At 37.8% G+C, this 256,701-nt stretch overlaps 5 protein-coding genes and 1 long non-coding RNA gene across 11 annotated transcripts; 1 reads left to right on the top strand and 5 right to left on the bottom strand.

Annotated features, from left to right (window-relative positions):
- Positions 1–29,208: 29,208 nt before the first annotated feature.
- Positions 29,209–36,880, bottom strand: LOC121384631 (matrix-remodeling-associated protein 5-like). Its single transcript, XM_041515095.1, has one exon. It carries the CDS (start codon positions 36,287–36,289, stop codon positions 34,796–34,798), a length of 1,494 nt encoding a protein of 497 aa, XP_041371029.1. The 5' UTR covers positions 36,290–36,880; the 3' UTR covers positions 29,209–34,795.
- A 28,016-nt stretch (positions 36,881–64,896) lies between these two features.
- On the bottom strand, positions 64,897–79,706 carry LOC121384531. Its single transcript, XR_005959407.1, has 2 exons — positions 79,665–79,706; positions 64,897–66,412 (listed from the first exon to the last, which is right to left on the bottom strand). It is a non-coding gene; the product is annotated as an uncharacterized LOC121384531 (long non-coding RNA).
- Positions 79,707–99,064: 19,358 nt separating this feature from the next.
- Positions 99,065–141,554, bottom strand: LOC121384160. 2 transcript variants are annotated; one of them, XM_041514417.1, is made up of 11 exons: positions 141,211–141,554; positions 127,094–128,353; positions 122,281–122,533; positions 121,561–121,689; positions 118,969–119,471; positions 116,407–117,537; positions 115,173–115,344; positions 108,434–108,564; positions 106,097–106,280; positions 102,107–102,312; positions 99,065–101,469 (listed from the first exon to the last, which is right to left on the bottom strand). In XM_041514417.1, exons 2-11 carry the CDS (start codon positions 128,334–128,336, stop codon positions 101,273–101,275), a joined length of 4,149 nt encoding a protein of 1,382 aa, XP_041370351.1. In that variant the 5' UTR covers positions 128,337–128,353; positions 141,211–141,554; the 3' UTR covers positions 99,065–101,272. The 2 variants fall into 2 exon arrangements, with proteins under 2 accessions (XP_041370351.1, XP_041370350.1); XM_041514416.1 differs by having other exon boundaries at positions 116,407–119,471.
- Positions 141,555–142,914: 1,360 nt separating this feature from the next.
- Positions 142,915–184,544, top strand: LOC121384368 (xenotropic and polytropic retrovirus receptor 1-like). 2 transcript variants are annotated; one of them, XM_041514732.1, is made up of 17 exons: positions 142,915–142,936; positions 149,905–150,010; positions 153,125–153,176; positions 155,511–155,612; positions 156,842–157,125; positions 160,831–160,932; positions 161,757–161,837; positions 162,189–162,267; positions 163,476–163,496; positions 167,318–167,511; positions 170,318–170,497; positions 171,441–171,588; positions 173,104–173,298; positions 176,345–176,520; positions 179,268–179,401; positions 181,526–181,714; positions 184,130–184,544. In XM_041514732.1, exons 2-17 carry the CDS (start codon positions 149,942–149,944, stop codon positions 184,209–184,211), a joined length of 2,088 nt encoding a protein of 695 aa, XP_041370666.1. In that variant the 5' UTR covers positions 142,915–142,936; positions 149,905–149,941; the 3' UTR covers positions 184,212–184,544. The 2 variants fall into 2 exon arrangements, with proteins under 2 accessions (XP_041370666.1, XP_041370667.1); XM_041514733.1 differs by lacking the exon at positions 163,476–163,496.
- A 7,341-nt stretch (positions 184,545–191,885) lies between these two features.
- On the bottom strand, positions 191,886–237,997 carry LOC121382736. Of its 3 annotated transcripts, none has more exons than XM_041512301.1 (8): positions 237,647–237,995; positions 233,607–233,766; positions 228,311–228,450; positions 227,730–227,915; positions 226,211–226,327; positions 225,607–225,693; positions 223,363–223,504; positions 191,886–192,768 (listed from the first exon to the last, which is right to left on the bottom strand). In XM_041512301.1, exons 1-8 carry the CDS (start codon positions 237,782–237,784, stop codon positions 192,758–192,760), a joined length of 981 nt encoding a protein of 326 aa, XP_041368235.1. In that variant the 5' UTR covers positions 237,785–237,995; the 3' UTR covers positions 191,886–192,757. The 3 variants fall into 3 exon arrangements, with proteins under 3 accessions (XP_041368235.1, XP_041368234.1, XP_041368236.1); XM_041512300.1 differs by lacking the exon at positions 191,886–192,768 and adding an exon at positions 219,917–222,372; XM_041512302.1 differs by lacking the exons at positions 191,886–192,768; positions 226,211–226,327 and adding an exon at positions 219,917–222,372 and having other exon boundaries at positions 237,647–237,997.
- Positions 237,998–240,002: 2,005 nt separating this feature from the next.
- On the bottom strand, positions 240,003–254,680 carry LOC121382735. 2 transcript variants are annotated; one of them, XM_041512299.1, is made up of 9 exons: positions 254,541–254,680; positions 253,114–253,281; positions 249,920–250,079; positions 249,279–249,418; positions 248,399–248,584; positions 245,690–245,806; positions 244,100–244,186; positions 241,125–241,266; positions 240,003–240,236 (listed from the first exon to the last, which is right to left on the bottom strand). In XM_041512299.1, exons 2-9 carry the CDS (start codon positions 253,258–253,260, stop codon positions 240,226–240,228), a joined length of 990 nt encoding a protein of 329 aa, XP_041368233.1. In that variant the 5' UTR covers positions 253,261–253,281; positions 254,541–254,680; the 3' UTR covers positions 240,003–240,225. The 2 variants fall into 2 exon arrangements, with proteins under 2 accessions (XP_041368233.1, XP_041368232.1); XM_041512298.1 differs by having other exon boundaries at positions 253,114–253,278.
- Between the last annotated feature and the right edge of the window lie 2,021 nt (positions 254,681–256,701).

Raw genomic sequence — 256,701 nt, 5'->3', positions numbered from 1 at the left:
TTCTTTCAATCTCGCCTGCACACATTGCAAGGGGAAGAGCACACGGGTTCTGTGAAGAGAAGCGACGTGAACTTGTTATTCATTAAACGTGTCTGGTTCTGGTTTTGTCACACACCTTGGTTCTCAGTCAGACACGAACTTGACGGTATGGTAACACTAACAGATGTGACACTAAAAACAAAAAAAGGCAGCGGGTCCAGGAGTAAAGCGCTCGTATCTAGTAACATCAATGGACTCCTTCCCCCGAACCCGTCCTAACTGAGCTCATATTTTAAAAGCTATCTTAGCACTACGATATCGTAAAAGCGTCGTAGGCTGTTGGTAGTGACGTCATAGCCTACGGTGGTTTTACGGTCTGTCGTAATGCTAAGATAGCTTCCAAAATCTCTAGCCAGCACTCGAAGGAAGGAAGGAAATATTTTATTTAACGACGCTCTCAACACATTTTATTTACGGTTATATGGCGTCAGTCTTATGGTTAAGGACCACACAGATATTGAGAGAGGAAACCCGCTGTCGCCACTTCATGGGCTACTCTTTTCGATTACCAGCAAGGGATCTTTTATATGCATAATCCCAAAGACAGGATAGTACATACCACGGCCTTTGTTACGCCAGTTGTGGAGCACTGGCTGGAACGAGAAATAGCCCAATGGGTCCACCGACGGGGATCGATCCTAGAAAGACCGCGGATCAAGCGAACGCTTGAAATACCACTGGGCTACGTCCCGGCCAGACCAGCACTGTATTCTTTACTGTTTTATCGGTAAGAAAGAAGGAAATGTGTTATTTAACGACGCACTCAACACATTTTATTTACGGTTATATGACGTCAGTATATCGGTAGGAATAGTCTTTGTGCCCATCTCCCCTGCGCGTGCTGTAACCTCGCCGTGGTGCAGGGGTGTAACATTTTCTTTGAGAATGGCCAATACAGCACAAAATTGAAGTTTTGAGTAAAATTCAGTATCTATCTGTGATATTTGTGTGTTTGCACAGTTCTTTACACTGTTTTTTTTTAAATCTTGAATTTTTATATTGATGTTGATCATCACTTTATTTATTTGCATTACCATAGTTTGACACCCAATAGCCGATGTATTTTTTCGTGCTGGGGTGTCGTTAAACATTCATTCATTCATTCATTCATTCATTGTGCCCATCTCTCTATTTCTCTATCTACAAATGTCGAAATAACAAATAGCGGTGTTCTGAGGTGCTTGACATCCAGTAGCCGATTATTTATTAATCAATATGCTCCAGTGGTGTCGTTAGAAAAAACACAACAACTTTAACTTTTAAAAAGAAGGAGTGTGGGTAGATCGGTCGTCTGAGAAGCGACGGATTTCAGGATCAATCCTCGTCAGTGAATCCATGTAGATGCAACGTGTTTCGACTCTCATTAGCTGTACCGAGAGTTGCAGTTACCATACGTAGACACCAGTGTAGCCAGAGGTTAGCATTGGGGTCATGACATCCTCCATGGAACCAATCCCCCACCAGCTTTTATATTTACCCAATGCTCCATAATGTATAAACGGGTATACTCCCCCAATATAAAATCCACCGCTGCGTTCAGCCAGACAGAGCAGAAAAAACGTCCGCTAGACTACTTTAGGCGCCTCGCGTTAAAACAAATGGCCACGTTGAGAACCAATCAAATAGCGAAACGTTGCTGGCTGAACGCAGGGCTGGCTACGCCAGTGCACGTAAACGCATTATGACGGCTGTACTTGGGTGTCATCAAATCCTGTTCCTGAAACAAACTGTTTAAACCGTATTTATATTTTACACAATTTAAATTATTTTTGTCTAAATTGCGATGGTAAACTATTTAGTGTTTAAAAAAAAGCGTTTTGACGTCATGTCTGTTTTTTTTTGCGTTTTTTTATATTCTTTAACCAGTTAAGTTAATTTTCATTTCCAGTGTGCATGCACTTGCCCAGCTCATTGCTTCAAGAACGGATGCAAATAAGCACAATAGAGTGTTGCCTTTCCTCCTGTTAAATTTCCACAAGTCCTTCCGTCAGTCCATCCGCCCATCCGTCCCTCTACCAAGTGTGGACTGAACATTCCGAAATACCCTAACTCGCGTGGTTAAATGCCATCTGTAGTGTTAAACTATCGGCTATCAACGACGTAGTAATAATTGTCAGTTTTTAAAATAGCCACATCGTCAACGCTACTCATGCATGTGATGTTTCAGTCCATGCGCGAAAACTATTACAAGTTAAATGTCACATGACAACCGCGATAACACCCCCACCTACCTGGGCAGATGACAGTTGCGTCATTATAAGCTTCAAATTCCCAAGCCAAATAAAAAACCTAAGATAGACAAGGAAGCTAAAACGAGTGCCATGCTAATAATAGACAACTTCTTCACAGCGCCCCTTCGACCCTCGCCTTGAACTGAAGATTGAGAAATTTAAATTACCCCTCCCATCAAGTAGAGAACAAATTTGAAACGAGTGGCCATACATGTCAATAACGACTGATATTGGTAATGGAAGGACGCGACATATGCTGTGTTTGCATCCCAGTACGGGCTCCAAACCAGAGTTATGGAGACCAATTTGGCCGTAGACCACAATTATTTTATTTACGCTATATTTTATTAGTGGATACAGCACTTTTATTAATATCACTAGTTCCGTTTTTTTTTTTAAATGCATCATTGTCTGCCTGGACAACATATCTCGAAGGGACATCTGTTGTCCATCACCGACCTCGGTAGCGTTGTAGTTAAGTCATCGAACATAAGGCTGGTAGGTACAGGGTTCGCAGCCCGGTACCGGCGCTAACCAAGAGCGAGTTTTAACAACTCACTGGGTAGGTGTAAGGCCACTACACCCTCTTCTCTCTCACTAACCACTAACAAACTAACAACTAACCACTAACCACTAACCAACTAACCCACTGTCCTGGACAGAGAGCCCAGATAGCTGAAGTGTGTGCCCAGGACAGCGTGCTTGAACCTTAATTGGATTTAAGCACGAAAATAAGTTGAAATCAATGTTGTCCACCTTTTCCTCCCAGAATATCAGTTTACACTAAAAATACTTCATTAGCATTGGAGAAAAATCATTATTAATACATTGTACATGCTTGCAAACTGCATGCTGTCCCATATCAATCATAGTCAAACTCCGATAACTCGTGTCCTCAACACAGCCACTGGTGTAGCCATTTATTTATATTGGGGTGGAGGGTAGGGGCACCCATAACGTGGTAGGGAAAAAAGAGGTTTAATTAGTGTGTGTGTGTGGGGGGGGGGGGGACATGACCCCCACATGGGCCCCTTCTGGCTACACCTGTGCTTAAGTTTATGCCTGTCACGGCGCGCTTAAACCTTACATGAACATAGCACGAAAATAAGTTTAGAATGATAAAATAAATACCATATTTTGAATAGGTCCCTTGATTCATAGCCATAACAAACATTTTACTGTAGATATGACAAACAAAATTAGCATTTCCGTGCAGAATTGTCACTTTGTGTTTCCAATTATTTCCGGATTATACACAGCAATAAAACAAATATTTTCAGTATTTACCTCTACTGACGCCAGTAAAGCCCTGGGTAAACCTAAGCCTTAATGTTAATATTAATTGTTGACTCAGCGGAGCTAGTACACTCTGAATGCCGCATGGTCAGGGCAATGCAGGGGTTAAGACAAACGACAGAAGACATTGCAATTACACTTTTAATACCTAAATGGTTTTCTCTAACTTACATATAAAGCAAACATATTTTATTCTGTACTTTTTTGGCATCATTCATATTTAGATTCATACAAACAGATCAACACCACGACCTTTGATATATCAGTTCCGCACTGATTGGAACGACCTCCAAACAATCCAACGAGTCTGTCAACTGATGGTTTTCGATCCCAAAATCCATCACATTTCAGGCTAGTGCTTTACAATTGACCTACATAGCATCACATTTTTCATTTCATTTCAACTTATTTTCGTGCTTATATCCAATTAAGTTTCAAACACGCTGTCCTGGGCACACACCTCGGCTATCTGGGCTGTCTGTCCAGGACAGTGAGTTAGTTGTTAGTTGGTTAGTGGTTAGTGAGAGAGAAGAGGATGTAGTGATCTTACACCTACCCATTGAGCCTTTAAGAACTTGCTCTGGATTGGAGCCGGTACCGGGCTGCGAACCCTGTACCTACCAGCCTGTAGTCTGATGATGGCTTAACCACTAAGCCACCGAGGCCGGTTATAGCAGCACGGTATGACTGAGCGATTGGTAAACGAAGCTGCTTCTAACAAAAAGGTGTAAACTAAAGCAATCAGTAAACTTAAACCCCGACAATACCGACACGTTCATCAGAGTTCAGAGTCACAATACACCTCTATCAAATACGAACCATCTGAAACTTGAATAAAACACCAGAAAGAAAGAAAAAAAAGAAGCCAATCATCCAACTTAATGATAATAAGACACCTGGATTTTGATCACAATGGCCGAGAGTTTAGATTGCTGTCGCGATCAAGAACGAACGAGCAAATCCTCAAATCCTCTCTCCATTGGCAAATCGCATGAGGTGAGATCGTCACCTTGTCGGTATGCTTCCACTGGGCATCCAGGTCGCGATGAGTGTCGGAGATTGTCGTCTGGTGGGAGGAGATCTCGACCGACTGTTGTCTTGTAACAAATAAATTCAATTACACACCACACTGCCCTGGTGGTAAGCCTCTTAGACCACACGATCTGGCCGTTCATTGGGAAGGATCAGGAAAAGAATACAGAAGGACAACGTGGAAGACATTACAATAAACGTCTGGTGTCAATTGTTAGGGAGGGGAGAAGGGGGGAGATCTGGAGTGCTGACACCTGCTAACTCCTTGTGGAATGGTTCAGCTATTATTGTTATTTAACGGGTTCGAGTGTCTTCATTGTGGATTATTCATTACGTTGAAATTGTTTTGGGGTTAAGTTGCATATTTGCATATATATACTGTACTTTTGTCCAACTTTCTCACAGACGGCAAAGCATAATGCACCTCACAATAAATTTTATATACTGCCCTATTTCCCATGACTAGGTTAGGTAACACTAGGCTAAAGTGTGAATCACTGGTTAACCTAAGGGTACCTGTTGGCCTCCATAACTGGCTGATAATCCAGGCTTGGGAAATCAGCTGTCAAAGTGTATATACTGACGGGTACGAAACTACCGTCCTGATTCGCAATGTATCTGGCAGTCCGTGACATTAACCGTATGACCAACCCGGACATACTGAAAAATGAGTTCAAGTTTGTTTTGATTTAACGACACCACTAGAGAACATTAATTAATTAATCAATCAGGTCAAACATTTGGATATTCTGTCTTCAGTGGAAATCTTATACATTTTTCCATTAGTAGTAAAGCGTCTTTTATAATGTGTTTTTTTCACAGACAGCACATACCACGGACTTTAATATACTAGTCGTTGGGCACTGGTTTAGACGATAAAAAGCAAGTCAGAGAATGGGACCACCGAGAAAGCTCAATCACACGACCCAAACACACCAATCGAGCGCTCTATCGACTAAGCTTCTTTTTTTTCCGTTTTTTTGAAACAATATTTATTAATTTAAAATAAATGAAATGGATCGGCAAAGCTATATCCCGCCCCACAAAAATAAATGCCCAGTCAATCATAGTTAAGATCGATCAAGTCAGTTAGTAGACCAAATGGATAAATCCTAAGTCAATCAGGCATGGACGAGGATTGTATAATTTTTAGCAACACAGGCTCCAGTAAAAGGTGATACTAGTAGTCTAACTTCATACACATTGTATAGTCATTTAAATAAATAAAGTTTGTTTTGTTTAACAAGAACACATTAATTCACTAATCATCGGCTATTGGATGTCAAACACCTTAGAGAGGAAACCCGCTACAGTTTTTGATTATTAGCAAGGTATATTGTGTATGCTCGATCACACATGCATGATAGTACATACCCCTGTCTTTGATATACCAATTGTGGAGCATTGGGTAGGACAAGAAATAACCCAATGGGTCAAACGACGGGGATCGATCATCGACCGACCGAGCATCAGGCGAGCGCTTTACCACTGGGCTACGTCCTACGTCACAGTAGCATGTTATTGTAGTCTACTACAGTGTGCCTTGCGGCCCAATACCTCTGACATCAGCACTCGAAGTATCTGTTAGGGTTACCTCATCAGACAACCCTGGCAACTACCCACGGCAACTGACAATACAGTGGAGATTTCTGCGGTGTTTTCAATTTTCCATGACATTTATTTTACCTTGGAACTTTCAAACGTTTTTATATAATGTTTCTTAATGAATTATTTATTTTTGTAATACAGACAAATAACACTATGCTCTTACATTGCCATGGAAAATCTAGTGTTGACCATTTTTTCCACGGTATATTTTAATTTAAAAAAAAAAAAATTGTTTTGCTGTGGCCATTTTTTTAATTGCTATGTCAGTCTAGATTCTACCCATCGACCATTCATCAATCCAGCTTTGGCGTCCCTAACAGAAGACGAAGTTAATGCTTACATAGCTCTCTTACTGGGTCACCATGATGTGGCGACAGCGGGTTTCCTCTCTCAATATCTGTGTGGTCCTTAATCATATGTTTGACGCCATATAACCGTAAATAAAATGTGTTGAGTGCGTCGTTAAACAAAACATTTCCTCTTAATGGGTCACTGAAACACAGAAAACCCCTCACCACGCCAAGAAGAGTGTGACATATTATTCTAACTGCTATTTTAGCCTAGGCGCTGGAGTAGAGAAGTCAAGGCGTCATTTTCCCGCAGAACTCGTCTGTAAAAAAGGGAAAGATTCTAGCAAATGTCATTGGCAGCTTAAAGGGACATTCCTGAGTTTGCAGCAATTTTAAAGATGTTATCGATTAAAAGAGACTTTTTAACGATTGTAATTACATATCAAATATATTTTTCTACATAAAATATTAGTGGCTGTATATTAAACGTGTTTCTGATTGTTCTAATATCTGTACAAGGTTAAATTTCATTTCATTTCCTAAAATGTTTTTTTTCGTACGTACGAAATTATTTGAAAACAATATCCAGTTTAGGCTTCTAAAAATATTAAGACGACCAGAAACACATTTAATATACGGACACTGATATTCTAAACAAAAAAATATATTTAATATGAAAGTTTAATCGTAGAAATATTTTATTTGTCGGAAACATCTTACAATGCAGCAAACTCAGGAATGTCCCTTTAATTAAATGTTGTATTTTTTAAAAAAGAAAACCATATATAGAAACTCGGAATTTCATTTAGTATCCCCGTCAACAAGAAGACAAAACAACACCTCCCCCCCCAAAAAAAAACCCCCAAAACCCCTCATAAAACCCCCTAAAAAAAACCCCCCCAAACAAACAACATATTTTATCCGAAGTCGCGGATGAAAACTATTTAAATAATAAATAATCAACGAATAAGTGTCAATGCTACGAGGCTGCATATAATAATTACCCAATAGCACATTACATGCAAGCAGCTGCAACGAGTATATAAATATTTGATAACTCGAGCAAGATGCAATCATACTGTTGCTGTTTCCTCTTTTTATTATTACCCCAGCCAATGACCAGGACAGTCAGTACATTTAATTACTTCCAGGTTTGGATCTGGGGTCCTATTTGATCCCGTGCATATATCCACTTAATTAAGATGTATGCACAGCAACCCATGGCCCAGACTGACATCGCCAGGGACGGAGTCCGGAACAGAAGGAGGATATCAGTTAAAATGGAATGAATTTGCAATAAAACATTTAGCAAAAAACTAAATTTGTAAACATGACGAGAGAGAGAGAGAGACAGAGAGAAAGAGAGAGAGAGAGAGAGAGAGAGAGAGAGAGAGAGAGAGAGAGAGAGAGAGAGAGAGAGAGAGAGAGAGAGAGAGAGAGAGACAGAGAGAGAGAGAGAGAGAGAGAGAGAGAGAGAGAGAAGAGAGAGAGAGAGAGAGAGAGAGAGAGAGAGAGAGAGAGAGAGAGAGAGATTGATTAAGTTGTGTGCTTATATCCAATTTTCGATAGACACCTTATCTCTTTTTATTGTCTATCCAGAGGAGCATATAATAGCTAATAGTTGGTGGTTAGTGAGAAAGTTGTCAATATAATATTGATCTCTGTACTCGTCTTAGTTGGAGAAGTTACGGGGCTTACTGTCCAAATCAGACAAATTTGGTCAAACAGCACCTCACCGGGTTAAAGAACACTGAATACTTACCTGCCTGTGATTGGTAAATATATGTGACATGGCATGTTGTCATAAAGTATTGTTTTATCTGGCCAGTAAACCTTTATGTAATTTGAGGTGAACTAGTATCAACGCATCAGGTACTAATGACCTTGAAATTATTAAAATTCTGTTGTGCGTCACTGTCAAGACACTATATTCAACTTCCAATATGAACAACAAAACCGTAATATATATATGATCAAGGCTGCATTTCTAAGCAATGCAGAGTCGAATGGGTATTTGGCAAAATAGTGGTTGATTCCATTAATCTCTATCATGTTCCTCGTGTATAGGAGTGCAGCCAATCCTGGGATCCTTTCCTGGGGATTTCATCTTCCTTGTACCTCCACAAAGAAGACTGCCATTACACGACGTTTACCAAATCAAAACTAGCACAGGACAGAGCTCACTAGAATTAAGTACAGCTGTGATGACATCAGGTGTTCGCGAAAGTGTGAGCATATGATCCTGCCCCACCGGTGGGACCCGTCTAGAGTACTGCCACCACAGCTGTCCAGACCGTCACTTCAACCAAAATACCAGCCTCGGTGGCGCAGTGGTTAAGCCATCGGATTACAGGTTGATAGGCACAGGGTTCGTAGCCCGGTACCGGCCCCGACACAGAGCGAGTTCTTAAGGGCTCAATGGGTTGGTGTAAGGCCATTATACCCTCTTCTCTCTCACTAACCAACTAACAACTAACCCACTGTCCTGGACAGACAAGCCCAGATAGCTGAGGTGTGTGCCCAGGACAGCGTGCTTGAGCCTTAATTGGACATAAGCACGAAAATAAGTTGAAATGAATGGATGAATCAACCAAAATGATAAATCTGCAAGAGTTTCACCAAAGAATGTACAGAAATAAATGTTGTAAGCAAGAACCTTTATGTGTCAACCAGAAGTATCATACAAAATCTTTATGCGTCAGCCAGAAGTATCATACAATGCTGGTATTTCTATTTCTTTCTTTAGAAAAAAACAACAAACATTGTGAACCTTGAACCATTGCGCACCATAAAGACCGGTTAATGAGTACGTGGAATGTATTATAGGCAAACAACATTAGACAACAAAGTGAAACCCAGCACGGCTCATTACGCGGTGTCTCAATGACAGACATAGATCACCATTCCATGGACGCCCCACCGTGGCCGCAGATGTAAAATCAATAACTCGGTAAGCAGTATAGCTTCAGGAATCAGAGTCTTTTGTTCGGCTTGGCTCTATTTGAACAAGATAATTAGGCAACGCGACTCAAAGGCAACGAGACCAGAAAACTGTTCGCTAAGCCTCGGGCCAAAGCTTTGCTGGAATCCATGTTCCTGTATCTGGAGGAAAACCTAATGAAGGGCCGATCATGTTCTATGAATTAGGTTTCGTAGACAAACAGCCTGGGGTCCGCGGTGCGTGTATTTTCACCACCCCGCTGGAACAGCAACTGCCGTTTAAAGCATTGGCAAATAACAACCTCCTCCAGGCCGGACACTGTTCGACGATGTCAGATATTATCTTGTCATCGCAAAGCTACCATTATTACATATACGTGTCCCTGTAGAGCATTTAATGTGCTTACGTTCAAAGGAGTTAAGTATAGTCGCTGTGGGCACCATGATTGGATGTAAGCTGGAAAATAAATCATTTATAGCCGTCGTCGTCATGGGCGGCTACAAGGGCTTTCTAGGGAGGGGTGCTAAGAGCACTTACGACATTCAAAATAGCGGTACACTAACGTATTAAAGAGAGGATTTACACGTTAATGTAAAGTTGGGGTGCGCGCGCTCCCCTGAATCTTCGCCTGGTCATTATCACCACCACCACCACCACCACCACCATCACCATCATCATCAGCATCATCACCATCACCATCACCATCACCAATCACCATCATCATCATCATCAGCAGCAGCGGCGGCGGCGGCAGCAGCAGCAGCAACAGCAGAAGCAGCTGTAGTAGCAGCAGCAACAGCAACAACAGCAACGCCATTAGCATTAAGAGATCGACATTAAAGCTAGTAAGTCCTGAATTCGTATGCCAGGATCAGGACCACTGCACCTATTTTTTTAAACATAGCCCCATACACCCGGGATGCCAAACGTAAATTTTTATAACCAGACGATACATTTAATTGAAGCAAACGACAATGCTGTTATTAGTCTCCAGCTCTATGTTTGAACCGTTCTGAGGCGGGGAACTAGCTGTACTGGCTACCTTTCTCAGCCCACGAAGACTGCTTTTACGATTCCAGCCATGGTCTTTTGTACAAATCGGTCCGGCGAAGACACAGCAAGGTTCCGCTAACTCGAACTGCTTAACAACTCTATCTGTCTACACGATGATTAATGTTGTGTACAGTGATGATGATGATGATGATGATGATGATGATGATGATGTGATGGTGATGGTGATTACCATGAGTCCGAATAGAATGGAAGGAGAAACTACAATTAATACCAGTTATATTGATGTTGGTTTATATTTTCGGACTTATATCTAATTAAGGTTCAATGAATGAATTAATGAATGAATGTTTAACGACACCCCAGCACAAAAATATACATCGGCTATTGGGTGTCACGAATAGTATATGAAAATATGATTTATATGATGATGTAAAACAACTGTGTAAGGAGCTGTGTGGAGAAGTATAACACAATACATAGCACGCTGTTCTAGACATAACTGACCTGCACCTAGATTAATGTGTTTATTATAGAGCAAAAACCTACTGCCTAAACCTAGGCTACTACTACAGATAAGAAGCAAGACATACCATGCCTTTGACATAATCGTGGAGCACTGGCTGGAACGGAACAAAATCATGTAGACTGATTCCCAGGGATTGAGTAATAGAATGAGAATGAATCTACAGTAAAATATTACCTTCACCAGCTAAACAAAGAGAGCACTTTAAGCTAAAAACGGCCCCCCCCCCCCCACCGTATGTTTTTTGCTACCTCCGCTCTACTACTGATATAACAAGGAAGAAGAGGAAGGAGGAAATGTTTTAGTTAACGACGCACTCAACACATTTTATTTACGGTTATATGGCGACAGACATATGGCTAAGGACCACATATATTGAGAGAGGAAACCCGCTGTCGCCACTTCATAGGCTACTCTTTTCGATTATTAGCAAGGGATCTTTTATATGCACCATCCCACAGACAGGATAGTACATACCACGGCCTTTGTTACACCAGTTGTGGAGCACTGACTGGAACGAGAAATAGCCCAATGGGTCGACCGACGGAGGTCGATCCCAGACCGACCGCGCATCAAGCGAACGCTTTACCACTGAGCTACGTCCCGCTCCTCCCATACCAATAGCAGTGATTTTCATCCACGCTCATTACATAAGTACATAAATATTGATTTTCATCCACGCTCATTACATAAGTACATAAATATTGATTTTCATCCACGATCATTACATAAGTACATAAATATTGATTTTCATACACTACAAGCATACGCTACAAGCATTGATATCACCACTCGGCATCAATAAGAGATACACAGTGTACTGCGATATATTTTTATGTATATACAGTCAAACCTGTCTTAAGCGGTCACACATGGGAGTAGATAAAAGTGTCCGCTTAAGACAGGTGTCCGCTGATTACAGGTTGCGACATATAATCTTTAAAACATATGTTGTTGTTTCTTGTTTTAGCGTCTTTACTGCTAATTAATAGATGTGTGCTTCACAGTTTACTATAAATAACCTTTTGACATGTCATGTCGCCTCCTCCAGGAAAAACTGCAGCTGGAATGTATTAAATTAACCGTTCTCAACAAGTTTGTTTTCTCTTTCCATTTAATTATTTAATTTCTACTTCATGCAGTGTATTGTCATAGTAAATGAATCTACAAATGTTAAGCGTAGCCTGCCCAGAGGCAATTAGATGCTTTCCATAATCATACTTACTTAATTGATACACAGTAAAGATGTCGGGACTGAATGGGTACTAGAATTCCTGAAGATGTGAAAATCTGTTATTTGCCGCACCTTATCGCTTTTGTTAAATATCCCTTTTCTAAACATTTACTGTGGCCGCTTAATACAGGTATTTTAGCGATTTGGGATCCGATTTGGGTGGCCGCTGGCCGCGTTTTACAGGTGACCGCTTATTACAGGTGCATTTACGTTATAAATCATTTGGGAGGGGAAAAAGTGGCCACTTAAGACAGGTGACCGCTGAATACACGTGGCCGCTAGGACAGGTTTGAATGTAGTTTATAGTACAGCAGGGCATATCAGGTAATACATGATAGAACAAGACGTTAGAATATTTGATAAGAGTCAAGGTTGTAATGACTTTCTGGCCCTATTCTTCGAAAGCGTCGAATTGTCTTGGGTTTCGCGAATGAAGATATATGTCTGTAATGTAATACTATAATAGAAAACATGAAATTTTTATCATTTGCTAAATACACAAGAAAGCCGAGACGAGTCAGTTTGATGACTAACATGGGTTTGGTGCATCAGTGATTCTTTTCATACAAACATTCCGAACATACCACCTAATGCTCCTGTCTTTTCATACATGTACGTATAGTTAAACAGATTAAAAAGATTACACATGCTATCCATTTTATTTTTTATTATTCATATGGCACACGTGAAGTAGAGAGGAGGGGAGAAGGAAATCATGCCACAGACAACTGACAAAGATTAACAAATATATTGGTATATTTTGTGTATGTTGGTACATATGATATATATCCATTACACTCGCGTTTATTTTATTATTACCATAGTCCAATGACCTGCGTATGCTTGGTACTGGGGTTTCGTTAAACATTCGCTCATTCTCACTATATATATATGATCCCATAGTCCAATGACCTGCGTATGTTTGGTACTGGGGTTTCGTTAAAGGTTGCACTATACCAATTAATTTCCGGCTGGGTCGAAGTTCGAGGTGTACCGAACTTTTGATAGAGAAGTTAACACCACAAGTCCTGTGATTGGTTATAAATGTGAGTGTGTTGGTTGTAAAAAAAATTAGTTTCATCTGGGCTAAAAATGTATGCAGTTTTATTTGATGTAGTACCACCGTGTCAAGTAGCCTTGTGCTTGGAACATGTATGGGGTACCTGTAAAAAAAAGTACTCAAATTTTGTGCGAAACTAGGGGTGTTTCAGAAACATCTGGTTATATCGAAAATGAGCCATGAAAGGTACCATTTTCTGCAGTTAATACTTTGAGGTAGGGGTTGTAGTACTGATATTTTTGGGTCACAGTTTGGTTGATATATTGCATATAGTGTTTTTAAACACAAACGTTAACATGGTCGCCTATGGGATTTGAATTGGTATAGTCCAACCTATACATTCGTTCATTCTCACTATATATATATATGTATAATCTCATAGTGCAATTACCAACGTATGTTTGGTACTGGGGTTTCGTTAAACATTCGTTCATTCTCACTATAATATATTATCAGTGTTGGCAATTAACGTAATATTTATTTGTAATATGAATTTTGTTTCCTGAATCACATGAACATAGAAGAATACAGCACGCCCCATCTTCGTACGTTTTATTTACTTTTGACTAAATAATCGATTTTCTGCTGAAACTCCATGTTGCGGAAGACTCAAAACACCACAGTAAAACATGTTGCACATTAGCACCTGTTTAATTTACCATAGTCTAAAAAGAAGCTGTGGGTAACGGAAGTACTTGAAATGATCAGATCTTCAAATATTCGACCAATGAGAAACGGACAGAATATTTTACCTGGACCACGATCGACGTATTTCATGCACTTCCGTTCTCAACCGCTTGTTTCAGACAATATGCCAACAATTTTATTCCATACCATTAAAAATTAAAAAATTTAAAAAAAAAAATGCATGTATTTTAAATTGTATGCAGAAGGCACGTTTTAAAATGTCATTGATTGCAGTTTTACCTCCGGTTCGATTGTACATGCAGCAAGTAATCGAAACTAGAACGTTCCTTTGATGTTCCGATGGCTAAAGAAGTCATCATTCTCTGTTCGCAGACGTCTGAGGTATTTCAGTCAGCAGTGAATACCTCGTCATTACTGGCCTTTATTGGGCCGAATTGAGATGATTAATAGAGAAGTTAGCACGCTTTTGAATATGGTATATCGATTTTATGTCTTCTGCAAATTTGGCGGTCAGTGGTGGTCATCGGTGGTACACTCACGTTCACTTCATTATTAATAATCCATTGCTTCCCCAGTCTTAAGGTCGGATTAAAATTTTAGAAGTCACTAGGTGCCCAACACAAACAAAAAATGTTCCATAACAGTCCAAATCTTCACCACCACCACCACCACAAACAAGCAAGCAAACAAAATCCACCACCAGTGACACACACACACACACACACACACACACGCACACACACACACACACAAAGCCTCTAGATTCAGCAATAACATTCTTCTATAGTATGAAGGTACTGTCAACATAATTCATATGTGAACCTGAGCCAAATGAGTTAACAAGAGAGTTAATAACACAGTAAAGAGACCTCAGAGTCAATGTAACTATATTGGCAATCAAAAGTAAATTAATTGTAAATCAGAACGTTGGAGTCTGGATCAGAATATTTGTTGCCAACGCTTGATTTAGCGGCTAAGCTCCCAACCCATGACAGCAGCAGCAGCAATAGTAGCAACAGCAGCAGCAACAACAACAATACTTTTTAAAAAGAGAGAGAAAAACCACACACACACACACACACACACACAGACACACAGACTCCAGGTCAGGTCGGAGTGTTTAACGTGCACATTCAGAACAAGCTGTTGTAGTGCACGCCTGTCCTGGGCACAGGTGTCGGCCTCGGCCAGCTCCTTCATCCAGGACACACTCCAAATCGCCACAGACAACAATAGGCCATTGGATAAAGACTCCACCAGACAACGTCAGAGAATTAAGTACACGAAGAGAAATGGTTTATCACATAATTATAATATATGTCAAAATATTCGTCTTTTTCTGCGATCCCAAAGCCATGCTCAGACTTCCAATCCTGTTCTCACCAGGAAGTCGAAGAGAAGCCGCCGGTACCCAAAGTTTCTCTTTGAGGACCACAGGATACCGCCGGGTTTCGTGTCTCAGAGTGTTGTATAACAGGCAGGACTGAAGGATGTGTTCCGGTGTTTTGGAACCTGTGCCGCATGGAAATTCATCAGAGTTGGCACGTTTGAATCTAAACAGGTAGGAGAGTAGTCGGCAATGCCCAGTTCTCACTCTAAAGGTAATTACTTGCCGTATTCTGTTCAGGGTTTCAAGGTAATCCTTCTCTTTTCCCACTTCTATTCTTGCCTTCCAGAAGGTGTTAAAGTTGTTCTTTATGATGGTTTTCACCTCTGAGTATGATGTGGGTTTGGAATGTAAACAAAAAAAAAAATTAATAGCTCCTGGTCACCTAATGAATGAGCATTAATGTTTCAATATAACAGATGTTCATGCTCAGCTTCAGTTCAGCATTATATCTTGTCGCTTACGATGCCTGCATTAAACTGTAACTAAGGAACTACAAGTATTGGTGTTTTGGTTTTGCAACGTTTCTGCAGTAAAGTCAGTCGTTCAACAACGATAACAGATAATCTCATGGACAAACACACAGGTGTTTCAGCAATGGCCGACATCTGTAAATATAACACATTTACACCAAAAATAACGAGGGGTTGGGGTTGGGGGAGGGGCAGCAAGAAAGAGAACCAGGATCCGGTGATAATGGAGTCTTCAAACAAAAGATGGCGCTTTTGGGTATTTTTGGGTAGGGGTGGGAAGCAGAGCAACTATTCCGTCTGTCTCCACCACTAGATACGGCCCTGTTCACACTTTTTCAAAACACTGTTTTTGTTTTTTGTTTTCGAAGTTTGTGTTTTCGAAGGTCGTTTAATTACTAGTTTCTACAGCAACTCGGCTGGGACCGTCAATTCAGATCGAGAGATCGAAGTTTTCGAGAGATCGAAGTTTGACAGTAGTTTATTAATCCCAGAAACATATATTGTAGTTTCAGGGTTGGGGGCCCTGATATCACTACCTTACAGTCGTGCTAATATAACAAAATTTAAATACATATGGTACATTACAACAGTATAATTAAACATGGATAAATAAAATAATTAAGTAATATATGAGGTTAACAGTGAAGTTAGAAGTAAAGAAAGAGAAAGGTTTAGAGGGAAACAAGAAAGAAGAAATGAAAGAAGGAAGGAAGGAAGGAATGAAGGAAAGAACGCCAAAAGACTGTTACCAACGCCCACATGTGTTGTGACATCATCATCGAAAAAACCCTACAAAACCCACCCCATGTAATCCCGAATCAGAAATCTACGGACAGATTGGGCATTGGCCAGAAGAACACTACGCAATATTTACTACATGCCTGTCACCTCAGTGGCCGAGTTCCAACACATTACTTCATCTTCCTAGCCGAGAAAGAATGAGGTCGACAAATATTAACTCAAGAGCACTGTGCAAATATTTTGAAAATGAATATGGAGTGTTTTAACCCGTGTACATATGTCATGGTTTTAGAAAGGAAAGGAATATTGTTTCGACGACAACTCAACATATTTCTAAACTATACAGCTATTCTGGGTCTAAGAGCCGTTTTACATGTGTGCGGGTTTTGACGCGGCCGCGGTTAATAAAAACTGCGTCTCGCATATGAAAAACATTGCTATTGATAACCACACGTTAGGTATTACGTAACCATCAGCTCGCTGGGATGGTACAAAATGGCTGCGCCAGTTATATATAATAGCCGTCACATTTAACCGTTTTATTAATTAACTATACGATTATACTTGTTGATATTAAGCAATAATGTGCATATTATATCGTTGAATACGCATACCAGGTCAAATGCCTTGATTGTCCCTTCCTTTAATGTATCCGTCTTCCCTTAAGCCTCATTTTACGTTTTTAAGTGGCACCATAGCGTACTAAAAACAACAAGTAACTTAAAATCAATGGTTTATTTAAATACTACAGGGCCTGATCAAAATCCTCGGGGGGGGGGGGGGGGACAACTTTTTATAAATGAATGAAACACTATACAAATTAAACCCTGAGATGTGTATGCTATTTTCTGGAGTAAAAAAACCCAAAGAAATTAAATTCTCAGCGAGGGGGGGGGGGGGCACAGCCCCCCCCCCCCCCCCGGAGGGTACGGCCCTGTACTACAGAGGTTAACCTACTTGTAATCATTAAAGAAAACAACAACAACAACAACAACCTCCCAAAAAAACCCAAACAAAACAACAACCCCACATTTTAGTATTACTGCTTTAAGGAAGACCTACCGGCCTCGGTGGCGTCGTGGCAGGCCATCGGTCTACAGGCTGGTAGGTACTGGGTTCGGATCCCAGTCGAGGCATGGAATTTTTAATCCAGATACCGACTCCAAACCCTGAGTGAGTGCTCCGCAAGGCTCAATGGGTAGGTGTAAAACCACTTGCACCGACCAGTGATCCATAACTGGTTCAACAAAGGCCACGGTTTGTGCTATCCTGCCTGTGGGAAGCGCAAATAAAAGATCCCTTGCTGCCTGTCGTAAAAGAGTAGCCTATGTGGCGACAGCGGGTTTCCTCTAAAAAAATCTGTGTGGTCCTTAACCATATGTCTGACGCCATATAACCGTAAATAAAATGTGTTGAGTGCGTCGTTAAATAAAACACTTCTTTCTTTTAAGGAAGACCTATTTCGTAAACTGGTGTCCTAAACAGTTAACAACATTCATAATTCGTTTGGTCCTAAAGCTATTTAATTTATCTTCTCATTTCAGCTTTCAAATGGACCACGTACGACACCGTAAAACCCGAACTGGAACGATGCCATTAACAGCTGTAACCCATTGACAACGGACCCATATGCCACCATTCCGAAAGGTAAATAACGCGAATGTGATAATTGCCTCTTCATAAAATTGCACTTCATACAAATGCCATTTTACACAACACGTCCGCAAGTTGCCAGTCTTCTTTACCACTACCCTCTGAAATGTCCATATTGTGTCCGGATGTCGTAACCCGGCCAGGACACTTTCCGTATTCGTCACCCCATTATTGTATCGGTCACACCGTTTGCGTATCGGTCAAACCATTCTCGTATCGGTCATACAATACGCCCTTGACGCACACGCTGAAGCTCGGGTTTCATTCAATTGTTCTTCTTAATACACAGATATTATTGATTTTGCCCAGTGGGTGCATCGAATGTAATGGCAATCCCATTCGGCTAATGAGGAATTCATTAGCAGTTCATAGGGATCTGACACGAGCAATGGGCTACGTTTTCACGGCCTCTTTCTTTCCTCACACACACATCCAATAACCAGCGGAGCGATGTGTCAGATGTGATTTCCATCTCTTTTGTTGGTTTCGACGCTGATCTTTTTATTGCTTTCATGATTAAACATTTGTGTGTGGGTATGTGCGTGCGTGTGTACTTGCGTGTTCGACCGTTGTAATTATTTACTGTTTACACTTAACACTCATCTCTTTATTTCGTTTTCTCTCTCTCTCTCTCTCTCTCTCTCTCTCTCTCTCTCTCTCTCTCTCTCTCTCTCTCTCTCTCTCTCTCTCACACACACATATTCTCTCTCTCTGTGTGTCTCTGTCTCTCTCTTCCAACCCTCCCTCTCGCTTCCTGTCTCTCCCAACCCTCCCTCTCCCTTCCTGTCTCCATTCATCTCTCTCTCTCTCTCTCTCTCTCTCTCTCTCTCTCTCTCTCTCTCTCTCTCTCTCTCTCTCTCTCTGTCTGTCTGTCTCTGTCTCTGTCTCTGTCTCTCTCTCTCTCTCTCTCTCTCTCTCTCTCTCTCTCTCTCTCTCTCTCTCTCTCTCTCTCTCTCTCTCTCTCTGTGTGTGTGTGTGCTGTTGTTACACATCCATTCATTCGTTATTTCTCTCTCTCTTTCTCTCTCTCTCTCTCCCTCGGTCTCTCTCTGCCTCTCTCTGTCTCTGTCTCTTTCTAACTGTCTTTCTGTCTTTCTGTCTGTCTGTCTATCTGTCTGTCTCTCTGCATATGTTGAATGGCAGGAAACTCAAGAGCTTGACCCTCCAGCCCTGAAGAGAAGAATACAAAAAGATAAAAGGGCAAAAAATGAAAGTGGAAATGAAACGGACAATAATACTAGCGATGCGTGTGTTTAGCGAAGTCTTGTTAAATATATCAACCGCTGGTGCATAATTTACTACGTTTTGTGTGAAATAAGGAAGCATGAAATGCTTTTATTGTTCTGCCTGAGAGCTGGGTCCAAATCCCCTCGCGGCCCACTGCCATCCAAACAACATTAATAAACGGAGTTGGACAATTGCTAAGACCTGTACTTAACCATTTGGCCCGGGCGACCACGTGCCGAATGCATCCGGATGTTACAAACTGGTACAGAACATTTTTCCAGGCTCGACGCAAATTACCAAAGTTCAAACGGTCAGGGGATGCATGCAAAGAGACAGTCATTTCACACCTCGATGGAGATGTGCACAGATTTAATAATTCAGAAAATAACTTGGAGATTTCGAGGCTCACGAACCAATGACCCACTAATCTGAAGATCAATAGTTTCAAGTGCTTTCCAGTTTTGCACATATTTGCCAAGCAAACTGGAAAACTCGACAGTGTCAATTCAATGTCTCTCTCTGTATATGAGTTTGTATTCAACCTAGAGAGCAAAGGAAAGGAATATATATACATATATATATATATATATATATATATATATATATATATATATTTAACAACAATTCAGTTAATAATTATTTAACATATGGTTGAATGAGAGAGAGAGAGAGAGAGAGAGAGAGAGAGAGAGAGAGAGAGAGAGAGAGAGAGAGAGAGAGAGAGAGAGAGAGAGAGAGAGAGAGAGAGAGAGAGAGAGAGAGAGAGAGAGTAAACCTGCTACCCAAGGGAGGATCTATGATTTTAAGAAGGGGAGGGGGAGGGCAAGTTTAATAAGTTATAGATATTTACATTTAATTTTTTTTTTTTTAAAGACAAACTTGTAAAAATCTATAAATCTATAAAAAAAAAGTTTAATAAATTAGGCTGTCAAACTGTAGCAGATGTTATAATACCGGAAATACATACAAAGACAGAACATCAAGCACACCTGAGAATTTTATATTGTAATGTGAGCATGCAGCAAGGAAAGGCCACCAGTTGGTGCCGGGTGAGGGCAGACACATTTTGCTAAAGGGGGAGGGGTGTTAAACCCCTAAACGCCCTTGGATCCACCATTGTTACGGCCACACAAGCTGTTCTTACCGACAAAACAGAAAATGATCTTTTATGTTAATTTCTCTATTGACAGGACAATAGATACCACGGTATTTGGTGTACCATGTTGTAGGACACTGGTTAGGAATATTCAGTTTACAAATTAAAGAATTAAAGGAAATGAAAGTTGGTTGTGGGTATTAAATCTACAAAAAAAGTAGTTTGTTTTATTTAACGACGCCGCTAGAGCACATTGATTTTTTATCTTATCATCGGCTATTGGACGTCAAACATATGGTCATTCTGACACTGTTTTTAGAGGAAACCCGCTGTCGCCACATAGGCTACTCTTTTTACGACAGGCAGCAAGGGATCTTTTATTTGCGCTTCCCACAGACAGGATAGCACAAACCATGGCCTTTGTTGAACCAGTTATGGATCACTGGTCGGTGCAAGTGGTTTACACCTACCCATTGAGCCTTGCGGAGCACTCACTCAGGGTTTGGAGTCGGTATCTGGATTAAAAATCCCATGCCTCGACTGGGATCCGAACCCAGTACCTACCAGCCTGTTAAATCTACAAAAGCAACGAGAAGAACAGTTTATTTAACACACCTAAGTATATATATATATATATATATATATATATATATATATATATATATATATATATATATATATATATATATATATTTATTTTATTTACTTATGATAAATTTGTATATAATTATTGTAGCATTTAAGACTTCTACCATACAGCCGTACAGGACCTTGAAATTCCTGTGTTTAACTATAATGAATCGGATCAACCCTTTTCTAAAAAAAAAACCTGCACCTTTTTTAATATAACATAACTTCAGTTTTGGTTAAATTTTAAATATCGTGAACAAATGATCAAATAAAAATAATACTAGAAAAAAAAAAAAAAAACCCCACAAAAAACAAACAAAGAAACAAACAAATGAATAAATAATAAAAAATGAAAAAAAATAGCAAGAATAGAAAATTAAAAAAAATATATATTAAAAAAGCTCCCAAACATGTTGTGTAATTAGATCTGTAATGATAATTGCCGGTTGTAAAATACTCCCAGTTTACATAAAGCAATTTAGTAAAATCCCCGGGTAATTTCCCGGCATTTTGACTTCGCGTCCACGCTCTTTGGAGAACTGACACGACGAAAACAACATACACGTCTCCAGTACACGGTGCTTGGTATAATTAGCCATATTTCTTTCTCCTTTTTTCTTCTTTTTTTTGGGGGGGGGGGGGGGGGGGGGGTAGGAAGAGGCGGATTCCGGGGAAAGGAAACTCGAGGCGGGGGTCCTCGAACAGAGGTGAAAAGTTTACGTTGAGGAGAAGAAACAACGTTCTGGTTTCCTGTGGTGAAAATGCCAACAGATCCTCGGCTGACTTAGCTGATCTTATCAAACTGCTTTCCGGTTTCCACTTGAATTTATTTAAAGAGACACGTATGTAGGTAGTACTCAGACTCGGATGCAGGGTTTTGCTGCGGCCTCTCCTCCCAGCTTATAAAAGTACAGCGCCTACAGTATTCAAAAGTGCACTTAAACATTCATTATAATATAGAGAATACTACTAGAGCGGCCGTTAGATATGATTTATCTTACGAATTGTCAGGGCCGTACCCTGATCAAAATCCTAGGCGGGGCATTACTTTTTAAACAAATGAAACACTATACAAATTAAACCCTGAGATGTGTATGCTATTTTCTGGAATCCCCCCTTGCCCCCCCCCTCCTTGCCCCCCCCCCCCCCCCCCCCCCCCCCCCCCCGGAGAGTACGGCCCTGGTTGTTTCGAAACGTATCTAATGATAAAAAAAAGTGAGTTCTATACGTATATAAAAGATCCCTTGCTGCTGCTAAGCTAATCGATAGGAGAAAGCCCTGTGATACCAGCAGTTTGTTCTCACTGCCTGGTATGTAAACATTGTGTACTAACCGTATGTTACACCAAATAACCGTGTTGGTAAGCAGACCTTCCTTTCATCCAATTCCATTCCAGTAGGATCGATCCCCGTCGGTGGGCCCATTGGACTATTTCTTGTCCCAACCAGTGCACCAGGCATTGTATACCAAAGGCCGTGGTATGTGCTGTCCTGTCTGTGAGATGGTTCATATAAAAGATCCTTTACTACTAATGGAATAAAGGTAGCGGGTTTCCTCTCTAAGATTATATGTCAAAATTACCATATGTTTGACAACCAATAGCAGATGATTAATAAAACAATATGCTCCAGTGGTGTCGTTGAACAAAACAAACTTTAACTTTAACCATTCAAGTGGGTAGGTGGAACCAACACACTAGCAGACAAACATACGCACAGACAGAGATATACTCGCAACCCATGAGCGCTGTAAAAAACAATAAAAAACCCCCTAAACAACAACTCCAAAACCCTCAAAAAAAAAAAAAAAAAAAATCTATATCTATATCGGCGACGCACATATTTAGTGGATTCGCTCCTAAAAGACCCCTTAATAAATTCAGTTCAATTTACCATAAACCAAGGCCAAGGTAGACCATTAACGGGCCTGTATATTGTCATAAATCAAACAGACTCTCTTTTATAGTTGGCCACACGCCACAGTCTCGCCTAATCCCCCGGCGAGAAGTATTAGTACATGCATGTGCATTAACTTCGCATAATATAATGTATTCACCGTTTTGTTTTCACACAATCTATTTCGAAACAGCTGTGCTGTTTGTTCACATAAACCGAATAGCTCGCATAGCGTTCATTTTGTATCTGGCAATATGTAACGAGTATTGATCCGTTGACATTGAAATTTTTTCTTATTTAACGTTTAGGAAAGGAATGTGTATTTATCGCCATTGTGTAATATTGCGACCATCACAGAAAAACTCTTTTTCTGTTTAACAGCAAAGGATCTGTTATTTACTTCCCCAAATTTTAGAAAAAATGCAATCGGGTCCCCTTGTTAGGCATTTAACACCTAAAACATGAGATGGACAGTAAAAAAAAGAAGAAATAAAGGGGGAATTAATGAAGATGGAAGGACTGTTTTATTTAACTGAGCACTTGAAATACATTTTAATACGGTTAGATGGCATCGGACATCTGGTTCCGCCACTTCATAAGATACTCTCTCTCTCTCTCTCTCTCTTTCCTCTTCGTCTCCTTCTTCCCCCCTCTCCCTCTCCTCTCTCCCTCACTCTCTCCTCCTCCACGCTTCAGACCTCTCTCTCTCTCTCTCTCTCTCTCCTCTCTCTCTCTCCTCTCTTGTCTCTCCTCCCTCTCTCACTCTCTTCTCTCTCTCTCTCCCCCTTCTCTACCCCTCACTCCAGCTCTCTTTCTGTCTCTTTCCCCCTCTCTCCTCTCTCTCTGTCTCTCTCTCCTCCACTGTCCCCCTCTCTCTCTCTCCCTCCTCCTCTCTCTCTCATCTCTCTCTCTTCTCTCTCTCTCTCTAGCAACAAGTGATCTTTTGTATGGATCATCCCACAGACAGGATAACACATACCACAGCCTTAACAGATCACGCTTCAGCAAAGAAACTCCGTAACACCCCGCCATTATTCCTAACACCACCGTTAAAGTTAAAGTTTGTTTTGTGTTTAACAACACAACTAGAGCGCATTGAATGTCAAACATTTAGTAATTTGTACTCGTAATAATCATCAGAGGAAGCCCGCTGCATCAAAAGATCTTTTAGATGTACTTTCCGAGACAGGACAGCACATACCACGACCTTTTATACACCAGTCGTGGAGCACTGGCTGGGGTGGGGAATACAAACAATCAAAATAAATGAATGAATGTTTAACGACACTCCAGCACAAAAATACACATCGGCTATTGGGTGTCAAATAAAGGTAAGTACATAAATACGAAACCCAGTCTGAAAACTAATCATGGATCCACCGACAAGGTCCGATCCTGGGACCAAAGCACATCAGACGAACGGTCTACCGACTGAGCTTTATCCCGCTTATATCAGAAATAACTTGATACCAACAGAGCTGTCTTGGATAAAAAAAAAAAAAAAAAAAAAAAAAAAAAAAAAAAAAAAAGGCCAAACGCTATCCACACGCTACGATTTGAGACGAGAGCCTGGGCGTACTTAAACAGGCTTATCGAGCCAGAGTTCTTTAATTATGGATGGCAACCATATGACAGCTAAGCCACTAATAACCAGCTTCTGACTTCCGACTGTCACAACAACAAAAACTCAGTAATCCTGTGAGGCATTTCCACGAGGACGAGCGCTCGCTAGACTGGATCTTGCGCATAACGTAAAAAATAATGTCATATGATAGCACACGATGGTACCAGTCTACTTGTTCCCGAACGCTCGGCCTTCTGAACACGTCGCTGGTGACAATAATTTTATGATCAAAACGAACAATTTAAAAAAGAACAGAGAAAGAAAGGAATGTTTATGATATCGATACTTCAGCAATAGCGAATTTTATGATATCGATACTTCAGCAAAAGCGAATCCATACGGTTTTTTGTTTGTTTGTTTGTTTGTTGTAGTTGTTGGTTTTTTGTGGGGTTTTTTTTTTTTTTTTTTTTTTGGGGGGGGGGGGGGGGGGGGGGGGGAAGTGTGTTTATCGATTCTTCAACAACAGTATATCCAGAGTTAATTTTAGGTGTGTGTGCAACTCCTCAAGAGTGCAACAACGTATATAATCAATTTATCGAAGACGGTTTGACTGACTGGAAAATCGAATGTTCAAAATCAGCTATTGAGTATCAAACGTAAATAGGCAAACATGCGACAACTTCCAGTTGCACTTCTCCAAGTAAGGGCGATACCGCCGATTCCACTAAAATGCCGGAGGGAAGTATTGGCAATCAATGCCATCAATACAAACTGAAGTGGTTTCCAGACCATTAATTCCACATTAGCAGCATACGTAATTGGTAACATTTAGATATCGAGGAATACGAAAGTGACAGTGTGACAGTACCAGTAGATTGTTTACATACAACTAATATAGATTCTGAATTTCTTAGATTGTTCTTTTTTGTTTGTTTAACGACACCACTTGAGCACATCGATTAATTAATCATCGGCTACTGGATGTCAAACATTTGTTAATTCTGACTTGTAGTCATCAGAGGTAACCCGCTACATTTTTTTTTCAATGCAGCAAGGGATTCTTAGATAGTCACCAGCATGCTGAGAAATTATATTTAGCCAGTCCAATTAGTATATCGTATCAAGTAACTTTCTTACTGCTGCTGCTACTGCGACTACTACTACTACTACTACTGCTGCTACTACTATGACTTATTCTACTACTAAATAGTTAAATGTTAAAATATCACTATATTCTTTCATACCGACTTTCTTAGATAGTAACGATCATTATCTATTAATATTAATATTTTTATTACAAATACTACTACTACTACTCCTAGTACTGCTAATACTATACTAATAATGATAATAAATAAAATCACTACATTTTTTACACACTTTCTTAGTAATAATAATAATTTACTACTACTACTACTAATTTACTACTACTACTACTACTACTAATAATAATAATAATAATTTACTACAAATAATAATAATTTATTAATAATAATCATATAAAATAGAACCACTACATTTTTACATACTTTCTTAGTAATAATTATAATTTACTACTAGTAATAATAATAATAATAATAATAATAACAATAATAATAATAATAATTTACTACTACTCATAATAATTTACTACTACTACTAATAATTTATTAATAATAATCACATAAAATAGAACCACTACATTTTTACATACTTTCTTAGTAATAATTATAATTTACTACTAGTAGTACTACTAGTAATAACAATATAATAATAATAATTTACTACTACTGCTATTGGCAACAACAGCAGCAGTAGTAGTAGTAGTAGTAGTAGTAGTAGTAGTAGTAGTAGTAGTAGTAGTAGTAGCAGCAGCAGCAGTAGTAGTAGTAGTAGTAGTAGTACATTTCTTAAATACTAGTATCTACTTTCTTAGTAATAATATTAATAATTTACTACCACTAACAATAACACCAGCAGCAGAATCAGCAGTAATAGTTGCAGCAACAGCAACAACAACTGCGTTAAAAAGACAAAAACTCGAATCATACAATTGGACATAATTTAATATAAATGTTCATATGTACACAATACAATAAGGAAACATATTTACAAGTGAACAGTACATTATATTATACATAATATTTCCGTGAGCGAGTTTTCAAAATAATTATTTCACATTACGACCTATATATAAATCTATATACCCATGACAACGCCCAACAGCGGCAGTCATAATTAAACTGGTAATATATTATTAGCACTGTGGTCTCACCTCCCAGTTGTATGGGAAATGAAGAACGTAATGATAAAATCGATCGTAAAACGGCCTCAGTGCCGTTAATGGCTTTTCTCTATTGAATTCATTGGCGATTAGCCATCATAACATAAATTCACTTTATGGCACAAAAAATAATTTCGCTTTCCACGATCTTAGGATAAAAAATTAATAGTCAACTGGAACTGCTAAAAGGCAATTGCTCGTTTGCATGTGACGGAAGAAAGTGCGTGTGTGCGTGGAAGAGGGAGGGGAGGGAGAGAGTTAGGGTGAAGGGGATTATTTCTTATTAAGTGTTGTTCCAGAAATGATCACTCACATGCAGACCAGGAGCGGTTCAAATATAGAGTGAGGTGGTGATGTTTGATTGAAACGTATTTTATGCTTTTTAAAAGAACAAATGGATTAGGCAAATGTTATACAGATGTAATGTGCACACTTTCTCTGAACTTTGGAAGGCCCCGCATGTCCATTGTTTGACGGATGGACATAAATGATTTATTTCATTTAGTGGAGGAAGATGCAGGGTCAGAGGGGGTTATTTCATTGATTAGAAGGGTGGGAGGCAAATTATTAGCCCAAATTGTGTTGATGGATGAATCTGTGTTGTTAATTTGGCCTGGTTGTCAATATGAAAATTATTTAAATATCTGCAAGAATATTCATATTTTACTAATAACTAGATGAGTGTCAAGCATATTCCGCCCCCACACTCACCCTCACCCTGCCTAATGCAATTATGACATGCTGGGTCAAGAAGATAATTGCACATTGAAAATAAAGCCGAATTATTATAAGTTCATTTAAGTGGAAGATATCATTGATTTTGCCTTCACACCCTATTTGACCATTTCTTGAATCGTCCTAAAAACCAAATAGGCCATTAATGGAGTAACGCAAACAACCGTGCGTAATTCTTTTTTTTACCTGACTGTTCAAATTTCTCATTTGTAAAAGAGGAAAGAGAACAGGTTTCTAAACCATATTGACAGCTGAATACCATGACACCTGAACAAAGAACCGAACTCGCTGCAAAATTCATGTGACATGTGACATTCAACAAAGAGAATATACTGAATAAAATATAAACGTGCACAGAGCTTAAGTGAATCAATTATAAACAAAAGTTCAGGTCAACCTTAAAAAAATATCCTGTTTGCAGTAAATTGTCAGATGTATATAACTAGTTGAACCTCCCCCACCCCCCCCCCCCTCCAAAAAAACAAACAAACCCACCAACAAAACCAAAACAACAACCAAACCCTCATACCCCACCTAATATGTTTTAAAAACACATCGAATCGATGTTGATTTTTAAAGATGTGCCAGTTGTATTAAAGTATTTATTTGTACTTATGCCATTTATATCATTTGCGCCATGTTATCTTCTAATACAAACATGAAACAAAAATTCAAAATCTAAATTACGATGATGTTAAAATTAAATTATATGCAGGGAGCTATCTGGACAGCTAGAAAATATTACTGAACGCCAGTATTAAAAGAAAAAGATAAAGGACAGATGTAAAGAAAGCTTTGTCATGAATTTCTAGTGTCACACATTCAGTATAAAACCACTTACTCTCGTCTCATAAATGTTATATTGAACACTAAAAAGTATAATGCCATAATCTATGCAACATGTTTGTTTACTACGTTCATTTTGACAAAAAATGGTAACCAGTTTAATTTTTATTGGGGGAAAATATGTTTAAAAAAAACTATAAACGTATGATAAATTATATGCTCGTCAAATGCCAAAACATTTATATAAAACATTCAGTCCTAAATGAATCTAAGGCCAGTATTTTTAAATTTTTAGGTTTACGAACAAGAACTTTTGTGCACAAAAGTAGGAGGAAGGGACCCCCCCCCCCCCAAAAAAAAATAATAATCCTGTTTGGGGTGTATCAGTAGGGGCGATTTTTTTCTTTCTCACTGTTACCTTACGAAATGCGCCACAATAGACTAGAATGGTAACTTATTTTTCTTTAGAGCTATTTGTGGAAGTCGGCGGCAAAAAAATAAAAGTGAAAAATACTTTTATTTTATTTTTTATTTGAGCAAAATTTACGTTGGCGAGTTCGTAAACCGAATAATAAAAAAATACTGGCCTAATGTTCCAGTGACATTTGTATACAATTAATATTCCGCTTAAACCTATAGCTGCCAGTTTTACACACAGATATACTATTTTTTATAAATCATCGCAAAATCAACAAGTCTGATTGCCATTTTGTTTATAGTCACCACATTTCCGCTACTCTTGCATTACTCATAACTTAAAACTGGTAATCTGAAGAATATATTGAAAATAAAGACAATAGTGATTATTAAAAATGAAAGAAGCACAAAATATTAAAAAAACACCAATATCAACATTTTAATTTAACAGCATCATATGAAAAAAAGTATGTTGACATCTACATATACTGATTAAATCAATCCCTCGATTGTGCCATTTAACAGACAAAAAGACAATGAAATAAACCATTGTTGGTTGTTCATACAACGCACAACATATTGTTAAAAGAATGACTAACGCATGGCAAGTGCCGCGTATGGTCTAACATTTGAAAGATTTCTCAAATATAACAAGCACCAAGTCTTTTCACATATACTTTCTCCACAGACATGGCAGCACATACTACAACCTTATAAGACAAAGAAGACAACATTTTGCGATATAATACAAATGAAATGTGTCACTTGTGACAAAATACTTTGTAGTTTAGTATGGAACTGTTTTAAATAAATATAAAAATTTGCGTTGCACTGTTATTACAGTTAACCGATATACAATTCAAATATTAGAATCATATTACAACATCCGCAAAGTAAGATGGCTGGTCTTGCTGAACATGTGTAATATTTGAAAACAAAGACAGTTAAATAGAAAATACTTAAAATCACAATGTTAATAATGGAATGTTTGATCGATAATGTGTGTTAATCTGGAATTTCAAGACTGGATATGAATACACAAAATGAAAGTGTACCAATGTTCAAAGAGTTTACTAATTTTTCAATCTTGTAAAAAAAAAGGTCATTGTAGTTTCTTTGTAAATTAATGTTATTTAATAAATAAACAAATGTTGTTGGAGTAATACCATATTACTTACTGTTTGAATTTATTCAAATAAAATCTAACCAATTTTACATAATTTGTATAAAAAAGAAGGGGGAAAAAAAGCAAGCGTCATGTAGTTCAGTAAAAATAAGCAGAAAATATTATTGTTGGTACTCATTGTTCAATGACACATTTTGTTTGTATTTCCACATAATAAACAGATACTGCAAAATAATTAACACTCCAAAAGTCAAGGAGAAAGAAAGAAAACTAAACCCAGTATGACATAATTATTATCCCAAATCATGTAACCTAGTAACGAGCGGATTGTGATATACTATGACGTCAGTATTGACAGTACCACGGCATTGATACATTTGTACCACCGACAAAATGGACGGCATCAGTTTGAAAGATCGTCATGTCAATGACTGGTAAATATTATTGACACCACCAGAGGTAGTATTAGGGATGTAGAGGTCCTTAAAAAGACACAGAAATGTGATAACCATTTGAGACAACAGCTGAAATGATTTTTGTATAATTTAGAAAACTGTATATCGCACCGATGAAGTTAATTTTTCAGCATTTTAGATCAAAATCAATCTACTTTGTGAAGAAAAAAAAATCGACCTAGCATGACCAAAAGAAAAAAGAGGGAAAAAAAAAAAGAAGAGAAAAACAAAAAAAGAGAGGAGATGAGAGACCCCCCCTCCCCCCAATCAAATACAAACCCTGGAAAAGCACATCCCACAAGAATCAATGGATCTCCAATTACTTTGTTTGATACAAAGATGAAAAAGTTTCTACATTTTTGGTAGTTAAAATCCGTAGTAACTCTTAAAAAAAATCAACACCCAAAAACCCACGAACTAAAATTAATATCTGCAAAGTTTTGTTACCTCTAAAGTGAGATCCCCTAGCAGTAGTTATTTCCCATTTGTCCTTCCCTTAAAACTACCATCTTGAAATGGCGTCGTCACGACGATGATAAATGCTATAAACACGACGTCTAACACGCCAGACTACATCATAGTACATGTCAACTTGGATATGTGACAGTGGGGTATACGTCTTTAGGCCACATAACAGTAGTTGGTGAGCTCACCCTCCCACCCCCCAAAAAAGTCCCTACTCATTTTTGTTTTGTTTACCGTGAATTTTTACATTCTGGCCCAGTGCCATAATCAATGTCATATTTGAAGAACTATGTGCACTGAAGAAAATTCTTTTAAAAATAGCGTCTTCACTGAAGAAAATTCCTTTAAAATTACCGTCTTCACTCAAATATCACATCATCTTAAAACCATTTCAACATGAAAATGTGTTTTTTTAAAGAAAGTTTTCCTGTGGTGATGTTTTTGCCTTGGACAGTATATTCCACTGTATTTAACAATATTAAAAAATAAAAATAAAATTCAAACCTCCTTCTCTCCCACATTTTTTGGAGAAAATAGGATGAAGGAAGGAAGGAATGTTTTTATTAACGACGCATTCATCACATTTTAATTATGGTTATATGGCGGCGGGCATGCGGTTAAGGACCACGGAAAAAGGACGCTCACCTATTTTTAAATATTTTTTTTACATGTGGCCTTAGGCATACAGTGTGTAACTATTGATCACTCGCAGTGTCACACAAGCTGTCATGAACTGACGGTTAATGAGGAAATACTCGTACAATACGAAACGCTATCGCTCCTGGATCACATCCAGCATTGTCACGCCCGAGTTTGACACGGTTAATAATATGAGTCGTACCATGACAGCGAGTCTCAAGTAGAACTATTCTGGCGTCTTTCGACGAGTTAGTATTTCCTTGAGGGCTTGAAGCTGTCATGCCAATATCGCTTAAAGCAAAATGTACAATATGTTTGACAAAACTGATAACAGATCTATTCGATTTCGTTCTTGGTATCTTTTACAAAATTTGTGTGCAGGACAGTAAATCATGATGTTGGTTTTGTGTATTTCTGACACTTGAAAACAGACATATATACTACCCAACTTTCGATAGGGATATCATACCAAATGTATGTCATGATGAAACATGTGTGCACATCTTAAATTTGTGCAACATATAATCAATGAGACAGTGCACTTTGGATGTTCCATGCGCCACCATAGTAATATGTCATCCATCAAACACAACAAATTCAGTTTTACTCGCCATATGATTTTCTAGACATCTCTAGCGGAAGTTGAGTAGTACGAATCCAGGACAAAACACCACTCGGACAAAAGCCCACTTGACAAAAGCCCACTTGGACAAAAGCCCACTCATTAATCAGAATTCTGGACATGTATAATCTGAATAGCAGAAACATTCATGATTTTATCTTTGCATCCAAAAGCATATTTATACTTGCCCTGTCTATTCTAAGAATATCTACACGTTTAAAGTCTAGAAGGACACCCTTGCATACCTCAACCGTCCATATGATAGGAAACTGTTATTACAAACATTTGACTAATTCTGATAGGATAATTTTGTAAACTGTAGTGGTTAGGTTCAAACATATAAACAACGATTAACAACATTTAGCGACCTTGTTAATCACTGTTTATATTTTTGCACCTAACCTCTACAGTTCCAAAAATACCCTATCAGAATTAGTCAAATGTTTGTAATAACAAGATTCGTATTTATTTCAGAAACTGCAAATAAAGCCTGGATAAATTATAATGTCTTAACATTGTTTCAATGGCAAATATTAAAGTACATGTTCCTTTACTAGTTACCTTTTGTGGGATTACACCCTCTCCTAAAAACAAACGCCACCAACAAAACAAAAAGCTACCCCGCATCCCCTCCTTCACACATGAAAAAAGCCCCAAACAATTATGGTACTTTAAGTTTCTTGCTCCAGTGTTTGTCGGTGCAAGAATAATTCTTAAATATATAGCGAGTGGTATTTTGTATTTGGTAAATTTTTTTCGCGTGCATTTGTGAAAAGTGACTTGCATATGAGGGTAGCAGATGTCATCTGAAGACTACAGGTCAAAATTACCAAACGACTGGCATCCAATAGCCGATGATTAATAACAAAACAATGTGCTCTAGTGGTATCGTTAAACAGAACAAACTTTAGCGAATAGATTAATCCCTTTTTGAAAACTTGTCATATTAAAAATAAAAATCTCCTAATTTAGGGAAACATGCACCTTTAACACCCGATAACTTGACTACAAAGAATCACAGCTTATAAACGAGTTAGCATGTTTGGCGGAATTGTTGTTTATAGGAGACGTCAACGCGAGACCTGCCATTCTGAAACTAACCAACACCACCTGGCCCTCGCCGGACATGTTTCCGCGACCAGATTTCCCCCGAGACGTCCGAACCCAGACAGTCAGCTGTTACAAAGGCAAAGCTGACAGCGACGACAATACATATCAGACCGCCATCTTGACGAGTTTTGACATGCGTCGGTGTCAGTAAGCGTTTATCCGGGTTACAAAATCAGTCAGGCTTATTTTTGTTTCTATGTTGTTATTTTTGGAGGTTATTTTCTGTTAGGAATCTGTTAGTTCCCCTGAGCCCCCCCCCCCCCCCCCCCCAATAAAAAAAGAAAAAAAAGAGTGTGTTCTATTTTATAATACATTATTTATTAATTGTCGTTATTGATGAAGAAGAAGAAAAAAATAGTTCATTTATATTGAATCGAATTGGATTACCCCCCACATTATATCACTTGGAAGAAAATATTTCTGAATTTTTCTATCAGTTTCACAGACTACCTGTTCTCGTAAAAACGGAAAACTCCCCCAACTCCGCCCGCTCCCCACCCAACTGCGTTATTTTATTTTTTTTACCACACATATACGAACCCACCCACGAATGACATAATAATATAATAAATAAGACATAATATTATACAATGAAATGTACCAAATAGTCTGTCATGGCTTTAGCCTAATGTTTTGATTTTACATGTTTGTCGAACTATTTCTATGACGTCATATTTTATCTCCTACATTTACCAACGTGGATCCGATAACTAGTAGACCACGGTCCTCGTCTTTTTTAAAAAGACATTAGTATCCACAGTGCGTAAGCCAGAATGTACGAAATATCGACAGGGTAGGGAAGATTTGCAATTAGCAACAGTCAAACAGTAGTGGAATATTTACTCTCCCATTGGAACGCTCAACATCAAATAAAAATCACTGTCGTCGGTCTTTATGCTAGTTCGGCCCACGGAGACCCCGGGTCTCGGCTCTGCGTCACCATCCTCGAAGCGGACCGAGTTCTATTGTAGCAGACTCCACACTAAGTAGGTACCTTTTATTTGCCTTCGAATTTCGTCGTCGTCGTCTCGTTTTATTTTGGCTGGCGTTGGCTTGGTTTGTTGAACAGGCGACAGACCACTGTCTGATGCATGTATGTCGCTCCAGTTGTCTTTCAGCGTTTATGGTACATAGTCTTTGTATAAACCGCTCATAGCTGCTGTACCAGTACAAATTTCTCAGTCGGTAGATCACTAGATTTTCGCCTGGTAGGTCCTAGGTTCAAATCCTCTTGGTGGAGATGAGCGGACCTAACCAACAGTAATTTCCCTGTTAGCTCCTTTGGAAGACCACTGGACGATTGTCATCCAATATATCCCAGAATTGATTTTCATCCAGTATATCCCAGAATTTAATTTATTCAGAGGCCGTCTTCGGTGGTCGTTTCACCATTAGCTCTGTTGGTAGAAGCTCTGGACTTTCGATCGTTAGATTCCAGGTTCGAATCCCCGTGAGTGGAAGCGGAGTTACTTGTTACTTGGCGATGGAAATGAACCTATTGTATCTGCGGGTACTTTTTACCACAGAGCAACCTGAATTCAGTTGTGAAAATGAGACATAATATGAAACAATTTTTGTGGTGGTGAGACCTAATCTCAGCTGTGACAGTCATTCGAGTGATTAATCATCTTGACACAGTTCTCGTCGGCCTCTGCCATAATATACAGGTTATTCCGTTTTTTGTCTTTCTGGAAGTCAATCTGCTCATTTCTTAACCTCTCTCGCCTCCTGTAGTAAAAATGGAACACCACCACACAGACCAACAAAGTCAAGAGGAATGTACCCACCACCGCGCCCACGATGTCCACAATGGTGAAGTCGTTTTCCGACCCCTGGCCCGCGATCACACCCATCTTCATCTCGGGCTGGTTGGCCTTCCAGCCAAACGAATCGCGCGTCCCTAGCACATCGTGGCTTCGTATGACAGGGGCCACACCGGAAGACGTCGGCACCAGTGATTCCGTCGTCTGCTTCGCGCGAGGCGGCCAGACGACATTCAAGGAAAAAGTCACATTTCCAGCAGGGTTGCTGGCGACGCATTTGTACCGGTCACTGCTGTCGTAGTTGTGACTGCTGGTGATGTACATGATGCCCTCGTTGTCCTTCGCCTCTTCGTTCTCCGGGGCGTAAAATGTCTCTGTGGTACCGTCAGGGCGGACCCAGTAGAGGGTAGGGGTAGGGTCGCCACTGGCACTACAGTTTAACTTACTCCACTCAATGTCAAAAACAATGTCTACATTTTTGAACGTTGGCAATTCACACCTAAAATCGTCTTCTACCACGTCAGAAAATAATTTATTTCTTGTATGTACCGGGCTGGCGCACGACGGGGGATCGCCCCCTGAAAATACTGATGAGTGACTTTTATAGAAATTATAAAACCATTTTAGTTCACAATTACAATGGAAAGGGTTCTTCCCCAGTCGCAAGTGGCTGAGCGACTTGAATTTATTCAACCACCTGGACGAAAATGTTTCGAACATGTTGTCGTCTAACCACAGCGCTCTTAGCGATCCGTTCAGCGGCAACATTACCTCGAGAGACAGGCTGATAAGGCGACACTTGTGCATGTAAAGGCCCATGGTTGTGAGTCCGGAAAACGCACTGGCCGAAAGTTGCAATGACGAGTCCTTCTCCGCGGTCTCCGTCTTGGGGTTGTTGTCCAGAAACAGGTGATCCAGGGACAGCCCGCGGAACGTGAAGTCGGCGATGAAGCGAATTTCATTGTCACTCAGATCCAACCACTTCAGCTTGGTGAGGTCTGAGAACGTGTCCAGGGTGATGGTCTCGATGCCGCAGTTACTCATGTAGAGATGTTCCAGACTCTCCAAGTTGGAGAGGTTCCTCCTGGAGAGCACCGGGCTCTGGAACTTGTTCTCGTTCATGTTCAGCTGCATGGTGTTGAAGGGAATCCCCGCCGGTATCGCGGGCAGGTTCTTCCGAGAGCAGTACACGTTCTTGCTGTGCTGGGGGCACGAGCAGGCCCGCGGGCAGGCCACGCCCAAACCCAGGGAGCCCAGCGACACGAGGAGAAACAGCACTATTCCCAGACCTCCCTCCGCCCACCTCGCGGAAAAAACACATTTCATTTCTGAATATCCTTCACAATCCTAATTCATCCTGTGAGACAAGAATCTACCGCGCGTTGTTCACACATATTATCCGAAGCGGTCTCCATTTAGGAACACCACTTGTTTTCATCCAGTACGCTACATTTCTCCCGCCAGCGAATAAAATCCACGTCTGCTACACGGAGCAGTGCACACAAGACTGACTGAATGACGAGCAAAAACCGATACGCCAGTCCGTCACACAAGCGCCCTCTCGCGAGCTGATAATAGCACCCGTCACTCGCCGCTGCTGACGAACAGCTGTAAACTAACTATTTTGTGCGGTGACGTCACAGCTCTTCCTCAAATCAATTCCACTGGCTCTTCTTTTCTTCTTTTTTTTTGTCACCTGTAGCGACATTCAGAAAGAAAGAAAATGAGAGAGCAACAAGAAGAAAAGGTGCATAATATATGATATCGCGAAATGAATTTGTGAACAACGGCTGCACAGCAAAAATACATACACAAAGGCGATCAATAATCTGACTCAGAGTAGCCAGTATTTAGCAAACATTGTGTGCGTTGACATGTGTATATAGCAACATAATGTGTCCTCGATTGAACCACAACAAACCAAATATGCATGAACCGAACACCGCAAACATATAGCACCAAATGACGAGGGGCACAGGGCGGCGCTTTGTTAAACCACACGATTTCTTTGTTCGTGGTAAGAGTGGGGCTTAGAATTCATAACACGTTTCTAATTTGTAAATAAATTAGATTGGCTATGATATGATTGGGTACATACTTCAGAAATACCTGCTATAGAAAATGATACGCTGCGTAGCATATTCAACAGACAAGATAGCTTTTCAAATAAACATTATATATATTATAATATTAAGTACTGGATAAAATATTCAGTTTATATGTATTATCACTTGTAAATAGGCCTAGCTAATAGTATGCCCATCAGGACTAGATAAAAAATAGTTTGTCTTTTTAAATATAAGAAGCTGTGCAATTTTATTTTTATTATCATTTGACATCTAAAATAATTATCATAATAATGATTTTATATGTTCTTTTTAATTGCATGTGTTTAATAATTTTTATTTTTATAATTGTAATAATGTCTTAGTATTTACTTTTTATTAAGAAAGAGAAAGTTATCTGCAATGTTCGTAACCTAACAGATAATAATTTATATGTGTTGTTGGTTTTTTGTTTTTTGTTTTTGTTTTTTTTAAATAGTTTTTAGTGGGGTTTTTTTTTCTTTGAGGGCTTCAAAGAACGGTATTCAGTACATTAAGATAATAAATGTCATTGTTGTTTTCAACATTACCACAGCCACATCATAATCAATATCATCATTCTTTACAAAGGAATATACTAAGTCATTGAAATAAACCATATCAACTCGGACCACCCAGTCTTATGAAGTCTTTATTTAAGATACGGTTAGCCCCCCGTTGGGAATAAACACGATAATAGAATCAATTCATTTTCGTTTACTTAAAGATTCTCAGCTACCTCCAGGGCAGAGTTACATAAAAGCAAAGAAACAGCGGGTCTGAAACGCTGGTGGCGTGTCTGTATCAAAAAGTACCTACTAGCACGACCTGCAACACCGAAATATTTCACCCCCGATGACACTCGTCCATTCATCATGACGCCCAAACATGACAGACAGAACCGCACAATGTTACGCCTTTTATGTGAGAAATATTTTAATAAAGTTATCTCAAGAGTTCAGATCGGTGCTCAGTCTATTCTGAAACGCAGGTAATGGCTGGTGATTGTGTAAATGTCATCCGAGGGCTATTGTGAGCATTTGTGTGGTATGCTGGGTGGTGTCGGTTCGTTCCGCTGGGTTCTTTTTCGACGAGTGTTTGGGGGTATTCATTATATCACAATATCGCACACTGGTCCACTTAGCAGGATCATAAAAGTCTGATTTTTTAATATGTAAGTGTCTTGCAACTCACAATAAATACACTGTCATGCATGTAACATAAAAAAAGCTTCTTTTGTAGCTTAAGAAAATTATATATTATTGTCACGAACTCTATAATGAATTTATTTGTCAGATCACATCGCATTCTTGACTGCTTAGTCATATGTATATACATGTATATCTGTAACATTAACACGTCTGGCAGATGTATAAACATCAGGGGCGGATTATGGTGTGTGTGTGTGTGTGTGTGTGTGTGTGTGTGTGTCCCAGTTGCACGGAAACCACCCCCGGCTAAAAAAAACCCACCCCACCACGAAGATCTAAATTGATGTCCACGTAAAATTTATAAATATTTCAAATTATAAACATTTACATGTTGCTTCGGAAACCCCCTTACCTAAAGCATAACCCGCCCCTGAACATATTTTAACGAAACATAATTAATGACCATAACATAAGCCTTGGGAAAACCCCAATTAGATATAGAATAGTAACACTTTAATTAATGTTATGAATGTGATACGTATTCATACACATTTTTTTTTTTTTTTTATAGAGAAAGAAAATATATAAAAAGGGAACTGGTCGATTTTTAAAACATTAATTTCTCTGTTGTTTTCCTTTTCTTTTCATCTTTTATATATCAAATAATATCAGTAAACAAACCAGTCATCGACTTGCAGCGGCTAAACCACGTTACAGTAAGTCAAACAGTAAGAAATATATTTATAAATAAAACTATGAAATATAGTATGGCGGAAATATGTATGTGTGTCTGTATCTCTATGTGTGTGTGTGTGTGTGTGTGTGTGTGTGTGTGTGTGTGTATGTATGTATGTGTGTGTGTATATATATATATATATATATATATATATATATATATATGTATATGTATGTATGTATATGTATATACATATATGTATATGTATATGTATATATATATATATATATATATATATATATATATATATATATATATATAAAACTACATAATGTCATTTAATTATTAGTAGATTTATTTTTTTATTTTTAAATATCTATAGAGAATGGCGGATATGATAAATGCATGTAAACGTAGCTACATAATGATTCTTGCCTTGCATATATGATGATGGACCTTTAAATAAGACTATAAAGCAACACCATCATTTCGACCAATAAAGACATTATTGTCAAGCCTTAACCAGGTTAGTGGGGCCCATTCAATATAAAGGGGAGAGGATACTTAATTAAGGCGCACACACAATACCTAACGTCCAGCAAATTCTACAGATGGCCAATTGTTTTCGGGCGTGGGTTCTGGCGTGGGTTCGGGGGCGGGGGGTTATCAATTAGCTACAGACCAGATTGAAGGAAGGAAATGTTTTATTTTACGACGCACTCAACACATTTTTTTAATTTACGGTTATATGGCGTCAAACATATCGTTAAGGACCACACAGATATTGAGAGAGGAAACCCGCTGTCGCCACTTCATGGGCTACTCTTTTCGATTAGCAGCAAGAGATCTTTTATATGCACCATCCCACAGAAAGGATAGTACATACCACGGCCTTTATTACACCAGTTGTAGAACACTGGCTGGAATGAGAAATAGTCCAATGGGGCTACCGACGGTGATCGATCCTAAACCGACCGCGCATGAAGCGAGCGCTTTACCACTGGGTTACGTCCCGTCCCTCAGACCAGATTGCTGCGCGGATCTAAGACATTTTAATAAGGGGCTCGTAACCTTCTACAAAGAATCAAAGTTAAAGTCTGTTTTGTTTAACGACACAACTAGAGCACATTGATTAATTAATCATTTGCTACTGGATGTCAAACATTTGTTAATTGTGACACAGTCTTCGGAGGAAACCGTGTACATTTTTTTTCCATTAAGAGCAAGGGATCTTTTATATGCACTTTCGCACTCACAGAACAGCACATACTAAGACCGTTGGTATACAACTCATGGGGCACTGGTTGGGACAGAGGCGGGCCCTTTGAGTCCTATCTGAATCAACATCCGATTAATGATCCTTTTTATATGTTCAGTACAAGTTCAAATCTTTGGCCAGAGAAGTTAGAAAGAAATATTTTATTTAAGAAATGTTTTATTTAACGACCGGACGGGACGTAGCCCAATGGTAAAGCGCTCGCTTGATGCGCGGTCGGTTTCGGATCGACCCCCGTCGGTGGGCCCAATGGGCTATTTCTTGTTCCAGCCTGTGCACCACGACTGGTATATCAAAGGCCGTGGTATGTGGTATCCTGTCTGTGGGATGGTGCATATAAAATATACCTTGCTACAAATGGAAACATGTAGCGAGTTTCCTCTCTATGACTATATGTGGTGTCGTTAAACAAAACAAAACATATTTAACGACGCACTCGACATATTTTATTGACGGTTATATGGCGTCATACATATGGTTTAGGATCACACAGATATTGAGAGAGAAAACCCGTTGTCGCCACTTCATGGGCTACAGGATAGTACATACCACGGCCTTTGATATACCAGTCGTGGTGCACTGGCTGGAACGAGAAATAGCTCAATGGGCAGAGAAGTTAGAACTCGAAGGAGGAAAAAAACCCGTTATCATAAAAGGCAGTCTGAAAACGGGGGCGGCTTGTTTGGTCACGAGCCAAAATAATGACAGCGTTCATGGTCACTTGTACAAACCAGCCGTGCTCTGGCACCGTCCTCCAATATTTTGTCCAAACATTTGATCTTTGTCCAAACCCCACTCTGCCATCGCATCTTGTTTGAGGTATGACCTGGCCGAGAAATTCACAGTTTGTCGTGCCCTTGTATTTAAACCTGTTACTAGGTGACATGTGTTACTGTGACAACAATATCAGTGGAGTGACACGCGAGCACACTTCCGGTGTAACGGTGACAAGCTATGTAACTGTTGGAAGTGGCTTAGCGGCGCTTTTGAAAATTACTTTGCTACTAATTTTACAAAGAGCTGAATTTTTATAGGAATGCTGAGATCCGGAATTAAGGGATTACGATAACCGGACGGGTGATGCTCGAGTTTTCCTGCTATTTTCTTCCCTCTTGGTTTAGTAATAGTCAAAATGTCGTCTGCCCCTAAAGGCTATACCCTTAAAAAAAAACACCCCCACCCCACCCTCCCGAACAAAAAACCGCAACAATAGTGAAAGTTAACAACACCACCAAAGCAAATTGGTTTATTAAAAGGACATACCCTAGTTTTTAAACACTAAGGCATATTTATTACTATTAGAGCCGTTTTTGAAATCATACTTTACTTAGATTTTATAGTTTAGATTATTCATTTCCGTACATTCGAAGTGTTTTTGGTCATCCTGGTGTTTTTAATATCACAAAATGCATTTATCATATTTTTAAAAACGCACGTGCGTCTGAGAAGTAACAGTTATGGAGTCGAGTTTTAGTCTATTTTTAGAGGATATTTCATCATTTCAAAGTCACAGACTCATGTTTCACTCAGTTGTAACTGTATCCAAATGCGTTACAGGTTATTAGATTAACAAAACTTAGTGTGCATTTTCATGGGCTGAAACTAGGGTCTAGGCTAATTGATGTTAAACATTTGGTAATTTGGGAACCCGCTACATTTTCCCAATATTTTCATTTAACGCGCTACGCCATTCATTCATTGTAAAGCGGTTTTGCGTTTCATACTAGCATGAAACTTTTAAAATTTCACGTTCAATTCTTAATAATCATGTTTTAGTTTATACTGAAAATTGGAAGAAGACGAAGAATGAAATGAAAAAGAATGAAAAAGAAGAAAAATAGAAGACAAAAAAAACAAAAAAACAATAATGATGAAAAAAAATGAAAAAAAGGCGGAAATGTTTTTGTTTTTATGAGTGTTGAGTTTCTGTATACAATATATTTTTAACGCTAACCTAAGAGAGTGTTTTTGTTGATGCCTTTATTATCAATAAAACTTGTGTACAAGCACTTGCATAAGAATTAATATTAACAGCAAGTTACAACTATTAAGACGTTTGAGCAGTAGGAGTCAAAATAAGCCAATATCACCTGTGATTTATGGTCGTTAAAGAAACAAAATCTCTACAAAAAGATAGAGACACCCGCCAGAGTCCATTACGGTATACGGATTTAAAAATTAATTCTAGCTACCTTTTGTTTAGTTATCTACCTAACAGTAAACTCCAACACCACAAGACGAGACATTTCTCGCCGGGGGCAAAGTATACGGAGATTTAATCGTCACCCACCCTGTTCTGTCAAGATAAATCTAAATTACACTTGGCGACACTTGACAGGTGCCAGGTTGTTTTTAGTGTATTATGAAATAGATAAGAGTCGAGTGCCCACCGCTGCGTGCTTGAACCTTAATTGGATTATAAATTATCATTATCACTCGGTGTAAGACAGTTGCACATGGGTACATAAACCCTAATTGAAATGCATATCAATCTGTCGGAAGCGGAGAGGTGCCGACCAGACCAGGGGCGGTTGGGGGAGTGGGGGTGGTGGGTGGGGGTGGGTGGGGGGATGGATACTGGTACCAGAACTTTGAGAATTATATATTCACTCCATGTTAAAAGGAGAATTTATATATAGCTGGCCATTCCAGATGCAAGCATCTTCTAGCGGCTATAAAATGAACGAACGAACGAACGAACGAACGAACGAAAGAACGAACGAATGATAATGACCATCGCCTCGCTACATTTTACATTCCAGTGAAGGAAGGAAAAGAAGGAAATGTTTTATTTAACGACGCACTCAACACATTTTATTTACGGTTATATGGCGTCGGACATATGGTTAAGGACCATACGGATACTGAGAGAGAAAACCCGCTGTCGCCACTTTATGTACTACTCTTTTCGATTAGCAGCAATGAATCTTTTATATGCACCATCCCAAAAATAGGATAGTACATACCACGGCCTTTGTTACACCAGTTGTGGAGCACTAGCTGGAACGAGAAAAAGCCCAATGGGTCCACCGGCGGGGATCGATCCTAGACCGACCGCGCATCAAGCGAACGCTTTACCACTGGGCTACGTCCCGCCCCCAGTGCCAGTGAAGCCAATATGTATATGGTCTCTAATTAATGATAAACTGGGGGATAGGGGCGGGATTCAGCTCAGTCAGTTGAGTGCTCGCCTGAGGTACTTGTGTCGCAGGATCGAACCACCTCGGTGGATCCAATCAACTAACATGTTTTTTTCTCGTTCCAACCTGTGCAACACACCTGGTCAAAGGCCATGGTACGTGCTTTCCTGTCAGAATTACCAAATGTTTGACATTCAATAGCCGATTATTAATATATCAATGTGCTCTAGTGGTGTCGTTAAACAAAAAAAGTTAATTGGGAAATATTATTTCAGAGATTCGCAAAATATAAAACGTTATGTCACAGACCCCTCCCCACCCCCCAATCCACTAATACAAATAAAGTACTAGCCTATGATGCGTCAAATACTCATTGTACGATAGTTTCTCACATGCTGTTATTTGACGGCGGCCCAAATTTACCGCAATAAAATATTAATTTTTTTTAGTTTCAACTTTCAAAGTCATGCTATATGTATATTTTGGGGGTATGTTTGTACACTGTATATAGCAGTTTGATTTGATTTCAACTAATTTCCGTGCTTATATCCGATTAAGGTTCAGGCACGCTGTCCCGGGCACACACCTCAGCTATCTGAGCTGTCTGTCCAGGACAGTGGGTTAGTTGTTAGTGGTTAGTGAGAGAGAAGAGAGTGTAGCGGTCTTACACCTACCCATTTAATCGTTAAAACTCGCTCTAGGTGGAAGCCGGTACCGGGCTGCGAATCATGTACCTACCAGCCTTATGTCCGATGGCTTAACCACGACACCACCGAGGCCGGTATAGAGCAATTTGTACTGCTGTTTAAAAGTATGTGTTGAAGTATTATTATATAAAATTATATATCAGGCCATAGGACAACTATTTAAATGAAGGCATACGCTATTTCGAAGATGCGCCAAGATTCACTGGATCGACATGAACAAAATATCCTGAAGAACACCCGAAGAACAAAATAAGCAATGTTTTGATGTCAGTTTGAAAATGTTTTAAAGATTGTTTTTGTTCTTGTGTAGTAGAATAAATAATTAAAAAATTTTTGTAGTCAACTGAGACGGGGCAATAGACCCCATCCCTAGATATCAGGGTCGTAGCTAGCGGGGGTGGGGGTGGGGTGGGGGGGGGGGGGGGGGGGGTAGGTGTAAGGAAAAAAATCCGGAAAGCATTATAGAAACTTAAAGGATATTCTCTTCTTAACCGCTTAAAGGCATACTCTCACAGATTTAAGGACCTTATTTATCTAAAAATGGATAATAAATAAAAATTACATTAATTGTTGGAAACCAAATCTAGCTATCGCATCACCTTAACTGAACCATGATGGAGTGAAATCCATGCTAACCCTCTCGGCAATTTTAGTTCTTGAATTATGGACCATTGCCATAATTCAATTTTTTTTTTTACAAAATATCATTAATAAATGGAATATGGTGGTTATGAAGATGGTTGAATAAATTACATTTAGGAACAAATCAAATTATTTTTGTTCAGGTAATACTTTGTTAGGCCATTAAATAGGTCAGTGGTCTGTGACAATATGCCTTTAAGGAGTTTTAGACTATTAACTACTCAGTTGACCCCCCAAACAAAAAATCCTAGCTACGGCCCAGGTTATTACGGGCCTATATGTCTCTATTGTACTAAATGTATAATATGTCTCAAGTACGAAACCCACTGGTATCAATGTGTTTAAGTTGAAATTTAGCCTATATTCGTAAAATGGTTACATGGGAGTGGTTTTCACACCAATGTTAGCTATAATATAATTCCAGAAATATTTATGTTTCTACCAATTATTCTTAGAAATCGTTCCAGAAAAATTATAATCTGCATATTAAATGTCTGAAATAGGTCACTGGTCACTCGAAGAATACAATGGCACAATTTAAATCGAGATTTGGTCAGCGGGTACAGTGGTTATTGATAACGTCTGGTGTCAGAAAGAGTCTCTGGCCCTTGATTAATCGAACGATCTATCACCTAAACACAAAGAACACTCGCCGCGTGCAGCCAACACATTAATCAGACGGTCGACGTGGGTAAACACACGGGCTGGCGCGCCTCGGTGAAGTTCAAGCCCTGGATCAACAGCGCTTCAGTTTTACCAAATAATCTCACTTAGGGAGTTCGGGTCGTAGGACTGAACGTCATCGGCGACCTACTGAGGTTTCTTTTTCCCGTCCCAACCAGTGTCTCATGACTGGTATATCAGAAAGTATCAAACAACAACAACAGCAGCAGCATCAACAACAACAGCAGCGACAAGGACAGCAACAACAGCAATAGCAGCAACAACGACAACAACAGGAGCACCATCAACGACAAGAAAAACAACAGCAACAACAACCCCAGCAGCACCAGCAACAGCAACTGCAACAACAATAACAGCACCAATAGCAGCAACAACAACAGCAGCAGCAACAACAATAACAACAACAACAACAACAACAGAAACAACGACACCAATAACAACAATAACAACGACGACAGCGACACCAGTAATAACAAAAGCAACAACAATGACATCAACAGCGACACCATTACCAACAACAATAGCAACAACGACGACGGCATGAATTCGACCCGTACCCTCCTTTCAGTGGTTAGGGTAGTTTTAGGGATAGGGTTACGGTTAGTCTTTAGAGCCTTTGATATAAGTGGATAATGATACAGGCATGAGTTCGACCCGTACCCTCCTTTCAGTGGTTAGGGTAGTTTTAGGGATAGGGTTACGGTTAGTCTTTAGAGCCTTTGATATAAGTGGATAATGATACAGGCATGAGTTCGACCCGTACCCTCCTTTCAGTGGTTAGGGTAGTTTTAGGGATAGGGTTACGGTTAGTCTTTAGAGCCTTTGATATAAGTGGATACTGATACAGGCATGAGTTCGACCCGTACCCTCCTTTCAGTGGTTAGGGTAGTTTTACGGATAGGGTTAGGGTTAGTCCTTAGAGCCTTTGATATAGAGGGTTACGAGTCGAACTCTTTCCATGACACACACACACAGACACACACAGAGACACACACACACAACACACACACACACACACACGCGCACACACAGACATGCACACACACACACACACACAGACTCACACACACACACACACACACACACACACACACACACACACACACACACACACACAGACACACACACACACATACAGACACACACGCACACAGACACACACACACACACAGACACACACACACACACACACACACTTAAGATTAACGACCATATACCTAGAGAAAACTGAAGTAAAAGGAATGGCACTGTTTGTTTAACGGCAACTTGAGAAAATAATCATTAAAGTTTTGTCTTTCATAAATTTTTTGTCATTTACCATTATTCAAGTTTATAGAAGTTCATATAACCGTAACATTGCAGAACACACTGCACATAATATAAGAAATTTACTCATGTACAAAAGTAATTGTGATTTACACACCATTGTAATCCAAGGGAAACAACTTTTGTTTCCTTATATTGTGCAAAGAACTCAGGTTGATTATAGTTACCTCCTTCGAGGAAGGAACGGTTTTATTTAACGACGAACTTAACACATTTTATTTACAGTTATATGGCGTCAAACATATGGTTAAGAACCACACAGATATTTAGAGAGGAAACCCGCTGTCGCCACTTCATGGGCTTCTTTTTTTTGATTAGCAGCAAAGGTAATACACACCGCGGCCTTTGTTGCACCAGTTGTGGAGCACTGGATGGAACGAGAAATAGCTCGATGGGCCCACCGACGGGGATCGATACTAGATTGATCGTGCACCAGGCGAGCGTTGTAGCCTACCACTGATTTTTCGCCAATGCCGGATTCACGGACAAACCGCTTTATCAGTGTTCTAATTGATAATGTGGCTTTATATTATGAGATTTACTAGAACCATAGGCGTACGGGCTCCCATTTTTTTTAGGGGGCAGGCTTGTTTGCCCGAATTAAACGAAGATGCCCGAATCTAAAAAAACAGTTATTTGTATTAGCATTATAATCAGCTATATAGGGTTGCAAATGAATCACTACGCATTTTTACATGGATTGCAACTAATTTAGAGGGTAGAATGATGGAAATGCATGGTAAAAAGTTCTCAGGTTGGCGCATTTTGCCCGAATATCTCAATAAGTTTTCCCGAATTTGATGTTTTGCTCCAGAACAAGGGGGCAGTTGCCCCCGCCCCCTGTCTCGTACGCTTAAGGCTATAAAAATATGGTTATGTCATTTTACTACGTTACTAAACAACCTCCGAAAACAGATTCCTGACTCTGAAGATTATGCAATGCACCTCTGAATTATTGTGATGGCACCAGTGTCTTCCTGATGCAATAATTGTTGTTGTCTGTCAAGTTATAAGTAAGCTATGGTCATTTTCGTGATTTGGCCACCGTCTTGGATTTTTCAAATTCCCGGTGAATTATCGATGTGGATCCCTTACAGAGTCAGAATCTACAGGGAATAGCTGTGCAGAAAAGGTTGCAAACCCATTTGGTAATTCCTCCAGACTGTAAGCTCGGAATGAAATGATGAACGTTCGTCCATACAACAAGGGAGATAAATAGTGGAACGTCTTGCCAGAAAAATCCCGGAGGAATTGTAGTTATTTGTATGTAAATGTGTAGAGTACGCCAAAATTAGCAAAACGACAGAATGGAAAGAAATGTTTGTTTAACGACACTACAGCTATTTTGCGTCCAATACCGGTATATACCGGTATATGGTTGTCACTTTAGAGAGAGAGAGAGAGAGAGAGAGAGAGAGAGAGAGAGAGAGAGAGAGAGAGAGAGAGAGAGAGAGAGAGAGAGAGAGAGAGAGAGAACTGTGTAGAGTACGTGAAATTTGAACTACAAACACAATATCTTGACACAAATTACATTGAAAAATGCAATAAAATGTATTGCGTTCTTGTTATTGTATAGAGATATCAGTTGGGATATTGAATGTCTTTGGTGTTTTTTTTTTGTACCAGGATCAATAACCTCTATCACAATACGTATAACACGTATTTCTTGTTCGAGCAATACATTTAGAACATGATTTGCATGATCAAACCGGGTTAAACAAAATAAAATGATAACCTGCAATCATCTAATTCAGGATGAGGATAAAGATCAAGATACTCTATCCAGGTTCAGTAATGATCTCCGATTTTGCCAGTGGTGTGGAGTTGGGGGGGGGGGGGGGGGGGAAGGGGGTAGTATAGAAATTAGTAATTGAACAAATTAAATCTGCACAGACCGAATAAAACCAAGAGGCCAAAAATACAAGTACCTTGCTCAACCAAAACGTTGAAGGTGGTTTGAGCCATTTGGACGGGACGGGACGGGTTCTAGACCCCCCCCCCCCCCCCCCCCCCCCCCCCCCCCCCCCCCCCTCCACACCTCAAAAAAGTTTTAGAAGGATGGCCAAAAAGGTTAAATTCCATTGGCTTTATACTGTTGGGAGAAAGGCAGCCCTAGGTCCATGTCAGGGCAGGCTAAATCTTGAAGTGAAGAATTCCTCTTCCTGTCGCTTGATGCCTAGATTTTCAACGGTATATGTATGTAATAACCCTATTCTCACATAATGCCAAACAAAACATATCTTCAGTCTCTTGTCTGATAAAAGTTCCAGAATTCATGCGGCTATGTGTTGTGGATTTTTTGTTTTGTTTTGAAAAGCATGGATTGCACAGAAAATATAGGTATATTTGGTTTGTTTTATTTCCTCTTGGGTCAAAGGTCAAGAATTGTTAAATACGGCTTCAGAGGTTTGATAACGGAACCAGTCCAAGAAAAACATGTAAATATTGAGTGAAATTAATAATACATGTATTTACTTCTATCCTAACATATTTACATATATCCATTTTTTCCTGACAACTTCAAGGTCACACGTCAGGATCATAGGTCTAGAATTGTTAAACGCATCTTTAGAGGTTTAATAACGGAATCAATCCAAGAAAAACATGTACATATTGAGTGGAATTAATAATACATAATGTAATATTTACATATATCCATTTTTTCCTGACAACTTCAAGGTCACATGTCAGGATCAAGAGTCACGAATTGTTAAAGGGACACGCCCTAGCTGTTAACCATTACGCCGTTGTTTTTCACTATTAAACCCATTTTCTCACAAATAAAATTGCTCTTTACTTACATTTTATTATTTAGAATATACATTTCCATTCACCTGAAATGTTTTTTGGTAATCCTAGTAATCCTGGTGTTTCTTATACCACAAAATGCATTTTTCGTATTTCTTAAAAACGCACGCGCGTCTGAGAAAGAACCGTTGAGCAGACAAAGTCTAATCTATTTTTAGAGGGGATCTTCCCTTTTTAACGTCACAGACGTTGGTATACCACGTAACCGTTATCATTTTGGTTCGGTTTGTTTTCTCGTGCACGGTTCGCGCAATCAACATCCGATTTGTTGTCGTTTGCTTGTCGTTTGCTTGTCGTTCATTTGTGAGGTTTTTCTTCAAAGTTCGTGAACATTTTCATTAACAATAAAGTTCAGACAAGTAAGTATCTCAATACAAAATGTTACAAACCCTTAAAACCAACAAATCTTACGATATCTGGAGAGGACAGAATAGTTGGAACATGCCCAGGAGAGGTGAAAGGAACGCACCCCAAGTCTGTGTGCACTCTGGGAAATTTGTCGTGACATAGGCATTTCTGTGCTTCGAGCGACATCTACCGGTGACATCAGAATACTAACTTTCAAAATTATTTCAAGTTATTGGGTCACGGGGATTCCCATGGTATTTATCAATATAAAACCTGCTTTTTCACTCTGTTTTATAAAAACGTGATCTAAGTGTGTTACAGTTTTGTAGATTAACCAAAATTAGAATTAATTTTCGCGAGCTGAAACTAGGGCGTGCGACTTTAAATACAGCTTTAGAGATTTGATAACGGAACCAATCCAAGAAAACCATGTACATATTGACTGAACTTTATAAATTAATACAGGTTATGTCTCAAAAGATACACTGTTTGAATTCAAGATTCTAGTCATCACAAATACAAGACTATTTCTGTAATGAAATTACTAATATTTGGATATGTTGTTCTTATGATCATTAACTATCAAACCTAGATGTGTGCATATAACCAAACGTGCAAATATAACGTTTTTCAGGGCATGATTTTAACATGATCTAGAAACTGAATAAAATTAAATATCACCTTTGTAATTTGTAATACTATGATTAAAGTCTTATTATTTCTAATAAAAATATATACGCCAGTCACAACCGCAATTCCTCAAAATACGGAAGAAATGGAAGGAAGAAAAAAAGAGAAAGAAATGTTTTATTTAACGACGCACTCAACACATTTTAATTACGGTTATATGGCGTCAGACATATGGTTAAGAACCACACAGATTTCCGATTAGCAGCAAGGGATCTTTTATATGCACCATCCCACAGACAGGATAGCACATACCACGGCCTTTGATATACCAGTCGTGGTTAACTGGCTGCGACGAGAAATAGCCCACCGACGAGGATCGATTCCAGACCGACCGCGCACCGAGAGAGCGCTGTACCACTGAACTACGTCTTGCTCAAAATACGGTAAAACAGTGTAAATATACTCTTCAAAAAAAGTAGGGGAACTCTAATAAGAATTTACAATTGCCAAAATTGTAAGGTATATTAGCTGTGAGGAATGGTTATATGATAATAGTGAATTAATTAGGCAAACATTACAACCGGTAGTTCAGTATTACAGTAGGTGTTATGACCACCAAAGATCTTGAAGGACGATTGGGGTCAGAAGTGAAATTTGAAAGTTGACTTTTTTTATCAGTAAATCGAAAATTCAAACAATGAAAATGACTAAAAACAAAACAATAACAACTGTATGAGCAACAGAATGAAAACGATTGGCAGAAATAATGTTCCACAGTGATTAATCGACCTTTCTGGAAATTGTCAAAATCGATAATGACACACCACGCACGTGTACGGGGCCACTGCGTGATGCATTTGCAAACTATGGAATGTGTTTTGGTGTGTTGATAAACAGACCTCAACGTTCTTTACTAGGATGTCTGTGGTCAAAACGTATGTTTTAATATTTCAGGTTCCCCTACTTTTTTAAAGAGTATATATGAACATACATGCAAAATACAGCATTTTTTACCTTGAAGATATTGGGGGAAAATGGCAAACGCACGACTTGTGTATCACTTGACCGGACATAAGGCTGGTAGGTACTTGGTTCGCAGCCCGGTACCGGCTCCCATCCAGAGCCAGTTTTAACACCCTCTTCTTTCTCACTAACCAGTAACAACTAACCCACTGTCCTAAACAGAGAGTCCAGATAGATGAGGTATGTGCCCAGGACAGCGTGCTTTAAACCTTAATTGAATATAGGCACGAAAATAAGTTGACATGAAAGAAAGAAAGGAAGAAAGAAAGAAAGAAAGCATGAAAGAAAGAAAGAAAGAAAGCATGAAAGAAAGAAAGAAAGAAAGAAAGAAAGCATGAAAGAAAGAAAGAAAGAAAGCATGAAAGAAAGAAAGAAAGAAAGCATGAAAGAAAGAAAGAAAGAAAGAAAGTTTGTTTTGTTTAACGACACCACTAAAACACATTGATTTATTAATCATCGGCTATTGGATGTCAGACATATTATGGTAATTTTGACAGTAAGAGAGAGGAAAAAGTAAAGTTTGTTTTTATTTAACAACGCCAATAGAGCACATTGATTTTTTTATCTTATCATCGGCTATTGGACGTCAAACATATGGTCATTCTGACACTGTTTTTTTTATAGAGAAAACACGCTGTCGCCACATAGGCTACTCTTTTACGACAGGCAGCAAGGGATCTTTTATTTGCGCTTCCCACAGGCAGGACAGCACAAACCATGGCCTTTGTTGAACCAGTTATGGATCACTGGTCGGTGCAAGTGGTTTACACCTACCCACTGAGCCTTGAAGAGTACTCACTCAGGGTTTGGAGTCGGTATCTGGATTAAAAATCCCATGCCTCGACTGGGATCTGAACCCAGTACCTACCGGCCTGTAGACCGATGGCCTAACCACAACGCCACCGAGGCCGGTATAAGAGAGAGGAAACCTGCTACATTTTCCCATTCTTTTATATGCACCATCCCAGACAGGATAGCACATACCAAGGTCTTTGATACACCAGTCGAGGTGCACTGGCTGGAACGAGAAGTAGCCCAATTGGCCCACCAATGGGGATCGATCCTGGATCGACCGCGCACTGGGCTACGCCCCGCCCCCTGAAATGAATGAATGAAATGTCTTACTTGGCTGATTGCAGCGAATCCTTACATTACTATAGAATGGTATGGCATAATTTTGCTTTCATAAAAAACATGTTTCTCTGTGTATCTCTCCCCCCCCCCCCCCCCCCCCCCCGGCCACATCACTGGTGTGTCTCTGGAGGGACGTGCCTAAAAAGAATTCAGTTCCGTTACCTGTGTATCTGTTACTTTTCAACATTACTGTGTGCAAGTTATACAATAAAATTACTGTATGTCGTACCTTCCAGAAATTAACTGTGACTTCCTAGTTCAAAAGTAATACCTTTGTCTTTTAAACTAATTAAATATAAGACTATTTAATTACTAGTCTGAGCAACACATAATATTAATGCAAGTAACTTTAACACCATAGCGTGGATAACTATGAAATAGTTTACCACGTTATTTGTTGTTTGTCGCTTATGTGACATGATAGGTAAAATACGGTGGTCGTATTTATGGAGTCCAAATGCACTGAAAAATTACCATTGGGTCTGACTTTACTGGTCGTTATCCGTAGTTGGGTGTTCTTAATTACGGAGTAGTTTTACTATAAATTAATAACGAAATATTCCGGCCTTATATTTGCCTTTATACAGGGCCGTAGCTAGAATGTTTTGTTTGGGAGGGGGGGGGGGGGGGGGGGGGGGGGGGGGGGGGGGGGGGGGGGGGGGGGGGGGGGGGGGGCAACTGAGTAGTTAATAGTCTAAAACTCCTTAAACAGTTAAGAAGAGAATTTTCTTTAAGTTTCTATAATGCTTTCCGGATTTTTTTCTGGGAGGGGGTGGGCAACTGCCCCCCTTGCCCCCCCCAGCTACGGCTCTGTTATAGCGTGGTGGTCTTATCTTGACGTGCTCGAGAAAGTGTTCGACCAATCGAGTAGTTTGACCTAACGTGTAACATCCCTCCCTCCCTCCCTCTCTCTCCCTCTCTCTCTCTCTCTCTCTCTCTCTCTCTCTCTCTCTCCCTCTCTCTCTCTCTCTCTCTCTCTCTCTGTGTGTGTCTCGCTCTTTAACTCTGTCTTTCTCTCTCTGTCTCTTTCTCTGTCTGTCTCTATCTCTGTCTGTCTGTCTCTCTCCCTCCCTCTCTCTGTCTCTCTCTCTCTCCCTCCCTCTCTCTCTGTGTGTCTCGCTCTATAACTATGTCTCTCTCTCTTTCTCTGTCTGTCTGTCTGTCTCTCTCTCTCTCTCCCTCTCCCTCCCTCCCTCCCTCTCTCTGTCTCTCTCTCCTTCCCTCTCTCTGTCTCTCTCTCCCTCCCTCTCTCTCTCCCTCCCTCTCTCTCTCTCTCTCTCTCTCTCTCTCTCTCTCTCTGTATATGAGTGTATGCATTTTTTTTAGCCCAAGGATAGAGCTAGATGACACCTCTCTCTCTCTCTCTCTCTCTCTCTCTCTCTCTCTCTCTCTCTCTCTATGTGTGTGTGTGTGTGTGTGTGTGTGTGTGTCTCGCTCTTTAACTCTGTCTCTCTCTGTCTCTTTCTCTGTCTGTCTCTATCTCTGTCTGTCTCTCTCTCCCTCCCTCTCTCTGTCTCTCTCTCTCCCTCCCTCTCCCTCTGTGTGTCTCGCTCTATAACTATGTCTCTCTCTCTTTCTCTGTCTGTCTGTCTATCTCTGTCTGTCTGTCTGTCTGTCTCTCTCCCTCCCTCCCTCCCTCCCTCCCTCTCTCTGTCTCTCTCTCTCTCCTTCCCTCTCTCTGTCTCTCTCTCTCTCCCTCTCTCTCTCTCCCTCTCTCTCTCTCTCTCTCTCTATCTTTTTTTTTTAGCCCAAGGATAGAGCTAGATGACACTCTCTCTCTCTCCCTCCCTCTCTCTCTCTCTCTCTCTCTCTCTCTCTCTCTCTCTCTCTCTCTCTCTCTCTCTCTCTCTCTCTCTCTCTCTCTCTCTCTCTCTCTCTCTCTCTCTCTCTCTGTATATGTGTGTATGCATTTTTTGTTTGGCCCAAGGATAGAGCTAGATGACACTTGAGATACGTTATTAACTGCAATGATGATATACTAAGCTGATTGATTAAAAGCAATGCGTCTTAATGGCAGCAGATGTGCTTGGACTTGTAAAACAATGCATTGCTGTTCGTGATGTTTTAAAGTAGACACGCCGGTGTTTTACGACTGCCTACGAACTGAATGGACAGTGGACGTTTTGTTTGGTTAGAACCGGAAGAATCACCGGTGCGATGTACGCGTGTCATTTTATTTTGTTTCCGGTTTTTCACCATTACTGATATTAGTCCGAAGACTAAAAGGGTATCGGAAATCAATGAACGGGGTTGGCGTATGTGCAGAGACAAGGAGGAGTTCCTTTATTTTGCGAGATTCTGACACGATCCATTCACAAGACACTTTCAGAGGGTTCGTTTTGTTATATCCAATTAAACGCCACTGTTTAATAAACGGTTCTCATACATAAAAATAGAACATAAATATTTCAAATCACTGTGTGATTCTGACAAAGTAAAAGTTATTCTTAAAGGGACATTCCTGAGTTTTGCTTCACTTTTTAAGATGTTATCGACTAACGGAGACTTTTTAACGATTGTAATTACATATCAAATATATTTTTCTGCATAAAATATTAGTGGCTGTATATTAAACGTGTTTCTGGTCGTTCTAATATTTGTACTAGGTTAAATTTCATCTTATTTCCTAAAATATTGTTTTTTTCGTACGTACGAAATTATTTGAAGATAAAATCCAGTTTGGGCTTCTTACAAATATTAACACGACCAGAAACACATTGAATATACAGACACTGCTATTCTAAACAAGTAAATGTATTTAATATGTAAGTTTAATCGTAGAAATATTTTATTAGTCGGAAACATTTTACAATGCAGCAAACTCAGGAATGTCCCTTTAAATGTAATCCAAACACCACGCTGCTGGTATCAAAATTCATAAACCATAGTACAAAGATCGAATGTGTATGTGTATTTATGTCTGTGCGGCATATGTATGCAGATAATCTGTATTAAGTGGCGGGGCGTAGCCCATTGGTAATGCGTTCGCTTGATGCGCGATCGGTCCAGGATCGATCCCTGTCGGTGGACCCATTGGGCTATTTCTCGTTCCAGCCAGTGCTCCACAACTGGTGTAACAAAGGCCGTGGTATGTACTATCCTCTCTGTGGGATGGTGCATATAAAAGATCCCTTGCTGCTAATCGAAAAGAGTAGCCCATGAAGTGGCGACAGCGGGTTTCCTCTCTCAATATCTGTGTGGTCCTTAACCATATGTCTGACGCCATATAACTGTAAATAAAATGTGTTGAGTGCGTCGTTAAATAAAACATTTCCTTCCTTCCGTAATGTGTATTAAATCTCTGTTGTTTATTGTTGTTATAACTACAGAAAAGTACTGTTATAACGAACCGCAAAAGACCATGATAGTTAGTTCGTTATAGCAGTATTTAGTTTTATACATTTTTTTGCATAAATTATTAATGTATAGAGAGATATAACGGGACTTTACGATCAGTTCTTTCTATGCAGTAGTTCGTTCTAAACATGTTCGTTATAAGTGTACTTTACTGTAGTTCATGTTTGCTTTTTTAATGGTAAACTTCCCCTTAATCAATGTACACATACTATGGTTGTAAGATCGTATCGTATGTGCTGCCACAATTGCCAAATGTTTGACATCCAATAGCTGGGGCCTAATTCACTACTCTCGCAACTTTGCGATCTCGCAGTGCAATGCTAAAAGACTTGCAAAGAGGATGCTTTGTTGTCTAGCACAGTCTAAGAGAGCTTTGTGAATTAGGCCCCTGATTATTAATTAATCGATATGCACTAGTGGTATCGATAGACTTTGAAAAAACCCTGAACTTTTAACTTTAACTGTTTTTCCAGTATGCATGGGTTAATGGCTAGTTGTTTGATTAATGACACAGACGTCTGTTTAATGGTCTTACACCTCAAAGAGGTGTTAAAAACTAACTTTGATTTGTCAATCTTTACCTGTCTGCAATACCAAAAAAAAAAGAAGTTTGTTTTGTTTAACGACACCACTAGAGCACATTGATTTATTAATCATCGGCTATTGGATGTCAAACATATGGTAATTTTTACAGTCATAGAGAGGAAACCCGCTACATTTTTTTCCATTAGTAGCAAGGGATCTTATATCCCACAGACAGGATAGCACATACCACGGCCTTTGATATACCAGTCGTTGTGCACTGGCTGGAACGAGAAATAGCCCAATGGGCCCACCGACAGCGATCGATCCCAAACCGACCGCACATCAAGCGAGCGCTTTACCACTGGGCTACGACCCGCCCACTGTCTGCAATAGAACAAGATGTCGCCTTGTAAAGGGTTTGAAGCGTTTGATTTTTGGTGTTTGCTTGAAGTGCACAGGGCTGAGCTCCCCTGAATGCTGGAGCTCTATGAATCCATTCAGGTGATTGTTTTTTCTCGTTCCAACCAGCTCCCCTGAATGCTGGAGCTCTATGGATCTATTCAGCTGATTGGTGTTTTTCTCGTTCCAACCAGCTCCCCTGAATGCTGGACCTCTATGAATCCATTCAGCTGATTGTTTTTTCTCGTTCCAACCAGCTTCCCTGAATGCTGGACCTTTATGAATCCATTCAACTGATTTTTTTCTCTCGTTCCAACCAGCTTCCCTGAATGCCGGAGATCTATGGATCTATTCAGCTGATTGGGGGTTTTCTCGTTCCAACTAGCTCCCCTGAATGCTGGACTTCTATGAATCAATTCCGATGGTTGTTTTTTACTCTCGTTCCAACCAGCTCCCCTGAATGCTGGAGCTCTATGAATCCATTCAGCCAATTGGGGTTTTTCTCGTTCCAAAGGCCGTGGTATGTGTTTCTCTGTCTGTGGGAAAGTGCATGTAAAAGATCCTTTGCTGCATTAGAAAAAATATAACGGGTTTCCTCTGATTACTACGTGTCAGAATTACCAAATATTTGACATTCAGTAGCCGATGATTAATTAATCAATGTGCTCTAGTGGTGTCGTTAAACCAAACAAACTTTTTAAACTTTAGGGTCCAAATACATAGTCCCATAGAAAATGCATGGTGTTTAGCGTGTCTGGATCCATTCAGGTTTCTCCTTTCCACTCAGTCCCATATGCCTATGGAAACGCGCATATTCAGTGGTTGATCCAGCGTGAAATCGAACAAGGGTAACAACTAGTAATAGCTATTTGCTCATGTATCATTTTTATGTGATCATAGTTCAGATAAAGTTGTGTTGTTGTTGTTGTTGTTGTATAGAGCTAGCGGTGGGAAGTAATTTTGCATTAAAAAATAAAATTGTCACAACGTAGGTGTGGATGCAGGATTTTTTAAGGGACGTGGTACGACGCTTAAAAAAAAGCATTTACAGTATCTAAAAGTACACCAACACGTATTATCAATAAGGTAAATTTCTACAGAAATATCAAGCTGACCAATTACATGTTCCCCGCTATGAAACAATAAATGCATTATATAGCTTATGTATCATATTATTCATCTGATAAACACTAGATTTTTCAGGGTACTTCGAATTAGGGCGAGGTGTGTGTTTCCCCAACACCCTCCTCTTGGACAGGCCCGTAAGACGGATTTTCAAAGTGGTGGGGGGGGGGGGGGGGCTCATGGTTGTTCTATCGTCAGGTTTCCGTATTAACATTATAAGACATTTTAAAGTCCCGAAATAAAAACTGGCGAAAAGGGGGGGGGGGGCTGGGCCCCCCCCCCCCCCCCCCCATCGGCTCCTACGGGCCTGTTGGATCCACGCTTGCAGTCCTCTAGGGAAGTTAGATTTATGCAATAAACTGAATTGAACTGAACTGAACTGAATTACCCTCAAAAACATTTCTTGTACAGTAGCCATAGCTCCCTCTAGTCGCATCTTTTCCCTTCCACCTTATAGCTGACTGGTCTAAAACTCCTAACTGGATTTACTAGGGTGGAGGTTTGCTTCGCCTCCTACCCCTACCACCATAAAATCCTGGCTATGCAAGTATTAACTTATACCGTATAATTCATTTTTAAAATGTTGGGGTCATGCCTTCCAGTGACCTCATGTTTCCCCCATACCTTTTATATTTGCCTGTCGGCTTTTAACACACACCCCATACCAGGCCCATAGGAACCGGAGAAGGGGGCGTGGGGGGGGGGGGTACGTGCCCCCCACTTGTGATTGGATCCGTCAGTGCCCCCCCCCACTCCCAAAGTCGTTCCTACGGGCTTACATACACAATGTGAATGACACCCCCCCTCCTCCCACACACACACACACACACATAAAATCCGCCTTCGCCGATACCTACGTATCCCCACGCCCGTCCTAATAAACAAACTAAAAATCATCTTACCTCTATTGCCATGTCCACTCAACATTGTAGAAAATATTGCAACAGAACAGCAGTTAAGTAGTTAGCAGTCGTTATAAGGTAGTATTGGATCCATGCACATTTTATATTTATCCACATTTAAAACAAATATGATTATAAATGTCAGACAGCGATTCTGTTCGTATATTTCTGAAAAATGTACGTAGTATCGCTTTGACATCAATAAAGATATTAAAACGTCAAGGCATTATGACGTCACGTCCAAAACAAATGTCCTTTTTATGGGAACGATTCCGGCAATTTTCGTAACTTAACGGAAAATGTCGAAATATCATTGAAATTATGTGTAGATAATCTAGTATACGTGGAATAAGCATAAGCGTACGAGAGAGTGCTGGAGCAAAACCTGAAATATGGGCTAAAATAATAGAGATATTCGAGCAAAACGCGCTAGCCGGAGACCTTTTTACCATGTTTTCCCCACCATTCTACCCTTAAAATTAGTTGTAATCCAAGTGAACATGCGTAGTGATTCGTTTGCAGTCCTATATAGCTGTTTGGTAATATTGCTAATATGAATAAATGTTATTATTCAGATTCTGGCATTTTCGTTTAATTCTGGCAAAAGCCAGCCTGTCCCCCCTCCCCCTCCAAAAAAAAAAAAAAAAAAAAAAAAAGGAAAAAAAAAAAAAAGAAAAAAAAAAGGAAGCCTATGGGAATAAGATTACTACTTACAAGATAGACAGCAATCACACATATATTAATTTTTCTGCTCAAAGATGAAAGCCAGCTAACTGGGAATAAAAGGATCTGATTCCCGACAAAATCATTCGCACGAACGTCATTTCATTGTGATAAATTTTTCTCGCGGCTGATGTATGATTATTTTTTCCAGAGGTGGGGTGGGGGTGGGGGTTTTGAGTGTGATTATAGAAAACCCCAACAAACAAACAAAGCAGGAAGAAAAAGAAAAAGAAAGGTAGCATGCAGTATTTCAAAGTACAAGCTAAATTCAATGACGTCACACATACATATTTCAAAGTACAAGCTAAATTCAATGACGTCACACATACATATTTCAAAGTACAAGCTAAATTCAATGACGTCACACATACATATTTCAAAGTACAAGCTAAATTCAATGACGTCACACATACATATTTCATTTTGTATTGAATATCCTCTGTTACTTTAAAATATTGACAAATAATAGTGGCAGCTGTCTGATTTCACTTTGAAAGTCAAGAGTTTTCTTTTCTTTCAACACATTTACCAAAATACTAAATCTTTTTGTCTTGGTAGGCCTATATAATCTTCACACTTTAAAAGAAAAATTGATAATTTCGTTATAATGCAACTTTGAGACTGTCGCTTTAAATTAATGTAACTTAAAGCTGCAATCACGAGGTTTATATTTATTATTTAACCATCTGGAATAGACCATGAACATTACTTTTTCTACTGCCGAACGCCATTGTTCGATAACATTTGGCTACTGTAAAATACTTTATTTTCGCGGGATAAAATTTTCGCGATTTAATAAAAATGAGTCAGTTCGCGAGCATTTATTTTCGCGAATCCCCCATCCCCATCCCTTCCCCCAATAAAACAACCCCTGAAGTACTGGTACTGATGTCAATACTTTTGACGTTTATTATTTAGAAAATACCGTAATCTTTAATATGCAAGGTGCTTAGCCTACCCTGTGCGCTTGTTCGTAATCCTAATTTTTTTTATAAAAAACAAACCTGAAAACAAAACGAAATTCGAAGTCGCGAGGCTAGCCTAAAGTCTACTTTAAACTATTTATTACTGTCAAAATACTCGCTCAGTACGGTTTGTGGATGACCAACAGGCAAAACATTTAATGTAAAGACCCACTATTATGTACTATGAGTAAAGATTAGCTGTACCAGCCCACCCTCGGATTTTGTTTACTTTCATTATCCGTCACTCGCAAATATGTATTCTTCTCCATTTTTTAAAACATCAGCCGGCTGCTATTTCAATTGTTTATTGTACAGAGTAATATTAAAGTAAAATATTGCTCGCTTGATGTGCGGTTGGTTTGGGATCGATCCTCGTCGTCCATTGGGCTATCTCTCGTTCCAGCCAGTGCACCACGACTGGTATATCAAAAGTTGCGGGATGTGCTATCCTGTCTGTGGGTGGTGCATATAAAAGAACCCTTGCTACAAAATGTAAAACAAAATGTAGCGGGTTTCCTCTCTAAGACTACAGGTCAAAATTACCAAGTGTTTGACATCCAATAGCCGATGGTTAATAAATCAATGTGCTCTAGTGGTGTCGTTAAACAAAATACACTTTTTTTCGTCTACTTCGGCGAGTGTTTGTAATTTGTTATGAAATGTATACAAGAAAAACAGAGAGTTAATTCAGCATAATTATAAAGGGGATTGCTAATTTGCGTGTTTGTTCAATTTGTTGAACCCGGATTAATTTACAGCATTCATTTTAATGCAATATATAGAGGATATTTCATGTTTTTTGTCAAATAAAATTTATATCTCATCGAGTGAAGTTTGCAATCATATCTCACGAGTCGCGCTTGCGTTACGAGTGTGATATGATTGCAAACTTCACGAGATGAGATATAAATCATATTTGACAAAAAACCCATGAAATTTTCTATTTATTATATATATTTTGGCAATTTACCTTTATTTTTAAAATGCCAGCAGCAAAATAGTTCCGGCTTTCTTACAGTGAAGATAACACCTTCTACGGTGACGATAACACATTTTAGAGTGAAATAGTGAAATTTTCACTCTAAAATGTGTTATCGTCACTAAGTGACTGATAACACTTTTATTTCACTGATATTTTACGATATTTCACTAAATGTTATATAATAAATGTAAATATTATGCTTACATAAATAAAAAATCAGAGGTCATAGCAGACGTGTGACCCATTAACAAATCTCCTAAATTTCATATACATAAACAGTTGACAGACACTTTTTGTTTACAATATTATCTTAGAGGTAGTACTATACCAAATAACTTCCGGCTGGGTCAAAGTTCAAGGTGCACCGAACGTTTGATAGAGAAGTGAACACCACAAGTCCTGTGATTGGTTATAAATGTGAGTGTGTTGGTTGTAAAAAATAATAGTTTCATCTGGGTAAAATAAATGTGCAATTTTATTTCATCTAGTACCAATGTGTCAAGTAGCCTTGTGCTTGAAACATGTATGGGGTACCTGTAAAAAAAAGTAGTCATAGAGGCTACCCGTTATCTCAGAAACGAGCAGCTTGACCCCCATTTTTTTCTGATTCACTTTAAGTGTAAGGGGTGGTAGTATTTATATCCGTGGCGTTTATGTCGGTTGATACGTTGCAGGTAGGAGTTTTAGCCGCATATGTTACTATTGTCGTCTATGGAATTTGATTTGGTAGTATACACCCTAGAATATCAATTCCTGATTGTTATACAACCCTAATTATAAAAGTTCAAAAGGGAGATATTATGGCATAGAAAGATCGGAAAGAAAATGTAAATTGTGCAATAAGGATTACATGAAAGATGAATATGACTTTATTTTAATATGTCCATTGCATATAGATCTATAATCTCGTTATATTAAGAAATATTATTGGTTCAAACCATCGGCGTATAAAACTGTACAAGTATTATCTGTTCAAAACAAAACAGAACTCTGTAATCTTGGTAAATATCTCAAACAGGCAACATATTTACGTTCTCAACTTATTTAATGACCATTATATTATCCAAATACACAATCTCTCGTGTATATATTTCTGTTTATGTATCATAGTATATTTTATGCCTATAAGCCACAATGGTTTAAAGCAAATAATCTATACTACACTATACCACCATCACAACCACAACCACCACCATCATCATCATCAGCATCATCATCATCATCATCATCATCAGCATCATCATCATCATCATCATAATCATCATCATTATCACTACTAACACCACCACCACAATATCCACCACCACCTCCATCATCATCATCATCATCATCATCATCATCATCACCACAGAAACCTAGTTTTAGTTTTTATATACTACAATAAGTTCACCTAGGTCACGCACGTAGCTAACAATACTAACATACAGAGATTTAAGATAAAGTTACAATGCAACTAATTGCGTTTACTTCACGTTTTTTTGTACAGTAATTGCGATAAAGGCGTATACTGCTGATGCGACTTTTAGTTACAACTTGTATATAACCCAGTGAAAAAGCCCTCGTTCGACTTCGATGAAGCTGCAAGTGTTGTTTGTATGTATATGTATCTGTCTGTCTGTATGTATTGTATTGTATTGTATTGTATTGAAGATATTGAAGGTATGAAGATAATGTCTGTTACTGATGCCATTGTAAAGCATCTTTTTATTTCTTTTAAACTTATTTTCATGCTTATATCCAATTACGGTTTCCGTATTAGCATTATAAGACATTTTAAAGTCCCGAAATAAAAACTGGCGAAAAACGTAGGGTGGAGGGGAGGGGGGCTGAGCCACCCCTAGCCCCCCGGCTCCTACGGGCCTGCATATGGTTAAGGACCACACAAATATTGAGGGAGGAAACCCGCTGTCGCCACTTCATTGGCTACTCTTTTCGATTAGCAGCAAGGGATTTTTTATATGCACCATCTCATAGACAGGATAGCACATACCACGGCCTTTGATATACCAGTCGTGGTGCACTGGCTGGAGCTAGAAATAGCCCAATGGGCCCTCTGACGGGGATCGATCCTAGACCGACCGCGCATCGAGCGAGCGCTGTACCACTGGGCTACGTCCCGCCTCAGAATGATAGAAATGCATGGTAAAAATGTTTCAGGCAAGCTCATTCTGCCCGAATTTGACAATTTGCTCCAGCCCTTTGGTGGGGGTGGGGGAAGCAATTGCCTCCGCCCACCGTCCCCTGTCTCGTACGCTTATGTGTTTATGTGACGTATTTCAAATGAGTTACAGCCAGCAGCTTCGCAATCGGCCAATCGAAATATCACGAAAAAGAAGAAGTTTGTTTTGTTTAACGACACCACTAAAGCACACTAATTTATCAATCATAGGCTATTGGATGTCAAACATTTGGTAATTTGTAACACGTATTCGGAGGAAAGTAAAGTTTGTTTTGTTTAACGACACCACCGGAGCACACTGATTTATCAATCATAGGCTATTGGATGTCAAACATTTGGTAATTTTGACCTGTAGTCTTAGAGAGGAAACCCGCTACATTTTTCCATTAGTAGCAAGGACTATTTTATATGCACCATCCCACAGACAGTATAAAACATACCACGACCTTTGATATACCAGTCGTGGTGCACTGGCTAGAACGAGAAATAGCCCAATGAAATACCACGACGCCATACAAGGGAGATTTATCATGGTCATGGCTTTCTATGAGACCACTAGAGCACATTGAATTATTAATCATCGGCTATTGGATTTCATAGTTGATGATATAGTTTAGTTATTTATTATTTACTTCAATTCCACAAACCGAACTTAGCATGTCTTTTTCAGCCTAGATGAAATGCTTTTATATTATAACCACAGAAACAGACAACAATACAATTGATTTAAAGGGACATTCCTGATGTTTCCAACTAATAAAATATTTCTACGATTAAATTACATATTAAATATATTTTCTTGCTTAGAATATCAGTGTCTGTACATTAAATGTGTTTCTGGTCGTCTTAATATTTGTAAGAAGCCCAAACTGGATTTTGTCTTCAAATAATTTCGTAGGCCCCTACGTACGAAAAAATTATATTTTAGGAAATAAAATGAAATTTAACCTAGTACAAATATTAGAACGACCAGAAACACATTTAATATACAGCCACTAATACTTCATGCAGAAAAAATACATTTGATATGTAATTACAATCGTTAAAAAGTGTTTGTTAGTCGATAACATCTTAAGAATTGCAACAAACTCAGGAATGTCCCTTTAATTTATATTAAACTAAACAATATATAATGAAGAGCAAAACGCCTGTCGAAAATAAACCTTTATTCTGCACACATATTAGGTAGCAAATAGTGCTATTTCAGTACTAGAAAGCACATTTTACATTTTAATTTTAATCATTAAGCAAATCATTATTCATTAAAAATGGTCATATATGGATTTTGATTTTAAATGAATGTGTGTATATGTGTATGTATGTATGTATGTATGTATGTATGTATGGTATTATGGTAGTCGTCCGTACGTTTGCACGCATACACATGCAAAGTAAGAGAAAGACAGTTTTCTTTGTAATAATTGTCTTCTTTGCTGTATATTTATTAAAATTCATAAATTTATTATAACCTACAAATAAATTTAAATCATTTAAAAAAAAAAAAAATGTTGTTGCTTTTTAAGAAGAAAACAAAACCCAAAGAAAACCCGTTATCCCTGGTTTTTGCCTTTGAACCACAATGTGTTTAGGATGTCATACTTTTAAATCTATAAATCCGGCTATTAGGCCATACATATTGCCACACAAATATAATTTTTGAAACGTGTATTAGCACAAGATTAATTTTTAAAAATATAATATTAAAGGCCCTGTATGATTAGTCCAACTAACTATCTTAAATCCACTATTACAGCGATCACGCAAAATGTCACAAAATGGTTTTATTTTTAAAACGTGTATTAGCACAAAATTAACATTTGAAGACAAAAGAACTTTTCCAGTTAATGATCAATGCTGGACGGAACAATTTCGGTTTGAATGTTTTGTGTTCAATTTCGGTTTGAATGTTTTGTGTTCAATTTCGGTTTGAATGTTTTGTGTTCAATTTCGGTTTGAATGTTTTGTGTTCAATTTCGGTTTGAATGTTTTGTGTTCAATTTCGGTTTGAATGTTTTGTGTTCAATTTCGGTTTGAATGTTTTGTGTTCAATTTCGGTTTGAATGTTTTGTGTTCAATTTCGGTTTGAATGTTTTGTGTTATCTGTGTTTGTTTCTTGTGTGGTTCTTTGTAACAGCATAGAATCATTTAATGGCTCGATCGATGACATGCCAGAATCAGTTTATTAATAGTTCCTTTGTGCGGTTTTCTTTTTAGTTTGCATGTCGGTGTACAACATCCGCAGAACACAAGAGTTGCTTCCCTTGCCGGAAAAAAGAAAGAAAAACCTGCGTCTCTTCCATTTGGATTGTTTCTTCTTACTTCCCGTACCGGAAAACGTCCGATCCATTCGGATCGATGTTTCCGTGTTTAGCGTTATTCCCGCTAACTCTGGCGGAAGCAGGGAGATATCCCAATGGCTGCCAGAACATATTTCTTTTGACTTCTGCTTTCAACATGGAGTCGATACTTTTTCTCAGTGGCGGCAGAGATTCGAAGTATTTGCTGAGTTCGTTGAAGTAGTCCATTTGCGCGTAACGTTTAGCGCGACTGACAGATTTACTTCTTTCCTTGAATGGGGCAGCACCAGTACACACCAAGACTCCAACGATCACCACCGCTAATGAAACCCAGAAAGTCTGTGGCTGCATGTCTGTCAGGCAATTCTGAAAAAAACAGCAACAACCAGACAACAATATTAATAACAAAAGATAAAAATTGATAGTACGTAGAAAAATCTAGGTCACGGTTTTTTGGGGATTTTTTGTAATGGAATCCATGGTGGTTTTCAGGCTTCCTGTACTATGTCCTTTGACATCCGGTTCTTCCTTTTGATATCAAACGTGGTGTTAAACAGTGCTACACCAATGGAAACCTTCTCAACATCTACCGAATGTACTGAAAACGTTATTGATTGGCCCGCCATTTTCTTTTCTTACAGTCCATAGTCTCTTGCTACAAGATGAATACATTTCTTTATTTTTCAGTGTTATCTTTGCCTGACGAGATTTCCCTTTAAAGCTCTTCTACAGGTGGAATTATCAGCATATTGAATAGTTCGTAAGAAAAAATATATGGGCTGTGTGAAAAGAAATTGGTATGACAATCAACCACCGCTGGTAGCAGGCCTACGTACGATAGATGCCACTCTCTATATTTTACAAATACAAATGTTTTGTAAATTGAATACAACTGTACATCCAAAATATCAAATATATAGAGAATAATACACGAGCGGCCGATGGATACCATTTATCTCACAACGAGTTGTTTTAAAAGGTATCTAACAAGCGAAAACGAGTTTGATACGTTTTTAAACAACGAACGAATGAATGAATGAATGAATGAATGAATGTTTAACGACACCCCAGCACGAAAAATACATCGGCTATTGGGTGTCAAACAATGGTAATGGGAAAAACAAAGTGATGATAAACATCAATATAAAAATTCAACAGATAAATAAAAACACAGTGTAAAGGACTGTGTAAAAATACAAATATCACAGATAGATACGGACTTATACTCTAAATGTCAATTTGTGCTGTATTGGCCATTCTCAAAGAGAATGTTACACCCCTGCACCACGGTGAGGTTACAGCACGCGCAGGGTTTTTTTTAAACAACGAGTTGTGAGATAAATGGTATCTAACGGACACGAATGTATTTTTCTATTTCTTACATATCCTCAAAAGCCAGGTTTTAAGCAAATTTTAAAATCTTTTTCGACTAAAATTATTTACAGCCGTTGCACTTGTAGCTGACTTACGCATCACAGACACATGGATGTCAGGTTAACTATACGTCACAGTCTAATCGATTTTCATCGTGTAGTTTTTGTTATTGTTTGAATGACATTGGTGACCTGGTCATCACCTAGGAGCAACCAGTCGTATGTCTTGAAATTGTTAACACACGTACATGTGTTAACAACCATGTGTAACCAAACATAACGCATTTTGTTCTCACCAACGAGTGTGTAAGAAAATATAATAAATTAATATTTATAAATTTCTAATGGAAAAAAAAGAAATCAAGGTGGGGGGGGGGGGGGGGATAATATATATTAGGCTGTGGTGTGTGTTATCCTGTCTGTGGGATGATCCATACAAAAGATAACTTTAGAGAGAGAGAGAGAGAGAGAGAGAGAGAGAGAGAGAGAGAGAGAGAGAGAGAGAGAGAGAGAGAATGCGTGATGAAGGGAGAGCAATATTCAATCGTATAACAATGGAATAGTAACAGAATATAGCTTTCATTCTACATGACAAAAATGGCATTAACCGATAGTTTTGAATTGGTTTGGACTCAGACTGACTTGTGGCACGACGAAGTTGGTCAACTCGACAGTTTCGTTGTAATTTTCCCAACTCCCAAATTACAACGGATGTGCTCAGATTAACAACAAATTATTGGTCAGCAATCAACCGCGATCATGATCCACTGTAAACATTATATCAACTATGTTTGCATATGTGGTACATATGCGTGCATGCACGTGCGCACGCACGCACACACACACATACACAACATATACGTACACACACACACACACACACACACACTGTATTAATATCATAATGGAAAACAATAGGACACAAATTCTATATACTAATCTATTTTGAGAAAAGTAATTTCTTATTTTTTGTCTTTGGTCGAACTAATCGTATAACTAACATAAAAAAGAAAGAAATGTTTTATTTAACGACGCACTCAACACATTATTTTACGGTTATATGGCGTCAGACATATGGTTAAGGACCACACAGATTTTGAGAGGAAACCCGCTACATGGGCTACTCTTCCGATTAGCAGCAAGGGATCTTTTATTTGCGCTTCCCACAGGCAGGATAGCACAAAACATGGCATTTGTTGAACCAACCAGCCTCGGTGGCGTCGTGGCAGGCCATCGGTATACAGGCTGGTAGGTACTGGGTTCGGATCCCAGTGGAGGCATGGGATTTTTAATCCAGATACCGACTCCAAACCCTGAGTGAGTGCTCCGCATGGCTCAATGGGTAGGTGTAAACCACTTGCACCGACCAGTCATCCATAACCACGACGCCACCGAGGCCGGTATAACTAACATACTTCGATTATTTTGAAAATATTCTTCATTTGCATTTTTTTTTACAAATGTTTTAGAAAACATAATGTTTTAGAAAACATATAATGCGGGGAAAAAACCCTGATCGATTTTCTGTTTTCATTTATGCTTTTAATTTGTCGTTTGTTCATTAATTTGATCCAAGTTTTTTTTTCTTTCTAATTACTAATTTAGTTTCGTACTTATTTCCAAACTATCCTTAAAAATAAACTAGAACTCAAATCAATAACCGCTACTTCTCAGACGCACGTGCGTTTTTAAAAATATGAAAAATGCATATTTTGGTATTAGAAATACCAGAATGACTAGAAACACGTCGGTTGTACGGAAATGGATAATCTAAAGAATAAAATATAATTAATGTTTGATTTCAGTGATCATAAACGGTTCTGATAGTGAAACTTATGCTGTAGTGTTTAAAAACTAGGGTCTGTCCCTTTAAGAGGCCACGTTTTAATAGTCCACTGGATGATGTCACGTGGCCTAATGCTGCGTTGTGATTGGTCGGATGATTGTCGACGATCCAGATGAGTTCAGTTTGACGCTCAGACTAACAACTGTGAGTCGGGTTGAGTTGTAGTGCGCGCTTAGACTAGCAAAAAATGTCGAGCCATTTATTAATTTTTTTTTGTATCGGATACGACGAAAATCGAGTTGTAATAGCACTAAGACTAGCAACTGGACAATCGTGGAAGTGGAAGTCGTGGAAGTCGTGAAAGCAGAACGTTGACCAGCTCTGTCGTGGCAGTTGGTAGTCTGAGTTTAGCATTACACACCTTTTGTAACGAAAACCATTAACTATTTTTAGTATCACTTATAATATTGATATCCCACTAGTGGGACATCGATTTAAAGACATTTCATTTGCTGCTCCACGGTGATTATAGCCGGACGCCAAAGCCATATCATCCAATAAAATAAGAACCATACTATCCAATGAAATAAGAGCGACCGAAATTGAAAGCCTGTAAGTATTAAAAAAACCCCCAATATTTAACATCTGTACGTTGGGGATTGAGCCACAAGCAAAGGCTTATAAGTTAACCTGAACCTGTTTGCTAGATGTGACGTATAAGTCATCTTCAAGCACCCTAAATGCGTTTTAGCTGAAAAAAACAACAACAACCCAAACTTTCTTTTAAACCTGGTGCACGATGGCATTAAAAAAAATTCCACCTAAAATATGGTAACAGCTTGTTGTTTGAAAAGAAGATGCTTTAATCCCAGCCGGCCGCAGTGTTTGAATACCATTACACAGGCCCATAGCCAATGGAACCGACCCCCCTACCATTAACCTTTTTTTCAATATGCCTCCGGACGCCCCCCCCCCCCCAAATCGGGCGTTAAACGCCCCCCCCCCCCCCCCCCACCATCACCTCTCAAAATCCTGGCTACGGGCCTGTTATACAGATTCAGTGATTGGTCAATGCGTTACACTGTACTATTCAAAACTCAATATATGCAAGCTTTGAATAGTACAGTGTATGCAATATATGCAAGCTTTACTAAATAGTTTTCATATTGTAGGAAGGAAATGTTTTATTCAACGACGCACTTAACACATTTTATTTACGGTTATATGGCGTCAGACATATGATTAACAACCACGCTGATATTTAGAGAGGAAACCCGCTGTCGCCACTTCATGGGCTACTCTTTTCGATTAGCAGCAAAGGATCTTTTATGTGCACCATCCCACAGACATGATAGTATATACCACGGCCTTTGTTACACCAGTCACCAGCTGGAACGAGAAATAGCCCAATGGGTCCACCGACGGGGATCGATCCTAGACCGACCGCGCATAAAGCGAACGCTTTACCACTGGGCTTTCCTGTTGAACTCATATCACTCGCCTGGAACTTGTGAGGAGTGTGATCTATCACTCGCCTAATATTTTCAAACGTATCATTATCATCTATAAGCCTACATCGCAGTTCAGTTCGGTTCAACTTTATTTTCGCGCTTATAGCCAATTTAGGTTCAAGTACGCTGTCCTGGGCACACACCTCAGCTATCTGGGCTGTCTGTCCAGGACAGTGGGTTAGTTGTTAGTGGTTAGTGAGAGAAAAGAGGGTGTAGTTGTCTTACACCTACCCATTGAGTCGTTAAAATTCGCTCTGGGTGGGAGCCGGTACCGGGCTGCGAACCCAGTACCTACCTTATGTCCGATGGTTTAACTACGACGCCACCGAGGCTGGTCCTACATCGCACGGCTCTAATGAATACAGACTAGTGGTGTTACTGAGAAGGCGATGATAGCGAACAATCCAAAGGGTAAATTACGATGAGTTAAATAAATAAAGTTTGTTTTCTTTAACTTCACTAGAGCATATTTATTGATTAATTAATCATTGGCTATTGGAATGAATGAATGAATGAATGTTTAACGACACCCCAGCACGAAAAATACATCGGCTATTGGGTGTCAAACTATGGTAATGCAAATAAATAAAGTGATGATCAACATCAATATAAAAATTCAAGGTTTAAACAAAAACAGTGTAAAGAACTGTGCAAAAATACAAATACAAATATCACAGAATTTTACGGACACCGAATTTTACTCTAAACTTCAATTTGTGCTGTATTGGCTATTCTCAAAGAGAATGTTACACCCCTGCACCACGGTGAGGTTACAGCACGCGCAGGGGCATTGGCTATTGGATGTCAAACAGCTGATAATTCTGACACGTAGTCAGTAGAGGAAACCCGCTACATTTTTCCTAATGCAGCAAGGGATCGTTTATATACACTTCCCCAGAGACAGGAAAGCACATACCACAGCCTTTGACCAGTTGTGGTGCACTGATTGGAACGAGAGAAAAAAATCCAATCAGTTGAATGGATCCACCGAGGTGATTCGATCCTGCGACGCAAGCACCTCAGGCGATTGAGCTAAATCCCGCCCCATGAATTAACTATTCAGTATACTCGAAGAAACAAGAAAAATAGAATATCTAAAATTAAAACAAAACAAACAAACAAAAAACACCTCTTGTTACGTTTGTAATATAAAATTATTCAAAAGGGTCAACATGACTGTCATGAGTGAATACAGTGTTTTGAAATTAGGAGTTGAAGCTGATTTTGAATTGTTATTGAAAAGTTCAAACATAACAAGGACAAGTAATGTGATTTGTGTTCCGCCATTTATGTCAAAGAGGAACATATTCTTGTCAATCTCATTTTCAAATTATTACAAGTGCTGACTTGGAACAGATCTCACATCTCAGAAGTCTGCATTTGGTGATTTGGCAACCTTTGATTTTAGGGTTTAACTTTAAAATATCGTTATTGTCAACACCATCGTCAGAATTGAAGTAATTTTCGCGTAAAATTATCAGCTACATTCAGTTCATCTGTCCTTTTCATATTATTCGGCATTTGTCAATGATTTCCGAAAATGAAAAACAATCTTGGTTTTTTTTGACATCTGAGATCGCCTTTAATGATTCAAAATGTTCGTCGCCCTGTCCGCAAGTGTAGTCCCACAGATGTAATTTCCGTTTCAATGAATAAAAGATACACGCGCATATTAAATAGCCCGGGAGCAAATCCTGAAAAGATGCCTAGAAAATGGCTGAACACAACACCCACTACACCGATGGTTTGTCACTTCAGGCTGCTTGGGGGTTGGGGGGGGGGGGGGGGGGGGGGGGGGGGGGGGTGCCTCTGGAACATTCGTAACCTGATGAAGAGTTGAACTGTGGCTGCAACAATAGGTGACAGCCTATTTTCTAACAGCTGTCGTTTTGCCTGTCTCTCTGTTGTCAATATTATTTTGTTAACTTTGATCCTGCTATAAAAAATATTGCCTTGATGTATGATCACCAAACGCAATCGACAAACTAAAGTTTCCATGAAATATATTTGTGTTAAACAAAACTCTTGTTTTACACCTGTCTAAATTATATGCATCTTCCTTTTAAATTCCAGTACAACCAGAAGGGATATAAAACAAAATTTGCATCCCTGAGGTGCTTGCGTCGCAGGATCGAATCACCTCGGTGGATCCATTCAAATGATTATTTTTTTCTCATTCCAACTAGTGCACCACAACTGGTCAAAGGCATGTGCTTTCGTGACTGTGGGAAAGTGCATATAAAAGATACTAATAAAAAAGTGCAGCGAGTTTCCTCTCTAAGACTGTATGTCAGAGTTACCAATAGCTGATGAATAATAAATCAATGTGTTTTAGTGGTGTCGTTAAACAAAATAACTTTATAACTTTCTCCTTCAAATGAGGGGCGAGACGTAGACAGTGGTAAAGCGCTCGTTTGATGCGCGGTCGGTTTGGGATCGATCTCCGTCGGTGGGCCCATTGGGCTATTTCTCGCTCCAGCCAGTGCACCACGACTGGTACATCAAAGGCCGTGGTATGTGCTATCCTGTCTATGGGATGGTGCATATAAAAGATCCCTTGCTGCCAATTGAAAAGAGTAGCCCATGAAGTGGCGACAGTGGGTTTCCTCCTTCAATATATGTGTGGTCCTTAACCATATGTCTGACGCCATATAACTGTAAATACAATGTGTTGAGTGCGTCGTTAAATAAAAAAAAAAAATTCTTTTGTTTTATTTCAAACGATGAACATTTAAAAGGGATGATCCAGAATTTCCTGCCATTGTAAGATGTTTCTGACTAACATATCCTGCTTAACAACTATTATTTGTTGCTAGTACCGGCCTCGGTGGTGTCGTGGTTAAGCCATCGGACATAATGGCTGGTAGGTACTGGGTTCGTAGCTCGGTACCGGATCCCACCCAGGGCGAGTTTGAATGACTCAATGGGTGGGTGTACGTCCACTACACCCTCTTCTCTCTCACTAACCACAACACATAGCCCACTGTCCTGGACAGATAGCCCAGATAGCTGAGGTGTGCCCAGGACAGCGTGCGTGAACCTTAATTGGATATAAGCACGAAAATAAGTTCTTTTTGTACGTAAATCTAGTCTTGGCTATTAGAAACATTCAAGCTATTGGAAACAAGAAGAAGAAGAAGAAGTTTGTTTGGTTAAAGACACCACTAGAGCATATTGATTTATTAATCATAGGCTATTGGATGTCAAACATATGGTAATTTTGACAGTCACAGAGATGAAACCCGCTACATTCTTCCATTAGTAGCAAGGGATCTTTTATATGCACCATCTCACAGACAGGATAGCACATACCACGGCCTTTGATATACCAGTCGTGATGCACTGGCTGGAACTAGAAATAACCCAATGGGCCTACCGACGGGGATCGATCCTAGACAGACCGCGCATCAGTCGTGCGCTTTACCACTGGACTACGTCCCGCCCCCATCAGAAACAATTAGTATATACATAAAATGATATTCTAAACTAAAAAATGTACTTTGTATGCAATTTTACTCGTTAAAAATGCCCTGTTGGTCGGAAACGTATTCCAGTAATAGCAAACTCGGACCAGTCTCTTTAATGAAGTATTTTCTTGTGGAGGAAATTAGTTTTATGATTTATTGCAGACACCAAGATTGGAAACGAGGAAATATTAATACTTTGTATGTACAAGGAATAGAAATTGAAAGGAAAAGAAACATTTTTAACGAACCCCTCGGGAGATTTTAACTGTGGCTATTTGGTGTCTATGGTTTGGTTATTTCGACACTTTGATAAAAGTTCATCTGCTCAATGGATTACGTTGGCTTTGACCAGTCTACCAAAGAGAACTGGGAGGCGTTAGACTGGATTTTGCTCATCAAGTGAAAAGATTACGAACCAGTCGACATTAGAGGGGGTGAGAGAGAGAGAGAGAGAGAGAGAGAGAGAGAGAGAGAGAGAGAGAGAGAGAGAGAGAGAGAGAGAGAGAGAGAGGGGGGGAGAGAGAGAGAGAGAGAGAGAGAGAGAGAGAGAGGGGCAGAGAGAGAGAGAGAGAGAGAGAGAGAGAGAGAGAGAGAGCGAGAGAGAGAGAGGGGGGGGGGGGGGAGAGAGAGAGAGAGAGAGAGAGAGAGAGAGAGAGAGAGAGAGAGAGACGTAATAGACTGGGCTTGGGATGGACGTGCCTGAACCTTGAATAGGATATGGGCACGTGAATAGTTAAACGTTTGTTTTGTTTAACGACACCACTAGAACACATTGATTTATTAATCACAGGGTATTGGATGTCAAACAATTGGTAATTCTGACATATAGTCTTAGAGAGGAAATCCAGTACATTTTTCATTAGTAGCAAAGGATCTTTTATATGCACCATCCCACGGACAGGATAGTGCATACCACGGCCTTTGATATACAGTCGTTGTGCACTGGCTGGAACGAAAAATAGCCCAATGGGCCCATCGACGGGAATCGATCCTAGACTGACCGCGCATCAAGCGAACGCTTGACCACTGGGCGACGTCCTGCCCCCAGGAAGAAAGAAATGTTTTATTTAACGACGCACTCAACACATTTTATTTACGGGTATATGGCGTCAGACATATGGTTAAGGACCACACAGATTTTGAGAGGAAACCCGCTGTCGCCACTACATGGGCTACTCTTCCGATTAGCAGCAAGGGATCTTTTATTTGCGCTTCCCACAGGCAGGATAGCACAAACCATGGCCTTTGTTGAACCAGTTACGGATCACTGGTCGGTGCAAGTGGTTTACACCTACCCATTGAGCCTTGCGGAGCACTCACTCAGGGTTTGGAGTCGGTATCTGGATTAAAAATCCCATGCCTCGACTAGGATCCGAACCCAGTAACTACCAGCCTGTAGACCCATGGCCTACCACGACGCCACCGAGGCCGGTATACATTTATAGAGTACAGGACCAAGACAAAACCAACTTCGCCCGGCAATCATGAATCCAAAATTTTCAAATTGTTATCTGAAAACGAATGAATCATTACTAGACTAGTATGTTTTTTTTCAGCTGGAATGTACTGACTTATTATTTTAATGCTAGGTTCCGACTACCAACTGCCACGACAGAGTTGGCCAACTTTCTGCTCTCACCACTTCTACGACTGTCCAGTCGCTAGACTGAGCGCTCTTAGAACTTACGATTTTTGTCAAATACCACTTCTACGACGAACGTCGTATCCGAATCAAAAAATTAATCGGCGGTTAAGCCATCGGACATACGGCTGATAGGTACTGGGTTCGCAGCACGGCACCGGCTCCCACCCAGAGTGAGTTTTAACGACTCAATGGGTAGGTGTAAGACCACTACACCCTCTTCTCTCTCACTAACAACTAACAACTAAACCACTGTCCTGGACAGATAGCTAAGGTGTGCCCAGGACAGCCTGGTCGAACCTTAATTGGATATAAGCACGAAAATAAGATGGAATGAAATAAAATGAAATGTTGCTAGTCAGAGCGCGCATCATAACTCAATCCAACTCCCCGTTGTTAGTCTGAGCGTCAAACTAAACTCATCTGGACTGTCGGCAATCAACCGACCAGTCACAACACAGCATTAGATCACGTGACATAATCCATAATGTGGCCTCTTAATATTAATTGTATTAGATGATCAGATAGCCACGTAAGACAGGCGACTACTTAAATAGAAAGATAAACGTACAAGACGGGGGGGGGGGGGGGGGGGGGGCAGTTGCTACCCCCAGTTCTGGAGCAAAACCTTATTTTCGGGCAAAAATGGAGAAATATTCGTGCAAAATTAGCTAACCTACGACCATTCTACCATTTATTTCCATCATTCTATTTTCAAAATTAGTTGTAATCTATGTAAAAATGCATAGTGATTCGTTTGCAACCCTATATAGCGGTGTGGCAGTAATGCTAATATGAATAAATGGTGTTATTCAAATTCGGGATTTTTCTTTTAATTCGGGCAAAAACAAGCACATGGATCCCTACAGAAATCGGAGCCCGTACGCCTATGAATATAAAAGACTCCTTGCTGCTAACCCAAAATAGTAGCCTTTATGATACCAAATGGTTTTATTCATAATAATAAAATTAATTAACATTATTTTTTTCACAGGCAGTCGAGATATATGGCTTGTAAAGCGTGCTTGAACCATAATTAGAAATAAAGTTTGTTTTGTTTAACAACACCACTAGAGCACATTGATTAATTCATCATCGGCTATTTGTTAATTATGACTCGTAATCAGAAGAAACCCGTTACATTTTTAAATTAGCAGCGAGGGATCTTTTATAGGTACTTTCCAACAGACAGGAAAGCACATACCACGACGTTTGACCAGTTGTGGTTGAAAACGCCCAATCAGTTGAAAGGATTCACCAAGGTGGTTTGATTCTGCGACGTAACTGACGTAACGTCTACAAGATAACATCTAGTTATAAAAAGACCCAGTTAACTGTACTATTATCTGTACTTTATAAGGGCCCTATGGGCAACCTAGGGAGACACCACAGCATCGTAGAGGTCTAAAATTAACGACCTACTCTCGATTCGCTAATATCAAAACCTATATTAGCTCGGCCATTTACCTTTCGACCGACCGTTCAAAATTGCGCCAAATTCCCTCAATCAAAATTGCGCACCCTTTTCCTTTGGCATTTAACTGCTCCATTCTAATTCCATAGCACCACCAACACCCCCACCCGCTAGTGCAGGCGGTCCCTCCTCTCCCCTCCCCCCACCTTTCCTGTCATGGACGGAGGAGCTGGCCAAGACCGGCTCTTGTGCCCACGACAGGCGTGCGCTACAACAGCTTGTTCTGAATGTGCACGTAAAACCCTATGACCTGACCTGACCTGTACTATTATTTCTTGACGTCTGATTTAGGGCGTGACGTAGCCCAGTGGTAAAGCGCTCGCTTGATGCGCGGTCGGTCTGGGATCGATCCCCGTCGATGATTCCATTAGGCTATTTCTCGCACTAGCCAGTGCACCACGACTGATATATCAAAGGCCGCAATTTGTGATATCTTGTCTGTGGGATGGTGCATATAAAAGATTCCTTGCTACTAATGGAAAAATGTAGCGTGTTTCCTCTAAATGTTTGACATCCAATATCCGAAGATTAAAAACTCAATGTGCTCTAGTGGTGTCGTTAAACAAAACAAAGTTTTAACGGCATTCTCACCGAGGTTCTTTATATGTTGCATCTGATAGACATATAATTTGATAATCGAATTCTCTTGTGTGTGTAAATATTGTGTGTGAATATCCTGCTGTGCTGACAAGTTTGTATCTTAACGCAATAAACGAATTGGCTAAACACCCCAGGTGAGCTAATTGAAAATAAGTACGAAACTAATTGGGCACTGCTGCCTAAATTAGTAATTAGAAAAAACACAAAAACACAGTTGTAACAAATTACTGAATAAGATGACAAATTAAATATGTATAAAAACGTTAAAAAAACCCCCAAAAACCTGGAAAATTACCTAGGTTTTGTTTTTCGCATTATATGTTTTATAAAAGTTTGTAAAGAAAATGCAAATGAAGAACATTTTAAAAATAATCGTAGTTGATAATACCAGGTATATATCAGTTACAAAAGTAGTTTGACCAAAGAAAAAAAAATATAAATCACTTTTCTTAAAATAAGGTAGAATAGAATTTGTGTCCTATTGTTTTTCAAATATGATATTATTATGGGATTCATATGAAGGGTGTGTGTGTGTATATGTGTGTGTGTGTGTGTGTGTGTTTGTGTGTGTGTTTGTGTGTGTGTGTGTGTGTGTGTGTGTGTGTGTGTGCAAGTGTGTGTGTATGTGTGTGAGAGTGTTTTTGTGTGTGAATGTATGTGTGCGTGCGTGCGTGCATATGTACCACATATGCAAACATGGTTGGTATAATCATGTTTGCAGTGAATCAGTGAATCATGTTCGCGGTTGCTTACCGACCAGTTAGCTGTTAATCTGAGCGCACCCATTGTAAGTTGACAGTCTGAGCCTAGCACGACGATTCACAGAAACCCAATTATTTTCTAACAAAATATAAATTATTACATGAAATTATTTCGCCAAATTAAAATACAATTCAGCATTTATTTTTTGAAAGTTCACGACTGGCGAATTTGGCGAGTGAGCGCCAGAGTTAGTCCTGAATACGATGTATTTCTAAAAGGCATTTTGCAAACACTAGGCATCGTCAAAAGTCTAGCGTGCACCAAACTCGTACACCAAGAATAGTAGTTATCTTGAGCTTTTATAAACATTAACACAGACAAACAGACACTGGAAGAGATGGAATATAAAACATGTCTGAGAAAAGAACGAGTTTCAACCAATCCCTTTCCCTGAAAAACTAAACAAATAAAGACACAACAAAACACATACATACAACCCCCCTCCCACACACACCCGATAAAAAACTACTTTCTCTCCTACCCCCCCCCCCCCACCACCTCAAAAAAACCAACAAACGAAAATGTACAATGTTTCTTGAGGTTTATGTACATTTAAAATAATTATCAAACAATCATTTTAGAAAATATAAAGATATATACCTCCACCCTTAAGAAACGAAAAAGAAGAAACCCAACAAAACATACAAAAAACCCCACCCCAAACCTTCCCCCCCGACCACCCAAAAAAAACAACAAACCAAAACGTACAATTTTCTTGAGGTATGTCTACATTTAAAATAATTATCAAACAATTATTTTACAAAATATATTGATATATCCCTCCCCCCTCAGAAAGAAAGAAAAAAAAATACCCAACACAACAAACACACAACCCCCCCCCCCCCCTTCTCTTCTGACCGAACCAAAAAACCACAACAACAAACCAAAACGTACAATGTTTCTTGAGGTCTATCAACATTTAAAATAATTATCAAACAATTATTTTACAAAATATATAGATATATAATACTATACGTATATTAAAACATTTTTTTTTACTCACATTGTGTGGTGGCAGCAGACAAATAAATTCCTGTTGCCGGTGGGAGACTGAAGTAAAATTGTGTGGTTTGACGGAGCCACGTTTTTATAAGATAACTGGCGAGCGCTTTGGAAGGCGTCGCCAACATGAACCGACCTATTACAAAACGCCAAGTCGGCTCAATTGTACTGCGGCTAAAAAACAGAAAGAAAAGGGCGGTCTTATAACGCCAACGAGCGAGATAGGAAAGATTTAATTTTATTTGAATTAATTTATAGTTGTGGGTTTTTTTGTGTTTTTTGTGTGCGTTTATCCAGTTAGGTTCATGCACGCTGTCCTGGGCACACACCTCAGCTATCTTGGCTGCCTGTCCATGGCAATGGGTTAGTGGTTAGTGGGAGAAAGTCGGTGAGGTGGCCTAACACGTGTACTCGCGTCGTTAATCTCGTTCTAAGTGGGAGCCGGTACCGAGAGGCGAACCCAATACCTATCAGCTTTTATGTCCGATGGATTAACCATAGCCCGAGTACTCTGACGGTAAGAGAGCTCGACGGACATCTGGACAGTTATCACGCTCTCTAATCGTCAGTTTAAAGTTTGTTTTGTTTAACGAAACCACCAGAGCACATTGATTTATTAATCATTCGCTATTGGATGTCAAACATTTGGTAATTTTGACATATAGTATTCGAGAGAAAACCCGCTACATTTTTTCCATTAGTATCAAGGGATCTCACAGACAGGATAGCACTTACCATGGTATTTGATATAATAGTCGTGGTGCACTGGCTGGAACGAGAAATAGTCCAATAGGCCCACCGATGGGGATCGATCCCAGACCGACATATCAATATTGCGTAATCTCTGCCGGTAGTCAAAGATTTCTGCTCTAATACAACAACAATACTATGTTTGACGTTAAATACCTTTACATCGATCATTTTCGAGTTCCTTGATAAAAAAAAAGTTCACATATTAACCACTAATACACACACTATAGGAAGAAACCCGTCAGCAAATACGTATTTAACCGAAACATTATTGAAAGGGGGTACTGTCGGGTGTGAAATATATATATTTTTTTATCAGGGAGGTCATTAATGATCGATGTAAAGGTATTTAATGTCAAACATAGGATTGTTGTTGTATTAGAGCGGGAATCTCTGACTAGCGTTTGGTAGGCAGAGATTGCGCAGTATAGATATAGACTGGTCTCTCCACCTGTATTTGTATATTTGTATATATATCGTGATTATATATGTATGTATTTATGCTGATAAGGTTTTTTTACCTTACGGCAAATAAAGAACTTGAACATTGAACATTGAGGTTAGAGAGCGTGATGACCGTCCAAATGGCCGTCGAGTTCTCTCACCGTCAGAGTACTTGGGCTAGCTTAACCACTACACCATCGAAACCGGTGGAGAGGGATTTTTTTGTGTATGTTTTAGCACACCCTACCTACCGGTCTCGGTGGTATCGTGGTTAAAGGGACAAACCCTAGTTTTTTTTTTAACACTATAGGCATATTTATCACTATTAGAGCCGTTTATGATTACTGGAATCAAACTTTACTTATATTTTATTCTTTAGATTATCGATTTTCGTACAACCGAAGTTTTTCTGGTCATCCTGGTGTTTCTAATACCATAAAATGCATCTTTTATATTTTTAAAAACGCACGTGCGTCTGAGAGGTAACAGTTATGGAGTAGAGTTTTAGTCTATTTTTAACGGTATTTCACCGTTTCAACTTCACAGACTCTTGTTTCACTCTCTTGCAACATTAATCAAATGTGTTACAGGTTTGTAACTTAACAAAATGTTTGTCCATTTTTTACGGTTTAAAACTAGGATCTGCGCCTTAAAGCCATCGGACATAAGGTCGGTAGGTATGTAGGTACAGGGTTCGCAGCCCGGTACCGGCTCCCACCCAGAGTGAGTGTTAACGACTCAATGGGCAGGTGTAAGACCATTACACCCTCTTCTTCTTCTTCTTCTTCTTCTTCTTCTCTTTCTCTCTCTCTCTCTCTCTCTCTCTCTCTCTCTCTCTCTCTCTCTCTCTCTCTCTCTCTCTCTCTCTCTCTCTCTCTCTCTCTCTCTCTCTCTCTCTCTCACTAATAATTTACAACTAACAACTAACCCGCTGTCCTGGACAGACAGCCCAGATGGCTGAGGTGTGTGTGTGTGTGTGTGCCCATGACAGCGTGCATGAACCTTAATTGGATAAAAGCACGAATAGAAGTTGAAATGAAATGAATGACACTCTACCACATTGTTTGTTCAGCAGGTTAGATCTCTAATGGTAAGCATGCCGTTCAGGCGCATTTGCAGAGGAGTAATTGTTTTATATAACGACGCACTCAACACATTTTATTTACGGTTATATGACGTCGGACATATGGTTAAGGACCACATAGATATTGAGGGAGGAAACCCGCTGTCGCCACTTCATGGGCTACTCTTTTCGATTAGCAGCAAGGCGATCTTTTATATGCACCATCCCATAGACATGATAGCTTTTGATGTACCAGTCGTGGTGCACTGGCTGGACCCGGTACCGGGCTGCGAACGCTGTACCTACCAGCCTGTAGTCTGATGGCTTAACCACTGCGCCACCGAGGCCGGTTCAGTAGAAACATGCTTCCGAATCCCTCTAGAATTGACGTAAACACTTTAACCCGGCACAACCTATTTAACCTCACTGCAAAATTCCCTGCACATGCAATTACAAAAGTTAAAGCTTGGTTTGTTTAACGACACTACTAGATTGCATTCATTTATTAATCATCGGCTATTGGATGTTAAACATTTGTTAATTTTTATATATGTTCTTAGAAAACCGCTACATTTTTCCATTAGAAGCAAGGGATTTTTTTGTGTGCACCATCCTCCAGACAGGATATCACATACCACGGCCTTTGATAAACCAGTCGTGGTACACTGGTAAGAACGAGAAATATCCCAATGGGCCCACCGACGGGAGATCATTCTAGGAAGTAACGGGGTATTAAGGGTTCGAACCGCAGTCAAAGTATTACAACGTAGTCATTAAATAAATAAATAAATAAATAAATAAATATATATATATATATATATATATATATATATATATATATATATATATATATATATATATATATATATATATATATATATATATATATATTTATTTATTTATTTATTTATTTATTTATTTAATGACTACGTTGTAATATATATATATATATATATATATATATATATATATATATATATATATATATATATATATATATATATATATATATATATATATATTTACATAATACAGATTTCATTCTGACTGGATCTCAAAATTTCATTTCATTTCAACTTATTTTCGTGTTTATATGTAATTAAAATTAAAGCATGCTGTTCTAGGCACACATACCTCAGCTATCTGGGTTGTCTGTCCAGGACAGTGAGTTATTTGTTAGAAGTTAGTGAAAGAAAAGAGGGTGTAGTGGTCTTACACCTACCCACCGAGTCGTTAAAACTCGCTCTTGGGTGGGAGCCGATAGCGGGCTGCGAATCCTGTACCTACACCCATTGGGCTATTTCTCGTTCCAACCAGTGCACCACGACTGGTACATCAATGGCCGTGGTATGTGCTATCCTGTCTATGGGTGGTGCATATAAAAGATCCCTTGCTGCTAATCGAAAAGAGTAGCCCAGTGGCGACAGCGGGTTTCCTCCGTCAATATCTGCGTGGTCCTTAACCATATGTCTGACGCCATATAACCGTAAATAAAATGTGTTGAGTGCGTTGTTAAATAAGACATTTCCTTTCCTATCCTGTACCTACCTATCTACCAGCCTTATGTCTGATGGCTTAACCACGACACCACCGAGGCCGGTTCGCGCAATTTCATACGCAAATGCCTTCTTATGTTAGAAAGCTTTTGCTTGCAAGAATACTAGTAACTCGCTTCTGGAATACATTTGCATAATAGCTGTATAAAGCCTGAGATAACCACATAATTAAAGACACTGGCTTGAACATTTCCAGTATACACCGCAGAATCCTAATTTGTCTGCGCATGAATGAAAAAAACAAGAAGACGGACCGAGTTATTTGCCGTCTCCGGCACTCCTAGAAACGACCTAATGAGTGAAAATATTAGTCTAATCACTGCAAATTGAAAAGAAAATTGTAGAATCTGTTATGAGTACTTCACTTCGTGAATCTAATAAAGATTGCACTGTGACGTGAATAGTCAATGTTTTATACTCCACATTTCATGATACAACGCGGACAGGGACTGTTCCAGATTGTGACTGAGGTGCACGAAAAGGTAAGCAATATATCGATGCATTTGTGCCTACACATTAATAAAAACAGTTAAAATTAAACAAAAAAAAACAAAACAAAACCCACCAACCCAACAAAACATCCACAAAACCCCCCCAAAAAACAGTGCCTCAAATGGACAACATGATCGATCCCTCTAGTTGAAACGATCGGGTGATTTCTCGTTGTACCCAATGCTCCACGACTGCTATATCAACGACCGTGACGTGTTCTGTTACATTCTATGTAGGCCCCTATAGGGAAAATGCACAACACACACGATCCCTTGCAGCTATCGAATGGAATAACCTTTATGATGGCTGTGAGGTTTCTCCAGTTAACACCACAAACACGTTAAAGTTTAAGTTTGTTTTGTTTAACGACACCACTGGAGCACACTGCTTTATTAATCATCGGCTATTGGAAAGAAGGAAATGCTGACGCACTCAACACATTTTGTTTACGGTTATATGGCGTCGGATATACGGTTAAGGACCACACATATATTGAGAGAGGAAACCCGCTGTCGCCACTCCGTGGGCTACTCTTTTCGATTAGCAGCAAGGGATCTTTTATATGCACTATCCCACACACAGGATAGTACATACTACGGCCTTTGATATACCAGTCGTGGTGCACTGGCTGGAGCGAGAAATCAGCTATTGGATGTCAAACATTTGATAATTTGTGACACGTACTCAGAGGACAGTAAAGTTTGTTTTAACGACACCACTAGAGCACACTGATTTATTAATCATCGGCTATTGGATGTCAAACATTGAGTAATTTCGACATATAAGTCTTAGAGAGAAAACCCGCCACAATGTTTCATTAGTAGCAAGGGATCTTTTATATGCACCATCCCATAGGCATGATAGCACATACCACGGCCTTTGATATATCAGTCGTGGTGCATTGGCTGGAACGAGAAATAGCCCAATGGACCCAACGACGGGGATCCCAGACCGACCGCGCATCAAGCGGGCGCTTCACCACTCGTACTCGGAGGAAACCCACTACATTTTCCCATACAATTAGCAGCCAAGGATATTTTATTCACAAACAGGGCAACACATACCACGGCCTTTGGTATACCAGTCGTGGGGCACAGGTTGAGACGTTGGGGGAAAAGAATCAAATAAAAAATCTACCGAATGGATTCGATCCTTCGACCTTCACGCACCAGGCAAGCGCTTTAACAACTCATCTAGATTCCAGACAAAAACAGGTCAAGCGCTGAAATATATTATATCGGTCATAATATGAATATCTTGTATTGATTTTTCATTGTGTGCTTGAATACAATGTGATGAATTAATTAACAAAATGTAATTTTATTTGTTAATCATATTTTGTATCGTCTAAATTTATATATCTTCTTTTTTTTTGTGGATTTTTGTTTTGTTTCTTAAACACCACGACTATGCGACCACTGTGGAATTTCAAAGGAGGCGGAAAGATTATTAGTATTTCCAGATTTTCAATTTGCTAAGTTACAGACTTAGGTTCCGAGTTCTGTCAATATCCGTATTTTTACGAATTCGAAGCGCTTGGCTGATAATTTAATGAATGGACTTCGGCGACACGATATGACACTAAAACTAATTAAACTACGGCTTTTACAGGTAATAAATTGAACGGCGTATTTGAGGAAGACGAAACAAGCGCCCTAATGATACTAAAAGGGTGAACCGGAAATGCGTTAATGTTAATATATTTCGTGCTGTATCTTTCACAGACTGTTCGGAAAGATTATGTTTGATGTAAATCTTTTGGCTAAGATTTGTTTTTCTAAGATAATAGTTTCAGTAAAAGATCATTGGTGTTAGTGTCCTTTCTTTTCGTCCATTCTTTTTCAAGTTCGTTTTATTTTAATCTTTACTTTGCACCAATAGGAATACCGGTAGCAAAATTTAAAAAAAAGTAATACCTCCTACAGCCAAACCCCCCCCCCCCATAAAACAACAACAAAAACACCCCCCACAACCTCCAAAACAAACAAACAAAACAAACAAACCAAAAACAACCCGCAAACAACAACCAACAATAAAGAAACAAACAATTAAACAGCAGCAGCAGCAGCAGCAGCAGCAGCAGCAGCAGCAGCAGCAGCAGCAATAAAACGTTGGGCGAAAACCAACATCGCAGAATGACGCTGGCTGGGGACAGAGTTACTCATAACATAACCCCTCTCCCTCATAATGTTTTGCCTCTCCAACCCACTTGATGCAATTTAGTACATTTTCTGAACATTAAGCATTTGTGGAGGTATTTTCTGAAAACAAAACACACATCTAAGCAAAGAACAACTTCGGCCGTTGGTAAAAACAACGAAGAAGAAAAAAAGAAGTTAAACATAGCAAAACAAAACATCAACAAAGTACATTAAAATATTTACATAACTTTCTCAATCGATGTACTGAAATATTTAATTTGAAAAGAGGATGCAGACAAGGAGATCCCTTGTCACCGTATATTTTTTTATAATTTGCGCTGAGATTTTAACCATCATGAAATATATAAATACAAGTATAATGGCGAATTAAAACCTGTCTCCTCCCCCTCCACTGTTTGACGTCTTCCGACGACAATGGAAAGAATGCATAAATATTTTGTATTTAAAAATAAATGAAAAACGTGTGTACATTATTTAGTTCATTTTTCTCCCTCTATTATAAGCCAGTTTCGTTTCTACCTACATTCGGGTTTTTTAAGTAGAAGAAAAAATGTTTGTCTAGCAGTTTTGATGAATCACAGAAATAGTAAAAAAAAAAAAATATATATATATTTAAAAAATCACAAAACCTTTGTCCTTCAATTTTTTTTCTTAAAAAATGAACTAAAAAGATAGAATGATAATACCTAAAACTGATAAAATATAAAGCCTTCCTACTAGACCTTTAAAACATAGCCTAGGTAGTCGTAGGTGTGATTTTACACAATAACAATACAGTCGTCACTACATTTAGCACATTAGCCGAGACGTATCCACTTCCGACGAGGCCCAAACAAAATTTATGTGCATTGACGTCCTAACTTTCTATAAAATCTAATGAAGAATTCCCATTGGTTCTTGAGATGACAATATGTTATTCTGGTGGCTAACACCGACAATGAGTTATTGGCGTCCAGACACCGGCACAGAAGAAACATAAAAAAAAAATGTATATGTTAAGGTTTAAACACCTGAAATCTATTAGAGTAATAATAACCTTTATGAACAAATATATTTTCAAAGAGTCAGCGACAGGTAGACCGTAAGTCAGTGAATCATGGCTGGTCTTTGTCTAAATGCAGAGGATACGGATCGCGGTTTGTCTTGTATTGATGGACATGGTTACTTCAACAATGAAGACCTTTTAGTTTTTGATTAAAGCATTGTGAAGTGATTTAGTGTTAAGAGATTTCTTCGCTTCTTTTTTTGTTGTTTTTGTTTCAACAACTCAACAAGCAAGACAACAAACCCTGAAAAAACAACAACAAAACAACAACAAAAAACCCCAAAACCCCAACCCACAATTAAACACACACACACAAAAAAAAAGAAAAAAAATGAAAAAAGTAATAATAATTTTTAATAAAATCACACCAAAAAACATCAACACAAGCAAAAAACCCCAAAACCACTCTAAATTAAGGCATGTTGGTTTATGTATAGCCGAAAAACCAGGCATTATATTTTGATGGGTCTAACATTTTGATGCTTTCAAATATTGTAGGTGTCTTTTACAAAGCTACATCAATCCTTAGAAGAATCCTACTCAGGCCCCAAAATCCCTGTTTTATATTCAGAGTAATTAGTTTGGGAATTTGACAGTTTGGTTGTTAGTGATCTCTGTGTTTTAATTTAGCCTCTGGCACCACAATCTTCAACATGAACTCATGTTTTAACAGAAAGAAAGAAATGTTTTTATTTAACGACGCACTCAACACATTTTATTTACGGTTATATGGCGTCAGACATATGGTTAAGGACCACACAGATTTTGAGAGGAAACCCGCTGTCGCCACTACATGGGCTACTCTTCCGATTAGCAGCAAGGGATCTTTTATTTGCGCTTCCCACAGGCAGGATAGCACAAACCGTGGCCTTTGTTAAACCAGTTATGGATCACTGGTCGGTGCAAGTGGTTTACACCTACCCATTGAGCCTTGCAGAGCACTCACTCAGGGTTTGGAGTTGGTATCTGAATTAAAAATCCCATGCCTCGACTGGGATCCGAACCCACTACCTACCAGCCTGTAGACCGATGGCCTACCACGACGCCACCGAGGCCGGTGTTTTAACAGAAAGACTGTCAATATTCAAGGTTAAAACTTAAACCAAGAGCATTTATTTACTTACTTATTAGAACAAAGGCTTTTTTTTAATCTTATACCGACAAATTAGACTATAAGAACAGAAACGTACATTGATTCATTTTACAGAAATGAAAATTATTTCTCCAGTTTTCACCATTTTGTAGTCATTTTTGCATTGTTGCTGTTGAGCATTAATTGCATTGTATCGGCCTCGGTGGCGTCGTGGTTAGGCCATCGGTCAACAGGCTGGTAGGTACTGGGTTCGGATTTCAGTCGAGGCATAAGATTTTTAATCCAGATACCGACTCCAAACCCTAAGTGAGTGCTCCGCAAGGCTCAATGGGTAGGTGTAAACCACTTGCACCGACCAGTGATCCATAACTGGTTTAACAAAGGCAATGGTTTGTGCTATCCTGCCTGTGGGAAGCGCAAATAAAAGATCCCTTGCTGCTAATCGGAAAGAGTAGCCCATGTAGTGGCGACAGCGGGTTTCCTCTCAAAATCTGTGTGGTCCTTAACCATATGTCTGACCGTAAATAAAATGTGTTGAGTGCGTCGTTAAATATAACTTTTCTTTCTTTCTTTAATTGCATTGTTTTAATTTTATTTTGATTTATTTAGTCGAGTCTGTATAAATACAAATGAAACAGCCCATTACATTTTACTCAAATATCAAGAAAACAATCAATAATTAACTGCCCCATCTCACCCAAAACACAAACACCATTGTTTTTCTTTTTTCAACTTATTTTCGTGCTTATATCCAATTAATGTTCAAGCACGCTGTCCTGAGCATACACCTCAGCTATCTGGGCTGTCTGTCCGGGTCAGTGGGTTAGTTGTTAGGTTGTTAGTGGTTAGTGAGAGAGAAGATGGTGTAGTGGTCTTACACCTACCCACTGAGTCATTAAATCTCGTTCTGGGTGAGGGACGGTAGCAGGCTGCGAACCCTGTACCTACCAGCCTTATGTCCGATGGCTTAACTATGACACCACCGAGGCCGGTAAACACCGCTATTCTCTTTCTAAAAAAGAAAGAAAGAAATGTTTTATTTAACGACGCACTCAACACATTTTATTTACGGTTATATGTCGTCAGACATATGGTTAAAGACCACACAGATTTTGAGAGGAAACCCGCAGTCGCCACATAGGCTACTCTTTTACGACAGGCAGCAAGGGATATTTTATTTGCGCTTCCCACAGGCAGGATAGCACAAACCATGGCCTTTGTTGAACCAGTTATGGATCACTAGTCGGTGCAAGTGGTTTACACCTACCCATTGAGCCTTGTCGAGCACTCACTCAGGGTTTGGAGTCGGTATCTGGATAAAAAAAACCCATGCCCCGACTGGGATCCGAACCCAGTACCTACCAGCCTGTAGACCGATGGCTAACCACTACGCCACCGAGGCCAGTAAACACCGATATTCTCTTTCTAATCCTGATGTGTGTTGGCCCATTTATTTATTTCTTGAAAATACACCCTCTCTCCAAATGTTGGATCTGTCCTTACAGACATACCTCCAACTTTCAAATTATCAATTTGTATTCCATTATTGTCAAGATCTTCAGAAGGGTGTATAAGAGTCTTGAGTAAATTACCATGCTTTAGCGTGTGCATATGTCATCAGCATTCGTTACGTGTTGAAGTAGCACATTTGCGTGTTTGTGTGTCATAAAGCTCTCGACTTCAGTGCGTTTTTATATTTGTCATCAGTAACTTTTAAAAATCACGCTCATGAAAAACATGTTGATATTAAAATTAATAATAATATAATAATGAATCAAGAAATAACACAATTTCGTGGAGAAATTGCAGTGGCTTGTGAAGTAATACGCGAGTTGTGTAGCAAATGAAAAACATGGTTTGTGCATTACATCAACGTTGTTTGACATTGACGTCCAGATTTACTCTTGACCCACTTGGAAGACGCACAAGGTTGTGCTATACCAAATAGAATACCAAAGACGACAAAGTTAACGTATGTGGCTAAAATACAATATGCAAATATATAAATCAAACCATGACCCATAAATATGAATACTGAAACACGTTTCCCAAAAGTAAGTGGAACCTTTTGTGGCTCCCATTTTTACAGGGGGGGGGGGGGGGGGGGGGGGGAAAGGCGCAGGCTAATTTTTGCCCGAGTTAAACGAACATGCCCGAATGCGAGTAACATTTCTTACACACCCATTGGTGAGAACACCGTGCATTATTTTGATAACACATGGGTTGTTAACACACGTACGTGTTTTAGCAATTTCAAGACATACGACTAGCTGCTCCCATGCAGCCAATGAAAAACAACACGGTGGAAATAGATTACTCTGTGACGTATAGTTAGCGTGACAATTATGTGTCTGTGACGCGTAAGTTGGCTACAAGTGCAACGGCTGTAAATAACTTTTAGTCGAAAAAGATTTTAAAATTTATAAGAAATAGAATAATACATTCGTGTCCGTTAAACTTGTCGTTTAAAAACTTATCAAACTCGCTTTCACTCATTAGATAACATTTTAAAACAACTCGTTGTGAGATAAATGGTATCTAACGGCCACTCTATTTATTCATATTAACATTACTGCCAAACAGCTATACGGGGTTTCAACCCCCCACCTCCGCCTCGTACGCTTAAGCTATGAATCCATGTACGCGTGATGCGTAATGCGTAATGCGTAGTGCGTACTGTGTTTTGACGGTTTCCATGTAAGCGTATATATTCATGTGCGTGAAGCTTGTTTGTCCTCTTAGAAGAATATTACAAAAAGGAATCTTAATTAAGTTATTATCTACCTTTCTTAACATTACACATAAGATAAATGTAATCGACTTATGATTATGTAACATAAAACATTTAATATATTGCGTTTGCGTGAATTTCCTGGTGTGTGTGTGTGTGTGTGTGTGTGTGTGTGTGTGTGTGTGTGTGTGCAACTTTTAAAGGTCAACGTTTATCAAAAACGTAATTCACTATTGTTTGGTATCTACGTATACCGTTTACAATATATATGGAGTATCAAAAATATATTTTTTTTTACCCCTTTTTAATATATTCGCAACAAAAAGTCGCGTTTTCCCCATCGCCTGTCGAAGCCAAGAGCTAAGTCACGTGACCCCGTGACGCGCTAACCGGCATAACACGAAAGCGTGATTCGCAGCCTTTCAGACATTTTACCGGGAAGGTGGACCACGTGTATTTTTAAAACGCGAAAATTTTATTCTATTGAATTGAATTGTATGGATGGAATATTCTTTTGAAATATAAAATATGGTGAACCATTGTTTATGGTGAATCATTGTTTAGTGTTTGGATGTATCAAAGCAGCAACTTTTTCCGAACTTTAAACAAACCGTCAATCACAAGGTTTGCATGGAAGTGATTCTTAAACAGAACCCATGCGTGTCCACTTCATCCCTGAGGATTACGACAATTATTTAAGGTGGTCGATAAATATGACACCTATGTTTTAATAAAAAAAAATTTACATATCTGTTCCAAGCCTGTATCCCCACCGGCAAATGTTCTACGATTGCGCACGATACAGCAAACAAGGAACCACGACGAGCACGAGCTAAACTAGAGCTCAAAAGGGGAGGGGGGGGGGGGGGGGGGGGGGAGGCGGGGAGGATACCAGAGCAGGGGCGGCTGTGTAAAATATAGTGGTACGGCTCGAGGTTGCCAGACTCTTCTTTCAAATTCATTTGAGAAGGACATTTTCACAGATCCAACAAATATAACCCACAAAGGTGCCTCTTTGAAAAGTATTACGGCCATGCGCCGTCCCTGCAGTGGCGTAGGGAGAGGAACACGCCCCCGCCCCCATCAAACATTTTTTTTTTTTACTATTAAATTTAATAAAATCATACATATACATGTGTACATAGTGTGGATGTTGCCCCCCCCCCCCCCCCCCCCCCATCCCAATATAAAAGGTACCAAGCCTAGAACGATAAAAAATATGGGGCTTGTATTTCATAATTAAATACAAAACTTTTGTGCGTGCGTGCGTGCGTCCGTGTGTATATATATATATATATACACACACACAGTTGGTATCTCGATTGGTGAGGAAGTGGTATATAAGCACGTTAACAGAAGGCCGGATACTACGTCACAGGTCTGATGCGAGTCAAATCGACTGAGCAGTGGGTTTTACAAAAAGTCACTTTATTAATAACTGGGATGGTATTTTTGTTTTTTATTTTTAATACTCTGTTTATTTATTTATTTAATATACTGTGTATTAATATTGTGCCATGATTGTGGACCTTTAAAACCTACAATATTCCAAAGTAAAATGCATGATACATACGCAATCTACCCCCATTTATATTTTAGTTGGATGTTGTTTCGTCTATAATATATTTGTCCCTAAATGTAATAAAAAAACCCAACCTAATTTTAACCTTCGTAAATACCAGATATTTCAAATGAAGAAAGGAAATGTTTTATTTAACGACGTACTCAACACATTTTGTTTACGGTTATATGGCGTCTGACATATGGTTAAAGACCCCGCTGTCGCCAATGCATGGGCTACTCTTTTCGATTAGCAACAAGGGAGCTTTTATATGCACCATTCCACAGACAGGATAGTACATACCACGGCCTTTGTTAAACCAGTTGTGATGCACTGGCTGGAATGAGAAAGAGCCCAATGGGTCCACCAACGGGGCTTGATGCTAGGCCGACCGCGCATCAAGAGAACGCTTTACCACTAGGCTACGTCCCGCTACCCCCTCCCCGCCACCCTTTTACTATGACGTCATGCCCGATTTCCCTACTTCCTGTGTCTGTATTGTCTGTGTGATGCGTATTGCATCGATCACCGAAGAGTTCGGGAATTAACGCATTACGCAACACGCATCACGCATTGGGTACACACACGGAAGTGCTTCAATTGATTTCTATATAAACTGTTGTTTACGCACCACGCACAATGTACACACGGATTCCTACCTTTAAGCTAGGTCTCCATTTGCGCGTTTGCGTAGGGCCTATGCGTATGCGCGAACGTGTGAGTATCTAAAAATTCGCTTCTATGTATTTAAATTGTGGTGTCTCCATGTGTACGTATGCGTGAGCGTCTGCGTAAAAAAAAACGCACGCACAGAATCGGTACATGTTGCGAATTTTTCTCTACGTACTCACAGTACGGACACGTAAATTCCATAAAACTAGGTCATCGGTGAATTTCCCGCTAAATTTGAAGCTAACATTGTGTGCGTCTTTTCGTGATTTCAATCTTTTCAACATTATTATTATTATTAGGCCCCTATTATTATTATATATTTATTACTGTTGTTATTGTTATTATTAACTTTATTATTATTATTATTATTATTATACAGGGCCGTAGCTAGCATGGGCGGGGGCAGTCTCCCCAGAAAAAAAATCGGAAAGCATTATAGAAACTTAAAGAAAATGAGTTTTAGACTATTAACTACTCAGTTGCACCCCCCAAAAAAAACAACAAAAAAACCCAAAAAAAACAACAACAACACAAAATTAGCTACGGCCCTGTTATAACTTTTCCCCTACTCATATTTCAGTGGCCACTTCCTCAACTTACACGTTGTGACATCACGCCAAACAAATTACGCATTCTTCTACGCACACATGGAGACAGTCATTACGCATACGCGTATGCACACGTTCGCGCATATGCATACGCATAAGCACACATGGAGACATAGCTTTATGCTCATTTTTTACATAACGCGATATTTTCTACAACACAATAATTTTACGCAAAATTGTAATATTTTTCAGGTACCACACACGTTTCAAAGACAAGCTTTAAGGTAGTTGACACAGCGATGATGGAAGGAAATGTTTTATTTAACGCACTCAACACATTTTATTTACAGTTATATGGCGTCGGACATATGGACCACACAGATATTGAGAGAGGAAACCCGCTGCCGCCACTTCATGGGCTACTCTTTTCGATTAGCAGCCAGGGATCTTTTATATGCACCATCCCATAGACAGGATAGCACATACCACAGCCTTTGATGTACCAGTCATGGTGCACTGGCTGGAACGAGAAAGAGCCCAATGGGTCCACCAACGGGGATTGACGATAGGCCGACCGTGCATCAAGAGAACGCTTTACCACTGGGCTACCAGTACATGTATTGCCCATGACAAGACTGGTAGAATTAACTGCACTATGAAAAGTCAACGTCGACCCAGCTGGATAATATTTAGTACAGTGCTACCATAAAAGACATTGTTACTGTTAATAAAAATGAAAGGAATATCTGTTAATATCTGCAGGCTGATCATCAGTTATTACTCGACAAACACAGGACAATTCTGACTTCAGGACCTTGAACTTAACGACGGCACCGACAGCAACTGCTGTCGTTGAGATATAAATTGCCGTAGGTGGAGACCATCACCGATTGCAGCATTATGCAATTTTTAAGATGACAGTCACAAGCAAAGATACTAGATGTAATTAAACCGGCCTCGGTGGTGTCTTGGTTACGCCATCGGACATAAGACTGGTAAGTACAGGGTTCGCAACCCGGTACCGGCTCCCACCCAGTAGCGAGTTTTAACGACTCAATGGGTAGGTGTAAGGCCACTACACTCTCTTCACTCCCACTAACAATTAACTATTAACCCACTGTCCTGGACAGACAGCCCAGATGTGTGCCCAGGACAGTCTGTTGGAACCTTAATTGGATATAAGCACGAAAATGTGTTGAAATGAAATGATGTAATTAAAACTGAAAGATCAAACTACCGGTATACAAATATATATATAAAAAAGTATCAAACCTGCAAACACATTTTTATTACTTAAATATATAAAAATACATTCAACTTTTTAAAACAGATTTACTAAGGAATGACTTTGATACATTGATCAATAGAATAAAACCATAAACACTTATTATCATGTGTATCTAAAATACATTCAACTTTTTTAAAACAGATTTACTAAGGAACGACTTTGATACATTGATCAATGGAATAAAACCATAAACACTTTTATCATCATGTGTATTTAAAATGCTGTGAAGTCGTTGTAATACCAAACATGCACTTCATTACAATGCCAACATCAAACTGTAATCAAGGAAATGATAGACATTGTTATCTTTATACCAAACACTATTTCCAGTTAAAAACCATCATGGTCCATTAAGTACAACTTTAAAAAACAAATTTTAAACAAAATTAAAAATAGCCAGTTGGGTTAATTTTAACATGAGGATTTTGTCCAATTTAAAGTGAAAATAAAAATAGCAACCATTTTTTAAAGGGTTGGTGGCTAGGTCCTTCCCCTCTCGTGTGTATGTGTGTGTGTGTGCGTGCGTGCATGTGTGTGTGTGTGTCTGTATGTGTGTATGTGTGTGTGTGTCTGTATGTGTGTGTGTGTTTGAGGTCAGGTCAGAGTGTTTAACGTGCACATTCAGAGCAAGCTGTTGTAGTGCATGCCTGTCCTGGGCACAAGTGGCGGCTTCGGCCGGCTCCTCTGTCCAGGACAGGAAATGTGTAGGTGTGTGTGTGTGTGTGTCAGTGTTTATGACAGGTTACATTACATTATGTCACATTACATTATATCACATTCTATATGCATGCATAATGTCAAATTGTTGATTATTATTCATTTTAATACAATGCAATTTATTTTAATGTGTTTACTTGTGTGAGGCGTTTGTGTAGGGTATACAACAAAATGATATGACCTCCTTCCTACAAAACCGTATCAGTATGCCTCTATTAACTACAATGATTGGTTTTTTTTTAAAATGTAGAATAATATGTAGAATAAAATGTAGAATAAAATGTAGCCAAATGAATGGATTAATCAACACATTTCTTAAAAGGCTGTAATCAAATATATAAAGAGGATTTATTATTTCTGAATTATAATGCACAATAAATAATTTAAAGCACAAAAAAGAATAAATAAAAATAGACAAAATCACAGGCTGTATTTTAAAATATTATGTATACGATATCAGAAACAAATCTCATGCAGAGTTACGATGTAAATCTAAAACACATAACACAAAATATGTATGTTTAAATGCAACACACCAACACAAATCACACATCAAATAAATTAATATTTACACATTGCAATTAACGTTACACATGGGAAGCTATTATTTTAAAAATCAATGAATTTTGCATGATTATATATAACAAAGGAAGTTGTTTCATGCATGCTGGCTTACTGAATTATTATAAGACAATCATTTGTTGTCCAATATCTCACTACACATACTCAATAAATAAAATTGAATTATTTACAATAAAATATATAATGACTTGTCGATGTAAACACCGAATCAGTAACATACTTTTTGATCAAACTATTATAAAAGAGCTAATATTTTACACAGGAGTAGGAAGTGTGTGTGTGTGTGGGAGGGGGGGGGGGGGGGGTAAAGGGGGTCATGTGCACTCCCCACTTTTCTTGACCCAGTAGCAGCAGCAATGGCTTATATATATTTATATGTATATATATTTGTATGTATGTTTGTATTTATAATATATATTTATAATATATATATGTGTGTGTGTGTGTGTGTGTGTGTGTGTGTGTGTGTGTGTGTGTGTTTGTGGGTGTGCACCCCCACGTTTTGACACCTTCCTACGCCACTACTTCATCATACCGATACTCTGTGATAAAGTATGCATGTAGAAATTCAGTTCTTACCCGAATATCAGGGGCAGAATTGTGCTGTACAATTTTATGACCATGAGAAGACCAGGGGCACAACTGTTCTACCACACCATCACCATTATTATTGTTCTTACCCAATACACTTCCCTATTTAAAAATGCTTTTTTTTTTGTATTACTACCATTTATTGCCTTTCTTTTAAACAATTATAAAGTAAAAGATATCTCCAAAAATAATTTTAATGTCTAGACATGGAATCCTCTAGAGACAATGAATGTCTGCCGTATACTGTATTATTTATGATATTTCCATTTGTCTTTCTTTTTTTTTAAATAGTTACTTTCTTTTTGTTTAATGACACCTCAAAAACACATTGATTTATTTATCACCAGCTATTGAATGTCAAACATTTGATAATTTTGACATATAGTCTTGGAAAGGAAACCCGCTACATTTTTTCATTAGTACCAAGGGATCTTTTATACGCACCATCCCACAGACAGGATAGCACATAGTATGACCTTTGATACACCAGTCCTGGTGAACTGGCTGGAATGAGAAATAGCCTTATGGGCCCACCAACGCTTTAAAAATAAATCACTGATGCTATAAATGTAATCAATGCAATTGGAACAAACAATAATAAAACATATTTTTTTTTTTTTTAATCTGAGTGCCAATAATGTTACATTTAGTAACATTTAAGGCACCACCACACAATATGAGTGCCTTGTACGAAAACAGCCAATTATGACAATACAAACATTATGATTTCATCAGTTGCTATGTAATTGGCTGTTCCTGAACGACACACTCGTATCATGTGAAATTACCTTTAGGGTTGATTATGGATGTCAGACGTCTCATTTCTTGGTATGAGTTTGACCCATTACCTACCCTCCACCCATTTCAATAATTAGTGTTCGGGTTAGTCTTCGAGCCTTTGATTAATGTATATTTATGTTAACGTTACTGCAGATAAATGTATATTATATTATTTTTGCTCTGCCCATATGCGGGTGTTATGCAAATAAATTATTCTTATTCTTATAGAGTAGTATGGGTCGAAGTCTTTCCCATTTCTCCTTCACTTCTCCCTGATGTGTCTAAAGAGACAAGTCACTTCTCCCTTTTTTTTCTAGCCTAGCTTGAACCCTGGTATATACGGATATGCAGTGAAGCTCTCATGTTCGATTAAACATTGATCAGCTGGGTTCCAGTGATGCTACATAATCTACACGGATAACGCTTGGCTGGAATGTATTGATTACATGTAATATACACAAAGAAACAGCCCATTGATGACTTTTATATGAAATAGACAATACGTACGTCTTTATACAAATCAATACTTGTTTTACAGGATCCAGTTTTCCAAAAGTGTAATGGAATTCTGTCCCCGAATATTATCATCAAAAACATATATATACTTTGAAAGACATAATATAAATCCACAAAACTTCACAAAACTAAAACCTTTGGCAAATATTATTCACTGATCATATTTTATCTAACTGGAAGTAAATATGATTTACAAACTAGGAAGAGTAAACAATAGCACTTAAAACACAAATGCTGGAAAAACTGCAAAAATAAAATTTATCACAATATACACTGTATTAAAATATACACTAAACATAAAAAATCACACTTAGCCAATCCTTTAGCTGTTAAGCCTATATTTAAGATACCTTAAATTGTCCTCAAAGACAGTTCCCCCCCCCCCCCCCCCCCCAAAACAATTTGATACTATGCATTAATCTATTCTCCAGTAATACACCAAAATAAAATTTGAAAAGTGTAATAGAAGCTGTATCATAGTGATGATTACAAATCTGCCATTGGCATATTCAGTATCATATCTCTGCACAAGACTGATTCCAAAAGAAGTTAATATAAGAGTCAGACTCACTGTCAGATGCTTTGCCTACAAAGAACAGCCCATCCTGACAATATATATGGTTCCACCTGCATCTGTAGGAGGTCTGCCACTTGTAGCACAGGCACCAAACATTTTCTTTTCATTTCAACTTATTTTCGTGCTTATATCCAATTAAGGTTCAAGCACGCTGTCCTGGACACACACCTCAGCTATCTGGGCTGTCTGTCCAGGACAGTGGGTTAGTGTTTAGTGAGAGAGAAGAAGGTGTAGTGGTCTTACACCTACCCACTGAGTCGTTAAAACTCACTCTGGGTGGGAGCCAGTTCCGGGCTGTGAACCCTGTACCTACCAGCCTTATGTCCGATGGCTTAACCACGACACCACTGAGGCCGGTGGCACCAAAACCCGATCTACAGCTTCAATAAACAAAGGGACGTAACCTATGTGTTGGCAGCCGCTCTTAACCCTTGCTGTCTTGATCAAATGCCAAAATAACTTACTTATCCCCAAATAGCAATAGCTTAAAACACTGTATATCATTAAACAAACATTTCTTTCCTTTCCTATTATAAAATGTTAAAGTTTAACATTATCCTAAGTGGGATTTGGTTTGGTGTAAGGAGCCATACACAGATCTATACACCCGGTAAGGTATAAAACCCGAATATCTTGATTGCATTCAACTACAAGTCAACAAACACCACTTGAAATGTTAACCACACAAAAGTCTACGACAAAACAATGACTGTTATTAGTATATCTTACATACTAGTAGTAAAGCTAACTCAAAGCAAGGGAGATAACAGTAAGACAACTTGTCTGGAATGTTGAGACACAATGTTAAAGACAATAATATTTTTTCTCACCAATTTTGATTTAAAAAATCAGCCCGATTTGATGTAAATATAAATATATATATATACATATATTGATATATAAATAAATACTTAAATAAATAATAGAATATAGATTTGATAACATGGGTAAATGCAAATAAGTAATCTCAAATGAACTATGGGATGTCAAAAAACATTATTAAGCTCTAAACATTATACAGCTTTTCAATGGCCTGAGCTTTTTTCTTCACATCATACAAATATTATTTTTATCTACATATATTATGCATATCTTTTCAAACAGCATGTAAACGGACATATCCCGAGTGATAATGAACATAATGGTTACAAGAGTACAGTGTAATATACATGTATTACATTTCACCTCTCATACATTACTCTGGAATGTTTAGCAAACCAATATGGTATTATAATGTATATTGAAACTAGGCTTCAAAAGATTATAAACGATGTTTGGTACACACCGACCACTTCATCACCTTCTTAACTGAATTAAAAACCTTGCAACAGATAGCAATACACAGACCATTTCTATGTTGCATACATGATTTTAAGTTGTTGCGCATATTAATTTGTTCTTGAATGACTTCAGTCATGTAAATGTATATTAATGTATTGACCAATTCATTTAAATCACTTCATAGTCTTATGGACAACACTGGCATTTCAATTTGTGTATAACTTATTGTGCTAAAAAAAAGGGCTTATATATGTAATGTACTGACCAATTCATTTAAATCACTTCAAAGTTTTATGGACCACGCTGGCATTTCAGTTTGTGTATAACTCAGCATGCTAAAAAAGGGCTTATTTGTGTCTTATAAATATATGTAATGTACTGACCAACTAATTTAAATGACTTCACAGTCTTATAGATGTCTAGACCATACTAGCCATCTCAATTAGCACATAACTCTGCTTGCTGCTACAAGGTTTATTTGATTTCCAGCAAAGAAATTAACACTTTTTCATGCAACTCCACCCATTGTACAAAATAATTTCATGGAATTTTTGCTAAATGCCATGACATCTGAACGGCTGATGAAATGTAAATAAGATATTTATTTCTTCAAAGGTGGATGTTAGTTATGCATTGTCATTGTTTAATTTTTGGAAGCTGTTCGGTGTAGGTACTTGTATTACCAATACAGGTACTAAAATCATTTCTATAGGGGGTATTACCTCCCCTACACCCGCTCTTATATTCTACGGCCTTTCTCACATCGGAGATCTACTTCTTCATTCCAATCAATAAACATCCCTTATCTCTTAACATTCTATCATCCAGCATTTATTATAATGCAATGATTTTTTTAATTTATAAACTGCAAGTCAGATTATATATATATATTTTTTTATAAAATAAGCTATATTATCTATTTAACTTAATACTTTAACAACACAGATATAATATGCTGTTTTTGAGGTGTTTTTTTAAAGCTTTGGTATTAATATTTCAAAAATGGAACAAAATCCAATCAGCCTGAGCCCTGATTTTCGAAGCCCTATGATATCATAAAACCTTCGTAGACTATGGCATGCGACGTTGTGACGTCATAGCTTATGACGGTTTTATGATATTGTAGCGCTAAGATGGCTTTGAAAATCTGTAGCCTGGTTTTATACATCTTTTCTGGCAAAGAGTGGGAAAACTTTAAGAATGAGTTTATCACTGGCCGCCATCAGTTCGTAGACTTGTTCCAGAGTCAGATCTTTGACGGGCTTTTCATTGACCTCGAGAATCTCATCACCGACGCCAAGTATCCCGGCAAACAGTTTTTCTGGATTCTCAGTGGTAAAACGTGAAACTAAAAGTCCTGAAAAAAAAAAATATATATATATATATATAATTTTAATAAATAAATAAAAGGAAGAAAGAAAGAAAGAGAAAGAAAGAAAGAATTTTCAAAGAAAAGAAAAGAATAAAAAAGATGAAAGAAAGAATGAATAGAAAAGAAAAGAAACAAAAAATTTAAATTTTATTTTACTATTAATTAATTTCCAGTGTAATCAGTGTACAAGAACTATTTTAAAAGTACAAGTCCATCTAAACAAATATACTAGCCAGAATGAGTATGTCGGAGAAGAACAAAAATAAAACAATTTTAAAACTACTTCTTGAAAAGGGAATCTTATAATGAAGTAAAGATAATTTACCAACTCCTAAAATTCATCAACTCAAATGAATAATTTCTGCATACATGTAAGTACATGTACTAGCTGAAATAAATCTTATTACTAAAAAAGATGATCCTACCTATCAAATATACTATTCAGGATGAGCATATCCTCTGAAAATTCACTAGTCAGACTGGGTTTGTCCTAACATAAAACTAGTGCATGCACTATAAATCTGTAACATATTTGTTTCAAATCTCCATTGACTAATACACAAATTAGAGTAATACCAATCTATTTTCTTTTCTCAGCGGTCTAAAATAAACGTTAAATTACCATAATCGTAGTTAGCTGTTCCTCTGGCAATGTAGAAACCAATTGGGCCATTTGGAGGCTTTTTCAATTCCACCAACTGTGATCCATCCGGATTAATTCCTATCAGTTTTCCAAGCTGGCGGAATTCTTTTGGACTTTCCACTGTTTCTTTAGAGGGCATGGGTTTCGACTTTCTCTTCAAGTATTTATGACACTTTTTAAGCTTTCTGAAACCCGGGTGAAAAAAATCATTTATATACACTATTGCAGGCAATATAATTCAATAAATATACATAAATAGGTACATACATGTAACCTGTCGATATGCTGGAAATATGAACTATATGAAACTCAAAGTCGACGACAGTCACTTTTCACACCCGTTGGCTTCGTACACAATAAATAAAATATATCCAATGGTAATTGTTTGATATATTATATTTGACAAAAGGTACTTTTTATTTCTTTCACCTTTTAAAACTTAAATAAAAACATACCGACCTGTAAACAGCGTTGTTAGCTTGTTATAGAATTTTGACATGAGTCAAGGTTAGTAAACCAGTTTCTATTTTAATGTGGCGAAGCATTCTAATAATATAGACAATTTTGAATTTGAATGACGTCAGAATACCAATGATGTCACTTTGCATCTCCTTACAATAACCATAAACTGAATAAATAACGTTTCTGTTTTAAGAACGCAGGAAAAATTCCAATGCAAAATTGCTATAGAAATGTTTTTGTTTGAACATTACTAATGCATCTGAATGTGTTTGAAGGAAATCTTGTGATTAAAAAATTGTACCTTTTACGAAATATGGATTTCAAGTCAAATTACGGAAAGATATGTTATATTTATTGTGTATGAAGCCAAAACAAGGGTGTGAAAAATGACTGTCATTGACCTTAATATTGTGTGGAATGGAGTGGGTAGCTCTGATGGGGTAAAGCATTAAAAAAAAGCTTAGTCTGACACCCAATTGCTGATGTATTTTTCATACAGGGGAACATTCATTCATACATTCAGAGAAAGCTATGGAAAAATGCAGTGGTGCAGTTATCATGTTTAAGACTGACATGTACTCTGTGTTAACTTCCCAGTACTGGCTTCAAGAAATGTCTTATTTAATGATCAACTCAACACAATTTAATTACAGTTATATGGCATTGGACAAACGGTTAACCCGTATCCACCCAGCTTTACAACCAGAAAACGTCATCACTGATCCACGTTTCTGATGTGAAATACGTAATTGTGAACCAACTTTTTTCAACCTCGAATTGTAAAAAAACAACTAATGTAACACTCTTTTGATGTGTGTTATAGTTTAGAGGAGATCTTAGTAAGTCTAATTACCAAAATAAAATTAACAGAAGAACTTATTTAATATATTAAAAATATTTTTGGAAAAACCCTACAATCACGATCCACGACATCATTGTTTATGACACTTTCACAAAAGTTTATTTTCACTTTCCATCAATGATGAGTAATCCCATCCATCATCTACTTCAAAGTCTCTATTATCAGTTATTTGCGACGAATACTTCTTTTACAAATCTTCAATTTTCATTAAATAATAATCATATAATGTCCAACATGCTTCAAAAGAAATGTTAAACATAAATAGCGAGAAATCGAACCCATGTGCCCATTATGTCATCAATAATGTTTACACAAATTTAGACTGTTTTTTTGTTTTCTTTTCGAGATTGTGATAAGAACTTAAATTTAAATACTAGTCTACAAAATACACTCAACATGTTCGACTGTTGTTCTAGTATATTCTAGCATTCACAGAATCAAGATAGATAACTCCTGACAGCTGTGTTTACGAAGACCAGTTGCGTCTCGACTACAGTCGAGAATGGGTTTTCAGTTTTTGCATGTCTTGACTGCAGTTGAGAATGGGAGAAAAGAGTTAAAGACCTAACAGATGAGAGAAAATTTGCTGCCACCATGCCATTTTCGATTAGCAGCAAGGAATCTTTTATATTCACCATCTCACAGATAGGAACGTATATACCATGACCTTTATTTTCCCAGATCAATATCTTGAGGCACTGCGAAACAAAAGTTTAAAAAAGAAACCATTTTCTTATCTCACATGTGTAAGGGCAATAACTGTCAAAAATGGGTAAATCACCATGAGTCGAACTTCATCTGTAAACAGTCCTGAAAACTGTATGTGGTGAAACATTCTGACTGGCTGGACTGGTAGGGGACTAATTATAATAAATATAAATAAAATGTTTAATTTCTTTGATTTCTTAAATGATTTAAGGGGGCGGGACGTAGCTCAGTGGTACAGCACTCACCTGATGCCCCATCAGTGGGCCAACTGGGCTACTTCTCGTTCCAGCCAGTGCTCCACAACTTATGTAACAAAGTTTGTGGTATGTACTATCCTGTCTGTGGGATGGTGCTTATAAAAGATCCCTTGCTGCTAATTGAAAAGAGTAGCCTATGAAGTGGCGACAGCGGGTTTCCTCTCTCAATATCTGTGTGGTCCGTAACCATATATCTGACGCCATATAACCCTAAAATAAAATGTGTCTAGTGCGTTGTTAAATAAAACAGTGTCTTCCTTCCTTCTTAAACGATTTGTGGATTTTTCAACAGATTGGACATGGTGATGGAGGATTCATTCCATGCTAAGGATCTGCCACTGTCACTGGTTATGGGTACTCTCACTTGTTAGCACAATATTCCAATCCTAAATTTTAATTTCAACCAGAAGAAGCATTTACATTTTACAGAGGACCACTTTCCTTTACTGGTGAACAACCAAAGCCCATGCTTTTAAAACAGACTGGCACACAAAGGAAAAACATATGAAACAAGGAAGGTAAAGTAACAATAATTCTTAGAGTACTGCTAAAGCAATACATGTCTCTTAGTGGGCACGACCAATTTTCATCTCTTTTAAGTTCAAGGGCCATAAAAATTAGTAAAATGTAACAGTATATGATAAAGCTACAGACAAAATTTCAACTCAATAGACTGAGGCATTGTGGAAAAAAAAAACAAGTCTGGAAAATATTTCTGTATTAAAATATTGCTGTGGTATCGTCTAAGTTCAAGGGCCATAACTCAAAAACTGGTAAATCACCTTGAAAGTCATAATTGATCTGTAACAGTACATGATAAAGCTATATACAGAATGTCAACTCAATATCTTTAGGCATTGTGAAAAAACGTCCAGAAAACCATATGTGGAACAGAAGGATGGACAGACAGACAGACAGACAGGGCAGGAAGAAAGAAAGAAATGTTTTATTTAACGACGCACTCAACACATTTTATTTACGGTTATATGGCGTCAGACATATGGTTAAGGACCACACAGATTTTGAGAGGAAACCCGCTGTCGCCACTACATGGGCTACTCTTCCGATTAGCAGCAAGGGATCTTTTATTTGCGCTTCCCACAGGCAGGATAGCACAAACCATGGCCTTTGTTGAACCAGTTATGGATCACTGGTCGGTGCAAGTGGTTTACACCTACCCATTGAGCCTTGCAGAGCACTCACTCAGGGTTTGGAGTCGTTATCTGGATTAAAAATCCCATGCCTCGACTGGGATCCGAACCCAGTACCTACCAGCCTGTAGACCGATGGCCTACCATGACGCCACCGAGGCCGGTGGGCAGGAAGAAGGCAGGAAGGAAGGAAATGTTTTATTTAACGATGCACTCAACACATTTTTTTAATGGTTATTATGCATCAAGACATATCGTTAAGGACCATACAGATATATAGAGAGAAAACCTGCTGTCGCCACTTCATGGACTACTCTTTTCGATTAGCAGCAAAGGATCTTTTATATGCACCATCCCACAGACAAGATAGTACATACCATGACCTTTGTTACACCAGTTGTGAAGCACTGGCTGGAACAAGAAAACAGACAGGACTGAGACGAAACCTATGGTCCTCTCCGGTTGGACTAGTAGGGGTCTAATAAATATAGATATTTGATCTTGGTCTCTTGCAGTGACCTTCTCTTACCCATCTTTGCTTGGTGGGTCCTGCACCGCTGTGTCCACACAGGCATCACCAGTTGATGAGATCCTGGGCGGTTTTTTTCGGCTGAAGAAAGATGTAAATGACTTGAGTGATGGTCCTTTCGACATCAGCAATTTGTCTGTCCTTTCTTTTTTGTTCTCTTTGTTTCGTTTCTTTTCTTCTTTGCCTATTGGTAATAAAAATGCATATCGTATGAGTCATGTCCTATCTAAAATGTAAAATACATTCAAAATACATTAAGAGAGAAATGCATTGTTTTGTTTTTGCTTTAATGATAACTAGAACATATCAATTTATTAATCATCGGCTATTTGAATGTCAAACGGTTGGCAATTCAGACACGTAATCAGAAAAAACCTGCTACATTTTTCCATTAGCTGCAATGGATCTTTTATATGCATCATCCCACAAACAAAACAGCATATACCACAGTGTTTGATATATTAGTTATGAGGCACTGGCTGGGATGGAAAAAAGCAAGTCAAATAATGGGCACATCGAGGGGGTCTGATCGTATGATCCAAGTACCCTCGATGAGTGCTCTACCGACTAAACCAGATCACAGTTAAACCCTCACAACGGGCAAATTTACCAAAAATTATTACTGTTAATTAAGAAGCCATTCTCTATTTTCCCAAATCATTTCGAGAACATGTGGTACAGACTGACCTGTATTACAAAGCCATATCAAGAGGACATTTTGTTAGTTTACATTTTCCTATATACATATATATAAGCTGTAATTAATAAATCTCTATATGAAATCGCTAAATTATTTAACACCAATTTGGTTTAAACAATATTTATTACTGTCACACTGCTGATCAATAGCATCCTCAATGGGGTGCCCACAGGGGCAAGATGGACTGTCCTTTAAGTGTCTGTATAAACACTGATTTCATTGTTGTTCATGTGGTGAGAACAATATTACTGCTGCAATACCTATGATTCATATCAAATGGATCAGGGTTTTGTTGACAGTAGTCTGGATCTGGTGTTTTGAAAGCAACTGAATGAGGTGTTTTAGAAAGAAAGGAATACATGTATATTGAGACTATAGAGGGTATTATTTTTTATGTTCGTACAGAGCATTTTTAACCATTATAGACTAATACTAATTGATTGAAAACATATTTTATTGCATATAACACACACACACATATATAAAGACACACACACACACACATATATAAAGACACACACACACATATATAAAGACACACACACACACACACACACACACACACACACACACAAGGATTGGGCACAAGTTATCCAACTTACAAGGCCCTCTCCAATACTAATATTTTGACAGTGTAGTTTTCCAAATATACAAAAATATCCTGAAATAATAGGACAGATTGAAAATGACCCAGAATAAAGCTAAAAACATCTGATATAAAAACAATTCAAAGAAAAGCATCCCACAAGAATGGGCTCTCCGGGGACCTAATAGTTATTCAATTTAGAGAGGATCCAGTTTTTAGAGGGTCATGTTTTCAAATTTAGAAAATTATGGACCATGCAACTTAGCCAGTTTTGACAGGATTCCAGTTTGTTGAGGGTCCAGTTTAGACAGGTTTCAATGTACGTTGTATTGTCATTAGTGGGTTGATTTTGATTCCTTGAAGAAAGGAAGGAACTGTTTTATTTAACGACGTACACATTTTATTTATGGGTTATATGGCATCAGACATATGGTTAAGGACCACACAGGTATTCATGGGCTACTCTTTTCGATTAGCACAATGGGAAACAGCCCAATGGGTCCACCGACAGGGATCGATCCTAGGCCAACTGCACATCAAGCCAACACTTTACCACTGATTTTATTGAAGACATTTATACCTCAGATTTAACTTATGTGTTTACAAACTAATGTTGTTACAAAAGAAATATTTCAAGGCAGGCCACTAGCATTGATTTCATGTTTTGTTTAAGCCCGCTTTCCATTAAAGCAGAAATGCATGTGAGTTTATCGACACAGTACATTTAGGCTACATAGAGGACCTTTTCCATACACGCGATTCTGCACATGGATCGATGAGATTTTTCTGCGCGCAAGTTTTTCAGCGTGGTGAAGTCATAACGTGAAGCATTTGCTTTCTGCTAAAAGAACACTCCGACAACGTAAAATTTTGTACAGTAATCCACTTGCAAAAACGCAAATATGGAAAAGCACATATTTCCGCATGCTGAAACGCACATGATAAAACGCACGCAGAATCGTGTTAATGGAAAACGGGCCTTAGTCTGACTACCGTGACTGACATTAATTTCGGGACACATTATCTACAAATACATGCAATGTGTGTTCACCTATGTGATCCATTCCTCTGTCCATACTAATGGCTTTCTTCATGGACTTAAACGTGCAGCCCACTTTATCAAAAAGGGAGGACCCCGAACCACCGAACTCCGTCGATGCTTTCAGTGGGATGGAACTGTTCCTGAAACACAAAATGTGATAGAGAAGTATAGCAAAAAGTTAAAAGTTTGTTTTGTTTAACGACACCACTAGAGAAGATTGATCTATAACCATATATTGGATACTGAATATTTTAAACATTTTGTAATTGTGTCACATCTTTCCATGTGTAGCAAGGTATCTGTTATATATGCACCATCCCACATGACAGGATATATACCAATTGTAGTGGACTGATTTGAACGAGAAATGGCCTAATGGGCCCACCGATGTGGATCGATCCCAGATCAACTGCACATCAGAGGGCTAGGTCCCGCTCATTAAGAGACGTGTAGCAAGTTATCCTACTAAAGTTCCGTGTGTCATCAAGAAAAGTAAAACTAAATTAAATTGTACGAAAATTAGTGAAAAAAGAAAGAAAGAAAGAAAAAGGTTATACCCATTAACCTATCCCACATCTAAACCCTAAACACAAATTACTCCCACCCCTACCCAAATAAACAATGAAACAAAAACAAAAACAGCTTGTACAGTTAAACCTCTCAAAATCGGACCCTCTGTAAACTGGAATTCCTTCAAAACCAGACGTTTTTTGCGGCCCCCTTTTAAATATCTGTACAGAATAGAACCTCTCTAAACCAGATACCTCTTAAAACCAGACTTTTTACTTGGTAACGAGGGTGTCTGGTTTAGAGGAGCTTCACTGTACATGTAAATGGAAGAACTCTGAGTCCTGTGTCATCGTTAACATGATACGCAATGTGCAGTAAGCATGGCTCGAATTTAATAATTTTATAGAAATATCTTTTGCAACAAATAAACATACAGTAATAAAAATTATCCCCTCAACTGTAAGCAATAACTTTTATCTAGTGGCAAAAAACCCACAAACCCACCCTGCCATTGGTGTATATATACTACTCAAAAGAATTTAAGGGTCAGACGATATTTTCGACATTATTTTCTGAATGTCAATTATATTAGCTAGACCATAATGTCACGCATGGTATTGTTCCATTTTGACGAAAGTGGGTCTAAGCAACCCATAAATGAATTAAAATCCACTGTCATTGACACTGTCGACTAGTTCTAATGGCGAAAACATGCTTACATTTGCACGTAAATTAGGGCGAAAGCGAAAGGTCTGCTAAGTGCCCATAACTTGCTTTTTCACAACGCGCTTCATTTGCACGCTTTGCACGTGTATTCCATGTTCCCAATGCTGAATTTCCGTATAATTGGAGCTTGCGTTCGTGTACGGTGCACACTCCAAATTCGACAATGGTACGACTTCAACTAACTATCGAAGATCGAGGAAGGGCTATTGCTTGGCTTCAGGATGTCAATACGCAAAGAAATGTTGCTCTGAGACTTGGTGTCAGTCAGAGTGTCGTTGGCCGACTGTGGCAACGGTACCAAGCAACGAATTCTGTTCGAAATCGTCCACGTTCGGGAAGACCCCGAAGCACTACAAATAGAGAGGACCGCTACATCACCAATATGGCTCTACGTCAACGCACAACCACTGCACGCCGATTACATGACAATCTGCGGACTGCGACTGGAACTCGAGTGTCTGATCAAACCATACGCAATCGTCTGAGAGCCAATAATCTACGCTGCCATCGCCAGGCTGTTCGACCACCACTCCTACCACATCACAGAACGGCCAGACGTCACTGGTGCACGCTTCATCTGCGGTGGTAACATGTTCAGTGGGGTCGAGTGATGTTCACTGATGAGTCCAGGTTTAGTCTCCAGTTCAACGACGGTCGGGTTCGTGTCTACAGACGTCCTGGGGAGCGCTTCGCTGACGTTAACGTTAGACAACGTCACCGGTTCGGTGGTGGCAGCGTCATGGTGTGGGGCGGCATCTCTATCCACCACAGGTCCCCTTCTATGTGGTGGATGGCAATCTGAATGGAATCCGCTATCTGAATGAGATTATCCGGCCGTTGGTTCTCCCTGGCCTTCAGCAGATTGGCGGCGGGGAAGTTCTGCAGGATGACAATGCCAGACCCCATCGCGCCAGGGTGGTAACGGACTTTCTCAGACAACAAGGTATCGCCAGGATGGATTGGTCAGCATATTCGCCTGACTTGGCCCCAATAGAGAAAGCCTGGGATGAATTAGGCAGGAGAGTTCGGGATAACCATGCCCCTCCGGCCAACCTTCATGATCTGGGTCAACTTCTGATGGCAGAGTGGCAGGCCATTCCCCAAGAGTTCTTCAGACGTCTGATCAACAGCATGACGCAACGATGTGTCGAGTATTCGCGCCAGGGGTGGATTCACACACTATTAAACGAATGTTCTAATGTGTAAAATCCATGTTTGACAACCTTCAACTTTGACAGCATGTCATGTGACTTTCTTGTATACAGTGACGTTTATTTGTGGGTTTTTTTGTAAATATGGAACAATAAATAAAAAATTTGGTGTAGTTTACATCATCAATCTAATACACTCTGAAACTTATTTGGTTATAAATTTTTGACCCTTAAATTCTTTTGAGTAGTATATATATATATATATATATATATATATATATATATATATATATAGTAGTCGTTTTCGAGTTGAAAGACGCTATTTTATAGAGTGCTCAACTGTGTGGGTTCAAATCGTTCAAATCAAATCTACATCTGATGAGTGAGAGCAATTCAACTCTCTCATGAAACAAGCCTGTCATGTAGAGATAAACATACACTTTTTAACGATATATAATATATATATATATATATAGCCCATAACCTACAGCAATTCATATGGCAGCTATAGCAATTGCCACTGTACTTTTGTAAATTTGAGCCCTTAGTTAGTATGTACAGTGTATCCATCTAAAAATGGTTCTAAATAAAATGTACATTTTTAAGTATTTATTATTACATTTTTAAAAATGAAATGAAAGATTAAGTCAGTAAGCTATGAAAAAAACGTATACTTCTAATTTGGTTTCTTTTCAGAAATGCTTTTAAAAAAAAAAATTACTTGGTAATCCTTTACTAAAAGGCTGGGCTAATTACAATTAATAAACCTTTTAATTTCTTTTACGTAAATATGTTCAATTTAGTGTACTTTTATTTTATTTCTATAAAAATTCTACCAGTTTACATATAAACACAAAATTCAAGAACCTTTTAATCATAAAAATCTTTTAAAACAATTTTTTTTAATGAATTATTCCTGACGAGTAATATACAACACTAACAACTCTAAAACATTAACTATCACTTATTATTACGAGATTACCTTTAACAGTTAACTCAAAAACATTAACTATCACTTATTATTACGAGATTACCTTTTAACAGTTAACTCAAAAATATTAACTATCACTTATTATTACGAGATTACCTTTAACAGTTAACTCAAAAACATTAACTATCACTTATTATTACGAGATTACCTTTAACAGTTAATTTCAAAAACATTAACTATCACTTATTATTACGAGATTACCTTTAACAGTTAATTTCAAAAACATTAACTATCACTTATTATTACAAGATTACCTTTAACAGTTTTTCAAAGTACCACAAACTTTCATTATCCACGACACACACTCTTGTATCAACACTGCTAGATGTCAGAAATCACTAGACCTCCGCAGTATAGTCATACTATAGACACAAAAGGATGCACAGAAATGTGCTGAGCGTCAAAAACTGCTACAAATTCCACAATCATACAAGCAGCAAATCTTGAAATTTCCATACACAAAAGAAATCAATATGGAGATAGCAGTGACTCATAAGAATAACAACATTTCTGGCCGAAGACATCAGCACCAGCAGTTCAGCTCCCAGGCTGAGGATGGGCCAGACAACATGATAATGAATGCAAATTGATTTTATTTTTAAATTGCATGGTATAATAATAATCCTCAGGATGGATTGGTTGAGTCTGGCAATAAAAATGGAAGCTAACTAAATGGTATTGGAGCTTTAAAAATATTTGATGTAAAATGATGATAATTAATACATAGTATAATAATAATTAATTTTAAATTTCTAATTTTTAATCTTTAGGTGCTCAAATCATCCATAAAATTCTGTGGTTAAAATGGAAGCTAACAGAATAGTTCTACAGTCAATTCAGTTTAGGAATATTTGCCATTCTTAAGTTAAAAAACCCAATATAATGAACATGGTTTTAGTTTTGTTTGTTTTTTTAATTTAAGCACTGAAATCATCCATAAAATTCTGTGATTGATATATAAGCTAACAGAATGGTAAAAGACTCAATAATTTAAGAATATATGTTATTTTTAAGTTAAAAGACAATATAATGAATACAATGTATATGGATTTTTTAATTTTTAAATGTTAGGCAACAGAATCATCCATAAAATACTAATTAAAATCAGAAGCTAATTAAAGAAAAGTGGTAGTCAATGTTCTGAGTTTAAACTTTAGGCACTGTAACCATCCATAAAATTCTGTGATTAAAAACAGAGGCTAACAGACTGGTACAGAAGTCAATAATTTAGGAATATTTGCTATTCTGAAGTTAAATATTAATCTTCTGATTTTAAACCTTTGGCCACTGGATTCATCCATCAAACTCAAACTGATCAATAATTTGTAACTAGAGAAATCTTATTCCGGTTTTGGCTCTTCTGCACAGACAACCAGATAGGGCCTACACTGCAACATACTTGGTCATAAAATTCTCTAAAACCAAAATAACTGTGGGTGACAACAATTATAAAAATATTTTCAAAAACTTTTAAGCTGAAACTCTGGACTATAGCAAAGAACCAGTAAACTATTTATCATATTCTAATTTTTTTTTTTAGTCTACTTATAATAATAATAGTATGTAATGGTATGGTTAATATACAGTATGGCCAGTTAGAGAAGTGTCTTTTGATAAGAAAACAGGTTTGTTTAAAGCATTTGCCAGTTTTTGACATTTTCTGTAAAAAAAAAGACCTCCCAGCTATTGGTACAAATGACTGACTGCTTGAGTTTTGAGTTTTGAGTTTTGAGTTGGTTAAGCCTTTTGTTCCTGATATTCACATGGGGCCATAACTAGCCTAAAATAATTAAGAAGCCAGGAGTTGGGGTTGGGGGTTGGGGGAGTTACATTTAAAATCCAGTACACAGTATATCGTGGAGTAATCATCATTAGTCACTCATGTCACATTTTCCTAAAGCTCGCAAGCAGCACGAACCAGTTACGTCAAATTTATCAACAAATGATAAAACATTAACACTTCCTGGTCCATTAACAGAATATGTCCAAAATGAAAAACATTTTGATAAGTACATGTGCAATTTATATCAGGGTCCAGACATGGAGATTACTGAACATGTAAACAAGAATGAAGTGCTCAACTATTTGTTACACATGCAGTACACCAAAAGTGGGATTAATTTTAAAACTTGCTTGGGCAGTAGATATTAATAACAAATAGTGTGCAATATACAGCACTGAACCAACTAGAACTTTAAGAAAATAATTTATTTATTTTATTTATTTTATTTTTTTTTTTTTTTAAAGATTTATTGCCCCAGAACATAGGAAGTGAACAGGATGGGGAGCCATGGTCACTGCCTTACAAAGTACATATTTAAACAATAATATCTAAACAAAATATGCAATTTAAATATGTTAATGCTTTCTGTGATATTTATAAGACGGAAAGGGCGAGAGAGCGAGAGAGAGAGAGAGCGAGAGTGAGAGCGAGAGTGAGAGAGAGAGAAAGAGAGAGGGAGGGTGCAACAGCAGTAGATAAGTGTAAAAAAGTTGTGGGGATATTGAGAGAGTATTAGAGAATGACATTTTAATTAGTACTCTATTTCCAAGTGAACTTCCAAAGCATTATTTTTAATTAAAACATTCTTTCAAGGAGTGTTTTATAGGGTGTCCATTCCTTATGAAATGCTTCATAGTTGCAATTTTTGTAATAAATATATTTTTCTATTTCAAAATTATTTTGTAGAATATACTGTAAATATAATATTTTATGCAAGAAAATAATATTTATTTTATTGCTTTTCGATAACACGTTTACTTTATTGTTTGACTTTAGGTGCATGGCTACTGAGTACTCCACAGGCGCCATTGAATTACCTATGAATTATGTTATTGACAGTTGAAGCCGCCAAGTAAAACTTGTCTGATTGGATAAAAAACTATATTTGTCGCTCATGTTGTGTGAAAAAATAGAAACAATTACAAAAAAACCCTAAATTAATCTATTGTGCATGTGCGGTTAGGATACAGGAAGGAAGGAAATGTTTTATTTAACGACGCACTCAGCACATTTTATTTGTGGTTATATGGCGTCAGACCACACAGATATTGAGAGACGAAACTCGCTGTCGCCACTTCATGGGCTACTCTTTTCAATTAGCAGCAAGGGATCTTTATATGCACCATCCCACAGACAGGGCAGTACATACCACGGCCTGTGATATACCAGTTGTGGTGCACTGGCTGGAACGAGAAATAGCCCAATGGGCCCACCAACGGGGTTCGATCCCACACCGACCACGCATCGAGCGAGCACCTTACCAGTGGGCTACATCCCAACCCGTTTAGGATACAGAGACTGAAATGAGTGGTTTCTAAAACAATCACTTGGTTAGGATCATACAGCTTTAGAAAATAATACACTTACTTTTTGTAGCATCTATCTGGTACTGGTGGACAGAAGTCTTCATCCTGTTCACCACCACACGCACCTTCCACACCACAGTGATCTCCCTTGTCCACAACCGGTTTATCGACAACGCGTAAAGCACTCCCACTCCTTGGTTTAGTCACTACTGCATAATCATCTTCAACTTCAGCTGTAAAGTAAAATGCAATAAATAAATAAAATAAACAAACAATTTAAAACCAAAAATTAAAGGAACCTTGACACAAAACATTAATTACAATTGCATTTAATATAAAAATATTGTAAAATCACTTCAATTTGAAATATGTTCAAATGATGTTGAAAAATAACAAGTGGTGATTTTAAATTACTTGAAGGTATTTAGAATTGTGTTAGTAATATTGCCTAAAATAAAACACAAAGTCCATGTAAAAATGCTTCACATAAAACATTTAACAAATTGGAATATTTAAGCTGACTATATATACAAATATAGTTGAGCACTAATTAAATGAATTCATATTTAAAACATAGATAAGAGAGGGTGGACGGAGACAGGAAGAGAGAGAGAGAGAGAGAGAGAGAGAGAGAGAGAGAGAGAGAGAGAGAGAGAGAGAGAGAGAGAGAGAGAGAGAGAGAGAAGAGGGGGGGGGGTGAGAGAAAGAAAGACAGAAATAAAGATAAATAGAGAAAGATATAGATAGAGAATGAATGAATAAATGAATGAATGAATGAATGAATGAATGTGTAACAACACCCCAGCACAAAGATAGGAAGGAAATGTTTTATTTAATGATGCACTCAACACATTTTATTTACGGTTATATGGCGTCGGACATATGGTTAAGGACCACACAAATATTGAAAGAGGAAACCTGCTGTCGCCACTTCATGAGCTACTCTTTTTGATTAGTAGCAAGGGATCTTTTATATGCACCATCCCACAGACAGGATAGCACATACCACGGCCTTTGATATACCGGTCGTGGTGCACTGGATGGAACGAGAAATAGCCCAATGGGCCCACCGATGGGGATCGATCCTAAACCGACCGTGCATCAAGTGAACGTTTTACCACTGGGCTACGTTCCGCCCCCACAAAGATAGAGATTGGCAATTGGGTGTCTATAAATACATCAATATAAGAAATAGACAGAGAGACAGGGAGACAGGGACAAACAACATACATTGAGCATTTCCCCAGACTCTCATCATATAAAATAAAAAAGAAGAAACAAGCCGTAGATATTACCTTTTTGATAAGCTGGATCTGTCATGTTTTCACCACAGTTATAGACTACTGACCTCCTGCTGGCCACCGGAGGAGCCACGGAATCGTCTTGCACTGTTTTGGGGATTACACCAGGTTTTACCATCGTAGTGTCTCCATCACAGTAGTCACTGATATTCTCATATATATCACTTGTCTGTGAACCATTATAAGACTGAACACCCCTAGTACGGTTCCAGTCCTCTGTATGGTTGTTGTTACCAGACAGGTGATCAGGAATTACGTCTTCACAAGTTGCATACAGAGAAACACGGGGTGGAGTACCATTCTGTACACCTCCTCCAGTCACAGGTGCATTGGAATTCTCCACCTCTGAATACGGATCTTCCATGGTTTTCATGCTTTCTTCGGAATCAACAGAACTCTGTGACGTTTTAAATATAGTTCTGATCTTTTTCACAGGTTTTTTGACTGCCGTAACAGAATGTGCGGCAGAATGAGGTTCTTTCAAAGTGACAGTCTGTTCTATTGTCCTCGAATCTACATCAATATAGATGGAACAATTAGAGTTTTCTACAGCTGCAGAACAAGCGGTGTCCGAATCTTCTGACTTTCTTTCGACCTGGTCACATGCTGTAGGATCTCTTTCACCCTCAGAGTCGCTGGCCCTTCTAATGTTCACATAATCATCTTCTAGCCCAGTAGATTCTCGGCCTCTGTTATCATCATCAGTAGTGCTGTATTCACTCTGTACACTTACTGCATCTGTATCATGACCGATTAGTTCATTTTTCAAATCAAAGAGAAGTTGGGATATTTGTCCAGCACAATTGGATCTCTCCAAGTCTTGATAGTGCGATGGAGTGGACGGACAGCTCAGACTCTGAGTTCTCTTTTGTGCAGGATGACACTGACTCCCTTTGGCACTGTTCCTAGAAAATCCCAGATTTGAGGAAATGCATGGATAGCTGAAGCTCTGAATCCTTTTTCTGGCAGAAGAGAAATCATTTTCTCCAACATCAGCATGAAAAGGATCTGCTTTCAAATGGTGTGTGCGATTTCCTTCTTTGATCACCTGCTCATTGTCTTCACCATGCTCCACAAGTCTTGACACATCCTGCTTTGTTGTCGCAGGATAACAATCAGCAACTTCTGAAAAATCACTTCCTTTTGTGAATGTTAATCCGTCATTCATAAAACAATTTGCATAAAATACATCATCATCGACATTATCTAATGGTAAAGGATCTCTACCAACTACATTTGGCTTCATATTAACTGTTGGACTACTTTGCTCATGACTGATGACAAACGTTTTTGATGACAGACCTGATGTATCCAGCTCAGACATTTCTTGACTAGTATTACCCAACTCTGTGTATAAGCTGCTTTGGTTAGTTTCAGACCCACAGTTGGAAGCATTACTCCAGCCATGTGTAGTATTAACATACATAGCATCATCATAACCATCACCATCATCATCATCATGACCATTAATGTACTGTCTACCAGTTCTGTGTAGTAAAGATGATGACAACTGTAGTGCTACTGATCCACCTTCAAGAACATGATCAACATGATGATGATGATCTTCATCATAAGCTGACGGCATTTCCATCCTGTGGTTCTTCAGTGGACAGGCATCAACTGGTAGTGTCCTCTGACCAGACCTGACAGCTTCAGTCACTTTAGATCTTCCACCAGATTCACTATGACCACCAGCACATTTTAAATGAGGTCGTCCAGACCAACCCGACGAAGAACCATCACTTTCAGATGGGTCATTCACAGAATATGGAAGATCTCCAGCTGCAGAACGTACACACACTGTGGGATCTGCAAGTTTTGAAGACGTTAAAACGACATTACTACAAGATTCTGGTTCTGAACCAACACCCTGATGAACCAATGAAGGGACTTTCCTTTCAATATCTAACTGTGAGGAAACTGACATAGGCTTACCATGCAGCATGCGTTGGTCGGAATTACATAATGAAGTATTAAATGTAGGTTTGCATGCATTACCAAAAGCCTTAGACTTTGGTATAACATTAATGTATGTATGTGTTTTTTGCCGAGGTAGTGTGTCCTGTAAATATAATCTATCATTATTTGATGAAAGAACACATCCATTACCATTTGGAAGAATACTTTCATTGCCCTGTGGAAGTACACTTATGTTTCCATTTGGAAGCACGCTTCCATCACCCTCTGAAAGAATGCTTCCATTGCCATTGGGAACAGTACTGACTGATCTAAGTTCATCAAATGACTTGTTAAGACTCTTTGATTCTGAACGGACAAATGTATCATCGAAAAGCAGATTTGGCATTGAAACCGGTCTCTGCATCAGATCCCCCTTCATTGGAGGCTCCTGTAACATTGGGTTATATTTTCCTTTCTTTTTCTTCAAGAACCTTTTCAGCCTGCTTTTCTTAGGTTTCATGGAAGCATCGAAGAATTCAGCTTGCATGAAAAATTCAATATCTCTATCATCACTGGAATACCAACATTTTGAGACAGTGTTGACCGTACTCGGACTTTTATCAATCTCATTAGAAAGAGAACCTAACAATTCCTTACCGGAAGATTTCTGACTGGCTCCTTTATCCGTCTGACTAGATCCAAATGAAATCTGATTGGTCAATCTTTCACCATGAGCATTGGTATTGCCTTTCTTCGGAACCATGGCAGTCTGACATTTTGTATTATAATTTCTGGAATTATCACATTTGGATTCTGATAAACACTCCAACGCACCAGGAACACTTTCTGTGGAGTGAGCTATGAAAACAGACCTATTATTTTGATTCTCGTCTAAAATTCTATTATCGAAAGATGTGGACTCGGCACTACCGAACAGTGGAGTGCTTTGAGGTCGCTTCACAATATAGTGTTTCTTTTTCTGCCTAGTGTTTTCTGCCGTGGCATGTCCTCTTTGAAGTGGTCCCGGGGTGATGCCACATCTTGGATCAGTGTCGTCCGTATCATCACAGTCATCACTGAGGTGATACGATCTCGGGGTGCTAAAAGCATATCCTGTGGCTTGTCTATGTCCAGGCAAGAAAAATATCTCTTCGAGTTCCCTAAAACAATAATTGCACATCAGTGGTAATGTGTTCTGTTAAAAAGAGTCAGATGGTCCTGGCTTCATGTTTCAAATGATAGTATAGAAACAAAGCACTTTCTGGCTGGCAGTTTATGTATTAGCCAGAGTATATAATAAAAAAAAAAAAAAAAAATATATATATATAGATATATAGATATACATAGACATATACATATACATATACATATACATATACATATACACATATATAGACATATATATACATAGATATACATAGATATATATATATATATATATATATTGATGGAAAGAAATAAGAGAACACATTTAAATAATAACAGAAAATATTAACTGCAGTCAAAACCCTCTTCGACAGTATCGAGAAGTTGACTGTTTTACTGGCAGTCAACCCCACACAACTAATATTCAGACCCATATGACATCTTTCTATTATTTTATACACTCTCGTAGTGAATTACATTTGGTCTGTTTCCTTATTTCTTTCCACCAGGATAATTTAATAAAAAAAATATATTAAAAAAACAACAACACCCAAATATCTTGGTACCCTTGTCCGTATCTCAGTTCTGACAAATATGAAGAGAACACCTTTTGCCTCTAGTAAGTCCAATCAATGTCCCTGGCGAATAACAAGCTCTGTAATCCCAGTAGTAAAACCAAACAGGCCACAAAACACGGAATAAAATTACTAACAGGAAATGATGTGCTGTAAATATTTTAATGCTTTAATTTCAATGGTCTGCGTTTTTGTAAATATTAAATGACAGAAATGTCACAGAGTGTTTACAAATAAATAGATTATGTTGTAAAGTTCCAAAGTAAATATTATGTATAGTGCCAAAAACAGAACAATTATGACTGGACATAAGCGACATAGAGGCATAAATCATCTAGTACTCCGATGATTAAACGCATTGTGTTCATAAACATGTGTACACAATGGTTGTTTGATGTACCATTTTAACAAAAAGTACTATGACCTGAACCACTATCAAATTACGAAAATATATTACATACCGTAAATCCTTGAATATAAGCATATATATATAGTCCATCCCACAGGGAACGCCTTTTTTCATACTATAGAATTTACTACAAGTTATTTATTTCTGAGCCGATTGCTTTCTAAATTGCACACAAAAATAGCAATTTTTTGTTATTTCCAAAACACTTTTACTTTTCTTCTTACGTTAAACCAAACTGAAATTATTTACAAAAAACATGTTAGTAGGAGGGTGAGACAGACTATAGGATTATATTTCTTAAGTAATGCTCCGAGACCCGATCTTTATTTCAAGGCAGGCTTCTAATTTTTTTTCAGTCCATATTTTCAAACATAGCCTTACTGTAAGATCATCTTCTAATATATGCTTCAATTTTTTTTTGGTACCTGTGGATTCCTCACGGAGAACTGAAAAAATCCTTGTTCTTTCCTGGTGTTCTCACCATGTAACCAAAGTGACAAGTATAACATGGTCATTAACCTCACAAAGGTAAATCAGCATATAAATAGGCCTTTATGTAAGGCAGGCATCTATTTGCTTCGACATGCTCCGATACACAGCTTCTAATCGAGGCAGCCTCCATTCAAGGATTTATGGTATTTTACATTATGTACTCAAGGGTGCACAAATGTGAAACTGTGATGGTTGCCCGGTGGGCAACCAGTAGCTGAAGTTTGGTTGCCCAACATCATCTCTTGATTGCCCACATATTTCATAAAAGTTTTATAAATGTAAACACAAGTCGTCAGTATTGGGATGCATCAACAAGGTTTTTAGGGTGAATAGGAAATATTTTGTAGCAAGATATTTATATCATCTGTCAGTCAAGTTGTCAATGCCGATATTTTTTAATTGCCCGTAACTGTCCGAGTTTTGTTTTTCATTTTATTTGTTTTATGATTTTCTTAGTTGCCCGTCGGGCAACTGTTAGACAAAGAATGGTTGCCTGCAACATATTTTGGTTGTCCCGGATGCACAGACAACCGATTTGTGCACCCCTGACTGTACATACATGTATGTATATACTATTTAAGAGAACTTTCTTTTCATTTATAAATTAAAAAATTCTAAAAGACTTACTTTTCAGAAGAATGTCCACTGTCTTCCACAGATACATGTTTTGACGCTGCACTCTGAACCCTCCATTTCATTGCAATTCTTCTAGGGGTACCTCCTGATGTTGAGATGTTCGACCGAGGTGTGTAAATGCTGTAAAAAAAGAAAACCCAAAAATCCAGATCACCACATTGCAAGAATTAATCTGTTATATGCATGTTTGATATTCATGGTTCAGGGCCTATATTTTCAAAGTTATCTTAGCGCTACAAAATCGTAAAACCATCATAGGTTGTGATGTCACTATAGCACACACTATAGTTTACGACAGTTTTATGATTCCGTAGACTAAGATTGCTTCGAAAATATGGGCCCAGTATCTTAAGTCTGTAATTGTGTTATTTTTCCATTATGACGCACGTGAGTAGCTAAAAGCAAATTACAAAGATGACCTGAAAATTAATTAGATAAACACTTAATCCAAAATCTCTAATCTTTTTATAAACTAGTTAAAAAATTGGGTTTTAGCCAAGCTTTTACAACTGTGAGTTTCCCGCTTCCCTCATATTCTTAAAAGTGTCTCTAATATTCAGACAAATTTAAACATCAAATTTTATCTCCTTTTAATTTTTTTGCGTAGATGACTTTAGGACAAAGTCTATCGTGTTGAAAAGTTTTACTAAATGTCACATAATATATATATATATATATATATATATATATATATATATATATAACCGATACCTTCTAGGTGTGTTGGAGCAGATGTCTGAGTCTGTAAACATGGACGACACACTGCGAATGGACAAATCATCTCGGACCGTGCTGCCTTGGAAAGACGACAGACTGCTGCTGGAGAGATCAGTGAACTCTCTATCTGCGTGGTATCTGGAAGTCGTGTCATCACTGGCAGAAATCTCTCCTAATCTTTGCGTGTGTACCTGTCGGCCATTCATCTCGGAAAAACATCTTCCACGTGATCCATCGCCATTACAGTCTGCGGAAATTTAGATCATTCATACCTCAGCCGTAATTATATACGTGTAATTGATAACAATAAAAATTGAGTTAAAAATAAAATATTTTTTCTTGGTCTCTTTCACAAGCCTTATCAGTTATACAGGGTAAAATGGGTATGGTGCCATACCACAATTGTTTTTTTTTAAAGTTAACGTTTTGACAAAATTAATTACTCTTATCATTACTATATATATATGATTTTCTCAACCCTTGCCCTAAACTTTACTCATTTTCTTTCTGGGGGAGGTCCCCCATTCCTCATTTTGACTGTGGTTGCATTCAATTCCATAGTGCCATACACAAAAATTTCTTTCTGGCAGAAACACTGGTATACATGTAGTCCCTTCTGTTGGATGAAATTAACTGTCTTTTTCAGTTCTAGCTCCGTTATCATTAAAAAAAAAAAAAAATGAAATACAGGTCGCCAAGTTGGGGCTCCATTTGTTGAACAGTAATAAGTGGATACATGTAGTAGCTTAATTAGTGTATATGTATGCACCACACCAACATTCGCCATGCTGTTACGTTGTAAGCTTAATAATAATACAATCTGGTTTAGGAAATAAGGTCTTCATTGAAAAAGAAAAAGTTTCAAATCATTCTTCCATGATTGCAAATAAGCTGACCTCTGTACATATAGCAGTTAAATAATCCAGTACTTTGAAGTTAATTGTTATTTCTGTTTTATAAATGATGTGCAGGTATTTTAGCGAGGGGGGGGAGGGGTGGGTGGGGGGGAGGGGTGGGTGGGTGGGTGGTGACCAAGTTTATAGAGGGGTTGAGTCCTGATCTCCCGGAATATATACTGAGAACAAAACAATTTGATTGAGCAGGGAGGGATTTGACCCCAAAACCCTTTCCCTGCACATGCACTTGTGATAAGAACTGTGCAATTGGTATACTACCACTTAAATAACAGCAAAATGAGATGGTGCTCTCAAAATTTCTGAGGTACGTAAATCTATATTTTTGCTTGGTCATTGCCAACCTACTATATTTCCCTGGGCACAATATTTCACAAGAACCATTGTTCTGTTCATGTGTCAGTTACGCAACTTTAAAATCACAAGAACCGCCAATCGGTTATGTGATGAACAATTACATTCTAAAATTAAAAGTACCATATACAAAATGTATTGGTAATGATCGAAAGTGAAAATCAGTTTATATTTTTGAACCACCAATGTAGCACAGAACCATAGTTCAAGTGTTTTACTACTTTTAGGATTAGGTAGGCCTAACTCATCGGTTACGAGAACTATATTCACGTAACCAAACAATCGGTAACCTAAGTAAAACTCACATGGACTGACTTCCGGTTACCTAAGATTTTGAAATATTATCCCCTGATTTCCTAAAATCTACAGTCATGTACATGTAGTTCTTTCCATGTCATATTTTTCACAGATATTATTCTGATACCGAAATTACTTGAAATGCATCAACTTGTGAATGGTGGAATGGCTGAAGTTGATGGGTTAATTACAATCTGATTTATCCCCATCACTAGAAGTAACTTATTATCCATTTCAGCATTAGCTTCCAAGTAATGGTGTACATGTACATGCCATACATGTGCTACATGTATATGAAGAGTTTAGGCGCAAAACGCGATATATCCATTTTTTATTTTAAGTAAAATAGATTTTTTTTAATTGGCGTATATCGCGTTTTGATTAAAATAACCAGGATTTACCCAATACAATTTCCTAAGGATCAATCGCGTTTTGCAGCAAATCAGAGGGCCTATGATTAGCCCTTGCTGACATACAATAATGGCTTTAACTAAAACCTAGAAAGAAAATGGTTTATATCGCGTTATGCGCCTGAACTCGTCATATGTACATAAACATATATGTATCTAGTTAAAGTTAGTTATGTTTTGTTTAACAACACCACTGCAGTACATTCATTTAATAATCATTTACTGATGGATGTCAAACATTTGGTAATTCTAACATATTTTCTTGGAAAGGAATATTAAACCCACTATATTTTTCTATTAGTAGCAAAGGATCTTTTATATGCACCATCTTACAGACAGGATAGCACATACCACAGCCTTTGATTTACCAGTCGTAGTGCACTGGCTGAGACAAGAAATAGCTCAATGGGGATCGATCCTAGACCGATTATGCATTATCGAGTGCTTAACAACTTGTGTATACATTCCATCCCATATGTATCTAGTACTACAGTACTTGCTGCTATATTGCATGTGTAACGACAGTTAGGTTTCAAATGTAATAAGATCCACGAGACATGACTTCCATTAAAAAGGATAACTTAGGAATACTTCAAAATTACATATCAGCACTTAAAATGTTAGCTGTACATACTGATACCTGGTTCACACTACTAGATTAGAAACCCCACAAAAAAAAAAAAAAAAAATATCCAATACCCTTCAATTAAAAAAAAGTCATGAAACAATGGGTTTAAAACTGGAGCTTAACTGGCAATTAATTAACAGACTTTGGATACATTATATATTGGGCTGGATACAGTACTAAGATATATATTAACCCATTAATCATTATAGATTTAAATCTAACGACTCGATCAACCACTGCAGCATAGAACCTGATTCTGGACAACCAAAATACCAATCAAAGAATTTACATGCGTATATATATATGACGAATAAATCTGAGGATCAGACGAACTTAAAAACACGTTTGTCCTATAAATCGATATATGTATTACAATAAGCAGCTTTCTTGGTGAACTCAAGAAAAAAGAAGAAAAGAACACAAAACACAAAGACATTGTGAAAACAATGGCACGATTTACACATGTATGGCTGCACTTGATGGTATTATAACCCAATCTGCGCAATAAACCTGTATATAAATGGTCTGCAAGCATGAACATGCATATTTATACGCAGCTAGCTATGAATCAATTATGACCAATTATCCAGACAAAATGTTTACAGTATTGATATACATGATGTAGATCTACATGCACCTATATACGTACATTCATATGTATATATTTATGTATTGATTAATAGTAATTTTACACCATGTTCGTCAGGGTTTCTTGCCAAATGGTAAAACTGATATGGCACCATACCCAAATGTTTTGGCAGATTTGACTTTTTTTTAAGTTAACCTCTCAACAAAATGTATTACTCTTATTATTACTGTATGATTTTCTTTACCCTAACGCTAAACTTAACTTTTAGTGCACATACATATGACAATGGAGGATTTAAATTTCAGTACAGGGTGAGCTATTGTGCACCATGCACAAAGCTTAATTCACCCACTCCATGGGTGTGATTATGGGTGTATACATAATCTCCCAAGTGCATGACTCAAAATGACAGGCACTACAGGTTCTCCACAAAGTACAGTCAAATAATCCCATATCAAAAGGGAAATTCTGTAAGTTCGTCATTCATCTCATTATCAAATTCTAGATAATATATTTGTGATATCAGAAAAAAAAGTCTTTGTCACATGTGAAATTATACATAAACAAGCACATTACACAAATTTTGTAAATTACGTCTCTTACTAATATATAATAATGAAACTGGTCTGGGTTTGTGTGAATATTTTCATTGTTAAAATACATGTACATGTATGTGCAACAAAGCATGGCTAGCTAGCTATAAACATTTGGCATTATAAACACCAATGATGCCTAATTCTCTTCATGTCTGGGTCTTTTCAAATTATACATACATGTACAAGTATATTACACAAATTTTGTAAATTACATCTCTTACTAATATATAATAATGAAACTGGTCTGGGTTTGTGTGAATATTTTCATTGTTAAAATACATGTACATGTATGAGCAACAAAGCATGGCTAGCTAGCTATAAACATTTGGCATTATAAACACCAATGATGCCTAATTCTCTTCATGTCTGGGTCTTTTCAATAAAACTTACTCTTAGTTTGTCACTAATCCTTGTACTTGACAATGGCCAAAGTAAACACATCTTCTACCTTTATATATAATCCTACAATTATTAAAATCTGTATTGGTATCTAGCCAATATATATTTTAACTAGATACATGTATGTCAAGTTAATACAGAAAACTAGCTTTCATAAACAGGTGGCTTTTAAATAAATGATATTAAAATACAAGCAGGATGCATGCAATTAGGAATTTTACAGTCTACACAATTATGACAACTTCATAACCAGTTTTGCCTTGGTGACCATCCAACTTGCATCCAATTAGTGCCAACATTTTTATTATTAAACTGAAGGCAACATATATATACACACACACATACAAACACAGACACAGACACACACACAGTCACAGCCACAAACACATACACACACAAAAACACACACACACACAAAAAACCCACATACACAGCCACACACAGTCACAGCCCCACACACACACACACACACACACACACACACAGACACACAAAGAAAAACACATACACAGCCACACACAAAGACACATACAGACACACAAAAACAGACACACACACAAACACACACACTAACAAGAAAAAGATCAATACAAACATTTAATATATACACTGGTACTTACCATTGTGCTGAATCCATTGGAAATCCACTGGTTCAACTTGCCATGTTGAAATTTTAACCTGATTATCTGGCATCTTTGGCAAATGAGAGATTCCATCAAACCTCGGAAGAGGACCATCAGAACCTTCCAGATCAGTCTTTGGAATCTGAACAGATAATTTTTCTAGCGAGACGGTCGACTGAATGGAGGTCGATTCCACATCAATGGCACTGTCACACGGCGAGTCGAGATGTGCCGACAAATTACTGCACGTGCATTTAGATACGCCACTGTCATAACCAGCAGACATGCATGAAACACAGAGTTCGGGAGAACAAATATTACTTTTACATTTCTGTTGCTCACACAAACTCTGACACATTTCTGTAAACGATTTATTAACCTTTGATTTATGAACCTGATCCTCATTTTCATCATCTTTAGGATCTGAACTGTAATCCTGTTCCAAGGAAGACATCTTGGAACTAATCCTAGTGTTGGATGATGATCCACTAGGTGGAGCTGTACTATGTTTACCATTACAGACCAGACTGTTTTCACCACAAGGATAAGCAGACATTTTCTCACCTAATCCATTTTCTGGAGAATCCACTGCTGAAGGTGATTGTTGATGTTTTCTTTGTGAAAAAAATGGTGGTTTTCTATACAGCAAACTGTTTAACATTTCAGCATTCTTCTGCAAGCGATCCTGAATCGAATGCCTTGGTGCAGCAGACTTTGGAAGATGATGGTACTTAAGACCATTGGCCTTCTGCAAGTCTGGATATTCATTTGCTGAAGACAAACATTCACCTCCGATAATAGGTTTAGTTCTATAATGAGGATCTCTTGAATTCGAACAAAGTGGGTCTAAGATTTTCTTGGCATTACCAGTAAAAACACTTTCAGTTTGATTTGGGTGTAAATTTGTTTTCTTAATTGTGTTACCAGAATAGGGAATATCTCTTTGGTTTGAAGCATCCAAGACAACGTCTGAATCATCCAAGTTATTCAACCGTGAGCAGTCTGCTGGTGTTCTGGGGGTCTGAGGATTTGATGCCACATCCACACGAGGATCCTCCTTCTCATCCTTGAAGTGGACATGCAACTCATGGTCTGACACAGTTTTTGATATGTTCAGTGCCTGCTGCCTGGCGTATCTCTGCTGACGCCGCCGATAGACTGTTGGGTAGCGTTGCTGGATGTCCTGTAGTAAGTCAGCTGACCTTGATGCTCCTGTTGCACTGACATCGTCTGCTGACATACTGATGTGACATCAGTCTGAAAATATTGATCAAATCGTGATGAACATTATATACCCGATATATTCCGCAGTGATGTAAATTATTCAAATAGCAAACATTTACAGCTAAAACCTTTCATCTCTCCCCTGATAATACCAATATATCATTTTACGTGATGAACTGCACGGAAGCCTGCTCTACAAAAGAGAAAGCATACCACAGTGACACATATACATGTATACTGATACATGTATATGCCATGGTGATGTAAATTATTCAACTAGCAAATATTAATATCAGTTACTGTAACATACCATATAAAACGTACATGTGTTGACAACCCATTTGTTTATCAAAAATAATGCATGGTGTTCTCACCAACGGGTGTGTAAGAAACACACACACATACAATACATGGATTTACCGAACAGCAACAAGAAATGCAAATCAAGGTTATGATTACATGTAGTTTGTAATTAGAATAGGTTTACTACTTGCAGGTATGATTACAATTCTGTGAAATGATCTATCTATCCACTTAAAATTTCCCTTCTCAAAAACAAAATATAATGTTACAGCTTAAAATTATGTTTGCAGGGTTAATTTTTTGGGTGTTCAGTATATATACCCCCACAGTGATATACATGTACAGTCAAACCTGTATATAATGGCCATTCAAGGGGCCTGGCAAACATGGCCATTAAGGACAGGTGGCTGTTATATACAGGTAAAGGAAAACACATATAAAATAATTTACTATAAAAAAACCCACTACTAAGCTGGTATGCATAAAGTATTAACAGTCGTCACAAACATATAAAATAGAGACACAAAAAACCTACATAAAAATGTTATTCAAAGAAAATGTTATACAAAACATAAATTGTACACACTTATTGAAAAAATAATTTATCTTTGACTGCTTTCCAATGCATTCTGATACCTATGAAATTAACGCATGACACACAAAAGGTTGCAGGTAAGAAATCATTATACATTAACAAAAGGGTTAGTTTGCCAATGTGTAATGGCTGAATAAACATCCTGGCATACTGTCGCCATTACTTGTCTGACTGGCAGCAATCACACACTTTGGAATACACTACCTGTCAGTGTTGATAGGTCGAATATATACGGTATGTAGGTTCCATGCAAGCATTATACTTTAACTAATAACAAGTCGCCTTGCAAATTAAATGACCAACCATATCATACAGATATAAGATGCAAATACGATTAATGATGCACTCGAACATGTATCTGTTTTGTTTCAATCTAAATAAACCAATAACTTTATATTGTGACTTGGACAGTTCAATGCATGTATATATCTTGTGACCGTTATGGCAAGTTCAACTGTTCATTTTGGAAAACAAACAGTGGTCATTGTAATTTTGTGGCTGTTATAGCAGGTTCAACCATCCATTTTGGTAAAACAAATAGTGGCTGCTGGCCACATTGAACAGGTGTCTGTTATATACAGGTAAAATAAAGAAGAAAATGCATTGGGTGGGATTTATAGTGGCTGTTAAGGGCAAGTGACTGTTATATACAAGGGGCCGTTAGACCAGTCTTGACTGTATATACAAATCTAACAAATAGTAATAACAAATTACTGTAATATTTGATTTCTGATAAAACCAATAATTTAATATTCAATTAATATTTTATAAGCTGCATATAAATGTATTCATAATATGGTGTTACACTTAAATAAGCGTGTTATTTTGATCCACTTAGATATAAAGCAAGCCATTCGGATCAACAGCTCTGTTTTAACATTGCTAAGTTTTTCATTGCCGTGTACGTGTATACTTTCACAGATAAATGCACAAACAGGTTACAATACACTTACGCCATTCTACCGACAAAGTAAAATCTAAGTTATGTCTAGAACATGAACATGCCTGCAGTTCCAAACTGCCTCAAACACTGTCACACATGTGATAAACACCATCAAAAGTGAAAACAAATCCAACACAGGAATGACCACTATATAATAAGGCCAACCTATGAAAAGATATGTTTCCTGTACCTAAATAACGCAGCCATGTAGCTTGTAAAAGCAAGGAGCTACCTTTTGATCAACTAAGTCAAATCAACCAATTAGCTCCATTTTCAATTTGGATATATAAATATTATGATTTTTATATTAGCCTGGCCAAAATTGCGCCAACTACATGTAAGTATAATTATATTAAATTTAATATCTGGTTTCTTTCTTATGGCACTTAGATAAATAATCTCTAAACTCTGTATCTCCATTTTAAAAAAACTTTCAGACTATCTCATTTAAATTCAAAATTGTCCCCATCATTACTTAAATTAATCCCCCTTCCCCCCTCCCGGAGTTGGTCACTAGTGATGTAATGCAGAGACCAAATCCGGGATGGGCATGCCTGAACCGTAAGTGGATAGGGGCATGTTAAAATTGTACCCGCACCCGCAAGGGACATAAACATGATACGAAATGGTAGCAAGTTTAATATCCTATTTATTACCCATGATCGATCTTAATTCATATCACTCAACTCGTTTGGTTTATGTTTCTATAGGGTTGACATCAAAGTGTTACATCTCACTTGGTGCTCTAGTGTGACGTATCACTTTGACATGAACCAAGATAGTTTTAACCATATGGGTAATAATTCCCGATAATATATGTCATTTCCCCAAGATGCATTACTTTGCCTGACATGTCATTCTTGTCCTGACATGCTACTCAAACACATTCATCCATCTATGTAAGTACCCAGTACATGTAATATGCAATTTTGGTCACAGAAGTACAATCATTACCAGAGCATTAATGGCCCATTTTCTTCTTTGAACCAATTAATAGTACTATATGCTATATGTACTTATAATCGAGATTGTATGAAAATACTGCATCCGAAAGTAAATGGTTTTTTTAATGACGCACTCAACACATTTTATTTATGGTTATATAGCGTCAAACATATGGTTAAGGACCACGCAGATAATGAGAGAGGAAACCCGCTGTCGCCACTTCATGGGCTACTCTTTTCGATTAGCAGCAAGGGATCTTTTATATGCACCATCCCACAGACAGGGTAGTACATACTACGGCCTTTGATATACCAGTTGTGGTGCACTTGCTGGAACAAGAAATAGCCCAATGGGCCCAATGACGGAGATTGATCCCAGACCAACTGCGGCCAACAAGCGAGCGCTATACCACTGGGCTACGTCCCGCCCCCGAACTTAATGACGGCCGTCATTGTGATGTAAACTGCTGAAGATCATAAGTGTCACCGATGACACTCTTGTGCCATGGAATAAAAATGACTGCCATCGCAGTAAAGCTCCCCAATGATGTATACACATATTTCAAATGTACAAATGTTTCTCGCAGACAATCAGGTATACATTAAATACCACTGTAATTGAGGAGCTTTACTGATGACACTTTTATGCCATGGGTGATGCTCCAGACCTATATGGCAATTTATATCTCAACAGAGGCAACTGCCGTTGGTACCATCGTTACGTTTTAGCTCTGCAGTGTAACAAATGACCATATACTAACACATTGTTCTGTGTTCCAGTGAAACATTTTTAAAAAGGTTATAGCCTAACACTTAGTGACAGGTGTGATGATACACACATACATGTACCTTGTACGGATATTTCATTTCATCACGTTAACACAGGTATGTAGGTTATACTTTTTATTATGAAGTAACATGGAATATAGTTCAATGGTTCACAGCACGGCACATTTTTCTCTTTTCAAAATAGTCTTTTGGGGGAAGCATGACCAGATCTCCCCAAAAACAACTTAGTTTGCCACAGTCCAGATGCCCCCACCCCCTCACCTCAATTCCATACACACACACTTGCAACTGTGTTACTGTTAGAAACGGGAAGGGAAAGGAATGTTTGTTTAAACTATTATTATTTAGTATCTAACATATATTGTATTTTACATATATGGGACAGGAAAATGTTCATTAAGAGCACTTGATCCTGTTACCCATATTGTATCTCAATCAAGAGACTTTTCTACCACTGACCTAACAGCGTAGGTGTATATCCTGCTCATAAATGGGCTAGTGTGTACACCTTTTAAAGGGACATTCTTGAGTTTGCTGCATTGTAAGATGTTTCCAACTAATAAAATATTTCTATGATTAAACTTACATATTAAATATATTTTCTGGTTTAGAATATCAGTGTCTGTATATTTAATGTGTTTCTGTCTTAATATTTGTAAAAAGCACAAACAGGATTTTGCCTTCAAATAATTGTGTACGAACGAAAAAAACATTTTAGGAAATAAAATGAAATTTAACCTAGTACAAATATTCGAACAATCAGAAACATGTTTAATATACAGCCACTAATATTTTATGCAGAAAAATATATTTGAAATGTAATTACAATTGTTAAACAGTCTCTGTTAGTCAATAACATCTTAAAAACTGCAGCAAACTCAGGAATGTCCCTTTAACAAAACATATTCCCTTTTTCTAAAAATGTGTGAATTGTCGAAAAGCATTACAAATTGTAGGCCTACTTACCTGACATCAATAAATGTAAAACAAACTTGCTAGCTAGTAACTAATTATAGTAGCTGAATGAGGTATATAAACTACACCACTATAGCAAATGTTTTCTTTTTCTACTTGAACCTCTTAAATATAATGTGAAACATAAGCTCTTCAGATTTTAATAATTTCTATAATACTGTAGTGTTGTGATATCAAATTGTCTAAACTGAATACCTTCCAGATGTAAGAAAACACCATTAATAATAGTTTTCTTTTTCTACTTTTCAAGTATAATATGAAACAGAAGGCTGTAAACATCATCCATTTCAGTAATAGCAGTACTATATACAGTATACATATAGTCTAATGAAAATATCTAAAAATACTTTCAAGATACAAGTAAACTTTATATCACTAGCAATCTATAGTTTTCTTTTTCTACTTTTCAAGATATATAATAATATGAAACAGAAGCTCAATTAACACACAGTCTTCTTAATAATTTCTGTAATACTGTACTTAGTTTCATTAATTTATCTAAAAATACCTTCAAAGTAGATGTCTTGTACAGATATAAAAATAACACAAACAAAAGTTTTCATTTTCTACTTTTCAAGCAAAATATGAAACAGCTCTATAAACATAATCCTCTTAATCATTTCTGTAATACATTGCAAAGTCTCATGAAAGTGTCTAAAAATACCTTCCAGATACATGTACATGTACTTGCCTAAGGGTGAACAGAACCCAGGATAACAATCCACCAATACAGGTAATCTGTCAATTCATTTCTTACAAAGGCCCAGGAGATTGGTGTGGAATAGATACACGTACAGGTGTAATTACTGTGTTTACTTTTAGAACACTGGTTTGAGCCACTGGCTGAGACTTGGAGATCTATAGTCATTTCCGGACAAAAACGGTCCATGCTGTAACCGACGATTAAATCACAGCAGGCATCAGGAAACTAATTTATTTGAAGTATAGTTACACATATAGGGCCTATTTATGTGGTTAAATTACATGTATGAAGTAGGCAAATTTAATAATGAAAAATTTCTAAAATTAGCTGAGAATATTTTAACGTAATATAATAGACATTCTAAAAGGATTACCTAGTAAATTTTATAAACACAAAATGTATACGGTAGATATACATCAAATTATCATTGCTTTAAAAAAAAGTATCTTAACACACACACACACATATATATACATTTAGATGTAGAATATAAAAGTAAACTTAGCATACCACTTACTCTTTATTTTATTATTTGTACATATTTAAAAGTTAAATGTATGCAGACAAAAGGAAAATTAGTTTTATGATACCTAAGTACATTTTTAAAGTACATAATTATATGGCTATTTTGCTGTTTAAGATATGGTCCATGTATACAGGTATTATAATTTAAACACTTGAAAGAAAAAGCACTACCAAAACATAAGGTATCTTTTATAGATGTATGTATGTACTTTTCCCATAGAGTACTGTATATACCATGACCTTTGATGTAGCAGTCATAGAGAAATGGTTGTAATAAATATTAATAAAAATAAATAAATAAATAAAGTTAAAAAAAAGTCTGATTAAATTGGTTGATGACACCACTAGAACACTGATTTAACAATCAATGCCTATTTGATATCAAACATTTGGTAATTTTGACATATAGTCTTACAGAGGAAACCCACTATATTTTTCCATTACCGGTAGTAGTAAGGCAGGATCTCTTATATGCATAAAATAAATAAATATATACGGTAGATTCTGAAATTAATGCGAGTTTGTGTTATTCGCATTAATAATATATTACACATTTATTTCTGTTATGTGTCCCACATTAGTAAAACATAACCACCCCACCCCCCCCCCCCCCCCAAAAAAAAAAAAAAAAAAAAAAAAAAATATATATATATATATATATAATATATATATAAAACAGAACTGGAAATAAATAAAGAATCAAACAAACAAAAGAAAATAAATTAAATAAATACATGTAAATAAAAAACTAATTTTAACCTTCGTAAATACCAGATATTTAAAATGAAGTTGTATGTGACTGATATAAGTGATAGCGAAAAGTAAATAAAGAAAGAAAGAATTATAATAAAATAAAATAATAAGGTCACGGATATTTTTAAAACATTTATTTATCTATCTTATTTATTTATATATATATATAAATAAATAAGATAGATAAATAAATGTTTTAAAAATTTTTTATATATCAGATATTAATTATTTCAAGTGAAGTTGTATACATGTATGTATCCGATATAAATGATAGTGAAAAAAAAAAAAAAAAAAAAAAAAAATAAAGTAATAATTTGTGGATTTGTGGACATGTAACATTAATTATAAGTTGTATGACTGTCTTTTTTTAATGAAATGATAAGGGGAAAATAGAGCTGTGATAAAGGTCTATATGAGGTAGGGTTTCTTTAGGTTTTTTAGGTGGATAGCTAGGCATAATTTTAAATACTGATACACGTGGAGAATTGGACATCACTGGAAATCCACATGAATATTTAAGTATAATTCTAATTGTTAAAAGTAGCAAACACATTCCACTTAAGTTAATTTTATTGTATGAATCTTTTAATTTTGTGTTTTAAAACCCTTGACAGGCAGCTCAAAAGACTTAATTCGTCTTAGTTAATGTTTCACTGCTTTTGGTCTTAAACCATTCCGATGTAAACTTTAGTAGACCATTTTTCGCAGCAATTTTACCATCTGATACGAAATATGTATGTTAGTCACCAGAGATTCACAGCTCCTATGAAGCTACTTAAGATGCTCATGACAACTGTCTATCATGCCCCCACCCCCAAGTTTAATACAGCCTGGATATAGTCTAATTTGGCAAAGGGACGTTACTCTTCGCAAACATGCACAATGAGAATGTGAAAGAGGTCTACTGTGTTAGCATACAGTCGTAATGGTACATGTTTAGCCAGATTTAGGCAACTATATGAACATATTACATAACTGACTGCTGCAAAAATATATTTCGAGTTGATCTCGCCAAAAACAATAGAGACTAAACGGGTTAACTGATGTATACACAGACATGTTAGTGAGTTGATCTCGTTGAAGAAGAACTTTGGTTTGTTTAACAACACCACTATTAATCATCGGCTATTGGATGTCAAACATTTCGTAATTTTGAAATATAGTCATCAGTGGAAACCTGTGACATTTTGTCTAATGCAGCAAGGGATCTTTTATATGCAGTTTCCCACAAACAAGATAGCACATACCACAACCTTTGATATACCAGTCATGGTGTACTGGCTGGAACGAGAAATTGATCTCACTGAAGATGCATGTAACTTAGATTTAACCAAAAGGTACACAGACGTGGGGTGTTAGCAGGCATCGAAATAAGTCGAGAACGGTCGTTCAGGTTACCGGGAGGTTACCACATGTTAGAAAAGTCGAGAACGGTGTTTTGTTCTTGACAAAAATTTCAACGAACGGTAGTTTGGTTTCCGAACGTAAACCAGGCAATGCATTCAGGATTCTGCGTTACATTATCTCGTCAGGAATTGCATCGATGTTCGCGCGCAAGTCACTCCGCGTTTAAGCAGCGTCCACTAGATGAATTTATATCCGTGTTTTGTTTTCTCGTACAAAATTGCACCGATGTTCGTGCGCACTTGTACAATTGCAAAGCAATTTTGGCAATCCGCATTTAAGCAGCGCCCACTAGATAAATTTACTTCCGGATTTCGTTTCTCGTACCGATGTTCGTGCGCACCATTACAATTTCAGAACAACTGCGTAGTAGTAACAGGAATTCAATTCTAACTTTCACATAGTTGTGGAAACCTATAGGTTACCAGACTATATTTTGTGGTAACCTGTAAATGGGTTACCAGACACAATGCTTATTTCGATGCCTGTGTTAGGAAAGTTAATATTTCAAAGGGAGGCCACTCACATTAATTTCATGTCATATTTTAGTCTGCCCACTGTCACTAGCATTAATTTAGGGATGCATTAATTTCAGGATCTACAGTATATAAAAATAAAACAACACCACCTAACAAATCCAATGCTCAAGGTTGACTGAACCTAGCCCATACTAGAGATATTACTGGGTAGTATCACTGAATTTCATGTACACCCTTCAAGTATATTTGTTAAATGTAGCGAGAGGCCTTAATATAGGCACTTGCCTGTTGGCCAATCCCAAATTTGATCTGCAAATAAATATTGTTTAAACCAAGTAAATCCAATGATTTTATTTGTTATGATCAGTCAAAAGTTCATTCCTGACTTATTAGGTAACCATTGTATCATGGTTTGGCAAACACAGCCCTTTAATCGATGAACATATGGTTGAGTTATTTTGTAACCATTGTATCATGGTTTGGCAAACACAGCCCTTTAATCGATGAACATATGGTTGAGTTATTTTGTAACCATTGTATCATGGTTTGGCAAACACAGCCCTTTAATCGATGAACATATGGTTGAGTTATTTTGTAACCATTGTATCATGGTTTGGCAAACACAGCCCTTTAATCGATGAACATATGGTTGAGTTATTTTGTAACCATTGTATCATGGTTTGGCAAACACAGCCCTTTAATCGATGAACATATGGTTGAGTTATTTTGTAACCATTGTATCATGGTTTGGCAAACACAGCCCTTTAATCGATGAACATATGGTTGAGTTATTTTGTAACCATTGTATCATGGTTTGGCAAACACAGCCCTTTAATCGATGAACATATGGTTGAGTTATTTTGTAACCATTGTATCATGGTTTGGCAAACACAGCCCTTTAATCGATGAACATATGGTTGAGTTATTTTGTAACCATTGTATCATGGTTTGGCAAACACAGCCCTTTAATCGATGAACATATGGTTGAGTTATTTGGTAACCATTGTATCATGGTTTGGCAAACACAGCCCTTTAATCGATGAACATATGGTTGAGTTATTTTGTAACCATTGTATCATGGTTTGGCAAACACAGCCCTTTAATCGATGAACATATGGTTGAGTTATTTTGTAACCATTGTATCATGGTTTGGCAAACACAGCCCTTTAATCGATGAACATATGGTTGAGTTATTTTGTAACCATTGTATCATGGTTTGGCAAACACAGCCCTTTAATCGATGAACATATGGTTGAGTTATTTTGTAACCATTGTATCATGGTTTGGCAAACACAGCCCTTTAATCGATGAACATATGGTTGAGTTATTTTGTAACCATTGTATCATGGTTTGGCAAACACAGCCCTTTAATCGATGAACATATGGTTGAGTTATTTGGTAACCATTGTATCATGGTTTGGCAAACACAGCCCTTTAATCGATGAACATATGGTTGAGTTATTTTGTAACCATTGTATCATGGTTTGGCAAACACAGCCCTTTAATCGATGAACATATGGTTGAGTTATTTTGTAACCATTGTATCATGGTTTGGCAAACACAGCCCTTTAATCGATGAACATATGGTTGAGTTATTTTGTAACCATTGTATCATGGTTTGGCAAACACAGCCCTTTAATCGATGAACATATGGTTGAGTTATTTTGTAACCATTGTATCATGGTTTGGCAAACACAGCCCTTTAATCGATGAACATATGGTTGAGTTATTTTGTAACCATTGTATCATGGTTTGGCAAACACAGCCCTTTAATCGATGAACATATGGTTGAGTTATTTTGTAACCATTGTATCATGGTTTGGCAAACACAGCCCTTTAATCGATGAACATATGGTTGAGTTATTTTGTAACCATTGTATCATGGTTTGGCAAACACAGCCCTTTAATCGATGAACATATGGTTGAGTTATTTTGTAACCATTGTATCATGGTTTGGCAAACACAGCCCTTTAATCGATGAACATATGGTTGAGTTATTTTGGTAATCATTATACTGTAGACATCTGAAAATTATGCGAACAATCGTTTTGCTTGCACATCATTCGCACAATTAAATCTACTTTTATGTAACCCATTTTTAGTTCTTGCAAAAAACCCAATAAAGACATTAAAAATATTTTACACTATCATTTGTCACTGTGTTCACATAATGATATATTTGTAACGGTTAGGGCCGGGAGGCAGCCCAGTGGTAAAGTGTTCACTTGATGCGCAGTTGGTCTAGGATCGATCCCCATCAGTGGACTCATTGGGCTATTTCTCACTCCAGCCAGTGCTCCACAACTGGTGTATCAAAGGCTGTGGTATGTACTATCCTGTCTGTGGGATGGTGCATATAACAGATCCCTTGCTGCTAATCGAAAAGAATAGCCCATGAAGTGGCGACAGTGGGTTTCCTCTCTCTATATCTGTGTGGTCTGTAACCATATGACTGACACCATATAAACGTAAATAAAATGTGTCGAGTGCGTTGTTAAATAAAACATTTCCTTCCTTGTAATGGGTTATACAAAAATTAAATGGGTTTCCTAAAGAAAACAAAAGTGTGCATCCCATATTTGGGTTTACGCAAGCTTTCAATGCTCAGAGGCCTGGGCGCGGTAACACAAAGCACTCATAACACTTACGTCAGACGTACGCCGCACATTATGTATGGTGTACGTCTGACGTAAGTGTTACGAGTGCTTTGTGTTACCGGGCCCAGATACTGAACCACTAAAGAAATGCAAATTTAACTTTAATTATACAATGTATATATAAATTAAAAAAATATATTTTTAGGCAAATTTTCAAACAAAATGAACTGCAATTTACATAAAATGCTAAAATCAAACAATTTTGTAGCTGCTCTGTATGACATACGATTCCCAATAGTTGTGATAACAGCCAGACACAGGTATCTCAGTAAATGGATTAGCCCACTAATTTGTCTTCAGGGATATAACCTCCAAGCCTAAAGAATGAATGATGGTTGATATAGCTGAACAAATACACCGGCCTCGGTGGCGCAGTGGTCAAGCCATTGGACTACAGGCTGGTAGGTACAGGGTTCGCAGCCTGGTACCGGCTCCAACCCAGAGCGAGTTCTTAAGGGCTCAGTGCATAGGTGTAAGGCCATTACACCCTCTTCTCTCTCACTAAACACTAAGCAACTAACCCACTGGCCCAGATAGCTGAGGTGTGTCCAGGACAGCATGCTTGAACCTTAATTAGATATACGCAGATACCATTGGCCTGAAAGATATCAGCTGGGACATAGCTCAGTGGTAACCGTAAAATGCTCGCCTGATGCAGTCACTTTAGGATTGATTGAAAGAAATGTTTTATTTAACGACACACTCAACACATATGGCGTCAGACCACACAGATATAGAGATGAAACCCGCTGATGCTACTTCATGGGTTACTCTTTTCGATTAGCAGCATGGGATCTTTTATATGCATCATCCCACAGACAGGATAGTGCATACCACGGTCTTTGTTACACCAGTTGTGGAGCACTTGCTGGAACGAAAAATAGCCCAATGGGGCCACCGACGGGGATCAATCCTAAACCGACCACACATCAAGCAAGTGCTTTACCACTGGGCTACGTCCCACCCCCACTTTAGGACTGATCCCTGTTGGTGGGCCCATTGGGCTATTTCTCATTCGAGCCAATGCACCATGACTGAGGTATGTGCTATCCTGTCTGTGGGATGGGGCATATAATAGGCAAATGTGGGTTTCCTCTCCAAAATTGTATGTTAAAATTATCAAATGTTTGACATCCAATAGCCAATGATTAACAAATCAAAGTGCTCTAATGGTGTCATTAAACAAAACAAACTTAAATTTGTATCTCTTTGAAGTAGTAAAGTGCACGCCTGATGCGCCAGTACAATTGGGATCGATCCCTGTCAATGGGTCCATTGGGCTATTTCTTGGTCTGGGATTTGATCCCCTTCGGTTGGCTCATTGGGCTATTTCTCATTACAGCCAGTGCACCACAACTGGTATATCAAAGGTCGTGGTATGTGCTATGCTGTCTGTGGAATGATGCATACAAAAGATCCTTTGCTACTACATCTAGGAAAATAAGAATATATGTCAAAATTACCAAAGATCTGACATGCAACAACCAGTGATTAATAAATCAATGTACGCTAGTGGTGTCGTTAAACAAAACAAATTTTAAGTCCAAAATATTTCAGCGACTAAGACTTCTCACTATTGCTAATAACTCAGAGACCTGCAGATGTTGCAAGCAGGATCAAATTAATTATTAATTTGTCGTTATTTATACAAAATACATGCAGACATGGATAAAAAGAATGCACCTTTATAAAGGCTTTAATTAGCCAACCCAAATATAAAGTGCAGATGCTCTGACTGGGTAGGCCTAACGATGACAGTGTTTCCCGATGCGTTAAACGTTATCTTAAACTGCAACTGTACATATGTAATCATAAATTACCTGTGTTAAAATCTTGTACATTCCCGAGATATTTCATTATGAGAATTATCCACTTTTTTCTACCAAAAATCATGATTCGTGTACCATCGAAACACATTGGTTCCCGACGAAAGCTTTGTGTAGTAACCCGAAACGTCACAGGAAAGAACACATATTTTGGTGATGTCATACGACATTTCTTGGAAACTATACTCTAAACAAAGCATTCACATATTTTGGACTACGGCCTTACGTGTCCATATTCATTTAAGATTTAGGCACGCCAAACCAGTGCAATGATGGCGCCCGTAACAAAACGAGATGAGGATAAGAATGTGGACTGCATTTTGAATAACATTTACGAGATGTACCCACAATGAAAAAAAATAAAAAATAATAATAATAATAATAAAAATAAAAAAAAAAAAAAAAAAAAAAAATACTAGTATACCAGTATACTAGTGGTATACTAGTATACTATAAATAATAAACATAAAAAAATATTTCAGGATATTGGAAATACCGCACATGAGCATCATATATGTTTAAAGAAGCGTTTCTTTCCTTTCTTTCTTTCTTTTTCTTTCTTTCTTTCTTTCTTTTGTTTGTCTTTCTTTTGTTTTCTTTTGTGTTTTCTTTTTTACTTTCTTTTTTCCTTCCTTCCTTCCTTCCTTCCTTCCTTCCTTCCTTCCTCCCTTCCCTCCCTCTCTCCCTCCCTCCCCTCCCCTCCCTCTCCCTCCCTCCCTCTCTCCCTCTCCCTCTCTCTCCCTCTCTCTCTCCCTCTCCCTCTCTCCCACTCTCCCTCTCCCTCTCTCCCTCTCCCTCTCTCTCTCTCCCCCTCTCTCTCTCCCCCTCTCTCTCTCTCCCCCTCTCTCTCTCTGCTCTATGCCCAGGGCGGGCTTGGATTAAAATATACAATACGTACTTAACCGGAACATTATTGAAAGGGGGTGCTCTCGGGTTCCTCCCTGTACTGTCAATATTAGTGAATAATATATTTATTTATTTATTAGGGAGATTGAAAGTAATCGATGTAAAGTTATTTAACGCCAAACATCTAGTATTGTTGTTTTACAGCGGAAATCTTTGACTACCGTTTGGTAGGCAGCGATTACGCAGATTTGGTTTAGATTGGTCTCTGACGGTAAGGGGCCGTCCATAATTTTCAACATTTTCACGAGCGTACGCGGTGGGGGGGGGGTGGGGGGTGGGGGAGTTAAGGGGCCAGCGTACACTTTTTTTGAAAATGAAAAATGTCGATCAACATTTTTCATTTGGGGATGTACACTTTTAGGGGGGGGGGGGGTCAAAAGTTTACGGTTTGTACGCTCGTGAAAATGTTGAAAATTATGGACGGCCCCTAAGAGAGTGTTGATAACTGTCCAAATGTCCGGTGACCCAAACTCGCCTGTTCGAAATGCCCTTTTAAATAATGACTTTTTTAAATTTAAAATTCGTCATCCACAATATAATAACATTACATTGCCCTTTTAAGAATTTTGTGACCCTTTTAAACAATCCTGAATCCGCCCCTGACATGGATTACCGTAAGTGACGTGGATTTATTATGTATTTTGTCTCCCATGACAGTTTCTATATTAGATCTAGTAGTTACGTAAATGCTATAGACATGGTTTATTAATCACGTGATATACAGAATTCGAATACGTTTTAAACTATTTCCTGTCATAAGTGCAAACCAAAACTAAGTTTAGCTTTTGTTTTGTTTTATTATAAAATTATTGAGGTGAATATTTAAGTGGTAGCACTATTAATACGGCTGATAATTTTATTTTAAATGGCGCGTTGGTCATTGTTAGAGGCTTTATTGGCTAAATTATGTAAATCACCAGTTTTGCAACTGGAAACCGTTCGTACCTTTCCAAAAGCCTGGCTAAGGATAAGCATTAGCTAAAATCCACTATAGGACTTTCCCAGGCCTTGAACTTAACAATTTGTCACCCATGGCATTATAAAAAAAACTGTGGCTGAAATGGGGCACCGACGGCAATTTTGATCCTGCTTATGGCAATTTGTAAAACAAAATCAGTTTTAAGAGTTGTTTCTTTCTTGTTTATTGCATGATAACACGAGTACTCTGACAGTAAGAGAGCTAGACAGACATTTGGACAGTTATCACTGCTAGTAATCAATGCTCTGACCGTGGGAGAACAATCTGTATAAATTCTGCGCAATCTGTGCCTACAAAAAGATTCCCGCTTTAATACAACAACAATCCTATATTTGATATCAAATACCTTTACATCAATAATTTTCGAGTTCCTTGATTGCAAAAATTTCACATATTAATCACTAATACACACACTACATGAAGAAACCCGACAACACCCCTATTCAATATATATAATGTTTCGGTTACATACATTGTATGTAGTTGATCACAAGTTTTTCCTGTAGTGCAGGTGTTCTAGAATTATTCTAGTGTGTATATTATAGCTCGAAACAGGAAAAAAAAATGGCCCGCTAGTACTTTTCAAAATATGGCCTGCTGGAAAGAGTATAGGGTAGGGGAGAGTTTGGGATAGTGTGAAAAATTAGGATGTCTGAGATGTATAAATGAGATAATCACACATACATCCATTTTAAAAAATTACCAGCAATTTTGTTGTGCTTTTGATAGGTGAAAAATTAACTTTTTTTCGCAAGTCACTATTTCGATCCCTACATGTGTTAGCATTTGTTTTGTATTTTATTCTTGGTGAATTACAGGTTAAAAATACAATGCATAAAATAAATATTGCACAGATACATGGATGCATTTTTCGCATTAATATATCTTGCATTAATTTCATGATTTAAAGTATTATATATATATAACATATATATATATATATAAAAAAATCAGGGCTCGAACTTAACGACGACACCGACGGCAATTGCTGTCGTTGAGATATAAATGCCAGAGGCCAGGAGCATCACAGATGGCACATTAGGTGCCATCAGTAAAGCTACTCGATAAAGGCAAAATATTAACACCTGGTGTACATTATTTGCCAGTATATAACATTAGTACTGTACATTTAAAATATGTCTACATACAGCAAAATAACCTTTCAGTCTTATTTATTTGCTGCAAAAGTCTTTTTTTTTTTAAATTGCCATGGGCAGGCTTTAAATTGCCATCGGTGGGACATTTCATCCACAGCAATTTTGTTTTTAAATTGCAGTGGGAGACAAATTGTTACGTTCGAGCCCTGCACTATGTATGTTATATTTATTGTGTTCGATATGAAAATAATATATTGGGACTGAGAAAAATACGTGTATACAAAATACACAGAAACGTTTATAGATCTTTGCCTCATCATTTTGTTCGTGGACCATAACTCTTTACACACCCTTCTCTTTTCACCCTATTAATTTTGTAATTGTGATCAGATTGTATGTGCCAGGCCTTTACCGTAACTAGGTTATAAAATCTGGTAGCCCTCAGTAAAAATTGATAGCCCAATAATTTTAATAAATTAAAAAAGAGAGAAAAAAGCAAAATAATTTATTTTTATTTAAAAGATGTTGCTTTAGATGGTTTTTTTTTAGGTGTTTAAGCATCTTGTTGATTGCAGAGTAATGGGATGTGCCAAAAAAATATCTAGTAGCCTGACGGACTACTGTGTTTAAATGTTTGGTAGCCCGAGCAACAAATCAGTAGCCCAAACACCCCAGGCTACTGCTAAGGTCGAGCCCTGTGTGCACTTTGTGTAATATTATTTGACACATGTATTTTTTGTGTGTGTTATTCCCCCACCTTGTTGTCTAAATCAGTGAATATTTATTGTTTTTGGTTCATACAAATTTATACAGTATTAACATACATGTATGTACATTATGTAACCTTACTTTAAAGGTGTTGACCCTAGTTTCAGTCCATGAAAATAGACACTAAGTTCAGTTAATCTACAAATCTGTAACACATTTGAATAATGTTAAAACAGAGTGAAACGAGAGTCTGTGACGTTGAAATGGTGAAATAGCTTGAAGAATAGAATAAAACTGAACTCCATTACTCCATAACTGTTATTTCTCAGACTCATGCATGTGCATTTTTAAAACTATGACAAATGCATTTTGTGATATTAAAACACCAGGATGACCAGAAACATTTCGGATGTATGGCAACTGATAATCTAAACAATAAAATCTACATAAAGTATGATTTCAGTTATCAAAAACGGCTCTAATAGTGAAAAATATGCCTTAGTGTTTAAAAGTTGGGTCTGTGTCACTTTAATTCTACAACATATATTTATATTTCGTAAATGGTAAGAATTTTAAATTACAATATTTTAATCTGATGTACCTGTAGTCTGATGGTAATTTTGAAATAAAACCTTTCCAATAGCAATTTTGCATGATTGTACTGGTACTTCAGGTACACGATATTCTGGGTTCACGTCTCATTGCTGGCACTTATCCACAGTGAGTTTTAACAACTCAATGTGTAGGCGTAACTTAAATCATAAGATCACTCATTAAATGCGATTTAAGGTTGAATTTGGCTAATATACATGTATGTCATTTTCATTTTGCCAAAAAACTAATTTGATAATGTGTGTTGTTTTGAATGTGTACGGTAGTTATTATTATTATTTAAAAAAATCTGTTTAACTACATGGAAACAAATTAGATACATATTTTTTTTAAATTGATGGTCACCCAACAGTGGTCTTTCAAAGTTAAACTTAGTTTGTAAAATTTGTAATCACCCTTGAATGAATGAATGAATGAATAAACGTTTAACGACACCCAAGCACAATATTACAAATCAGCTATTGGTTGTCACAAAAGGTTAGTATATGAAAATATTATTTATACAATTAATAATATGTAAATCAGCCCTTGGCCAATAAAAATTACCGTGGGCAACAGTCCATTTTCAGCCCTGCTTTAATGATAATTAATAGAAGTACCTGTGAATAAACTCTGAATCTTTCATCACAAAAGGTATAATAAATTATTGTCATGCATATTTATTAGTTTGGTTTACACTAAAAGCCAGTATATTTTGTGTGAGACATTTGTGTTTAACATAATAGCCAATGATTAATTCATCAGTGGGATATCTGGTGAGGTTGTTAAACAAAACAAAGTTTAACTTTAAACTTTCTTCTTGGCTCATACTAACAACTTATACATGTACATACATGTATATAGAATCAATGGCTGTTATATTGTATGTACACATACATGTACTGTCCTATCTATGGGAAAGATACCATGTACATTGTACCTTGTGTCTCTTTGGTAGTCCTATGTAGCCCGTGTGACAGACAGTTCTCTTTCTCCCTGTTAATTGACCTAGGGCCTAATTCAGTAAACACTCGCAATTTTGCGATCTTGCAGTACAGTGCTAAAAGACTTGCAAAGAGGATGCTTTGTTGTCTAGCAGAGCCTAAGAGACCTTTGTGAATTAGGCCCCTGGTGTCAAAATGTGTGCTGTGTATTTTTAAAACAAACATTCCTTTTCTTTACATTCATGAAGGGCTACGGAATAATTCCAGTTAATTTAAAAACCACCACGCCCACCCCCCAATTTTTTTTTAATAATGTCTGATTCAATGAATTAAAACTAATTGTGGTTTCTCATGTCTGCTTTTCTCTTTGCTGACTGCTGCTGTAAATAGAGACAAGAGAAACCTGCCCTAGCCTTTAAATTTATTACAATGGGGAAAATTATTTAATATATTTTGTGTGAGTTTCAATGATTTTAATTACTAGACTACATGTAAGTAGCATGGACACACTGATTTGAATCTGAAGTGAAATACAGGGTTTCCACCAGGCAGCAAATCCTGCCATTAATTGGTGGCTCAGGATGGTGATCTATAGTCTGTCCCATCCTTCTATGTACAATAATGTGTTTTTGTTAATAATTTCAGTTTGGTTTGAAGTAAGAAGAAAAGTATAAGTGTTTTGGAAATAACAAAAAAAACCCAACCCCTAAACTATTTTTGTCTGCAAATTACCAAAAAATCAGATCAGAAATAAATAGGTGTAGTATGAAAAAAGGCGTTCCCTAGCTGTGGGATGGACTATAGTATTAGAGAAATTATCACAGGCGTGGGAAGATGACAGCAGTTGCACTTCAGAGTTCCAAAGTCTCAGATTATCATGAACCATTTACATGCTGCACACTGTTCAGGGCTTTAGATTGCTGTGTTGAAAATACCTCCATCTCCCCTCCCCCCTCAAAAAAGAGAAGAAAAAAACCCCACATGCTTAAATTAGGTACAATTAAACATAACCAACTTCAAAACATTCACCTCAAAAACACTGAAATGCTATGTTTTGTTAAAGGATACCTTGAATGATAAACAAAGGTGCTATTTGTTATTAAAAATAGTTAATAACCCTATTAGATATTCTTAAAAAAAAAAAAAAAAAAAAAAAAAATATATATAAAATAAAGTGTTGCCAATAAAGCACTAAAATAACTTGAAATGCATTTTATTTCTGAAGCTCCATCAACTCTTCATCAACTGTTAAAAAAACAAAAAAAATGTCTGTGTTAAAAAGACCTCACTGCATGTGTTCAGAACAGAGAATAAAGCCTGTTGTTCCCAAATTAGTGAAATCAGGTAGCTGAGAAAACCTATAATTGCTTGCTGTGTGCTGCTGTTAGAATGATTCACGGACCTTGGCTTGAACAGTTTAAAGTTATTAGGTTACTGGTCTGTCTACTGATAACACAGGCCTGTTTTCAACCCTAGTTGTTGATTGCTGACAGTAACAATTCAGAATTGTCATGTGCTGGGTATCCATTTTACTGTCACCGTTGACCAGAAACCGGCAGTGTGTTTGCATATACTAGACTAAGTACATGTAGCGGGATCGGATGTAGTGTCGGTGGTGAATAACTTTTATATTACGCTATATTTATAGCTGATAGTAAGCAAACGAAGCTGACCACATTTGTATAGCTACATGTGTATATTGTATTTTGTAGGTCATGAAACCTTGTTTTCTATTTTCGGTGTTATTAATATTGATAATGATGCTTTGAAATGATAGTTATATAGTTTATTTACAGAGTCCGTTAATGTTTGCTTGCATTTGAAACAGAAATAATGTTTTGGGGTTAAAAATTGAGGATATTTCATATCCAGTTTCTCAAATTTTATACAAGTCTAATGTTTTGTATTTATAACTGACTTGAAATAATAATTAAAAAAAAAAAAAATTACTGGATGATAACTTATACATGCATGTAGTTTGTGTGTATGCATGTGTAACATGCATTTATAGGATATGATTATGTCCCGAGTGAAATAATTTTCAATTGTCACGAGCTTTAGCAAGTGACAATGAAAATTATTTCATGAGGGACATAAACATGATACAAAATTGTAGCAAGTTTAATATTCTATTTATTACCCATAATCAATCTTAATTTATATCACTCAACTCCTTTAGTTGACGTTCATGTAAGGTTGTAGTGTGCTAATTGATGACATCATTGTGTGACGTCAAAAGTGTTATGTCCCACTTAGCATTCTAATGGGACGTATCACTTTGATGTGTACCAAGATATTTGTAAGCATATGGGTAATAAATAGTATTACGTCCCACTTGGCGTTCTAGTGGGACGTATCACTTTGATATGTACCAAGATATTTGTAAGCATATGGGTAATAAATAGTATTACGTCCCACTTGGCGTTCTAGTGGGACGTATCACTTTGATATGTACCACGATATTTGTAAGCATATGGGTAATAAATAGTATTACGTCCCACTTGGCGTTCTAGTGGGACGTATCACTTTGATATGTACCACGATATTTGTAAGCATATGGGTAATAAATAGTATTACGTCCCACTTGACGTTCTAGTGGGACGTATCACTTTGATATGTACCAAGATATTTGTAAGCATATGGGTAATAAATAGTATTACGTCCCACTTGGCATTCTAGTGGGACGTATCACTTTGATATGTACCACGATATTTGTAAGCATATGGGTAATAAATAGTATTACGTCCCACTTGGCGTTCTAGTGGGACGTATCACTTTGATATGTACCAAGATATTTGTAAGCATATGGGTAATAAATAGTATTACGTCCCACTTGGCGTTCTAGTGGGACGTATCACTTTGATATGTACCAAGATATTTGTAAGCATATGGGTAATAAATAGTATTACCATACATATAATTTAGATACATATATGTACATCTTTAAGTATTTGTCTTTGTAATCTATCTTTATCAAAAGGTTTTGTAAAACTGGAGTGATGTGCAGTTGCAAAAGATTACATTGAGTTATTGTTGCATACTTATATACAAGTAAGTAAACAGTACATAATATTTGTCTACATCATATGTATAATATATTATTTGTTACTTGTTGGAGGCAGGATTTAGCTCAGTAGGTTGAGTGCTCGCTTCAGGTGCTTGCGTCGTAGGATTGAACCACCTCGGTGGATCCATTCAGCTGATTGTGTTTTTCTCGTTCCAACCAGTACACTATGACTAGACAAAGGCTGTGGTTTATGCTTTTCTGTCTGTGGGAAAGTGTATATAAAAGAACCCTTGCTGCATTAGGAAAAATGTTGTGGGTTTCCTCTGATGATTGCAACATTACCAAATGCTGACGATTAATTGATCAATGTGCTCGATCCAGTGGTCTCGTTAAACAAAACAAACTTTAACTTTGTTATTTATTGCTTTGTTATATGTGTTGTTAAATATTTTTCAGGTCAGTGTTTGTTCGGATAATGACAGAGTAAACCAAGATGAAGTTTGCAGAGCATTTGGGTGCTCATATAACTCCTGAATGGAGGAAGCAGTACATTCAGTATGAGGTGAGTCTTGTACAACCAGGAACGTACATAGGGAATAACTAGTTAATGACGTAGGACATCAGCTTCATATAACTCCTGAATGGAGGAAGCAGTACATTCAGTATGAGGTGAGTCTTGTACAACCAGGAACGTACATGGGGAATAACTAGGGAATGACATAGGACATCAGCTTCATATAACTCCTGAATGGAGGAAGCAGTACATTCAGTATGAGGTGAGTCTTGTACAACCAGGAATGTACATAGGGAATAACTAGTTAATGACGTAGGACATCAGCTTCATATAACTCCTGAATGGAGGAAGCAGTACATTCAGTATGAGGTGAGTCTTGTACAACCAGGAACGTACATAGGGAATAACTAGGGAATGACATAGGACATCAGCTTCATATAACTCCTGAATGGAGGAAGCAGTACATTCAGTATGAATAGGTGAGTCTTGTACAACCAGGAACGTACATAGGGAATAACTAGTTAATGACATAGGACATCAGCTTCATATAACTCCTGAATGGAGGAAGCAGTACATTCAGTATGAGGTGAGTCTTGTACAACCAGGAACGTACATAGAGAATAACTAGTTAATAACGAAGGACATCAGCTTCATATAACTCCTGAATGGAGGAAGCAGTACATTCAGTATGAGGTGAGTCTTGTACAACCAGGAACGTACATAGGGAATAACTAGTTAATGACGAAGGACATCAGCTTCATATAACTCCTGAATGGAGGAAGCAGTACATTCAGTATGAGGTGAGTCTTGTACAACCAGGAACGTACATAGAGAATAACTAGTTAATGACGAAGGACATCAGCTTCATATAACTCCTGAATGGAGGAAGCAGTACATTCAGTATGAGGTGAGTCTTGTACAACCAGGAACGTACATAGAGAATAACTAGTTAATAACGAAGGACATCAGCTTCATATAACTCCTGAATGGAGGAAGCAGTACATTCAGTATGAGGTGAGTCTTGTACAACCAGGAACGTACATAGGGAATAACTAGGGAATGACATAGGACATCAGCTTCATATAACTCCTGAATGGAGGAAGCAGTACATTCAGTATGAGGTGAGTCTTGTACAACCAGGAACGTACATAGAGAATAACTAGTTAATAACGAAGGACATCAGCTTCATATAACTCCTGAATGGAGGAAGCAGTACATTCAGTATGAGGCGAGTCTTGTACAACCAGGAACGTACATAGGGAATAACTAGTTAATAACGAAGGACATCAGCTTCATATAACTCCTGAATGGAGGAAGCAGTACATTCAGTATGAGGCGAGTCTTGTACAACCAGGAACGTACATAGAGAATAACTAGTTAATAACGAAGGACATCAGCTTCATATAACTCCTGAATGGAGGAAGCAGTACATTCAGTATGAGGTGAGTCTTGTACAACCAGGAACGTACATAGAGAATAACTAGTTAATAACGAAGGACATCAGCTTCATATAACTCCTGAATGGAGGAAGCAGTACATTCAGTATGAGGTGAGTCTTGTACAACCAGGAACGTACATAGAGAATAACAACTAGTTAATAACGAAGGACATCAGCTTCATATAACTCCTGAATGGAGGAAGCAGTACATTCAGTATGAGGTGAGTCTTGTACAACCAGGAACGTACATAGGGAATAACTAGGGAATGACATAGGACATCAGCTTCATATAACTCCTGAATGGAGGAAGCAGTACATTCAGTATGAGGTGAGTCTTGTACAACCAGGAACGTACATAGAGAATAACTAGTTAATGACGAAGGACATCAGCTTCATATAACTCCTGAATGGAGGAAGCAGTACATTCAGTATGAGGTGAGTCTTGTACAACCAGGAACGTACATAGGGAATAACTAGGGAATAACATAGGACATCAGCTTCATATAACTCCTGAATGGAGGAAGCAGTACATTCAGTATGAGGTGAGTCTTGTACAACCAGGAACGTACATAGGGAATAACTAGGGAATAACGAAGGACATCAGCGTCATCATGTGACGGTAAGAATGGGAAAGTCCATGCGGCTTGCCAAGTGGAATGTCCCATTTGGCCTGAACAGGATATAAAGCTGATATCATACGTCATGAACTAGTTATGATTTTTATCCTGTAATCCATAAAAAATTAAAGGGAAAAATTATTATTTCTGTGGGGTTTTTAAAGCTACATTGTAAGATGACCAGAGTGAAATGAATGAATTTGCAGTGTATCAGGGCTAGCTCTGGGTGATCAGGAAATGTCTCGAAATCAACATTTTAAACTTTAAAAATAGCAAAAACCCTGTTATTTTCTAATAAACTAACATTTATCGTATGAAATTTATTCAGCAGATTAAAATAAAATTTGCCAATTGTTTTTAAAATTCGCAATTGGCAAAGCTAGCCCTGTGTAACCATGCATAAGACGTCACATGCGTCACGTCAAATGTCTTAATTGCTAGTATGCGTTTATAACTTTGCATTTATCGGTGATCATAAACGGCAAATAGAAACAATGGTTGCATACATGTATACATACACATGTATGCACTACAAACATGTATGTCTTACACATGCACTGCATTTTGTATATACAAACATACACATACCCACACTCACATGCAAGCATAAGCAATTGAGAACACTTGCTCGCATTAAACCGCAAGGACTGACATTGTCCATGTATGTATGTATAGAAATATATATGTGGATGTTTATTTGTATTTAAGTAATTATTTCTGGTTATTGATCCTCAAGTTTGCAACTTTTAATTTTTGAACATAACGGTTGACAAGATAATTGGCGATTCACTTGAATTTAAAGGTGCATTACCGACACATGAACAGAATAATAGTTTGCGTTAAAAAAAACCTGCTCTATAAAAAATATAATCATGTACCTTAGAAATTAAGTGTTAGTCAGTTTAATACAGACCTCAAAATAGAAAATTTGAATACCTAAGACTTTTATGGTAACCCATTTTATTTTGCAGAACCCATTACGATCAGATAAATCATGTTCTGATTTTAAAACATAAAAGGTAAAAACAAAATAGGTTACTTAAAACAGAGAGGCGTGTTAACATTTGTTGGGGATGTTAATTAAACCTATATCTGTTTCTTTGCCAGGTGATGAAGGAGATGCTTTATACAGCACAAGAACAGGCCCCATCTCCTGATGGTAAGTGTTCAATTTATAACCAATGGTAGACAGCACAAGAACAGGCCCCATCTCCTGATGGTAAGTGTTCAGTTTATAACCAATGGTAGACAGCACAAGAACAGGCCCCATCTCCTGATGGTAAGTGTTCAATTTATAACCAATGGTAGACAGCACAAGAACAGGCCCCATCTCCTGATGGTAAGTGTTCAGTTTATAACCAATGGTAGACAGCACAAGAACAGGCCCCATCTCCTGATGGTAAGTGTTCAATTTATAACCATTGGTAGACAGCACAAGAACAGGCCCCATCTCCTGATGGTAAGTGTTCAATTTATAACCAATGATAGACAGCACAAGAACAGGCCCCATCTCCTGATGGTAAGTGTTCAGTTTATAACCAATGGTAGACAGCACAAGAACAGGCCCCATCTCCTGATGGTAAGTGTTCAGTTTATAACCAGTTGTAGACAGCACAAGAACAGGCCCCATCTCCTGATGGTAAGTGTTCAGTTTATAACCATTGGTAGACAGCACAAGCACAAGAACAGGCCCAATCTCAGCTGAACAGGCCCCATCTCCTGATGGTAAGTGTTCAGTTTATAACCAATGGTAGACAGCACAAGAACAGGCCCCATCTCCTGATGGTAAGTGTTCAGTTTATAACCAATGGTAGACAGCACAAGAACAGGCCCCATCTCCTGATGGTAAGTAGACAGCACAAGAACAGGCCCCATCTCCTGATGGTAAGTGTTCATTATAACCAGTGGTAGACAGCACAAGAACAGTAGACAGCACAAGAACAGGCCCCGTCTCCTGATGGTAAGTTCAATTTATAACCAATGGTAGACAGCACAAGAACAGGCCCCATCTCCTGATGGTAAGTGTTCAATTTATAACCAATGGTAGACAGCACAAGAACAGGCCCCATCTCCTGATGGTAAGTGTTCAGTTTATAACCAATGGTAGACAGCACAAGAACAGGCCCCATCTCCTGATGGTAAGTGTTCAGTTTATAACCAATGGTAAACAGCACAAGAACAGGCCCCATCTCCTGATGGTAAGTGTTCAGTTTATAACCAATGGTAGACAGCATAAGAACAGGCCCCATCTCCTGATGGTAAGTGTTCAATATATAACCAGTGGTAGACAGCACAAGAACAGGCCCCATCTCCTGATGGTAAGTGTTCAATTTATAACCAATGGTAGGCTTTAATATGGACCTCGAAATATATTAAATCTAAAATCAGCGTGTGACTCTCATTGTAGGATTTTGGATATTGAACAGTGAAATATATACTGAGAGAAATAAACAAACATTCTGAGAGTTATGCTAAAGCAATAATGTGTACATGTCCCCTACCGGGCTCCGCAGAATTTTATATCTCTTAAGTTCAAGGGCCATAACTATGTGAAAAATGGGTATACCACTATAAAAATCATAGTTTTTCTGTAACAGTGTACGATATAGCTGTATACAAAATTTCAGCTCAATATCTTGAGACTTTCCCAAAACAGTATGGAAAACACATATTTCGTATCTCCTAAATTCAAGGGTCATAACTGTGTCAAAAATGGGTAATTCACCATGAAAGTTAGTTAAACTTAATTTATAACAGTGCATGATAAATCTATACGCAAAATTTCAGCTCGGTATCTTGAGGCATTGTGAAGAAAAACGTTTGGATAACTATATATGTGGGGCAGACTGACAGACAGATAGACAGAAGGACGGTGATGAAACCTATAATCCCTTACAGTTGGGACTGGTAGGGGACAAATAAAGGAACACTTGGTCTTGTAGATAATTTTATTTACTACTAGTAAATAACAGTACAAAGGTGTGATTTGAGATGAAATGTGAGTGATGTGGAATTATCTGCCAGTAACATGGTTGACATGTTAACATTATGGATGAAGGTTTTAGCTGTAGTCATTCATTGTTTTTAAGTGCTGGTGTGATCTCTTTCTTTCTTTCTTAAATTATTTTCTTGATTATATCCAATTAATGTTCAAGCATGCTGCCCTAGGCACACACCTCAGCTATCTGGGCTATTTGGCCAGGACAGTGGGTTAATTGATAGTGAGAGAGAAAGAAGAGGGTGTAGTGGTCTTACACCTACCCATTGAGTTGTTAAAACTCGCTCTTGATGGGAGCCGGTACCAGGCTTACGAATCCTGTAATAACCAGCCTTATGTCTGATGGCCTAACCATGACGCCACTGAATCCTTATTTCTTTCAATCAGTATATTTATCTAAATTCAGCTTTATATATATTGTGAGAGAGAGAGAGAGAGAGAGAGAAAGAGACGCATACTCACACCCATTTTGTTGAATATTTATCTTTTTTTCAGTTGTTGACCAAAGTGGAATTCAGAGATTCCTGGCCAGATTCGATGAACGTTTCTTCCAGTTTTGTGACAAAGAGCTGGCAAAAATCAACACCTTCTTTCTTGGTAGGTCAGGCCAAAGTTGAAAAATTGGTGGTTTGTAGTTCAGTGTTGGTCAATAAATATTTAAAATTTTATTATTTATCATATGAGGGGTGTGATGTAGCCCAGTGTTAAAGCGGCTGCCTGATGCGTGGTTGGTTTATTATTGATCCCCGTCATCTCTTTCTCATTCCAACCAGTGCACCATGACTGGTATATCAAAGACCAAGGTATGTGCTATCCTGTCTGTGCAATGGTGCATATAAAAGATACCTTGTTACTAATGGAAAAATGTAGTGGGTTTCCTCTCTAAGATTATATGTCGGATTTACCAAATGTTTGACATTCAATGGCTGATGATTAATAAATCAATGTGCTTTAGTGGTGTCGTTAAAGGGACATTCCTGACTTTGCTGCATTGTAAGACTAATGAAATATTTCTACGATTAAACTTGCATATTAAATATATTTTCTTGTTTGGAATATCAGTGTCTGTATATTCAATGTGTTTCTGGTCATCTTAATATTTGTAAGAAGCCCAAACTGGATTTTGTCTTCAAATAATTTTGCACATACGAATTTGTTTTTTTTTAGGAAATAAGATGAAATTTAACCTAGTACTAATATTAGAACAATCAGAAACACGTTTAATATACAGCCACTAATATGTTATGCAGAAAAATATATTGGATATGTAATTACAATCGTTAAAAAGTCTGTTAGTTGATAATGTCTTAAAACGTGCAGCAAACTCAGGATTAATGTCCTTTAAACAAAATAAGCTTTAACTTTTTATCCCTTTGATCTTGATGCCAAAAGCATACAAAGCATTAATAAAAATCATATTCTCTTTCTATAACCATTGGTTCAAAACATGTCACTGTTCAAGGGCTGTTCTAAAATGAACCATTGGCTGTTTGGTGTTTGAACTTAACCCAAGATTAATACTCACTCATATTTTATAAAAAAGACTAGGTCCTAAAATAATTGATCGTACTGAGTTTCATTAAATATTCAGTTCAGTTCAATATACTGTTTTTTTTCCTACCTCATCCATTATCCTGTGACAAGAAAATCACAGGCTAAGGTATATTATGTACTGTCATGCCTGTATGCAATGTTTATTTTTTTCCGCTCGCAACCAAGTGTTAAAAAAATAACCATTATTATGATGATGTATTAAACACTCAAATATCTACAGTTTATAATATGCAATGAAGTGTCTTTAAACAAACGTTTGATTATTTTGACAGAAAAGTTGTCCGAAGCCACCAGAAAGTATGCCAGTCTGAAGGCCGATCTAGAGCTGTACATAGAACACGCCATGCGGACGCACCATGCAAACTTCAGTGTGAGTCGCCGGTCGAGTATCTATGCCCGGTTCAAGGACAAGGAGAATGCCGGGGCGGCACACATTTGTAAGCTGCATGACCTGAAGCTGGCGTTCAGCGAGTTCTACCTCAGTCTCATCCTGCTGCAGAACTATCAGTCGCTGAACTTCACCGGATTCAGAAAGATTCTCAAAAAGCATGATAAGGTAGTGTTCATAGGCTCCAGAAATAGTCTGAAAAATCGTGATAACTTAAGGTAGTGTTCACAGGCTTCAGAAATAGTTTGAAAAATTGTGATAACTTAAGGTAGTGTTCATAGGCTCCAGAAATAGTCTGAAAAATCGTGATAAATAAGGTAGTGTTCATAGGCTCCAGAAATAGTCTGAAAAATCGTGATAAATAAGGTAGTGTTCACAGGCTTCAGAAATAGTCTGAAAAATCATGATAACTTAATGTAGTTTCACAGGCATCAGAAATATTCCGAAAAAAACATGATAGGTTAGTGTTCACAGGCTTTCAAAACATTCTTAGAAAAACATGATAGGGTAGTGTTCACAGGCTTCAGAAATATTCTGAAAAATCATGATAAGGTAGTGTTCACAGGTGTCAGAAATATTAAAAAAAAAACCCTGATGATACAGTAGTGTTCACAGGCTTCAAAGAATTCTTATAACAATATGATATGGTAGTGTTCACATATTTGAGAGAGATTCTGAAAAAACCCGTGATACGGTAGTGTTCACATATTTCAGAGAGATTCTAAAAAAACATGATACAGTAGTGTTCACAAACTTCAGAAAGCTTCTGAAAAACCCATGATAGGGTAGTGTTGACAGGCTTGCAAAAGGTTATAAAAGAACATGATATGGTAATGTTCACAGGCTTCAGAAAGATTATAAAAAAAACCCATGATACAGTAATGTTCACAGGCTTGAAACAGATTCTGAAAAAAATGTGATACGGTAGAGTTCACTGATTTTAAAAAAATTCTGAAAAAACAACACAAAAAGGTAGTGTTCACAGGCTTTCGAAAGATTCGGGGGCAGGACAGTGGCAAAGTGCTTACTTGATGCACATTTGGTCTGGGATCGATCCCCGTCGGTGGGCCATTGCCAATGCACCACGATTAGTATATCCAATGCCGTGGTATGTGCTATCCTGTCTATGAGATGGTGCATACAAAAGATCCCGTGCTACTAATTAAAACAAAATGTAGTGGGTTTCCTCTCTAAGACTGTATGTCAAAATTACCAAATATTTGACATGCAATAGCTGATGATTAAGAAATCAATGTGCTCTAGTAGTGTTGTTAAACAAAACAAACTTTTGAAAGATTCTGAAAAAAATTGATATGGTAGTGTTCATAGGCTTCAGAAAGATTCTGATTTTTTTTTTAGTGTTCACAGCCTTTCGAAAGATTCTGAAGAAACATGATATGATAATGTTCAGGTTTTAAAAAAACATGATACGCTATTTGTTCATTGATTTGTTTTTAAGTTCTGGCTTCAAATGTGATCTTGTGGATAAGTTATGAAAGAAGTTAAAATTTAAAGAATTGTGCTAGATTTTGGAAGCATTACAGCATATAATTATGTCCTATCTTGGAATTTTAAAAACCTGGTTACTAAAACATAACTTGATAGACCATTGAATATTTATATTTCAGTCTTGAAAACGGTCATGAATTTGGTTTGTTAAAACTGTTAGGACTGAATTAACAAATTCTGATTTTGCCTTACATGCATATAACTACATATTGTTTCCTGTCGGTGGGTCCATTGGGCTATTTCTTGTTCCAGCCAGTGCACCACAACTGGTATATCAAAAGCTGTGGTATATGCTATCCTGTCTGTGGGATGGTGTATATAAAAGATCCTTTGCTACTAATGGAAAAACACCAGCCTCGGTGGCGTCGTGGTAACGCCATAGGACATAAGGCTGGTAGGTACTGGGTTTGCAGCCCGTTATTGGCTCCCAACCCAGAGCGAGTTTCAACCATTCAGTGGGTAGGTGTAAAACCACTACGCCCTCTTCTCGCTAACCACTAATAACTAATAACTAACCCACTGTCCAGGAACAGACATCCCAGATAGCTGAGGTGTGTGCCCAGGACAGTGTGCTTGAACCTTAATTGGATATAAGCACGAAAAATTTGTTGAAATTGAAAAATGGAAAAATGTAGCATGTTTCATCTCTAAGAGTAAGACTATATGTCTGAATTACCATATGTTTGACATCCAATAGCTGATGATTAATAAATCAATGTGCTCTAGTGGTGTCATTAAACAAAACAAACTTTTCTAAGACTATATATCTGAATTACCATATGTTTGACATCCAATAGCTGATGATTAATAAATCAATGTGCTCTAGTGGTGTCATTAAACAAAACAAACTTTTCTAAGACTATATGTCTGAATTACCATATGTTTGACATCCAATAGCTGATGATTAATAAATCAATGTGCTCTAGTGGTGTCATTAAACAAAACAAACTTTTCTAAGACTATATGTCTGAATTACCATATGTTTGACATCCAATAGCTGATGATTAATAAATCAATGTGCTCTAGTGGTGTCATTAAACAAAACAAACTTTTCTAAGACTATATGTCTGAATTACCATATGTTTGACATCCAATAGCTGATGATTAATAAATCAATGTGCTCTAGTGGTGTCATTAAACAAAACAAACTTTTCTAAGACTATATGTCTGAATTACCATATGTTTGACATCCAATAGCTGATGATTAATAAATCAATGTGCTCTAGTGGTGTCATTAAACAAAACAAACTTTTCTAAGACTATATGTCTGAATTACCATATGTTTGACATCCAATAGCTGATGATTAATAAATCAATGTGCTCTAGTGGTGTCATTAAAAACAAAACAAACTTTTCTAAGACTATATGTCTGAATTACCATATGTTTGACATCCAATAGCTGATGATTAATAAATCAATGTGCTCTAGTGGTGTCATTAAACAAAACAAACTTTTCTAAGACTATATGTCTGAATTACCAAATATTTGACATCCAATAGCTGATGATTAATAAATCAATGTGCTCTAGTGGTGTCATTAAACAAAACAAACTTTTCTAAGACTATATGTCTGAATTACCAAATGTTTGACATCCAATAGCTGATGATTAATAAATCAATGTGCTCTAGTGGTGTCATTAAACAAAACAAACTTTTCTAAGACTATATATCTGAATTACCATATGTTTGACATCCAATAGCTGATGATTAATAAATCAATGTGCTCTAGTGGTGTCATTAAACAAAACAAACTTTTCTAAGACTATATGTCTGAATTACCATATGTTTGACATCCAATAGCTGATGATTAATAAATCAATGTGCTCTAGTGGTGTCATTAAACAAAACAAACTTTTCTAAGACTATATATCTGAATTACCATATGTTTGACATCCAATAGCTGATGATTAATAAATCAATGTGCTCTAGTGGTGTCGTTAAACAAAACAAACTTTTTTATTTTATTATTATTCATATTATTACAATGCTTAAACACATGTTATTTTAAAGAAAAACAGTTTGTAAATTCGACCCTAAATGTTTGGCGATGTGATTTTAAGCATTCATTCAACTTATTTTTGTGCTTATATCCAATTAAGGTTCAAGCACGCTGTCCTGGACACACACTTCAGCTATCTGGGCTGTCTGTCCAGGACAGTGGGTTAATTGTTAGTTTGTTAGTGAGAGAGAAGAGGGTGTAGTGGCCTTATACCTACCCATTGAGCCCTTAAGAACTTGCTCTAGGTGGGAGCCGATACCGGGCTGTGAACCCTGTACCTACCAGCCTACAGTCCGATTGCCTAACCACGACGCCACCAAGGCCGGTCGATTTTAAGCAACAGCTTTTCGTTTATGTGTGTTTTAGTTGATGGCTACTCACATCGGAACCGAGTGGCGGCAAGCCCACGTGGAGACGGCTCCGTTTTACACCAACAAAGAGGTTGACCATCTGATCACTGACACAGAGGTTAGAGCATTATGTGGTTATGCAGGACTCCCCAACTTTCACGCGAACAATCATTCACTCTGTATGCCAATTACATATCTTTTCCTAAATGTCCAACACCATATAACCGTAAATAAAATGTGTCGTTAAATAAACCATTTCCTTCCTTTTCCTAGATGAGAGTCCAGATTTAAGGTAGTTAAGCAACTAATATAATTATTTCATCGTCATTATTGGGGATTGACCAACAGGCGATGCCTACATTAAGGTCTCTCCCTACATTTAATAATTACAAATTGTACATTATTATTATAATTATTTTTTCATTGCATTTTTTTCTCATTCAGTTTATATATCCCCCTCCAACACTTCTCCCTATTGCTGTGTACATACACCACAACACTTCCTGCAGTCCTGTTCACTCTATAACAGAGAGAGAGGCAACAAATCTGGCCTGTGAGTACCACAATGGATGCCAAGCTGTTGGGCTCTGCAAAAGATCTACATCTGACAGCCCTTTTTGTGACTCTCGTGGGACAAAGGATATAATACAACCAATCGAATGCTGAAGAAGAAGACTCTGTACATATTGTATATAAATATGTTGTATTTGTTTACGCATATTTGCTGATGATTTGTAAAACTTACGGCATTAAAGACATGTTTAGCTTCAGACATGTATAAAACTTATTGTGCTAAAACTAATAATGTTTAGCACATGTCCTGATGGCAATATTACAGGTTAAAATAATGTAAAAATTTGTTTTTTGTTTTTTTGTTTTTTTATAAATTTGATTCTGAGCAGAGAATGTAGATTGAAGTGTGTTTGGTTACTTGTCTTACAGCACAGCGTGACCTCTGAACTAGAGGGAGGTAATCGTCAGAAGGCGATGAAGCGATTGCGGGTCCCACCTCTAGGTGATCAAGTAAGTCACGGTCAAGATTAATACTTTCAGAGACTCGTCGTTTTAAAGTGCTCGCTCGATGCGTGGTTGGTCTGGGATCGATCCCGGTCGGTGGGCCCATTGGGCTATTTCTCACTCCAGCCAGTGTACCACGACTGGTATATCAAAGGCCGTGGTATGTACTACCCTGTCTGTGGGATGATTCATATAAAAGATCCCTTGCTGCTAATCGTAAAGAGTAGCTCATGAAGTGGCGACAGTGGGTTTCCTTTCTCAATCTGTGTGGTCCTTAACCATATGTCTGACGCCATATAGCTGTAAATAAAATGTGTTGAGTGCGTTGTTAAATAAAACATTTCTGTTTCATTTCAGCAAAATCCGTGGACTAATTTCAAAGTTGGCTTGTTTCTGGGAATGTTCACCATTCTGCTCATTGTGATCATTATTGCAGGTATGTATTGTTTGATGAATCATTTCACTTTCCAAGTCACCAGCACATTTCATAAGGCCATTGTGGCAATGGTGCCAACTACATTTTACAGTAAAATATTACAGGTTAATTAAATATTGTTTTTGTGGGTACTGCACTTGTATAACATAGCCATCTAACTTTGGAATATCAGTCTCTGAATGTCAGTGAATGTGTTACATGTATTGTGCCACTGTACATCTTTATTTTCCAATAGAGTTAATACATAATATATATAATTACTAAAATGAACAGAGGCGGATCTGGGGGGTGCCAGGCCCCCCCCCCCCTTAAATTTTGCGATAGTTATAATTTTTATATATATTAATTTTCAGTTTTTAACGATCCCCCTCCAAACCTCCCCCAAAGTTCCCTTGGCATTACACCTCATGTCACTGGGCCCCTCTAAATGAATACTGTATATAAACAACCCCTCCAATTAAGAAAATGTCCACAGCAAAAACAAAACATGCCATTAAAAAAACCCTGAATATATTAGGCAAAAAAGTGCTGTGGATATAGAGAATACTAAATGAGTTCCCGTGTGAGACCGTTTATATTACAACGATTGGGTTATTAATTGTACATCACGAGGTCATGACCTCTCAAAAGACGTATTTTCACATGTGAAGAGAGGATAAATATCACATGGGTATATCTTCCACCGCGGTGTAATAAAAAAATAAAAAACCTCAATGGCAGTCTCCATGACATTGCCGATAGCTGTGTGCATTTGCAGGGGTTGATATAAATACAGATTTCTATAAAGTAACCATAGTAAAACCCTTCTAAATCCGACACCCACAGGACCAAGTAAAAAGTCCAGTTTTAAGGGGTATCTGGTTTAGAGAGGTTTGTTGTGTACTGATATTTAACAAGGGTGTGTGAAGAACATCAGATTTTGAGGGCTTTCACTGTATTTGAGAAAATTTAGCATTTTAATTATGGGCCTGTTAGCATTTTTGTTTTTAGCTTAAATTAGCTTATTCACTTTTTGAAATTTTAATTTTTATTATAATAATTTGTATGAAGTGATAAAGCTTTTTGGTAAAACTTTTATTACATTTGTTTACTTCTTAGTAGTTACTAAAGGAACCCTCAGTATTTTGTTATAACAATGCAAAATTTAATACTGCTTTTTAAAACATCATTTGTAGTTACCAAAATGTTTTTGTTGGTTGCCATTTTAGATGTAGAGTACGTTAAACAAGGTATATGAGTGCTGTTCTGTTTTTGTTTTGTTTTAAATTTTTAACAAATACAAGGTAACCATTTCCTTGATGATGGAAATGCACTTTTTTTCTCACCTTGACTCAATCAAAAGGTGAGATAGGTGTTAACTTTCTGACAGTGGGGTCAACGTTTGCATTAAACATTTGCATTTTTATCAGTTTCTCACAAACTATAAGTCCTAGGTCAGTACAACTTGGTTTATAGTTGCACCTATGGATGCTCATCACAGTGCACTAAAATAAAAGTTTGTTTTGTTTAACGACACCACTAGAGCACATTGATTTATTAATCATCGGCTATTGGATGTCAAACATTGGGTCATTTTGACACAGTCATAGAGACGAAATCCGCTACATTTTTCCATTAGTAGCAAGAGATCTTTTATATGCACCATCCCACAGACAGGATAGCACATACCATGGCCGTTGATATACCAGTCGTGGTGCTCTGGCTGGAACGACAAATAGCCCAATGGGCCCACTGACGGGGATCGATCCTAGACCGACCGTGCATCAGGTGTGCGCTTTCGCCCCTAGCAATAAAAAGGTTTATAGTAGACGAGACATTTAATTCTGCGGAATTCTTGTTTTTAAATTTTTTATAAATAACCTGTTTCTTGATGATGGCAATGCATTTTTAATTTTTTCAGGGGTGGGATGTAGCCCAGTGGTAAAGCGTTCGCTTAATGCACGGCCGGTCTAGGATCGATCCCCATCGGTGGTCTCATTGGGCTATTTCTCGTTCCAGCCAGTGTTCCATGACTGGTGTAACAAAGGCCGTAGTATGTGCTATCCTGCCTGTTGGATGGTGCATATAAAAGATCCCTTGCTGCTAGTTGAAAAGAGTAGCTCATGAAGTGGCGACAGCGGGTTTCCTCTCTCAATATCTATGTGGTCCTTAACCATATGTCTGACGTAATATAACTGTAAATAAACTGTATTGAGTGGATGTTAAATAAACTATTTCCTTCCTTCCTTCTTTACACAAGTGCATTGGTTTTAAGTTTGACCGGACTCAGTGGCGTCGTGGTTAGGCCATCGGTCTACAGGCTGGTAGGTACTGGGTTCGGATCCCAGTCGAGGCATGGAATTTTTAATCCAGATACCGACTCCAAACCCTGAGTGAGGCTCAATGTGGTAGGTCTAAAACCACTTGCACCGACCAGTGATCCATAACTGGTTCAACAAAGGCCATGGTTTGTGCTATCCTGCCTGTGGGAAGCGCAAATAAAAGATCCCTTGCTGCTAATCGGAAGAGTAGCCCATGTAGCGGCAACAGCGGGTTTCCTCTAAAAATCTGTGTGGTCCTTAGCCATATGTCTGACGCCATATAACCGTAAATAAAATGTGTTAAGTGCATCGTTAAATAAAACATTTCTTTCTTGTTTTAAGTTTGTGACAGGTGACATGTATGTTTTACGTTTTGTCAGTGTCAATTGAAGCTGGTTTAACTCCAGCCAGCCCCAGTATTTGATGCTTCCTTGAGTTATTATTGTTACTGCTTAAATTATGTTTATGTTCATGCTATTGAAAAAATATTTGTGTCAGTGTGCATCATATACTCAACATGTTTTCTGTAGAACACCCAATTACTCACCTGGCGCTTACGAGGCAAGTGATTTATCACTCACCTGATATTTTCAAATGTGAATGTAAGACTGAATTAAAGCAGAATTTGGTGAATATATTTCAAGAATAAATTGCCAAAAAGTTAATTTGAAAATCAAGTCCATAAACGTCTTTAAAGTGCCTTTTGTTAGATATCTTTTGTTTGGCTAAATGAACTTGAATTTGGTTACTGGTTTTTAGATCACATTTTCTCCAAATTGCTAATAATGTTTGGGTTCCAGCATAAAGCCTGATTAACTGATCCTTATACTGTTAAAAATGTTAAGTGGTGACAAGTGCTTTGTGTTTTAGATTTTTCTTTTGTTACTGCTCTAAAAAGTAATTTCCAAATGAACACATCAGATCATGATGATTTTGATGTACACTGTGCAATTTTGTTGGATAAAAGAATTAAACTGGGTTTTTTTTCTTTTCATTAATACTTAACCTGACATATGATTGGCTGCTCCTAAGTGATGACCACAGTCATACCATCTAATGAAATAAGCATGAAAGACATTTATTGGTCTGTGATATATAATTATAAGTTAACCTAAAGCTGATTGCACTAAGATGTATAATATATTCTAACTACAAAAACTACAAATTTAATTCTGTTAGTAAGTTTTAGTTTAAATGTTTTAAACTAGGTGTTTAAGGATATGTAAGATATAGAATACTATATTAATGTCTGTTAGATACCATTTATGTTACAACTCGTTTGAAAAACTGTCCCAATTGCTTTGTCTTCATTAGATATGTTTTAAAACAACTTGTTGAGGTGTTGTATGACAAATGGTATCTAATGGCCATTCATGTATTATCTTCTAGTTATTCAGTGTAAATGTGAGCTATGCTTGATGAAATAAAGTAGTCTGAAAACACCACTAGAGAGCAATATTTTGCACGAACTGTTATTCGGCTTGCGTGTTGGTTATGCATCCTTAAAATCCAGCAAACTGCTAATTGGTTACATGATGAATGGTTTCGTTCTATAATTAAAAACAATTCTAGATGTTTGAACACATGATAAAGCAGCATGTGGTAGTTAAACAGAAAATGCTATCTCACTGAAATAGGTGAGTTAATTTAAAATACCTTTGGAACATCATTGTAGTACAGAACCATTGTGTCAGTGTGTTGTGATTACTGTTAAACAAAATAATTTATGTAACTGAACAATCGGTTACCTACATGTATAGTCCATCCCATCCTCCTACAAAAATGTTTTTTTTTGTGGGTTTAAAAAAAAAAAAAAAAAAAAAAATTCTGTTTTGTTTGACATAAGAAAAGTAAGTCTTTTGAAAAACCCCCAAAAAACCCAACTATTTTTGTGTACTATTTAGAAAACATTCAGCTCAGAAATAAATAAATTATGGTAAATTCCATGGCATGAAAAAAAGGCATTCTCTGGTGGAGGACTATAGCTGAAAATCATGTTAACCAACTTACGGTTACCTAAAATGTTAAAATACTATCCACTGTATAATGTCCTGACAAATGCAAGAATGTATAAATTTAGGCTTGTTCATCAAGATAAACATCTCTGGCACGATATTTATTATTGTGTTGTTTATTGCAGGTCCAATAGATGTCAAAATGTTTTTAAAAAAACAGACTCTAGATGTTTACCTTTTATGAACTAAACTTATGCATATACTGAAAAGCTGTCAACAAATTGTTATTGACCAAACAATACCAGGATGCAAATAGGGCCTCCACGAGTCCTAAAATATTTTTGGACTCGAGTACCCGAGGGTCAAACTTGACCCGGACCTGAGTACCCGACACTGGATAATAATGAGACTAAGGAATAAAGTAAAATAGCATTATGTATCTTAATTCCAACGCTGAACATGGATGCCAAATCATATCATTGATACACTGACCCATTATATTGCATTCCACACTGTGACATTCAGCTTTACTTTTCCCTCTATGTCTCATAGCTCTATAATGTAACCGGCGGCAAGCATATGGCAAAATGACGTACAAAATATAATTGAATGAGAGTGCTCTTCCTTGCACACGTACTCGAGTCCTGTGAATGGACTCGAGTCTTGCCCATGCCCGAGTACTTGAGTATTTGTGGAGACCCTAGATGCAAAATACCATGGTTACAGAACAGTTCTGACCAAAGATGCTGATACCATAGATCCTTGCAGCTATATTTTTTGTTGTTATTTTTTCAGCCATATTTACTGACGCTACAGAATCGCTGTACTGGATACCAGCCTTGAGGATGTTCCGGGGATTTTTTCTCATTATTTTTATCCTCTTCTTACTCGGACTTAACACCTATGGCTGGAGGTCGTCGGGGGTCAACCACGTGTTGATATTCGAGATTGATCCGAGGCACCATTTGTCTCACGCGGAACTTTTAGAGGTACACTGGACGTCTTTCTCAAAGTAATCGACTTACATGTACATGTAGAGGTGTATACTGAAGGTCAGAGGTTGAGTGCATCTTTAAGTAAAACATTCCTTCCTTCCTTACTGTGTGGACCGTAACTATATGACTGACGCCATATAACCATAATTAAAATGTGTTGAGTGTGTCATTAAATATAACATTCCTCTTACCTGCCTTTAGAGGCACTAAATATGCTGAACATTAAATTTAAGTTACTGAGGAATAATAAGTTACTGAGGAATAATTAGAGGTATACTGAATAAAAATTGCCCAGAAATGGAAGGAAAGGTAAGAGTATGTTTACTGACTGTTTTTTATTGTTCACATAATTAGACTTGAATCATACCCATAATATATTCATTAATATAGATATCAACTGGACAAAAATATATTCAAAGCCGTTTAAGACAACCCCAGATACAAAGTTAAGATGGTTTCAGTGCAGGTTACTACATAGAGTTATCACAACTAATCTGTTTCTGTTAAAAATCAACAAAACTGATGATAATCTTTGTACATTTTGTAAAAGCACTCCAGAAACTATAGTTCATCTCTTTTGGGAGTGTATTCCAGTCAAAACATTTTGGAATGCTTTTGTCCAGCTGATACATGATAACTGTCAGCACATTTATAACTTGTCTCTTGATGCCGAATGCTTTTGTCCAGCTGATACACGATAACTGTCCACACATTTATAACTTGTCTCTTGATGCCAAATGCTTTTGTCCAGCTGATACACGATAACTGTCCACACATTTATAACTTGTCTCTTGATGCCGAATGCTTTTGTTCAGCTGATACACGATAACTGTCCACACATTTATAACTTGTCTCTTGATGCTGAATGCTTTTGTCCAGCTGATACACGATAACTGTCCACACATTTATAACTTGTCTCTTGATGCCGAATGCTTTTGTCCAGCTGATACACGGTAACTGTCCACACATTTATAACTTGTCTCTTGATGCCGAATTGATTCTTCTTGGTGAAAATAATAAAACAATAACAGATGATATTTTTGATCTCTTTTTATTACTTTCAAAGTTCTTTATTTACAAATATAAAGTAACGGATACATTACCAAATATTAAACATTTCAAATATGTTCTAAAATCAAGATATATAATTGAACGAAACATTCAGCACAGTAAAGGTTTACACCATAAATTCCAAACAAAATGGGCTATGTATCATAATTTTTGTAATATGTAGCCAGAATTTTATAGTAATATTTTGTTTTTTTGTGTGTGTTTGTATTTTGATTGTCATATACATGCTAGATATACAACCCAATTATAATGGTGTATGTTTTTGTGGGGGTTTTATAATGCAATGTTGTATGTGTATATATTAATGTATGTATATAGGTGTGGATGGATAAGTCTGAATATGTATGTGTATGTCGATGTACATCAATATGTAAATATACCTTTTTCATCTTAATGTCTATATATGTGTGCGTGTGTGTAATGGAAGGAATATTTTAATAAAAAAAATAAAAAATAAAAAGTTTATTAAACACTGCCCTTGTGTATTGAATAAAACTAGTTTATTAAACACTGCCCTTGTGTATTGAATAAAGCTAGTTTATTAAACATGGGCGGTTCATTTTGACTGAGTAGTAAAAATGTATTGTACACACCTCAACATTGCAGTGACATATTGTTTATCAAAAGGTTGAAAAGTAGTTTAAACATTTCTGTATGTTTAACAAAGAGTCGGTGACATGCAACAGTGAAACACAATCTTCAGTCATCATGAATTTATTAGTGGTATGAGACCCCATGGCATGTAACAGTAAATTACACTTTTCATTTATCGTTCTTTATTTAGCAGTAAATATGCAAGATCTATCAATGAAAAGTACAAGTGATGCTTTTCCATGATGACATAGAAAATAGATGAGACAGAATTGCAGGACTCTGTACCCACAGTTAAAAGTGCTGGTGGAAGCCCTGATATCAGTCACCTGAATGGTTTTATATTCTTGTCTCACCTTAATGAAGTAAAAAGGTGATATATTGGTATTACTTGTCCGATGGTGGCGACAGTGTTAACTTTTGTGTTAATGTTTAACGTTAACGTTTCACATTTAGATCAGTTTCTCAGAGTCTATAAGTTCTAGGACAGTGTAACTTGGTTTATAGCCACACATACACCACAGTGCACTGAAAATGTTTATGGTAGGTGAGACTAATAGATTCTAGCACTTGTCCTTTTGTAGATGGTTTGGCTAATACTCATCTCAAGAAAATCAATCTTTGAAGCGAGCTTGAAGGATTGATTTTTCTTGAGATGAGTGTCAGAAAAAAACATCTACAATAAAACGATGGAATGTTTTATTTAATGACGCACTTAACATAATCTAAATACGGTTATGTGGCATCGGACAATAGGACGAGTGTCAGAATTATTTTCTAGTTCAATGATTCTTATAATTTTAGTATAATTATTGTAAAATTCACTTCATATTATTTTTGTATTGTGATGTCACTCCTTCTGTTAGGTGATATATATATATATATATATATATTATGTCCCTAAAATTAATGCCTGCAGTGTTACATATTATGTGACATCAGGTACTACCTGTGCTAGAGAATGATATAATCAACAGGTAGCAATGGCTGTCTACCTCCTAAACTGCAAGACCAATGAAAATGGCACATTACTGTCTAGGGGATGTGTGCAAGACAATTTTTCTAGCGCTGCTTTCTGGCACATTTCTACTGGTTGATTGAACTAGAAATTTAATTCCACAAAATTCTTATCTTTCAGCTTGCTTCATTCATGGCCGTGGTGTGGGCCGTGTGTGTGCTGGGTTTCCAGTTCAGTCACAATCTGATGATCCATCGGATGGTGTTCCCTCTCGTCCTCGCCGTTGGGCTGCTTCTGTTCATCATCAATCCTATTAAAATAGCTTATTATGGGGCTCGAATGTGGCTCCTTAAAGTCCTGGTAAGCTGGCTTTAAATTACCAAATATCAAATTGACACATTACCAAATATCAAATTGACACATTACCAAATATCACATTGCCAAATTACCAAATATCAAATTGCCAGATTATCAAATATCAAATTGTCAGATTACAATGTATGAAATAACAAATTGCCACATTACTAAATATCAAATTGCCAGATTACCAAATACCAAATACCAAATACCAAATTGCCAAATTACCAAATATCAAATTGCCAAATTACCAAATATTAAAGTGCCAAATTACCAAATATCAAATTACCACATTACCAAATATCAAATTGTCACATTACCAAATATCAAATTACCACATTACCAAATATCAAATTGCCACATTACCAAATATCAAATTGCCACATTACCACATTACCAAATATCAAATGTCCACATTACCAAATATTAAATTGCCAAATTACCAAATATCAATTTGCCACATTGCCAAATATCAAATTACCAAATTACCAAATATCAAATTACCAAATTGAATTTGAATTTAAACTAATATAGATTTATTTCCAAATATTTCTCAAATATGCTAATTCGAGAATTTGCATTTTTAAATAAAATAAAAATGTGTTTTTGTTTTTTTTATTGTAAGAAATTTTTTAAATTGGCTGGTATTTAAGATCAAAGGAATGTTGAAATATGAATGTTACATGTATGTATTATACTGGCAAAACATGAACCAGAATAACTGAATAATATAACATTCAGTATTCTGTGGCTTTTTTATTATTAGTTTTGTCCGTCATCATTTTAACACCATAATGTTTTATAATAAAACCATTTTTAAAAATTATTTAAATAGTTAAAAATTTCATCTTATTACAATGTACATTTAATTCTTGTTTGTTTAGCTTTAATGAAATGAAATATTCCTTTTCCGTCTGTATGTTAATTTTTGACTGAATTGTTTCAGTTCCGTATTTTCACCGCACCATTCCACCACGTTGGATTTGCAGACTTTTGGCTGGCTGATCAGCTGAACTCCCTTGTAATAGTGTTGCTAGATTTTGAGTATCTCATCTGCTACTACTCGTTTGAAGTAGACTGGCTTGGAAGTGACAGTAAGTACACACATCATGGGTTTAATCTCTCAAAGATGAGATCTCGTGCTACTAATAGAAATATGTAGTGGGTTTCTCTCTAAGATGAGATCTCGTGCTACTAATAGAAATATGTAGTGGGTTTCCTCTCTAAGATGAGATCTCGTGCTACTAATAGAAATATGTAGTGGGTTTTCTCTCTAAGATGAGATCTCGTGCTACTAATAGAAATATGTAGTGGGTTTCCTCTCTAAGATGAGATCTCGTGCTACTAATAGAAATATGTAGTGGGTTTTCTCTCAAAGATGAGATCTCGTGCTACTAATAGAAATATGTAGTGGGTTTCCTCTCTAAGATGAGATCTCGTGCTACTAATAGAAATATGTAGTGGGTTTTCTCTCTAAGATGAGGTCTCGTGCTACTAATAGAAATATGTAGTGGGTTTTCTCTCTAAGATGAGATCTCGTGCTACTAATAGAAATATGTAGTGGGTTTTCTCTCTAAGATGAGATCTCTTGCTACTAATAGAAATATGTAGTGGGTTTTCTCTCTAAGATGATATCTCTTGCTACTAATAGAAATATGTAGTGGGTTTTCTCTCTAAGATGAGATCTCTTGCTACTAATAGAAATATGTAGTGGGTTTTCTCTCTAAGATGAGGTCTCGTGCTACTAATAGAAATATGTAGTGGGTTTTCTCTCTAAGATGAGGTCTCGTGCTACTAATAGAAATATGTAGTGGGTTTTCTCTCTAAGATGAGATCTCGTGCTACTAATAGAAATATGTAGTGGGTTTTCTCTCTAAGATGAGATCTCTTGCTACTAATAGAAATATGTAGTGGGTTTTCTCTCTAAGAGGCAGGATGTAGCCCAGTGGTATAGCATTCGCTTGATGCGCGGTTGGTCTAGGATCGATCCCCGTCGGTGGACCCATTGGGCTATTTCTCGTCCCAGCCAGTGCTCCACAACTGGTGTAACAAAGGCCGTGGTATGTACTATCCTGTCTTTGGGATGGTGCATATAAAAGATCCCTTGCTGCTAATCGAAAAGATTAGCCCATGAAGTGGCGACAGCAGGTTTCCTCTCTCAATATCTGTGTGGTCCTTAACCATATGTTTGACGCCATATAATTGTAAATAAAATGTGTTGAGTGCGTCGTTAAATGAAATATTTCCTTCCTTCCTTCTATTATTTGTATAGTAAACTAGGCTTTAAAGTTTAGTTTCAAGGACTATTGGTCATTTTTCTTTTTTTTTTAGCCATTTTAGCATATGAACTGAAATCCTTGTGTTAAAGAGGATCAAAGTTGAAGGTCACTATCCTGGCAAACATTTATAGATCTCTTAGTACGAATCATAATTTTTCATTTGTTTATGCATTTAAAATAGTTTTTTAGGGGTTGGGTAGTGTGTGTTTATATTTTGTGTGTGTGTGTGTGTGTGTGTGGTGGTTAAAATGAAAATTTTAGTCTAATTATGTAGTCTGATAATAATTGTTAAAATACTACTTTTTTGTTTCTCTCTCTCTCTTTCTCCAGGGCCTGATGTTTGTACTAAGAGTATTTTTGGAATTCGAGGTGTGGTTGGATGTCTGCCTGCCTGGTTTCGATTCGCCCAGTGCTTGAGACGATACCGAGACACAAAACTCTTATTTCCACATGTTGTTAATGCAGGAAAATACTCGACAACCTTCTTTGTGATTCTGTTTTCCACACTGTATACAGTACATAAAGGTAATACAATCAAATCTGAAGGTACCGGGCCTTCCTGTATTTAAGCTGTATTTAAAAACGGGTCATTTTACCAAAATTAAGCCCCATATGATATTTACTATTAAAAATGGAAGGAACTTTGTAATGACAAATGTTAAATATACTAGAATTAAAGATGCATTATAATCATAGTTGCATATATCATACTTCGGTTAACTGATAAAAAACGGGAAGAAGTAAAACAGCGAATGGTTACATTGATAGGTGTCGGAAGCACTCTTCTCTTCCCAACCGGCCTCGGTGGCGGCGTGGCAGGCCATCGGTCTACAGGCTGGTAGGTACTGGGTTCGGATCCCAGTCGAGGCATGGGATTTTTAATCCAGATACCGACTCCAAACCCTGAATGAGTGCTCCGCAAGGCTCAATGGGTAGGTGTAAACCACTTGCACCGACCAGTGATCCATAACTGGTTCAACAAAGGCCATGGTTTGTGCTATCCTGTCTGTGGGAAGCGCAAATAAAAGATCCCTTGCTGCTAATCGGAAAGAGTAGCCCATGTAGTGGCGACAGCGGGTTTCCTCTCAAAATCTGTGTGGTCCTTAACCATATGTCTGACGCCATATAACCGTAAATAAAATGTGTTGAGTGCGTCGTTAAATAAAACATTTCTTTCTTTCTTTCTTCTCTTCCCTTTTCTCAACTGTGAAACTGAGGTGGCTAGAATGCATGTATGCATTGCAACTTCTCAATTAAAAGTCGTATTAATAACTGCCCCTCTGATATTTAAACATGTTTTGCATGCGACTATATAAAGTTGTCATGGAACAACAATTATTGTGTACCTTTTGTCTTTATTTTTGTATAACTGTTTTTTTTCTCAAACTTAAGAAAATTTAAGCCCTGAGCCTTTATCTTCTCCAAGGTTGTATTTTCCATTTTTAAGTCTACGGCTTAAATACAGGAAATCCTGGTAAACAGAGGCAGCTGGTAGCCCAGTGTTCAAAATATGATAGGTCGCAGGAACAATCAACCTTGGTTAAGCCATTGGACATAAGGCTGTTAGCTACTGGGTTCGCAGCCCGGTACCGACTCACACCCAGAGCATGTTTTAACGACTCGGTAGGTAGGTGTAAGACCACTACACACTCTTCTCTCTCACTAACCACTAACAGCTAACTCACTTTCCTGGACAGACGGAGCCCAGGTAGTTGAGGTGTGCCCAAGACAGCGTGCTTGAACTGTAATTGGATATTAGCATGAAAATAAATTAAAATGAAATGAAATCCACCTTGTTGGACGCAACACAACAACAATATCAGTAACAATAAAATTATTGATTTTCAGAGGGTGAAAATATTCAGTACATGGTGACTGGTCTCCCTAGAGTCCCTCTCTATTCTACATACACATATCACAGTAACATATCACAATTCATGAGAAATATAATGGAGAGAACAACAGTATATATGAATACTGAAAGCAAATTGGTAAACAAATTGTAATAGTGTAGGAATAGCCTGTATGGTTTAGCAAGTCGTCTGTCTCTGTTTCTGATTCTATTTCTCTTTGGGACGGGACGTAGATCAGTGGTAAAGCGCTTGCCTGATGCACATTCGGTCTGGGATCAATCCCCATCAGTGGGCCCATTGGGATATTTCCAGCCAATGCTCCACAATTGGTGTAGCAAAGGATGTGGTATGTACTATGCTGCATATAAAAGATCCCTTGCTGCTAAGCAGAAGAGTAGCCCATCGTGTGGTGGCAGCAGGTTTCGTCTCTCAATATCTGTGTCGTCCTTAACCATGCGACTGATATCGTATAACCTGAATTAAAATGTGTTGAGTGCGTCATTAAATAAAACTCTCCGTCTGTTTTTCTCCAATAATCATATGCTAGACAACATATAGCCACATATATAAAATGTGCACAGAAACAAATATTGTTTCCCTTTAAATGTAAATAATAAACATTACAAACCAGGGCCTACATGTTCGAAGCAATCTTAGCGTTACGACATCGTAAAACCGCCACTATGGCGTGTGCTATAGTGACGTCATAGCCTACGATGGTTTTACAAGACAGCTTCGAACAATCTGTAACCGGACTTGTAAGAGTAGGTTATATAGTTGCAGTGTAATCATCCTCCCGTACTTTGATCAAACCTCCTGACCACGTACAACCTCCATTCTTTTTCACTCAATATAGTTGTCCTTCAGTTCTTAGTCTGAACTGTGGTTTTCTTTGTCATTATACATGTACTTGTTATATTACAGATAAATCAACCTCCACTAAGTGGGCGCGAACCGTGAATCCTCTGTATGAGAATCTGGTGTTATAATAGCAACTGAGCTTACAGGGAAATCCCCACTAGCTACTGCCATTAGGAGTAGCGCTTTATAGCAACAGTACTACACTCAGACTGATAAACGTTTCATTTCAACTTATTTTCGTGCTTATATCCAATTAAGATTCAAGCACGCTGTTCCGGGCACACACCTCAGCTATCTGGGCTGTATGTCCAGGACAGTGGGTTGGTTGTTAGTTGGTTAGTGAGAGAGAAGAGTGTGTAGTGGCCTTACCATCTACCGATTGAGCCCTTAAGAACTCGCTCTGGGTTGGAGCCGGTACTGGGCTGCGAACCCTGTACCTACCAGCCTGTATTCCAATGGCTTAACCGCTGCGCCACCGAGGCCGGTAACTGATAAACTAAATTGTACCTGATGTCTCCCTTTAAGGGGAGCTCCCACTCTGGCTTCCCAACACTCCCCTGAGATTAGTTCAAGGAGAGATAATTTTTACCTCCCCTTAACAGGTGAATTTGTTTTACAAATAGTACTACAAATGGATTAAAAATCAAAGCTCAATATCGTAATATCTTATATGGCTTTTCGTAATCAACTTTTTTCAGGTCAAGGTGTGTTTTACTGAGGGCCGAATATATGGACCCTGTTTTTTTCTTAAATGCAGTGTTTATGCATTTTAAATATATGCAGATATATGTGTGTTAGACATAAACCGGCTTTTGTAAATTCAGCCCTGTATGTCTTTGTGTGTTTATCTGCTTCAGAGGTGTATGGCGACACGTACCGACAGACGAGTGTGTTTTTCTACCTGTGGATCGTGTCTGCTGTTGTGAGTTCCTGCTACACATACACCTGGGACATCAAGATGGATTGGGGTTTATTCGATAAGAACGCAGGGGAGAATCGCTTTCTTCGCGAAGAAATCGTCTATGCTTATAAGGTATGGTGTGATCAGTATAGCCCATTCCTCTCCAGGGGCAGATCTATAATTCAAGCAATGAGAAGGGCTGCTTTGGATAATAGGAGTTTAGATTTTTTCTTTACTTAAAATGGTACATTGTTAAAGGGACATACCCTAGTTTTTAAATACTAAGGCATATTTTTTTTAGTATTAGAGCAGTTTCTGATAACTGAAATCATACTTTACTTCGAAGTGTTTTTGGTCATCCTGGTGTTTTTAATATCACAAAATGCCTTTCTCATATTTTTAAAAACTCACATGCGTCTGAGAAGTAACAGTCATGGAGTCGAGTTTTAGTCTTATTTTTAGAGGGTATTTCACCATTTCAAAGTCGCAGACTCATGTTTCACTCAATTGTAACTTTATCCAAACGATAAAGGATATTTTCCGGTTTTAAGGTCACAGACTTTTGTTTCACTTTGTTGTAACTTTATCCAAGTGTGTTACAGGTTTGTAGATTAACTAAACTTAGTGTGCATTTTCATGGGCTGAAACTAGGGTCTGTCCCTTTAAGCTTAGGTGAAACGGAAGTTTTCCTGACAAGGGAATGGTGGGGTAAGGGTGTTTGTGATGGGCTTATGATTGGCACCTGCTTCCCTTCCTTTTCTTGCTATCTCTTCCCTTGGCAAGGTAGTATCAATGAGATTTTTTAAAGAGCCTGTCTTGAGGTTTGCTGCCATAGTAACTAAAAAGCCCTTTTAAAGACTACAATTTCATATGAAATACCGCTTCCTGTTTAGAACATTGGTGTCTGTTAATTCAGTATGTGTTTCCATCATCTTAATGTTTGTCATAGCCCAGACTGGATTTTACTTCTGGTTAATTTTATACTACCAAAAACCCAAAAGGAAGGATATGGTTTATTTAACGACTCACTCAACACATTTTATTTACGGTTTTATGGCATCAGACATATGGTTAAGAACCACACGGATATAGAGAGGAAACCCGCTGTCACCACTTCATGGGCTACTATTTTTTGATTAGCAGCAAAGGATCTCTTATATGCACCATCCCACAGACAGGATAACACATACCATGGCCTTTGATATACCAGTCGTGTTGCACTGGCTGGAGCGAGAAATAGCCCAATGAGCCCACCGACTGAAGTGGTGTGGTGGTTTCCTGACCACAGGTTTGTGTGGTGTGTCTAGTGCTGTAGTGTAATGTAGTGGGCTTACAACTTTCTCGCTTTCAGCTGCAGCTGCTGGATAGTCTGACGAGATGAACAGGGGGTAGATGCATGCAAGTTCCACCCTTCCGGTACATAGCCTCTCCACAGACAAGACTCCCTCAGTGCCCCTCGGGCGGGACGTAGCCCAGTGGTAAAGCGTTCGCTTGATGTGCGGTCGGTCTGAGATCGATCCCCCTCGGTGGGCCCATTGGGCTATTTCTCGCTCCAGCCAGTGCACCACGACTGGTATCTCAAAGGCCGTGGTATGTGTTATCCTGTCTGTGGGATGGTGCATATAAAAGATCCCTTGCTGCTAATCGAAAAGAGTAGCCCATGAAGTGGCGACAGCAGACTTCCTCTCTCAATATCTGTGTGGTCCTTAACCATATGTCCGACGCCATATAACCGTAAATAAAATGTGTTGAGTGTGTTGTTAAATAAAACATTTCCTTCCTTCCTTCCCTCAGTGCCCCAGCTCTCACAGCTTGGCACACCATGGTAACTGACCCTCGCAGACCTAGGCTAAACTGAGGGGGATCTCGGAGCAGCTGGAGCCCCAGAGGTGGAGTATACATGAGCCATCGGTGTATGGATATGCTCTGACACTTACTAATCCAGTTCCAGCTATTGGTAAATAGACAACCAGATAGAAGCCGTAAGTCCAGAAAGACAATCTATCTAGGAGAAGGGAAAACTCCCAACTCCAAACTCCAAAACCAGCCCTTTGCTTCCCGGGTAGGATCTTGATCCAGGAGCTAAGGTTGAGGTAACCCCAACAGAAAACCTAAAGAGCTGAAGACGGAGGTACTATAGGCTACTGGCGCTCTTAAAAAAAACATGGTACCATGTAAAAAACCACAATATGGCTACATATGTACCAAAAGTATATTTTTTTAGGAAATAAAATGAAGATTGAGCTACTACAAACACTAGTATGATCACTGCCACTGAAAATACACGAAACCATCTAGCACACGTCCCCTAGACATGCCCTTTTCATTGGTTAATTGCTCTCATCGTTTAGGAGGTAGATGGTCGCTCAAAGGATTGATATTCTTGAGATTAAGAAATTAGTGCCTACCTTGTCAACATTAGGACAACCAAAGAAACCATAAGTGTACGAGACGGGGGCGGGAGGGGGACAACTGCCTCCCCCAGTGCTGGAGCAAACTTCAAATTTGGTCAAAAATTATGCAGATATTCTGGTAAAATGGGCTAATCTGAGACCTTTTTACCATGTATTTCCATCATTCTACCATCCAAATTAGTTGTAATCCATGTAAAAATGTGTAGTGATTCGTTTGCAACCCTATATAGCTGTTTGGTAGTAATGCTAAATATGATTAAATTGCTTTATTTTTTTTCCCCCCAGGTTCTGGCATTTTCATTTAATTCGGGCAAACCTAGCCCGCCCCCTACGAAAATGGGAGCTTGTACACCTATGAAAATAACACTCCTGTTTTCACCCCTTTTCTTTGTAAATGTATGCTGTATGCCGTCGGACTTCTAAGTCTGCTTTCAGTGTATGACACTTTGCACTTTATGTTTGCAGGCATACTATTATTTTGCGATAGTGGAGGACTTTGTTTTGAGATTCTCCTGGTCCATGTCTGTCTCAGTGGGAGAAAGCTTACTGTTTCACAACGAGATGTTGACAACTCTGATGTCATGTGCAGAAGTCTTCAGGTGAGTGGCAAGGTTCGAAAAATCCAATAGCTGTCAGTCCTGGCTAGTTAATTTTTTGGGTGTGTCCAGTGGAAATTATCAACTGTATTATTATAATATACTGACGTTCAAAATAAAGTTTACATACATAAAATGTAATTTTTTTTATAACTCTTGTTGTTAATCTAATAGAACCAATTTAGAAACCATCTTACAAAAACGTATGGGGGATTTTTCATGCCAGTACTGGCTCCAACCCAGAGTGAGTGCACCGCTAGGCTCAGTGGGTAGGTGTAAGGAAAGTAAAGTTTGTTTTATTTAACGACGCCACTAGAGCACATTGATTTTTTTATCTTATCATCGGCTATTGGACGTCAAACATATGGTCATTCTGACACTGTTTTTAGAGGAAACCCGCTGTCGCCACATAGGCTACTCTTTTTACGACAGGCAGCAAGGGATCTTTTATTTGCGCTTCCCACAGGCAGGATAGCACAAACCATGGCCTTTGTTGAACCAGTTATGGATCACTGGTCGGTGCAAGTGGTTTACACCTACCCATTGAGCCTTGCGGAGCACTCACTCAGGGTTTGGAGTCGGTATCTGGATTAAAAATCCCATGCCTCGACTGGGATCCGAGCCCAGTACCTACCAGCCTGTAGACCGATGGCCTGCCACGACGCCACCGAGGCCGGTGTAGGTGTAAGGCTACACATACCGAGTTTCACCCACTTCACGTGTACGATTATGGGTGTGTCGCTTAAGTATATGACCCTACAAGGGGGATGATTACCCAACATGCACTGCAGGTTCCGTGTACCCCGAGCTCGGGTAATAACAAGATAGCTCAACTGACAGCAAGCATAGAGCATGGACCTCTCAAGTAGTCCCATACCGAAATTGAAATACTGCGGCTTCACCATTTATCTCATCATCATCCATATTTGTAATGTCCCCCCCCCCCCCCCCCCCCCAAAAAGTCTTTGTCTCTATGTTAAAAAAAATTGGCATGTATCATGAAGTGCATTGTGATGTTAAATGTTGAACTTCATCCCACCATGCCATTTGTTGGTTTTCTATAATACAGTTTAAAGCCTTATAAAGTTCCTTTTGGATGTCAGTATATATAGCTTCTGTGAGGGCTAGTAACTTTCTCAAACATTAGTGAAACACTGTCAGAGTGGACATTTTGTTTCTGTGTCATACTTATAAGCTCATATATATATATGTATATAGAATACTAAACGAGTTTGGCTGTCATACCATTTTCATGAAATTAGTGAACAGTTCACGAGTTTCATAGAAATGGTATGGCAGGCAGGCGAGTGTAGTATTTTATTTATTACAAAGCAACTGCAAACAAGCTGCAACACACAAATAAGCTTATGTCAAAACATACAACTTATAATTTTTCTACTAATTGGGTCAGCATGTGATCTATGTCACATGTAAACTTAAAGTTAAAAGTTAAAGGGTTTTTTGTTTAACAACACCACTAGAGCTCATTGATTTATTAATCATCGGCTATTCGATGTCAAACATTTGGTAATTTTGATGTATAGTCTCAGAAAGGAAACCCGCTACATTTTTCCATCAGTAGCATCCCACAGTCAGGATAGCACGTACCACAGCCTTTGATATTCCAGTCGTGGTGCACTGGCTGGATAGAGAAATAGCCCGATGGCATGTAAATGTAAATGATGTCACAATTAACAATGAGACATTAGCAATGTACAGTTTAGATTTTGGAGCAAAATGGCAAATTAATAATTTAATTCTCTGTTCACGAGGGTGTTGAAATTCACAATAATGTTGATTGGATCAGCAAAGATTGAGCTAAGTAAGTGAGATTCACTAGAAGTGACTCTGATATTTTGTACAGAGGGCCGTAAAAAGAGTATGAGGTTGATGGCAGACATTTGCCGCACCATCGTTTTGGCTTCGTACACACTAGGCTCAAATAGAACATAGCCTATTTAACCGTAATTTTAATTCATGGCCATGGTGCAGGTTTAATATAAACACAGTTAGATTCATTAGTAATCTTTGATCAAAACATTTTCAGTATCTGAAAAAGGACTCGTCATGCACCAAGTATTATCAGCATGGGGCATTTTGATCATTTATCAGGGTTTGTTTTTTCAGGCGGTTTATATGGAATTTTTTCCGACTGGAGAATGAACACTTAAACAACTGTGGTCAATTCCGAGCCGTCCGAGATATTTCTATTGGTCCAGTTGATTCCAACAATGAGGCTCAACTCATCGATTTGATGGACGAGCCAGATGGGGTGAATTCCAGGCATATTCAAAACCGCGCTCGATATCTTGGAAGGTAATCATTTGTTATTATTCCAGAAATTCATCCATACATGTATATCAATCCATGATTGCTGTTAGTAATTACTTTTCCTTTCCTTCCTTCCTTCTATCCATCCATTAGTCCTGTAGTAACTAAATTGTCTTTTCATCCTTTCGTTTATTTAGTCCATCCATCCATCCATCCATCCATCCATCCAAAAACCATCCATCTATCCATCCATCTATCCATCCATCCAAAAACCATCCATCTATCCATCCATCTATCCATCCATCCATCTATCCATCCATCCATCCATCCATCCATCCATCCATCCATCCATCCATCCATCCATCCATCCATCCATCCATTATCTTTTTCACCATGCATTAAGCAGTCCCAGGATGTAGCCCAGTGGTGCATAATCGGTATGGTATGAACTGGCTATGGTATCAATTATCCTGTCTGAGGAATGGTGCATATAAAAGATCCCTTGCTACTAATTGAAATGAGTAGCCCATGAAGTGGCACAAGTGGGTTTTCTCTCTTAAGTTTCTTTGCCTTTCTTACCCATACTAATACGTCAACTACCATATGACCATGACATGAGTGTGTGGAGTGTGTCATTAAATAATAATTAAACAAATTCTTTCTTTCTTTTTCTTTTCTTTTCTTTCCTTTTTTTCTTTCTTTCTTTCTTTCTTTCTTTCTTTCTTTCCCTATGCTTTGTCTAAGTCTGGGTGCAGACTAACCCCACAGCTAAAAGCTGATGGGGAATGGCAGGTGTGTGATACGGATAGCCACAAGAGACGAGCACCTGTCGCGGTTGGAGAGACAAGGACTGGGATGTGGAGGTGGACAGTGAAAGAAGTTGAAAGATAGGAGGAGTTGCCAGATCAGGAAGAAATGAGATGGAATTTGAAGGAGAGAAAGGAAAGGGGGCAGTGGGATAAAAAAAAAAAAAAAGTCTGGGTGCAGGACATAGCCCAGTGGTAAATTGCTCACCTAACATGCAGTCAGTATAGGATCAATCCCTGTTGGTGGGCCGATTGAGCTATTTCTCGTTCCAGCCAGTGCTCTAAAACTGGTGTTTGAGCTATTTCTCGTTCCAGCCAGCGCTCCAAAACTGGTATCACAAAGGCTGTTGGTATGTACTATCCTGTGGGATGCTGCATATAAAAGATCCCTGACAGTCCAGTGTGTTTCATTTCTTATTATCTGTGTGGTCCTTCACCATATAATTGTAATTAAAATAATTATAATTAAAATGTGTCGAGTCCTTCCTTAAATAAAACATTCATTCCTTCCTTTATGTCGGTCTGTATCTTCACCAAACATTGAATAGAAGAGATGTTTAACGATCGCCATACATTGAATAGAATAGAAGAGATGTTTAACGATCGCCATACATTGAATAGAATAGAAGAGACGTTTAATGATCACCAAACATTGAATAGAATAGAAGAGATGTTTAACGATCGCCATACATTGAATAGAATAGAAGAGATGTTTAACGATCACCAAACATTGAATAGAATAGAAGAGATGTTTAACGATCACCATACATTGAATAGAATAGAAGAGATGTTTAACGATCACCATACATTGAATAGAATAGAAGAGATGTTTAACGATCGCCATACATTGAATGAAATCCCATCACAAGCAGTCATGAACAAAAAACAACCAGATCTTGCTGATACAAAATTAATATTTGAATAGCTTTTTAACCATCCAGACTCCCTTGTGATAATAACTGGAATTTTTTGTTGTTGAAAGATCTATCCAGATTTTATTGCCATGGTAACATGTTCCCTACTAAAAGGAAAGGAAGGAAATGGTTTATTTCCGACGCACTCAACACATTTTGTTTACGGTTACTCTAGTATATGGCGTCGGACCTACTAACAGAGCCTTTTTATGAACTAAAATTACAGATTTAATACGTTTTCGTGTTTAGAATATCAGTGTCTGTATATCCAATGTGTTTCTGGTCATCTCATGTTTGTAGTAGTCGAAACTGGATTTTGCCTCAAAAGAATTTACATATTATGTTGGTTTTTTTTTTTTAAATGTAGTGAAACCCCTCTAAACTGGACACCCTTGGGACCAATAAAAATGTCCAGTATTATGAGGGATCCGCTTTAGAGGTTACATTCTGTTGTGGTTTTTAAAAAGGGACTTTGTAAAATGTCCAGTTTTGAGGGAATTTTGGTTTACAGAAAGTCTGATATTAAGAGATTTCACTAATTTATATATATACTGGGAAATAAAATGAGATTTGAGCTACTACAAACAGAACAGAAAAACAGACACAGATAAAATTAATGTTTGTTGGTTTTTTTTGTGGGTTTTTTAATGTATAATATTAAGGAATTAGAAAGGATTTGTTATTGTAACTCAGGACAGTGTCTTTGAAAAACAAAATATTTCTTTTGTCTTTTTTTTCAGTCCTAAGAAAGACTTGCGACTGTGGATTGACAACGACGAAGAGAAAGTACCTCTGATGAAGAACAAAATGAAAGGCTTGTAACGGGTGCTGCCGATCGGACGCAGCTAACAACAGATGCACAACGAGTGATTTCAGTGAGCCCACTGATCAAAGTATTACCGTAATCGGACATTTGTTTTACTCCTACGCAGAATTACTAACTTAAGGTGCCAAACCAGACATCTTGTGAGCCTGAGGGCCAGTGCTTTATCAAATATTTACACACAAAAAGTTAATGGCATTTGTATGGTGCTAGAGTCTAGACTTGAGCTTTGGCTTGAATCCAGACTTGAAATTTTGTTATCACTACAGAGACAGAACATATCACAATGCAGTTGAGTGCGTCGTTCAATAAAACATTTCTTTATATCACAATGCAAGTTTCAATGTATGCATTTTTGTCTCTGTGACTCTGTGTTTCTAATGAAAAATCAAGCAAACAAAACCATTGTATTACTTTCACATTCTGAGAATCGTTTATCGTTAGTAGTAGATCCCCATAAAGAATTACGGCAATTAAAATCTCCTAAAATAATTAATTTATTAGTTTGTGTTTTAGAAATGGAATCCAAATAATTATTTATAGTAAGTTTATTGTGTTGGCTACCTGGGTGAACATAAAAATTATAAATATCTATATTCTCGACTCCGCCATACACTGTAGTGCCCAAGACCTCAATATTATTTTTGGTCTCATTGAGCGGGATGCGGGAGTAGGACATGTCATTCCTGATGAAAGTAGCTATACCTCCTCTGGTAGAAAATTTATTATTTTAAAAAAACCCAAAATACCCCGGAATATTAAAGTTTCTAAAATATTTTTTATTTTTAGTTTTATCTTGGTTATCATTATCTAGCCAGGTTTCTTGTATGCAAATAACATCTATGGCCGGTTTAGCGTCTACTATATATTTTTTTAATTCGTCTCCATGGTTTAGTGATTTAATGCCTTTAGCATTCCACATCTGTAGAATCTACATCTGGAATGTTTGTATCATACATGTATGTATTTTCATTTTTAATCACAGAGTATTCATCATAATTGTGTCTTTCCACATGAACAGTCAGCCAGTGTGAGAAGTTAAACAAATTGTGTGAGATTTTTAAAAACACTTCCTCCTTGAGTATTATATATAAACACTTCCATGTCAAAGGGCAGTTGCTATTTTTGGAAATGCTTAGCCTTTTCATCCGTCTCGTTTGAATTGACAGTACCGACAATATTCATATCATTATCATAATGGCCGACAGTTCATCATATTGGAATACGTTGGTGAAACTTTCTGGCAGGTTTCTGGGCAGAGGGTGGGACGTAGCCCAGTGGGAAAACGCTCGCTAGATGTGCAGTCGGTCTAGGATCGATCCCTGTCGGTGGACTATTTCTCACTCTAGCCAGTGCACCACGACTGGTATATCAAAGGCCGTGGTATGTGCTATTCTGTCTGTGGGATGGTGCATATAAAAGATCCCTTGCTACCAATGGAAAAATATAGCGGTTTCATCTCTACATGTGTATGACTGTGTCAAAATGACCATATGTTTGACATCCAATAGCCGATAATTAATAAAGAAATGTGCACTAGTGGTGTCGTTAAACAAAACACTTTCTTTCTTTCTTATTTCTGGCCAAAGCTAGTAGCATAATTCATTCAAGATCATTCAAGATTCTAAAGTATGTCATAATTATGGCTGAGAGTTACATGTAGATCCCAAATAATATTTGAAAATTAATCCTGCTTATTCTTAATTTCTAATTATTTCATATTACCTGATTATTACCTGATTCCATCACCTATTATTCTAGAATTCCATTATTCTAGATTTCCAAATTACATCACAATGACTAAAAAAAATCAGTCGATATGAAACTGGAAAGTCAGTGTTCTAAATAACAGATTATACATTACAATCATGGCTGAAAATCCATCCTAACGAAATGTCAGTATTTTAGATTCCAAATTAAATGATAGTCACAGTGTCCTTATTCTAGATTTCCAACTATACCACATTGACTAATTCCATCATTATACAATATCATTATTCCAGATTTCCAACTATACCATATTGACTAATTCCATCATCATACAGTGTCATTATTCTAGATTTCCAACTATACCATATTGACTAATTCCATCATCATACAATGTCATTATTCAAGATTTCCAAGTTATATCATTATGTTAATGGCTGAAAATCCATCATAATGGAATGTCAATATTCTAGATTCAATATTATATAATAGTAACAATGGCTGAACATCTATCATTTTGCATCATTAATCTATAGTCCATCCCATCCTCCTACAAAAAAGATTTTTGTAAATAATTTCAGTTTGGTTTGACGTGAAAAGAAAAGTAAAAAAACTATTTTTGTGTGCAATTTAGAACACACTCGGCTCAGAAATAAATAGCTTATAGTAAATTCCATTGTATGAAAAAAAAGGCGTTTCCTGTGGGAAGGACTATAGATTTCACCAAGTACATCCCCCTCTTGCCCATGGACTGACCTAAACATCCCAACAGCCAGTCAAGTAGCTGCAGTCATCCTTTTTGTCCAGGATATCCACTTCCAGTTACATGACTACATGTTCTTCCATTTTGTTTCCTTCCCTCTTACTGTTCAGTCAAAGTTTTGTTCATTTGTAGATTCCAAATTCAAAACTAGCTCTGTCATTCGCCAAATTCGGCAGTTGCAGATTTTAAAAACAATTGGCAACTGTTATGTTAATTTGGGGGGGGGGGGGGGGGGGGGGGGAAGCTCTTTTGTAATTACTATTTTGTAGGAAAATAACTACAGAAAGTATATCACAATGGTTGAATAAGTCCATCATCTAGGAATGTGATAACTTAAGCTACCATGTAACTGTAAGATGGTATAAATTTCTGGCTATTCAACATTTCTTTTCCACATCACCTGCCCTCAATACTAGTGCATATTCCCTTAAGGATAGTAGTCTGGTTTGAACAGCCAATGGGATGGCCTAAAATTCTTCTACTGCACACCATAAGACGCAAAGAAAAAAAAGAAGGAAGTTACAGTCAGTGACCGGAACAGGAAGGGGTGCACAGTAGAAGAATTTTAGGCCATCCCGTTGGCTGTTGGAATGTTTGAACCAGACTACTATCCTTAGGGGAATATGCACTAGTTTAAGGACAGGTGATGTATATATAAAAGAGAAAATACTCCCAAGTTTTCTCCAGTTCCATCTACCGTGACCGAGTTATCTGTACCAAAAGTATTTATATAATAAGGGTTTGTATAAAAGCATTTTTTTTGCTAATGACATTTAGATATACAGATTACAATACATGCTTATGTATGCAGACCATACATATCGGAAGTTGCCTTTAATCATAGATGGTTGTTGTTCAAGATGTCTTTCAATCCACGTTCATATAATATGATAGGTGGCCATCTATGGAAAACCAGACCAGTGTTGCCAATAAGAATCGTGCATAATGTCATTTTAACACAAAAATAGTCTAATTTTGAAAATTAAGTAAATAATACCAAACAGTACCTTTACTTTCTGTTTGCAAAATTTATATTGGCTACATGTTTAATTTCTAGTCTTATGGTAATCACTAATTAGTTATCCTACTTTTGGCCTGTATATTTACAACATGATACAGGTGTGAAATATTTAACAGATTTGAAAATCAAAATGTTATTTTTTTTTGTACTTTGGCAGAGTTTTTTCACAGACTCACATATTTATCGAATATTAGCAATTTTTAATGAGGTCATTTGCTGCCATTATAATTCATGAATGTGCCAGACTAATAAAGCCCTTTTAATTATAGAAATTACATATTAAATACATTAATCTGTCTCAAGCCCGTAGGAACTGGGGGGAGAGGGGTGGGGGCATGTTTTCCTCTCACTTGTGAGCCTTTTTTTAATTTTTAATTTTTTTATTTATCACATTAATGTTTGCCATTGTAACCAAAATCTGATATAGAGTTTGTACCCAATCCATCAGTATCCACTCCCCAACTCCCAAAGTCGTTCCTACTGTGTCTCTATATACTAATATAATGTGCTTCTGGTCGTGCTAAGGAGCAGGGCGTAGCCCAGTAGTAAAGCATTCACGTGATGCACAGTTAGGCTATTTCCCTGGTGTAACAAAGGCCATGTTACGTACTGTCCTGTCTCTGGGATAGTGCATACAAACGATCTCTTGCAGACAGTTAAAATCAATAGTACCTAAAGTGGCTGTAGCAGGATTTTGCTATGATTATCTGTGTGGTCCTTAACCATATGCCAGACACCATTTAACCATGAATAATATGTGTTGAGCACATCGTTAAGTTAATAATTTCTTTCTTTTTGTCTGGTTGTACTGATATTTGTAGTAGCCCAAACTGGATTTAACTGCATGTACATGTACCAATTATTTCATTTGTAATAAAAAATATATATTACAATTTATATACTAGTATTTGGAATTAAAATGAAGTTTTGAGTTAGTAAAAACAGTAGGATGATCAGAAACACATTGAATATATAGACACTGATAGTTCCCCCCCCCCCCCCCCTCCCGCAAATGTATTTAATATTTAATTTTATTTGTTAAAATGGCTCTGTTAGTCAGAATCATTTTAAAGGTGCAGACCCTAGTTTCAACTCGTGAAAATGGACACTAATTTTGTTAATCTACAAACCCGTAACCCACTTGGATAAAGTTAAAATTGAGTGAAACAAGAGTCTGTGACACTAAAAGCGGAAAATATCCTTTAAAAATAGACTAGAACTCGAATCAATAGCCGCTAAAATGCATTTTGTGATATTAGAAACAACAGGATGACCAGAAACACTATGGAAATGGATAATCTAAACAATAAAATATAAGTAATTAATGTTTGATTTCAGTGATCATAAATGGCTCTAATAATGAAAAATATGCTGTAGTGTTTAAAAACTAGGGTCTGTCCCTTTAACAGTGGCAGTAAACTGAGTAACAATCTCTTTAATACTCCAGATACACATATGCATAGCCTGCTTTTCAAAATCATTCAGTATCTACAATGGTTTATTTTAAGTCATAATCGCATAAATCTAAAAGACAAAAAAAAAAAATAAAAATAAAATAATGACTAAAATAATGACATGTAGAAAGAATGAATAATTGTCAATTTTTTCTAGATTTTTAAAATACAGTTGATTATTTTCATTGTTTCAATATCATGGGGACAATAGAAAAATATCAAGTTAACCCAATGCCATCTCCAAAGTTCAGTCCAGAATAGAGATATCTTTTGTTTACCAATTTCAAATATGCAAATGTAACTTTAATTTATTTTAGTCCAGTCATAAAATTCTTTTTCAATTTTCAGTGGCAATTGAATAAATATAAAAGGATGAATGAATTCATTGATTAAAGATACATTTTATTATAGAGACTGTTTTTGTCTTGCCGTTATAAAGTGAAAAAGTCAGATATACATGTAGGTATTACATGTACTTTTCCGACCATGATGACTGTTTTTTTCTCTTTTTTTCTCTTTTTTTTTCTAGTATGTATTGCACCCTTTTAGCAACATTTAAACACATGGCTTGTTAACTATATAATACATGACAAAGAATAATTATTTTTTAATTTCATTTTGTAAATTGTGATAATCTTTTAATTACTTTAAATGTTTCTAAATGATACATATGTATTTGTATATTATACATTTATGTGTACACCCAGTACGTAATGTAAATGTAATGTGAGCTTAATAAATATTTTAACAAGAACGTTTCTTTTTGAAATTACTTTAAAACAGTAATACAATACCACACACATTCTTTCTGTCTGTTATTCACTCTTTTTCCATCTCTCTCTCTCTCTCTCTCTCTGTCACACACACACCCACTGTCTGCATCTCTCCGTCTCTCTCCATCTCTCTCTCTGTCTCACACACACTTTTTCTCCGTCTGTATAAGTGTATTTCTCTGTATCTCTCACTCTGTCTCTATCTCTCACACACTTTCATGCCCCCTCTCTCACACACACTCTTTATCTGTATCTCTTCATCTCTCTCTCACTCTTTCTCACACTCTTTCTTTGTTTCTGTCTGTCTGTCTGTCTGTCTGTCTGTCTGTCTGTCTCTCTCTCTCTCTCTCTCTCTCTCTCTCTCTCTCTCTCTCTCTCTCTCTCTCTCTCTCTCTCTCTCACACTCACACTTTCACTCTCTCTGTCACACACACAAACCTCCATCCCTCCATCTTTAAGTTGTGAAAAATGTGCTTCAGTTTGAAAGATTGTATCTAAATGTTTTTTTGTTGTTTTTTTAACTTTCTTGCACAATATTGGAAGAAAAAAAAAAAAACAAAAAAACCCATTTAGCTTTTAAACTATAGCAACTGTGTTCTGGTGAAAGGTATGCATAAAAAGATGTAACGCTTGAACTACATGATTGTACAGTTTTGAAAACTTTCATAAATTAATATAAAACAATACCATTTTTTGTCACACGTTATTATTTTTTAAATTAAAAACGTAAATAAGAATATGCAAAGAAGAATCAAAATAATAATTTTACATTTCATATGTAAACATTTTGTCACAATGTACACAACCTTTCATACACTTTTTAAAAATTATATTCATGAATGGCTTTACAACAAGTTATTTGAGCAACATTTTGTACCAATTTTACCATCTTCCACTTCAGTATGGGTTTTTTTTGGTGACCAACTTCAAACTTTATCCATATTAATTTTTAACTGTCACAAACTGATTGCGTCTTTGAGCATATGTGGCGACAACGGGTTTCCTCTAAAACAGTGTCAGAATGACCATATGTTTGATATGTCCAATAGTCTGATAAAATTAAAAGTCAATGCGCTCTAGTGGCGTCGTTAAATAAAACAAACATTACTTTACTTTGAGCATTGACAACCTCACCAAAGGCTGTGGTATGTCAGGGCCGTAGCTAGCAGGAAGAGAAAGGAGAGCAGTTGCCCCCCCTGCCAAAAACAAAAATCTGGAAAAAATTATAAACTTAAAGAAAATTCTCTTCTTAACCGTTTAAGGTGTTTTAGACTACCGGGTATTAACTAATCAGTTGCCCCCCCACCCCCAACTAGCTACGTCTCTGTATGTGCTATCTTGTCTGGGAGATGTTGCATATAAAAGATACCCTGCTACTAATGGAAAAATGTAGCAGGTTTTCTCTTTAAGACTATATGTAAAAGTTACTAAATGTTTGACATCCAATAGCCGATAATTAATAAATCAATGTGCTCTAGTGGTGTTGTTAAAGAAAACAGGCTTCTTTTTTTTAACCAACCTCATGTTACAAAGACATAGTGATTGATATTTGAAGTATACTGCCTATTGAATGGTCTGAATCTTTAGTGCATATGGGCATGTTGAATGTTTGTTTGATTTGGACCAGGTAAAAATCATACCGGCGTCGTGGCAGGCCATCGGTCTACAGGCTGGTAGGTACTGGGTTCGGATCCCAGTCGAGGCATGGGATTTTTAATCGAGATACCGACTCCAAACCCTGAGTGAGTGCTCCGCAAGGCTCAATGGGTAGGTGTAAACCACTTGCACCGACCAGTGATCCATAACTGGTTCAACAAAGGCCATGGTTTGTGCTATCCTGCCTGTGGGAAGCGCAAATAAAAGATCCCTTGCTGCCTGTTGTAAAAAGAGTAGCCTCTGTGGCGACAGCGGGTTTCCTCTAAAAACAGTGTCAGAATGACAATATGTTTGACGTCCAATAGCCAATGATAAGATAAAAAATCAATGTGCTCTAGCGGCGGCGTTAAATAAAACAAATTTTACTTTTTAGATAAAAATCACCTACATCAGTATGTCAGTAATACTAATACATACATGTATATACTATGATCTCTTAAAATACTGTGTACCTTCCTAAGCATATTTTAATTTCATGTTAACTTTATTTGCATGATTATATTTAATTAGATTTCAAGCATTTTATATTGGGCACATACATGTACCTCAGCTATCTAGGCAGGCTGTCTAGAACATCTGGATAATGGTTAGATGCTAGTGGTTAGTGTGGAATCTTTGTAGTAGTCTTGTACCTACCCAGATATTATGTGCTGTAATGATATTTGAAAAGGGAATGTCTGGTTTTTAGGAGTTTTACTATATCTTGTTTGCGTAACACATTGATGAAAAGTTTGCCAGTTATTATTATAGTAATTGTAATTTCATCTTAAGAAACAAATAAATAATTATGAACGGTAACTCTTTCATACCCTGAAAAAGACTGTTGTATGTCTTTTGTATTTCAGAATACCAAAGGTGAAATATTTGTTATTAAAAACAACCACATATGTATGTTGGGGTTTAAAGCAACCGGTTCATGCTCATAAAATGTTTAAAAATATATTAACTAAGGCTTTGAATTGTCTGTTTGACTCTTAAATTTAACATTTCTTAAACACAAGGAAGTCTTCTTTTGAGTTTCAATCTAAATGCAATATATGTAAATTGAATCACAATCAGTGATGAACGTTCTCAGAAGATCACAGTCATTAAGTTATGATACATAATACACGAGCTGTCTTGATGCATCTTGCAGCACATTAACCACTCACTTATTTTCTGGTTATTCGATCTATTCAAAAGCTGAAAAATAATGAAAAAGGAAATAACTAAGGGTCGAATCTACAAAGCCTGTTTATGTTTTACACGCGTGTAACTACATACATTTACAATGCTTAAACACCTGTTTACGTCTTACACGCGTGTAACTACATACATTTACAATGCTTAAACACCTGTTTACGTCTTACACGCGTGTAACTACATACATTTACAATGCTTAAACACCTGTTTACGTCTTACACGCGTGTAACTACATACATTTACAATGCTTAAACACCTGTTTACGTCTTACACGCGTGTAACTACATACATTTACAATGCTTAAACACCTGTTTACGTCTTACACGCGTGTAACTACATACATTTACAATGCTTAAACACCTGTTTACGTCTTACACGCGTGTAACTACATACATTTACAATGCTTAACACACCTGGGTAAAAACAGGCTTCGTAAATTTGGCCCAAAATATTTAAATCATCTGAAAGAACTCGAATTCAGTTTCATCACACAAAAGTAACCAAAGCATGAATATATGGTGGCTGGAAAAAAAGTCACAGAAAAAAAAGTCACAGGAAAAAAGTCACAATTTTTATATAACAAAACGTATGGGTTTGCAGAGTATTGAATGTGGTTATGCACCTGGCATAAGATTCAGAACTTAGGCTTGGGTCCACATTACATGGCCGATGCTGACTTTCGCCTATTTTGTGGCATGATGGATGTTCTCGCCTTTTTGCCATTAGATGAAGTTGAGGAGGGTATATGGAACACCTTAAAGCTGTCATGCCGCAAGATCCACTTGAAGTCGAGGACTTACTTACATACTTTGATCATACATACGTCAGTGCTTCTTTCCCAAATTCAGCAACCAGTCTGCTCCTGTCCTGTGGAACGTTCATGATGCCACCATCCTCGTACGAACAACTTGTGTGAAGGTTGAAACAACATGTTCTTCAACCTTGTGGGTTACTACCGCCTCTCAACCTGGCGGGTTATTGAATGGTTTCAACATGAGCAGGCGACAGTGAGCACCTTCGCAACCTGTGTGTCGATCGTCTTGAGGATCGCAAGCCTGTGGGCTTAATGAATATTGTTTAAGAATTATTATTAATATTAGACCAGCCCATCTAAATTTGCGCTGAAAATATATTATATTAATAATTTATATAGGATAGTAATGTTGATAAGTTTCTTTAAGGGCGCAGCCAAACTTTTTTAACCCCAATTTCCCCCTTTTTATACTTTTGGCGTTAATTTTCAAAATTTCCCCTATTTGTTAGGTTATCCCTGTCCCGAGTCAGACTCCCGATCCTATCGGAGGCCGGACTCGGGATAGGCGTGTTCGAAACCTTAGTGGTATATGGACACGTTAAACAAGTTACTAAGCTAAGCTAAGCTAAGCAAGCCTGTGACAGAATTTCTCCGTCGCATCGGGTGAAACATCCGTTTACACCATCAACATTGAAAACAAAGAACATTGACTAAAACTCTCAGTGACAAAATGTGTTCGATCTGTCTTTCATTTCCTAATATATTTTTTCATTAAAAGTTGTGACTTTTTTTTCCTGTAACCTTTTTCCTATGTTTTTTTTTCTATGACTTTTTTTACCTGTGACTTTTTTTCCTAGATTCGAATATATACTCTTCAAAAAAAGAAACGCAAAAGGGTACAAATGGGTTATAACTCCGATTTTATGTTTCCTACCGGTTCATGCTTTGTGAATATAAGGTCATTGCATGTCCCAAACACATTCCCACGGTTACATTCGATAAAACGCAGCTACTGTACAATAAAGTTCCAAAATGTGAATATTCGCAAAAACGCAGCCACGTGCAAACCATGTCACCACTGCACGTGCGTTGTCTGCACGTGCAACATGAACACCGACAGTATAAAAGTGCAGGGTGTTCTTGCCTGGCCTCTGTATCTGGCCGACAGTTGACAATCCAGGACATGCCACGTCTCAATGAACCGCAGAAAAACAATGCCATCGGCCGACTAGACGCAGGCGAATCCAGAACGGCCGTTGCCAGGGCATTCCATGTGTCCCCAAGCACCATCTCCAGACTGTGGGACCATTACCAGCAACATGGATCAACACGTGACCTCCCTAGATCCGGTCGACCACGGGTCACTACCCCCGGGCAGGACCGCTACATCCGGGTACGCCACCTTCGGGAACGATTGACTACTGCCACCTCCACAGCCGCAGCAATACCAGGTTTGCGCAGGATATCCGACCAGACCGTACAGAACCGCCTACGTGAGGTAGGAATTCGTGCCAGACGTCCAGTTCGAGGTGTCATCTTAACACCACAACACCGTCGACTCCGACTGCAGTGGTGCCAGTTTCATCGACAATGGCCTCAACTGCGATGGAGACAGGTGTGGTTCAGTGACGAGTCCCGATTTCTGCTCCGACGTCATGATGGAAGATGTCGCGTGTATAGGCGTCGTGGTGAACGTTATGCGGCAAACTGCGTGCAGGAAGTGGACAGATTCGGCGGGGGTAGTGTCATGGTGTGGGTAGCTATCTCACACACTGGCAGAACTGACCTGGTCCACGTGCAGGGCAACCTGAATGCACAGGGCTACATTGACCAGATCCTCCGGCCACACATCGTTCCAGTTATGGCCAACGCCAACGCAGTGTTCCAACATGACAACGCCAGGCCTCACACAGCACGTCTCACAACGGCTTTCCTACAGAACAACAACATTAATGTCCTTCCTTGGCCATCGATATCATCGGATTTGAACCCAATTGAGCATCTATGGGACGAGTTGGACCGACGCCTCCGACAGCGACAACCACAGCCCCAGACCCTGCCCGAGCTGGCAGCAGCCTTGCAGGCCGAGTGGGCCACCATCCCCCGGGACGTCATCCGTACTCTGGTTGCTTCAATGGGCAGGCGGTGCCAGGCAGTTGTCAACACACGCGGAGGCCACACCCGGTATTGACTCCAGATGACCTTGACCTCGGTGGTGTGTTCTATCACTTACTCACAATGGACTAGAGTGAATTGTGAACAATCCTGCAACATTTGGTAATTATCGGACTCACCATTCAATAATTAAATCAATTCTCCAAATGTTACGACAATGTGGTTTTGCGTTTCTTCTTTTGAAGAGTATATATATTACTCATATCTAGAAAAAAGTAGATCACTAAAATTTAAATTGAAAAATTCCGAGATGTTAAAGAAAAACCAAACAGGATATATTTGTATGTATGATTTATTATTGATACTGAAATACAAAATATGACAACGCGATAATTACATAAACTGTAACACTCTTGTATTAAAAACTGTCTCTTTTATTACACAACGGTCAGTATTCACTGAAAGCTACGAGGAAAAATAAAACATATATTAAAACATATTGAACATAAATATAATGCACAATTAACAAATTCATTCATTCAATCATTCATTAAATTACCCAATAGCCGATGTATTTTTCGTGCTGGGGTGTCGTTAAACATTCATTCGTTCATTAAATTAATTAACTCATTCATTTATCCATTTATTATTAATACTAATAATAGGCCTCCGATATTTCAGATGAACCATTGATTTTCTGTTTTGAAAGGCACACATAAATTTAGGTGTTTTTTATTTTGTTTTACTATATCGCTTTAAAATTTAAATCTGCACACTCATTTCATTTTTAGTTTGATTAGTTGATTGATTTGAATGATACATCATTTATTATTAATAGGTTTACAAATATTTCAGTTGAACAATTGATTTTCTGTTTTGAAAGGAGTGGGAAGTTGATTTACATGTTTAAAAATATATTAGAATTTGGTTCTACATACTTATCTCAATTTTAATAATACGTAAATACAACATAATAATAAATAATATGTTACATACCCTTTACGTTTAAACCCTTGTTATAGTTTCTCATCACAAGCACGGCAAATATTATAACTGCCACTCTGACAGTAAGTACCAGAACACCACAGGCGATGGTACTAGATGCCAGCGAGGCTGAAACCGCAATGTTCTCGATGGACTGAAAACACATTACCAGAAAGGTCAAAGTAGTATATATATATCAGGGCTTCTAGATTATGGTAGCCCCACTCCCGTGGCTAGTGATATTCAATGTTGGGCTAGTAAATAACTACTATTGCCATGCCCGACGGCTAGTGAATTTGTTTTGGTCACATGTTTCAGTTACGTCTATTTTGTAAATATGAATATCCTGACCCACCCCCAATATTAGTGTTTTTAATCTCCCTCTTTATATGACATCTGATTATTACTATTATTTAGTAAAATTGTATTAACTTTAAAGTAAAGAAGGGCTAGTGAATTTTTAATTGTGGCTAGTAAATTTTTAAAATCACTGATCCCATAGCTAGTAGATTTGTTTTTAGATTCTAGAAGCCATAAATATATATATATATAAAATAAACAATACCCCCACCCATCTGTCTTTTTGTTTTGTTTTTACCCAATTTTATAACCTGGAACCAATGGAATCACTTGAGGAACAAGAGTACCGGTGAGGTACATGATACGCCCATCAGGAGTTTGATGAAAACCGTAGATATATTAATGAATATGTTACGGGTATGATTCAAGTCTAATTATGTGAACTTTTTGCAATGGGATGGGTGAACAGTTTGTTTTGGACCAACCACCATCCCAAGTTGTTCCTAGGTTTGATGGTCCTGTATGCATCTGTATGCAAGATATGGTCCAGATAAGGATTTACTGTTATGGGCAGTAGACTGTGAAAAGTAAGTCACAGTGACCTAGTAATAGGTCGTGACACACCACCATCCCAAGTTGTTCCTACATGCGAGGTTTGATGGTCCTGTATGCATCTGTATGCAAGATATGGTCTGGACAAGGATTTCCTGTTAGGTGCAGTAGACTGTGAAAAGTAGGTCACATTGTCAGCACAAGGCGGCAAAAAATACGTTGCACAATGCAAAATTACATGCATTTGGGTGTGGCAATCCTCCTATAGATGACCATATAGAGTGGGTTTTTTTTAGCGACACCACTAGAGCACATTGATTTATTAATCATCGGTTATTGCATGTCAAACACTTGGTAATTTCAACACACAGCAGGGGCGTGCGCAGGAAATTTTGCAGGGGGGGGGGGTGGGTCGAGAAGCCCGTGGCGGGGGGTCTGGGGGGGGAAATTTTGAAAAATTGACCCCTTCTAAGGCTATTCTGAGGTGTTTTCTGTTGGCTAGCCGAGCTGCTTTCACAGGAATGTAAAAAATCGGGATATGAAAAAAAAATTCGCCTTGAGCAGGGGGGGGGAGGGGGTTCGACCCCCAAACCCCCTCCCCCCTGCGCACGCGCCTGCACAGTCTTATAGAGGAGGCAGAGGCTACATTTTCCCATTAGTAGCATGGGATCTTTTATATGCACCATCCCACAGACAGGGTAGCACATACCAGAGCCTTTGATATACCAATCGTGGTGCAGTGGCTGGAACGAGAAATAGCCCAATGGGCCCACCGACGAGGATCGATCCCAAACCAACCGCGCGCATCAAGCGAGTGCTTTACCACTGGGCTAAGTTTCGCCACCATACAGTATAGTAGGATCATACTGGAGAGTTCAATCCCTACAGACGACCAGGATGGAGTGGGCGTGGGGTGGGATGTGGGTGTGTCATTTTGCAGTGGCAGTCCTCTATACGATCGTAGTAGGATCATCCTGAAGAGTGGCTGTCCATCCAAGACGACGCACAAGGTAATAATTTAAAGGAGCGTATTGTTATGATTTTCACAAAGTATCCTGGGCACTCTCTCACGTGCAGAAACATGAGCTTGAACATGTTAACAGTTTTAAACGGATTTACTCTTTGTATTGCCCTGACAAAATAGGCAAAAAAGCATGCACACATACACTGCAATCTCTCTCTCTCTCTCTCTCTCTCTCTCTCTCTCTCTCTCTCTCTCTCTCTCTCTCTCTCTCTCTCTCTCTCTCTCGGTATCTATCTGTCTATCTCCCTCCCTCACACACACACACACACACACACACACTCTCTCTCTCTCTCTCTTGGGGGGGGGGGGGGTGCGGAGGGGGCTTAAAAACGGTGTGCAGATATATACGATAGTCTACAGGTAGATACTTTTATTTTATTTTATTTTTTTATTATTATTATATTTTTCTTTTGGGGGGTGGTGGTGGGGAGGGCCTACCCTCTTGTCCATCCCCGCATCCTAGGTATGACCTCGAGGACTACTTACCGGTCCACATGCCCAGCACGAACCAGGTGATGGTGATTATTCCTCCAACTATTAGTATGACAATGTCCTTTGTGTCCACTTTCATGCCAGTGTTGAGAATCAGAATCACCATACTCGCCTGGAAAAGAGAGAATTTGTTTTCTTTAAGGGGCGGGGTTTAGCTCAGTCGGTTGAGTGCTCGCTTGAGATCGGTTTTTTTTTTCTCGTTCTAACTAGTGCACCACAACTGGTCAAACGCCGTTGTATGTGCTTTCCTGTCTATGGGAAAGTGCATATAAAAGATCCCTTGCTTCATTAGAAAAAATGTAGCGGGTTTCGTTTGATGACCATGTGTCAGGTCAGGTCAGATAAAGTTTTTCACGTGCGTATATGCCACGAAAGCTTCACGAACGCCTGACACGGACTTAATCTCTGACTTTCGCCAGTGACTAAGTCCGGGCCGGGGGGGGGGGGGGGGGGGGGGGGGGGGGGATACGTTTGAGGTGCAGAATTTGGAATAAAAAAAAAATTAGTGGTCGGTCAAAGACATAAGTCCTAAGGAGAATAATCTGTTGTATTCTACACATGTCTGGACTGAAAAATTAAATCTGAAAGTAGTTTTGATTGCTCGGCCTAAAAGATTTTAAGGTGATTTGAGCAATTGAACGGGCGCCAAAGTAAAGTGCGTTGGACTGTTTACAAAAAAATAAACATAAGAAAAATTAAAACATTTAAAGTCCAATTAAGCCCCAAAAAGGAGGTTACCTCCCCTAGGAGAGGTTGGCTACTTCGTCGGTGACGTTGGTGAGTCCCTGAGGGTCGGCAGCAGATGTAGGCGCTGGTGGGGTGGGGGGGGGGGTGGGGGGGGGGGGTGGAACTCGAGAGCGCATGTAGACACGTCTAGTCTCATCGCGAAATCAGCTGGGGGACCATGTGTCATTATTACCAAATGTTTGACATCCAATAGCAGATGATTAATTAATCAATGTGCTCTAGCGACGTCGTTAAACAAAACAAACTTTAACTTTTTTTTTCTTTAACAACACCACTAGAGCACATTGATTAATTAATCATCGCTTATTGGATGTCGAACATTTGATAATTCTGACATTATTTTGCATTAACAGCAAGGGATCTTTTACATGGATCTTTCCGCAGACAGGTTAAAACATAGCACGGCATTTGATATACCAGTCGCGGGGGGCACTGGTGGAAATTGGGTAAACAAAACCCTCAAAGGGTCTGCTGAGATAAGATATAATGACACGACCCAAACACTTCAGGTGAGCGCTCCACCGACTGAGATAGATCCCGTCATGCATTTGATAAAACAACTGGCATTCCTTTACAAAGGATAAAGTGGACATAGGAACTTGAAAATGTCATCATATCCCAAATACATGTGGGCCCCAAATCTGACTTTATGATATATTATACAAGGCCGTAATTTATATGGGTGAATTTGTTTCGGAGAGCAAAGTAAATACAACAGTTACCAAACGATTTACATTAATTTTAATTAATGAAAAATATATCTATATGAATATTATGTTTACTCCAAGTTGCAAATCAAGAGTGAGAAGATCGAAAGTCAGCAACATTATCTTGCACATAGTCTGGAATTTGAATTTGGCGTCGATAATTCTGAAGACGAGGTGACCAGATAGCAGGTACTCTTTACCAATCCATCCACCAAGTCCAATCATAACTAGACACAGAACACAGGCCGCGATAAGGCGTACCTGGAAAAACAAAAGGCACGTTTAGCATCGCTGCTGCTTATTTTCAGTATGCAAAAATAAAACTACAGATTTCTGTGTACGTTCACTTAAAGTTTGATGCTCTCTCTCTCTCTCTCTCTCTCTCTCTCTCTCTCTCTCTCTCACACACACACACACACACACACACACACACACACACACACACACACACACACACACACACACACACACACACACACACACTTTCATACACTCTCTGACACATACTCTTTCTTTATCTGTATGTCTCCTCTCTCTCTCTCTCATAGTCTCACTCTCTCTCTCTCTCTCTCTCTCTCTCTCTCTCTCTCTCTCTCTCTCTCTCTCTCTCTCTCTCTCTCTCTCTCTCTCTCTCTCTCTCTCTTCATTTAGGAAGGTTATTCATGGGGATGACTTGTGCCCAGTCCATTTATTTTTAAATGCAATAAAATATGTTTCAAACAATTTAAATAAAAACTACGTAAGAGAGAAAGGAAGGAAGAAAGAAAGAAAGAAAAGAAAAAAAAGAAAAGAAAAGAAAAGAAAACAAAACAAAACAAAACAAACCCCGTGCCAAGCCTACTATAAGTGGGTGAGAGTACACGAACAATCATAGCACAGTGTTAAAAGGGTCTTCCTTAGGCAGGCAAACAGGTCACGCTTAAACTAAATACGTTGAAAGATGCCATTGAATGAAAACGAAAGGCTCGACTGGGGAAATTCAGATTCTCACCAGCTTGACTGTGCCTCTCTTTCCAAAGACGTAGTTAAGGATGATGTAGAGTAAAATGAGAAATGTGGCCACCATAAAGATGAAGACTTCGTACGGCCGTTCGTTGAGGATGCCATGGATGATATAGTACAGACAAAAAACTGAAAATGTCATTATGGATATTTTATTACAAATGTTATACACATGTTGGTTATACTTGTACAATGAACAATTTCACTTAATTAAAAACAAAATAATGAACCAACTATATACTATTCAAAATAACCCACTGACAATTTTTTAATGGCATAATACAGAATTTAGACTCACAGCAAGGTATTAATATTTGAATTAAAAATAAATTCAATAATTAGGTTACAAATTAGCACCCACTAACAATATATATAGTAAAAGTTTGTGAATTTCAAATACCTCTATTTTGGTCACTTATTGTATCCAAAACAAGTCTTATTCTTAGATTCATATCAGATGATATCATAAGCTACTTAATACCGATGCAATACAACTTGGGTGAATATTTAATGGACCGTGACTAGCATTACCAAAAATATACATTTTTAAAGGGACATACCCTAGTTTTTAAACAATAAGGCATTTTATTTTTACTATTAAGCCGTGTTTGATACCTGAACTCATACTTTACTTTCAATTTCCGTACAGTGGAGGTGTTTTTGGTCATCCTGGTGTTTTTAATATCACAAAATATATATATTTATCGTATTTTTAAAAACGCACGTGCGTGTGAGAAGTAATAGTTATGGAGTCAAGTTTTAGTCTATTTTTAGAGGGTATTTCACCATTTCAGAGTCAAAGATTCATGATTCACTCAGTTGTAACTATATATATATCCAAATGTGTTACAGGTGTGTATATTAACTAAACTTAGTGTTAATTTTTACGGATTAAAACTAGGGTCTGCCCCTTCAAACTTCTGTAGCGATAAATTAAACGGCAACGTGATTTAAATATGTATCGATTCTTCTGAGGAGTGAGATTGTCAGTGTCAGTTGTGAGATGAGATTACATTTCCAAAGTGTACTGCCTAGGCCCCGTTCCACGAAGTGATGTTAGTGCTACGATCACCTTAAGTGCGTATCTTTTGAGACCTTACTGATTAAGGTTTCAGTTGTTCAGTATGCGTTTTATTGGGTGTTATATGACTACTTTAGGCAGTGCATTTACTAACATACAAGGTGTTTTTTTTTTTAATGTAGACTAAATTCCACATTATTATTTGTTCACCATTTTTGAAAGTGTGATAAATCAACTTGCAAATTTTATTCTACCATTGTTAAATTGTTACCATGTGCGTACCTTGATCATCATCCGCATACATATTAATTAAGCAATGTTTAGTATATATGAAGGCAAAACATTGATGCAATTTTTTTTTTTTTAAATAATGATGGGCCAAGGGTTGAACTTTCTGAGACTCCAGCAACATTTTTTTTTGGACTAAGATTGTAAGTATCCCACACAGACAATCTGCTGACAATTTTGTAGATAAGAATTAAAGCGTTTCAGATTTTTATAGAAACAATTTAAAAGCTTGAGTTTATATATAAGTACAGAATGGTCTACAAGAACAAAGGGTTCTTAAATCCAAAAACCAAATTCCAATTATTATCAATAAAAACTTTCAGTGATCGATTAGGTCTTCCAAATCAGTCTGGCATGGGTGTGCCCCCACCCACCCCCCAACTCTACCGGAACCCAGATTGCGCATCGTGAAGGAGATTATATTATTTGTGTTGACACAACAAACTTTGTATTTATCCTCATTTACCTGAATCGCAACAATTTGGAAACAGTATCTGAACAGGCTGGAATAGTTGTAAAACATTTTAGCATACACACTTGGTCTCATACCAGTACTCATATACTGCTGTGTGATAGTTCTAGGCACAACGTGTCCAAGTCTATAATATAACAGGCTTCAGGTAAGGCGAATACAAATGATAAGTATTATCTGGTGGATTTACTAAGATACGGAGAGATAGCTCGATAATGTGGTACTGGGTGAAGTGTTAATCAGCGCTCTGAATTCTCTTGTTCAATAATGAAAAATAATAGTTAAAGGCGCAGACCCTAGTTTCAACTCGTAAAAATGGACACTAAGTTTAATTAATCTACAAACCTGTAACACACTTGAATAAAGTTACAACAGAGTGAAACACGAGTCTGTGACGTTAAAACTGGAAAATATCCTTAAAAAATAGCTAGAACTCGAATCAATAGCCGCTACTTCTCAGACACATGTGCGTTTTTAAAAATATGAAAAATGCATTTTGTGATATTAGGATGACCACAAACATTTCGGTTCTACGGAAATGGATAATCTAAACAATAAAATATAAGTAATGTTTGATTTCAGTGATCATAAACGGCTCTAATAGTGAAACATATGCTGTAGTGTTTAAAAACTGGGGTCTGTACCTTTAAGAACATTTCGGAGGTGATTATAATAATGAGCCATTCTTACTGCTGAAAGATAGACGCTCTCTCTCTCTATATATAAGCCAGTGTATTCAAGGCAGTTAAAAGTAGTCTGTACATAGCTACAGACTTGAAATAACTCACATGTGTTCAGCAAAAGGACAAGAGCAAAGGTAAAATCTGTATCAGACTTGCTGACCGTGGCTAGTTTGTAGATGGCGAAGATAGCAGTGGATATCAAGGAAACGCACGTAACACCCAGAACACAAACTCCTTCATTTCGACATCTTGAATTTTTCTGTAGTGTTAAAATAAAAAAAACAAAAGAGGAAATGGTAGATAACATAGTGTTAACTGTTTTAATCAACACTCAGGATTTTCCTGTTTAATGATGAAAGGCTATAGCTGGGGAAATGTCGAAAGTGGTTATACCACTTATCCCGCAACCCTAGTTATCTTGAGTTAAAAAGGAAATTGCTAAAACAGTGAATGGTGCAGCTACTAGATTAAAGATATCTAATTCATCTTCATAACATCAGTGTCATTAAAGAGTCCAAAGTCATAGGCATAGGCGTACGGGCTCCCATTGTTGTAGGGGGGGGATGGTGGGGAAGGCTGGTTTTTACCCGATTTAAACGAAAATGCCCGAATCTGGATAACCACATTTATTCATATTTACTGCTAAACAGTTTGCGGGGAAAGGGACGGGAATACGTGGTAAAAAGGTCTTAGGTTAGTACATTTCTATCGAATATCTCTTTCATTTGAGGTTTTGCTCCAGCACTAGCATTCCCCCCCCCCCCCCCCCCCCCACCACCCTCGTCTCAAACGTTTATGGTCATAGGAAATTTTGTAGTGCAGCAAAGTCTATTTTGTGTTTGCAGATTTTAGAACTTTTCCATTAGTGCATGACCTATCTTTGTTTGTTATTGTTCGGATCTGTCTTGAGTAGTCAGTTTACCTAGTTACTTCTATCTGGATATTTTATTTACTCTGTTAGTACGACCTATAGGATTTACTAATCGAACCATTTGATATTAAATTAACGAGTGGTCAAATCGTTGATTTCTCAGAATTAATTAAAAATTTTAACTAGTTAAATAGTATCTAAATCTGAGCACTTCTGGAACCAGTCTTTATTATCCTTGAGCATTTACTTAAGTGCACATACTTTGCAAGATGGTGAGGATGGGGTGGAGTTGCGCAGTTGTATATTAATTCGCGTTTAAACTGAGGGATTTATAGAGCCGAATTTACAAAGCTTACACGCGTGTAACTACATATATTTCCTATGCTTAAACGCCTGCGTTTACCCCCCCCCCCCCAAAAAAAAAAAAACCCCAAAAAACAAACAAAAAAACCACAAAAAAAACAACAACACCAAACAACAACAAAACCCCCCACAAAAAACAACAGTTTTTCCTTTTTTTTTAAAACCCAGGTTTGGTAAATTCAGCCCATAATGTTAAAATTTCAAAAGTCGGGTGGATGTCCTAATTAAGGTAGTGGCAATTGTGGAATATGAACTTAGTATTTAATTTTTGGGTATGGCACTATGGAATTGAATGTAATCACAGTCAACAGGGAGTATGGGGGCCTCCCCCAGAAAAAAATGGGTTAAATTTAGGGCTAGACTTAAGAAAATCATACAGTAATGATAAGAGTAATTAGTTTTGTCAAAAGGTTAACTTAAAAAACAAATCCGCACTCTGGCAGAAACCCTGATAACTCGTTTATACTCCTCCATATACCGGCAAGACTACTATCAAGGCCAATCCTCCATCTGGAATTATGTCACACATACACCCACCTCATTCCCTGTTACCGTGACCTCTAATTTGGTAATACATATATTATCATAGATAACAGCTGTTTGTGTTAATGGACACAATTGGTCGCAACTGCATTTTAACCAAATTCCCCTCCCCTTGTTCTAAGTATACTGACACACAGTGAAAACGCAAAACAGATATTTTTCAATATTTTGTTGTGATTAATGAAAAATATATTTATTGGACTTAAAATAACAATTCATGAGAGGAAGCCATTGATTGGTACTTTTGTCTGGGTTTTAATCCTGGTTTTGTTCTCATTACACATACAATAGCAGAAACACACAAAATGGTGTGAAATGCGTTCACTACATGCTCAATCATGCTGCATGCAATGCACGTGAAATGCCAGTATGTGGACACATAAAAGCCACGTAACGATGTTATATTCCTCGTCACATTAAGAATGCCACGTCTCGGAGAAGAACAAAGGGAGCGAGCGTTGGGCATGGTTCAAGGGGGGGGGGGGGGGGGGGACTTCGCAAAGCCAAGTTGCTAGGACGTTCAGAGTCCATCCATCAACTATTGGTCGACTTGTTGAACGTCATCAACAAACCGGGAGTGTCCGTGATCGACCTCGACCTGGTCAAAGTCCCGTTACGAACCCACGCCAAAATCGGCAGATTCGACGACACCACCTCCGTGACCGGTTCAGAACTGCGATGATGACAGCAAGCAACACGATAGGCCGTCATGGAAGGCATATCCATCCAATGACCGTCATCCGTCGACTCAGAACGCGTGGACTTAGATGCAGACGCCCGTACAACGGTAACATCATGACACCGCGACATCATGCTGCGAGACTACAGTTTGCTCTCCAGAATGGTAATCATCCACCAGCCTTTTACCGGAGCATTGTTTTCTCAGATGAGTCCCGTTTCTCTGTCTCCTTTGCCGATGGAAGAGCACGCGTGTACAGGAGACTCCATGAACGGTACGCTGACGGATGTGTGAGGGAACGTGATCGGTTTGGCGGCGGTTGTCTGATGGTATGGGCGACAATCAACTGTGATTTCAGGAGTGATTTCATCATTGTCCACGATGCCCTTACAGCCCATCGTTATGTTGACGTTATTCTAAAACGAGTTCTCCAGCCACTTTTGCGCCGTTACCGAAGACCAGAAGGTCCTCTTCTGTTTCAACAAGACAATGCCCGTCCACATACTGCAAGAATTACCCAGGCATCCCTGCAACAAGCAGGTATCACCGTTATGAACTGGCCCGCCGTTTCATCGGATTTGAACCCAATTGAACACATGTGGGATGAGTTAGAACGTCGTGTACGTCACCGCCAGCCACCACCGCGTAACGTCGCTGAGCTTGCATAGGCGTTGCAGAGGAGTGGAGGAACATTCCTATGGCTTACTTGAGATGTTTGTGCCAATCCTTTCCCCCGTCGTCTTCACGCATGCTCAAGGGCCAATGGTGGACACACCAGATACTGACCTTGATATGGGGGGGGGGGGGGGGGGGGGGGTGTGTGTTTTGAACTTTTCGATTACGAATGCAACTCGATTACTGATGATAACTAGTCATGTTTCCATGTGAATGTATCTCATGAATACCAGTCATTAATGTCATATTACATTATCCATCAATTCATTAATAGTTTGTCGTTATTTGCAATGAAAAGTAGTTTTTGCGTTTTCATTGTGTGTCAGTATATATACATTTATAAGATCACTAAAGAGGCAATTGAATTACACAACAGAACAGATGGGCCTAGCCGTAATTATACCACTTCAGGTAGACTAATGATAATAATTAAACGTATGTACGTTACGTCATACCAATAGTTACTACACATTGAGTAATAATGAATACGAATTCAAAGCCGTACCTAGTTTAACATAACCAGGCTGCAGTAAAACATAATAACAAATGTCATGGCACTGGTGCTGAAATAAACTGATAGGGCAGTGGTAAAGCGCTCATCTAATGCACAGTCGGTCTAGGATCGATCCCCGTTAGGGAATGAAACAATGGATGAATGAATGTTTAACGACACTCCAGCACAAAAATCCCCGTAATGGAGCCCATTGGGCTATTTCTCGTTCCAGCCAGTGCACCACGACTAGTATATCAAAGACCGTGGTATGTGCTATCCTGCCTGTGGGATGATGCAAATAGAAGTTCCCTTGCTACTAATGATAAAATGTAGCGAGTTTTCTATCTAACTAGCCAATATGTCAGAATTACCAAATGTTTGACATCCAATTAGTAATAAATCAATATGCTCTATTGGTGTCGTTAAACAAAACAAACTTTAACTCCTTTCTCCTTCCTTCACAATTATTGTTCTAAGCACTTCAGGGGTGGGTTTTTATGATCGAAACTCTTCTGCTGAAACAAATGTTCTTTTTTCCCCATGCATTACATTTTCTCACTGAGCATGTCTCAACCGACTATAAACTTCACTCGCCACAGCTAATTTAGACCCCCATGCTAAAACTTCTGCATACGCGCCTAATGGCACATACATTTGTATTGCATTACAGATAGTACTTAGCCGAGCACACATACTAGTATTTCCCATTACACATAGTCTTCCTTTTTGTTTTGTCCTTACCTTTCCCAAAACTGTGGTTTACAGCTTGGACCCGGTCTTTATACCCAGGTCCGCGAACGACAGGAGCGGCCCATTCTCGTCGTCGACGGCGGCGTTGGTCGATCCGTCCGACCATTCTGGACGAGTGGTTGTCTCGTCCTCAGACATGCTGGATCACTCGCTGACAAGTAAATATAATTGTAGACTTGTCGAGCCTTTTATATCTAGGTAGGAAATAACTGCAAGTGTTAAACCAGACAGACGTTCACTGAAGTAGCCAGCTTGGCAGACCCATGGAAACGATATCTGAAGTGAGGGGGTTACAATCTCTAATTGGAGGATGTGCCCAAGGCCAAATTTTTATCTTTATTTAAACTGTGGGAAAACATCCAAACAAAAACACCCACACCCACACCCAAACATACTCCCTCTTTAAGTGGAGGGGGGTGGAAGACAGCGCCTGTTCCCTCGCCCGATTCATAGAGACCTGCATGGTCGATGTGAGGAAATTCTTTACTAACTGGGGACGGGACATAGCGCAATGGTAAAGCTAAAGCGCTCGCTTGATGACCGGTAGGTCTTGGATCGATTCCCGTCGGTGGGCCCATTTGAGCTATTTCTCGCTCCAGCCAGTACACCATGACTGGTATATCAAAGGCCGTGGTATGTGCTATCATGTCTATGGAATGGTGCATATAAAAAAAACCTCACTACTAATGGAAAAATGTAGCGGGTTTGACTATATGTCAAAATTACCAATTGTTTGACATCGAATTGCCGATGATTAATAAATCAACGGAATATTTTAAAATACTTTTCACATTGCACGTACGCAAAGTATATTGGACAAACTATGAAAGTAAAACATTAATACATACAGGCAACATGTTTTTACACTTCAATCTATTGTGTAGTCATATTCAGTTAATGTTCATCACAGTGCAACAAAGGTTTTATAATTTTACGGCAGGCGAGATATTTAATTCCACATAATTCTTGTATTACATATTATTTATTCTTTTAAAATTTGCTTCTGATTGTGATAATTCATAAATTTAGATCTGCTGATTTAAATATATACTGAGGTACAAGAAAATCCAGGGCAAAATATTGCATGCAAACCATTATCTTCGTATGTCAATTATGCAACTTTAAGTTCACAAGAACTGCCAATGGGTTATCCGGTGAACCCTTACCCATTCTAAAATTAAATGTTACAGCTTTCATAAGACAAGTAATTTCAATACCCATTTGAGGTAAATGATTAGGTTACACAAATATAATTCAGGTAACCAAATAGTCGGTTACTAGGTAAAAATCATATAAACTTTCTCTTGGTTACCTAAATGTCACATTTTAAAATACTGTCCTTGAATTCTCAAATTCAAAATACTACTTTAAATGTGGATTAACTGAATTTGGTTTTAAAAACAGATTATTATCTAAGGTCGATGACAACTATTTCTACACCATCCTTTTTGGCTTCATACAAAATACATATCACATAATTATCTTGCTGTAATTTCACTTCATATCCATATTTTGTAAATTAAATTATCATTATATTTTCTTTTTGAAAACACAGATGCATATAATTCAGTAATCTTCAAAAATAATAATTTCACTAGCAATTTTGAATTTGAAGTTTCCAATTCCAGCATTCTGAAAACGGAAGAGTCATCAACCCAGTTTATTTTTTTTGCAGGAAAATGCGAAGTGACATCATTTGAATACATCATTCAAATTTAATAACAAGTATATTATTACTGCATGTGCTTTGCCATATGTGAAAAAAAAAAGAGAAAAAGTTTGACATACGTTCACTCCTGTCACTGTAGTTCTAATTTCCAAATCGAACAGACAGTGCCGTTTATATGTCAGTATGGTTTCATTTTTCTTAATTTTAGACAAAATATAAAGTTTTAAGTTAAAGAGGTGAGAAAAAACAACCAAAACATTTCATCAGTTATAACATAAAACCCCCAAATCATTGGATATGTTATATTTATTATGCGTGAAACCAAAATGATGGTGCTGGAATCGTCTGCTGTAGACTTTGGTAGACTTATAGTCCTCACCGGCCTTGGTGGCGTCGTGGTTAAGCCATCTACAGGCTGGTAGGTACTTTCAGATCCCAGTCGAGACATGGGCTTTTTAATCCAGATACCGACTCCAAACCCTGAGTGAGTGCTCCGCAAGGCTCAATGGGTGGTGTAAACCACTTGCACCGACCAGTGATCCATAACTGGTTCAATAAAGGCCATGGTTTGTGCTATCATGCCTGTGGGAAGCGCAAATAAAAGATCCATTGCTGCCTGTCGTAAAAGAGTAACCTATGTGGCGACAGCGGGTTTCCTCTAAAAAAAACAGTGTCAGAATGACCATATGTTTGACGTCCAATAGCCGACGATAAAATATAAAATCAATGTGCTCCAGTGGCGTCGTTAAATAAAACAAACTTTACCTATAGTCCTTCACAGCTACATGCACAGTGTAAATTGTGTGCTGTAGACCTTGGTAATCTATAGTCTATCACAGCTACATGCACAGTGTAAATTGTCTGCTGTAGACCTTGGTAATCTATAGTCTATCACAGCTACATGCACAGTGTAAATTGTCTGCTGTAGACCCTGGTACATATATAGTCTATAACAGCTACATGCACAGAGTAAACTGTCTGCTGTAGACCCTGGTACATCTATAGTCTACCACAGCTACATGCACAGTGTAAACTGTCTGCTGTAGACCTTGGTACATCTATAGTCTATCACAGCTACATGCACAGTGTAAATTGTCTGCTGTAAACTGTCTGCTGTAGACCTTGGTAATCTATAGTCTATCAAAGCTACATGCACAGTGTAAATTGTCTGCTGTACATCTTGGTAATCTATAGTCTATCACAGCTACATGCACAGTGTAAATTGTCTGCTGTAGACCTTGGTAATCTATAGTCTATCACAGGTACATGCACAGTGTAAATTGTCTGCTGTAGACCCTGGTACATATATAATCTATAACAGCTACATGCACAGAGTAAACTGTCTGCTGTAGACCCTGGTACATCTATAGTCTACCACAGCTACATGCACAGTGTAAACTGTCTGCTGTAGACCTTGGTAATCTATAGTCTATCACAGCTACATGCACAGTGTAAATTGTCTGCTGTACATCTTGGTAATCTATAGTCTATCAAAGCTACATGCACAGTGTAAATTGTCTGCTGTAAACTGTCTGCTGTAAACCTTGGTAATCTATAGTCTATCACAGCTACATGCACAGTGTAAACTGTCTGCTGTAGACCTTGGTAATCTATAGTCTATCACAGCTACATGCACAGTGTAAATTGTCTGCTGTAGACCCTGGTACATCTATAGTCTATCACAGCTACATGCACAGTGTAAACTGTCTGCTGTAGACCTTGGTAATCTATAGTCTATCACAGCTACATGCACAGTGTAAATTGTCTGCTGTAGACCTTGGTAATCTATAGTCTATCACAGCTACATGCACAGTGTAAATTGTCTGCTGTAGACCTTGGCAATCTATAGTCTATCACAGCTACATGCACAGTGTAAATTGTCTGCTGTAGACCCTGGTACATATATAATCTATAACAGCTACATGCACAGAGTAAACTGTCTGCTGTAGACCCTGGTACATCTATAGTCTACCACAGCTACATGCACAGTGTAAATTGTCTGCTGTAAACTGTCTGCTGTAGACCTTGGTAATCTATAGTCTATCAAAGCTACATGCACAGTGTAAATTGTCTGCTGTACATCTTGGTAATCTATAGTCTATCACAGCTACATGCACAGTGTAAATTGTCTGCTGTACATCTTGGTAATCTATAGTCTATCACAGCTACATGCACAGTGTAAATTGTCTGCTGTAGACCTTGGTAATCTATAGTCTATCACAGCTACATGCACAGTGTAAATTGTCTGCTGTAGACCCTGGTACATATATAATCTATAACAGCTACATGCACAGAGTAAACTGTCTGCTGTAGACCCTGGTACATCTATAGTCTACCACAGCTACATGCACAGTGTAAACTGTCTGCTGTAGACCTTGGTACATCTATAGTCTATCACAGCTACATGCACAGTGTAAATTGTCTGCTGTACATCTTGGTAATCTATAGTCTATCAAAGCTACATGCACAGTGTAAATTGTCTGCTGTAAACTGTCTGCTGTAAACCTTGGTAATCTATAGTCTATCACAGCTACATGCACAGTGTAAACTGTGTGTTGTAGACCTTGGTAATCTATAGTCTATCACAGCTACATGCACAGTGTAAATTGTCTGCTGTAGACCCTGGTACATCTATAGTCTATCACAGCTACATGCACAGTGTAAACTGTCTGCTGTAGACCTTGGTAATCTATAGTCTATCACAGCTACATGCACAGTGTAAATTGTCTGCTGTAGACCTTGGTAATCTATAGTCTATCACAGCTACATGCACAGTGTAAATTGTCTGCTGTAGACCTTGGCAATCTATAGTCTATCACAGCTACATGCACAGTGTAAATTGTCTGCTGTAGACCCTGGTACATCTATAGTCTACCACAGCTACATGCACAGTGTAAATTGTCTGCTGTAAACTGTCTGCTGTAGACCTTGGTAATCTATAGTCTATCAAAGCTACATGCACAGTGTAAATTGTCTGCTGTACATCTTGGTAATCTATAGTCTATCACAGCTACATGCACAGTGTAAATTGTCTGCTGTAGACCTTGGTAATCTATAGTATATCACAGCTACATGCACAGTGTAAATTGTCTGCTGTAGACCCTGGTACATATATAGTCTATAACAGCTACATGCACAGAGTAAACTGTCTGCTGTAGACCCTGGTACATCTATAGTCTATCACAGCTACATGCACAGTGTAAACTGTCTGCTGTAGACCTTGGTACATCTATAGTCTATCACAGCTACATGCACAGTGTAAATTGTCTGCTGTAGACCTTGGCAATCTATAGTCTATCACAGCTACATGGACAGTGTAAATTGTCGGCCGTAGACCTTGGCAATCTATAGTCTATCACAGCTACATGCACAGTGTAAATTGTCGGCTGTAGACCTTGGTACATCTATAGTCTATCACAGCTACATGCACAGTGTAAATTGTCGGCTGTAGACCTTGGTACATCTATAGTCTATCACAGCTACATGCACAGTGTAAATTGTCTGCTGTAGACCTTGGTAATCTATAGTCTATCACAGCTACATGCACAGTGTAAATTGTCTGCTGTAGACCTTGGTAATCTATAGTCTATCACAGTTACATGCACAGTGTAAATTGTCTGCTGTAGACCTTGGTAATCTATAGTCTATCACAGCTACATGCACAGTGTAAATTGTCTGCTGTATACCTTGGTACATCTATAGTCTATCACAGCTACATGCACAGTGTAAATTGTCTGCTGTAGACCTTGGTACATCTATAGTCCATCACAGCTACAGGCACAGTGTAAATTGTCTGCTGTAGACCCTGGTACATCTATTGTCTATCACAGCTACATGCACAGTGTAAACTGTCTGCTGTAGACCTTGGTACATCTATAGTCTATCACAGCTACATGCACAGTGTAAATTGTCTGCTGTAGACCCTGGTACATCTATAGTCTATCACAGCTACATGCACAGTGTAAATTATCTGCTGTAGACCTTGGTACATCTATAGTCTATCACAGCTACATGCACAGTGTAAATTGTCTGCTGTAGACCTTGGTAATCTATAGTCTATCACAGCTACATGCACAGTGTAAATTGTCTGCTGTAGACCTTGGTAATCTATAGTCTATCACAGCTACATGCACAGTGTAAATTGTCTGCTGTAGACCTTGGTTAATGTATAAAACAATCGGTTGAGAAATACATAAAATTATAATACACTTCATAGTAAGAACATGCTGGGAAGGACTATAGTTTTAAAATGTTTCAGAAATATAAGTGCAGGTATTTGTTTATATATATAAAAAAAAAGAAACTTCATTTCAGGAACTGCCATTTAGATAACGTGTTAGTAATAAACATCATTATACGGATATTTTAATTTGATTTATTTATGCTTGCACTTCAAATAAGCAGGGTGTTGTTTTTTTTGTTTTTTTAACTAGTATGTATTGCACCCTTTTAGTGACATTTAAACATGTGGCTTTTTAACTATATAATACATGACAAAGTGTGACGGAACATGCTCTTAATATTCTTTTCGCCTGTGGCGATATTAATTTTTAGAGGGCCGTGTGCAGTCTCTAATACACACCCGGACCAGTTGCGCAGGCCATGTGGCCAGTAGTTACGTAATACCTCCGCGAGTGCGGTTTTTACGACCGTGATTTTAGCGACTAGGTGACGACCAGTCTAGGCTTCTAGGAAAGATATGCCGTCTTGGTCGCTGTGGAAAATTCACTTGATAGGGGGAGGACCGCGATGTGCTCTCAGGCGATATTCGGGTTTTATAAAAAAATAGCTAGGGTTTTAGAGATATCAGGGAGAAACAAAAGGAAGGCTCCAGGGGATCGTTGTCCGTCCGGACTGGAAATTATATATTATTTCTGCTCTGTGTATAACCTTGATGTGATTGATGTGACTTTAAATATTTTAATACTGTATTATACCAATATTATTTAGACGGTGTTTCCGGTAATCTGACGAAGTAAACTGTAGGATTCATTGTTCTAAAAATTATTAAAGCTTAACCAGTCATCCTAGAGGACCTAGGTAAACTGTAGATTATTGTCTTTATTGTGATAGAGCCGATGATAAGATAAAAAATCAATGTGCTCTAGTGGCGTCGTTAAATAAAACAAACTTTACTTTATCTTTTACTTTATTGTGATAGGTACCAGTATTAATTCTGTATTACAAGGTTACTGAATGAGTAGTTACAGGTTAATTAAAAATTAACCAGTTAGGAATAGAGTTGTAATTCCTTTATTAATTAAGTTCCCCTGGAAGCGTTTCTCAATTATCACACGTGTGGGTGTTGTGTCACGGTGAAGTGATTAGAATATTGTGTAAACTAGACACCTAGAGATTAACTAATTAAGTGATCAGTTCTGGGTTGGTATTATTTGTTGTGGTTAATTAACTACTGCGGCAGTACATTTGTCAGCGTAGTATTAATACAGATTCCAAAGTGTATTGTGTTTTTGTTGTGTTTTCTAGTGAACTAAACGTGCTATAATAATACATACTTTATATAAGATCTTATCTCTGATCATACCTAGAGACGAGCTACACGGGTATAACTGCCCGTTACAGAGAGATCTAATAGATATACAGTTAGGAGAGAGATTTGGATAATCGTGTTTCATTCAGTTACGGGTATTATAGGATCCCCGTGACAGGAGTGAAAATTGGGGCGCTCGTCCCGGATCTGAAACGGGACATGCATATTTAAAAAAGTATTGTTTGTAGATGGGGGCTTTATAAATTATTTTTACAAATAACTAGAAGTAGCAACGTTGTTCACTAGAAAATTAATTAAAAATAAGTGTGTCATATCTAAACATGGATAAGAATTTGCTGGATAGGACTACGCTCAGTGTAGTGGAGATTAAGCGAGCACGTAAGGCCGAATTAGTTGAAATCGCGGGTGAGCGAGAAATTGATTTAACATCAGCTAAAACCTTAGGTAATATAAACACAATTATTATCCAGGAAGTTTTTGGTGATAGGCCTGTTATGGAAGACAGTGAGATTGTTCCAGAGATAGAGATAAATGAGTTAAGTGTGGAACAACAATTAGCTTTTAAAAGGCTTGAGTACGAAAGAGAAGAACGTGCATTAGATAGAGAGAGAGAGAGAGAGAGAGAGAGAGAGAGAGAGAGAGAGAGAGAGAGAGAGAGAGAGAGAGAGAGAGAGAGAGAGAGAGAGAGAGAGAGAGAGGGAGGGAGAGAGAGAGAGAGAGAGAGAGAGAGAGAGAGAGAGAGAGAGAGAGAGAGAGAGAGAGAGAGAAAGAGAAGAGAGTGACAGAGAATTCCAGTTAGAAAAATTAAAAGTGGAACATGAGTTAAAGTTGAATACTGAAGAAGTTAGACGTGAAGCAGGAAATGGGTTTAACATGTCGGAGGCTTATAGATCAGTGCCTGTATTTGACGACCAGGAGGTAGATATGTTCTTCCAACTTTTTGAACGGGCCGCTAAGCAGCTAAATTGGCCGCAGTCTAAGTGGACATTGTTAGCCGTGTCTAAGTTTAAGGGGAAGGCTAGTGTAGCTTATAATTCAATGAGTGATGAGCGAGCAAGTCAGTACGACCTAGTTACGGCTGCAGTGTTGAGGGCTTATGAATTACGACCTGAGGATTATCGTTTACGGTATAGCGAGTTGAGAAAAACGCAGGGTCAGTCTTATAGTGAGTTTGTGGTTAAGAAGGCAGGGATGTTTGATAAATGGGTGGTGTCTCATCAGGTAGAGTCATATACCAAGTTACGGGAGTTGTTGATCTTACAGGACATTAAAAATGGATTACCAGTTAGCTTACGTATTCATCTAGAGGATCGTGATGTCAAAAAGATAGAGGAGGCAGGCATAGTGGCAGATGATTACGTGTTAATACACAAAGCTCAGGCAGTACAGGGTAGCTCTTTACAACAGGGTGATAAGAAGAAATTTCAGCCAGGATTTTCCCGGGAAAGTAACTATCGGGGAGAGTCTTCTAGTTGGTCAGCTAGTCAGGCAAGGAATGCACCTGGTGGGCAAAGTAAGGATAAACCTGCATTATCAGCCAATGCACGAACTTTTCGTCCACATTGCAGTTACTGTAAAAAGGATAACCATCTTGTCGGAGACTGTTTTAAAAGGAAACGCGATAATGCGCACGTGGTCGGTTTAGTGAGGTCAGCTCCGTTAGCGAGAGAGTTAATGGTTAGTCCCATGGCAGAGAAAGTAAACCCGTATGTGTCCACTGGTTTGGTTTGTGATGTGAAACAAGAATTGAGTCCTAAGGCAATATCAGTCTATCGAGATACCGGGTGTAGTCAGTCACTGATCACGTCGGAGTGTTTAGCTGGTATAGAGAATTCAGATACAGGACGTAGTTTGGCTTTAACCTCAGTTACTGGAGAAAAAATTGTTGTCCGGTTACATAACGTTTTCTTGTGTTCGAAGTTTGTGACGGGACCAGTCATTATGGGTGTTGTAAAGGACCTGCCTGTTGAAAACGTAGGAGTTTTGTTGGGTAATGATTGGACTAGTCAGTGTTGTCAGCCGAAATGTGACCAATTGTTAATTAAAGACAGCCCTTTACCAATAGAAGAGAGTGAGGTTGATGAGATTAGATATCCTGCGTGTGTAAAGACTATGGCTATGGCCAGAAGGGTAACACAAGACCCAGAGGATATTTGTGATTTGTCTGATACGTGTGTGAGCCATGAAATTGGAGTGGATGAGGTTATCAGTAAAATGGTAGATAAGTCAACTTACGAACTAAATGTGGTGGAACCTGTTGACCTCCCGCAAATGGTAAATGAACCAGTTGTGTTTGATAAAGGGGCCTTACCTTGTAATAGACAAGAGTTAGTTCTAGAGCAGGGGGCTGATCCAAATTTGTTGGCAGCTCGTACTATTTTGTTAACCGAAGGTGAGATGGAGGATCAGAGGTCAGGTTATGGTATGGACAAAGGAGTATTAATGAATAAGAGAGTTAGAGATAGGAAGGCTAGGAAGGAACTGAGCCATGCTCAGAGCAAAATAAAATCAGTGTTTGATAGGAAGACTAAGAGTCGGGAATTTAAACCAGGGGATAAAGTGCTGCTGTACCTTCCCATTAAACGGGGTTCATTGCAGAACAGGTATTTCGGGCCCTATGTTGTGCACAAACGGGTTAATGAGACAGGGTATGTGATAAACACTCCTGATAGGGTTAGGAAAAGTAGGTATTGTCACATCAATTTGCTAAAAGGTTATTTTGACAGACTGCCGATAGTTCCAGTGTTGCCTGTCCAAATTGAGTCACTCAACTTCCTGTGATGACGTCAAGACTGCAGAGATCAAGTTAACCAACAGCCAGATTCTAGCAGACTTGAGCCCCCAGCGAGCAAAGTTGACTACGTTGATACAAGACAATGTTTCCATTTATCAGGACCTTCCAACGGTTACCAATACCTTAAGCCAGGATGTGCGCTTGGAACCCAACGCTACACCGATTCGACAGCATGCCTATTAAAGAAAACCTGGAAAACGTGCGACACTGAAAAAGAAGGAAAGGAAGTTCCAGTGGTCAGATAAATGCGAGAAGTCATTCAACCGTCCTAAGCAGATGCTCTCCCCGTCTCCTGTGATGGCAGCACCAGACTACCGAATGCCTTTCAAGCTGGCTGTGGATGCCAGTGACGTGGGAGCTGGAGCTGTGCTGTTCCAGGAAGACGAAGACGGACTGGACCATCCTAATGAAATCCTTCAACGAAAGAATTTGAGATGGAGTCTTCTTCTGCAGGAATTCCCAATTACCATTGAACATATCAAGGGCACATCCAATGTAATCGCTGATACCCTGTCCCGAAGTTGAACGTTATGATAATGTGTTGACATTCTTGATTTCTGTTTTGTTTTTATATATTTTATTGTATACCAGGGACTCAGAGACTCAGTGTGATTACTGGTAGTCACCTTATTACTATGTGTTATAAATGCCCGGATGCGTCGGTTAACGCACTTTTTGTTTTAATGTAGTATATTTCCCTATTCCTAGAGTAGAGGAAATATCCTTTTTATTAAAGCTTAACCAGTCATCTTAGAGGACCTAGGTAAACTGTAGGTTATTGTCTTTATTGTGATAGGTACCAGTATTAATTCTGTATTACAAGGTTACTGAATGAGTAGTTACAGGTTAATTAAAAATTAACCAGTTAGGAATAGAGTTGTAATTCCTTTATTAATTAAGTTCCCCTGGAAGCGTTTCTCAATTATCACACGTGTGGGTGTTGTGTCACGGTGAAGTGATTAGAATATTGTGTAAACTAGACACCTAGAGATTAACTAATTAAGTGATCAGTTCTGGGTTGGTATTATTTGTTGTGGTTAATTAACTACTGCGGCAGTACATTTGTCAGCGTAGTATTAATACAGATTCCAAAGTGTATTGTGTTTTTGTTGTGTTTTCTAGTGAACTAAACGTGCTATAATAATACATACTTTATATAAGATCTTATCTCTGATCATACCTAGAGACGAGCTACGCGGGTATAACTGCCCGTTACAGAGAGATCTAATAGATATACAATTAGGAGAGAGATTTGGATAATCGTGTTTCATTCAGTTACGGGTATTATAGGATCCCCGTGGCACAAAGAATAATAATTTTTTATTTCATTTTGTAAATTGTGATCATCTTTTAATTACTTTAAATATTTCTTTAATGATATTTGTATATTATATATGTATATTTATATGTATACTCAGTACGTGATGTAAATTTAATGTGAGATTAATAAATATTTTAATAAGAATGTTTCTGTTTGAAATTACTCTAAAACAGTAATACAATAATACAGTGTGCACACAAGCACACCACACACATTCTTTCTGTCTGTTAGTCGCCCCCCCCCCTCTCTCTCTCTCTCTCTCTCTCTCTCTCTCTCTCTCTCTCTCTCTCTCTCTCTCTTCTTTCAAAACCCTATAAGTTAATATAAAACAATACAATTTAGTTTTTGTCATGTTTTTATTTTTTATTAAAAACGTAAATAAGAAACACTGTTACATGTAAAAAACTTTATATGCAAAGAAGAATCAAAATAATAATTTTACATTTTATATATAAACATTTTGTCACAATGTACATGCATGTGGTGGGCATATTAAATCTTTCATAGACTTTTTAAAAATTATATTCATGAGTGGCTTTACAACAAGTTATTTGAGCAACTTTTTGTACCAATTTTACAATCTTCCACTACAATATGTTTAGGGTTTTTTGCTGACCAACTTGTAACTGTCACAAACTGATTATGTCTTTGAGCATTAACAACCTCACCAAAGGCTGTGGTATGTGCTATCCTGTTTGTGGTATGATGCATATTATCCCTTGCTACTAATGGGAAAATGTAGCAGGTTTTCTCTCTAAGACTATATGTAAAATTTACCAAATGTTTGACATCCAATAGCCGATAATTAATAAATCAATGTGCTCTAGTGGTGTTGTTAAAGAAAACAAACTTTTTTTTTTTAACCAACCTCATGTTATAAACTTGAAAGACAGTGATTGATATATGAAGTATACTGCCCATTGAATGGTCTGAATCTTTAGTGCATATGGGCATGTTGAATGTTTGGAGTTTGATTTGGACCAGGTAAAAATCACCTACATCGGGTGTATCAGTAATACTAATACATACATGTATATAATATGATCTCTTAAAATACTGTATACTTTTCTAGGCATATTTTAATTGCATGTTAACTTAACTGCCATGCTTATATTTACATGTATAAGTTCAAGCATGTTATATTGGGCACATACATGTACCTCAGCTATCTGAGCAGGCCGTCTAGAACAACTGGATATTGGTTAAGGTACGTTCTCATGATGCGATTAGTCGTACCGATTTGTCGCATGCGATGGAATCGTACCGCGAGAACACCTAAATCGAAACGATTTTAGTCTTATACGACAAGTCGTGTCTGAATCATACTGATTAGAACATGTCCTATTTCTCATGACAAATTGTAAGCTCTCGGCAAATCAAATCACATTAAAGTACAACCGTTTAGTTTTGTCACTTCCGTGGGTTTTTTTTCACTTGCTTATAACCATGTCAAAATGTCCGGATTTCATGGGTCCATGAAACCTATTGTTGTCCAGTTGTAGTCAATAATTGTTTTGTTACATAATGTCATGAGTAAATTGTCTACATTCATGTTTTCTTTATTTCAGTGGAAATTTGTAGACACTTACATTTCCAGCAAAATATTTTTAAACTGATGAGCTTTGCTTGACTTCATCAAATCTTATGACGTAACGTCTTCCCACACAGTGCGACTAATCGTATCACGAGAACGCCGCTTTAGATGCTAGTCGTTAGTGTGGAATCCGTGTAGTGGTCTTGTACCTACCCAGAGGTTATATTCTGTAGTGATATTTAAAAAGGGAGTGTCTGGGTTTTAGGATTTTCACTATATCTTGTTTGCGTAACACATTGATGAAAATTGTGCCAGTTATTATTATAATAACTGTAATTTCATCTAAGAAACAAATAAATGAGTATTAACGGTAACTCTTTCATACCCCAAAAAGACTGTTGTATGTCTTTTGTATTTCAGAATACCAAAGATGAAATATTTGTTATTAAAACAACCAGATATGTATGTTGAGGTTTAAAACAACTGGGTTCATGCTCATAAAACCTTTAAAAATATAAACTAAGGCTTTGAATTATCTATTTGACTCTTAAATGTATGATAAAATAAAGTCTCTGTCTAAAAACCACAATTAAAAATCTCAAGTTAGAAAGCTCAACGTTTCGTCAGCTAAATGCTGACATCCTCAGGAGCAAACTAAACATAAAACCAGGAGTTCAGCATTAAAAACAGATGAATAAAAACAGTTCAAATGAAAATGTCAAGTTAAAAGACTAAAAACATCACAGGATACGCCGACTGGGGAAAGTAACAACAGAAGATTCAATGACTGCTTGGGTCATACTCATTAAGTCCGTCAGGCCACATTGTGTTCAAGCGGTGCATCCAGAGTGATTCGGCAATGTTCAGTTTAGTTTTATCAAGATTAGTAATCTTTTGTAACACAGTGCAATTATAATCATGTCCTGCTATATTGAAATGAGGGGCCACATGGGGTGCTTTAGATTGTTTATTATACAGGATGTTGTGCCTATGATTACTGAGTCGGGTACTGAATGGTTGGGTGGTTTGTCCTACATATTGCATTTTGCAGTTAAATTTAACATTTCTTAAACACAAGGAAGTCTTCTTTTGAGTTTCAATCTAAATGCAATAAATGTAAATTGAATCACAATCAGTGATGAACGTTCTCAGAAGATCACAGTCATTAAGTTATGATACATAATACACGAGCTGTCTTGATGCATCTTGCAGCACAATAACCATTCACTTATTTTCTGGTTATTCAATCTATTCAAAAGCTGAAAAATAATAAAAAAGGAAATAACTCAGGGTCGAATCTACAAAGCCTGTTTATGTCTTACACGCGTGTAACTACATACATTTACAATACTAAAAAAAAACCTGGAGAAAAACAGGCTTCGTAAATTCGGCCCTAAATATTTAAATCATCTGAAAGAACTCGAATTCAGTTTCATCACACAAAAGTAACCAAAGCATGAATACATACATACATACATACATACATATATATATATATATATATATATATATATATATATATATATATATATATATACACACACACACACACTCGTATCTAGAAAAAAGTACATCACTAAAATTTAAATTGAAAAATCTGAGATGTTAAAGAAAAACCACACAGGAAATATTTGTATGTATGATTTATTATTGATACTGAAATACAAAATACGACAACGCGATAATTACATAAACTGTAACACTCTCTTGTATAAAGCATAAATTAAAACATATTGAACATAAATATAATGCACAATTAACAAATTCATTCATTCATTCATACATTCATTCATTAAATTACTCAATAGCCGATGCATTTTTCGTGCTGTGGTGTCGTTAAACATTCATTCATTCATTCATTCATTAAATTAATTAGCTCATTCATTTATCCATTTATTATTTATACTAATAATAGGCCTCCGATATTTCAGATGAACCATTGATTTTCTGTTTTGAAAGGCATACATAAATTTAGGTGTTTTTGTTTTGTTTTACTGTAACGCTTTAAAATTTAAATCTGCACACTCATTTCATTTTTAGTTTGGTTGATTGATTTATTATTAAAAGGTTTACAAATATTTCAGTTGAAGAATTGGTTTTCTGTTTTGAAAGGCATGGGAAGTTGATTTTCATTTTAAAAAATATATTAGAATTTAATTCTACATACTTATCTCAATTTTAATAATACGTAAATACAGCAACATAATAAATAATATGATAAATGTGTCACACTCATCACTAGTACATACCCTTTTCTTTTAAACCCTTGTTATAGTTCCTCATAACAAGCACGGCAAATATTATAACTGCCACTCTGACAGTAAGTGCCAGAACACCACAGGCGATGGTGCTAGATGCCAACGAGGCTGAAACTGCAATGTTCTCGATGGACTGAAAACAGATTACCAGAAAGGTCAAATTACATGTAGCAGTGTAGCCTTTTAATAAGATAATGTTTTGTTGTTGGTTTTTTCTCATGTTTTTGCTTGTTGTCACTGGGTTTTTTTTTGTTCGTTTTTTTGAGGTTTCTTTTTTCACTCTTACAAGACAAATGGTGCTTCCTCCTTTGACAAAGTTCAATGTATTTGCTGTTAAGAGTTTACAAAGGCTGTCAAATAAATCCATTAAAAATAGCATTCACATGTTTAAAACTAAATTGTTATCAAATGTCATAACACTAAACAATGTAAAGTATTCATGACAGTGTGGTGAGTTTACCAAAGCTATTGTTTAAATTTATTTCACCTTGACTTTGTCATAGTTCTATGCATACATGTATGTATGATTTATATATACAGTCAGACCTCATTTAATATATACTCTTCAAAACAAGTAGGGGAACCTGAAATATTAAAACATACGTTTTGACCACAGATATCCTAGTAAAGAACGTTCAGGTCTGTTTATCAATACACTGAAACACATTCCATAGTGTGCACATGCATCACGCAGTTGCCCCATACACATGCGTGGGGTGTCATTCTCGATGTTGTCAGTTTCCAGGAAGGTTGATTAATCACTGTGTAATATTATTTCTGTCAATCCTTTTCATTATGTTGATCATACAGTTGTTACTGTTTTGTTTTTAGTCATTTTTATTGTTTGAATTTGCGATTTACTGATAAAAAAGCGTCAAGATTTTTGGTGGTCATAAAACCTACTGTAATACTGAACTACCGGTTGTAATGTTTGCCCAATTAATTCTCTATTATCATATAACCATTCCTCACAGCTAATATACCTTACAATTTTGGCAATTGTAAATTCTTATTAGAGTTCCCCTACTTTTTTGAAGAGTATATATATATATATATATTTAAAAGATCAACAATACCCCCACCCATCTGTCTTTTTATTTAGTTTTTACCCAATTTTATAACCTGAAAACAATGGAATAACTTGTGGAACAAGAGTACCGGTGAGGTACATGATACGACCATCAGGAGTTTGATGGAAAACCACATCTATATTAATGAATATATTACAAGTATGATTCAGTTCTAATTATGTGAAATGTTTGCAATGGGATGGATGAACAGTTTGTTTTGGACCAACCACCATTCCAAGTTGTTCCAACATGTGAGGTTTGATGGTCCTGTATGCATCTGTATGAAAGATATGGTCCAGATAAGGATTTACTGTTATGTTTAGTAGACTGAAAAGTATGTCACAGTGACCTAGTAATAGTACGCAACACACCACCATCGCAAGCTGTTCCTACATGTGAGGTTTGATGGTCCTGTATGCATCTGTATGCAAGATATGGTCTGGACAAGGATTTACTGTTATGTGCAGTAGACCGTGAAAAGTAGGTCACAGTGATCTAGTAATAGTACGCGACACGCCGCCATCCCAAGTTGTTCCTACATGTGAGGTTTGATGGTCCTGTATGCATCTGTATGTAAGATATGGTCCAGATAAGGATTTACTGTTAGGTGCAGTAGACCATGAAAAGTAGGTCACAGTGACCTAGTAATAGTACGCGACACACCGCCATCCCAAGTTATTCCTACATGTGAGGTTTGATGGTCCTGTATGCATGTGTATGCAAGATATGGTCCGGACAAGTTTTCCTTTTAGGTGCAGTAGACCATGAAAAGTAGGTCACAGTGACCTAGTAATAGTACGCGACACGCCGCCATCCCAAGTTATTCCTACATGTGAGGTTTGATGGTCCTGTATGCATGTGTATGCAAGATATGGTCCGGACAAGTTTTCCTTTTAGGTGCAGTAGACCATGAAAAGTAGGTCACAGTGACCTAGTAATAGTACGCGACACGCCGCCATCCCAAGTTGTTCCTACATGTTAGGTTTGATGGTTCTGTATACATCTGTATGCAATATACGGTCCGGGAAAAGAAAAAAAGTTAACAGACGGACGGACGGACGGATGGACAGACAGACAAAGCCATACCATAATACGACCCATAGATGGACGTATAAAACGACACTACAACATACAAGTAATCTGTCTATGATTAATGATAACTTACCTTGACGACTTTGTAGATGATGTAACCAATTTCTAGTGGACTCGCAGCAAGAAACACATAGGTTCCAATCTTGTGCTCCTTTCGCATCTGTGGGCAAAATCAAAATCACGAAGTGCTTTTATCTCTAAGAATGGTGTATAGTATGAACACGTTCACTATACATTTGTCTAAATTAGTCAGCTATTTGCGCTACATTGTCAGCATAAGGCGGCACAAAATGCATTGCACAAGACGACGCACATGGTAATAATTTAAAGGCGCATATTGATATGACTTTCATAAAGTATCCTGGGTACTCTCTCACGTGCAGATTCATGATCTTGAACACACAGAAATATCTCTGTATGTTAACGGTTTCTCTGTTTCTGTCTGAGTTGTCTGCTGTTGTCTTCCCTCTCTGTCTGTCTGTCTCTCTGTCTCTGTATGTCTGTCCTCTCGGAGGGGGCTTAAAAAACGGCGTGCAGTTATATACGACAGTCTCCAGGTAGACATTTTTATTTAATTTTTATTTAATTTTTTTTTTTTTTTTTTTTTTTTTTTTTTGGGGGGAGGGGAGGGAGGGCCTACCCCGTTATCCATTCCCGCATCCTCGAGGAATACTTACCGTCCACATGCCCAGCACGAACCAGGCGATGGTAATTATTCCTCCAACTATTAGTATGACAATGTCCTTTGTGTCCACTTTCATGCCAGTGCTGAGAATAAGAATCACCATACTCGCCTGGAAAAAGAGAATTTGTTTATTTTTTGTTTTTTCTTGAGTGCTGCTTGATAGGCTTGCGTCGCTAGAACGAACCACCTCGGAGGATCCATTTAACTGACTGGGTTTTTTCTCGTTCCAACCAGTGCACCACAACTGGTCAAAGGCCGTTGTATGTGCTTTCCGGTCTGTAGGAAAGTGCATATAAAAGATCCCTTGCTGCATTAGGAAAAATTAGAGGTCTGCCATTTACTTTTTGACCGACAATTAAAAATTGCGCCAAATTTCCTCAATCAAAATTGCGCACCTTTTCTCTTTGGCATATAATTGCTCCATTCAAAATTCCATAGCACCCCCCCCCCCCCCCCTGCTACCGACTTGGTAGTGCAGGCGGTCCCTCCTCTCCCCCCACCTTTCCTGTCATGGACTGAGGAGCCGGCGAAGGCCGGCTGTTGTGCCGATGACAGGCATGCGCTACAACAGCTTGTTCTGAATGTGCACGTAAAACCCTATGACATGACATGACATTAGGAAAAATGTAGCGGGTTTCCTCTGATGACTACGTGTCATAATTACCAAATGTTTGACATCCAATAGCAGATGATTAATTAATCAACATGCTCTAGCGACGTCGTTAAACAAATCAAACTTTAACCTTTTTGTTTTCTTTAACGACACCACTAGAGCACATTGATTAATTAATCATCACTTATTGGATGTAGAACATTTGATAATTCTGACATTATTTTGCATTAGCAGCAAGGGGTCTTTTACATGGATCTTTCCGCAGGCAGATTAGAACATAGCACGGCATTTGATATACCAGTCGCGGGGCACTGGTGGAAATTGATGGGGGTGGGGGTGGGGGTGGGGGGTGGGGGCCTCAAATGGTCTGCTGTGATATAGATATAATGACACGACCCAAACACATCAAGTGGGAGTTCTGCAGACTGAACTAGATCCCGTCATGTATATGCATTTGGTAAAACGACTGAAAATCCTCATGTTCCTTTGCACAGGATAAAGTGGACATAGAAACTCGATAATGTAGTCCTATCCAAAATATATGTATGCCTCTGCTCGGACTATATGATATATTATACAAGGCAGTAATTTATGTGGGTGAACTCAGAGCCGGTTTATTCTAGTAGCACATGTAGCACGTGCTACGGCCCCCGCGCTTCAGGGGGGCTCGCGGTGATGCGTGCATTTATTTTCTCCAGGTCATCTTTCCCCTCTCCCCGACGAGTTTGCAAAATATTATATCCTGGGAAGGGGACCCGCTGTTATTTGTGCTACAGGCCCCGCAGATCCTTTAACCGGCTTTGGATGAACGTTTTTCGGAGAGCATAGTAAATAGAACAATTACCATACGATTTATATTAATGTTAATTAATGAAAAAAAGAAGAATATTATGTTTACTCCAAGTTGCAAATCAAGTGTGAGAAGATCGAAAGTCAGCAATATCATCTTGCACATAGTCTGGAATTTGGAGTTGGCGCCGATAATTCTGAAGACGAGGTGACCAGATAGCAGGTACTCTTTACCAATCCATCCACCAAGTCCAATTATAATTGGGCACAGCACACAGGCCGCGATAAGGCGTACCTGAAAAAATAAAAGGCAAGTGTAGCATCGCCGCTGCCTATTTTCAGTATGCAAAAATAAAACTACAGATTTCTGTGTACTTTCACTTAATGTTTGATGCACCCCCCCCCCCCCGTCTCTCTCTCTCTCTCTCTCTCTCTCTCTCTCTCTCTCTCTCTCTCTCTCTCTCCCCATTCAGGAAGGTTATTCATGAGGAGGACTTGTGCCCAGTCCATTTATTTTTAAATGCAATAAACAATTTAAATAAAAACTAAATAAGAGTACACGAAAAATCATGGCACAGTGTTAAAAGGGTCTTCCTCAGGCAGGAAAACAGGTCACGTTTAAACTAAATACGTTGAAAGATGCCATTGAATGAAAACGTAAGGCTCAGTTGGGAAAATCCAGATACTTACTAGCTTGACTGTGCCCTTCTTTCCAATGGCGTAGTTAAGGATGATGTAGAGTAAAATGAAAAACGTGGCCACCACCAAGATGAAGATTTCGTAAGGCCTTTCGTTGAGGATGCCATGGATGATATAGTACAAACAGAAAACTGAAAATATATTTATTGGTATTTTATTACAAATGTTATACACATGTATATGTATGTTGGTTATACATGTACTTGTACAATGCACAATTTCACTTAATTAAAAACAAAATAATGAAACAACTATATACTATTCAAAATAACCCACTTGCCATTTTTAATGGCATAATACAGAATTTAAACTCACATTAAGGTATTAATATTTGAATTAAAAATAAATTCAATATTTAGGTTACAAATTAGCACCCAGTGATAATATATATAGTAACAATCACGTTGATTTACGTTACGTTTTTTTTAGCCAAGTTTGTGAATTTCAAATACGTCTATTTTGCATTTGTATCCAAAACAAGTCTTGTTCTTAGGTTCATATTAGATGATATCATAAGCTACTTAATACCAATGCAATAAACAATGGGTGGACATTTAATGGACCGTGACTAGCATTGCCAAAAAAAAAAAAAAATGTTTAAACGTCTGTCACGATAAATAAAAAGGCAACGTGATTTAAATATGTATTGATTTTTCTGAGGCGTAAGATTGTCACGGTTAGTTGTGAGATATTACGTTTGCAATGTGTACGGCTCGGGTCGCGTTTCACGAAGCGATCTTAGTGATCTACGACCACCTTAAGTACATAAGGTAGTTATGCACTTAAGGTTATCTTAGCGCTAAGATCGCTTCGTGGAACTTGGCCATTACACCATGCACCTTTTGAGATCTTACTCAGTAAGGTTTTAGTAGTTCTGTATGCTTTTTATTGGGTGTTACGTGACTACTTTAGGCAGTTCATTTACTAACATACAAGATTTCTTTTTTAAATGTAGACTAAATTCCACATTGTTATTGGTGCATCATTTTTGAATGTGTAATAAATCAACTTGGGAATTGACTCTACCTTTGTTAAATTGTTACCATGTGCGTGCATTGTTCGTCAGCAGCATACATATGAAGGCAAAACATTTATGTAAATAATAAATAATAAAGGGCCAAGGGTTGAGCCTTGTGGGACTCCTGTAACTACTTTTTGAGATTAAGATTGTAAGTCACCCACTCTGACAATCTGCTGACGATTTTGTAGATAAGATTTAAACCCCTTCAGACTTTGCTAGAAACCGTTTAAAAGCTTGAGTTTATATACAAGTACAGAATGGTCTACAAGATAAAGGGCTACTAAAATCCAGAAAAAGAAAATGTTTCCAATTATTATCATTAAACCTTTCAGTGATCGATCAGGTCTTCCAAATCAGTCTGGCATGGGTGGGGTTTCTCCCCCGGAACACAGATTGCGCATCGTAAAGGAGATTATATTCTTTCCTTTCACACAACAAACTTTATATTTTATCCTCATTTACCTGACTCGCGGCAATTTGGAAACAGTATCTGAACAAGCTGGAATAGTTGTAAAACATTTTAGGATACACGCTAGTAACAGTACTCATATAATGCTACATGCGATAGTTTTAGGCACAACGTGTCCAAGTCTATAATATAACAGGTTTCAGTTGAGGCGAATATAACTGATAAGTGTTATCTGGTGGATTTACTAAGATACAGAGAGATAGCTGGATAATGTGGTACCGGGTGAAGTGTTAATCAGCGCTCTGAATTCTCTTGTTCAATAATGAAAAACAATAGTTAAAGGCGCAGACCCTAGTTTCAACTCGTAAAAATGGACACTAAATTTAGTTAATCTACAAACCTGTAACACTTGGATAAAGTTACAACAGAGTGAAACAGGAGTCTGTGACGTTAAAACCGGAAAATATCCTTAAAAATAGCTAGAACTAGCAAAAACATAATTTCTCAGACGCACGTGCGTTTTAAAAATATGAAAAACGCATTTTGTGATATTAGAAACAGCAGGATGGCCAGAAACATGGATAATCTAAACAATAAAATATAAGTAATGTTTGATTTCAATTATCATAAACGGCTCTAATAGTGAAACATATGCTGTAGTGTTTAAAAACTAAGGCCTGTCCTTTTAAGAACATTTCGGAGGTGATTATAATAATAATCAGCCATTCTTACTGCTAAATGATAGACGCTCTCTCTCTCTCTCTCTCTCTCTCTCTCTCTCTCTCTCTCTCTCTCTCTCTCTCTCTCTCCATCTATATATATATATATATATATATATATATATATACAGTGGACTCTAACCCAGACTCACTTCGTACCGTCGAAATAGTCCGGTTTACACAGAGGACCGGTTTAGACAGAGTTCACCCAGAGTTATGATTCTTGAAAGATCGACAATGACATTTGATCCCATGGATGGTTGGGAAACACAGTCATACCAGCCAGACTTGCAATCGATTATTTCATAGACATAAAAAATATACTTAAATGGATATTTCCTGAGTTTGCTGCAATTTTTAAGATGTTATCGACTAACAGAGACTTTTTAACGATTGTAATTACATATCAAATATATTTTTCTTATAAAATATTAGTGGCTGCATATTGAACGTGTTTCTGGTTGTTCTAATATTTGTACTAGGATAAATTTCATTTTATTAAGACAATATATTTAATATGTAAGTTTAATCGTAGAAATATTTTATTAATCGGAAACATCTTACAATGCTGCAAACTCAAGAATGTCCCTTTAAACTGCAATGCCTCCAACACATAAAAAAAAGCAAAAAAAAAAAAAAAAAATTATTGATTTAATATACATCAAATAGCACACGGAGTTCGTTGTTTTAACAAGCGTCACATTGACTGAAAGAATTATATCGAATAAACAAACATTTTATTTATTTAAATAGAAAGTGTCACTGTGATTAATTGAATGAATGAAATTTATCGGGTGTCAGCTGAGAAATATTCTGTCACTGTTGTTTGTTTTTTCCTGATGTGTCTTTCGAGGGCGAACTCTTCTGTCATGACTTCTAAGTTTAACACTGGCTGTAAAAGTCTATTTTCTGTAGTTGCCGCGAAGTTTTTGAACTGTTTTAACATTTTGAGCACTTCAGTTCAGGCATTGTGTCCAACTGCGTGTTTTTGTCGTCATCGTCTGAACTGTCGTCTGCTGGTTTCTCCTCACTCTTGTCGGTAGATGTGTGTGCCATCACTAGATCAGCTTCCCAGTCACTCGTATCCGGATCCTCTGTTGGAATATCATGATCAAAATCAACAAACTCAGCCACTCGAACCTCATTTGATATGGTGGCCATCAATGTTGCGAGAGGAATGTCGTCATGATTTTCATCATCTGATTCCTGCTCGGAGGTGACGGGAAATCCGCACATCATAAAACACTTGGCGATTGTTGTTTGTTGTGTTTCCCTCCATGCAATGTCTCACTACACAGATGTCATCTGTCATTGAAATCCATGTTAAATTGCCCAACTTCAAACGAAGATTGCCAATAGAACGGGTTCTCATTGGCACTAACAACATACACCATTCCGTCTTAGTTTTTTGCTATATGACCGCATCTGACTGTAGTACCGGTCCGAACAGGTGGTTCATTAACCGATTCACTCCGGCTGTCACTTGCGCTGTATACCCATGTCCCAAAAGGTCGATGCACAATATTACAAAATAACATGGGCAAAATACAGTCAGAAGGCTTACCATTAAACATACATATTGTTTTAATTCTTCACCATTTCCTAGAAGTGAATATGTGAACCATAACATGTGTCACAATTAGGAAATTCGGTCAACATCGGATATTTCCGTAACATCAGTTAGAAAGTTGAATTAGATAGGTGTCAGGACGTTTCGGCCCCAGTACATGTTCGGCCCCAAACCGTTTCGGCCCCTAATGCAATATACGGCGATCTAGTGTTCGTGTATACAGATATATGCTGTAATTGGTATAGTAACACCGGTAATAATATAGATAAAATATAAATTTGTAACATTAATTTGTCTTTGGATATTAATGCTTTATCAGCTGTTTACTTTCCGTCAGCTGAAGCTAGGCGAAATCAACATACCGTACTCGGCGTTTTAACCTCAGCTGGGTATGTAGTATATTTAATAAGAAACCACAGCACATCAGTAGTATGCAGTGTGACTGTTCATAAATTAATTATTAATGTGAATACATTGTCTGTATATTTTCTAAGGCCTGTACGTATTTCATGTATATGGCTTGAGTAAATGATACTGGAAATAAACAAAATTATAATATTATTTTTATCTGTAAATATAAACACGCAATGTGTGACATCTAAACATCAATGGATATAGGACAAATCAATGAATAAATGTACTTTATTAACAAAATAAAAATTAGTGCGAATAGAAACATGGGGTGAAACGACTCGGTTAGAGGTACGAATCAACCCTGTTCAAAACGACTCGGGTGAACTAGTAATAAGGGCGAAACGACCTGTTACCATATTATTTTGGTAACTGCAAACTTAAAAATTTCATTATTGTGTTATATAACAAAATATCAGAGTGAAAGGATTTATTAGAAATTACTCCGATTGTGTGATGCAAAAGCCCTTGCTGAAGTGATGACAGCTGAGTACCTCGCCCCTGGTTTCATTGAAAACTGGTCTGGTAGACGTGTTCAGAGTAACGCTTCCCGCCGAGGCCAATTGTTTGATTGGTATGACGGTTCATCGAAAAGGCACCGTGACACTAGCTGTACTTGAAAGACTTTTACTGATACCTGCTGGCTGAACACACAACATGACAGGTATGGCAAAGAAAGGATTGCTTGGCTAGTGTCGCGATTCTCCGATCCATCTATAACTCGTTCCGCCTAAATTATTATAATCCAAAGGTTGTAATAACCAACTGCGCAAGCGCGGCAATTGTTGGTCCTTTTCGGTGGTTTTCCATTTGATATTTGATGTATCACCAGTTCGGGGGAAATATACCTAATACCACACACGGGACCGATAATTTAGTTCGAGCGAAGGCTTATAGTCGACTCTGGACGTATTCGACCCATCATCAGTTAATATAAGGATTTACCAGACAAAAAATTCGGGACTTCGTTTTTGGTTCGAGCATTGCGGTGTGATCGACCCTTCCGAGGTCGAGCCAACGAGATTCTACTGTATATATATATATATATATATATATGCATATACATATATACATATATATATATATATTATAAGCCAGTGTATTCAAGGCAGTCAAAAATTGTCTGTACATAGCTACAGGCTCTGGAAATAACTCACATGTGTTCAGCAAAAGGACAAGAGCAAAGGTGAAATCTGTATCGGACTTGCTGACCGTGGCTAGTTTGTAGATGGTGAAGATAGCAGTGGCTATCAAGGAAACGCACGTAACACCTAGAAACACAAACTCCTTCAGTTCGACATCTTGAATTTTTCTGTACTGTTAAAATAAAAAACAAAAGAGAAAAGGGTAGATACCACAGTATTAACGGTTTTAATCAATACCCAGGGTTTACTTCTTTAATGATGAAAAAAAAGGCGATTGCACACAACATGACAAACAATAATAGTAATATAAAACTTTAGTAACGTCAAAAAATAAAAGAACAAGTCGATGACTACTCCACAACTCAGTAGTAACAAAGGAGGCTGGTTATTTGTCCGAATTAAACGAAAATGCCCAACTGGACAACAACATTTATTCATATTTACTGCTAAACAGTTATATAGGGTTGCAAACGATTTTGTTGTATGGATTACAACTAATTTTGCGTGGAAAGTGACGGAAATACATGGTAAAAAGGTCTCAGGTTAGCACATTTCTATCGAATATCTGTATAATTTTTGCCCGAATTTGAGGTTTTGCTCCAGCACTAGCTCCCCCCCCCCCGATCCACCCACCCCCTCGTCTCGAACACATGGTCATAGGAAATTGTACAGTGCAGCAAAGTCTATTTTGTGTTTGCAGATTTTTATAAATTTTGCATCACTACGTGGCCTATCTTTATTTGTCATTATTCGCATATGTCTTGAGTAGCCAATTTACCTAGTTATTTTCTACCTGGCCATTTTCTTTATTCTGTTAGTACGACCTATAGGATTTACTAATCGAACCATTTGATATTAAATTAACGAGTGGTCAAATCGTTGATATCTCAGAATTAATTTAATTTTTAACTAGTTAAATAGTACCTAAATCTGAGCACGTCCAGTCTTTATTATTATTGAACGTTTACTTAAGTGCATAGACTTTGGAAAATGGTGAGGATGGGGTGGAGTTGCGCAATTATATATTACTTGGCGTTTAAACTGAGGGATTTATAGGGCCGAATTTACAAAGCTCATTTTAGACTTGTACACGCGTGTAACACCATACACTTACTATGCTTAAAGGGACATACCCTAGTTTCAACTCGTGAAAATTAACACAAAGTTTAGTTAATCTACAAACCTGTAACACATTTTGATAAAGTTACAATTGAGTAAAACATGAGTATGTGACTGTTAAATGGTGAAATATCCTCTAAAATTAGACAAACTCGACTCCATAACTGTTACTTCTCAGACACATTGACGTTTTTAAAAATATGAGAAATTAATTTTGTGATATTAAAAACACCAGGACGACACTTCGAATATACGGAAGTTGATAATCTTAACAATAAAATCTAAGTAAAGTATGATTTAAGTTATCAAAAACGGTTATAATTGTCAAAAATATGCGTTAGTGTTTAAAAAGTAGGGGGTATGTCCCTTTAAACGCCTGCGTTTAAGAAAAATCTGGAAAAAACAGGTTTCGTAAATTAGGCCCATAATGTTCAACTTTCAAAAGCTGGGTGGATGACCTAATTCAGGTTGTGGCAATTGTGGATTATGAACTTAGTATTTAACTGATAACTCGTTTATACCCTTCCATATACCGGAAATACTACTATCAAGGCCAATCCTCCATCTGGAATTATGTCACACATACACCCACCTCATTCCCTGTAACCGTGACCTATAATTTCGTAATACATATATTGTCATAGATAACATAGATAACAGCTGTTTGTGTTAATACACATAATCGTCCGTAACTGTACTTCAACGAAATCCCCCCCCCCCCCCCCCTTGTTCGTAAGTATAAACATTTATAAAATCATTAAAGAGGCATTTAAATTACACAACAGAACAGATGGGCCTAGCCGTAATTATACCACGTCATGTAGACTAATGGTAATAATTAAAATTATGTACATTACGTCATACCAATAGTTACTACACATTTAATAATAATTAATACGAATTCAGAGCCGTATTTAGTTTAAAGGGACATTCCTGAGCTTGCTGCAATTTTTAAGATGTTATCGACTAACAGAGACTTTTTAACGATTGTAATTACATATCAGATATATTTTTCTGCATGCAATATTAGTGGCTGTATATTAAATGTGTTTCTGGTCGTTCTAATATTTGTAATAGGTTAAATTTCATTTTATTTCCTAAACTTATTTTTTTCGTACGTACGAAATTATTTGAAGACAAAATCCAGTTTGGGCTTCTTACAAATATTAAGACGATCAGAAACACATTGAATATACAGACACTGATATTCTAAACAAGAAAATATGTTTAATATGTAAGTTTACTCGCAGAACTATTTTATTGTCGGCAACATCTTACAATGCAGCAAACGTGTAGGGTTTTCACCAGCTAAACTAAAAGTTTTGAAAGTTTGTTTTGTTTAACGACAACACTAGAGCACACTGATTTATTAATCATCGGCTATTTGATGTCAAACATTTGGTAATTTTGACATATACATGTAGTCTTAGAAAGGAAACCCGCTACATTTCCCCATTAGTAGCAAGGGATATTTTACATGCATCATATCACAGACAGGATAACTCATATCTTTGATATACCAGTCGTGGTGCACTGATTGGAACGAGAAATAGCCCAATGGGCCCATTGACGGAGATTGATCCCAAACCGATCGCTCATCAGGCGGACGCTTTACCAATGGGCTACATACCGTCCACTAGCTTGAACTTCATAGTTTTGATGAAGGGCAGCTAGTGACGGCCGTGGGGCTACAGGTGATGTCTAAATCCTTCTCCCTTTGTAAGGTGGCGGGGCGTAGCCCAGTGGTAAAACGCCAACCTGGTGCATAGTCGATCTAGGATCGATCCCCGTTAGGGAATGAATGAATGAATGAATGTTTAACGACACTCCAACACAAACATCCCAGTAAGGGAGCCCATTGGGCTATTTCTCGTTCCAGCCAGTACACTACGACTAGTATTAAAAAAAAGACCGTGGTATGTGCTACCCTGTCTGTGGGATGATGCAAACAGAAGTTCCCTTGCTACTAATGATAAAATGTAGCGAGTTTTCTATCTAACTAGCCTATATGACAGAATTACCAAATGTTTGACATCTAATAACCGATTAGTAATAAATCAATATGCTCTATTGGTGCTCCTAAAGAAAACAAACTGTAACTCCTTTCTCCTTTCTTCACAATTATTGTTGTTCTAAGCACTTATAAAAATTCTTAAATTAGTAAATTTAATAGGCCTATGCATACTGCAAATAATACGTTACAGTAACATGGCTTCTAGAATTTTTATAAACTACTAGCCATGGGATCAGCGATTTAAATATTTACTAGCCACGATTAAAAATTCACCAGCACTACATTACTTTAAGTTAATACAATTTTACTACATAATAGTAATAATCAGATATGTCACCTAAAGAGAGAGATAGAGCTTAAAAACACTAACATTTGGGGTTGGGGCGGGGGCAGGCTATTTATATTCACAAAATAGACTTAACTGCAACATTTGACTTTTTTTTCACTAGCCGTCAGGCATGGCAATAGTAGATATTTACTAGCCGAACATTAAATATCAATACCCTCATAACAAACGAACACCGAAGAAAGTATACGCGCCTGCATGCCTATAAGACCGTTATAAATCGCAACAAACTGAAACTAGATTTTATTTCCGTGTTGCTATTTGCATGCGTGCAGTACTCATTGTGGACGGGAGATTTTATGACCAGGCGAGGGTGCAGTGGTGTTTTTTTGGGGGGGGTCGAAACCCTCCTACTGTAGCAAATGTTCTTTTTTCCCCCATGCATTACATTTTCTCAGAGCATGTCTCAACCCTACTATAAACTTCGCTCGCCACAGCTAATCTAGACCCCCCACTAAAACTTCTACACACACGCCTAATGGCACATATTACATTACAGATAGTACTTAGCCGAGGATACATAGCTACTAATATTTCTCATCACAAATAGTCTTCCTTTTTTTTAATCCTCACCTTTCCCAAAACTGTGGTTTCCAGCTGGGGCCCGGTCGGTATACCCAGGTCCGCAAACGACAGGGGCGGCACATTCTCGTCGTCGTTGGTCGATCTGTACGAGTTTTCTGGACGAGTGGTTGTCTCGTCCCCAGACATGTTGGATCACTAGCTGACCTACTTGTGATAAATATTATAGCTGTAGGCTTGTCGAGCCTTATATATCCGGATAGGAAATATCTCCCAAGTGTTAAAACAGACAGACGTTCACTGAAGTAGCGAGCTTGTGACATTTAAACAAGTGGCTTGTTAACTATATAATACATGACAAAGGATAATACTTTTTTATTTCATTTTGTAAATTGTGATCATCTTTTAATTACTTTAAATATTTCTCAAAACCCTATAAGTTAATATAAAACAATACCATTTTTTGTCACATGTTTTTATTTTTGTTAAAAACGTAAATAAGAAATACTGTTACATGTAAAAAGCATTATATGCAAAGAAGAATCAAAATAATAATTTTACATTTCATATGTAAACATTTTGTCACAATGTACATGCATGTGGTGTGCATATTAAATCTTTCATAGACTTTAAAAAAATTATATTCATGAGTGGCTTTACAACAAGTTATTTGAGCAACTTTTGTTTTATCAATTTTACCATCTTCCACTTCAGTATGGTTGTTTTTTTTGCTGACCAACTTCAAACTTTATCCATATTAATTTGTAACTATCACAAACTGATTGTGTGTTTGAGCTTTAACAGCCTCACCAAAGGCTGTGGTATGTGCTATCCCATCTGTGGGATGGTTGATATAAAAGATACCTTGCTACTAATGGAAATATGTAACAGGTTTTCTCTCTAAGACTATATGTAAAAGTTACCAAATGTTTGACATCCAATAGACAATAATTAATAAATCAATGTGCTATAGTGGTGTTGTTAAAGAAAACGAACTTTTTTTTAACCAACTTCATGTTACAATGACATAGTGATTGATATATGACGTATACTGCCCTTTGAATGGTCTGAATCTTTAGTGCATATGGGCATGTTGAATGTTTGGAGTTTGATTTGGACCAGGTAAAGATCACCTACATCGGGTATATCAGTAATACTAAAACATACATGTATATAATATGACCTCTTAAAATACTGTGTACCTTTCTAGGCATATTTTAATTGCATGTTGACATAATTGCCATGCTTATATTTACATGTAATTATAGAGTTGAAGCATGTTATACTGGGTACATACATGTACAACAGCTATCTGAGCAGGCTGCAGGGCCGTAGCTACCCAGAAAAAAAAATCCGGAAAGCATTATAGAAACTTTAAAAAAAATTCTCTTCTTAACTGTTTAAGGAGTTTTAGATCATTAACTATTCAGTTGCCCCCCCCCCCCCCCCCCCCCCCCCCCCCGAAACAAAATATCCTAGCTACGGCCTTGGGCTGTCTAGAACAACTGGATAATGGTTAAGGTGGGTTCTCATGATGCGATTAGTCGCACCAATTTGTCGCCTGCGATGGAATCGTACTGTTAAAACACCTAAATCGGAACGATTTTAGTCTAATACAAGTGGTGTGTGAATCTTACCGATTAGAACATGTCATATTTCTCACGACAAATTGTAAGCTCTCGGCGAATCAAATCACATTAAAATACAACCGTTTAATTTTGTCACTTCCGTGTTTTTTCACTTGCTTATAACCATGTCAAAATGTCTGGATTTCATGGGTCTATAAAACCTATTGCTGTCGAGATGTGGTCAATAAATGTTTTGTTACATAATGCCATCAGTAAATTGTCTACATTCTTGTTTTCTTTATTTCAATGGAAATTTGTAGGCACTTACATTTCCTGGAAAATATTTTTAAACTGACGAGCTTTGCTTGACTTCATCAAATCTTATGACGTAACGGCTTCCCACACACACGATTTGAGTTGCTACGACAAATCACATGCAACAAGTCGGTGCGACTAATCGTATGATGAGAACGCCGCTTTAGATGCTAGTGGTTAGTGTGGAATCCGTGTAGTGGTCTTGTACCTACGTACCCAGAGGTTATATTCTGTACTGATATTTAAACAGGGAGTGTCTGGGTTTTAGGAGTTTCACTATATCGTGTTTGCGTAACACATTGATGAAAACTGTGCCAGTTATTATTATAATAACTGTAATTTCATCTAAGAAACAAATAAATGAGTATTAACGGTAACTCTTTCATACCCCAAAAAGACTGTTGTATTTCTTTTGTATTTCAGAATACCAAAGGTGAAACATTTGTTATTAAAAACAACCAGATATGTATGTTGAGGTTTAAAACAACCGGGTTCATGCTTATAAAACCTTTACAAATATAAACTAAGGCTTTGACTTGTGTATTTGACTCTTAAATTTAACATTTCTTAAACACAAGGAAGTCTTCTTTTGAGTTTCAATCTAAATGCAATAAATGTAAATTGAATCACAATCAGTGATGAACGTTCTCAGAAGATCACAGTCATTACGTTATGATGCATAATACACGAGCTTCTTTATGCATCTTGCAGCACATCAACCACTCCCTTATTTTCTGGTTTCTCAATCTATTCAAAAGCTGAAAAATAATGTAAAAAGAAATGACTACGGGTCGAATCTACAAAGCCTGTTTATGTCTTACACGCGTGTAACTATATACATTTACAATACTAAAAAAAATCTGGGGAAAAACATATATACACACACTCGTATCTAGAAAAAAGTAGATCACTAAAATTTAAATTGAAAATTCTGAAATGTTAAAGAAAAACCAAACAGGAAATATTTGTATGTATGATTTATTATTGATACTGAAATACAAAATACGACAACGCGATAATTACATAAAGTGTAACACTCTCTTGCATTAAAAACTGTCTCTTTTATTACACAATGGCAAGTATTCACTGAAAGCTACGAGGAAAAATAAAGCATAAATTAAACATATTGAACATAAATATAATGCACAATTAACAAATTCATTCATTCATTCATTCATTCATTCAATCATTCATTAAATTACCCAATAGACGATGTATTTTTCATGCTGGGGTGTCGTTAAACATTCTTTCATTCATTAAATTAATTAACTCATTCACTTATCCATTTATTATTAATACTAACAATAGGCCTCCGATATTTCAGATGAACCATTGATTTTCTGTTTTGAAAGGCACATATAAATTTAGTTTTGTTTTTGTTTTGTTTTACTATATAACCCTTTAAAATTTAAATCTGCATACTCATTTCATTTTCAGTTTGATTGGTTGATTGATTTAAATGATACATCATTTATTATTAAAAGGTTTACAGATATTTCAGTTGAACAATTGGTTTTCTGTTTTGAAAGGCGTGGAAAGTTGATTAGAATTTAGTTCTACATACTTATCTGAATTTTAATAATACGTAAATACAGCAACATAATAAATAATATGATAAATGTGTCACACTCATCACTAGTACATACCCTTTTCTTTTAAACCCTTGTTATAGTTCCTCATCACAAGCACGGAAAATATTATAACTGCCACTCTGACAGTAAGTGCCAGAACACCACAGGCGATGGTACTAGATGCCAACGAGGCTGAAACCGCAATGTTCTCGATGGACTGAAAACAGATTACCAGAAAGGTCAAATTACATGTAGCAGTGTAGCATTTTATTAAGATAATGTTTTGTTGTTGGTTTTTTCTCATGTTTTTGCTTCTTGTCACTGTTTGTTTTTTTTGTGCTTTTTTGTGTGGTTTCTTTTTTCACTCTTACAAGACAAATGGTGCTTCCTCCTTTGACAAAGTTCAATGTATTTGCTGTTAAGAGTTTACAAAGGCTGTCCAATAAATCCATTAAAAATAGCATTCACATGTTTAAAACTAAATTGTCATCAAATGTCATAACACTAAACAATGTAAAGTATTCATGACAGTGTGGTGAGTTTACCAAAGCTATTGTTTAAATTTATTTCACCTTGACTTTGTCATAGTTCTATGTATACATGTATGTATGATTTATATATACAGTCAGACCTCATTTAAAATATACTCTTCAAAAAAAGTAGGGGAACCTGAAATATTAAAACATACGTTTTGACCACAGACATCCTAGTAAAGAACGTTCAGGTCTGTCTATCAATACACTGAAACACATTCCATAGTGTGCACATGCATCATGCAGTTGCCCCATACACATGCGTGGGGTGTCATTCTCGATTTTGACAGTTTTCAGGAAGGTCGATTAATCACTGTGGAACATTATTTCTGTCAATCCTTTTCATTATGTTGATCATACAGTTGTTACTGTTTTGTTTTTAGTCATTTTTATTGTTTGAATTTGCAATTTACTGATAAAAAAGCGTCAACTTTCAAATTTCACTTCTGACCCCAATCGTCCTTCAAGATCTTTGGTGGTCATAAAACCTACTGTAATACTGAACTACCGGTTGTAATGTTTGCCCAATTAATTCTCTATTATCATATAACCATTCCTCACAGCTAATATACCTTACAATTTTGGCAATTGTAAATTCTTATTAGAGTTCCCCTACTTTTTTGAAGAGTTTATATATATTTAAAAAATCAACAATACCCCAACCCATCTGTCATTTTATTTAGTTTTTACCCAATTTTATAACCTGAAAACAATGGAATCACTTGTGGAACAAGAGTACCGATGAGATACATGATACGACCATCAGGAGTTTGATGGAAAACCACATCTATATTAATGAATATATTACAAGTATGATTCAGTTCTAATTATGTGAAATGTTTGCAATGGGATGGATGAACAGTTTGTTTTGGACCAACCACCATCCCAAGTTGTTCCTACATGTGAGGTATGATGGTCTTGTATGCATCTGTATGCAATATATGGTCCAGATAAGGATTTACTGTTATGTGCAGTAGACTGAAAAGTATGTCACAGTGACCTAGTAATAGTACGCAACACACCACCATCCCAAGCTGTTCCTACATGTGAGGTCTGATGGTGCATCTGTATGCAAGATATGGTCTGGACAAGGATTTACTGATATGTGTAGTAGACCGTGAAAAGTAGGTCACAGTGACCTAGTAGTAGTACACGACACGCCGCCATCCCAATTTGTTCCTACATGTGAGGTTTGATGGTCCTGTATGCATCTGTATGTAAGATATGGTCCAGATAAGGATTTACTGTTATGTGCAGTAGACTGTGAAAAGTAAGTCACAGTGACCTAGTAATAGTACGCAACACACCACCATCCCAGGTTATTCCTACATGTGAGGTTTGATGGTCCTGTATGCATCTGTATGCAAGATATGGTCTAGACACGGATTTACTGTTATGTGCAGTAGACCGTGGAAAGTAGGTCACAGTGACCTAGTAATAGTACGCGACACGCCGCCATCCCAAGTTGTTCCTTCATGTGAGGTTTGATGGTCCTGTATGCATCTGTATGCAAGATATGGTCCGGACAAGGATTTCCTGTTAGGTGCAGTAGACCGTGAAACGTAGGTCACTGTGACCTAGTAATAGTACGCGACACGCCGCCATCCCAAGTTGTTCCTTCATGTGAGGTTTGATGGTCCTGTATGCATGTGTATGCAAGATATGGTCCGGACAAGGATTTCCTGTTAGGTGCCGTAGACCATGAAAAGTAGGTCACAGTGACCTAGTAATAGTACTTGACACATCGCCATCCCAAGTTGTTCCTACATGTGAGGTTTGATGGTCCTGTATGCATGTGTATGCAAGATATGGTCCGGACAAGGATTTCCTGTTAGGTGCAGTAGACCGTGAAACGTAGGTCACAGTGACCTAGTAATAGTACTTGACACATCGCCATCCCAAGTTGTTCCTACATGTGAGGTTTGATGGTCCTGTATGCATGTGTATGCAAGATATGGTCCGGACAAGGATTTCCTGTTAGGTGCAGTAGATCATGAAAAGTAGGTCACAGTGACCTAGTAATAGTACGCGACACGCCGCCATCCCAAGTTGTTCCTTCATGTGAGGTTTGATGGTCCTGTATGCATGTGTATGCAAGATATGGTCCGGACAAGGATTTCCTGTTAGGTGCCGTAGACCATGAAAAGTAGGTCACAGTGACCTAGTAATAGTACTTGACACATCGCCATCCCAAGTTGTTCCTACATGTGAGGTTTGATGGTCCTGTATGCATGTGTATGCAAGATATGGTCCGGACAAGGATTTCCTGTTAGGTGCAGTAGACCGTGAAACGTAGGTCACTGTGACCTAGTAATAGTACTTGACACATCGCCATCCCAAGTTGTTCCTACATGTGAGGTTTGATGGTATGCAAGATATGGTCCGGACAAGAAACAGTTAACAGACGGACGGACGGACGGATGGACAGACAAAGCCATACCATAATACGACATATAGATGGACGTATAAAAAACACTACAAGATACAAGTAATCTGTCTATGATTAATGATAACTACCTTGACGACTTTGTAGATGATGTAACCAATTTCAAGTGGACTCGCAGCAAGAAACACATAGGTTCCAATCTTGTGCTCCTTTCGCATCTGTGGGCAAAATCGAAATCATGAAGTGCTTTTATCTCTAAGAACGACGTATAGTGTGAACATATTCACTCTACATTCGTCTAAATTGGTCAATTATTTGCGCTACATTGTCAGCACAAGGCCGAAAAAATGCATTGCACAATGCAAAATTGCATGCACTTGGGAGTGGCAGTCCTCCTATAAATATTTATCACGTACTGGGTATACATATAAATATACATGTATAATATACAAATATCATGAAAGAAAATTTAATATTTAAAGTAATTAAAAGATGATCACAATTTACAAAATGAAATAAAAAATAATTAGAGTTGGGGGTTCTTTTAGCGACACCACTAGAGCACATTGATTTATTAATCATCGGTTATTGCATGTCAAACACTTGGTAATTTCAACATATAGTCTTATAGAGGAGGCTACATTTTCCCAGTAGTAGCAAGGGATCTTTTATATGCACCATCCCACGTACAGGATTGTACATAACACAGCCTTTGATATACCAGTCGTGGTGCACTGGCTGGAATGAGAAATAGCCCAATGGGCCTACCGACAGGGATCGATCCCACACCGACCGCGCACATCAAATGAGTGCTTTACCACTGGGTTAAGTTCTGCACCATATACTCTCTCTCTCTCTTTCTCTCTCTCTGTCTGTCTGTGTGTCTCTCTCTCTCTTTCTCTCTCTGTCTGTGTATCTCTCTCTCTCTGTCTGTGTCTCTCTCTCTTTCTCTCTCTCTCTCTCTCTCTCTCTCTCTCTCTCTCTCTCTCTCTCTCTCTCTCTCTCTCTCTCTCTCTCTCTCTCTCTCTCACACACTCTCTCTCTCCCTCCCCTCTCTCTCCATCTCTCTTTCTCTCTCACACACATTCTCTCTCTCTCTCTCTCTCTCTCTCTCTCTCTCTCTCTCTCTCTCTCTCTCTCTCTCTCTCTCTCACATATTCTCTCTCTCTCTCTCACATCTCTCTCTCTCTCTCTCTCTCTCTCTCTCTCTCTCTCTCTCTCTCTCTCTCTCTCTCCAGCATCACAACACGATCCAAAACGAAATACACTTATCACCGTTCTGCCAAGTTAGACAAGAAATATTTGCATTGCAAACTTCAAAGATACACCATTCAAGTAGTATTACCATTCCACATTCCCAGAACAAAGTAGGACAAGAAACAGTTCCGTACCAAGAGTATACAGTAGGTATGTGTGTTAAGGTGGATTATTGGTGGGGGGGGGGGGGGGGGGGGGGGGGGGGGGGGGGGAGGTAAATACGGTATGCAGTTATATACGATCGTCTCTAGGTAGACACTTATTTTATTTATATATATATATATATATATGTATATAGTGTGAGAAAAAAAAATCCCCCTTGTCCATCGCCTCATCCTAGGTGTGACCTCGAAGAATACTTACAGGTTTGCCATTGTCATAGTTTGACACCCATTAGCCGATGTATTTTTCGGGCTGGGGTGTTGTTAAACATGCATTCATTCATTCACTCAAGGAATACTTACGGTCCACATGCCCAGCACGAACCAGGCGATGGTGATTATTCCTCCAACTATTAGTATGACAATGTCCTTTGTGTCCACTTTCATTCCAGTGCTGAGAATCAGAATCACCATACTCGCCTGGAAAAGAAGAATTTGTTTTCTTTAAGGGGCGGGATTTAGCTCAGTCGGTTGAGTGCTCGCTTGAGGTGCTTACGTCGTAAAATCGAACCACCTCATTGGATTCATTCAACTGATTGGGTGTTTTTCTCTCGTTACAACCAGTGGTATGTTCTTCTTTGTCTGTGGGAAAGTGCATATAAAAGATCCCTTGCTGCATTAGGAAAAATTTGGCGGGTTTCCTCTGATGACTACGTGTCATAATTACCAAATGTCTAACATCCAATAGCTGATGATTAATCAATGTGCTCTAGCGGTGTCGTTAAACAAAACAAACTTTAACTTTTTGTTTTCTTTAACGACACCACTAGAGCACATTGATGAATTAATCATCGCTTATTGGATATTTGATAATATTTGATAAGTCTGACATTATTTTGCATTAACAGCAAGGGATCTTTTACATGGATCTTTCCGCAGGCAGGTTAAAACATAGCACGGCATTTGATATAAAACCTCAAGGGTCTGCTCAGATATAAATAGAATGACACGACCCAAACACCCGATTGAACTAGATCCCGTCATGTATATATACTACTCAAAAGAATTTAAGGGTCAGACGATATTTTCGACATTATTTTCTGAATGTCAATTATATTAGCTAGACCATAATGTCACGCATGGTATTGTTCCATTTTGACGAAAGTGGGTCTAAGCAACCCATAAATGAATTAAAATCCACTGTCATTGACACTGTCGACTAGTTCTAATGGCGAAAACATGCTTACATTTGCACGTAAATTAGGGCGAAAGCGAAAGGTCTGCTAAGTGCCCAGAACTTGCTTTTTCACAACGCGCTTCATTTGCAGCTTTGCACGTGTATTCCATGTTCCCAATGCTGAATTTCCGTATAATTGGAGCTTGCGTTCGTGTACGGTGCACACTCCAAATTCGACAATGGTACGACTTCAACTGACTATCGAAGATCGAGGAAGGACTATTGCTTGGCTTCAGGATGGCAATACGCAAAGAAATGTTGCTCTGAGACTTAGTGTCAGTCAGAGTGTCGTTGGCCGACTGTGGCAACGGTACCAAGCAACGAATTCTGTTCGAAATCGTCCACGTTCGGGAAGACCCCGAAGCACTACAAATAGAGAGGACCGCTACATCACCAATATGGCTCTACGTCAACGCACAACCACTGCACGCCGATTACGTGACAATCTGCAGACTGCGACTGGAACTCGAGTGTCTGATCAAACCATACGCAATCGTCTGAGAGCCAATAATCTACGCTGCCGTCGTCAGGCTGTTCGACCACCACTCCTACCACGTCACAGAACGGCCAGACGTCACTTGCAACGTGTTCAGTGGGGTCGAGTGATGTTCACTGATGAGTCCAGGTTTAGTCTCCAGTTCAACGACGGTCGGGTTCGTGTCTACAGACGTCCTGGGGAGCGCTTCGCTGACGTTAACGTTAGACAACGTCACCGGTTCGGTGGTGGCAGCGTCATGGTGTGGGGCGGCATCTCTATCCACCACAGGACCCCCCTCTATGTGGTGGATGGCAATCTGAATGGAATCCGCTATCTGAATGAGATTATCCGGCCGTTGGTTCTCCCAGGCCAAGAGTTCTTCAGACGTCTGATCAACAGCATGAGGCAACGATGTGTCGAGTGTATTCGCGCCAGGGGTGGATTCACACACTATTAAACGAATGTTCTAATGTGTAAAATCCATGTTTGACAACCTTCAACTTTGACAGCATGTCATGTGACTTTCTTGTATACAGTGACGTTTATTTGTGGGTTTTTGTAAATATGGAACAATAAATAAAAAATTTGGTGTAGTTTACATCATCAATCTAATACACTCTGAAACTTATTTGGTTATAAATTTTTGACCCTTAAATTCTTTTGAGTAGTGAACAATACATGAGTGGCCGTTAGATACCATTTATCTCACAACGAGTTGTTTTAAAATGTATCTAACGAGCGAAAGCAAGTTTGATAGGTTTTTAAACAACCGAGTTGTGAGATAAATTGTAATTAACGGACACAAATATATTATTCTATTTCTTACATCAAAAATCAGGTTTGAAGCATATTTAAAAAAAAAAATTCGACTAAAATTATTTACAGCCGTTGCACTTATAGCTGACTTACGCGTCACAGACACATGAATGTCAGGTTAACTATACGTCACAGTCTAATCGATTTCCATCGTGTAGGTTTTCATTGGATGTATGGCATTGGTGACCTGGTCATCATCTAGGAGCAGCCAGTCGTATATTTTGAAATTGTTAACACACGTATGTGTGTTAACAACCACGTGTAACCAAAAATAACGCATGGTGTTCTCACCAACGGGTTTGTAAGACATGCATTTGATAAAACGACTGGCATGCCTTTGCAAAGGATAAAGTGGACATAGAAACTTGAAAATGTCGTCATTTCCCAAATATATGTTGGCCCCAAATCTGACTTTATAATATATTATACAAAGCCGTAATTTATATGGGTGAACGTTTTCGGAGAGCAAAGTAAATAGAACAATTACCATACGATTTATATTAATTTTAATTAATGAAAAAAAGAAGAATATTATATTTACTCCAAGTTGCAAATCAAGTGTGAGAAGATCGAAAGTCAGCAATATCATCTTGCACATAGTCTGCAATGTGGAGTTGGCGCCGATAATTCTGAAGACGAGGTGACCAGATAGCAGGTACTCTTTACCAATCCATCCACCAAGTCCAATTATAACTGGGCACAGCACACAGGCCGCGATAAGGCGTACCTGGAAAAACAAAAGGTAAGTGTAGCATCACCGCTGCCTATTTTCAGTATGCAAAAATAAAACTACAGATTTCTGTATACTTTCACTTAATGTTTGATGTACTCACACACACACACACACACACACACACACACTCTCTCTCTCTCTCTCTCTCTCTCTCTCTCTCTCTCTCTCTCTCTAACACACACACACACAAAAACGTTTTCTCTGTATACCTCTCCATCTCCCCCTCCCTCCCCTCTGTCTCTCTCTGTCTCTCTCTCTGTGTGTCTCTCTCTCTCTGTGTCTCTCTCTCTGTCTCTGTCTCTCTCTCTGTGTGTGTCTCTCTCTCTCTGTCTCTCTCTCTGTGTGTGTCTCTCTCTCTCTCTCTCTCTCTCTCTCCCTCTCTCTCTCTCTCTCTCTCTCTCTCTCTCTCTCTCTCTCTCTCCATTTTGGAAGGTTATTCATGGTGATGACTAGTCCATTTATTTTTAAATGCAATAAGAGAGAAAGGAAGGAAGAAAGAAAAGAAAAAGAAAAGAAGCAAGCCCGTGTCAAGCCTACTATAAGTAAGGTGGAAGTACACGAAAAATCATGGCACGGAGTTAAAAGCGTCTTGCTCAGGCAGGCAAAGAGGTCACGTTTAAACTAAATACGTTGAACGATGCCATTGAATGAAAACGTAAGGCTCGATTGGTGAAATTCAGATACTTACTAGCTTGACTGTGCCCGTCTTTCCAATGGCGTAGTTGAGAATGATGTAGAGTAAAATGAAAAACGTGGCCACCACCAAGATAAAGATTTCGTAAGGCCGTTCGTTGAGGATGCCATGGATGATATAGTACAAACAGAAAACTGAAAATGTCATTATAGATATTTTATTACAAATGTTATTTTGCATTTTGTGATATTAAAAACAGCAGGATGGCCAGAAACATTTCGAATCTACGGAAATGGATCATCTAAACAATAAAATATAAGTAATGTTTGATTTCAATGATCATAAACGGCTCTAATAGTGAAACATATGCTGTAGTGTTTAAAAACAAGGGCCTGTCCGTTTAAGAACGTTTCGTAGGTGATTATAATAATAATCAGCCATTCTTACTGCTAAGTGATAGACGCTCTCTCTCTCTCTCTCTCTCTCTCTCTCTCTCTCTCTCTCTCTCTCTCTCTCTCTCTCTCTCTCTCTCTCTCTCTCTCTCTCCAGCATATCTATATATCTATCTATCTATCTATCTATCTATATATATATATATATATATATCTATATATATATATATATATTATAAGCCAGTGTATTCAAGGCAGTCAAAAATCGTGTGTACATAGCTACAGGCTCTGGAAATAACTCACATGTGTTCAGCAAAAGGACAAGAGCAAAGGTGAAATCTGTATCGGACTTGCTGACCGTGGCTAGTTTGTAGATGGTGAAGATAGCAGTGGCTATCAAGGAAACGCACGTAACACCCAGAAACACAAACTCCTTTAGTTCGACATCTTGAATTTTTCTGTACTGTTAAAATAAAAAACAAAAGAGAAAAGGGTAGATACCACAGTATTAACGGTTTTAATCAATACTCAGGCTTTACTTCTTTAATGATGAAAAAAAAGAAGATTGCACACAATATGACAAACAATAATAGTAATATAAAACTTTAGTAACGTCAAAAAATAAAAGAACAAGGCGATGACTACTCCACAACTCAGTAGTAACAAAGGTCCTTTGTTGCAAGCGACTGGAGCGTGAACGCGCCGGAAGTCATTTAGTGGCTAATTTGGGCCGCTTATCGCTATGCAAATCAAGGGCAGATAAGTATGTTTCTAATAGAGGTTATAGCTGGGGAAATTTCAAAAGTGATTATATCTGTACTATACCACGGGCTCCCATTGTTGTAGGTGGGCAGGCTAGGTTTTAGCCGAATTAAACGAAAATGCCCGAATCTAGATAACATTTGTTCATATTTACTGCTAAATAGTTATATAGGGTTGCAACGATTTTGTTGCATGGATTACAACTAATTTTGCGAGGAAAGTGACGGAAATACATGGTAAAAAGGTCTCAGGTTAGCACATTTCTATCGAATATCTCTATCATTTATACCAGAATTTGAAGTTTTGCTCCAGCATATTTTTTACCTTTTCCATTAGTGCATGACCTATCTTTATTTGTTATTGTTCGGATCCGTCTTGAGTAGTCAATTAACCTAGTTACTTCTAACTGAATATTTTCTTTATTCTGTTAGTACGACCTATAGGATTTACTAATCGAACCATTTGATATTAAATTAACGAGTGGTCAAATCGTTGATTTCTCCGAATTAATTAATTTTTTAACTAGTTAAATAGTATCTAAATCTGAGCACTTCCGGTCTTTATTATCCTTGAGCATTTACTTAAATGCCTAGACTTTGGAAGATGGTGAGGATGGGGTGGAGTGGCGCAGTCATACATTAATTCGCGTTTAAACTGAGGAATTTATAGCCTCCCCCAGAAAGAAAATGGGTTAAGTTTAGGTCTAGGCTTAAGCAAATCATACAGTAATGATAAGAGTAATTAATTTTGTCAAAAGGTTAAAGGTCAAATTGTTGGGGTATGGCGCCATACCCGTTTTACCCTCTGGCAGAAACCCTGATAACTCGTTTATACTCCTCCATGTACCGGCAACACTACTATCAAGGCCAATCCTCCATCTGGAATTATATCACACCCACCTCATTCTCTGCTCCCGTGACCTATAATTTGGTAATACATATATTATCATAGATAACAGCTGTTTGTGTTAATAGACACAATCGGCCGTAACTGCACTTTAGCCAAATTCCCCTCCCCTTGTTCGTAAGTATATACATTTATAAGATCATTAAAGAGGCATTTAAATTACACAACAGAACAGATGGGCCTAGCCGTAATTATACCACGTCATGTAGACTAATGGTAATAATTAAACGTATGTACATTACGTCATACCAATAGTCACTACACATTGAGTAATAATGAATACGAATTCAAAGCCGTATCCAGTTTAACATAAGCAGGCTGCAGTAAAACATAATAATAAATGTCATGACACTAGTGCTGAAATAAACAGGTAGGGTTTTCACCAGCTAAACTAAAAGTTTAAAAGTTTGTTTTGTTTAACGACACCACTAGAGCACATTGATTTATTAATCATCGGCTGTTGGATGTCAAACATTTGGTAATCCTAAACCGATCGCGCATCAGCCGGTTCCCGCCCCCTAAACTTCATTTTTTTTTATGAGGGGCAGCTAGTGACGGCCGTGGGGCTACATGTGAATCTTAGTAGGCCTACATGTGCATGTCTAGACCCTTCCCCCTCTGTAAGGTGACAGGACATAGCCCAGTGGTAAAGCTCCCACCTGATGCATAGTCGGTCTAGGATCGATCTCCGTTAGGGAATGAATGAATGAATGTTTAACGACACTCCAGCACAAACATCCCAGTAAGGGAGCCCATTGGGCTATTTCTCGTTCCAGCCAGTACACTACGACTAGTATTAAAAAAAGACCGTGGTATGTACTACCATGTCTGTGGGATGATGCAAACAGAAGTTCCCTTGCTACTAATGATAAAATGTAGCGAGTTTTCTATCTAACTAGCCTATATGACAGAATTACCAAATGTTTGACATCTAATAACCGATTAGTAATAAATCAATATGCTCTATTGGTGCTGTTAAAGAAAACAAACTTTAACTCCTTTCTCCTTTCTTCACAATTATTGTTGTTCTAAGCACTTATAAACATTCTTAAATTAAGAAATTTAATAGGCCTATGCATACTGCAAATAATACGTTACAGTAACAGGGCTTCTAGAATTTTTTTAAAATCCACTAGCCATGGGATCAGCGATTTAAATATTTACTAGCCACGATTAAAAAATCACCAGCACTACTTAACTTTAAGTTAATACAATTTTACTAAATAATAGTAATAATCAGATATGTCACCTAAAGAGGAAGATAGAGCTTAAAAACACTAACATTTGGGGTTGGGGCGGGGGCAGGCTATTTATATTCACAAAATAGACTTAACTGCAACATCTGACCTTTTTTTCACTAGCCGTCAGGCATGGCAATAGTAGATATTTACTAGCCGAACATTAAATATCAATACCCTCATAACAAACGAACACCGAAGAAAGTATACGTGCCTGCATGTCTATAAGACCTTTATAAATCGCATCAAACTGAAACTAGATTTTCTTTCCGTGTTGCTATTTGCATGCGTGCAGTACTCATTGTTGGCGGGAGATTTTATGACCAGGCGAGGGTGCAGTGGTGTTTTTTGGGGGGTCGAAACCCTCCTACTGTAGCAAATGTTCTTTTTTTCCCCTGCATTACATTTTCTCAGAGCATGTCTCAACCCGACTATAAACTTCGCTCGCCACAACTAATCTAGATCCCCCGCTAAAACTTCTACACACGCGCCTAATGGCACATATTACATTACAGATAGTACTTAGCCAAGCATACTTAGCTACTAATATTTCTGATTACAAATAGTCTTCCTTTTTTTTTTAATCCTCACCTTTCCCAAAACTGTGGTTTCCAGCTGGGGCCCGGTCGGTATACCCAGATCCGCAAACGACAGGGGCGGCCCATTCTCGTCGTTGACGTCGGAGTTGGTCGATCCGTACGAGTTTTCTGGACAAGTGGTTGTCTCGTTCTCAGACATGTTGGATCACTCGCTGACCTACTTGTGATAAATATAATAGCTGTAGGCTCGCCGAGCCTTGTATATCCGGGTAGGAAATATCTCCCAAGTGTTAAAACAGACAGACAGACGTTCACTGAAGTAGCGAGCTTGGCAGGCCCCTGAAGTTAGGGGGTTACAATCTCTAAGTGAAGGAGGGTACCAGGCCAAATTTTTATCTTTATTTACACTGTGGGAGAAAATCCAAACAAAAACACCCACACCCACACCCAAACATACTCCTTCTTTAAGTGGAGGGGGATGGAAGACAGCGCCTGTTCCCTCGCCCGATCCATAGAGACCTGCATGGTCGATATGAGGAAATTCTTTACTAACTGGGGACGGGACATAGCGCAGTGGTAAAGCTAAAGCGCTCGCTTGATGACTGGTAGGTCTTGGATCGATCCCCGTCGGTGGGCCCATTTGAGCTATTTCTCGCTCCAGCCAGTACACCATGACTGGTATATCAAAGGCCGTGGTATGTGCTATCATGTCTATGGAATGATGTATATAAAAGATCCCTTGCTACTAAAGGAAAAATGTAGCGGGTTTCCTTTCTTAGACTATATGTTAAAGTTACCAAATGTTTGACATCCAATAGCCGATGATTAATAAATCAACGGACTACTTTGAAATACTTTTCACATTGCACGCACGCAACGTGTATTGGACAACTTATACAAGTAAGACATTAATACATACGGACAACATGTTTTTACACTTCAATTTATTTTGTAGTCATATATTAAATTAAGGTTAACCCCCCCCCCCCCCCACACAACAAGCCACAATTCTGGGCATACACACGCACACACACACACACACACACACTATATATATATATATATATATATATATATATATATATATATATATATGCTGTCTGTCGAGGACATGTTATTTTGTTGTCAGTGAAAGAGGTCATTTTAATTGATTTCTGTACCTATAATCCACTTAAGGTTCAAGCACACTGTTCCGGGCATACACCTCAGCTATCGTTCCAACCAGTGGTCCACAACTGGTTCATCACCGTGGTATGTGATGTCCTGTCTGTGGGAAAGTGCATATAAAAGACCCCTTGCTGCTTATCGGAAAGAGTAGCCTATAGAAATATGTCAGAATGACCATATGTTTGACGTCCAATAGCCGATGATAAGATAAAAATCAATGTGCTCTAGATGCGTCGTTAAATAAAACTAACTTTACCTCAGCTATCTGGGTCAAAGTGAAGTCGGTGTAGTGGACTTATTATATGTACTCACTCTGTTTGGATCCGGTATTGGGATAAGAGCCCAGCGTCCACCGCCTTTAAATCCAATAGCTTATCCTTTGTATTAGTGCGACCGGTATATGCCACATGTGTTAGCAAGTTAACACATACATGAATACACTTGTTGATGTTCAATGCGACGTTATCAGTCGTCTGCCTAAACATGGTGTGAACACAATGCACAGCTTGCGTTGAATCCTGGACGCCCGATTAGCATACGCATTTAGTATTCCAGAAAATAAGAGATACACACATATAATATATTTTAACCTCTGTGTCAATTTTAGAAAATTACCGTCCTTTTAATACTTCTAACATATTAAACGTTAAAATTTACATTACCTTTTAAATATTTTTATTTACCGTCATCTGTAATAAATATTAAGTATTTGCCTTTCAAGGGGGGGGGGGGGGGGGCGGCGCCAGTCTTATGGAGAAAAAAAAAAGCCAATCACTTTTATTTTATTTCACATCGTCGGGAATTATTTTTATACACTAACAACACATGGGCAATGGATTGATCATTAATTTGCAAGAACTCAATTGGTGATAGAGGATATAGGGTAGAGAGTGGTGCGTAAAAATTAAATTTTGCAAGCGATTATTTAATTCAGGTGGTCGAGATGGAATTCGATGAGAGATATATTCTCCCTCGTTGTACGCTGACGAACTCCGTGAGGCTTGGGGAATTGATGAGGTATTAAATTCACCTTCCTCCATACGTCGGTTGTATACGTAGAAGACGACAGCCACGCAATCCAAGACATTCAAAGTTTATGTGTGTGTGTGTATATATATATACTGTATAGGAATATGATCATGATGTCATAAACCGACAGACCTTAGTTTTTAAGCGTATTTTCTTCACTATTAGAGCCGTTTTTGATTATTGAAATCAGACATTACTTATTTTTTGTTGTTTAGAATATTAAATACCGTACATCCGAAGTCTTTATAATGCCACAAAATGCATTTGTTTTGTAATAATTCTAAATAGTAAAGACTATGAAGACTAGGTATTTTAGAGGGCATTTCTCCGTTTCAGCGGAACAGACTTTTTTCCACCCTGTCGTAACGTTTTTCAAGATAAATTACAAGTTTGTAGATTAAACAAATTTAGTATTTATTTTTACGGGTTCAAATTAGTCTGATCACTGCCTATGTTTTTGAGGCAATAAATCTTTAAAAAAACCCAACAACCCAAAAACAAAAAAACAACAAAAACAATTACTCTGCGACTTTAAACAAGTTACAAGTTTGCGTTTCGCCTCTGTCAAAGGTCAAGGTCACTAAATATAACAATATGACATAACCGCTCAAGCAACTTCCATTTCTTTTTTGATTTTCCTAAAACTTCATATATAGGAATAGGGTCATGAACAAGTTCGCGTTTCATCTCAGAATCGAAGGTCATGGTGATAGTCATGAATGTTTTTTTTATTAAGTCACCACTGTTGTGATTTCATTTCCCATCCACGAAACTTGAAATGTAGAAATAGAATCATGTCAAGGTCAATGTTATTAGTCCCCAACCGGTCCAACCGGAGGGGACTTGAGGTTTCATCTTCGTCCGTCTGTCTGTCCCACGTTTTGTTGATGTTTTTTGCAGAAGGCTTTGAGATATTGAGCTGAAATTTTGTGTAAAGTTTATCACGTACTGTTAAAGATCAATTTTGGCTTTCATGGGGATTTACCCATTTTTAACGGACTTATGGCCCTTGATCTTTGGAGATGTGAAAAAATGTCTCCAGATTTTTGCAATGCCTTGAGATATCAAGATGAAATTTTGTATATAGCTTTATCATTTGTATATAGCTTTACAGATCAAGTTGAAGTTTAGTGGCGATTTATAACTTTTCAGAGTTATAGCCCTTGAATTTAGGAAATATGAAAAATTGTTTGGCCCGGTAGGGGACATGTATTGCTTTAGCAGTTCTCTCAAAATGCTTGTTAAAATTAAATTTATGACGTCACCATTCCAAATGCCTCCTTTTCAATTCTCACAATACTTCAAATATAGGATTAGGACATGTTGAACAAGTTCACATCTCACTTCTCCGCATCAAAGGTCAAGGTCACAGTCACTTAAAATAGAAATTACTTCATTTTTTTAAATAATGATTTATATTAAATGGCATATTTATATAAGAATA

Source organism: Gigantopelta aegis, chromosome 10 (assembly GCF_016097555.1).
Source record: "Gigantopelta aegis isolate Gae_Host chromosome 10, Gae_host_genome, whole genome shotgun sequence".
NCBI classification, from domain to species: domain Eukaryota; kingdom Metazoa; phylum Mollusca; class Gastropoda; order Neomphalida; family Peltospiridae; genus Gigantopelta; species Gigantopelta aegis.
The sequence above is the reverse complement of the archived record's forward strand: the minus strand, read 5'-3'. Positions and strand labels throughout refer to the sequence as shown.

Coding starts and splice junctions, on each gene's coding strand:
- LOC121384368 (XM_041514732.1), top strand. CDS start 149,942: ATGAAGTTTGCAGAGCATTTGGGTGCTCATATAACTCCTGAATGGAGG. Junction 161,838..162,188: donor TCCCACCTCTAGGTGATCAA/GTAAGTCACGGT, acceptor GTTTCATTTCAG/CAAAATCCGTGGACTAATTT. Junction 171,589..173,103: donor AGACTGGCTTGGAAGTGACA/GTAAGTACACAC, acceptor CTCTTTCTCCAG/GGCCTGATGTTTGTACTAAG.
- LOC121384160 (XM_041514416.1), bottom strand. CDS start 128,336: ATGTCAGCAGACGATGTCAGTGCAACAGGAGCATCAAGGTCAGCTGAC. Junction 121,690..122,280: donor TGCTCCAACACACCTAGAAG/GTATCGGTTATA, acceptor CTTTTTTTACAG/CATTTACACACCTCGGTCGA. Junction 102,313..106,096: donor GACCCACCAAGCAAAGATGG/GTAAGAGAAGGT, acceptor CCCGGGTTTCAG/AAAGCTTAAAAAGTGTCATA.
- LOC121384631 (XM_041515095.1), bottom strand. CDS start 36,289: ATGAAATGTGTTTTTTCCGCGAGGTGGGCGGAGGGAGGTCTGGGAATA.
- LOC121382736 (XM_041512301.1), bottom strand. CDS start 237,784: ATGTCTGGGGACGAGACAACCACTCGTCCAGAAAACTCGTACAGATCG. Junction 225,694..226,210: donor TCGTGCTGGGCATGTGGACG/GTAAGTATTCCT, acceptor TTTTGCCCACAG/ATGCGAAAGGAGCACAAGAT. Junction 223,505..225,606: donor TCATCTACAAAGTCGTCAAG/GTAAGTTATCAT, acceptor ATCTGTTTTCAG/TCCATCGAGAACATTGCAGT.
- LOC121382735 (XM_041512299.1), bottom strand. CDS start 253,260: ATGTCTGAGAACGAGACAACCACTTGTCCAGAAAACTCGTACGGATCG. Junction 250,080..253,113: donor AAACCACAGTTTTGGGAAAG/GTGAGGATTAAA, acceptor TTATTTTAACAG/TACAGAAAAATTCAAGATGT. Junction 248,585..249,278: donor AGACGGGCACAGTCAAGCTA/GTAAGTATCTGA, acceptor TTGTTTTTCCAG/GTACGCCTTATCGCGGCCTG.